This window comes from Melozone crissalis, unplaced genomic scaffold, assembly GCF_028551555.1.
Source record: "Melozone crissalis strain CALT ecotype California unplaced genomic scaffold, PUWL_Pcris_2 ptg000045l_1, whole genome shotgun sequence".
Classification (NCBI taxonomy): Eukaryota; Metazoa; Chordata; class Aves; order Passeriformes; family Passerellidae; genus Melozone; species Melozone crissalis.
Window position 1 is genome coordinate 21,302,116 of NW_026535823.1, and position 239,425 is coordinate 21,541,540.

Here is a 239,425-nt window from a genome sequence, read left to right on the forward strand (position 1 = left end):
CCACATTCCTATCAAACATTAGCAGGGCAGGAGAGCTCCTTGGCAAACATGCCAAGAACCACAGCAGCAGTTCTGCTGACCAGAACCACTGGGGCCATGTACCCAACCTCCACACTGATCCTGTCAGGGATTTACACTGAACTGCCTCTAGTCTGAGCTGCAGACTTCATTTCAAAGAAAAGCAGACATTTATTTCTCCCTGATTCTCGCTCTCCTTCAAATACTATAGTAAAATCAGCTTACCACAACTTGGAAACCTGCATTGGTTCTCAGGGGACTGGGAGAATCCCACAAAATAATGATTCAGGTACAAAACCAACAGCTACATCTCTCTGAAAGAGCTCAGACATCACATTAGAGATTTAGGTAAGGAGTGCCATTAAAGAAAAGTGAAAAAGCTGTTCCCAACCTCTCTGTTTACTAACAGCAGGAGAGATAAAGACAATATCAATATATCAGGAGATTGCTTCTAGTCAATCTACTGAAACTCTGTTGCTGCATTTAGACACTGTGTTCTATTTAATGACAATGCATGTTGCAATAGGTGAAAAAAAGATGTTTTCTGTACATTTATGCAGTCTCAATCTATTTTAGTTGTCAGTGCCTGAATCCCACACATTAAACATACCTTTTCTGAGGACAAAGTCTGTACTGCAGGCTGCATACTTTTCATTCAAAGTTGTTACTATGTACAAGTATCCTCATGAAACATTGAGGATTTTCTCTTTGACTTCCAAGTCTGTAAATTTGTTCACATTTTCGTAAACCAAATCAGAGATCTTTTAATGCATTACAACATCTAAATGCAAAATGCCTTACAAACATATTGAGTCAGAGCATTGGACAGGAAAACAATACTGAATATCAATTTCAGATGAAGCTCTTACTGCTAGAGTTGAGTTCTGAAATTCATGGCAAAGATGCCTTTCTTTCAAAGAGTCAAGGCTCTGATTTTTAATTGTTCTGAAATATCTCCCGGCCAAAAAAAAAACCCAGGAAAAATAAAAGCATAATATATCATCTTACTACAATACTCAGACTTTGGAAGAGACATTCTCAGAACTCTTTTCATCAAAAACAATATTTAATTTGAAAAGTAGGATAAGTTCTCATTAAAAAGCAGGAAGAAAAAAATCTAACAAAATATTACAAATTAGCCTAATTTTAACGTTAATATTGCACTTTCAAATTCACAAAAAGCAAGGTTTTCAAAGCTTTATATTACATTTATCTCAAAAAAAGAGAAATTAGACAAATTGTGATGAAAATTATATAAAGAAATAAGAGTATATGCATTATTCAAATCTGACTAGCAGACGTGATTTTCCTAAATAGACTTGATTATATTAATAGCTCTTTGAATAATAACTGAATGAATAGGGTTGCATAAAATCAGGTTTAACTGAAGCATAATTTGGCATATTAAAGGTGTCACAAAAGATGTACCTGTAATTTGCAAAATTTGTTCCTTTAAAAGTGTAAAATATTCATCGCTCATCATATTTTTTAAATGATGAGCTCAGAACTTTATGAACACCAGATTTCATTAAATCCCCTTGTTGCATCTAAAGACTACCTAACGACTCTGCAAAAATAGAAGAAAATAGAGCTGTGTTTTCCATTGTCTTGAACATAGCAGCAAGTCTGGAAGCAAAGGCACAAATTGCATCTGTCTGCCAGCTCTCTGCTGGCTCTGCACCAAATTATAAAAGTAAGGAATCAGTCACTTTTGGAACAGCTGAGTTTGGGCTGAGTTACTGTTCTGGGCCATTCCACCTCAGATTTTGAGCGGATTATTCACCAACATTCACCTCCATGTGCAGCAGACACTTACAAGATGTTTACAGTCCCTCTGACCAGCACTTAGATAGAGCTCATGTGTTACAATTAGTTTGCCTAACTAACCTGGGAGACATTTGTAGTGACATTTAATGACATTTTCACTGTACAAAGCATTAGTGTCATTATTGGTTAGGTTTTAAAGGCTGTATTTTATTAGTAAAACAACGTTAATTTGCTACACAAATCACTACAAAGAGAGAGAAGTATTTATCATGCTTTATAAGACAGTGTGATTCTCATGTGACAATTTATTCATTCATGGATGGAAAATGCAAATAATCTGCCAGATTAGGTAGTGGTACCTGTCTTATGTGCTGAAAATAGTGAGTGCTTTGAGAACACTGAAAAAGTAAGATATATTGACATGCTTTATTGCAGTAAATACTAGTAAAATTGCAATCACTATTTAAATCTTAGGCCTGAAATAAACTCTACAAAAATAGGCCACTGTGACAAGAGGCAGCTCTTTGCAGAATTAGAGCTTCAGAGATTAAATTTATCTTACTATTTTATCAGTGTAATGAGACAAATTATTCCCTGAGTATAAATTGATTGAACAACATTAATTTATCAAAATAAAATGAATGGCCAAAACACAAGGGGTTATCTACTACAGGCAACATTTTGTGCATTATCCATAGTACTTTTTCTCTTTTTTTAAAGGAATTCTTCATTTTAATACATTTTATAACCAGTGGCATGTTGGTAACTAACAGTAGTGTACATAAACACATAAACACATGCACAAAATTTGACATTTGAGTTTTATGTTTTGAAACCAACAAGGAATTCTTGGAATTTCCTTTTTGCTTTTCACCTAGAAGTTTAAAGAACAAATTATATGGCTCACAACACTTTAACCCCTCATTACCATGAGTAAATCAGCAAAAGTAGCCGTGCACAAGACAGAGAGTGTGCTCAACTGCAACACAACTCAGACTTGCAATTATTGAAAAAGAAGAAATGCTGAAACTCCTTTTACAAAGTAATACATCCTTGAGGGCCAAATGAGCAATGGGATGTACAAAATTTTACCATCTCCTTAGAGTTTCTTCAATTTTATTTTCAAGTTTTACAGAAATTTGCTGAAGTGGAGTTTAGAATCCTTCCTCAAGAACCTAGTAATGTGAACAAGAACCTGTTCGCTCAATGATAGTTCAAAGTGTCACAAATTCAGACAAAAAAAAAACAAGACTGACATAGAACATGTAAATTTATTGGCATAATCTTTATTATCTTTATTTTAAAGAGATCTCTGCAATTCAGTGAAAGACATTTTCTTCAGGTAGTGATTTAGAAAAAAACTTTGTAGTAATTATTACTTTATATTCTTATGCAAATATAAAAATACTAAAAAGATATGACACCTTCCCAGGCCAGAGCCCACATTCTCATTCAATTTCATTTGCAATAATCTCAGATTTATAAGTAAAAAATTAGTAGTCAAAATAAACATTTATGTACAATATAATTGGAAAACCTAACCTCTAAGATTAGTTTAACATATTTTTCAGGGTCTAGGCATGCACTGTCATCCAAACTACAATTCTTTGTGACTTTACAATAATATTTTTGGGTTTGAACACCTTCAATATCTCTCTTGTGTTGCCATGTTGAAAAAACACACAGACAAGAGAGGAACTCCATGGGATCTCAAGGAATCATTTAGCATTTGCAAAGATCAATTAAGCACTTAGTGATACACTGTAGTCTCCAGTGCAGTCTCCAGACATTATTCAAATGCATTAATATTAATCAAAATTAACATTTATTTCTTTCTGTGCAGTTCCTATTGCAATATTATGGCATCTGAATAAAGCAGCAGCTTCCTGGTTTAAGCATTTCTACTCATCTCAGTAATAACCCAGACAGAGCACATTATGACTCAAATGCAAGCAAACCTTTCTCATCCAAAGATCTTAGTTTTCATGTTTCAGAGGAAATTTTTTTTCCCTGAATACTGGTTCTAAAGAAACAGGGTAGCTTCTTCCCAGCTTTGCCTACAGTGAAAACACTGTCCAGGCCAAACTGTAAGAAAACATAAGGCTTTAGGTTAATACATAGAAACAGCAGAAAACCAGGGAACTGCAGCATGAAGCTAGGTACTTTCTCAACAGCTTTATAAACTTCTCTAAAGAGATAAAATAATCCAAACTCCTAGTTGCATATGTCTAACACTTTTCAGACTATTGGTATCAAAGTGTATGTACAATAAAAATTACCTCATTTTCATAAATTTCTGAATAAATATATCACCTTGACACTCTCCTCACAGTGACTTCTATACGTAAATTAAATGTTTTAAATTGCCAGATGAATTTGTCAGAAGTTCAGGTTTACCTTCATTTCTATTAGAAACCTTCCTTTGCAAAGGAAAATCTCAGGTCAGAATACTTGTGCAGAGCACTCTGAATTCACATCAATACAATTATTAACATTCTGATGTATTTGCAAATCATTTTGTATTTCCAAACAGGGGTTGATAAACTGCACAGTTCTCATTCCAGTCGTCCTTGCTTGGCATCACCTATTGCTCCCCACACATCAAATACAAACTCATCTGGAAATGCAAAGTCTCCAAGAGTTTCATCCAAGGCCACTGCAAACTCATCTGGGTTTTTCTTGTCTCTTCCAGCTTCCACAATTGTTGCAGCTAAAAAGCAACAAAACAAAAGAATGTAATTATCATGAAAGTGACAGCTAACACACAGAACCAAGATAGGGATGGATGGGATTTGAGATGTCTGTTTTCAACAGCTGGTGAGGTCAGCTTAGGGACATGCAAATTTTACCAGGTGAATTTAGGATTCAACGGGAAATTATGCACTTAATGTTTGTGCTTATGCCTCTAGAAAGTGCAAAAGTTATTTCTGAAAATCTCAGCCAGGTGGGTCAAATTATGCAGAAGGAAGAGAAAGGCTTTGCTGCTGTGCACAAGAAACTGGAGCCACCAAACATCAGGAACATCTTGGCATCCAGGAGAATGAAAGCAGAGGAGTGATACAATGGAGTTAAACTGTCATATCTTGTATACCAATATTGTCTAGAATTTTCTCTTATTTACCAGAGAAGTATCAGAATTTATCAAGTGCCAGAGCACACTTTAGAAATGGCTAAACTGGAGCTGCAGCTTAGGATTCACTCCTTCCTTAGTTGCTGTGCTCATCCCTTGCCTTTTGCCACTACAGTTTCTCAGACTCTAGGAGAACACAGAAATCTATCCTAAACACTGGATGCTGCCAACCCATGGATATTAGAGCAAATGCAAACCTCTCTTGATCATGACACCTGCACCTCCATGAAGGGTGAAAAGAGTCAGCACAGCAATTTCTCCTCTTTAAGCTGGGCCGAGAGAACCACTGGCAGCAAGCTACCATGGTTTGAGGGCAGAATGCTCTGTAAGACACTGAATGTGCCACACACATTCAAAAACAGCACTGCTGAATACAGTTTATTTTCTGAGCTGTATCCCTGCTGCACAGCCTCTCTTCACAGGAAAATGATGGTATAGTACTATAAATGAAACATCAAAGTCTGCTTCATTTTGTGATTACTTTATACCCTTGCCTTAAACTGCTAGATGTCCTCCATCTTTTGTTAAACATCAAGTACCTGCCACTTTCTTCACAAGCATATCAAAGTCAAGTGTCAAAGTGAAGGATTTGGTAGCTTCTAGCCTTTTCTTAGAGAAATGTCGAAATGTAAAATGCATAATATAGTGCCTGAGAAAGGGAAGGAAGTTCTGAAGCCACAGAAAACATCTTTACTGGGACAGTCTGCTATCTACCACATACACTGTATTGAATCAACATGGCAAAATCTCTCTGATAAAAATAAAAATAAACATTCCCTGCTCTGAAGTTTTACTGAATTTATTTTATTTTGTTGACCTAAAACTCAGCTCAACTTTATTGACAGTTATGAACTTCTGGCAAACAGCACTTGCTGTTGTACAAACATGCAACAAGCTGTAAGCAAGCATGAGCCATACTCCACATTGTAAATGTCAACAACAGTAACTCTGAGGAAACTTGATGGTTTGGTTTTAACTGTGTTCAGCTGTGAGGCTCCAATCCCAGTGTGTCAAACTACACAAAGCTGTGCAAGGAAAATTTATGTAAATCTAGACAAATAAATCGCTGTGATGGAGACAGTTCAAGTGTCCCCAGCTTCCCAGGCACCACTAGTGGTTCTCAAGGACCCTCAAGACCCAGAAGAAACCCTATCCCCATTGCATTGATTCCCTCTGTGTCCCCTATGAAGTTCCTCTGATTCTGATTCAGTCAAGTCTGGATGGGAAATGGGCATTAAAGAGGGGACTCTTGTTCCAGGTAAGTAGAACACAAGGATTTGCACTACAACACCACTCTCTATTTTCTGACAATGGGGCACAAGAAGGTACTTACAGGGAAGCAAGCCTGGAGATAATGAGGAGAAGGGTATAATTGAAACTTCACAGATTTCTGGATATGAAGCTGGATGTAAATTTACTTGTTATAGACACTGGGAGAAGGGTGGAGAGAAAAGAGCTGTGCGAGGTGGATTAAGAACAAACACATCAAGAGATTGTTACACCAGATATTTAGAAATCAAAAGAGTAAGGATCTAGACAAGTGTTCAAGCAGGGTGGGAGCAGGAATGTAGCCAGTTTTAAGATAAACTGGCCAAGAGATATGGAAGAACCCTATGACACAGGCAGCAGCAATAACATAAGACAACAAGGCATTATATCCTGCTCTGGCTGAAGCTTCAGAATTGCACATAACAAACTGTCATTAGCAAAGTGGAACTTCAAACACAACTTTCTTTAAAGATTGACCTTCCCAAATAACTCAATAGAATCTAAAAAACTGATTTATTGCAGATTTACAAAACTTGAAAACAAAATCCACTAAAAACTTAGCGGATCAACTTTCAACCCAATCAAGCAAGAATCAGAACATCACCATGCTAAAGCAACCTCAAAAAAACCCTGTTTGGATTCATAAAGTTAGAAGGTTTTGAGAAAATGGTTAAAAAGGATAGGCTCTTGAGAGAAGTTTTGTGAACATTGTTAATACAGCAAAAAGTTTTCTAAGCAGTAGAGCAGACGTGACAAATAGCACAACAGATTTTTGTAGAACTAGTATTATAGATTGCAACAAGGTTATTTAATGTATATCTTTAGAAGGTTAATATGAATAGATCTCTGTACTTTGTCTCTCATAAATGAGCTTTTGTTTTAGCTACTATTAGGTAGCTAAAACAAAAGAATGCCCCATCTCCATTCATTTGTAAATAGCAGCCAGCAGCAAACCCCATTTTCACCTCTACTGAGTAAGTGTGATCAGCACTGCAGGGCACATTTAATGCAGTGTATTTACTGATGCACAGCGGCATTCCCAGCCGCTCCTGCAGCCGGAGCCAGGCTCGGTGGCAGCACGGTGCTGACCTCCAGCGCCGCCCGCCCGCACTGCCGGAGCACCCCCGGGCACAGCGGCACCGCCGGGCTCTGCCATGCACCGAGCCCCTGCACTGCCTTCCCGAGGGCCAGCTGCTCTGCCAGCCCCAGAGCTCAGCCCCCATTCCCTGCCTGATTCCCCAGCAGCTGCCACAGTCACGGGACGGCGCTCCCAGGGTGGCAGAACGCTCCCAGTCGCACACTGATACTGGTGGAATTGATGGCAGAATGCGCCCGGTCACACGGTGACATTGGCGGAATTGATGGCAGAATGCACCCGGTCGCACAGTGACAGTGGCGCAATCGATGGCAGAACGCGCCTGGTCCCACAGTGACATTGGCAGAATCGATGGCAGAATGTGCCTGGTGGCACGGTGACATTGGCGGAATCGATGGCAGAATGTGTCTGGTGGCACGGTGACATTGGCAGAATCGATGGCAGAACGCGCCGGGTCACACACTGATACTGGTGGAATCGATGGCAGAACGCGCCCAGTACCACAGCGACGTTGGCGGAATCGATGGCAGAACGTGCCCGGTCACACGGTGACATCGGCGGAGTTGATGGCAGAACGCGCCCGGTCGCACGGTGACATTGGCGGAATCGATGCGCAATTCCCAGGGCAAATCAAAGCCCGCTGACTGCCAAGGCATGCAGCAGATACTTGCCAGCTTGAAGGAAACGTTGCTCGTTCTCAGAGGGTGACAGCTTCGTGCCAGATTGTCTCCACTCCCCTCCCTTTTCCCCACTGCTTCTTGTAATCACTTATTGTGCAGCTCTTACAGGAATTTTATTCCAATAGAATATTTTTCCACAGTCAAAAGAGCCTCAATTGTTTTCAGATTTTCCTTTTTTCAGTTCACTTCAGGCAATGTTAGCGTCTGATTGATTTTTACATAAAATGTGAAAAGTTCAGCAATCTTAAAAGTGGTGAAAGGAATTAGAAGTCTCATCAACTTTAACTAAGTTAATGTTAAGCTTCCCAGAACATGAACAAAGTAATATGCTGGCTTTTCAAATACAGTTCCTTTAAAATAATCTCAATGATCTTTCACAAAATCCTTATTTTCATTTTTAATGGACACATGGGGCACAAGCCATGGAATCTACCTTCTGCCTGCCATTCTTATTATCTGCCTTACATAGAGGTTTTGCTACCTATATCCTTACTGTAACTTCTGACAAAGCTTTTTTCAGAAGTCCTGAGAGGAGCCCCAATATTTATTTAGCTGTAATGCCATTAGAAGTTTTGTCTTCATCAAAAGGTAACAAATATTGTTCTGTCCTGTTACTCTAAATCAGAAAATGAAGCATGTTATTGCAGTTTGCAGTATTTAACATTACTTGGTTTAAGTTTCATGTTGAACATTGTCAGATCTGGTACACAATAACTATTAGAAATATTTCTACTTGTTCCTTTTTTTTAAGTACTAATTCTTCTTATTTTGTTTAACTGGACTTGCTGCCCTTCCTTTTATCAAAAAAACTCCCATTATTCTCTCAGAGTAAATGAACAGCTGTAAACAATATACCCCTGGATGCATGCAATAAAATCCTTTGGGAAAGGAAGTCTGGTGACAGAAGGAAAAGAAAACAACAGATTCAGGGAGAATATCACTTCAGTTAAAGCATTTAGAGATAAAAATATCTACTGAATATTGATGGGTTGGATTTGCGAGCCAAGAGAAAAAGCTTGGGTAACAGAAAAGGTTTAAACCTGTTAAGATATTTTGCCTAGGTGGTAAGTTTGAAAAATGAAGTCAAAAATGGAGAAGTTGAGTCCAATTTTTTTAAACAGAAAAGACAGAATATGCAAGGATATTTCAGCCTGGTCTCAGTGATGGAAGGTTATGAAATATACTATCTTGTGTGTGATCACATAGCATGGACCGGACAAACAGGGGGTCACGCCCAGCCAGCATGGGTTTAGGAAAGGCAGGTCCTGCCTGACCAACCTGATCTCCTTTTATGACCAGATGAGCCACCCACAGGATGAGGGGAAGGCTGTGGATGTGCCCACCTGGACTTCAGCAATGCCTTGGATATGGATACTGTTCCCCACACCTTTCTCCCAGAGGAGCTGGCAGCCCATGGCTGCACCAGGGGATGTCCAGGCTGGACATCAGGAAAAATTTCTTCACTGAAAGGGTGGTTAAGCATTGAATGGGCTGCACAGGGAAGTGGTGGAGTCACCACAGCTGGAAGTACCCAAGAAATGACTGGGTGTGACACTTAGTCTATGTTTAGTTGGCATCGTGGTGTTTGGTCAAAGCCTGGACTCGGTGATATCAGAGCTCTTCTCCAAACCTAATGATGCTGTGATACATCATGCCTGATAATATTATAGAGAGCAACAGAAAGGAAATAATCATCCAAAAGCAGAAAAACAGAACAAAGGGGAACAAAATACTGGTGGATGAAGCCAAAAGGTGCTAAAAAAACCCTGTGGACAGGAAGCCCTTTTGCCATCATTTACCATCAGTAGCATTCTGGGGTTAGATCCAGACTTCCTCCCACCCAGAATTTTTGGGATTAAATAGTCCATAAAAACTCAAGTCTTACTGATTTAAAAAAATAAATGGCAATATTTTTACTAGCACTGTTTCCTGAGAAGCTCCTATTAACCAACTGCTCAAACTCCTTTACCAGAAAGCACTCGTAGAATTTAAAATAACCTGAATTATCTCTCAGCTGTTTATATTTATGTTTTAAAGAATGCTGAAGTCAAACCTTGGCCCAATTTCTAGTATGCCCATAAAATGGCTGAAGAATATATTTCCAGAGCCAACTGCCCTTTCTCTGGATTACAGTTTTCAGTACAAAGGGGTAAAGAAATAAAAAAGTAAAAATACATCCAAAAGCAGGTATGTAAATCTCAATAGCATTTAGATCTCTGAAAATAAAAACTAAAAACTGTGCCAGAAAAAAAATGCATGCATTTTCTTTAACAATTTCCAAGTATTTTGGTCCAGCCTAGAGATTTGTGTGTAGATTTAGTCAGCCATTATTGAAAATGTCAAGATACTTAACAAAGCAAAAATTAAGGGCTTTATCTCAACTTTAATTCTGTCTGCAATTTAACATTAGTTTTTCCTTCCTTCCTTTCTTTCTAACTTATGTCTTAAAACTGGGGCACTGCTTCAGAATTCAATCACACCATGGAAGTGTCATTTTAATGGAGATGAAAGAGTAACATTAACTGACATCCAAAGATTCTGACAAACAGAAGTGCATGGAAGTGAGCAATGATTGAGATCTTAATCACTTGTCAGCTGCACTTTGTGATGACTTGCATTTTCAACTAATCTGGCTTGAGTAATGAGAGAAATTTCGAGCTAAGTGGTGATTGGCATCCTCTGAATGAATCTTTTCCTCATATTTCACTTTCATGGGTGACTGATCACATCCAGTATGTGAAAAACTGACATGTGTTAATTGAACAGATTTGTGACAGGTGATTAGCTCTCCTTTCCTAAAGAATCCTTGAGCTGTTTAATTGTTTTAAAATGGTAAAGTTGGGGGGTTTGAATCATCAACACCGGCTGTTGTCTCTTAGATTTGAACTTCAAGATATGGCTTCAAAGGTGCAAACTAAAGCTACATGAACCCTACAGTCTTTGATTTCTGACGGCTTCTCTTGGTTTCACTACCTTTTGGGGAGGAAAAGAAGAGGTGAGGGACAAAACAACCACCCAGCAGGGAAGAAAAGAGCCTCTCTATGAACAAAGACCTCTTCCTTCTTTGAGTATTAATCTAAGGCTTTTTTTTTTTAAGTTTCCAAACTACATACTGAAAGATGAAGGGCATTAGATCTTTTGAGGGGAAAAAAAATTCAAGGAATTCATGGGAAAACTCTACCAGGTGCTTGGCCATTAACTCAACTATATGTGTTGAAAGCTGAACTTCTCAGTCTACTGTGCAAGAGCCATCCTGTTTACAGTACTGAGAGCCAAAAATACAGGGAACACCAGCTCCCACAGGACTGTTCCCATGGACACCAGAAGCAGAGCACCCACAGCTGCTGATTCCTGTAGGGCAAGGAGCTTGGGGACCTTGGAAGTAACCTGCAAGGACAGGAGCTTCCAGAATCCAGGCTGAGCCAGGAATGCAACAGCTGCAGGACAAAAACAGCTCCCAGAGGGACAGCTGGCAGGGCACCCAGAGCTTTGAAGCCTGAGCCAGGCTGAGGCACAGAGGTTGCAGGAATGAGATGAGACATGGAATCCTCCCTAACCTAAACATGGCTCAGCAGCACACAGGCCTCCCAGGAGTGCACTGCATGGCAGCAGCATCACATATTGGAGTGGCTGGGAACAGAAATGTTGAGAACTTCCAGATTCCCGGAAATTAGAAAGTTTAGATAGAACCTACAAAACAGGACTCGAGTTTTGGGCAGTTCTGCCCTCTCTTCTATGCCAGGAAACTCACTTCTGCCTTAGACTGAAGCACAAATACTGTTTTACCTACATTTTTTCCTGTGAAAAAACTAGTGGTATCTGCCAAACAGATGCTTGCTGGTAGGAGCACCCAACAAAGGCCTTTTGGCTATTGAGATAACCACCTTTTGTTCTCATTCCATGTGCTAACTGCTGCTCCTCCAGCACTGGAGCTTCATGCCAGACCTATTTTCTCTTCTGCTTTGCCTTTTCCACTTCTCTCTCATGAAAGGGTTCTTTTCAAGATCTCTTTCTATTTAGCCAATTCCTTCCTTTTTCTTGGCTGGTTCTTTTAAGATATTACCATAAGAATAAATACCTTCCTCTTTGTCTCAGTACCAGCAGTTCCACAAGAGCCTAGGAGGATTACACCAGCCACAGCAGCCTACAACAGCCAGACTGCAGCTTCTTGCCACACAAATAGAAATTCCTATTTAGTTGTTGTCAGAATAACACAGAAAAGCAACAGCTGCAAGGACAAGTTTGGTGCATCTTCATGGAAATTATGACACTGGGGTTACATTGTTTCTTTCATTATAAATCAATGATGCTTATAACTAGTAAATATTCTATAAGTTTTCTCATGTTCATCAGAACACAGGTTTTAGAGATTTTGATAAATTTGTGTAATTATTCTGTCAGTTGCCTTGCTAAATAGTTGCTTGTTCACTGATGAAGATCTCCAGTTCAAACCTTAGCAATCAACTTTGATGAGTCTATGCCAAGGGGCAAAAAAGCAAATAAACATACTTATCCTGAAGAATTCTTAACCATGGCACACACAAGATCCACTAGAAAATATATGCCAGAAAGAATACAGTGGTGACAGTTATAGCAAGCAACTAAAAAATTCATGCAACAGTGTATAGCTAATGTGCAGAAAGAATAGAGGATTGAGTAATTACATAATAAGGCTTGAAGTGGAACGGTGATTCTTTTATCAGAAAAACACATTTGTAGAAATACAGGCAAGTTTTTGAGACTGCAGGCTGGACAAATTTTCCTTCACTTACATCCAGAGACTAAAGTACTCAGTAAACATCAGACTACAGAAAATGAGAAATTATTTACTCTTGCAGTAATGTATCTGCTAAAAACTCACCTAATTCAATATCTCTTATGCCCATGTATGTTTCAAGAAGCTCATCCACTTTTTTAATTGCTTTTTCTTCAACTTCAGTTGGCTTTGTTGGAATAAAGGGAAAAAAGAACAAAGGTATGATTATATCCATGCAGATTTCAAAATAACCAGCAATGTGCCAGTGATTATCCTTACTCCCACTTTGGCCTCCTAGACTTACAGAATCTACAGATAAAACACACTATTCCACTCTCTTTCCCTCTTCTCACAAACATGAGCTTTCCTCCTAATACCAAGCCACAGAGCTCATGCATTCAAACTGAACAGGGACCTTGTATCTCCTGACAATACAGATCTCCATCAAATCCTCATCAGCTTTAGAAGAGCCCAGAATAAATAATATTTATTCACCAAACCCTAATCCTGGTTTTGCACAAATTCATGTCAGTGTATCTAATCAGCCTCTCCTAACAACAACCCTTACACCAGCCCTGTACACTTCAGTGTCAGAAACAGAACAAATTCTTCACAACCATCCCATCTCTTTTTTCCCCCTTCCCTCTTTTCAGCACCCCTTGGTCTAATCTAAATTCATCCATGCAGTCCATGAACTCGAAATCTGGGTTTTGTGCTTCCAGGTTCTTCAGCCCCATCCTATCCCTGCTAGTCATCAACTTTAGTTGTTCTCTTCAGTCCCACAAGCTTTGTAACATCCCATTTTTCCCTCCTACTTATCACCCCCAGGGTAGAATAAATCAGAAGCTGGGTGATTAAACTGCTGAGGGGCATTCCCCACCATACCATCTCCTCCACAGTAGCAGGGCCTCTGGCTCTCAGGCGAAGTGTTTCTCTCCCTTTGGAGATTTTAGCCTCTGACAGAGTTCTGCCTTTGGACCTTGGTTCCAGCTTTTCTAAAGATAAAACAAATCCAACAAAAATAAAATATCAACCAAAACTACATATACAGCACAACAGAATATGAGGTATCTGTTTTGGTTATTACAGTATCTTCACATTTAGCCTGATCGAGATCTAGACTATGTAAAAATCTAATTATAAATTAACTATTCTAAGTATAGCTTTGCTGACAATTTCTTGTCTTCAAATTGTAATATCTGCTCAACTGCACTGAGGCTAGAACAATTGACCAATATGTCTAAGCAGGCCTATGGCATTCATTTCATATATGTACCTTGTGTAAGCTGATCTCCCTACTCTGCAGAGAAGCATTTATACCTTTAAATTAGATAGCAGCTGAAGTCACATGCCAACTGCTGATTTATTCGGGTCTTTACAGACAGAACACACAGCAGGTTCAGCAGGGCAACATTTCTATCTTTCACTGATGCCATGGTGCCAACACTGCTGCTAAGCAGGTGATGATGAGCCACACTGAGCTGAGTTACCAATCTGCTTATCAGCACTCACAGGGCTGCAGTGGCCATAAGCAGATCTGCAGGAGGTTTGCCACTGGTTTCACCAAAATTATTTCACAGCTGATGAATCTCTACAAAGAGGATCTGGTTTACACAAAGTTTCCTTTACCTGAATTCAGCCTTTCTTGTTTCATTCTGGGTAAGGGCACTCCAGTTAGTAGATGGAGCACGGAATCATTTAAGATTTGGGTTTCTTGTTTCAGGATGCAATTTTACATTCAAGAGTGGCAAGGCTTTAATTTACTTACTGACATGGGAATTCCAGTGAATCTGGAAAGTGCTAGAAGAGAGGAGACAATTCTGCAGAACTGCTTTTATTTGTCCTGTTTTCTCTAACAGATTATTCCTCCTCTTAATAGCAGGCCTTTCTAAAAAGCTCTTCTTTAACATGTCATATTAATTTTGCTCAGATAGACTTCAGCTCATCATTATGCATAAGTGGTCACAAATCTAGATTATTATGTTGAACAGTATGCTTGAAAAGTAAATTTTATTAGCTTTCATGATACAAATAGGTATGTCAAAGTCTCATATATATCCTTAGGATCAACACTTTTTCTCTATCCTTTTATTGCTTCAAGGACAGTTTAAAACATCCTTAAGATTGTCATCATTTCTACTAGACTTGTTTCAAAAAGTCATTTCTGATAAAAAACCCCCATATTTTTCAAATTCTGTCATCATTATCACCTTAGAACTCATGATTTGAGATAACCTTCATTTGCAGTACTTTAGACCAAAACACTCTGGCTATCACAGAAACTATTTTTCATGTTCACATAATTAAAATGCAGTTTGTGTTATGCTGACTTTACTTTGTTTCTATTCATTTTTCACAATTCACAGATGCTTGTGACTGGTACAAATCTTTTTTTCTGTGCTACAAGCCTTGCCTAGGGGAGCTGAGACAGCCTGTGTGCACATGGTAGAAGGATGTCCAACCAGTAAATTATGCTTATTTCACATTTCACTGAGAGGAAGAAAAACAAAAATAATTTCACACAGAGGTTTGTCTCTTTATTTCTGTACCCTCACCAAATTCTGTTAAAATTAACAGGAATTCAGCACCTATTTGTTGAGCAGGATCTGGACCTTGTCTGTCATCTCCTCTGGGGCTATTCTTAGTGCTTAAGCTGCAGCTTAAGCATTATCTTTGTGCCTGAAGCCTAACTGTACCTAAGGCTAAAGGCAGGACATTTTAACCTACTGAGCACTGCAACTTACAAGTGAATTTCTGTAGGGTAAAAAATAATGTGCATATTCCAAAAATCTCTCCACAAAGCTCTGGTTGCCTCTTAAATCGATGGCATAAGAAAGGTATTGCCATGAAATTAGTGCATTTGCTCCTCTACATCAACAGGCAGACTAAAAGGTATCTTAGTTACCTGACTAAAGTAAAAACTATTAAATTATGACTGAAGTCATCAATCAAATGCTGATTTACCCTGCTCTTTACAAACAGACCGTGTAACACTTCTAGCATTGAACACAAATTACAGGCCCATATTAAAAAGAGGTATTGCTGCATTACTAATTGTGATGGACAACACATGCAATTCTTTAGCATAATGTATAAGATACACATTTACTTAACAGCAGTACCAACTTACATGCAAACACATTAGGATCAACTCATAACTCCCTTTCTTCACAGAAGCACCAAAAGCAAAAAAAAAAAAAATCTTTGCATTTCTCTCATTTTCAATTTCTGCTACTATTCTGACACCAAGTGTCAAGACTGGTGTATGACAGTAGCTGTAAACTACTAACACATAAAAAAATTTTGAAAAACAAACATTAAAAATTTTTGCTGCTGTAGTGAAGACAGTGATATTGAATTGACTGTTACTACAGGTGTGCTGAAGGCCTCATACAGATTTGTGATTTATCATTATTTTGATGTTTTTATTACAGGAAAATGCTATATGGCTTGGGGAAAGGATCCAAACAATTGAGATAATAAAATTTGTAACTTGGTCTCTATTGTGACCACCTGAGCAAAACTTGCCTTTTTTGTTTGTTTGTTTTCTACATTGATAAGAGTTCACATATACAAGAATTAACAGTAGGTGTGCATTCCTCCTATTTAAGCAGCACTTCTCATTGCATGCAGGTGGCAAGCAAAGACAGAGCTTTGCAATTCTGCTTTCTTCCAATTCTGAGTTACCTGCTGCATGACTGGAGATCCACAAAAGGCTGGGGAGGGGGAGAGGGAGAACAGGCAGGCAGCAAAGGAGGTGCTCTGAGGAATCCCAGACAGTGCTTACTGCAGAATTCTTCTGCACCAGAGAGCACAGACCCCAGTAAAGGGTACAGAAATAGAAGTCTGACACACAGAACAACCAGGATTATGGACCAATAGAGGAAAAAAGGAGTTTTGAGGATCCAGACATTAAGGAAGTGATCCATGCTTTAAAACTGTACCTATGAAACAATTCCTGTTCTAATTTTGCAACATCATGTTGTGGCAGAAGAGACTGAGTAAGGCTCAGGTGAGGTAACCCACACCAGGATGACTGCTGGACAAAACAAGATGGAAGACAATCCATTCATAAATCTTCCACTTCAAAGAAAAAAACTAAATGTAGTTTCTTGTAGTAGTTATGCTACCACAGGTGGACACCTGGCTGCTCTCTGAAAACAAACCCTCAATGTAATGCAAGGATGGGATTTTACTATCAAAGTGTTTTACTGAACAAGGTGGACAGTCAGGGCACTCACCAAATGCTTTCAAAGGCTCTACCAACTCCAGCTTAAACTTCTGACCTTTCTCCAGATCTTTTAGCATTTTGGCAACTTCATAATGCCGACACTCTGACACATTTTTCCCATTTATGGTCTCTATGTGATCACCCACACAGACAGTTTTGGTTTGGTCCATAATGCTGCCTTCTTTGATTCGCTATTTTGAAAAAAAAAAAAAAAAAACCACCAGAATTAGAAACATTTTTTAGAAGATGACACCACCAAGTTTCAAGAATGTCAGTTAGCAATATCAGTATTACTGAGCTTATTAGTCCAGCAGTGTGTTTTGTCTATAAGATTATCATAAAAGCATTATTTTTCAAAGTGTTTTAATAAGCATTGAATATACAATCAGACAGAGAAAAAAAGAATGCAACCACACTTTAGAAGTAAGGAATTCTGAATAACCTAATATTTTTGTGCTTTAAAACTGTTTACAGACATCTCAGCAATGTGAATGGTTATTCAAGTTTTTGGGGGTTTTCTATTTAATATCTTGACAAGCATAGGAACCAAATTTTTCTCTTCTCAAGTTTAGTCCAGGGACTTAGTAAAAAATTACATATTGTAAAGGGCTGATCTTAATAAGACTCATCCCCAGTGCTGAAACTACTGTTCTCCTCATTAAGCTATACTGTAAGCTGTATATTAAAGGATATCTTCTGAAATAATAAAGAATAAGAAAATCTTTTAACTGCTATCTCATGGAAAACACAAATAGTCTAAAAGTCATAACAGAAGTTACAGCTTTAATGAAGTGTAGTTTAAAAAGTATGGGGAAAAACCTTTAAAATATCTCTATGATTTATGACAGTATAAATTTCAGTGATTCTGTTTATTGTTGTTACATACTGCCATATTGGTTCATCGTGTGCATACATCACTTAAGCCATTATTATATAGCTATGGGATAGACAAGCCAGGACATAGTAAAACACCTTTTATTTTGCAGGTACAAATTTCATTCTAAAGCGTTCCTGAAGAACAATCTTTCCAACCAAGACTGGCGTGGCTCAGCTAACTGTGTGAGGTAACAGTGAGACAAGGCAGATAAGCAGCTGCCACCTCCCACTGTAGCAGCCAGCCCGGCTGTGCAATGCTCAGGAGCTGCTCCTGTCCCGCACGGGGCTGAGCCCACACAGGAGCCTCCATCTGAGAGCCAGTGGGAGTGTGAGTGCTCACTGCCACACACTGCACTGCCAGCATTTGAAGCTTCAGGCTCAGTTTAACTCTTTCTAGCCCCAAACAGAAGCCTGGTGGTGACTGTGGATGTGGTACTGTACACACCAAAAACCAAATGTGCCAAATGCGGTCCTCTTACCAGGACTCAAAACCTGTCCCACACAGCCTCAATCAATGTTTAGTCTACATGTCAAATATTCATTTAGCTTCTCTTCTTAGCACTTGGATCCACACACTAAAACTGTTGAAATAATATTCACTGCCTGTTATTTGTGTCACTTTTTATCGTCACTCCAAGTTAACTGGCTGAGACAGTCGAGCTACAGTGTTACAGTAATTAAGATGCAATTGCCTGTATTTCAAGTGCTCTACAGTCCATTGAGAAGCTATGAGGATCTATATTTCCCATGCAATGCCTACTCCATTTGATAATGTCTCCTTGTACACCACTCAGTCATACTTCAAGTTCTACTGGTGTTCTTTGAATGCTAATTTGACTCCATAATACCTTTTCCCACCTGCCTGAGTACCCCAAAAACAAATTTGTGAAAGCAGAACAACACCAGGTTTTGTTCTCAGTAAGGCAAAACAAGATTAAATTTCATAGGAAAAAGCCCTGCAGTTCAGTGTCAGGTTTAAAATTGGTTGGGTTACCACATCAAACCTAGAAACTTCTGTGTTATTCAAAATGCAGTAAAATAACTACAACCCGTAGCAACCTTCAACAACCTGCCAACCAGTAAATTCGGTATTAATTTTTAATTAAGAACGGGACACAGCCACAATTTTTTAAGGAAAATATATGTACATAAGCAAAAAAAAAAAATCAATAACACTTTAGAGACAGTCTCTGCTTAGTCATTTACCTAGAAAATATAGTAATAAAAAAGATGCAGCCTTTACTTTTGCATATATGTGTATATATATAAATCAGCATTTTCTATGCTGATTTAGAAGATCCATTAGCTAAATCTGCAACAACAACAAACAAAGTATGCTCCTAGAAACTCCTTAAAACTTCACCTTCATTCCCATGAAGACCGCATCATTTTCATTACAATGCTTATTATTAGACCAGTACAAGGAAAAATAATATATATTTGCTCAGAGGACTTCTACACAATTTACTGGAAGTTACAGCTTGTCTGGCTAATGTTGTGAGGGTTTTCCAGTGTGCTCCAATTGTGCAGTAGCTATGTGAGGGCTGTTACCAAGCAAGCACAAAGGGAGTGTCACTGCACAGGGCTGCACTCGTGAACGCTGCTCACTGAAGCATTGCTTCAATGCCTTCTTTTAAAATGCCACATAAAGCAGCAGCATGGCTGAATGTTATGGGCTGTATAGATGCCACCACTAGAAATTCACAGTTGTTTATAAACCTAAAAGTTAGGCTATGGTTTCGCCAAAATGCTTAGTGAAACCTTTATTGCATCTTGACTTTCACAAACGTGACCTCAGTCGCATTTTTCCACAACAAAGACAAACTGATTTCTAAACCATGTCTTGTTTTATACCCATGGTAGCTAAGGAATGAACAGAAAATACAACCTCTCCATACAAAAGCTCTGTTTACAGTGAGAACAATGATTGGGGCAGCAGTAATCAAAGACAATTGCTAATGCCTCACTAATAATGGGTAACTGGAATATATAAGAGCAAAGAATCTCAAAAAGGCAGAAAATGTGATTAAGGTTCCTAATACCTAGTCTAGCAAGAAGGGTAGCATCATTTCATAAGCCTCTACTTGTCTCAAAACATACTGCCTCTAGGTCATACAGAAGAGGAGAAAGAAAGCAATTATGATTAATATACTTAGTATGTTACTGCCCATACTTGCTACTCAAGCTCATTGTGGTAAATTGTGGTAATCCACATCCTTGTAATTCATCCTATCTAAGGCAGCAACACAGGAAGGCTGAAAAACCACTGTACTTGCCCCTACTCTTGCACAGCACAAAGGCTTCTGCCCTAGGAACAGCCAAAGACTGAAAGAACATGATCTCATTATCACATGAGTGACAGAAGTTCTATAAGCATCTAATAAATGACATCAGAAAATCAGTTTATAACAGGAGGGGGCAGATGCAAGCAGTATCTAACACCTACCATCTCAGGGTAGCTCAGGAGATACAATGGTCTCATTGTAAAGCTGATGCACGTTACAGAAGCAATGAACAAATGAACTGATTTTGAATGACATGCAGTACAGATTAGCTGAACTAATTTTGAATTATGTACCTAAAGAAAAGCAACTTTATTCTTTACTTACCATATATATGATAATAAAAGATCTTATAGTTCTAAAGGATCATGAAACCAATAATTAACCAATTATAGTAACAGAAGCTTCTATAGAACAAAGTATTTCATTGGTAATTAAGTTTACCTTTATAAAGGCACAGCCAGTTCCATTGTCTGTAATGGTAAGTCCCAGCATATCATCAGTTTTAAGAACTTCCACTTCTTTTCGTTGTCCTTTCACATGGGCAAATATGAAATCTTCAAGGCCAATTTGTGCACCTAAGAGTTTGTCCATATCAACTTTATGAGTGTTCAAAGTGCAAAACATGATCTGTGCAGAGGGAAAGCAAACACATTAACAGTGCATTAGGCTTGGTGAGTTTGACAGGAAGCCAAAATGAGAGCACAGTTCAGGCCCTGTGACAGGTCCATAGCTTAAGTGATCCCCCTTCTTCTCCAGCTGTACCAGGAGAAGGAACAGTCTCCATCCACACAGAAAGCATCAGTAGCTCAAAGTGCAGGTGAGAGCTGGCAGAGAACATAGGAAAGAGACCTCCCTGAGCCTCTCAAGGCCTGTCTCAGCACACCAGCCCTGAGAGAGGCATCTTGAGCTGCTACAGCTTGCACCAGAGGTCAGAGTAAGCAGACTGAAAAGCCATCACCATCTTTTGCTTCATCATTCACCCACCTCAAATGCCACCTTATCCAAAGATCACTAGGGACTACTTTAAAACTTGATTAGTTGAAAGGAGTTTAATGGGAAGGAAAAAAAAGAGAGCTTATCAAAACAAAAGAGTCATAAGAGAGCATGAAATGGTTGGTATTGCCCCATGTGTTCCCTCATTAGCTCAGAGCTAATTGTCTCCCATGGGCTTGCTTAGCTCCTACTCTTCCCCAGCATGAGCTGGGGTCATCCCTGCTCCAGTAAAAGCAAGGCTTAATAAAATAGTCAAATTGCTTCCTTATAAACCAGCTTTTCTGAGGGATTTCCCTGCAGCACTAGATATCAGGCAGTCTTTTTTCTCCCTCCACTTATGCCAGCTCCTCAGCAGGGAGGTTTCCTGTCCTGGCCACAGGCAGGGTGAGAGCAATCCATCTGTGCTGCCTGGGACCAGAGATGCTCCTGCCCACCAGGAGCTGCATGAAGGAATGTGCCAAGCCCAGCACAGCCATCACAGCTGCAGTAATGACAGTGCCCAAGCCTTTCCAAGCTGCAGCAGGAGAGGAGTGAGGGCCAAGGGAAGTCCAGCTCCTCCTGGGCAGCACAGAGGGCACAGGGCAGCAGCCAGACCAGAGACTCCATGCTCCAAGAGAAACTTGGGGGATCCCTAAAATCTACTTCACTGAGGCAAAGTACATGGGGTTTCCACACCAGAACACTACACATGCCCTTTTCTTTCCTTCTGGCATCACTGGATGAAAGCAGAAAAACTGAAATGAAAGTAACCAACCTGTTTACATTGATTCCAGGTCAAAAGAAGAGTGGATACTTTTACTAATGCATTTCACAAAGAGCATTTAAGCTTCTGGAGCTTTCTAGGACTTAGATTCTGTAACTATGGGGATTTTAATCTTAAAAGACTGAAAGTTAGTAGAGAGATTGTGTTTCTTGATAGAGGTCTTGTTTAGTTGCTGTTTATGAAAACAAAACAAATAAAAACCCCCCAGCAAACAGCCTTACTTCAATGGCTACTTGCTTATCTCATCTAATCCATCAAACATCCACTGCAATCTAACACCTTATTTAACAATGAAAGTCGGAACAGTACACCCTTAGCAGACATTAGTTTTATTTGCTCGGGTAATGCAAAGATTTTTAGTTAAACAATACTCCAGATATAACAACACCTAGAAAAATTAATCTGGTTTTAAGTAGAAATTTGAATATAATAATAATGATAATAATAATCTGTAATTACAAGCCCTTTTTTAAAATAAAAAAATTAAAAACAGATTATATCAAGTTCACATACACATTTTCAGCTCTCTCAAGCTACATAACTTTGCAGTTTAAAATGGTAATTCAGTTCTCTGTTCATTGTTCCTGTGATGAATAACAAGCACTGTCTTTACATTTTAGACATTAGCATCCTTCATCTGACCTTGTCAAACAGACAATCTAGTAAATACTGTCACACCTTTGAATAGATAAAATTGGCAACAGAGCAGAAATGTGATATTTAGAAACTTGATCCAGAGTTTCTCTTTATAGATCTTCATCTGGATGGCATTCCTACTACAGCCTATAAGTCTGCAGAATTTTTTGTGAGTCAGTTCTGTGTTAGCCACAAGGCTGAGAGAGCATCAGCTAGTCAAAAATAAAACTTAAATCATTCTTCATCCTCTTTAGTGAACAACTGCTTTTTCTCAGAAGAGATACATGCAAAGAGTAATGTACTAAAGATGTATCTACCTAGAAAGATATACCAGTACACCATCAACCAGTTATAGCATAGCTTTATTTGTACACAACTGAGACCTATTGATTCAGAAATGGTATTTTTCATAGATTTTACATAGGTTAAATATTGGTACCTAATGCCAGATTATATACTTGAATACTTAAACAACAGGTTTCCACTCCCTCAAACTTTTGCATATTTTTAATAGTAATTTTCGTATTCAAAAATGAAACAAGAAAAAAATTCAATGTGCAATTCTCATGGTTAAGTCTTTTCTGTCCTTACCCTAAACCTTCATAGGCATTTGGTCTCTAACTCAGTATACCAATGCTGTGAATATTTCATGCCAACTTTAGCAAGATATTATAAATCAGAACTGTTACATCAGTCTCAAAGTATCTAGGATACCTCCTTCACCAAGAGTTATCATCTTCTGCAGCACTCAGAAGAAGGAAATTCCATGTTGCTGGACACTAGGGGCTTCTGCACAACTTTATAAAATAGATTTGTCCAATAAGATTACTAACAGATCATTCCCTGTACCCATATTTTCAATTGGAAGAGACCACATTAGCCAACAAAACCAGGGCTATATAAAGAAATATAAACATGTGTTATGTAAAGAAATGGTATTAGCTAAGAAAAAGAGGATTACAAGATGTGTTATATAAAGTATGTATGCAGTACCATATTGCATGTTCTATACATTAATTGTACTCTCATCTTCCATATTGAGCTGACACCTTGAGAAGAACTCAAAAATGAGTTGGTTGATAGATTATATACTCGGAAGCTATTGAAAATGTATTCAAAATCTCAGATAACTTTACAGAGATCATAATCACTTTCTGTTTAAGAGGTAGGGAACTGGGAATTTTAATTCTGAGCAAGATGTAACACCCACTGACATATTTCCCTATACATGTAGATGTCATCATATCAAGAAATCACCAACGCATTTTCTAGGTATTACTCACTTTATCTTCCCCAAGGAAAAAGTGAGAGCCTTGACCAGCTTCAGCAACAGGAAGAGAGTAACCAGCTCCTCCAGGTTCTAGTGAGCTTTTGGTACTGTCAGGTATTCAGCCTGGTCAATACATTCAAAGGCTTATAAAACAAGCATTCAATGTTTTGCTGTTTGTTTTGGGATTTGGTTGGGGTTTTTTTCCTTTCAGTTTTTGGTCTTTTTATACACAAGTATTACAGTGTAATACAGTGTACACAAGTAATTACAGTGTAAATTTTTCCATTCAATTATTTCCATACTAATATTTCAAATATTTTAAATGAAAGTGTTGGAAAAGACAAAGCAAGCATCACATGCAATATGGGTGTGACATTTAAGCATTGCTTAGGGAAACAGCAAGCAAACAATTCTTGCCATAGGGATGGGAGGAGGTGTTTTGTAGGGAGTGTTAAGTTTGCTCATTTAAAGTATTCCATCTGTAGGCGTGATTGTGAGCAATTTCTTTCAACAGATAAGCTTAACAATAAAACTTTCAACATTTTGGTGATGAGGATTTCACAAGCTAACCCTTTTCTCTAAAACACACTCAGATTTTTTATTATTAAAAGGGCAGTTTTGTTCAGAAAGACAAGTTTCAGCAGTGGCTTGTTTGTCAGCAGCCTTTCATAACACTTTAAACTGAACAGGTTTAAATCAAATACTTTTATGAAAGTTTAATGTGGCACAGCCTCACTGTATACTTGACTGTTTTAGCAGGAGGAGGCAAGCCTGTGCAACTACAGCCCACACAAAGCTCAGCAGCTGAACTCCTGCTACTGGAAGAGAAAGAGGGAGCTGCATTTCTGCCCTTACTGCTGCCAAAAAGGTCTGAATTACCCTTGTGATGCAAAATTCCTTCCACTGTGAAAGAAACCCCAACCTCCAAGGGCTCTGGACAGGCACAGCCATCAAGCATTAAGTTTAGTTCACCAGCCCCACCACATTTCAACTTTCAAAGCAAACAAAATAATCAAAAGGCAAATTGCAAGTAGGCAAACCAGAAGTCCTCACAGTTTCTATGGGTTACCATTCCCTTCTCGTCTGATCAAGAAATAGCCCAGCTACAGCTGGACTTTAATATCCACGTTCTCAGTGCCTGATTAGCTACTCTGAATACTTTAAAGCCCTACCATGTGCTCTCACAGGAGCACACCACCACCAAATGCCTTAACAGACCCACATTGTCCTTCAGTCAGTGCTCATTTATTTATCATACAGGCTGCACTCAGCACTTTCACCCTCATGGGGAACATTCCCTGCTACACTCCCAATAGCCAGAGTGGAGTAGTAATCCTAAAAGGCCAAAGCTACACGTAAATTATTTTTCCAACCATTTTTCCTACATCAACCTCCATATAAAAAATAAGGGAAGATATTTCTATTATTTATGCAAACAGAAACATACACGTAATGGTGTGTGGGTTGTGTTTTTAGTTAAGAGTTGCATCTATCTAACTTTTTTTTAGCTCTGTGCTTTCTTGTTGAAAGCTTGTTGAAGTAATCAAGTTAAATGTGATGCACCTCAAATAACACATAATAATGATGCTGGAAATTATAAAACTTACTTTTTTTAAATGTAACTTTAGTAAGGGGTTTGTTCTCCTTTGCCCAGGGAGAAGGGAATTGAAGTTTCTCTTTACAAGACTCTTCACCGGGGTTTAAAATTTTAAATTTTAACATTCACAGATTGGGAGTAACCAGAAGGTACACAGGAGATAAGAGAACATTATTGACCATTACTCCCCATCATTACCTCCTGGGGAGGCCTGAGACACCTGGTCTGGGAAAACTGATAAGAGAACTCAAGAATGAGGACCAACTTAGCAAAGGGATCAATCGAATCAATTGAAGGCAATAGGAGATCGAATACTAAGCATTGCCTAATTTAAGAACAGTGAACAATAATTTCTTTGGGGGTTTTTTTTCTGTGCCTTTTTTTCCTGCAGTTTTGGTGTCAATGACACAGGCAATGTATTGCCAGAAGCGATATTCACTCCTCCTCCCTGGGGAAAGAACAATCACCTTGGACAGAGAAAGTGCTGGATGTTGTAAAAGTCAGAGAGGTGGGCAGAAAGGGAGACCTCTGCCTACCCCTCAGCTCAAAAGGGGTAAGAGATATATAAAATACCTACAAGAAAGGATGAGTGCAGGAAAAGCCTCAGAAAGCAGCTGTTATGTCTCACTCCTTCATGGACACCCAGCAAACACACATCCCCTTTGAAGCTATACCCATCCTGTCCCCATCCTCCCCTACTCATGATCCAGGTCGGCACAGAAGTTTCTGGCAGTGTCTGTCCAACAAATACTGTGTTTTATATAAACTTCTGTCACTGTTGGCAGTCAATCCCAGAACCTGGAATGGATTCTCCAGCAGAAACTGAACTCAGCTGGTCCCGGGAGGTGTGATCCAAAGAGGAAAAGAAGCGCTGTAAGCATGTGGAGTCAAAAGGAGAAGTGACAGATTACAAGTACAGCTCATTCAGAATGGTATTAAAACACTTGGGCAGGAATTTATCCAAGAATCCATTCTGCTGCCTGCCCTGCGGTAACCTCACATGCCATATTAAATGTGTTCACTTCTGCAAAAGGCATCTGAATGCTGTCTGCACAGAGCTGAGCTCTTCCCCTCCACTCCCCCCCAGCATTTTCCAGCCCAGGCGCTGCACGGCGGAGATCCCTGCGATAGGAGCTGTTTCCAAAGGCTGTCACGTGTGGGTATCACACTGCCTGCAGCCTGCAGCAGAGCTGGGTCACTGAAACTTTCCTAGACAGGTAACACCTACAAATGGCATTTGAGTAGCTGAGCGCCCTGCAGTTCGCTGAGATGCAGCTCCTGGCATTATTCTTTACACCAGACTATCTGTCCAAAAGCAGTTTTAATGAATAGATAATATAATTTTAAATAAATTCTAATAAATTCACATTTCTTGGCTGTTCACTGATCTATCCCGTTTCTATGCATGACTCTCTGATCTGAATTCTTCACTCTGCCACCTTTACATCAGGAAATATTTTTGTTCACTATTTTCACATCATACAACTTTCTTAAAGCCAACTGAATTTCTGGAGTAGAAGATTTTATGTTCAGTGCCTCCAGCAATAATTCTCCATCCATTTTTAGCAATAAGCCACATTTTTAAAAAAATTAAAGAAATGGAGCACTAGGGAGAAAAAGGAAATAAGAAAATTCTGCAGTCTGGCACATGGCTGGCAATATATGCCATGATATGTGGTGCTTCCTATAAAACCTTTGAGAGTGTCAGATTATACATCTAGCAGGAGAAACAGGACCACACCATTCATACAAAATTAAATTTCTCTGTGAAAGCTGTTCTTTCTCAAGTCAGTGGAGCCAAAAGTTCAACAGTGAAAGGAAGAGAACTAAAATAGAAGACAATCTGGTGATTATGAGAACTTGAGAATACAATGTATAACTGAGATGGAACAGAACAAAAGGCAAACAGCAGCTCAGGATGAAAAGAAAACAAAGGAGCAGAAGGTCAGAAAGCAGCTGGGAAGGTCTGGGACACTGATGCATTGCCTCTTAATTACTTAATGCAACACTGACTGATTAAACTGTATTCACTGCTACCGCCACTTCCCCTTTACAATTCACCATTTGAAATGCTACGTCAGGCCACAGCAAACTCAGAACAAAGCCTGTAGTAGTAGTAGTCTTTACAACTTTTTCAAAAGTCATCCACAAAGAAGAAAACAAGTAAAGCTGTACAGCCACACGTAGGCATAATGAAATGTTAGCCCTCTGTTTCAACTTGCCACTCGGAGGTTAAGGTTCAAAGACCCACATAGGAAGAACTTGATATGGCCGCTACCTTTTAACTAAGAGAAAACAATGCATTTAAAAACACAAATGAATCATTATCCAAACAAATGTTTAGAACATGGCTCAGAAAAAAAAAGATCAAAAAGCCAGCAGAGCTTAAAAAGGAATCCTGTTACAGACTTAAATTTAACTCCATTGGAACAGTGAACACTTTAAAAATAATTACCTGATAAAGCAGAAAACTTTCCAAACATCACTTTCGGCCGAAATTTTAAAATGCAGTACGCTTCAGGGCATTATACCACATGCCTTACCCTTCCAATACCTTCATTCTGGGTATTTAGCCCCATAAATCCGTTGTCCCTTGTAAACTAGAATGAAGCAGTGCCTAAGAGCTGTCTCAAACAGCAGCTGCCAACAGGTTAACCAAGACACTGAAATTTTGGTCAAGAGGACCATTGTTTTCACCACGCAAGAGTTAAATGCAGCCACATTCATGCTTTTTCCCGCACGGTAACGCTCATTTGGAATAGCCAAGGGAGATTTTTCCTCCCAGGCAGTGTAAAGCAGTCCCGTCCCCACGGGCCCGTGCAGAGGCCGGGGCAGGGCGCCGGGGCAGGGCGCTGAACCGCCCCGGCGCCCGCTGGCGCCCCCGGAGGCCCGGCGGGTCCCGGCCGCGGCGGCGCCGGCCCTACCTGGGCGGGGTGGATGCCGAAGGCCGCCGCGATGCGGGCGTACAGCTCGCGGGCGCTGCCGAAGCCCTCCACGCGGCCCGTGGGGCTGCCGTGCGCCAGCTGCGTGTGGAACTGCAGCCGCGCCGCGCTGGCCGACGGCGCCGGGGCCGCCGCGGGGGCCGGCGCCGCCGCCTCGCTCTCCACCAGCTTGAAGGTCTCCTTGGACTTGTCCTTCTTCTTGTGCCTCAGCCCCAACGGCATCTTCCGCGCCGGCCCCGGGCTCCTGCGGCCGCCGCCGCCCGCGCTGGACTCTGCCCCCGGCGCGGCGCCGCCCCGGCCCCGCGGCCATCGCGGCCGCCAGGTGCGGCCCGGCCCCGCCCCGGCCCCGCCCCGCCCGGCCCGGCCCGGCCGCCCAGGGCACGGAGCGCTGCGGGCCGGGAGGGCCCGAACCGCCCCTGCCCCCTCCGGGGAGTTCGGGGCCAGCGGCGCTGCCTTCAGACCGCTCCTGCGCCGCCACACAGGGGTCCTGTACCCACCTTCCACTCGCTCGTTCAGCAATTTCTGCTAAGAGCAAACTATTGAGTACCGACCAGTATAGATTTATACCCAGCATACAAAACAAAACCAGAAGTACACAAGGACTTCAGGCTACTCTTTCTCATTTATCACAGACTATAAATCTCTAAGGGTTCATGAAGCAACAGTAACATAACTTAAGAGACTTCCTATTGTACCGGGCAACAGCTCTGAAATACTGAGATTTACCAGAGAAAATACACTTTTCAAGTATTTTACACGAATACAAAATATTTCCTCTACTGTGAAATAGAGCTCCATATAGTAGTCAGAAGTTCACATTAGAGGAGATATCTGTGCTCCAAAGTAACCACGCTCACCTCAGTGGAACTGCTCCATTTTCAGTAGTGCACTGAATTCACCCAAGATGTGATGAGTGCAAAATTCATGAGCAACACTCAGCACTTCTAAAGGAAACTGCTCGAAAGGCACAGGGAGAAGCAGCAGGGAGACGCCTTGCCACATCTTCTGATTTGCACAATAAAAAAGACTAACAGGATTCTGGCACATGGAGTCAGAGCAGGCAGGCAGAGACAATGAATTACTGTGAGGCAGCCCTGAGTCAAAAGTTCTTAGCAGATCTAATCAGAGCACCTCTGATTACATTAAATTATGTACAGATTTTAAACTGCTTATGCTGTGAGGTAAAAAACGTTTGAAGCCAATTTGACTTCAGCTTTTCCAAGATAGCATGTAGTAGATTTAAATGAATACTCAAAAATGGCTTTTATCCAGTTTTAGTTTAGACAATGGGATTCAATATTATTACTAATTTTGTAGGAATTTCCATCAATAAAAAATCTAACAAAACTGCACAATAAACTTGCCTCCACACTTTAACAGTTGATTGTCCAGTTCAGTTTGAAACCACAGAATTTAAATTGAAGGTTTCTCTGAAGTTGCAGAACTGTGTGTACTTTTTCCCCATTACTGGAATTAAATTCAGACAGCATGTTGGCATTCACTGGATCACATCGCAGTGAGATGAAATGAGATATTAACTAAGAGTACCAAACTATTCATGTTCATCTTGATATTAAGGGGGTTTTGCTGGTTTTCAATTTTAAAAAAGCAACTTCTTTTAAAAGAAGACTACTTTTGCCATTTACTAACATGTACTATAAAGGAATTGGTGACAAGTATTTATGTCTTGTCTTGACTCATTCCTTTTCTTGTGAAAAGGTAATTGACTCTTACAACCCAGTTAATACTGTTTATTAATAATTTTGTTAATGAGATTTACTAAATGAACACAGTCAAGTTTCCATATATACAGAGGTTGTGCAGATTTATTTAAAAATAATTCACAGACATTAACAGTCCTAATTTAGCTATCTGTTGTAAAACTTTCCTCAGTGGAAGTGCATTTCCGTGCTTCATATGGAGGTGGATGGAGAAAAACAGCTGAAGTTGGTACAAAAACTATGCTGATCCTACCTACAGCTTGGAGCCATGGCATCAGCTTTTAACTATGGAAAGAAAAAATGATGAGGGCAAGGGAGCTGATCAAATAAACTGAAGACACAAACAGCATGGAGCATGTATATGCCATCATTTGTTACATGATGTAACAGGTGAAATGAAACCTTTCTTGTGACATTTAAATCAGAGGAAGATGACACTGCACAATGCCTATTTTCAAAACCTAAACCTAGAAAAGCACATACATAAAATTGCCATAGCAGTCCCATGCTTTGGAAGGAAGGGTAAAGAAGTGTTGAACACTCAGTTGCATCTCTGTTACTGAAAAGGTTTATTACCACGGACTTCTTTTTCCTCATCTCCAAGTACTACTTATTAATATTGCTCAGATGATGGATTAGCAGTTTCAATGATTTACATTTGATCACCATAACACAATGCTGAGTGGATTGTAGATCTGTAAATTAGTCTGCTGAAGGAGAACCTCAACGAAAAGAAGGCTGTAATGGACAGAAGACACTTTCTCCAACTACAAGAAATCCTATTTTCAGACCCCCTCGAATGTGCACCTTCTAAGGAATCATCTGCCAACACTAATTAATGCACACTAGATCAACCAATCCAAATAAGCCTCCAGCAACTCAGGATACTAAGGACCCAAAAATTACTTCAAATTAACTTTTTGAAGAGAGTTAACAACTGAAATAAAATTGCTATTAGCCTTAGTTTTAGAAAGAAAAATAAACCGTGTACTTGAAAAAAAGACAAATTGATTTAATCCTTTCATCCCAAGTATATTGCACACTACAGGCTGCCCCATTCTTCAGTTTCTCACACATAATACTTGGGATGCAGAACTCGTGGCATGAAACAACCATAATTTGTGGAGAGTGTATGTGGAACAGTCACCTTGCTGGCTAGGAAATGCCACTATCAGTGAGTGTTTCACTACACATGGGGTACCTGCCCTTACTCAGGGAAATGCTATATGGTATTTCAGGTGCTGGTTGGGTGATGCTAAGGGTTTTTGAATGCAGGGCAGCAGGGTGTGAACGTGGCAGTTTGTCCTTGATAAAGCAATCAGGCATGACTAAACAAGATTGTTGTTTGTACAGCTCCTCCCTTGGGTAAGCCAGAATTTCCAGGGCAACAAGCACAAGGCATTTCCCCTTCCACACCCAAGGGGATCAACAAAAGATCTCTATTTTCACTGTTCAAATAATAGAGCAATTAACTGGAGAAGCCTGAAGGAAACAAATCATGCCATCCAAGAGTCAATTGCTGAGCAATCTGACAAATGAAGGGTTGAGATTCTGCATCTCATGAGGAGATTAGTGCTGCTATCTGCCCAGTTTGGGCGCTGAACAGTAAGTGGCTGTATGACAAACTCCCTGGTTCTGTAGGATGTGTTCAGTAAGCAATACAGTAAGAACTACTCATGGCAGCTGCCGAAGAGGACTAGCACTTACTGACTGGAAAAGTAGAACTGTCTCTTAATTATATTTACTGTACCATGTTCATGGCACATATTTTTTAGGTCTAGCACATGAATTCAAGTGTACAGAATTTCACCCTAAGTTATAGCAAATTTCACTGTTTAAGGAAAACCTATTTGATCCCAAAAAAGTCTGCTTCTGGTGAGTCAGACTAGCATATAAGATGCACATACTAGAAAAGAACAGAGTGCATTTCTTCAAATAGGCCTCAGGAAGCTTCCAGCACTACAAAATGGCTGAGTGAAAGAATGGAATGCTAACCCCCTCAGGACAGCAGAAAGCTGTGGAGCAAACAGAGCATCACTGCATGGCAGGAAGGAGAAAGGGTTGCAATGTAGCTTGACCTACTCTTCCAACAGCTTGAGGTTATCCTAAGGCTTCATGTTGGTGAGATTAAAAAAGGATCTTTAGAACCAGAGGTTTTCACACTTGCTGGATTAATTCCAAAGCAAGTAATGACTTCTACTTTCTATGGCACCTAAGCAAGCTTCAAGAGATCAAAAACCCATCCCAGTTTCATGAATGACCATTTTATTTTCATGTATTTCAGTAGTTACAAATATAGTAGTTGACTGAGTATTTGCTTCCTTCTCCCAAGTAGCTTTATTAAATAATCAAGTGGGTTTTAAAACATAGCTTTTAAGCACATTTTTGATTAGAAAAATATTTTTTGTGAATCCTGGATTAGACAGATATTAATGCTTCCTCTCATACTTTGAAGTAATTTTACATGCTGGTTTCTGAAACATATACTTTTTTATCTCTCCATAAGAAAAGAAATACAAGCATTTATTTCATACCAGTTCTATAAGTTTTGTATTTTGAGCTTGAAAACAGTTGGAAAAGTTTAGTTTGCTATACACATATATATATATATATATACACCTCTAAATACACAAGATACTGCAATTCCTCAATTTAACACTACTCCTCTTACCTGAAGATGGTTACAAAAAAAATAGTTTTAGTTGCTGTAACTTTTTTTTTTACAAGTTGGATATGGTTACAAGATCCTGGATTACAAAATGCTTGATTCCATTAGCTTTTAAACGGACAAATAGGTATTTTAGGTTGATATGCTTTAAAGTCGTGTAGCTTGTAGCATTTGCCATCATAACAAAATATAAGAGAAAGTTAAAAACCAACTTTGCACTTTTTACTTAAAAACCACATAAGAAATGCAATACGGAACATACTGAAATGGAAATTTTTCAACAAACAATATATAGTATTAACAATATGCAGAAGCACTAAGCAGCAATTTTTTTTCTTTGTAATACTGCTCCAGCAATTGTTTACTTCCTGTAGATTTAGGACTACAACTAACTGGTACTGCAAGAAGAGATCTGCAGTTGAAAAACTGACTTGAACAATAACCCACAGAAATTCTACTCCTTTAAAAAATGGGATTATTCTTACACTCATGTAAAAATTACTGTAAATTAAATCCCAACTTCCATATGATTTACTTTCTGCAGTCACATATACAACACTGCTGTTTCGTAGGCTACCTAACAGAGCAGGTAACCTCTAAATTTCCACAGGCAAAAGGCTGACAGCAAATCTTGAAATACTTTCTTATGAAAAACAACAACAAAAAAATCCCAAACCCTTTGGAAGTGTTGTTAAAGCACTGTATTATGGTTTTAAACTCAAGTAATAAAGCATGCCCACAAGGCATTTCTTCCACCAATCCATGCTGCAACCAAGGGAACCAGCCCTATTACTGTATTATAAAACTAGACTATTACAGAGGGCTCTCCATCTCTCTATGCACTTCTGAACTCTAAAGACAACAGACTCATATTTGAATTTTAAAACAGTAACTCAATTCAAGCATAGAAAGTTTCTGGGCAACCCCTATCCCACACTGACTCTCAAACAAACTTTGCTTTAGATACGACCTAGCTCTTTTTTTTTCTTCATGGGAGTAAAGTTTGGCCTTTGAAAATAAAGAATACTTGTGATCAGCATGATCCTTAAATATCTGCCCTAGCCAAATGCTTTTACAGGGTTTTTTGTGCATCTTTCCAATCTGGCACAGACCTGCTCCCTAGGGAATTGTCACATGAGCACCATCTTTAGGCTAAACCTCATTTATAGAACATGACCCATAGCAAAAAATGCCAAGTCCAAGTTCAAAGAATGATTTTGCTTACAAGAAATCTCCTGGAATAAATCACGCAGTCCAGCACCTCTGCTCACACATGGTCAGCTGGAGCAGGCTGCCCTGCACAATGTCCAGTCAGGCTATGAGTATCCAGGGATAGCAACTCAAACTCTTTAGGAAACCTGTTCCAGTGTTTGATCATCCTCTCAGTAAAAATCTGTTTCCTTGTGTTCAGATGGAACCCCTAACTGTGTCCATTTAGTCCAGTCACTGAAAGCTGCTGAGAAGAGCCAGACTCCTCCATCTTCATTCCTCCTGCCAGGAGCCAAGATCTCCCCCAACTCTTTTCTTCCCCACGCCTGCAAGTTCCAGCTCTCTCAGCTTCTCACACGTGGTTCTGCACTAGAGCTGCTCCACTAAGTTTATCCTTCAAGTACCAGGGAGCCTAGCACTCCAGATGGATGCTCATCAGTGCTGAGTAACGAGAAAGGACCATCTCCCCTCACCTGCTAGCAAAGCTTTGGCCGCTGCTGCCACAAGGCTGCACTGCCAGCTCAAAGTCAGTTTACTGACAGGCTGCTGGCCAGTTACTCCCCAGTGGAGGATTGCCCCTTACAGAACTTTGTGAGAATCCTGTGTCCAGTTCTTCAGCCTGTCAGGGCCGCTCAGAAAGGCAGTACCATCAGCTGGTGGTACTGCTACTCCTCCCAGTTGATATGGTTTGTAAACTCCATCCCATAATCCAGGTCATTAATGATGATGACTAGTGTTGGCCCCAGTACTCAGCCAGAGGGTACACCACCACTGAGTTGCCTCCAACTGGACTTTGTGCCACTGATTAAACCCCCTATGCCCCCTCATGCAGTCAGTTTTTAATCCATCTCACTTCCCACTTATCCAACCTGTACTTCACCAGTCTGCCTACTGATGTAAAAGGCAAACAACACAGACTGTTCTCCCAAATCCCCAAAGCTTATTGGAGATGGCAGTAAGACTGGCCCAGCAAGATTTCCCTGTTGTACAACTATGCTGACTACCCCGACCACCTTTTAGAAATGCTCTCCAGGAGGATTCTTTTCCATCATATTATCAAGGGCTTAGGTGAAGCTGATTAGCCTGTGGATTCCCAAACCTTCCTTCTTGGTTTTCTTGAAGAGTGGTATTTTCTCTTTTCTAGTCTACTGGAACATCTCTTAATCCCCCTGGCCATTCAAAGACAAACAAGAGTGGCCCTGCAATGGCATTAGCCAGCTCCCTAAACACTTTGGGTGCAATCTGTCAGGCTCACAGAATTCCAGGTAAAGTGCACCCTAACCCAATCCTCCACCACCAACCAAGGCTCCAGATTTCCCCACTAGTCTCAGGGGCCTGGAATTCCTGCATGGTTGTTTTACTGGTAGTGACTGATGCAAAGGCAGCACAGAGTACCTCAGCCATGTCATTGGTCACCATCTTCCCTGCCCCATTCTACAGCAGGCTCATCTTTGCTGTTCTTGTCCCTGAAGAACCCTTCTTGCTATTCTGCCTGAAGGCTGAGGAACTATCCCACAGCAAATGGCTACTCTGGCTCCTCAGGCCATGTGCCCTTTGCCACACCCACAATGCAGTCCTGACACTTCTGGAGGCAATAAAGAGAATGCTTTCATTGCACAGGGGAGCTGGTCAGGAGTCCAAGCTGATTTTTCTGGCCTATGCTTTGTGCAGTGGAAGGCAACATACTGAAATGATCTCTCTCATGTGCTCTTTAAAATATTTATACCTTTGTGTATCTCTACTATGATTTAAAATTTCTGTATAAATGTGTAATGTTATAGACATGGTGAGGATATAAGAAATAATGTACTTGGAGGCTCAAGTACTGTATCAGAAATATGCACTGACTTTGTAAAAAAATTACTGTAATTATATTAAGCAAAATAATGACTAAACATTGCTGATTAGGAAGATGTAAAATAAAATGAGTGGTTTTCCCTGTAATTTTTACTGCAGAATTCATCTGTAGGACTTCTACTTAAACCCTTTTCTTCTCATGCAGCATTACAGTATTTTCCCCCCACCCATCCCACAAAACAAAAAAAACCAAAGATTCCACTAGGTGTTACAGATTGCACTTTTAAAGCAGACTCGCCAGTCTTCTGCATTTCCAGTGTCCTATTTTAATCTGTTGACATACACAGTCTTCCATTTTATGAAACTGGAAGATTTCGCCTAAGTACTTCTTTTGATGCTGGAGAAATGTTATCTGGGAAAATTACTTCAAACTCTATAATTAAGTCTCCCCGTTGGTCAGGATTTTTGGGAAATGGCAAACCATATCCTATAATTCTTCTTCTCATCCCAGGCTTTACCACTTCATTGACTGTCATGGGTATGGTTCTTCCTTCTATCGTTGGCACGTTGAAAGAGCTGCCACACAAAGCCTAAAGAAAGATTGTAATATGAGAAAAAGAAATTGGTCAGAACTTTTTTGTACCGATAAATGAATTTAGATTATTTAAAAGTGACTAGCATTCTAAATACCATTTCTCCTATGCACTTCTCAGATTTCAAAATTTTAATACTGTGTTCCTCTCTCAAAAAGAGAAAACTTTAATTTGTCGTTGAATATCACTGAATTTATGAATGTTACACAATGGCTACTGGAGGGTAATTGAGCTTTTATGTCCTTCAAAGACTTTATCAAATAATAAAGAGAGCTAAGCAGAATGAACTCCTTACTCCTCTACAGATGTCAGTCTTCTAAATTTCCAGTGGAAATTTCCATTGGAAATTTAGAATCCCATTTCACTTTTTGTTTGTTTACATTGCACAGGACTTTTTTCCTAATACATTATCAACCTCTATTATATCAAATTTCAGAACATTTAAGTGTCTATAAGCAGAGGTATCTAGAATCACAGCTGTCTTATGTGAACATCTGTGCACCCTATCTGCGGTGCCTAAAGAAATTCAAACAATATTGTTGCACCAAAATTTGAACATTACAGACCTTCTGCTTTATCCAACAGTTTATTTTCATTACTAGGATCTCTGAGAGTAAGACTTTGATTCCTGCAAGCTCACTTGATTCAGCACACTTAGTATACACTGGTAATGTCCAATTTACATAACAATGCAATGAGTCTAAACAGGCTTTTATCTGTGAAGGAACTGTATTATCCACATTAACATTAAATATTGTCTTTTCTCCCTCCCTCACTACTTTAAGTGCTTTACCTCACTTCACACTTATTGTAGAATTCTTTAAGGTACCTTAATTTACACGAAGTTCATAATGAAATCAAGAGTTTATTTCTCTACCTGATACTAATTAAGAAGAAAAAAATACTTTACACACACAGCTACCATACAGCTTTAACCATTGTGTCATATTGTAATAATATCAAGAGAATTGTTCTACCACAAGAGAAACTTACCTCCCTTAAGCTGATCTTAACAGGATAGACAATATTTGATCCATCTCTCTTGAAATGAGAGTGAGGTTTATCTTTAATGATAAAAACAATATCAGCTGGAATCGTGTTAGGTGTTTCATCGCCTTCTTTTGGAAAAGTGATCTTGGTGCCTTCTTTCCATCCTCTTTTGATCTCAATAGTGAGGATTTTGTCCTCTGTTCGGACACTTCTGCCATCTGGGTTAAGCCTTTTGCGTGAAATCCTCATTCTTTTTGTGCAGCCATGATAGATCTCTTCCAGTGACACTTTCAGTTCATGGATTACAGGGGGATCTTGTTTACGACGTAACTGGCTGCCAACTGTATTCCTTTCCCTTGGAAAACCATTCATACTGAAACTAGTGAAGGATCCAAATGGGTCACCATCCACCTCCATGTCTTCAGTGTCTCTGCCACCAGGCATCCTCCTCCCAAAGAAGATCTCAAAAGGATTTGTGCCACCGAAGAAAGCTGCAAATGTAGCATGTGGGTCTCCATGGAAGGAGTACCGGAAGGTGCCACCCTGGCCATCAGATCCTCCAGCTCCTCCTTTAAGGCCTAAACAGGAAAAATAAGGCAAGTTAAAAACAAATTGGGACTTAGTATAAGCTTTCCTGCTGTACAGTGTAATGATATCAGGACTGATGAGTCAGAAAGATATTTGCAGTAGAGTGAAAGGTCTGCTTTTCAGGGAGGATTCACCATGAGAATGTGAGGTACTAACTAGCAATTCAATAGCTTGAACAGCAAGCTTTCTGAAGCTCTAGAATGACTTCAGAAGAACAGGTATTCTGACACTGGTAATTTCATTTCATGTGATTGAAAGCAGTTATTTTAATCAATTAGCATCTTAAGAGCAGAAGACAGGTTTGCTTGATTTGAACTCCTGCTCTGCAAAGTGTTTTGGGAATTGCATCCTTCTACAAGGTCACTGCTGGGGAAAATTACTCACTAACCCCAAAATTACCACAGCTTGTGTTCCTATGGTACAAAGCATAGGAAGTCTCTTCAATGCAGCCACAAATAAAAGCATCATGGAACTTACTAAGATCCATTTGATACAAAACCCCTTGTATACACTATTGCTGTGTCCATGCAAAAAATCAGAAGGTTCAACAGTTTTGTTCTGTCTTTCACATGGTGAGATCTAAATCTCATTTTTTCATGCCAAGAACTCTCTCACTGAAAATTCTCTTGTACTTCCTGTGCTCCCATTTCAAATCAAGCTAAAATCAATTTTTTCAATGCCTCTTTGCCAATAAGTGTTCAATTACTTCCTTGTAACAGTGCTCTTCTGCACTAACCATTTCAGGTGCTTTCTCAGACTATTAGAAGGCTGAAAGTTCTTCTTAAGGTACTTTTGTCTTAAAGTAAACAGTCAAAGTCTTAAACTTAAAATGCTTGTTTTTTAAACTTTTTTTTCAGTCTTAGACCAACTCAAAACTACAGCTGCTATCATACTTTTATAACCATAGAAAAACGAAGGCTTACATTATGAGGGAGGCATTCTATAAATTTGAAAGAGGGGTTTGTAGGGGTTTTTTTTAGCTCAGTGTTCTCATGCATAACCTTAATGCTGGGTACCAACACTAACCAGCTAAGACATTAGACATTTCAATACCAGAGCAAAAGTACTTAAACTGGAGTTTGTTGGATGTCAAACATCCTTCTGACACACTACTGTTAATGCCAAATATGCAGATCAGGGGATTCAATCTGTGATAGCAGAAGGACACCTCCTGGAATAGCTGGCCAGAAGTTACTGAAGGTACATGCAGTTCCTGGCTGCAAAAACACTGAGGATTCCTCCTTCTTACAAACCCCAACCCTTTGCATTTCCATTAAAACCCTCTTAGAAGACCCTAGAGAGTAACTGAGGCATCAGGAGATATTCCCACATTCAACATTTTAAAAGATTATACTTTATATCTTTGCCCAAAATACTAAATGGTGCTGTTTAATTGTAAAATAATTGTAAAAAACATGGCCCCAAGCAAATAGCAATGAGCAGGCCTACTTGTCACAACGGAAGTTGTTATTTTAAAAGGAATTCCTGATACCATACACATTTATGGAAAGGGATGTTAATGACTTCCTCTGTTGCTCAATCATAAGACTGAAAGTCATGTCGGTCAAAAATTTAAAAAAAATAAAAAAAATCATCCTCTCCAGATAACCATTTTAGGATAAATGTGACATTTCTGAGGCCTCATTCTCTTGGCATGTTATCACTGTTTACAATTAAAGCTAAAAAATTGTTCTGGTATTTCATGACATCAGCCAAATTCTTTCCTCTCTAGGCACAAAGCCAAGGACAACTACAGGCTGGACACCTGGGCTTTTGCTCAGAAAGACTGCTTTGCCTGGATCAAGCAGATTGGCCTTAAGCAAAATTTTTAAAAAAGAATTCATGCCTTTTGAACTGCATCTCAAAAACTGCTCTGGCAAAGGAAGGCAGCAGTAAGAGATCATAGAAAGCTATTCATGTGTGATAGAAACTTATTCTGTTCAGTAACTTTTTGCCTGTCATGTATTTGGGATTCGTACTAAGCCCCATTAAATTAGGAAATTAAAACTTTACCAGCATTAAAGCCCAGCAATGCATTTTATACTTAAAATCCCATGAGCAGAACAAATACATTGTAAATATGCTGTCTAAAGAGGAACACATACTATGTCTTCATTTGTTTACTTTGCTTCATTCAACATGATGAAAGTGACCAACCAAAGCATAACAAAGGCATACATACCTTCCTCCCCAAACTGATCATAAATATCTCTCTTTTTGGGATCACTCAGCACTTCGTAAGCTTCTGCAACCTCTTTGAACTTTTCTTCTGCATGGGGAGATTTGTTCTTATCTGGATGCCATTTCAGCGCTTGTTTTCTGTAAGCCTTTTTGATATCCTCGTCAGAAGCCCCTTTTTCAATTCCCAGGATAGAATAGTAATCTTTCCCCATCCTGAGTGTTGGAGGAATTCAGATTTTCTTTGCTGTAAAGGAAGCAGCGTCCAGTGTCTTAGCAAGGTGGAGATGCTAGAGAAGGAAAAATAAAAATCAAACTTTGAATCGAAACAAACAAGAGCTGCTACAAAACAACAAACTCTAGCCTACATGAAGAAAGCCCGGAGAGGCTGTCCTGTTTCATTCCGTGCCCCGTGGCTCATTTATAAAGCATTACGGAGCGGGCACGCAGCGCCCTCCCCCGCAGGCCGCTCTTTCTAGAACGCCCAGCCCCTCACGTCACTTCCCCGCCGCCGGCCTCGGCTCGCGCCGTCCCGCGCCTGCGCAGCAGCGCCAGCCCGGCCCCGGCCCCGGCGCGCCCGAGCGGAGCTGAGGGGGAACGCGGAGCGGGAGCGGCGCCTGCACCAGCCCGGCACACCCAGCCCGGCACAAACAGCCGCTCCCGGGGCTCCTCTGCCCCCGGCGACAGGCTGAAACCCACCCAGAGTAATTATAGCGTTTTACTTCACTGTTTCTATAGAGACAGCTGTACATAACTCTTTTCCAAATATATCAACATGGAGCTGTAGCCTTTCCAGCAAAGGCTATGAAGAATTTTACACCCGTATCAACGACAAAGCTTCTGAAAGCAAAATTTCCTTTCTTTAAAAATAAAATTAGGCCACCCTCAACCACAGCTGACCATAGTCATGTACTATTATGCAGTAAGAATTAATCTGAGAAAAAAAATACCACCTTGTTTAGCACAACTCAAGCCACTAAATTAAAGCAGATCAAAATGTAAATCCTGTCTCACCCTTCTTCTATGGAATAGGAAATACCAAGATTATTATACAAGTATGGCAATATACCAAACATCCAAATATACCAAATATACAAAATATCTTTCATCTGATGAGATGCTAATAACAGAAAAATACTTAGTTCTTGCACATTTGTTTTAAAATATATAAAACAAATTCTACTACTGAAGTATTTCTTATGCTCCACAGAGAAAATACTATGGAGCATGAGAAATAAAATGAAGTTTTAGCCTGCAGGATTTCTTCCATACCTCTGTTAAGAGCTATAGGTCAAAAAATCAGCTACGTTTGTCAGTAGGGCAATGAACCACATGACAGGTTAACACAACTGAAAAATTACTCCTCCCTGGAACAAAGTATTGGAATACAACACTTTGAGTCATATCCAGACGTCGTCTGTATGAAAACAACTCTAGGCTGAATTATGAAGGAGGCTGCCTTCCTTCTAACAATAAAACCCACTAATCCTCTGACTCAGGGAGCATTACATTTGAAGCCGTTTTCTAGAACCTGCTCATACTTGCAAGAGATTGGAAAGAAGGGACAGAAAATGCTTCCTTAACCAGAAAGTACTAGAAAAAGATTTGGGACTTTACTTTCACTTTCTTAGCTTGCGTCATCCTCCTAATCCTCACACCATTATCTTTTCTTTTCCAATGTCAGCAATAGAATTTACTAGATTCCTTCCAGTGTTTCCACCTTGATGTGTTCCATCAGTATGCCCATTTCCCAGAATCCTTGCATTTCAGAGCCTGCTGCTTTGAGTCCAAGTCCCACAGATCCGTTCAGTGTTTGTAACCGCGGCCCCTGGGCTGGGAGCTCAGGGCTTTGCCCCGACGGGCCCCGCACACGGAGGCCCGGCGGGCCCTCACAAACCAGCAGCAGTGAGTCCTGTAAATCACTCAAGCCTTCCAGAAGCACTAAACTACACAGCTAGAAAATTAGTAAGGCCATAACCCAAGCTTTGATTAAGCATGATTCCGTAAGAAAGCTAAGGAAATTCTCAGATGTACAAATCCAGTAACACACTTGGCCAGGAAGCCACCTCAAAAACATAACAGAAACCCCCCCCACCATCACTTAACTTTCTCCCTCATTCTATCAAACCCCCCCCCACCATCACTTAACTTTCTCCCTCACTCTATCACATCAATTCTCCAACTGATATATCACATTATGACTCAATTAACCTTTTACATAATCAGTTATTTGTTTATACAGTCTTCAAATACAACAGCTACATTCCATTTCAAGCATACACAGAAAAAAGTTATCATCCTTCCAGTATCAAGTGGGATCTCTGAAGCTCTTGGTTATAGTCAATTCTGTAAAACAATTTCCCACCAAAACAGGCAGTCTCAGATGTGACTTTGTGTTCATATTCTGCACTGAGAAAGCCAACAGCCTGTATTTGTCCAGTGCTTTTTTACATCACTGGTTTTTGTTACAGTATAAACTGGGGGGGAAAGGAATTTCAGTTCAAGCTTTTTAACGCTGACTGGGGGGGAAAAATGGTACATTTTCAAATGTAACAAACTACTAAAATGCCAAATAGACTATTACAAATGTTATTGTCAGGAAAACTGAATAAAATTTTGAAAACATGCAAAACTTGCCTAATATAAGCAAGCTCTTACCTAGAAGATTTGCTATGTTCTTTGATCAAAACCTATGACATTCACTTTCGATACTGGACTTCCTTTTTTTATCTAAAAATGCATATGAAATACATACTATGAAACTGAAAATTCTTTCTTCAACAGCTGCACTTCAGAGACAGAGCCTGACTAATGCATTCCACTTGAGAATTGTTGCTTTAAAATGTCTTTTCCATTATTCTCTCTGAACAACTATAGTTTAACTCATATACATATGCCAAGAGCTATATATCTTGTTTGGCAGAAAGTGGGGGCAGGGTCATAGGAACAGCAGTGCTGATATCAGCTTTGAATCAGCTGATTTCTTTAAAAAAGCCTTCACAACAAGTGAGAGAAATTATGGAAGCATTTGTAATAACATACTGAACTCAAATTATAGATGCACCAGCGCATTAGGGAAAAGCTTCTTGGCAGAACAGTGTCAATATTCCCTGAAGTTGAATAAAAATGCTCATTATTTGATTTAAATTAAACCATTTCTTCTGTACTGCTCACTTATTAAACCACAGAAACAGAACTGAGAAAGACAGGACTAGATCACAGAACAAATTAAAGAGCAAACAAAACCACAAAGGCAAATTCCAGACAGATCACAACTATAAATACACATGGTGCACATAAATGTCAAGGCACAGGAGCCAAATCCCTCCCCAGGAAAAGCTTTCACAATTAAGTTCACAATATTTGCAAACCCACATTAATGAATGGAATAAATTCATACTCATCTACAATGGTTTGAAGAAAGCACACCCATATACAACAAAATAATTTCCTGTAACATCATCCATTGTTTACCTGGAAAAAAAATCCTACAACTCTTCTCCCTACCATCTTGAACTGGATGTAGCTGCTGCCTGAGCTATGTTTGTCTTTATGTACAATTTATACTGTGAATAAGGCCTGGTACATGCAAGCCCCATTCATGAGCTCTATAATTAAATAGAGTTTCACCACAGAACTATTCAGTAGCTGGTATCATACACAGAAATAAGTTTTGGAGTTTACAACAGAAGCAACAATTAGTATAAAAAATAGATCTAACATAAAATGCAAAGTGGAACCTGCAGAGCACCACAGTTCTTTCTAATGGATGGCCCTAAAAGAAAAGCTTCATTTAGTAATGCCCCTCATACCACAGTAAGAACCAAATTTATCAAATTTTTACTTGAGTTCTCTGTGGATCTGCTACTGTGACAGAAGTAAAAAGTTAACTGTACATAAGGATTCTGGGGCTGACTTTACAGCTAAATGAATAATCATAAAAGCAAAGTGAAATGCCACATAACTTACAATAAATTCATTGTATTTAGGTTACACCAGTCCTAGCATCAACAAATATGTATTTTTCATTGGCAGTATGTCTTTTAAAACAGCGCCCATAATATTACTGGAACATACATTAAATTCTGCCAACAGGCCAAAGGATATATTTTTAAGGTCTTTTGTGGAAAAGCTAACTTAAAATATACATTCCAGAAATTACATGAATTATTGAGTGTAAAATCTCAAACCAGAGATACACTGTTACCACTTCTGAATCCCAAAAATGTAGCATGTGATTCACATAGTCTTCTATTTCATTTGGAAAAGACTACATGACAAGATGCTAGCAATTTTTTTTAAATTAGTTTTAGCTTTCTTATTGCTTTTTGTAACAATAGACCAGAAGTCAGAAATAAAATGTACAACTGAAAACATTCATCACACTTTAAAACTTACTATAGTTTATAATATGCTAAGTTATGGGTTGGGTTCCTCTCCTCAGGAAATGATTATTTCCATTACACACTGATCAGAACACAGCAAACTTACATCTCACACCTGATTCCTGCTGACTAAGTCACAATCTCTACTACGGCTGGAACACAAAAATACTCTTGGAATAAACATCCACATTTTAACTTTTCACTGCTAAGAGGGAATGAACAACTTTGTGAAGGCAAGCAGAGCTCTTGGGATTCAGCAGTGATGTACAGATTGATGAAAACACAGGACTGCACTTACAAACTCAAAAGGAACCATCCAAAGTATGGTCACACAAAGAATTTCCATCTACAAGTTAAGACTTCCCCCTTCTACAAGAATACACATTCCAAACAAGAATACACATTCCAAAGGTGCTTTTCAATTCCTTACTCAGATTCTGCCCCATTTCAATCCCTACCAACGCATTTCTGTGAAGGGATTCTTGCTCAGTTTGAGTGGTGATCAGCAAAAATGCCAATCATGCAAAACATTCACCAGGTTCTCTCCTGTAACTGACCGTGCCTGTTTAACACACTACCGGGAACTTCAAGTAGTTAAGAATGTTCTCACATTCTTCTGTAAATATCTGTATGGAAAAGTGCAGTGTTTCGGTACAGAGAAATGCCTCCTGTTATTAGCAAAAAAACTTCACATTCACAACAAAGCTGAAGTTCTCTTTCCTCCAAGAAAATGATTTTAACAAGTTCTGAACAATTCACTACTTAAGTTGTAAGTCTGGGGCAAAGAAAACAAAAATACCGTAGCCAAACTTCTTTCATTTAGTTTTACATGTAAAAAAACCGGATTTTTGTCCTAACTACCTGCTGCTCTGATGGATATCACTCAGGAATTTGCCCAAGCCTCAAGGAATTCTGTCCTGAAATAGCCATAAGCAAATGAAGAGTTAGACTTAATCACATATTTATCACACTGTACTAGTCAGGTTTCTGACTCACGTGTCACCAACCTTCTCATGTTGGTTATATAACAAGTAAAGATATTTAACATAACAAACAGCTCAATGCTTTGTGTGTGCTCTGTTTCCCTCCAAGACTAGCTGCTTTTAATTTGATTGTAAAAACTCTTACAGCCCTTCTGTTAACTGTTTTAAGCAAACATACTGCTGCAATCCAACTCTTTCGGATTCTCAAGTGCCAACACACTGAATGTTTTCAATACCACCACAAAGGACTGATTTACTGCACATATTGGATGTACATATACTTTATACATAGCCAGGGGCTTCCATGTCCCACACTTTTCTCAGCATGAAGACTACACCACTTAAAATATACGTTGTTTATAAAAGGTTTTAAAAGTACTGATTAATTCTGATCAGTGACAAAAAGACTTCAAGATTGCTTGGTAGCCAGAAAATAAAATCAAACAACAAGTATTAGATACTAGCACACAAAAATCCCAGAATACATTACTCGTGTAAACACTACAGTACCATGAGTCCATCTACACTGTTAACACTCAGCTATTCTGCCTGCTTCAGCTTTCCCTAACTATGTGTATTATTTAAAATAAAAAATGTTCAGAGAACCATAACAGATAATAAAAAAATGCAAGTATTCCCACATGAGAAACAACTGAGGAGGACTGAATTCTTCAGTCTCCAAAAAACACAGAAGTCACTAAGGTCTGCAAGGTCAACAAATGATGGAGGAAGGAGGAAATGAATCGCTTAAGGTCTATAACCATTGCCAGAGGCAAACTGTAATCAGAAGAAGCTAGTTTAAATAATAAAATGAAGAAATTCTGTAAGTGATAGAATTCCCTGCCAAAGGACACTGGAGACTCAATAATGATGTCAGTGGGACACTGAATAAATAAGAGACATGCACTATATGTTTCTTAACAAAGAAACCAGAGCAGGAATGTCAGAAGATTAAAAAGATACTGAAAAAATGTGTGGACCTCTACTTGTTTGTCCTGCAGATGTGTTTATTACACAAATATTGGAAAATAATGACTAAGTATACTATACTATAATAAGTATATCTGTAATGCTTTCCACCTAAATAGAGAGGTGGTGTTTACAACAAAAACACTTTTTAAAAACAGGCATTTAGTTGCACTTGTGAAGATGTTTTCAGTAAACTGAGGCTTAAATTGAGATACACAGTCAAGAGATTCAGCCCCCCTCCTGCAACACAAAAGGGGCAGAAATATCTAAAAATACAAGGACAGGATGGGCAGCTCATTCTGCAGCCCAGCATTCCCCAGGGCACAGCCCAGGGCCAGCTGGCACAGCCCAAAGCTCCATTTGCTCGGGGCTGGACACGAGGGCAGCAGCTCAGAGCTGAGAACTGGATTGGCTCCCGACCACATCTTCCACCAATGAATCCCGGGGCAGGAGAACTTCTGTGACCTCACACCAGTGCTATGCACTGATTAACAGCAAAAGGACAATGGAAAACCCAGCACAAGTTCCCACAATAAGCCCTGCTGACTTTCCTTGAAGAAACTCGAGTTGAAGGAAGTGTTTAGAAGGCATTTATTGCAACACCCTACATAAGGTCAGTTATTACAATTCTGACCCCCCAGGAAACATTAGGATGGGCAGTGTGTTTTATTTAATATCTACTTCGATGGCTGGAGTATAGCACATCATCTCTTTTGGCCTAGAAAAAGGAGGGTATCTAGCACCTGTAACTATTTACTGTTTACCTTAAGCACCGTAGCAATTCCTTCATGCATAACAAAGTAACCCAGTGGGGTTTTTCCACCAAACAATACAAGTAATAACCTGCTGTCTTAAAAAAGATACGGAAATAATGAATCAGGGCACCTGTAGAATAAAGATACTCCTCACTCATTAGCTCTTGCAAAAACGTCTGTGACTGGCACTGACACAACTCAGATGTGACCTGATCTGAACCTGAAGTCTGTCCTTCCAGTGGTTCTCAGCCTACCATTAGGTACTTGGATTTGTTCTATTAAAAAAAAAAAAAAAAAACAAAAACAACAAACCACTGCCCCACCACACTGCCGGTTTGGAACATTCATTAGTGGAACAAAACACATTATAGAAATATTTTCCTAACGATGAGTATACTCTGCAGGTTTACACAGAAAGCTGACAAACTCATGTAGAATTTTATCACTACTTCTGTCATGTTCCATAACTGAGGAACAGGCAGAAGTCATGTCTGCAAATTATTTTTTCTTCTTGCAAAAGCATTAGGGTTTTTTTGACATAATTAAAAAGCTATCAATAAGAAACAACTGATTGATACAGGCCACACACAAGATAGGGTGGGTGAAAGGTAGGTGGAAGATGCTTGCACAATCCCCATGCAAATTTTCTTTGTTTTCTTGAGGTTTCTTCCCCTTTAATAATGTGAGAAGTTATTAGTTTCCAGAAGAAAATGAACTATTTTTTCAGCCCTGATGGAGAGATGAACTGCAAACACAATAAATCTAGCTGAAAAGCGACTCAGCCACACTGTATTGTTTTAATTGCTGTTATACTCATGCAAGATCAAGGTTATTAATGCACTACCAAAAAAGGAACTGCCCACATTTTTGCTGTGGACATGTGATCCCACTGCTCTTACATAAGCAAAAGAAGGTGCTCACACGAGAAGCTTTTTCCAGAGTGTGCTCGTCAAAATCCCACCCAGCAGCTCTGATTCATGCAGGCAGTTTTACATGCAAGGCTGAAAACACACACACTGAACGGTGGTACAAAGACAGGAATTTAAAAAGGAGATGTCAGCACAATGCTGCTCAACGTGAAAGGAGAACAGATGTCAGTAAGAATGTATTTCACCTACAGGAGACAGAAAGACAAGCAGCCCTAGTTATATTTACTACAATCTGCTGCAAGAGAAGTCAAAATAGTTGCTCACTACTCTTTGCAATGTTTTAACCACATCCCAGAGCTAAGTTATGTTTCATAACTGGTTTTTCCCTTCCTCATCAGCCTAGGAAAGTTTCAAGATAAAAAGCAGCTACTTTGCAGTTAATATCTTAAATTACTTTATTCCTCTAGATTAAATAGTGCATAGCTAGCTAAGAGGTAAAGAAGGTACAACAAGAAAGGTACAACTCAGCAGGAAAATATCTAGGTGTTCTGAAGGGATACCAAATTTCAGTATCTATTCTACTAAGAAACTATCGGAATTCAGACTCAGAAAAGATTTACCTGTTTGGGTTTTTTTTAATGTATGCTATGATACACCAACAGTTTGTTTAAAAAGAAGATGCTCTGACTCACAAATTAAGAAGTACAATTGTTAGCTTAATTAAACAGTATCAGAAAGAATACTACCAGAGATCAGGCCCGGGTAATAAGGATGTATGCCAATCAAGCTTTCGAGTAATCAAGCTTTTCCCACTTCAAGAAGAGAATTCTGAATATTAATTATGCCTCAAATAAAGTACTTACTCACTAATTAACAGGTCTTAAATGCACTTTCTTCAGTGCATTGCTGACAGAGGGATATTTTAAGACACTTCCATCCTCTACAGACACTGCTGCATTAATCATTTGCTCTCCTTTCACAGTCTCTCAGTCCCCACCTCAGCCTTTCTTTATCCCTATTCATATGCAACTTCCAGGACAGCTCCACCGCCCAACTCTTCAAGCAAGGCCTTTCACTATTCTCCCCCATCAGGGAAGAATTTTTCAGATGCTTACAGCAAATTCTCTGTGCTCTCCAAGCTTTCTTTCCCATGACATCGCCACAAAAACACCCAATCCCCTGGAACAAGTCAGTGCTGAGCACTGCTGACTCGATCACGCTGACTAATATTATCCAGCTGCCTTTGGCACAGCATTCCCTCTACAGAACGATCCCGTCTCTTTGCACAGCAGCTGTATCGAAGGAAGGAGTGAGTGTTCTCTGACTTATCCTCCTACATCGGACATACCCAATGCAACGGGGGCTTGATGCCATTTGAGAGCCTCCTGGAAGGTAACCAAAGTTTTAAATCAAATACATATCAAACGAGATGCACAAGAGTAAAACCTGCAAGGGAAGAGCTCTAAAGAGTCTACATTTACTCAGCTTCTATATGAAGTTTTGATATACTAAAACCTTTTTCTAGGAAAGGCAGAATGACTAAATGTACACCAAAACCACCAGCTATGACATTTTTTTCCCCTCCCAAACTCGCTATGTAAAAGTTATCCAAATACTACCCAAATTGTGGATCTGAAAACTGTAATTACTACTTCAGTGCACATGTATTAAATAAAAAAACTCATGACAGATCAACAGTTGTTTCTCTCAGCAGTTATTTAAGGGAGTTTCCCACTGATAATGTTGCAGATCCTGGACACATTTTGCCCAGCGCAGGAGCAGCAGCTGACAGGATCTGAATCCATTGATCTACACCTCCCAAAGTGAGGAAATCATCAGATTTCAGCCGAGCAGCAATGCCTTGCAGAAAGCATGGCAAGCACAGGTACAGCTGTCACAGTGGTCATCCTTCTCTCAGAGAACATCAGCACTTCTACACAGGCGTTCAGGGTACTGAGGCAGAGCTAAACAAAACATGCGTCCCAGGGGGTTGCACAGGCAGCTTCATGAGAAATGTAATTCTTTACTTATTGACCTTGTGAGATGCCTCCTTACTTGTACCAGAGAATCACTTCTTTCAGAACAGCCTTACCTTTTGGTCTGGTCACCACAGAGCAAAGCTGAAGTGAATTGTAAAAGAGAAAAAAAAAACAATCAACCCAGCAAAACTCAATGCACTGAAGTGGCTTTGGTTATGCAGAAGATTTGTGTCAGTTCCACACTTTTACACTGATGCTTTTGCAATACCTGAACTAATATAGAAATACCCTGAAGATCTTTTGATAAAAGGATTCTTTCACACACAGCATAGGATTACTTCTTTCCTCAAAACCATCCATTACTTAAATCTGTGATAACCCACACAAATAAAAGGTTTTCTGACTTGTCAGGTATTTACACTCACTGTTTCTCAGTGAATACATCTAGTAGAATATTTTAGTCTGATGATTACTGCAAAAAACCATTATGGCCTGACAGCCATGGGGGATGTCATAATCTAGTAAATTCAGTTAAGGGAGACATCAGCCTCCAATCTCTAAAAGAAACAGTGAAGAGACTTTAAAAAAAATCCATATTCATCTGTTTCTTATACTGCCAGCTATCTATCTATCTATCTATCTAGATTCTGAAAGGTAAGATGTTCAATTCCCTACTATTCATCCTTCTTTAGTAAGAGTAGTTACTGCATGAAGTGAACCTTATTTTGCACAACAAATGCTCTCATGCTCTGGCAGCCCAAGCAAACAACTCCTTACATCAAGCACACTGAACTTCCTAGAAGGCATCGAGGAAAGAGGCAGTGCAGGCAACCCCTGCAAGAAGGCAGGACATCCTGCTGTATGCTGCTGTGATAACGTGCCAGCAACATCGAACAAATACTGCAGTGAGCACTGTTATGGGGTTGGATCCTCACCCAACTCCATTCACAGATTAAACAGAATGAATTAATCCCTTAGGGATAATTTTCTTAACAGAAATATCATCTAATAGAGGGAAATGAAGACGAGAGTGCTTAAGAGATGTGGTTTTCTAGCAGACAGGTTATAAGTGCCATCATGGGAAATACAGACACATGAAAGTGTTAATAAAGGTCATTAGATCAACTTAGGAACAGTGAAAGTAAAGGCAAAATATTTATATAGTGTACAATACTGTGAGATCGTTCTCCTCTTCAGTTTGCTAAATCTCATATTCTGACTGCAAAGCCTACAGTGACTTCAAGAACTGAGAAGACCGAGGAATAACAGACATACTAAATATCACTCTCAGCCTTCAAATAAAGCATCACCTCAAAGAGCAGCAAAAAGCTGATTAAAACCCCTGAAAATTAACATTCGCCTATCATCAGTTGTTTATGAAGTCAACTAGAACACTTACCATAGCAGACAAGAGTGTTTGTATTAGCCCAAGGTGTTATGACTGATTAAAAATTACCAGCATTGCATGGCTACTGGCTTGTCCCACAGAACTTAGCAAAGAAACAGCCGCACATTTTGTAACTGTAAAAGGCAGAGCACACCGATGCTGCCCTTCATCCAGTCAGGAGAGAGCCAGAAAACACATAGCCACTGGCCAGGAGTGGTTTCAATGTGTCACAGTCAACTACTATTGCTCAACTCCAATTATACAAGTAACTACTTGCTACACAGTCAAACTATTAGTAGCTAAAAGAATGAACAAAGAGTGTTTAGCAACAGCAGCAAAGAGCCAAGCATAAGTATTAGATTCCCACACTCCAAGAGTAATTTAACTTTTTCCCCAATCCCTCCAGCTAACACAGCTACATTAATGGAAAGTATAAGCTAATTCTTATGTACAGGCTTTTGCAGCAAAAGTCTCATGGCAGCAAGTTTCACCTGGCTGTAGCAATATACTGTCATCTGCCTAGAAACATATAGGAATTTTTAACTTCGTGGAATATATTACTCTTATAACCTTTCTTAACTGCACTACGTCGATAGTATTATGGGAGTTAAAAATCTAGCAAATTTTAGCTTCCTTTAGTGAAGTTACCTGCACTAGAGAAGGCAGGATAATCTGAGCTCAGCAACACTGTGACTTATAGTCTATTGAATTCATCCCAATTATAATCGCCTTAAGGCAGCAAGGAACTACAAGGCAGCACTGAAGGACAGGGGAGGGAAAACACTGAGAGCTATTTTCTTAAGCGAATCCAAGAGTCCCCGCACACAGCCCCAAACCAGACCAAGCCCAAAACAACAGTTTCCCAAGTAAAAGCAGTGACCACAAACAGACCACACTCACTTAAGGCTGGAAGAGATCTGCCACGCTTCACTTTCAAAGCAGGTATGCTTTAAAACAAGGCATGACATTTATGTCGTGATGAAAAAGGAACAGCTGAATGCACAGAAATATTCTTTAAAAATTGTAAGGCATCTCCTCAGAATGGTTCAGAACGCCGTCGTACAGCCGTTCCGCTCCGGTATTATGCAGTGTCTATTGCTAGGATTCCTAAGGAGATGTTCTACGACCTTATCCTGATGTGAAGCCTTTACAACACCATCATCCCTTTTCAGCACGACAGTTCATCCCCACCGGGTCACAGGACCTTAACAGGACCCAGATTAAAGCATTACACACTCCAGTTTTTCATTAAAGCTTGTGCTTGCGCAGCCAAGACCACAATCCCCCAGCTCTAAAGATCGTACATCAACAACGAACATTTTCGGCTATGAAATAACCATGGACAACCGCAGGACGAAGCAAGCGAAGCTCCGCTAGAGGAGAGAGCTGGTCCCGTTTCGCGGGGTGTGGAACGACCCAAAAATCCGTTCGAAACGAGCGGCCGCGCCCGCAGGATGGCAGCGGGCCGCGAGCAGCGGCGGGACGGGCCGGCTGCGGGCCCTGCCCCCAGCCCAACGGCTCGGCCGCTCCGCCGCCTCGGCACCGGCCGGCGAGCCGTCCCCCGCCCCTGCCGCCCGGGCTGCCCCACCAGGCGCCGAGGCGGCTCCCCCGGAAACGGCGCTCGCGTTATTGTCTGTGACAACGCCCGGCGGCCGCGCACCGCGGGAGCCTCTCCCCGGGGCACCGTCGCGCTCCAGCGGGAAGACAGCCCGGCGCCCCGGACCCCGCCTCAGCCCAGGGCAGCGCCGCCAGCTGCCACCGCCACAGCCCGGGCAGCAGCCGGGAAGGCAGAGCACCCCTAAAGCGCAGTACGGCGCGGGCAGGCCGCGCTGCCGCAGCCCCGGGCCGGTCCCGCGCGCCCCTCGCACTCACCGAGCGTCGCCGCCGCCTCAGCCCGGGCCCGACCGCGCTCCCGGCAGCCCCCGCAGCGCAGCCTCCGCTCCTCCGCGCGCACCCGCGGCTCCACAGCAAATGACGCGAGAACTGCGCGCTGCCTCCCCCCACCCCCCCACGCGCTGCCCTCACTTCGCCCCACGTGACTTTTCCGGCCCTATCAGCAGCGTCTGCAAGCTCTCGCGCCTCCCGTGGAAACATCGCGATCTCACCCCACCCCCTGCGAGGCGGCCCGGGAGGCCCCGCGGGGCCAGCTGGGCGGGGCCGGGAGAAACGCCGCGAGGCTTCTCCGCCGTTCTCCGGCGCCCACAATGAAATCCCGCCCGAGTTCTCGCGAGGTTTCGGCGCGCTCCCCCCGAGCACGATGCCGCGCAGGAATGTGAAAGGCGCGCGCCCGCCGCCATTTTCTCTCTTTCTTGGCAGACAGCGGCAGCGGCCGGAGCGGCGCCGGGGAGGCCATGGCGGACTATTCCACGGTGCCCCCTCCTGCCGCGGGCGCGCCCGGGGGAGGTGGCGGCGGGGCTGGAGGAGTGAACGATGCCTTTAAAGACGCGCTGCAGAGGGCTAGGCAGGTGTGTGTGGCTCCATCGAATCAATGGGGTCCCGGGGCCTGGGGGCCGCGGTCTCGGAGCCGCGGGAACAGTGAGGGCGCTGCGCACTGGGCTGCAGGGAGCGGGGCCCCTCCGCCAGTGTGTGTGAGTATGAGAGTGTGAGTGTGTGTGTGTGTGAGTGTGAATTGGGGGGAGCTTTGTCCCGTCCCCACGCCCCCTTTGCGCCACCCGCCCGCCCTGGGCCGCGAGGTATTTGTGGCCCCGCTCCGCCATTGCCCGCGAACGGCGCCGGGAGCGGCCCGAGGGGAATCGCGGTGAGCAGAGCGGCCCCGCGGGCTCCGTCCCCGGCGGCGGGGAGGGCAAATCTCGGCGGGCGAGTAGCGGCGCGTTATCGGGCCGGGCCCGGCGCGGCGAAGGGACGGACGGGCGGAGGGCGGCGGCTCCGCGGCGCGGGCCGGGCTGTGTTGCCCGCGGCGCCCGCAGCCTGCTCGGACCGGTTGGGCGGCCTGCGGGGCCAGGGCCGCCCTTGCGGAAGCTCTTTATCCCGCAGCTTTATTTGCGGCTTCTGCACCACGGGCCATGTTTTCGTCGCTTCTCGGGCGAAATGTTCGCCCTGCCTCTTAATAAGCGCTCGCGGTTTTGGCAGTATTAGAGGACGCGGTGTGGTCGGGTTTTGAAATTGTTTGGCCGGTGAGGCCTTGCCGTGAGATACCGCGGTGTTTGGCGAGGAAGGCGTAGAGAAAGAAAATTCCCGTGTAGGAAAAAGGTTTTGGTGTTTTAAGGCCAAGTTTTCGGTTGGGAATTTTTTTGTCGCTGAGGAAAATTGAGGCGGCTTTCCTGCTGAAGGATGAGCGCAAGTCTTTAAATCGCAAAAGAAAACCTCTATGAGCAAAACTGGTTTTGGCCTTTTGTTGAATGGTTTGGGGTCTTTTTATTGCGCGTTGTTTAAATCCCTGAAACCTTTTAGAAAACGTGGAATGAACATGGGCCGAATTAATTACTTTTTTTCCTTGGCTCACATCTGCCTTTTGTTTAGATTGCAGCGAAAATTGGAGGAGATGCTGGCACAGCAATGAATTCAAACGACTACGGTTATGGAGGGCAGAAAAGACCTCTCGAGGATGGAGGTACGCACTCATTCCTGCTGCATTTCTTTTCGTGGAGCGTGGCCACTGTGCTAGAAAGATTGTGGATTCGGGTTTTTTTTCCATAGCAGAGCATTCAAACATTTTGTTCCCTTCATAGATCGTGACATATTTTTTCATTTTCAGTTTAGTGGGGAAGTTTTAAATCGTTGTGCTCTAACCTGAAGTGAATGTAAGACTATTTTACAGTATTTTAAATGTGGTATAAGTGCTGCAAATAGAAAAATGCATGCTGGGGAAAGGGACAGAAATATTCAGGTTGCAGAATGCCTATGCAGGTGTCATTGAAGTCTTTTGTGGTTTTGTGGGATTGGTTACAACTCATAAATTGCAATTAGGGCAGGAAGTGCTGGATTGTTTCATTAACTGTATTGCTGCACTCTTTCAAATAAAAGTATTAATGCATTTCATTGTGAAAGCATAAGACTTTAAAAAAACACAGGAAAGTAAATTTTCTGCCTTGAAGACATTTTTGTATAGTGTAATAGTTCAGCCTACAGCACGTGTGAACCCTGATAAGATCATACTTAAATCCTCTGACTTGTTGCAGCTTTTTCGATTTGCCTTGCACTGCAGTAAAGTTTTCTCCTGAAATATGTGTGTGTCCTCTTCTGTCTCTTACAGAGCATCCACTTTGAACTTAGCAGGGTTTGATATGGTTAATATACACACCAAATCCTATCTAAATTACAGGAAGAAATCTTTGAACTCGCTGAAATGTTCTCATAGGTCTCACAAAAGAGAAATGCCTTTTTTTTTTCTTTTAAGAGGATTGAAACTCAGTCTACAGAATGTAACTAAGGCTTTATATCAGGATTTCTTGTGTCCTACAGTAAAGTTTTTTTTTCTATTAAAGGTGAGGTTTTTAATATACAAAAATGAGCTAATGATGCTTCAGATGATATATGTAATGTATTCTTTTTATTTTATGTGTAGATGGCTCTTGGACAAGTCCGAGCAGTACAACACACTGGGAGGGAATGCCCTCTCCTTTTAAAGGCAGGAATTTTTATTTATTACCTGTGTTTAGTATGTAAACATGACATAAACTAGTGGATCTTTCTGGATTGACACAAATATTTCTTGGAATATGTGGCTGAGTTTTTGCTGCACATAAATTATGGTGGTTCATGTAGCCTTTATTTTGGGGTGGGAAGGAAGCATCTGAAGTGTTATCTTTTCAGATACAGGTTCATGATGCCTTTTCTCTACTGTACAAAAAGGATTTGGACAATAGTGATGTAGTTACTGTGAATTTGCCTTTTTTTTTTTTGAAGTTTTATACTATGAAATGCTTGATATTTGGATAGGGATTTCATATCAACATTCAGATTGAGATTGCATTGCCGTGTGATACTGTTGTATTTTCAGATGTTTGGTCTAGATTTGTGGTCATTGTCTGAATTATTTTTTAAGTTATTGTTGATTTTTGTATGGATTTGATTTTTTTTTTCTTTTTTTACTATAGAAGCATCATTAGCTTGAGCAGCCAACAAAGCTGGACTTTGTTCCTTGTCTTAGTTGAGTTTCAGTGACTGGGTATCTGTGAGCTATCTACACACAGTGCGTTCTGAAAGCTGCCTTTTGTTAAACTGAGAGATACATGGAAAAACCTAACATCTTTTCAGCTATACTAACCAAGTGCTGAGTGCTGGTCAGATTCTTTCTTTTATTCAGATGATCAACTCCCTGAAATTGGAGGAGGAAAAAGAAAGAGAGGAAAAAAAAAAGGGGGGTTAAAATGCACTGGAAATTTACTATTCACACTAAAAGGCTTAAAGAGTTCCTGAATTTCTTGGCAAAAAAAATTTAAAAAATCTTAATTTTGCAGATCAACCAGATGCTAAGAAAGTTGCTCCCCAGAATGACTGTAAGTAATTTTTATTTTGTTGCCAAAAAAACCTAAACAAGTGTAACATTGTCAGAACAACAGTTTGAAAGTGTTCTGGTAGGTGACACTTGAAGAAGTGAGATCCAAAATGTGGCTGGGGGTTTGTCTTGCATCGTTGAAGCAGCATTGTTGAGTCTGCTTGGTAAAACTGACAGTGGGGACAGCAACAATAGAGTCTTTATAGCTTTTAAACCTTTTGATAGCACTTCCTAAAAGTAAACTTGGACAAAAGTTTGGTACAACTGAGTTTTGTTATCAAAGGAAAAGCTTAGTTGTAAGCTGTACCACTTGTTTGAATTTAATTTCAACAATGTTTGTTTCTAGCTTTTGGAAATCAGCTACCACCGATGCATCAGCAGCAAAGGTAAGGGTTTTACACTACATCTTAGAGAGGATTTTTATTGAAACAAAGCAGTTTCAAGCAATTTTTCTGAGAAAATTGTATCAACACAGGAAGCATTTATTCTGTCTTTGTGATCGGTTGAAGTTCAGCTTTAGCACATCCCACGTCAGACAGTTAAAGTGTACCTACATTGCTCTCCCTTTCTTTCTCCACGGCCTAGGCTGTGGATTTGGCTTAGTAATAGGAAAATATACTGGCTGCTTTTTCTACTTCAGCATAGGTAGCATAGCTAGAAGTTGGAAGCAGATCTGAAGAGAAAGGTGATGCCATCTTGTAAACAAAAAGCAAAGCTGAATGATCTAAAACCAAATAAAATAATTCAGACTACAACTTCATTGTTGTCTCCACTCATTTTTTACCTAAACAACTACATCCAGCTGTTATTCTTGTGCTTTGGACACTTCTGAGATACCAAAATTTGCAACATCCTTTGATGGTATACAGATGAAACTTAAAATGCTACAGAAAAGTAACCTTTTCTGTACTGCATGTTTGTTAATAGATAGTGAAGGAAACTTCTGACTGATTTGTTCCACACTTGAACTTTTTGTGTTGTTTCTGTGTGTTGCCAGCTTATGTAGAACTGTGCTTGCATAATGACTTTTAAAGTTACTGGGAGGCAAGTAAGCCAGGCTGATGGTGGGGCAGTAGCTTGCTTTAGTTTAATGGGAGGATAAATGTAAGTGTGATGCTGGTTTGTTCTCTGCATGGTCATGACTTTGTTTGCCATTGGCTGTAGGTCTGTGATGACAGAGGAGTACAAAGTTCCAGATGGGATGGTTGGATTCAGTAAGTAGCATGGCTGTGCTCTTGTGCCATGGTGGGGGATGTTGGCAGGTGCTCTTGGTACAAATCACCTTTCTGTGTTTTCTTTCCCCAAGTCATTGGCAGAGGTGGAGAGCAGATCTCACGCATACAGCAGGAGTCTGGCTGCAAAATACAGATTGCACCTGGTAACTCTTTGTTATGTGGGGGGTTTAATTGTCTGTCTGGGGGAATGGGGAGGTGCTTGGTAGGAGGTCATGAGAACATTGCTCATTGCTTCTCATTGCCTGAACCTTCATTTAAGATACAAGTGAATTTTTTTTGTGCTAATCATGACTATGAAGGGCTAAAGAAATGCAAAATGGGATACAATGATTATTCTACTTCATTGAGTATGAAAATCCAGTAGTTTATGTATTATGGTTAATTTCATAATCTCTTTCTGATTTAACACTGCTGATAAGTTGGCTTTATTTTATGTTTGCAGATAGTGGAGGCCTGCCTGAAAGATCATGTATGCTAACTGGGACACCAGAGTCTGTTCAGTAAGTGTTTTTAACTGATACCAGGACTGTAATCATGATTTTACTGTCATGGCAGCTGACCTGACACATGTGGTGAATATATACTTGCTTTTGTCCATTTTTGTAGTGGTTACAAGTACAAGTACAAATGACCTTACTTTGCATGCTGAATCAAGCAGCAGCTTTTGTTCTGAATTAAGCTTTGATGAGTGTAACTGTATTCAGAGACCTAGAGGAGGTAACTTCATTAAATACAATTGGTAAAGGACCATCTTTTAAATTCCAATATTGGGGTGGTTTTATTATTTTGCAGTTAGTTTAATTTACTTTTGCAGATTGATTGAGGTTGCTTCATATTTCTTAGTGGTAGTAACCATAATTCTTTTGCAGAAACTTCAGATTTTAAAAATTGCCAAGCAGAATAGATAGGGGCAAGAGATACTTGCAGGGATGCACATTTATAAATGTGTATTTTCTTTCACAGGTCAGCAAAAAGATTGCTTGATCAGATAGTTGAAAAGGGAAGACCTGCACCTGGATTTCATCATGGTGATGGACCTGGAAATGCAGTCCAAGAAATTATGATTCCAGCAAGTAAAGCAGGATTAGTTATTGGGAAAGGTGGAGAGACAATTAAACAATTACAGGTATATATGTATCATCTTTTAAATATGCTGGTTCTGAATGTGGGTTTGAGTGAGTATTGACCTCCGTTTTGTCAAATAGGAGCGGGCAGGTGTCAAAATGGTCATGATTCAGGATGGCCCACAGAACACTGGTGCAGACAAGCCCCTTAGGATAACTGGAGACCCTTATAAAGTTCAGGTAAGAGGTGCCTCACAATTAAATGCATTTTAAAATCTGTTTGGATGTTGCGGTACCTGAACAAACTTCTGTTCTTCTTTTAGCAAGCCAAGGAAATGGTGCTGGAGTTAATTCGCGACCAAGGTGGCTTTAGAGAGGTGCGCAACGAATATGGGTCAAGAATAGGAGGAAATGAAGGGATAGACGTAAGCATGGTTGAAAAACTTGTTCACTGTATTTTGAGATGTTCACTTTGAAATGTTAAATTGGGTAATACCACTGAAAGCTTTTAACCAGATTTCAAAAGTTGATTATGGCATGTAAGTATTACTTGATCATTGCTGGATTTACAACACTAAATTATGTGCAGCATTCACTTTACATTGCCAGCAGCTATGAATAATTTCAAGTAGCTGGAGTTTTTTATCAAATAAGCAAGTAAATTTTATGGTCAAGTATATCATGTTACAACATTATTAAAAATTGAGTTTGGCCTTTACAGATCTTATTTAAGGCCAGCTGTTAATGCAAGTCACAAGCTAGTAACTTCATCAGGGAGAGGCTTAAAGCTTCATCTGCTGGAATCTGCCTTTTAGATACTATATAAATTCTTTCTTTCTTTTTTATTCTGAGAGGCATAAAATCCTCTGCAATTGCCACCACTATGAGAACTTCTAAAGCATAGGATCACTTTCTTTTTAATGGTTTAGTCCAGTATGTGCTAGGCTTGTGACTTGATAATAAAAAATCCATCCTTAAAAAAGCCTGAAGTGGCATTGGTCTTGCCCTACTTAACAACTCTAACCCTTTCATTATGTGGATTTTTTTAGTAATATCTATGTCATCAACATCTTGTTTGGGTTTGGTTTTTTTTTTAGGTTCCAATACCACGATTTGCTGTAGGTATTGTAATTGGAAGAAATGGAGAGATGATTAAGAAGATCCAGAATGATGCTGGTGTTAGGATCCAGTTCAAGCCAGGTTTGTAACATGTTCATAAGTTTTTGTGACTTTACTGTGAATTTACTGAATTGCATATACTGGAATAGTTTGTTTTTATTCCAGATGATGGAACAACTCCAGATAGAATAGCCCAGATCACAGGGCCTCCCGACAGATGTCAGCATGCTGCAGAAATAATTACAGATCTCCTTCGCAGTGTTCAGGTTGGGTAACGTTGTTCAGTGTTTAAAATCTCCTGCCCACTTTTTGGAAAGACCCAAAGTTTTCAAAAAATTGTGTGTAACTAGAAAAAAATAATTTAGTTGTGCCATTTGAATCTACTTCAAAGTTTGGTCTGGAATATGAATGTTTACAGTTACAGTTCTGCAAGTGACCATACTGATTCAAAGTCCTGGCATTTCTTGATGTGTCTGGTTTTAGAGCTGGTCCTTGTTTTGTGTTAATAGCTAATATGCTCTTACTTTTGGTTGTAATCAGTGTTTAAAAGCTTGTTGTTAGATGAGCCCCCCTGCTGCATTTACAGAAGGCAGACAAAAATGACATCTTTGTATGTGTGAAATTTCTCCTTGCTTCTTTATCCTTTCCTCCTTCATCTTTCATATGCAGAATTGTACAGAATGTTATTTAGAATTTAATTTAGGCCTTCCATAAAGGTTCTGCTTCAACTACCAAAATTGTCTGAGTAGCGAATCAGTTCTTTCTTAACAGTGATGTAATATAACTTGTTTATATTATTTGTTTGCAGTAATTTTATAGAACATGCTCATTTGTTGCTGCTTCTCTTTAGGCTGGTAACCCTGGTGGGCCAGGACCTGGTGGTCGGGGAAGGGGTAGAGGCCAAGGCAACTGGAACATGGGGCCTCCTGGTGGATTACAGGAGTTCAATTTTATTGTCCCTACTGGCAAAACTGGATTAATCATTGGAAAAGGTAATATATCTTATACATGTACCTGGTATGTTACTTTAAAAACCACTCAGCTTCTGTGTTTGGACAAATGCCATGCTACAGAGATGTAAGATGAGTATGATGCTAATAATGCTGAGTTTATATGTTCAGTCCCCATATGGGCCTTTCCCTTAAAGAGTTGGACTCCATGTTTCTTGTGAGTCCCTTCCAACTCACAATATTTTGTGTTTCTATGATTTTGTAAAAATTTTTAATTGTCCAATTTCCCCTGTTTTGGAGACTTTGTATATATATTAATGGTACACATAACTTATCTGGATCCTGTAAGAGAAGGAGCCAGTTACCTTGTCAGCCTCTGTGGGGCTTTTTTGTCATTTAGGCTTCCTTGCCCTTTTTATAGGGAGGTTGGGTTATAAATTTATATTTACTGATAACCATGTGTGTCAGTTGATATTAATGTCCAAAATTAGATGTTTACATAAATTTAAAAATACATACAAGATTGTAGGAATTCTTTGCTGACATTTTTGAGTAACTTCTTTATAACCCTTTAAAAATTTATTTTACTTGTTTATTGCCATTAAAGCTCTGTGCAACTCTGAAGAGATTTTATTTGAATTTTTGGAATGTTCTTAAACAGCTCATAAGAATAGGTGCCTTTTCATGTCTTTTTGGCTTCCATGCAGTTGACTTTCTCTGATGTGAATCAGTATTTTTTGCTTTGATGCACATCATAAAAACTCTGTATTGCGTTGCAGGTGGTGAAACTATTAAAAGTATAAGCCAACAGTCTGGTGCTAGAATAGAACTTCAGAGAAATCCTCCACCTAATGCAGATCCAAACATGAAGATGTTTACTATCCGTGGGACACCCCAGCAAATAGATTATGCACGACAACTTATAGAGGAAAAGATTGGAGTGAGTGGATAACTGACTGCTTTTTTGTTTACTGTTAGAGCAGAAAGCAAGTCTCCTTTGTGGAGATTGCTCTTTCCTTTCACTTCCCAGATTAAATTAATCAGATAATAAATTGATAATAATGGTCATCTGGATTTAAAGGAATATAACAAAATATTGAAATGGAAGCCGTTTCTCTTCAGCATCTTACAGTGTGCTCTTGAAAATGCCAATTCTGTGTATATGAAAAAATTCTTAAGTTCAAAGATGTCAGTGATATGTTTTGTTTTTCAGTCCCAGTATGTTTGGGTAAAATTCCAACCAAAGTTACACTTTCAGTTTCACAGTGTTTTTGTTTGCCTGTGTGTGCATGTCATCAAATTTACTAGAAGCTTTTTGTGCCTGATCATATGAGCAGGTTTAGTTAGTCAGGTTTAGATGTATTGATTTATTTTAGAACTGATAGTCTTGTTAGAGTGTGGGGAGTTAAGTGCAACTTGTGGAAAAATCTGGGTTTTTTTGTAAAATCCTTTACTTCCTCAAGAAGGAGCTGAAATAAATGCAGGTTTTTAGTTGCTATTACTGCCACAGCTGCCTCTAACTACCTCTAAGCCTAATCAAACTTTAAATAGCCTGTTTTCTGCAGGAAAGTGTCTTTCAAACCTTTTAGATGTTCTTTGAGTGTTTAGACAAATGCTTTTAAAATGCTGGAAAATGGAGAATCTCAAGGTGTATTTTCATCTGTGTCCCACCCTTGTTACAGGGTCCAGTGAATCCATTGGGTCCCCCGGTTCCCCATGGTCCCCATGGTGTTGTTCCTGGCCCACATGGACCTCCTGGGCCCCCAGGTCCTGGTGCTCCCATGGGACCATACAACCCAGCTCCTTACAACCCAGGCCCTCCTGGTCCTGCCCCTCAGTGAGTATTGCCTCAGCTGACTTTGCTCTGTGTGGGGTGACCCTGGGGCTGCCTCTCACTCTGTGTGTGATCTTTTCCAGTGGTCCTCCAGCTCCATATGCTCCACAGGGATGGGGAAATGCTTATCCACACTGGCAGCCACCAAACCCACCGGACCCAGGTAAGAGATGCACAGCTGTACTGTAGTGTTGGAATATTTCAGGTACATCCATTCTGTCCTTACAAGTATATGCATTGTACAGTTACTTGTGTTACACTCCTAAAGCTGAAAAGCTCCTGTTTCTTCTGGCTTTTTTTCACTGATTGTCACTTTACTTATGTTTTGCACTTTCCATATGTGCCTTGTGAAATGTTGAAATTTAATTGTTACAGTTGGAGTATGTTTTTTTACAAATGTTACCGATACTGCATCACTATTTATGATACTTTCTGCGAGTCTTGGTTCACTGATTTTGTGCAATTCAGTTTTCTTAAAATCAATGCTTTTGCATAAAGTTCTGTAATAAGGCTGTCTTTAATAGTAAATGACTTTTGTATTTTATTTTAAACAGTCTTTACTGATTTGTCTTTTTGCAGTTAATGCCATGATATTTCTAGGTTTTGTTCTGTTGCAATTTTAGGAGTCTGATGCTCCAGTGTATTTTGTTTACTCCTTTTTGAGGGCTAAAACCTTGGTGAATTGCTGTTAATAGAGTAAAACTAGTTAGGGTTGTGTATTTTGAGCTTTTGCTTATCATAGTTTTGTATTTTCTTCTGAAACCTATCTTTGTAGAATTTGTTTCTTCTATTTCTGTTTATCTTTGTCGAGATTGGGAGTTCTTTCTTACTTAATTACAACTTCCAAAGTTGTAGCATCCTGCTTTTCTTAAAGTTTACATCCTTTGGTTGGACTAGAGGATATGGGGAAATGGAACATCAGCCACAGAAGGCATGGTAAGGCTAGATGCTTGAGTTTGTTGTACCTCATTGGTTTGAGGTGGAATTGTAATTCCTCACAATTTGTGCCAAAAGATCACAATTCTGTTTTTGTTGTCAATGACAGACATTTTATGGTAGCCACTGTTCCTGCCATGGATTCTGTTAGTGGAGAAGGGACTCCATGTCTGTATCACATTATCTTTGCCAAGAGCCCTTGCTGGTTTTAGTTCCCAAACTGGTGCACAAGGTAGCTCTGCATGTGCTCAGTTCAGTGTTTAAAATGCTGCTGATTTCATTTAGAAATAGAATGGCTCAAAGTGACTCAGTATCAGCATAGCAAAGTATTTCATGCAAAACCACTGCTAAAAGGTTACAGCCTGTTTCACACCACCTTTTTTACTCTTCACTTATCTACGTAAAGGCTGGGTAAGAAACAATGGCAAATACTCCCTTGATGTCATCTTGATGATTCTGTAACTGGTTTTTTTTATGAACACTTCTCTTAAAAATTGAATGAAGTTCTCATATGTGCAGTTGAAGTTGGTGTTTCTTTTGACTAGCATTTATTTGAATGATTTTTCTACAGTTTTCACTTAGTTACTCATTCCAGTGTAACAAATGGGTTATTTCAGTACTTTTTTCAGAGGTGCTTTCTCCAGAACTGTGCTTGCCCTTGTCATGTGAAAGTGGAGCTAGTTACTACAGTCAAATTTCTTTGGAAATTAAAGTAGCTAAGGAGGAGGGGGAGGAATTGAGCAATGGCTTATTTGATATTTGCAGGTAACCTTAGAATATAGGAAGTGTTAAGTTAAATCCACTATTGTTGATGGAAGTAGTGCAATTTAAACAGAAAGTAGTGTGTTAACATTTTTTTCTGTGTGCGTTTGAAGTGATTACATCTGACTTTTGTCACAGGATTTCGTTTAGCATAAATTTGTTGCTCTGGGTTCTTCTTGAATGCCTTTTTCAGGGGAATTCTTCATCTTCCATTACTCACTGCCTTACCTGTTTCACGTTTAGGGAGGATTGTATTTCCATTCCCATGTATAGTTACTCTAAAGTATCAGTTGTGTCCGTGTCCTTTTGTGAATTTTCTCCTCACTTGGATGAGTTTCTTTGCAGATACTTTTATTCTTTAAGACTGCAAATACTGTTTGCAATTATATGCTGGATGTGTAAAATGTATTATTTTCTCTAATAGTAGATTTTCAGGTATTGTCAATTGCCAGTCTTGTAATTAATCTGTGATCAGCAAGAACAAGCCATTCCTAAAGGCTAAATGTGAGAAACAGAGCAATAAAACCCTAGGAAGCAGCATCATTGGCCTACCTAGATGTAGATACAAATAATGAATCATGGAGATAGATGCAGAAGATGCAACTGTTTCTATTGTTTTTTATACTAAAAAGTTGTAAGTAAACAGTGATGTTTAATAGCCATGTATGTGGATTCAGGTTCTTAAAATGCTGTGTGTTTCTCTATTTTACTGTTACCTTAAAGTTTAAGTGACAAGCATTGCAAACACCTAGTAAGTCTTGTATTCTTCTGTTTCAGAAATATGTATTTGGCATGCCTCCTCCACCGGTGCCAGTGTCATTAGCGTGAGGTTCTAACAAAAGTAAAACCACTGAAATCCTTTGGTGCTAGAGTGATTCATTGCTGCCTCCATTTATTGACATGACTGTTTATTTAAACTTTAGAAATCTGTTTCTATTTACCACGTGTAAGATTAATAAGTGGCATTGTAGTAGTAAAGGTTCTAAAGTTATTTTATCTCTCCAGCTCTATGAAAGTACAGTTTGTATAGTGCATTGATCTTAAACCTGATCAAAAGTTTATGCTAGAAAGAAAAAATACTAGAAGGATGTACATGGATATTTTGTTTAGATGGATTTTTCCTTGGAGGATAATAAGAATGCCTAGGACAGGGTTAATTGAGGACAGCATTCTGTTCATAGTAGTGCTGTTATAAATGCTTGTGTTCTGTTTTCATAGGTAAGCCAGGAACAGATCCCAATTCAGCTGCGTGGGCAGCTTATTATGCTCACTATTACCAGCAGCAAGCACAGCCACCACCTGCAGCCCCTCCTGGTGGACCAGCTACAACTCAAACCAATGGACAAGGTAGATATTGAGTGAAAGGGACACATTTCTCATTGCTGGAGGTGTAAATACCACATTACTTTTTATTGTTGTCCTCCTGTGTCAGGTAAATTTATTTTAAGCAGCTGGTTTTCTTGAAAACTATTGCTTGTAGCCTTCAATATGGCTTTTCACAGTTTCAGCAGTAACAAGGGTAATGTATTTATGTTGGAATATACTCCAAAGAGAATTTTGCTGCAATGTGGGCTGACTTAATGACTACATAGAGCAGTCATAAGTAAAAATGTAATGAGCTAAGCTGTTGATTGTCATTTCCTTAAATGGTTGCATCACTTCCAGTGGGTTTAGGACAATTACAGTTGTGGTATGTAGTTGTATTATTTTAATTTTTGTGCCTGTCTGAGGCTTACCACTTGAATTTTGGTATTTTGAATTGACAGTGGTTTGCACTTCCTGAATCTTGAAAACATGTCTTTTTTTACTAGTAGTTTGTAATTGTAGTAGCTTGTATCACAAAGGTTTATAGCATCAGATTTGAGTCATGTCACGTATTTCAGTGGTTTATTATTTGGATTATGTATGAAACAAACCCCAGTAATTTTAGTTTAACATTTTTTAATGTAATTCAGGAGATCAGCCAAATCCAGCACCAGCAGGGCAGGTTGACTATACCAAGGCCTGGGAGGAGTACTACAAAAAAATGGGTAAGTGTGCTGGGGGTTTTCTGTTGTTTTTTCTGTTCCACATTCACAGTGGAGTGTTTTAGGAGACTTGTCTGTTTTGCTGGATGAGATGAGGGCTTCTACCCCAAAAAAAAAATTGAAATGCATAGTCATGTCTTCTGAACCAAATACTGCTGAGAAACAGACTTGAAATTTTGTGTTGTTTTTAGGCACTTCATGGTACTCAGACTAGTAATCAGCTTTACAAAAATGAGATGTCTCTGATCATTGGGAAACAGCAACTTTTAAATGTTTCATTCTGAATATTATCAAGTACATTTCCTCTGTTTTGAAGTTCACTTTTATCTACTTTATGAAGCTAATTTTTTTATGTTTGGTAATTGTTTTCCAATTCTCTTCAGATTACATATGATTTTTTTTCGTTGTGCTTTGCTTTCTGTGTTTCCAGTTACTATACTAAAGCATCATCATTAGCTATAATTTATCCTGTGCCTTTTTTAAAATAATATTTGCTTTGCAGCACTTTAGAGCTGTGTTTAAACTGCAGATTATATGTTGTTGGTAGCTTTTTTTATAAAAGTGAAATCAGTGTGCTGGTTAAGTTGATTATTTCATTGTTTTGTGTATAAGGAGAGAGATGTGGTTTTTATACACTGGCAGAAGGTGTCATTACCTTTTAAATCATGGTTGTGTTCTGTCTGTGGTGTCCTGCCCTGGATACTGCAGGACATGGAGGGCAGGACACACAGGAATGCCAGAGCTTCCCCAGTGTCTGACTACACATACAGCACATCTGGCTTGGGACGAATCTTTGTTTGCAGGGGAGAGTTTGGTGCCTGTTCTGCCATCTTCCAACTGCACTCAGTTTTCTCATGGAATATTAAAAGCATTCAGATTTAAGATCAATAACATGCATAATTCCTCTTACCAGCCTTCTGCTGTACTGATAAGACTTTGCCAAGACATAACTATCTTTATTTTTTATTTTGGCACAGTATAAATGATCAGTTCTACAGAAAATACATAATGAGTATTTAGTTCAACAACCGTGTATCAGACTAAGAAAATTACACCTCCCAATTTCTAAGATAATAGGCCTTCCCATTTTTCTTCTTTCTGGTTCATTCAGCTATTTCTTTTCAATTTATTGTCCCTCTTAGTTTGGCTCACATTCTGAAATGCAGACTTGTGGGTGGCTTTTCACTTTTTTGAATTTGTTGGTAGGCTCTCTGCTTCTTTCTAATTTGCTGTCTTGGAAAGCAGAGTCTGGATTGCACTGGTCTTGCACTTGCACAGATTAAAAAATACCAATAGAGTTAATGGGAGCAATTCCAAAGAGGAGTTGGAAAAAACACATTGGGAGATAAAAGATAGTTGGTCTTAAAATGTGAAAAATGCCAAGACAATCAAATAAGAGGAAAAACACAAGGGCAGTTCTCATCTTAATTCCTTTTTCCAGTTCTGATTGAGTTCTTTGCCTGAAGTAGAGCTCTTGATGGCTGGACCTACATAACTTACCTTAAAACCATGAGAACTTTTTGCTGCAGTCTTGTTGTGGTAGATACCATTTGTCTTCAAAGCCACTTAAAAAAGAGGAATTCAGCTGGAGTTGACATAATGCTAAATGGTGCAGTTTTCCCCACCTTGTGAACAGTAGAAGGTCAGTAGAAGACCTGAAGGACAGGAAGGCTGCCCACCAGCAAGTTCTGGTGGTCTCCAGGCTTTGCAGTACCATTTGTGCTTCCTGTAGTGCTGTTACCTTCTGTCCCCATGAACTTGTGCCAGAGGATGGCAATTACCAGTCACTTGCTCTTTGAAGACTCAGGTTTTTCACAACACATATGAATGATTTCACCAAACATTGTTAGGGAGAGCTGAACTGAAATTCAGACTTGCTGAGCCCTGTCAGTTCTGGTTTTGCTGCTGATAAAAACTGTTTTGATAATCCTTGTGGGAAGCTGAACAAGTTGCCAGTGATATTGCAGTTGGTGTTTTGGATTTTCTTGTACTTAGTTAAGTATGAGTGATCTGAAAATGCTGAAAAATGCCAGAATATGCCCATCCAAACAATAATAGGGTTTTCAAAGTGGCTTCCTACTGGTGTGATAGGACTTTGCTAGTCATGGGGAACACCTCACTGTATTTTTCACTGAACAGTGACTTGAATATTAACCTGAGTCAGAAATACAGTGGCAAAGCCCATCTCCCTTTTCAGACCCTTGTTTCAGGGGCTGCTGCTTGGAGTAGCAAATACTCCAAAAAGTCTCTCATGGGTAACAGTTCCCTTTAAACATGAAGTCATGACCATTAGTAAATGATCCATATACCACTATCAGAATTTTTAACTTTATCATTTAAAGTCATTTCCATATATTGTGGGCTTGACATACAGTTAAAGGATTCAATAATCAAATAGGAGTGTTTTTAAAAGATTCCTTAGCATTGTAGTGGAAAGAAGAAACAAAACAGTTTGCTTTTACTAGAATCACCCTTGATAATGTTGAACTATAAAATCTTCTATAGCTCTCCTTAAAGGGGTTGTGTTCTGTGTTTCTCATATTTCCTCTTGTGGTGACAGTAATTTATAAGTACAGATATTATCTCACAGTACTGGTGAAATTGGAAAGAGTGTACCCTATTAAAGGTAGTTTTTGTTAAAATAATTGATCAGAAGTGTAAATTGTAAGCTGTAGTACATTAAAAGTTGTAAAATTAAAACAGCTCTGAAGATTTTTAAGAAATGTAAGTTTTTTTGGAAATTCCATTACTGTATAAACCAAAATAAAAGATGGATAGACTTTCAGAGCTTACCTACAGTGTAAGTGGAAAAAACTGAGTTGTAAGGAGAGTTGGAAAATTAAAGGTTGTATTTTGATGGTTTTCAGGATCATGCTTTGCCAAATACTCACATTCTCTGCTCACACTTTGTTTTTGAGAGGATTAAAAGATTACACATGTGTAGGAGTAGTGTGAGTAGCTAGGATTCTTCATGTGAATTTTCTTTGTTTAAGTATTTAAAGAAAAACAACCAAACAAAGCCAACCTTCAGTCTGATACTCTAGAAAACACTTCATTAGAATTTCTGATACTCATGTTCCCTAGAAAGTTGCTCAGTGGACTTGTATTCAAATAAAAAGTCAGTTGGTTTCAGGTAGAACAGGAAACTTTAAGCCCTCATCATGTGGGAGCTTCCCCTTTCTGTTGATAACAGAATAGACAGTTTGGGTGCACGTGGAATTGTACAGGGTGCAGGCTTGCACTTTGCTTGGGTTTGTTTATTTCTTGTGGGGTAATGTGATGTGGTGATTTGTTTTTATTGGGTTTGGGGTTTTTTTTTTCCTAGTATCTTAGAAAAAACTTGCAGAGGTAGTGGTTTTTTGATAATATCTTAATTCTGACTCGAACTTTGATTTGAAAGAATCCATTAAGAATATAAATTAATGAGTTTCATAGGACAGTAATAAAAGTTCTGATTTGGAAGTTCAGGAAACTTGAAATAAAGCCCTACATATAAAACCCTTTTGTTTGGGTGCCTGCAAGTGTGTGTGGACAGATACTTAGAGTATAGAGAGTGTTGCTGTGCTTGGAGTCTTGCACATTTTGTAGTGGTAACTGCAAAAACACCTCTCAGAAATTGTAAAGATTAGTGGTACTGAGAGGGGTGTGTTTGGTGTTTCTGAAGTTGGAGGAAAAATGAAGTAAAGATGTCTGTGACAGATGTTCTGTGGAAGAACAGCACAACTGAAAGGTTGGCTGTAATTTTGTTTTTGTTTGGTTTTTTAGTATGCTGAAGAGTCCCTGTGTATCAGTCTGGCACTGGGATTTTAGTCTGTCAGTTGATTATATTGAAAGGAGAAGTAATTGTGAGCTCTCTTTGAGAGTGTATCTGTACATGCTCTTGTTTCTAGAGATTAGAACTTCCACAAAGTGTGGAAGCACATTTCAGGACTGTATTCTGTAGTGGAGTAAATGTTTACAAAAATTATTGCACTTTTTGAAAAATGTAACCTGCAATAACTTTGAAATGGAATGAAGTATGCCAGCATTGGGGAAGTAAATGAATTGGCATCTGCTGAGCTAATGAATGCAGTCTGTAATATAAGGTAAAATTAGTCTGGGTGGATTACAAAAAGTTTTGCCTTTTGGTATGTATTTAAATACTACTGTTGTTCAGGTCAGCAGGCTTTAAACATAATTCATGATTATGAATCAAGAGGCTGAAAAAACTGTCCTTATGGGTTCCTTAATTTTGATTTACATGGGAGTCATTACATTAAAGTAATAGAATGAGTGTTTAGGCTGAAAGAGGCAGCCACAAGTTTATTCAGAGCCTTGGAGGAATATTGCTGGGTGATGTTTGTTGAGATTCTCTCATTTGTGTTGCAACAACAAAGCTGTGCAATTGCAATTCTTGCAGGTCAAGCTGTGCCTGCCCCTGCTGGGGCTCCTCCGGGCGGGCAGCCAGATTACAGCGCGGCGTGGGCCGAGTACTACCGGCAGCAGGCAGCGTACTACGCTCAGACAAGTCCCCAGGGAATGCCACAGCATCCTCCAGCACCACAGGTACAGTCCTGAAGTGGTTTTTGGCTGGCTTCTGTCTCAGTGGTTGTAGATATTTTTTTGCATGTCTCCTGCTTTGTTCCTTTGGGGTATGCATCTTTTTTTCTAGCAAAGTAGCTATCAGAATAATGAGTAGATGACTTTGTTTACTTGATAACTTGAGTTCTGTATCTATCCATATGTTTGGTGATTGTTTTTTTTATTAAAAAAAAGAAGAAAAACTTTCTCCTCCCAGGGTTTTGAAAACCATGCAAGAAGCCACCACCATTTACATTAACCAATTTTTCTTTCTTAAAGGCTTCACTCCTGAGTTAGCTCGATTTAAAGGATTTTCTTTAACTTTTTGTATATCTCTTATGTATCTCTTCTGCACAGGGCCAATAATAAGAAGTGGACAATACAGTATTTGCTTCATTGTGTGGGGGAAAAAACCTTTGTTAAATGTATGGATGCAGACGCCTTGATGAAGATCTTAAATTTGGTTTAAAAAAATAGTGTTTTTGAAAATGTACAAAATATCTATCACTACTGATAGGAGGTAATATTTCTGTGTAGAAATGAAAAAATGGTTTGTTTTTAGTATTAGTGTAGATGTACACATTCCAGCAAATGTATTTGCAATTATGTGGTCAATGCTTTGTGATATAAATGTACTTTTTCAATGTATACTTTATCACTTTTAAAATGCCTGTTTTGTGCTTTACAATAAATAATATGAAACCTCCTGTGTCGGTAAGTTGGATATGTGGGTATATGCAGTATTGATTATAGGATTGATTTGCAACGCTGAATCAAGGTACAGCTACACAAATGAGTTGGGTTTTTTTCCCCCCCATAAGCCTTGCTGAGTTTAAAAACTTGTCATTAGCATGTTTTTCCCCTCTTGCAGAATAGCTGTAGATGGAGGATCTCTTTCATTCATTGTATTTTGCTGCCTAGCACCAGTAATCTCGATACCTTAATTTTTTTTCTACTTGATTAAAACTGCATGTGTTTAAGAAGATGATCTTTTGGCATACTTCCATTGCATTAACAGTGAAATTTCCTTTTATACATGACCACTGTTTCAGACCTGTGCAGCTGCTGTAACAGATAACTTTTGTTGTTAATTGAATACTTCAAAACTGTTCCTGCATAACTATTCTATGGATTTTTTCAGACTAGTTGTAAAATTTACTTCAAGTATAATATGCTTAAGCCTTCAGTTTAAAGTAGTCCACTTCAAAACTCAGTGTAGAAAAGTCAATGTGGTAATGCATAGTAGTTACAAAAATTGCGTCTGTCCTTAAAACGCTGTTTTGTTCGAGTGATGGGAGTGGTTGAGAACTTCCTGCAGAGCAGATAACTTCTCTTTTTGTAAATATTCAAGTATTTGAATCAACTGACTATTTTTTTATATATACTTGAAGCTTCTTATTGCTCTAATGCTCATACTAAAAAGCTGATTCTCTTGAAATCCTGTGTTTGCTCTTTGCATATTTATTGGCTCTTTGCATATATTAGACTACATGCACTACAGTCTGTCTTGCCATTGTCTGTTGAAGTGCAGGTTTGATCCAGCCAGTATAGAACTAGCTCTATAGGGGTGAGGAGGACTGTGCTGTGTATCATCCTTGATTGTTCCTTCAAGGAGCATTGCACTGTAAGTACATCAGAATGACAAATTGATGAACTGCAACAGTATCTTTTTGTCAATGTTCCACATAATGCAAATGCTGTGCTTGTGTGATATTATGTTGGAATACAGTGCTGGTATCTTAGGAAATCATAATTGCTTCTTAATTCAGAAACATAGGTTTGCTTATATATATACATACACATAATCTGAGTTTTGTGGGTAAGTATTTCTGAAACTTCTAGCAATAGCTAAAGAAAATCGTGTTTCTGTTTATCTAAGAGTTTCTTTCATTAGTACTCATGAGACAGCTGTCATTCAGTGTTTTAAAGTATGCATATCATAACATTGAAGTCTTTGAGAACCACTTGTTAGACAGAGTTGTCTTTGTCTTCAGATAGTTTGCGGATATGTAGTGATGTAGGTATGTTTTAAATAATTCTATAACTGTTAATTGCTTTAATTTTTGGAACACCATGTTGTTGCTTTGAGAATTAAATTTTTTTAGGGTGGCTGCACAGAGAAGTAAAAGTTAAGGCTTGAAAACTGAAGTAGTTTTTTCAGGTAATCAGCAATGTATGCATTGTGCTGTAGAAATAGAAGGAATTATTTTTATCCTTTTAAAGCTAGGAATTTGCTGGTAGCTTGAAGAAGGCTAGGACAGTATTTGCTATCTTTAGTGTAGGGTATTAAGTTTAATAGTTCAGGTATTTTGCATGGTATTTTGTAGATAACCTTACAGAATGGTGCATTTATTATGTACTAAAGTGAGCAAAATTAAATTCACTGGATTCTTTATCATTCGCAAAATGGAGGCTGTTGATTTTGATTCATTTAAGGTATAAAATCTTTATTAATTGCAAACAGTGCAATTATTTATACTTCACAGTGCCTTCCCAGACCTTCCACCTTAGGTTCTGCTGCAAAAAAGCAACAGGTAAGCACAACCTAAGGAAGTATATAAATTAATATATTTCAGTACATTAATGTTGTCCCTGTGAGATCTTTGTGGTTGTGTATTGAAAAGCAATCTGCTGCTTCCCCAAATGCATTGTTACTCACGGTTCCATTTGAGTGGAAAATCTTCAGTTTTTAAACAACTGTTTATATTTCTAGGTCAATATGTATTTTTTTCTTTTTTCTTTTTTTTTTTTTTTTTAGAAAAGAATGTTAGATTGCAGTAATTAAACTTGATCAGAATAAGTAATTTTTGTTATTTTACCCAAATAGATAATTGTTGCAATTCAAGAATCCAAACCTTTAAAATGTGCAGGAATTGCTTTGGTTAGAAATGTCAACAGCCTTCACAAATGTTTTTTTTATGATAGGGCACTATTCCCATTAATCCTTAAAACCTAAATGTGAAGAATGACTTCTTGTTGTTATCACTGAACTTGATAACTTGTCTTACAGTTCTAGTGTGTTAGTGGAGTTTGCTTATTAATACTTGACATGGTAGGAAAAGAGATTTTGCAGTTTGAGATGAAAATGTTTTAACTGAAAAAGCATGAGCACCAGTTAACAGTACAGCAAATAATATTTTATTGCTATAGCAGTCAGTGTATGCTGTTTCTTGATATTTTTAACTGAATTGCTGAATATTTTGATAGTATAAAATGTTAAATGTCTTACAGATGGTCTGGTACAGGTTTTTATTCTGAGCTTTTGTTGTTGGTTTTTTTTAGCTTAACATAAAGCAGCATCTGTTTGGTTTTTGTTCATTATTCTGCTTCTAAAATGTGCTGCTCCTCTTTCAAAAGTCCTGCTTATCTGTACATCAAAGAAAAATATTCAAAAATACTGCCTTCATTTTCACACACAGTGCTGAAGATGCTGCAAGCACCAAATCATAGCTCATAGAATCAGGTCCTGAGATAGTTACTACCAGTAAAGAGGAATCCTTTGAGTGTATGCCATTGGTGAGCCGATGAGCATGGACCGTAGAAGGGCTCCATGTAGAAGGTAAAATTGGCAAAAGCATAACAGATTTGAAATGTATCCCATACATAATGATATAGGGTATAATTTTTGTTTTGATCACTTTTCATTCTTTAAAGTATTCTTTGTTTGACCATTAATGTTCCATAATCTGTTAAAGTTTTTTAAACTGTGATTTAACAATATAAACCATCTATTTTACTTTATATCCTTCTAAACAGTCAAGCTAATTTTTGAACTGAATTAATAGTTGTGCTTCAGTTTCTCAAGCCACTTAGTATTTCATCTGTAGCTTAACATGTAACTTCATTTTTGATGTGAGAAGAGGGTAGGTGTGTACCATTTGGATTTTGATACTGTGGATTTAGTGTGGGGGTGAGTCATTTGTTCACTTCCTTTTTACATGGTACTTTTTCCTTCAACTGTTGCTCCTCAAATATCTTGAACAGTCTTTCAGTTGCTAATTTAGCCTGTGGGAGGAGATAGAGAAGAAAAAGCCAGTGTATTGGGATGTTGCTAGTGTGGAAGGTGAGATTTCTTCTGTGTAGCATTTGAGGTGTATTGGCTTCCAGCTTTCTCACTGCAGGGCTTACAGGCATGCTGGTCTGTGCAGAGCACCGTGTTCCTTTTCTGTTTCAACTCTGGTCTCCAAACTCAGAGTTCCTGGGACAGCAGTAGATTATTGGAGTTACCCCAGTAGCCAAAAAGATAACTGAACTTGCTTAGAAGTGCAGTGGACTTGTCCAAAAGGTGTCTTGAAATGTTTCCTGCTTACCCCACCCATCACCTCTTAGTGTCCCACAGTGAATGTGAAGAGTAAGAAAAGTTTTAAAAGCAAGCATTATGTTCCAAGTAGGAAAAGAATTTTCATATCACTTTCTGCAGCCTATACTTAATTAGGACATTGAATAAAATTTAAGGTGGATTCTCTTTAGGGTGGCTTAATTGTAAGTCATCTGTTTCACTTGTCAGGCAGACGGGATCACGATTCACTTGCACAGCCTATCTTGAATTATTTCATCTTTATACTAGTGATATTTTACTGGATGGTAGAAACTGTTTCTCCCCATTTCTTTCCAGAGTAATTCTTAAGTTTTCCATTGCATGCTAAAAGTTTTTCCATTTTGCTTTTTCTCCAGAAGTGGGGGGAGGAAGGGAGGACTGGGCTTTTCAGAAAGCAAACAGTTGACAGGATTCCCTCTTCCCTAGTACTAGCTTATGAAACTCTTGTGTATGCACAAATATTTCTCTTGCGTGCATGTGAAATGCCTTTTCGTCCTGAGAAAAGTGTTCTCTGCAGAAACTACCCGTGTGTAAACAGAAGATTGGCTTTAAAAGGCAACTGTGATGGGAACAGTGTCTTAGGGAGATGCAGCTTGGACTTGAGGTAAATTGAATGCTTTACAAAAATGTGGTTTTGAGCTTGCATTGACATTGTATGTAATATGGGTACACATTAACTGTATAATGGTTTTTGTATGGTTTTTCTCAATAAATGTAAACTGATGAATAATAATAGCAATGGTTTTGTCTTTTTTATGCTCCTATCCCTGCCTTTGTTATTTTGAACTTACAGCTTCAGAGCATAATTGTTGTATCAACCTGTATTTCTGTGAATGACTATCACCCACAAAAAATGAAGTTAAATGTTCGTGTAGTTATTAGAGTAAATACTAATTTAAAACACCATGCAGCTCGTTACCCTTTGTTAATGAGGCCAGAGAGTGACTTGCAGCAGGTAACTGTAGAAAGAAAGCAGATTCAGCCACAGTACTATATAAGAGTACTTGAAAGTGTGACCTTTTTGTGTAAAGTTACTCCTCCCAAAGCTTCATCTCTGTGGTTCAGATGGGTGTTAGCAGAGTGACATCAGTGTTGTTGTCAGGAGGTCTTAAAAAAAAGTATTACAGTAGGCTTCAGAAAATAGTGTTTATAGATGTGGCAATAAACTTACTGCATTAAGATTGAGAAAATAGGCACTTTGTGAAAATATTCTCATAGATGTCACCGCCTGTTTCGGTGTCATTCGATCAATGAAAAAAACTCCTGAGTCTTACAAGCAGGTGTTGGTACTTTGAAGACTACTATAAACCTAAAGGAGATGGTTTTTATTTGAGATTATCAGCTGCATAGGTTAATCAGAACAGAACATTTTCAATGTAAACCCATTTTAAAACAAAAGAAGTTATGCTGCTTCAAACAATGGTGAGCACTTACGTCATCTTTTATTCTTTAAAAATAATACACTTGGGTTTTTGAAAATCATCAGGAAGTATTTCCTTTGCCAGTTCAGTGCCTCTGGGATAAGGTAAAACAGCTTAAATATTCAGTGCTCATGCAGGATACACCAACAGATTTACACTACTACACAAGTTCCAGATGGTGTATTCAGCTTTATTCTCTTACACAAGAGTTGGTCTTCAAATGCTGGAGCACTGTGATAATTCATCTTTTTCCTTCAGTTGATCTTTCATACATTGATTCCTTTTAGTTTCAGCCTTTGATATAGTTTTTGCATTGAGTAGGGAATTCTCACAATTTGAAGGGTATATTCTTATCTGATGCAGGAATGACAAATTAATGCACATCCTTGCTTTCTTTAGTTGGCCCCATCAGAGAAAGAGATGATGCAGTAAGAAAGTTGAGGGGAAGAAAGATTCCAGCTAAAGTAGAGCATTAGTAGTCATCAGCTAGAAAACAGAAAGAGGGTTAAGAGAGAGAGGAAATTAGATTTTCATAACAGGAAAGATAATAAGACTGAGATACAAGCAAATTAAAATGCTAGCTCTTACTTTCAATGGTGAGAATACAGGTGCTAGCAGCTGAGCCTCTATTGTTGACTGCTTTACACATATATTCCCCTTCATCTTCTGGGAAGGTTTCTGGCAAGTAAAGGCAGTAGGTTTCTCCTCTTTCAATATATTGATAGTCCTCAGAGTCCTGCAACATTTCCCCTTCAAACCACCATGTAACTTCAGGTTTTGGTTCTCCAGTAATTTTAACTGTAAATCTCACTGGCTCGCCATCAACAACTGATGTGTTTTTCAGTGACTTCTTGAACCAGGGAGCTCCAGATCGAGCCTGATCCTCATCTTCACAAGTAGAACCATTAATAATGCTTCCCTCTTCTTCTTCTTCCTCTTCCCTTTTCTGTTTTAAAATAAGTTGAATTTAAAGTAGCAATAGCACTATGACTGATAGTGACACATGTTTCATTACAAGTTACTGTGTTTCTGAGAAGAGGAAATTCCACATCTGTCCTCAATACATTAGAATGCACCCAATCTGGGTATGCCACGGGCAGTAAAATGCATTTTAATGAGGCTGGAATGTTGGTGTAAAATACAGGCAGGAATGTCAATTCCATTTTCAGACTATTCACAGGATGTCACATACTCTGACACAGGATGTCAGCAGTGTCTCACGCTCTTCTGCAAGTGTTCAGGTTGGATGGAGCTTTGAGCAGCCTGATCTCATGGGAGGTGTCCCTGCCTACATCAGGGGAGTCAGAACTAGATGATTTTAAGGCCCCTTCAACCCAAACCATTCTTTGATTCCATGGAGAGTATGTGCAAACACCAAAAGCAATTTTATATTATTTCAGCAATTCCTAGCACCTGCTAAAAGAAGCAGAACTTTCCTTTTGTATCTGGTAGTGTTGCCTACAGTGGTAATTTAGAAGCTAAGTTAAATGACACAACTGGAGAAGATTATTTTGCAATTTATACCTTTTGTAATGCTGCATCGATTTCTTTTTGCTCAAACTGCATGCGTAGTAATTTCTGCTCCTCAATCCTCCTCTGCTCCTCTTCTTCTCTGGCTCTTGCCATTTGCTCAAAACGAGCTTTCATGTTCACTTTGTGAGTAAATGGAGCCTCGGATTTCATGGCTGGTGTCACATCTACATCATCATCCTTGGGAAATAATAATTAAAAACATGGCTTAACTATTATTTAATGCCTTAGACATATATATATGATAGCAAAACCAGTTTTGTGTTCCCAGAGTTTTTTTTTTTTAACTGAGCAGAGCCACACAGAGACCTGGTTTTTTCAGAAGTTTGTTTGAGTGTAGGGTGAGTTTTGTAATAGTTCATCCAAGGATAGGACAAGATTTTTGGAAAAGTAATTTCAAAAATTCTGTGTAAAAAAATATTGCTGAAGTTTTATTCATATAGAAGTTGAGCACTTCTTGGCAATTGTACATCCTCAGTGACTGGATTATTTTGCCATGATGTTGGATTGGGTTTAACACTGAAACAGTTGACCTTATGAAAACAATGAGTGTCAATCATTAAATTAAAAGCTCACAAATAGGACAGACTTTGAGCTGATGCTGAAGTGACTCCTGTGGAGAAGAGCCAGAATGAAGTTCAGATCAGGCTTAGTACTGTTAAGGTTTTACATTTCATCACAAAAGCTCACACTGAGCATATGGATTCCAGACCACTTTGTCACTGATAGCTCCATTTCTTGGGGTTTCCCCTCTGAAAAACTGAAGGTTCTGGTCTGAAATACAGATAAATAGGAACCCTCTTCTGCTCTACCCTGAGGAGTGAGTGTATATCACAGAGACTTGATCTTCAAATGGTATTGTCTGGATTGGGTAATTGAGTTTTTTATTCCATTCATGTAGTGGAGAATGAATTAAGAGTTCAGAAGGAGAAGCAGTTCAAGTGATGATTAATAGGTAATTCTCAGATATGGATGTTTAAGCCCTCAGACTGGCAGGTTTCAGGTTAAAATGCTGAGTTGTAGGGCTTTGAGCAGAAAAGCAGAACTCTGCTTGACTCAATCACTGATAATAAACTGCTGCTGTCTCTTTAAGGGGTGCTGAGGTGTGATGTCCTTAAGCATCCAAAGGAGGGAACAGGAAAGAAGGGAGAACATAATTTTGGAAGCAGCAAAATTTTATCAAAGCAGCAGCATTTTCCACTGCTGGATCATTAGTGTGCTGGTTAAGTAGATCATTAACATACATAGAATGCAACTTACCTCTTGAAATTTTTCAGCTTCCCTTTCTCTGATTTCTTTATCCATGGCTCTTCTCTTTGCTCGCTCTTCTTCAATCTTCTTCTGTATTTCTTCTTGAGACAGTTGTCCTATTTTTTCAAACTTGCTTTTTAAGTTCTTTGCCTGGATAGAACCGCTTCTTTTTAGCTTCATCAATTCTTCATATTCTTTGCTTAACTCAAAAGTTTCAGCCTCTTCTTCCAGCTGTTCCGAAATGACAGAATGTGTAAGATGGAAAATGCCCTCATTATTTTTACTACCTATTCTCCCTCCAGATGGTATAATTCAATACATTACAGCTCTGTTAGTTACTTGAAATTTCCCCTGTAATTTTTTTTTACTTTGCTATCTCATGATGAATGCATTTGTATCATATCTCAACTAGATACAGATTTTAAAATACCTTGCTTGAATATCCCATTTGTTCAAGGGTTGCTGTCAATAAACTGCCCTTCTTGGATTCAGAAAACCAGACACAGACCAATACAAAAAACTTAGCTGGAGTCCAAAATTCACCTCTATTTGCTTGTAATATGATATGAAGTAATCTTCTAAAATACAGCTATTTTGTTAAAAATAAAATACTGCCTTTTTAATCTTTTCCTAATTCAATGAAAAAGTAAATGACATTTCAAGATGTTGTGGCTGGAAAAGAAAGGGCAGTTGTGGATCCTGCAGTCAAACCACATGGGAAGCTGTAATTACTGATCTTTTTCTCCCTCCTTTTATGACCCTGATTGTAAAGATGTACATGCATTTTAGCTGGATGTCCCTGTCTCTCCCTGCTTCCCCCAGGATTAGTTGAGAACATCACAAGCTAGAGCCTTTACTATTTGCTCAAGCTTTGCAACAAAAATACAACAACAATGAATTAATGTTGTTCTCTAACATTCAAAAGGGAACAATAAAAGAATTGCCACCCACAGCCACACTGAAGTGTAAAGTTCATCAGTGTGATGTTTTAAACATTGGCATGTAAAGCAGATTTTGTGTGTGATTTTTAAAATCAACTGTGCCAGTCTTCAAACCCTTGAAACACCAATTAGAAAAAAATTGAGCCCACTGTATTTTTCTCATTAGGTAGCACAGTATCTCTCTAAGAAAAAGCAAGAATATTGCCCTTTCTCTTACTTCTGTTTTTGTATTGTCTTTTGGGAACTAGATATTTCTGTTCTCCCAAGATCCTACATATTATCTAATCATTTTAGTAATCGTCCAGAAATTCAGAAATTATTGCAAAACCAAACTACGAATTCATAACTGTACTTGCTTCTAAGGTGGGAGTGGATAAACACATTTTCCTGATAGATTAGTGACAAAAAAAGTTATAAAACATTAGATAAACATTATATAAAATGTTTTACAAATAAGATTTTCTATTTTTCTTTCCTTTCACATAATATTGAATGCATTAACTTAAAACTTCTTTCAAAGGAATTTTTCTTTCCAGTCTTAAACTTTTAGTAACAAAGTGATAAATTTTATTTTTGCTCAGAGCATACTTAACATATAGTTTGATGTACAAACCTGTCCCATTTCTTGTCTCAGCTGTTTAAATTCTTGCCTTTCCATTTCCAACTTTTGCCTACGCTCTTCTTCTGTGCGCCTCTTTTCCTCCTCCATTTTTTGTTTCAGCAACTCCTCAAAATTAATTTCCAGTTTACCAGGTAGGAGAGATTCTTGAGAAAAGGTTTTAAACATTTCTGGTGATTCATCATCCAGCACCTGCTGGAAATTCAGAGCATTAATTATATCTGTGATGAAATCACAGCATTGTTCAGACACTTGTGGTACATAAAGATAAGTGACTTTTTGTCACATCTGCCCCAGCACAGACAGGGGCACTGTGCCAGTGTGGCCATTCCTCTGATGCTGTGGGAGGGAGTGCTTTGGGGCTTGGTATTTCACTTTAGTTACAGCACTAAACTTTTATAATGAAGATTAGGTGGTTTTTTAAGTGCAGTATTTTCCCTCTGTAGGGGAGGATGTCCTCTAAATGCACCTTTAGAACCTAAAGCAATTCATTCTTGTTTACTTCAGACAAAGTTTTTGTGTTTAAATGTCATTGCTCTTAATACTGAAGTACATTTATCTGTAAGCTTTCTCTTAAGCAATCTGAATTACATTTGTGTTCTAAAGCAGTATTAGTATTCCCAGTAAGGATAAAGAACAGAACATTCAGAAGAAGCTCTTCTTTTTGCACAAATTGTTTATGTTAAGCTATGTGGCTAGTTTATTGATTTATACACCCACTAGCAGGGTTTCCTCCTTTCCCTGTCCCTGAATGGCTTCAGAGCAGGGTTACGCCTGGTTGGCATTGGGAGCAGCTGGCCTATCTTTTAGACTAATCTGTAGATAGTAGGGCCTAGGAAAGGCAGTTTTCATTATGTCCAAAGCAGCAAGTGCAAGAACTAATATTTTATCAGACTGAATTTGTTGAAGTACTAAAATACGAATCTGAACACTGCAAAAGCAGCCAGTAGTGACAGGGAGTTATACAAGAATTTTCATGTAAGTTTATGAATAAGAATATATGTATATGTAACTATATCAACTTACTAACAGATTGTCTCAACAGGAATGTAGGTAAAGGTGAGGTGAGGTCAGGCACTGATGTGGTTTTTGGCACTGTTTGATCAGCACAGGTTTGAAAAACCTTGTGGCAAACATGGGAGAGCTCAATGTGCCCTAAGTTGTAGGCATTTCCAGCAGCAGTAATCAGTCAAATGACAGCAATAATTAAAGGAGCAATATTTCCTTTTGAGCAAGTGCTCTGACTATAAAGGGACAGAGAAAAGGCATTTCTGTAAGAGCCTCTGGCACTACTTATATTTATTGCTGCTTACTGCCACTGTAACCCACACCTTTCTCTGCTCCTTGGTGTTATCTTGGTTCATACCACACTCTTGACCTACTTTGCCCATATCATCTCTTTATTTGCCACAGCTCTTTCAGTAGTTTTTTAGCCCAATCCCACTCAAATTCTGCTATTCACTACAGATTTTACTCACATTTTCCCTCTAAGCTTATAATTGCACTTCAGCACCACCCTTCCTTCCATTCGTTTGTTTTGTGTAGTATGAGCATAATTGTTGAAATTATGTTATAGAGAAGTGAAGTCAAAAACCAAAGCTGTGAACTCCTCCCTACAGTGACAATGATACCCCACAGTTTTTAGAGGCTGCCCATAACTAAATTAGCAAAGCAACATGAAATTCTTTTGTTGGTGGTGCATTAGTTCATAAATTCATGACTTCAAGAAGATACCAAATCTAAGTGACCATGAGAAGCATCAATTCAGAATTTGCCCTAAGGAATTCAAAATCTGTGCATGCACTAGCAGCTGTCTCTGTATTTCTAAGTTATGAAAACACAGCCACCTTCTCCCTGGTTAAAAACCACAAAGATTTAGTTGAGCTATGTCATGCACAAAACCTCTGTGGTTAGTTCAGTAAACATTTTAGCCATATTTTGTGAAATTAGGCCATACTTTTTTTTTCTGCAAAGTGGAAATGGTTGGTAGTGAGAAACTTTCCTGTAACAATCATGGTTTGTAGCATAGTCAACAGGAAAAGTTCTTTGTTTTGTTTTGGAGGTTTTGTGCTAAGACAGGGTTTTTTTGGCAGTCTCTACTAGAAAAAGATTGATGGGGGTGAAAGACTTCAGTGTAGAAGTGATCACACTGATGGTGGGGAGCATGGAAATAGCACAGGGAAATGTGAAAGAGGGAGATCCAAAAGGAGGTGGCATTTGTGTTTTCCAGCCACAATACTACCATTTCTACCACTTCCAAAACGAAATTAAAATGAATGAACATTAAAAAGTTCCTGGAATAACAATTTAATGTTCATTTTTACTGCCTTTGAAAGGGAGGACTATTATATTTTTAAACATTTTAGGACAATCTTCACTGCCGCTACATTTTGTAGCAGTGGGAAATAAGGAAAACAGAAGATTATATTCTGTTAATAGTAGAAAACATAGTATTCATATTCAGGATGCTACTTAACAGAGAACTTTCAAGTGCATAAATGCTAAAAATATATTTCAGGTTTTTTTTAGTTACAGACCACTTTGACTGTCTGCAAGTAGAGCAGTCACAGCCACTGTGCTGGTATGATGGATTACACCCTGTTTATCAGTGAGGTTTTTCTTGCCTGGACACTTGAGTTTAGGCTCTTGCTACACTGAGGGCAAAAAAAGAGTTTCTCAAGAAAGCAGGAAAAAACAGAAGCAGCACATACTTTCTGGGCTTCCTTTAGTTCTCTACTGCCTTTTCATAAAAAGTCTCCAGTAGCATTCTTTTGTTGGATTGAGGGTATTTTTAAGTGGCTTTAGGTTTTGTTTTCTGTCTTTGGAGATACAGACAGACACTATTTTTCAGTACAGCATCAAATATAAATTCACATTGTAGCTTCTCTAGGTAGTCTTTCAGCACAAGTCTTTGGCCCAGTTTCCAGGCAGAGGGAGTGCTGCTGGCTGTATCAGTACTCACACAAAGTTTTCAAAGTATTGCTTTGAGTGATCAAGAAAATGTTACTGGGCACACAGTTGGCCTTTCCCAATTCAGCCACAGAGGATGCAGGAAGGTGCTACCAGATGCCTGGGTTATTCCACAGTTCTAGACTGGCAGGTCCTGCCCTGCCCTCCCTTTTCAAACAAACACTACTTCATTCTAGTTTATACTTTTGTAATTTAATGCTGTATTTCCTGATATTCACCAATAAGTAACTGGCTTATACCCAAAAGCCTGCTGAATCTTGAAATGGTTGGACTAAGTATGAAGACCACAGTTAAAAGCTCTGTGGCCGCATTTTTTTTTTATTTTTTTAAATATAAATAGTAGTTGCCAACCTCTGAAATCAGGCATCTTTCTGTGCTTTCAGGTAGAGTATGTCAGTCCTAAGCCCCTGAAAATTTCTCTTCAGTTTAATCCTAACTCAAATTTTAGAAGTCCTTGCATATGACAGAAATCTGTGTTTGTCAAGGGAAGATAGTATTACAAAGTGTTCTAATGGTAAACACCACAAGTTATTTTTTGTTTTTCCCTGAGCAAGCATTAAAAACATCAAGTAGCAGAGCTCAACCTTTTAATTTTTTCTCCCTGAAGAACCACAGATGACTGGAAGATACATACTTGCAGTGAGCATTTTTCTACTATGTCATTAATTAGTAGTGCTTTTAGTAGTAAGAGTGGACACCCTGTAGAGGTAGGGGAATAAACTTGGAGCTGTAAAAGAAATTGCTCTTCCCAAAAAAACCCAAAACAATTAACCCTCCTTGTGGAAACATTTTTCTTCCCAAGTATGTTGCATCTAGTGTAATAATACCCACTGGATATGATACCTGCTTTGGACTGAATTATCTGAAATCCTGTCTAGGCTGGCTGTGAGGAGGGAATTGTTCTCTGATGACTTTTGGTAAATGAACCTGACTAGTTTACCCCATTACCTTATAATAAATAGTAAGGTGAACTAATTAATGAAGGAGTTGAAGCATGTATTCCTGACTTTATTTAAAAGTTTTTCCCAGAGTTTCTTTCCAGATTGGGATTTAGGTAAAAATTAAATTCTGTGCTAAACCAAAATACCATACCATGTTCTTCCTTGCTTCAGCAAATGCTCTTTTCTCCTCTTCTATGCGTCGTCGTGCATCTTCTTCTGCTTTCCTCTTTTCCTCTTCTCTCCTCTGCCTTTCTATCTCCTCAAAACTGAGTCTGAGTTTACCAGGGCGGAATTCTTTAACAGCATTTTCAGATTCTTCATCACCACCTTCATTTATCTTAAGAGAATAGGGAGAAGAAAACGTAGAAAGCACTTATCTAAACAAGAAAAAATATTCCTTATTGCAAATAAATACTCCATTCCTTTCTGATCTTTTATAAGTACTGTTTTCTCTTTGGGGGAAAAAAATGCATCAAGATTTAGGGTCCTGTGAGCATCATTTAAATCTTTGTTCTAGCCAGGGGAGCAAGAAAAGAAATTTTCAGTATCCTACACATAGCTTTTATAATTTTTAAAACTGTGTTGAGTGTGTAATTCAAAGAACAGTGTGTTACCAGGAAGAGGCTGAACAGTTAAGTACATACTTTATGGTCTCATTGTTGGATCCTTTACTGTAAATCACTCTCTATTCTCTTTATTTACATCATTTTCGTAGATGTTTATATCATCAAGTCTTTTTGTTTGTATAGAAATTGCTTTCATCAGTGCACCACTTACAGAAATGCTGTACAGTCTTATAGCAAATCTGAATCAGTTAGCATTTTACTGTTATTCCAGACTGAGATTTTTGTTTCTTTTCTTTTTAGACATTTAATCATCACTGAAGAAAAGGAATTGAGATACTCTGGTCTCCTCACTATAGCTTCTCTCCAGTGAACTCTTACGTGCTAAGAGAAGCCTGTGCTTTGCAAGCTGCAATCAAGAGCCCCTTTCAGAGGACATCCCAGAGTACTTTATCTGTTCATGGAGGGAGTGACTGGGAGCTGTCAGAGTACTGATAATCCAGATCTCTATACTCTGAGCAGCCCTGGGACTGGTATGTGGGATAACCCATTAAGGGAATTAGAGAAATCTTTATTTGAAATTTGTAAAGGAAAAAAAAAGAGAATTTAAAGAAATTAACTGCTGAATTTTGACAACCACTGGTCAGTAGGTTTAACAGCTTCATGTTAAAAAAATTCTTTTGATGTAGAGAATTTGTAAATTAATTCATATTACTTGATAAATAAATGCATAAGCATAAGGAAGGGAGATGTGAACTAATCTTCAGTTAGAACACCTAAGTGACTTCATGGAGTTTACTCTCCTTCAGTTTCTTCACTCTTCTCCTTCACTAGAATCCCTTGCCCCAAACAAAAACCAAAAATGTCCATTATTGACATAACAGCAAGGTTATTGGTGTGAAACAACAGCAGTTTATTGGAGGGGGACATGAAAAAGTAAACTACAGTTTGGGTATCTGCCTAAACCTAGAACTCTCTCAATATGGACCAGTTGGAAATTTGTGTGTTTCTGCTTTCTAGAAGTTCTGTGTTGTTGGTTTTGTTTAAGTTTGTTTCTGTAGAATATAAATGTCCTGAATGTTTTGGAAATATAATCGAAATAGCGATCTAGAGCTGTTTTCCAAAACTGTCCATGCATAATTATACTCTGTTAAAGCTAGCAAATTTCCTATAAACAATATTTTCCAAGTTTTTATGGAAGATTAAAATCTCATTTCTTGTTAATCTTGTTTGTATGTGAATTTTGTATGCGAATTAAGAAAGTCATAGTGATCATGACTATACAGGGGAAATGGAGTATGGAAAAATAAACTAAACTAAACTATTTGGTTAGCTTAGGTTAATACTAAGTGTATGATTCCTTCAGTATGATCCAAGAACAAACTGTAGTGAGCTCTGTTTATAGCTGATCTAGCTCTGACGTATGATAAAGAACACATATGGAGGCAGTTTTCCATGTAATACAAAACAGGATCTGTGGGCTGCATTTCTGACAATTTAGGGGACTCCCTCTAGTAATTTATAGTTTGTTGTTGTTTATGTTAGTATATAAAAAAGAGCTGATCTTTTTTTTTTTGCCTTTCTTCATAAGGGGAGAGTTGTAATTAATGTATATTTCTATCACATTTACAAATAAATATGGGGATAAGAAACAGCATTCTGTTACTAAGGAATGTTTACATCAAAAACCAATTACTGAACCATCTGCAGCACTACTTCAGAGAAAACAGACAGCCACTCATCTTCTTGAAGGCTTACAGCTTAAGATACTACAAAGTGTAGATAAAAAATCTACTGAGTTGCTGGCAAAATCAAAACACTGTTATTTTTTGGTTCACTAAAAGAATGTCTAAAGCATTATGCCAGTGTGGTTACTGAGTTAGAGCAAAGGTCAAAAATGTCTTTCAAAAACTCATTTCCAGACTCTTAACAGCTTGAAATAGAGATAAGGAAGAAGAAAAGAGAAGAATCACATACAGGAAAGAATGTGCAGATTGTGTACCAGCATGAACAAAATGTGTGCTTACCATTCTCTGCCTGGCTTCTTCAAAGGCACGTTTTTCCTCTTCCAAACGCTGCCTCGCTTCTTCCTCTGCTTGCCGCCTTTGGTTCTCCTGTCTTTGTCTTTCCAGTTCTTCAAATGTCACTTTCAGCTTACCAGGAGACAGAGCATCTTGAGTTTCACTGTTTTCATTTTCACCCTGGGTAAGAAAAATGAAACAGTTGTATCTTAAGCCAATAAATATCTATTATATAGGTATTTTTGGATGACTGCTTTACCTGGACTAATGAAAGGCACTTGGGGTCCTTAAGGAGTTGGTTTTGTTTCTCATCTTTTAGCGCCATTTCTTCATCCTGCGTCTTTCCTTGTTCTGCTCTCTCTTTTCCTGTGTTCTCAGAGTTTATTTTCATCTTCCCAGATGTCCTGGTGCTTTTTACAGGCACTACTGTAACTAGCAGTGATTCATCCCCTTCCTGTCCAAAAAGATATTTATTACATTTTCATGGCACTTGACTTGTAGGTAGCCTCAGTTCTTAATGAAGCTGCTGTTTAACGTGTGTGCACCAAAGCTTCCAAAAGATTTACTTGTGTTGAATATTACCCACAAGAATAAAGTCACTAGTTTTCTTCTAATATCTGACGAGTATCAAGAACTGAATTATATTTTAAACATAATGGCTGGCAAACTCCTTAATTCCTTTATGGATTTTCATTAACTGTTTGCCATAAAAACTCAAGGTTTGGGAAAGAACAGGTGTAATTTTGAATACACAACAATTGTAACCACACTCTACTTCCAGTTTTGTATTTATTATGTAAATGATAATAAACTGCAGCTGGAATAAGCCAATAGCTCAACACAGAAATATGTAATTTGTAATTTCTAATATGTAATTTGTCAGGTACAGTAATTGTTTCTTGAAGGATGTTGCTGCTTCAACTCTCTATTTACAACTTATTTGCCGAAATATAATTTACTTATATTTTTCCCTCCTGCCAAATAAGTTAAAACCGATGAATTTGTAAGTTTAGTTTTTTCTTTCCAAAACTGTAGTAGGAGTGTGATTTTCTTGTGTTAGTGAAAGACAATAGGACCTTTGGGCCCAGTTTTTGAAATGAAACATTTATTTGCAAGATAAATCAAAACCCATATGGTATATTAGTAAAAAAAATAACAAAGTTAACTGAGTGAGGTGTTCAAACATCTGTATATTGTCAGAATCCCCCTTTAATTTCAAGTTTAAGGCAAAGAGCTTTTAAGATAATTCTTTGCAAAGCCAGAGGACTTAAAAGAATCCCTAATATATATATCTATTAGGAAAAGAATTCCTAATATATATAAAATAATTCTGGTGGCTTTGAATATTTACATTTTAGATGTTCTTAATTAGCCACAAAATATTCATAGTGCAGGCTCTGTTTCAGACTTCATTATATTGACTTCAACTATAGAGATAGTTCCATATACATTAAAAATTTGTTGACTTCTTGGTGGACTTTAATTAGGTATTTCTGTGCTGTTTTCTAAGTTTTCCCAACCCAAATTACAATAATAAAACAAAGTGAATAAAAATGTAGGTGAACATTTCTTTAAAAAAATCTGATTACCTCAGCTGCTGATTCAGTTCCCGTATTGTTAAAGTCATCAATCTATTAAATGAGAATTTCATATGATTACATTAATTTGGCTCTTTGCCTTAGAGTTGCAAACATAGAACTGGAAATTCTTTTTGTATCAGTGATATGTATGTAGCACATAAATTCACAGAGGTGGTAAGGAGCGAGGCTCTGCTGGAAGACTTCAGATAGGTCAGCTTGTCAAGGAAGAGGCAACAAGACATAAAACATCCCACACAAAGTCTGCTAAAGCATTCTCAACACTGCTGAACCAAGAACAGTACTTGAGATGTCCATTCTTCACTTAAACATTCCAGAATTGTGTAAAAAAAAAAAATTTTAAAAAACCCTAAAGCTAAGTCATTGATTATTTCTGATTCAAGTGACATTGTCTTCCCCTCAGCTCCTGAAAAAAGCCTCATGCTGTGTTTGCTTCCTATGCTGTGCCTATGCTATGGCCTAAAACTGACACACTTTTTAAAATTCTACATGTAAGTACTTCTGCCTTGCAGGGTAGATTAAATGTATGCTAGGTACAATGCCAATTAAACGTACAATTTTAACCATGTTAGAAGTTCTAGTAGAAAAGATTGTCCAAAAACTGACTTCTCCTATAGCACTGCTTTTCATTTCTTACAACAAATTCAACCTAAATGAAGTACTACTATCATTTGGTTAAACAGAAATTTGCATATGTTTTTAGTCTATAATTTAAATGCTTACTCTCACTGCAGTATTTGCAGCACTGAAGAAAACTTGCAAAAGGAATTAAGTTTGATATCCTACAAAAGACAGAATTTTCTTTATTGGCATCAATCAAAGTTGGAGTCTGTTCATATTTTATATATATATATATGCAATGATGATTCACAAAATGGCAAAGGAATAAAACATGACCTGGATCTTCATGATTTATTATTTTTACTGCATTAGTGTTGTCTCATTTTTACCTGCCACTGGCGTTTTCTTACTACTTCTTGCTTGCCTTAGTTCATGTATCACTGAGCTCTATCCACTAACTTACAAGGAAAGGTTGTCTAAAGTAAGAGTTTATAAAATACAAAAACCACTTTCATATTAGTTTAGTAAACTTATATGCATATGACACCAAAATTTGTGCATGGTTTCTAACAGGTTTATGCCTGCCCAGTTTCATCTGCAACTCAACTTTGGAGCTTACAAGAAAATTGTTACTGTAAAGAAATGAAGACTGAACATAATATCTCACTTCCACCCCACTGAGCATCTCCCACGTAAATCTCTACTATGAGAAATCTTAAGATCAATCTTTCTGATCAATACAAAACATTTTTAGTGTTTGTTGTTTACAATTACATCCTGACTGTTGTGATCAGATAAACATACCTCCTGTGCCTTTTTTGCCAATTCTCTTTGAATTTTTCTTTTCTCAATCATATCTTGTTCAATTCTGCGCTTTCTTTCTTCTTCCGTTCTTTTTCTTTCTTCTTCTTGCCTTTGCTTCTCCATTTCTGCAAACTTTCCTTTAACAGTTCCTGTGGACATGAAATGCACAGCTCAGCAGATCCATCTAACACTCACCCAGGGAATTCTGTGGCCATTAAAGTCAGGCCTCTCTTACCTATGAGCTTTGGAACATAACCCTTTTCTGTTTTAGATAGTTTGGTGTCATCATCTTCATCAGATCCAAGCAGTTCTTTCATCTAGTTGATGAAACACAGAAAGCAAAATGTCTTTATAACTTAAATGAAATCCCACTAGTATTGTATTCAAATAATGTGAATAGATTTTCAGATATAATAATAAATATTATAACACAAAATATTAGCAAAGAAAATAACCTCCTGCTTTCTCCTGTTCCATTCTCTCTCTCTAACATATTGTTCTTTTCTTCTTTGCTTTTCATCTCTAGATCTCCTTTGATTTCTTTCTTCCCTTGCTTTCTGCATTGCTTCAAATTTATCCTTTACATCACCCTTGTGAAGCTTGGGCACATAGGACTTTTGGACGGGTTTAGATGAAGAAAGCAGAATCTTGGTGAAGATATAGAAGAAATGAAGATAAGAAAAAGAAAGGTGAAACAGATGGACAGAATATTTCTGATAGATTGGATTAGAAAGAATGTAAGAACATAAAACAGAAGTGCAATTGAGATTATGAACTTCGTGCTGTGAGCCATCATCAGTTAAGCATCATTATATTTGTTCATATATAGTCATAAATACTAAAATATCCAAAACAACATTCAGCATTATATTAAACTATTAATTTAGATACAGATTTTTATTGTTGCTTTCAATCTTAAACAGTCACCAAAGAGACTCTCTGCCCCTAACATTCAAAAGGGATAAAAAGACATAGATACATAATACAATACATATGAGACTTTTTCTGCAACACTTCAACAGCCATCTATAGTTTTGAAATAAACAGTAGTATTTCTGAATTTAAAACTTGCAATATGCTTACTTTTTCAATATCTAGAAAAAAACATAGATTTTATGTTACAAAGTGCAAAGATCACTGGACCACCAGGGCTCTGATGCTGATACAGCAAATGAAACTTCTTTGCCGATGGTTACTCTGTGGATGTCCAACCACCAAAGGCTCCCACTTTCAGAGCTACTGTGAAGTTTTGTCTTTTTACAGTGATGACAACGGGAATGTTCTCAATAAAATAATACTGAGAAAACTGGCTAAAAACATGCTTTGTTTCATATTTTCCCAGCTACACCAGAAGTTTTTGTTCCTGCTACTCAGTAAGTCTATGTAGAAGAGGAAATACTTGAAGTAGCCTAGTATATTTACATTTTAGCATCAGATGTAAATGTTGCCCAGAATTTCACCACCAACATTTAAACCTTTTCCATATTTCACGCTCCTCCTTCGTGTTTTTCTAACAAGAACATAATTCACAGATTCCATCAAATCTTAAGCTACTTAACAAAACCCCTTTCATTGTCTAAAAATACCAGCAGATTTCCAGTATAATTGTCTTTTACAATTATTTGTAATTATTACTTTTGCAAGCATCAGTTGTAAGTTATTACATTGCCTTGATTACTTTAAAATTGGTACATACCTCAGTTTTCTGTGCAATGTCATTCATGGTTACTGTACTGTGCTCTGCACCTGGTATGTTTAAGATGGCTTTCAGTTTCTACCTAAAAGAAACAGTTGTAGTTACATTCCTTTCTTTTCCTTTTAAATGATGCTTTAACCATCTTCCTGTAAATAAGTTTGCATAGGCTGAAATTGATGGATCACAATTTCACTTGGTCCGCTGGGGCTTTTGCAGACATGAATAGGTTCTAAGTATGCCACAGTAATTAAAAGAACAAGCTTATGATTCACTATTCATGCTCATAACTCCTCTATATAGTCCAAGATATTGGGTTCTAATTTCCATTTTAAAAACAACAAAACTCGGAGCCAAGCTCAGGCTGCCCGTGCTGCTCGCTGCCAAGCTGCGGCTCCCGGGGCTCGTCCCGCAGCTCCGGGTCCCGCCCGGCCCGAGCCGCGATGGGGCTGCGGGAGCGGAGAGGGGAGAGGGGAGAGGGGCTGGGGCAGCGCCCGCTGCCATCCCGGCCTTCACCCGGCACACGGTACCGAGTCACGCTGTCCTTCTCCAGGGAAAAGGAGCGGCAAAAACCATGAAATGGGATAGGTAAGCCACGTACAGATAAAGCATTTCTATAATTTAGCTGTGTTCCGGAAATTACATAGCATTTTTCAGAAGAAAATTGTTCAAAATTTTAAAGTACACTGTATACTAGGAAGCTAACAGAAAGGCACTTTCTCTTCTTTTTCTCTTCTTTTCAGCTTCAGGTCTATCAGAGCTCATGGGAGGAAGGAAATCATGATGTGACTCCAGTGCTACTGCTGTTGTATTGTATTGATACTCTGAGTTGCAGGAAAGCCTAAACTCAGTGTGCCAAATATGGTGCAAATAAGGGGCTCAAAGATTTTAAGCAACAAAATTCTGGAAAAGCAGCTTAGCACTGGAAGGGACTTCTCACTTGTGCTTTAGGGGAGCTGAAGTCAGGGATTTTCATGATATAGAAAGTTAAGCTCTTATTTTTCAAATTCTCTAAGTGTTAATTGCAAACAGATTATAAACATAGAAATATTTATGCACTTTTAAAAATAATTAATAGTAAGAGTTTTTTTCATGTAAACTCCTCAAAAATACACCAACATCACCAGTGCTCGCTGGCAGTGCTGTAGCTACACAAAAGGAATGGGATTCTTAGAGATCTTGGGATGTTTTTCCCAATGAAAGCAGTCACAACATGAAACGAGAGCATTTAGCTACCAACACCTGCCCTGATTTACAAGTTCTAAACTCTTCAAATTTGGCTTCAATAGGGATGTTCTGGAGAGCACTTTGCTGTTCCCTTTCAACCAGTTAGCAGGGAAAGTCACACCACCCCCAGCCCACTCCTTCATTTGTAGACTGATAGGAGTCCAAGGCATTTCAGTTTCTCACTCATGAACATATCATCACCAAGTAGCAGTTCCTATTGAGATTTCAGGTCAGCAGTAGCATGTTAGAGTGTATGGAGTCTAGAAAGGCAGATTACTGCATCAGCATTCTGCAGCCTCAGGGTCTCCATAGGCTTTGCCATCCATTTGTACACTGTGCAGGATTTTCCCAGCTCTGTAAGCTTTAGCTGACTTCTATCCATGTAAGTAAAATCCCCACTGTGATCAGTGTAACCTTAAAACAACTGCAAATCTTTTAACTCCCTTATTTCTCAAAGCAGGTCTTAGAGAAAGTTCTCTGTTCTCTTCTTTTGCTGCTCTGCTCATTTAAAGGCTCCTTCCCCACTTGGGGCTGTCAACCTTTAGCCTTGTACTAAACATCCAGCAGCTGACTCAAAGCTTTACTGCAGGAACCCATCAGAAAACAAAGGAATGTCATGAATTGGTGCAATCCTGCACTGAAGTGACCTGGGACACAGACACATTTTACCCTTGACATGGGGCTGGAGCAGAGAACACTCAAAGATAATCTGTCACAAGGAATTCCACCTCACATCAACACCTCAAGGTAAGGTTATCACAAATTGTGACCACAGCAATGTACCCCATGGATAGGGCTTCATCTTAAAGTCATCTGAAAAACGACTATTCCAAAGTCTGGTTTATTAGTGCAATTAATTGTAAGAAGATGTTCCTGAGTCAAGACTTTGTCTTGAACCTTTCTGATAGTTCCAATTACCTGAACCTCAACAGTGGGGTAACAAATCTGAAATTTTCCTTGGGAGTGCAAATGTTGGAAGAAACCTTCTTTGCAAATTCCTGCTGTCTGAACTTCCAAAATAGTGCCAGTCCAACAGGTTGTGGGCCTCCAAGATGGCAGATATGTTTCTGCCATTTGGAATACTGCCATATCTGCTATTACTTTAGGCTACTTTCCAGTTCATTGGCATCACTAACTCTAATATGTTTGAAGGTTAGCCAGCTGGCTCTAAGGCATTTTGCCTCTGCAAGTCATCCTACCTCCACCTCTGATGCTAAAAGATATTGATATAAAGCACCAGCACACTGCTGAACATGATAGCACCCATGTGTGCACTTCCAGCCCTCTGCATGGCCAATAAACCTTGAGCAGGATGAGCAGCTGGACCCTGCCTCGGGCACCCCTCAGGCCAGATGGGTCATTTCCAATAAAGACAATCAAAATATTGAAGAAAAAAAGAAGCACTCTTGAGTTTTGGGTTGGGTCTGTGAGGCAGTGACCACAGCTTCAGGAACAACCACTGCAGAGAGAAGCTCCTCTGTATCTGCCTCAGCATCAGGAGAGGCTCACAGTCCATGAAGTGGTGCTGAGGAAACCCAAGTGGCTGCATCAGGAAGTCCTGATACCTACAAATCATCTGCCAATAGCTCTGCAGAAGAATGCAGTAATAGATTTTCCAACCCAAGAAACCTTGACCTACTAATTTCCTTTTGAGATGAACTAGTTATATTAAATCACCCATTTATATGTATGTATTCTTGTTTTGTATTTTCATCTAATAAAGGCAATTCTTATTTTTTGAGGCAGCACGAGCCTGACTGTTTAGCTCCTTACTTCAGAAACTGTTTATCCTATTACAAAGCTGTCCAACCTTAATATTCAGTCTCACCTTTTCTTTTCTTTCCCAAAATCAACATACCCCAGCAGAAGCTGTAAGAGCTCCTCATTGAAGCTTCCCACTCAAAAAGAATCCCAGATGATAATTTTGAACATAACCATGATCAAAAAACAAATTCAGCTTGTTACCCTTTGCTGTCCCAGTCTCATCACTCCAGCATTCACCTGAAAATAGTGTAATTTTTTCTTCTCTCCACATTTGATCTTTCCTACAATTAAATGACATATCTTTGATAAAGTTAGTCTGGTGTTAGGAGGTTTATACTGAAAGTTCCAGACTGCAGGGTCCCTTTGAAGGGTCCTCTCCTCAAGAAAAATTTAACCTGCACCCAGTGGTCAATGGTCCTAACTCTGGAACTGGAAAAAAGAGAAAATGCCACTTAATTTGACTGGCTGTTATGCAGAGAGGGTTCTCTAAGTTCAAGTGAAAATTTAACACAAAAGCAATAATACATAGGAAATCAGGAACAGATCAGAAATGTTCTGTAAAATATAAATTACTGCTCTCAAACACCTTACTCATTTACTGTAAATGGATAAGCAATCAGCTCAGATATGCCTTGACCTGTTATGATCACAGCACTTTTCCAACTTTTCATGCAGCCTCCCTAAAATCTTACTTTGGGCAAAAAAAGAAAACCATTTAGGGGACGCAGAAAGTTTGATGGCTCACAAGTCCTGAAATCTATCTCCTTAAATTTAATTAATTTCCATTTCTGAAAGCAGGTCATAGTCCTCAATTGATAAAAAAAAAAAACTTGTGCGGCTTTAGCCAGACTAAAAAATAAAAAAAATTTCCCATAAATAATAAAATTTGCTTTCTTTTTAAAAAAATCTTGTTTTTCAAGGGCTTGATAAACATCTTCACATGAGACACAAAAAATGCCATCATTTCCCTGAACGAAACAGCACTCTTTACAATAGGAGTATGAAGTCAGGACTTGAAAAAGAGGTCCAGTTCCTCTGTGATTTCTCCTTTCAAAGGGCCCCCCGCTCCCCTCCTGGGTACTGTGGGTTATAAATAAGCCCTTCATGGCACGGTCTCAGCTACGTTTACCATCTGTCCCCTCTTTGTGATCCACTTGCAGGGAAGTCTCCATTATATAAGAAAACCAAACTGTGAGAGTTGGAAACTCACTGCTTGCAGCCAAAGCACCAAGCAGAGGCAAACACAGTCCACAGCACTGGAATATTTAATAAAATATTAAACAGAACTGGACAGAGGAGGGGAAATGGCCATCATTTATGTCCTGCCTGTAAATGCTCTAGAATGACACTGCCAGTTGTTGTACCAAATTACAGATACTGAAGTAGATACTATAATTATCATGCACAGAGGAACATCCTGAGCTGGCATCAACCATCAGCTCCACTGCAGCCAATGAGTTATGACAATTAATACCAGCTGTCTAAACTTCTCATTTTGTATAAATACAAAATGCAAGACTACTTCCACTTACTTGTATTTCCTTCATTAAGCCTTCATAATTAAAGACCAGAATGCTTACCAACAAGTGACCCAGATAATTTTACAATCTTTTCCTCAACCTTTGAATTTATCACACTTTGACATTTATTGAGAGTCTTATTTTGTTGTAGAATACTCCTTGCAGATAGGGTGTTATTTATAAAAACATGCATATTATAAAGGATGCCTATGTTTTATACAGCTGTAAACACTCCTAAAGCAGCAGTGCCATTCAGCCCAACTGTTAAAAAATGTGATCACCCTTCTCTGCACAAAAGGTCTGCTGATCCCTTGCTCTATTCTGCTGTTAAGGGGTACACAGGCTGCAGAGCAAACATAGTGAGGGTTCAGAGACTGCTCTGGTAGTGGGGAAGCCCTGCTGGCATCTTCTGGCCCATGATTTCATGTTCCATGGTATCTGCTGATCTGAATGGAAGTGGCAGTAAATTGTGAACTGAGGTCTCCACCAGATAAACCAGGATACTTTGCCCCACACCAGAGTTCCTCCATTCCCCGCTGTGTCCAGCAGCTGAAGATGAACCAAGTGCTCTGTTGACTTCACTGACAGGACTCCAGAGATCAAGGAAACACAAATGCTGGCCACGAGGTGCTACTGCAATCTGTATCTTCCCTGCTGACAGGACACAGCCTTTCTGCCTCTTGTCAGAAATGCTCTTGGCCAGCTCAGACTGAAGCAGGGCTGGTCACCCACAGTGAGCATGGCCTGAGCTCTGCCTCTGCCCAAAGGAGAGGTCTCCAGGGCTTCCTAGAGACACACTGCTGCTTCCCCTGGAGCAGCCCTACCCCACTGCTGGTGCTGATGCCTGTAAAAAAGCTGCATCGTGTGTACCACCCTCACCTGAGCAGGCACAGCTGCCCTCAGTGCACAGCAAGGGCTGCTTCCATTGCCTCCTGCACCGCCCTCCCAGTGCCATGAGCTTTCCCACTGCCTCCCCTCAGCCAGCTTGACCACGGCACTGGTTCTCCTTAAAGGAGTTTCAAAGCTTGATAACCACACCAATGCTTGCCTGGCTTCTTTCACTGAGAAAACTACTCATCTAATACATTCCAAATGCAGTCAAAGTATTCCTTACTAATGTCTTGCCATCTACCCAGCTCTTGTATTTCACCAGACTGTGCTTTCTGCATTGACCAGTCATGTTGTCATACTTCTGCATGCTCCTTAGATGATACAGTTGGCCCTCCTACAGGACTAATTATAATTCATAATTTGGTTTACTTGGACAATTTTCTAGGAGAGCTAATGTCTCTTAAGACCTGAGATCTAAGGTTAAGAGTACAGTGTTTTCTACCATGCAACTATTTGCTGATTAACTCTTGAAACTCTAACATGCTTCATTAAACATGCTTTTTTCAATACTTGTCAGCTTAAAAGAAACCCTTATTTACCTAAAACAATCGTGATAATAACTAAATTGCAACCTGTCACAGAAGCCAAATATTTCTTCCAAGCCCCTCTGTTTTACAGCCATCACTCCATAGTGAAGCAGAACCAATGGACGCATCCAGTACGCCCTCGCTGCTGATACCACACCAACAAAACTGAACTCCGCGCCTAGAGACACACGGCTTCCGAAAATCGGGGATTTCGGGGATTTTCAGCTAACTTTAATGACCCGCACATCACTCACCGCGGGTCCCTCACGGCAGGGCGGGACGGCCCTCCCGGGCTCCGCGTCCCCCGGGCCGCCTCACGGGGCCGGGCGGGCAGAGCCCCGCGCACGGCGGCGCCTTCGGTTAAACCGCTGCGGCCGCGCCCGCCCGGCCCGCGCCCTCAGGGCCCCGCTCCCTCACGGCTGCGGCCGCACCGCCCCCGGCGCTGCCCGGCCCGGGCCCTCCCGCCGCGGCCGCGGTGCGAACGGGCGGCTGCCCCGCAGCCCTGCGGGCAGTGCTCGGACCGGCGGCCGGCGGAGCGGAGCGGTCTCGGCAGCGAGAGGAGACGGCGCTCCCGCCGCGGCTCCGGCCGAGGGGCGCCGCGGGCAGCCCCATCTCCAGCCCCAGCCCCGCCGCACGCCGGGGCAGCGGGGCCGGCTGAGGGGCGGCGGGGAAGGGAGCGGGGCGGGGGGGGCCGGGCCGCGCTGTGCCCCGCGGCGGCGGAGCCGTTCTTACCTGTGCGCTGCCCGCGCTGCGGCTCGGGGCGCTCCGGCGGCGGGCGGGCTGCGCTGCCGAGCGCCCCTTGGCTGCGGCCGCCGCTCCGCCGCTGCAACTTTCCATAAAAGTCGCGACGCGCGCCCGGCGCCCGCATTCCAGGCGAGCCCCGCGCCGCGGCAGCTGGCCCGGCCCGGCCCGGCTCGTCCCCGGCCCTGCGGCTCGGCGCGCCGTGCCCGGCCCCTCGCAGGCAGCGCGGGGGGCGCAGCCAGCCAGCCAGCCCCCCTCCCGCAGGCAGCAGCCCGGCCAACAGGCTAATTTTGGGCTGGAAGCGGCACCGAGCTATAAATAACCGGGGCGGCGAGGCTCAGCTGCGCGTCCCTGGCCGTGCCGGCCCTGCCGCAGGGCAGCGGGCGAGCGGCGGCGGGGGCTCCGCGGGTGCACCGGGACCCACGGCGACCCACCGCCCCCACCAGGACCCGCCGCCCGCTTTCGCCCTGCCCGCGCTGGTCCCAAGCACCGCGGCTTCCCCCGGCGGGGCTGCGCCGGCTCGGCAGCCCCGGGTCAGCCCCACTCACCGCAGCCCCGGCCCCGCACGCAGGGAGCGCTCCGCTGCCCCGGCTCTGCCGGCCCGCGGGGTTTTATACCTACGGCGGTCCGGAGCCGGGTCGGTTAATGGCACATGGAGAGCGATCAACTAATAATAGTAATGTGACAGTCCGCTGATGGAGCGGGGAGGAATCTCCCTAGTGCCAGACTGCGAGAGGCAGAGCGCGGTGGCTCAAAGCAGCGCCTGTCGCTGGGAACTTTACAAAGCAGCGGCAGAAACGTGATTTTATTACATCTGAACGCATTCCTTTTCCTGCTTGAAGATGACTTTTTTCCTACGTGTTCAGCTGCAAGGTTTCCAGTGCAGAACTTTGCTCTTCCTATCTCCCTTGTATTGTGTCTGCCGGACCGGAGCCCAACTTTCAGCTGGGTTATCAGCATTAGGAAAATGAGCACAGGACCTTAGGCTGTGCACATCTGAAGCACGGCCGTCACAGCTCAGACACGAAAGGCGTTTGCCTGTTGAAGGACAGAGCAGGCACTTTGCCCCAGTGCCACCCCCGTTCCGAAGCACAGAGTGGCGAGGGGGCTCCTGACTGCCAGGGACCCACCCGCTGTCAGCAGATGAACACATAAACATGCAACACACAAAACAAATCTGGGCAGACCAAAGCACGGGCACATGGCCCTTCCACAGCAATAGGGGTTAGACTCTTTATGTCCTCTATTTCATTATTTACATTACTCCATACAGGAGGTCTTAATCCGCAACTGGAACTCAGTACAGCAGTTTGGCTTGGAAATAAGCCTGAAAAAACTGATCTCCTAAAAACAAGTGGAGAGACAACAGCTTGGCTGTTGCAACACAACAGCTGTACACAATGAAACTGGACAGCCCAAAAGCCAAAAAAAAAATTTTTTTAAATTTATATAGTACATTTTGTAATAGTTGTTCTTGGTTGATTGCAGGCAGAAAACTCCAATTTCAGGATGACTAACTGGTATCAAAATTCCTCCCATATTAAATGATTTTGCATTAGATTTCAAGAACTGTTCAGATTTAAGTTTCAGATACAGTTATATGAGCAACAGTTGTTTCACTGAAATATTTTATTTTATATACACAGCTGCAGTTCATTTAGGCAATAGAAAGGTCACGAATACTCTTACTGACACTTGATTTGACACATTTACTTTGACAGAAACCAAACTACAAAAAGGAAGAATAATAATCATTAAGAACACATTTAAAGTAAAATTATTATTACAACTAAATTACAAATTATATAAATATTTGATTCTTCATAATCCCTATGCATTCAACATTTCTAATCTTAGGAGTACCGTTATGGAAGAAGACGATGGCTTTTAAATTTAGTTTGTTCTTATTAGGATGGAAAGTATCATTCAAAACTACCTAAATTTAGACACTATAAAGTAAATTCTGAGTCTGATCATGAATTAACTAGAGTAGAACTGCATCATGCTATCACTGCTGTGGTGCAGCTCTGGCACTTGTGTTTGCAGAGATGGTGCACTTCTGAATTCTTTAGCCACAGGGCTGGTTATCAACAAATGCTGTGTCCAGCTCAAGGGGCAGGCTGTGAGAGCTGACTGCAGTTCTGTGCTGCAAGGACAGAGCCTTCCCCCACTGAAACTGGCATCTCTCTGGAGCTAGCTACACACTCAGAATAGATTTTTTAGAAATAGATTGAAAAAGACTCAGAGGAGATCAAAAGCCTTCCCACCTGTACCCTGACATTTCCCTGTTTCTCTATCCCCTTCTTTTTTTGGTTTCTTTACCGTTTCTCAATCAAATGTTTGTTGGTGGCATCTTACAACAACCAAATCCTGTATTTCTTATTTTGTATGGGAAATACATTGGTTCAATTTCCAGTCCAACTCTGTGGACTTTTGAGCTCTGAGTGTACAGAAGTGCTCCTGTTTGAAAGGGACACAAATGCTGAAGTCAGATATTATAAAATTCTCCCCATTTTCAAAATAGTTTGGTGTTTGATTAGACTTTTCTGTTTAAAACAATCCTTTTGTTTTTGACAGAAGACCAAGTTTCCAGGTTTAATTCTTTTCCAAGTGTCTGGAAACATTTATAATCTCATCTGCAACTCCATTTCCTCAAGAGCTTTTTGTAAATAATATTAAAGTCTCAATATACCTCTAATTCTGTGAAGAAGTGCATTTCTGTTTCCTTATGATATATGTTAAGGTATAATTTTCTTCATACAATTTTATTAGACCAGACAAATCACATCAGACACTTTGCTCTGTTACCTACAGGTCATACATTTGCTGTAGAATATGCAGAACACTTACTCTGTTCCTTCTATTTCCAGCTATTCCTATCAATTTTGAATCCAACAAGACACCCTTATTGTTAAATATAATTTCTTTCATAACTTGCAAAAAGCTGCCAAAATGCACATAGCTTAAACATATTTATCTTCTCAAAACTTAAGTGAGGTGGGTGAAAAAAACTCCACATGCCTGTACTGAAGACACATTGCAGAGAAAAAAAAATACAGCAAGGAGGATGGTGCCAAGCTCAGCAAGTTAAACAGTGGAAATAGGCCAAGAATAGCATTTGGAATTTCTGGTTTATTACATATAGAGTATACTCTTTTCTGTTAAATAAACTATAATCAGTTGGCATTTCACACAAGTAATATGACACATTTTCATCACTTTTTGTATTTATCAAGTGAGTACAACAAAGGAGCAAAATGCTGGCTCCAGTGAAATCTGTGAATTACACAGGCCCTCATTTTGAATAGCATCCTTTTGGGTTGTGTTTGACATGAAATTTGAAATGTTGCTAGTCAAAGTTTGTTTTGATATCCCAGATTTTAACAACATGCTTCTCAAGTATCTGAGTATTTGGAATTACTCTGTATTTCTTGACATGGGATGGATTCTTGTGGGCTGGCTTTGTGTAGCAAAGGCATGGAAGAGCTGTTTTAGAGCCTAAACTAACTGTGAAGCATTGCTTCAGTTGACAGAAATTCAAGGATAACAGCTCATCATAATTTATCACCTCTGGAACAGGAAAAGCCATTGCTGCAAGGTGCCTCATACCTTCTGAAGGTGCTGTGCTCCTGTCTGAAGTTCAGGGTTCCATGGCCTGAGCCACAGTTTTACACTGCACAGAGATGGCCACAATTGCACAAATCTCCTCTTAAACAGACACCTGACTTCCCACAAAGAAGGGAGGAAGACACAAATTATTAAATTATAAAACACTGCCTTCAATTCTGTTTCATTATTAATAAATCTTATAATACATACTTATTAAAAATATATTTTGAAATGCTACATATGAACTGAGATTAACATTGGTTCATTTACCACCATATTGAGTAGTAATGGTTTTAGAACAAGAAAGTTTTAAATTAATTGGTGAAGCTAGCTTTTCAAATATAAAGAAGTATTTTAAAACACCTTAGTGATGTTTAGACATTTTAAATAAAAATAAAGTAAAAATTGCATACTGGCAGTCATTCCTGCCCAAATGGTGCTTGCATTTCCTGCACTGCTCCATCACACTGTAGTACAAAATGGCTGCTGACACCCACACAAATGGAATTCTGGGGCAGGGGCAACATGTTCAGTTCTGTGTGTGTGATTACTTTATTGCACGTGTCACATGAATCAGAGACTGCAGACACCCCAGTCAAAACACCTTCTAGATCTAGACACCTAATGCTTTGGAGACTCTGCAATGAACATTTTGTACTATAAGCTTTTAAAGGAAACAACTCCATCAGCTTCACTTACGAATTATTTGTGCAAAAGTACAGTATTTCATAAATAAACTTTACCCGAATATTACAGAAAAAAGCTTTGGGATACATGAAATATAAATACAGCGACAGCTGAGCTGCAAAATTAATTTAGGTATATACAGTAATACACTCCCCAGTTCCTTTCACAGATGTACATTTAACCTCCCTGAGTCCTTTTCCATACTTAGCAACACGATGCATTCCCAGATGCTCGCTCAGTAACAGCCACAGTAGAAAAGGGTGGAAAAGAGCACATCTGTGTGCACTCCCTGCCACGTGCCAGGGGTTGAAGCTTACTGTACTTTTGCTTCCAGGAGCCCCGTGGTCAGGACAGGCCTGTGGCCACTGACACAGGCCCCAACGTGCCTCAGGGAGTCTGCCCCCAGGTAGGCCAGCAGCAGCTCCGTGTGCCGCATCAGCAGCTGCGTCAGGTCCTCGGCCAGGCTCTCCATGGTTGAGTACCTCACCTTCTCAAAATCAAAAATGTCTTTGAGGAAGAAAAGCACTTGATCCTAGTGGGGGGAAAAAAAAAAAGGAAAAACTTGTTTTCAGTTACAAAAAGGAAAAAAAAAGTATGCAATGCTAACAGCTCTTTCTTTAACATGTTCCCAAAAAGCATCCAATTACGTATTATTTTGGTGCTGAGACAGAAGTGTGCTAAAACAGCCTTTGCAAAACAGTTCCAGGCTTAAAACATTCATATGAAAGTACTTACTTCTTATGGTTTCTTACTGTTAGCCTTAATCTTAGGAAAATGCAAATGTATACTAATAAATAAAATCTTAAGTAATTTTAATCCAAAATATTTTAAAAAATTATAAAAGTGGTAATTAAAAAGAAGTTTCAAACCTTGAAGAAGCAGCATAGATCATACAGCGAATTTCTAGGGCCCAAAAAGCCCCAAGCCAAAACAGGGCTGATATGTTCACATATAGCATAGAAATGTGCAAAAAATCCATCAGGCACCTTGGATGTAAAAATTGTAGACAAAAGTTACACAGTAAATTTAGTATACAGCTTTATTATTCAGCATTAAGTCTTCATAAAAGTCTAACACTTCCCTCCTTGGTGTAATAAAATCTCACAAAGGTAGGGAGCTGTGGCACTGGGTTCTTCTGAGTCCCTGCACAGAGAGGTCAGGATGCAAAAGGGGCTGAGGGGAGGCTGCAGCAGAATTCCTGGTGCTGGTGAGGAATCTGGTGCTTCAGGCAGGGAACAGGGCAGGACTGGATGGGATTTGGCTGTGGGGTCATGCACATGTGGGAGTTGGGGCTGACAATCCCAGCACAAGCAGGTGAGATACAAGAATCATGACCCTGGTGTGCAGAACTCTGATATCTGCATGAGGGGCAGGAAGTCAGAGAAGTGACTGACACCACCACCACCAGAAATTAAACTAGGTTTGGGAAAACCTTTCAGTTAAGGCTTTTTGCTAAAAATAGGTATTAGGGCCCCAGGAGCTAAACTTCTGCAACAGGCAAACTTCTTGTCTGAATTAACAAGTCTACAGGACTAAAGGTTGATCACTCATTTATTTTGCCAAAGCTACAAAAAGAACTTCAAATTTTTAGGAGATGATCAATACCTTTGTTCCATATAATTTGAGAGGCAGCTTACCTTCATTTGCTGTCTTTTTTGCTTCAGTACTGACCAACAACTTGAAGCCACAGCCTAATTGTAAAAATAAAAAAAATAAAGCAAGCCTCAAATAATTTTCCATCTCAAAAGAACTCATCTGCAGAATACTGTATTTCTATATTCTACATTTCAGGGACATGTATTTTCTTCAGTTTCAATCTTGTGACAACACAAAGTTTCAAACCATAAAACAGCAGCTGACATAAATAACAAGTTTATATGTACTTCATACTTGCTATTCCAGATCCATCTTTGCAACATTTTTGTTAGTTCAATTCAAATGCAATTTGGCATCCTTGACTGATTTTACAGCTACCCCAGTTAGCAACACTCACTGGGTTTAAGTGAGGACCAGTCTTGTATATTAAAGTGTGTGCTCAGACATGAGTAACTATTTTAGATATTAAGTGGCATGTGAACACATTGAAATGTACTTTTTCACTTTAGCAAAAGCATTCTTGCAATAGCTTCAGATTCAGCTATGGAGCTTTGTCCAAATATGGACTGTGAAATACAATATACCAACATCAGTACTGGGCTTTTCCCCCTCCCAGCCTCTGACTATCCTCATCTGACTCCCCTCAGTACTGCAAAGAGAGTTTAAAACACACAAAGCACACTGTATCCATGAAACTACAAAAATATATACATGTTATCTTTATTCTTTTCCTCTAGAGGGAATATTTCAATTGTAAAACAAAACTAAAAGGAAAACTTGAAGTGTACAGATGAAAATGGATGAAATGACAGTAGTCTCTGTACCAGCTGACCATGGCACTAGCCTGTGTCTCTAACAGAGGGATGACATCTATCTGGCAAATTAACAGCCACACATGAAAAATCATTAATTGTAATCAACAGCTGAATACCTGTACTGTATTAATTTACTTTTGTTTACTTGTACCTTTGTCCCTTATTGCTAAATCTCTGTCTATGAACCAAAACCTGGACCTGATGTCTAAGATGTGGCTAACAGAAACTTCCCTTCTAAAACTGTACTCCCTCAGAGAAAGGAAGGACAAGGTTAAGTACTTTCTCCAACACATTCAATCATTCTCTGTTTTGGGACAACTTGTAACTTTCAAATCCCTATTATGAAAAACCTGATAATACAATCTTTTAAATTCTTTTGAGGAAGATCTCATGTACATACATGTAGTACATTGCAATGTACTACAGATCAATTAAAATAATTACACATGAATACTTACAGTTTCTTTAAAAGAGGAATTTAACCAGCGGTTATTTACTACATTCTGTATAGATATTGGTGGATTTTCTAAATCTTCAAATGAATCCATTAATATGAAGTCCAGGACAACATCATAAAAATTCAGATTTTTCACCTATATTAAATGAGAACATGATCTAAGTAACCTAGTTTCTCTTTCAGCAGGGGAATTCAGCATGCACCATATTGTAATTTACAGATTTGCAATTGTTTTTAAGGAATATTAAAAATACTTTGTCAGTAAAGGAGAAGTTTAAAAAAGTGTAGTTTCTGGTACTAAACTGGTGAATACCATTTGTCTAAATCAGCAATATAAACAATAAAGAGTTGCCTTTCCCACAATTCTGAACTGTAAAAAATTATTTTTAGGTCCTATGGCATTAGTAAGGGTAAAAACACTTTTCAGAAATGCAACTCACTCCTCTAGCAGCAAGTTCCATTTCGGTATTATCCCAGTGATCTGTTTGCTCCAAAAAATATATCATTTCATCAAAGACATCTTCAAATTTCTTTGGATTCTGTAAAGCAAAAGCAATGAGTATCAAGCAAATGTAAAAAGAGATATGGTTGATTTCCCCTGGACAGTGAATTCAGGTAGAAGTTACATAAACAACAAATCATTGGTAAAAAAAGGATTTTACCTTTCGTGCTTTCACAATTAAAGCAGACAAAATTTTTCTTCCACTTTCAGCAAGAAATATTCTGTTTGATGTTTCTGAAAGAATTATCTAGAAAAAGGTTCAGAAAATATAGACAGGTTCATTCACAGGTTACACCAAATGACCTTGAACATTTCAATCAATTTTAATTATCACCTTTAGTATAGTTAACAAGTTCCTAATAAGCCTTGGTGCAAAGGTTACAAAGCTAATCATAAAATCTGGACTCCTCTGCAAATACATCTCATTTTAGAATGATAAAAACGTAAAAGCAACAAGAAAATATTTAAATACAGATTACATTATAAAACTGCTTGCACAAATAGTAACAGTCAGTTTCAGTGCTATAGGTTAGGCTTAACAGGACAGACAAATCACTTCTTCCAGTTTACCTGAAAAGCTTGTCGAATACAATGAAGCTTAGCAAGGAAGTCACTGTCTCCTAGACATTCAAACATTTCAGTCCTGTGCAAAGAGAAAAGTTTTCAGAGACCATTAAAAAAAAGCAGCACAAGAATATCTATCTAAATCTAATTGCTAGAAAAAATACCTAGTACAGATAATTTCTAAAAAGTGATTTCTAGATAGAATATTGAACTTTAATTTTTGATTTTCCTGGAAGTATTTAAATAGACATAAATCAATACCTTAACACCCGTGAATAAATTTTGCCCTCTTCTGCTAAGTGCATGGCTTCTTCATACAGGGGGCAGTGGCAAAGGGAATCCAGACCATACGTGCTACGAATCTCTCTGTGCTCTGAAAGCTGAAACAACATGTTTGGAAGTTCACTAAAGAGCTTGCTGATATAATTTTTGAGAAGATAAAACAAATGAAAGAAGTTTTCCTAATGTTCTAATGAAAGATGCATCCTTTACTGCATCTGCTTTAAACAAAGGAGTTACACAAGTGAACAGAACAGATACACCAGGTCATAAGACTTAACTTTGCGACTCCTAAAATCTGAAAGCTACAGTTTCAAGTTTCAAAACCTTTAAATTAATAAAATAAAGGCAGCTTACTTCTGTATTTCATTTGCATAGTTAAGTTTTTGAATTGTCTAGTTAAAATAAATGATACCATAATGGGTCTCAAAGCTGTTAAAAGAAAATAATTGCCAGGACACAAAGTACAGAATGATTGCACCATACAATTCCTTAGGAAGCTGGAAATAGTAACATCCTTCCACTCTGTTTTAGTCTCATTGGTAAATAAGTCTCCCAGTTACCAAACATACTGTATAAAACATGAATATTCAATGTTTTATACTACAGGCTCCCTAAATGGTTTTCATTATTGTCAGTGTTAATTCTATGGCTAACATAGAAATAAACATGAACTTGTAGATATTTTTAAAGAAAGAAAACAAACAGATCCATAAATCAAAGCACAAAAATAATACAGAGAACTCCTGTTTACAGGGTATCATGTTCAATCCACAAAACAATGTCTAGCTACAATTTCACTATAAAGATTACATTATATTATTAATAATAATAAAAAAATCTGATGTTTACACATCATTCAGTTTAGTCAATGACCAGAAAATTAATTCTAGCTTTTTTTTTTTTCAATATCCTGCATGGATATTGAAAAAAACAATGTTCCTAGGTTTCTGTGTTTCTGGCCTTTGAGGTCACAGATTAGCACAGGAACTGATACATGGGAATTGGGTGAGGCCCTTGATTATATTTAGCTTTTTTTTTTAAAGAAAACAACAATTCCTCTCAGGCTAACAGATGAAATAAAATATCAGGAGAGAAAGGTCTAACTGTTCCTCCCCAGAGAAGATGATTTTAATTACAGATTAATTCCAACAAATAATATTTTGAAAGGGGGAGCAAATTCCTCTACCACTGACTTCTCTTGGCATACAAAAAGTGAAGGGGAGAAAAAACAAACAAACTGTAAACCAGAAACTAAATGTTTAACTAGAAAAGGTGATCCAGACTCTGAAGTTGCACCATTAATGCTCATGGAGACATTATAAATTTTCTTTTGATGCTTTCTAGTATTTAGAAATATATTGCTATATCACTATTTTATATGTAAACATATAAAGTATATAGATGTAACAATATAGAGATGTAACACAGATTATTATGCTTAAAATGATCTTGCAACCAGTAGGGGCCATTCTTTGAGATTAAATAAGGTGAATGCTTGCCTATATAAACATCCTGCTTAAAGTAAAACTCATTAGAGATGATTTGTAAAGATACATCCACAATTCTAATGTAGAAGACTTCAGCTACTAGGAAAATTCACAAATTATATTCAATATTTAACAGGATTCAGAGCACACAACATTTTCTAGACAAGAACCTCCCAAGATGGCATCAAAAGGAAAATGAACTCTTCATTGCAGAAGTCTCTAGTGACTTGCTGCCTTTGAGGATAAGGTGGGCAGAAGGTTTGGTTTTCAGTTAGATGGCTCACTGTAAGTACCTTATATCAATTGCCATGTGCTCATGATATTTATTGAGGTACCTGATTTTAACTCACTGTGTACCCCTAAGCACCACATAACTCTCCTCACCAGGGCTTTGGTACTAACCACAAGTTCCCAGAAAGCTCCAGCATCCAACATCTTGGCATCACAGGCAAGCTGGACACTTCAAAGCCCCCAGAGTCCCTTCCTGCCATTCTGTAGTGGCCACCTCTGTGCACACACAGCCACTGCCACTTTGAGGCTCCTCACACCCCTCCAGGGATGACAAGGAGCTGTGTCACAGCTACCCCCAGTGCTGGCAGCAGCCAGGAACACAGAGGCTGGTGATGGTGCACTGGATGTGCCAGCCCCAAGTGTCTGCTACTTCCTCAGTGTCAGGGAGAAGAAAATGAAAATGCAGACATAGAAGAGATAGAAGATGATTGACACTAGAGCAGCAATCTCATCCTATAAGGCTTTGCTTGTATCCATTCAAGGCTTTAGAAAGAGAGACCTGTTGGTGACCACCAAAAGGACATTTATGATGGCCTGCCCTAAGATCATTACATTGAATTAACACATTCTTCAAAACTCCAAAGCTTGTAGTTCTAACTTGTGTCTAATCAGGCCTGCTGTGCTGCAGAGCAGCCTCTGAGGACTCCAACATGGACATTGTTCAGATGCCAATCAGATTTCTCTGGACAGTTCAGCTTTAGGGCTGTATCTGCAGTAAGGAGATGCTGAAATCATTGCTCTAAAGCATCCAGCCTTTGCCACTTGCAATCATTTTTAGGTCTGGGATGCTCTGACTGCTTTGGTTTAAGGAACAGGCTCAGTACTCTCATTTGCCCCTCACAAGTTGTTTCTTAATAAACAGAAAAAATTCTCAGCTGTGCATCAAGACCTTGTTGACTACCAAAATAACCACCTACATGAATGTAACAAAAATAAACAATGCTAGACCTTTCAGGAATTCTTGCTTGCTTCCCCCAATAGAGAGGTCACTTTACTGGCACATTCAGCATTCCTTACATTCTGAGAAATTAAGTTTATGCTATATTAAAAAGTTTGATGATGATCTCTTTAAAATATAAATATTCAGAGAAAAGATTTCCTTAAAAATGTAAGTAGCTGCAGGATGAAAGTGAAACATGTTTGGGGAGTTGGAAGATGTGATGGCGATTAGTAACTAAAACCTTTGAGATGGCACTTTAATAAATTGAAATGATGAAGTGGTGTGTTCCACCTAACGTCTGGAAGAAAACAGGAAGGCTGTTACTGATAAAAAGCAGCAAAGCTTTTATTCACAAGTCTAAAAAAATCTCCCAAGCTTTGGACTAAGGAAAGCAAAGTTTATTTGATAATACACCTACAGATTCAGTACTAGTCAAAACACAAAAATGAGACATGATAAATGCATGTGCACTGACAATGCAGAAGCAGCAACAAAGCTCACTGACAGGGAGAGCAGGAAAGAGGTGCTGTTAGGAAGATGGAAAAGAAGCCAGGAAAGAGAGGGCAGAGGCCTTTATCTGGCACACTCACTGCTGCATTGTTGCCAAAGGTGGCAGCTATTTTGGTCACAGTAGATGGGAAAGCAAGACTATGAAAAGCATGCTAACCCTCATCAACACAAGCTGAAGGCAGCCAGGCTCAAATGGGGAAGAAAATACCAGTATTTATCACAGCAGGAGTATTAATAACTTAATTAGGGCAATAGTTGTGCTTACCACCCATTCTGCAATGCTTCCAGAGCCTAAGTGTGTTTAAGAAAAGAAGCCTGTCTGGTCATGGGGATGGCAACTGTGTCTAAATTGTCTTTAAAAAAGATTCAGGCACCTGTGTATATTGTAGCTGCCAGACAGGCACAACTGTGTATGAGAAATCACCAAATGAGTGATCCTCAGCACCCTCTTGATCACCAGCCACAGCCAGATGAAGTTTTGGCTCACCCTCCTGCTATCCTGTAGAGCTCATCAAAAGGGCACGTGGTGCAAGCCCTGCCAAACTGTCCCAGTTTTGTACAGCTCTTTCCTATATTTTGTTCTAATATAACAGCACGACATTCCTGTTGCCTCCTGAGCAGTATCCCTATCAATTTCCATTCAAGCAACTATCTGTGTCTTGTTCTATGAATGTTCTCTCTCCTGTGGCCAGGGAGCTAAATTTGACCTGACTGTGTCAGCACTGAAACATGAACACAGTTTCCAGTCTCCAAAATCAGAGTCACACAAAATACTTAGTCCTGCTCCTTGGGACAGGATACAGTGTAGAAGGAAGCCAAGGAACTGTCAACACAGAGCTTGCAGCATGATGAGGCCACAAAAAATGGCGCCACGTTCTAATTTCCTGGAAGGTGAAATTATTAATTCCAGTAGGGCATAATCACACATATGAATTTCAGATTTAAAAATGTTGCTAAACATTTCAATCAAGACATGGAGTTTAGGACAGTTACTGCTATTGTAACTGCAATCAGGGAGCTTATGATGAAAGAACTGCCTTATTTGGCCCTTAGGTGAGACAAATCCGAAGCTGGAAAAGCCTCAGACCACTTAGCCTAAATTAAAACATTCCACTGTTTCCCTAGTGCGAGAAAAAAAAATTAAGAAGTAGATAAGCAAGAGGAAGCTACTTGTCATCATGTCTAGAATAAAAGAATCTGGTATGTCAATTGTAATCCTGTTAAATCAAAGCAATTACTGTTCTCTGCTAACAGCTGAATACACTGGGAAGTTGTTACTGCTCCTTCTCATTGCTGTAAGGTGAAGCATTTCCCCACCACACACCCTCCTGAGGATGGACAAAATATTAAATCAAGGTAGCAGAGGTTTTGTACCAGAACACCAATTCACAGCTTTATTCTCCGTGCACCACACAATGATGCCCTGTAGCCACAACTCCCTGTAGTTTAGGCCTAGTGGCTCCCACTTAACCCAGAACATTGATGGCGCTCTGGCTCAAACACCAAAGTGGAAGTTGTTCATGTTCTATTAATCTTCAGGACTTCTGTCACCTAAGAGTTTCACTAGATTCTTCAATAAAATCTGAGAAAAGAGAATTTGTTCTATTGGCAAAGGCTAGAACAACTGGAAAGGATGAGAGAATCTTAATAACTTTATCCTGGAAGAACAAGTTGACAGAAGTGGCTTTGATGTATCAAAATGTGGAGAATATTTTCAGGATACTTAAAGACAATTACATGTCCAATTTTGATTCCAATGGTTTTTTTCAGACACTGGGACAATATAGCTTCAGCAGAGGATGATGATTCCACTGATACATCCTGGGGTTTCTGTTTGCTTGGTTGATTGGTTGGTTTTGCCTTTCCTTAAAGCCAAGCAGCTCAAATGAGCATAAGGGGTTGTTCCCATCCTCACATACTCACAAAAGCATTATGAAAGTTCAGGTGAAAAAATCCCCCAAAACCAAACCAGATACAAAATGTACAAACTATAATGGTTTACAGCTCCTCTCATGAGCTGGTAGATCTGAAGCAAGCTTGAATTGTGGTGGTGTCCAAATTACAGCAAAGAGAAACCAGTCTCTATGGATACAGTTCTTGTTAGGAATGCTGGGCACCACAACTTAATGTGAGTTACTAAATCAAGGAAATCACTATTTAATGTGAATTACTAAATCAAGGTAACTGTGTTATGGAAAAACAAGCCCCATAAGAGACAGTCAAAACAACTGCAAAGAATGTGTGTGCAATTCTTTCTTTTTGCAACTGACTTCAGCAGCTTAGTTGTGGTGTGTACATGAGAGCAATATCTATCACAAAATGGACCTTTTGAGGCCAGCTGCCTCTCCTGCTTTTTGGAGAACAGTGCTATTCAAGATCACTTCAGCTCCTCAGATACTACAGAAGGAGACATTCCTCATTCAACTAAGTGTGTCACTGCTCATGAGTCTCTTTCAAACACCTCAAGGGAGCTGTAGCAGACTCCAGCTAACAGGCTGTTACCCAGAGATTACCACGTGTCCTTTGTGCTCTTATCCCACAGGATTACAGCGAGTTAGATCAGGCACTTTACGTTGCCAAGGAAGCCTCCCAGTATGGCCAGCCAGGAGGGTCCCTGCAGCCCCAGGGCACCTCCAGGGACTGTCACTGCCAGCCCAAGGTCCCTTCCCGTGGTGGCTGCAGGCAGCTGGGGGGTCCCTGCACACCCACACGGCCACACAAGCTCCCCCAGCTCGGCCCAGGGCCCCAGAGCAGCCTCAGACCTCTGGTTCCTGCTAAGTCATTTCATCCCAGTGCAACAACAGAGCAACATCTCAGCCTGCTGCCTTCATATTGTGCATGGAACGTGCTAAAACAGGTAGCTGTCAACTTCTTATAATTTCCTCCCCAGAAAACCCCCTCTAAGTCTATACTACACAAAGCCTTCTTCATACATCTTTATAGTATGGTAAAGCAATAGGAAAAAAGAACAGAAAAATATAAATCATGGTGAAAGGAACTACTATAGCCTCAACTGACTGCTTCTTCACTCATGAAAATGTGATCTATTTTTCAAAAGCAACTTCTGTTTAGGAGGAGTTGGGGATGCATTATGCCAGTACACAAAAATAAACCCAAAACAACTGGGTCCAATGAAGCCTGGAAAAGCTCTATTTTCTCCCACAAGAGAAATATATTTTTGCTTACAATGATTAGCAAAAAATAAGGATTCTTCTGTTCACTGTTGAAATAGATCAATAAATCTTTAAAAAAGCAATCTTTAAGAGTCTTACCTCAGCTGTGGAAACAAAGGAATCCGTGGATGCAATGCTTAATGTATCTCGAAGGCAGAAATCATCCCCATTATCCTTTACAGTAATGTCTGTATTTTTATCTTTAAAATTAAAAAAAAAAAGTTTATTAGACAATCAGAAAACTCCATTTACATCTTGAAAACATGTTTCATGTGTACTTTAACACAGTATTTCATTTGGAAGGCACAACATTATACTACTGTAAGAGTAAATTCTTTTATGACCCACTAACATATATAAATGTGACTCTCTCTTTTCTGCCTTTAAAGTGGATTTTCAAATATCATCCACAATGAACTGGAAGAAGACAAAAAGACTTGGCCAAGGTTTTGGCCTTTCTTTTATAGACTACTGATGATCTCTTTATCTTATGATATTACTTTGCTACATTGAGCTAGATCCTCAGTCAAGTTTTTGACTTGGCTGTGTTATGTAACAAACTGCTCCATGTCCCAGACACCACTTTTACTTTTCTAAATAAAAGTTTATTAATAAAAAAAACACCACCACATTTTAGTTTTACTTGAATTTGCTTCACTTTCTACTTTTCATGCCTTTTTTCACTTGCTGGTTCTCCTAGAGAGCAAGTGAAGCTTTAAATCTTCACTGCATCCTCTTTCCTCAAAAAGCTTTATCACTGAAATAACACATCCAGAAGTATTTCCTACAGTACAAGAATTCTTAAAGCCTTTAAAATAACTGTTATTTTTTCTTAAAATCTTCTGCAATGCAGTTTCTCTCAGTTCTGCTTCACTTTATTCTCAGATTTCAACTTTTGCACTTCTGGGATTGTTTCATTTTCACCATACAGAAACACTTTCACAGAAGGATTAAATTCGTAAGTCGGTAAGTCAGACTTTGGCTTGATGTGACCCATCCTACATTCCCAGTAGAGCAGATACATTTATTTTGGGTTACTTTACCTTCAGACATTACACATGTGTTCCTAAAAGCCTGTTTTATCTCCAAGAGTCAGCAGCAACCAGCTACCCAATGTCATCCAGGCTTGTTGCTACAGCAATACTTCACTAAAAACTCCATTACACAGCGGAGCAGCCAAATGCCAATTTACTGGGATGGTTTACTCATCACTTGAAATGCTACAAAGCCACATTACTTAACTATTACTTTGGTGGTTGTTATGGTTTTATTAGTTATGGACTTGGAATGACAGCTCAAAAACGGCACAGAACAAATATCTGTCTTTGGGAATATTCACTGAGGGAAAAAATGATTCAGAGTTTGGAGAAAGATTTTACTAGAGTGAGTTAGGCAAATTGCAAACACGACTTCACCACTATTCATAAGCAGTCTGATTTTTTTCAGCTCATTCTTACTATTTCTTTCTTCTGACCTCTTAAAACCAAGAGGAAAAGTACTGGAGCTTAAAAGCTGGTCAAGAAACAATCACATACTGAAATCTGAAGTGCTGGAACAGAAAAGCAAACTGTGGTTTGTAAAGCACTACCTTGAGGTCTGCTTAGAATAGATGCGTAACATGATGTTTCTTTCCTATTTCTAACTCGCTATTTGCATTAATTCTCTTCTAATATTACATTAGATGATTTTCTAATATCACTTTTTCACAAAAGTGAAAGTTCAGAGTTTGCAGAACTTGCAATAATACTGTTAAACCCAGGATAGTACAAGCATTATAGACTGGCTGCAGATTTTTTGGCTCTCCTTTTTTCAACCTCTTCTTTTGCCTAAGCCGCTTTTACTGTTATATGTGAGTTTATAGCTCAATAACAGGAACATATCCGCAGACTGATTTTAAATAGTTTAACTCTGGGTTATGTGGTTGATTACATATAAATGGGAATAATGCTGCTAAACTAAAATGTATTCCACATATGTTAAAAAAAATAATTGGTGTAAATGAAGGAATCACAGCCCAGAACAACACAGAATCAGGGGTTCTTCCATAGATCTTGCATTCAGCCTGTTATAGACTATATGAAGCTTTAGAGTTAATAAAATTTTTACTTAACCTATCTTTGCTGAAAAAGTCATACTTCCAAGTTTTCTAATATGGCCTAAAACTATCATCAAGCCAGTATGCTTTTAACATGTTAATTAGTTGAATATGGAGTATCTGTGTTTTCACTCAAAAAAAAAAATCTTACTGCTACAGAAAAAGACACAAAATTCGCATTTTATGAGGAAGAAAAAGATTAAAAATAAGGTTGGAAATGCTGAGTAAAATAATACCTTTGGCAAGTGATATGTGCACACAAAGCACAGCCTCCTTAAAGAAAACTAAAGAGCCTTGTCAGCTATTTCTGACTTTCAGGCCAGCACCACCCTAATACCCCGAAACATCCTTAGCCAAGCAGGTGCTTATCAATACCCAGGCTGTGAAGGGAGCATGCTCTTATGAAAATTCACCATGGAATTTCATTGGGGTGAAAATTAACTTACAGCTGGAGTACATACCAAGCAACTACCAGCAGAACATTCTTAGACACAAGAACATGAAAAAAAAGAGACAGTGGCACAAAGAGACTCCTGGAATGAACAGCTGCAAGAGGAACCCACCCACCAGCGCCTGCAACTGCTCACACACTCATCCCTGCTTCTTATGGACTCTAATAACTTCAGGAGGGGAGTACCAGCAAGTATGTGAGCTTCAAATATACTTCACCTATTTGAGGAGCCAAGGAGTTATTTTGGGTTCACTTCTATTTGGAAAGAGGATGAAGTAGAGTGTCAGATGTTACAATCGTGGTCTTGACTGTAGTGCCTTAAAATGTGTCTATGGTCCCTAAATTATATTACAGTGTTAAAAACATGGAAAAGTATGGAGGACTGCTAAAGCTTGTGAAATTACTCCTAGCTTTATAAGGTTTTGCAAACAACTATCTATTTAAAACTAAACAAGATTTAAAAAAGAGACCAGAACCAAGCTATTTTCACATCTATTTACAAATACTAATCCAGAATAATTATTTGTCTTTGTTCTGGTACATTTTCACGGTAATACAGAGCACAGAGTTAACTCCCTAAACTCTCAGAGCAAAATCTGACCTTCATAACTGCACAGAAATCAGCTTTTTAGTATTCAACTGGGAAGCATTCACCTTCCCATAACATTTTAAAACTCTGAAAACCGTTTCCATGTTATCTTCCTGCCAACCCTGAATGAAACATGGCAGGAGTTCACAAGTGAGTTTGGCACTTAGCTGACACATTTAAAAAAGGAAAGCACTTACCCACTAGTAAAGAACTCACTGGGAGTTACAGATTTTAGTTCCAAGTACCACCATTAAAGTTACGGTTCCCTATTCTGCCCAGCCCTCCCACTTCAGTGGAAAATCAATGCAGTTAAAACATCACAAGCAGAAAAGCAGGATGAGAAAGTAGAAACTTATGAAGTCTGAAGAGGAAAAAACCTTGCAAAGGAATCCACTTATGAAAAGTCATGGCACCCTCAGAGCAGCAGGGGCCCAGTGTTCTGCCAGCCCACGTTGTGTGCTCAGAGCCCTTCTATTTGTGGCTTCCCATCCAGTGAAAGGAATTACAACAATCCAGCTCAGACAGCAGCATGAATCAGTTCAGTTCCATGAGAGTGTGCCACAGTCTTCTAGCTAGTCACAAGTGGCACAGTGGTTTGTCACCCCTTGCTGAAACATCCAAAAGCAGCTTTATTTACCTTTATAAATAGTTCATAACTCTGAGAGTGCTGATCATCACTTCTACCAAGTAGCTGCTAAAACATTACATGAAGTCTTAGAGGATGCACCCCGAAAACAGCGAATTTTACATCATGTCATACTTATAAAAAGAAAACAATCCCAGCCTTCAGGTGCCCCCTTTTGATGACTGGGTCCTACAGCCACAAGTTAAAAAAGCAAGCCAATACTGGAGCAGGGTACCCACACTGTGGATCTGCTGTTGCAGTATGTGTTTACATTCTCCAGTAACACAAGTATCTGGGGGAGCTGGAGGCACCTCATCTAACCACATGAAACCAAAGCTGTTACTGACTTCAGCATGAAAATGTATTTCAGGTCAGGGCATTTTAAAAATATCTCCCTAAATCTTGTATTCTACCAGTACATCAGCATGTATCAAAGTTCAACATGTCTCATGGCTCTTTGTTGTGACTGCTCTGATGCAAACTGAAGTGCCAGATCCCTTTAGGAAACAAAGCCACACTCCTTCCATGCCCACCAAGCCACAGAAGACACTCCAGCCTGGCTCTCAGGGGGTGCTCACACCTCCAGCAGGGCCCTCTTCTAACTCTGAGCTTCTGCTCACCAGGGTGAGGCCAGGAACTCAGCAGCCAAAGCTGCCTAGTGGGCAAGAGCACAGGAGAGCATCAGACACTCAGTGTTTGCAATTTCACCCTCCTCCTAGCACTCACAGACCTTTGTCAAGGTAAGCTGTGGCTGAGCCTTCAAATGACATCCTTAACAGAAACCTCAGTGGTTTCCATGCAGGGACTTATCTTCTGCTTATGTGTGAATAGAGAGCCAAATCCTTACTTCCTTGGAAAAAGTCGACTTAACAGAACTTTCATAATTATTTCCAAGCACAACTATAATATTCAGGGTTCACATAAAAGCCTTCTACTTAAAACACACTCACACAGGTATGAAAAGGTCCATTTTCCAAGACACTGGGTTCTCACCTAATTATCATTATGCAAAACCCAAGATATTGCTCAGTCACTGTGTTCTGCATCACTTGGATGTTATTAAGACAAAAGTATGACACAGCTGACAAAAAGATGAATTAAAAGCACATGTATAGATGACAGTAATATATTCTTCATAAGTAGAGAATGCTTATAAAAATTTAATAGTACAATCCATTCAGTTTAAACACACATAAGCAATAAAATCCACCTGAAAATTGTGATGTACTGATTTGCAATATTTGTCATGTGGAAAAATATGCAATTTGCCTAAAATAATCTCATAATCTTCAAGAGATTTTCCAAATACTTTGGAAAGAAATAATAACAATTTCTGCGATGTTGATAATAGTTTGACTATTTTCAAACATTCAAGATGCTAACTTTGTCCATAAAGTTATATTATCTGCAGAATACCACATTTAATGGTGTATAAAACAACATGGCTACTGCTCTTATATCCTATTGCTCTCATTCTGCAAAGGTAAATAAACAGCACAAAATTACATGTGTAATCATTTTAGTCTCTTCATGTAAAAATCAAGTGTATCTGAGAAAGGAATGTAAGTTCAATTTATTTCCCATAATCTATGCACAGGTACATCAAATTACAGAAAAAGTATTAGGAAATACTATATAAATTTGATATTCTGGAATGGTGATAAATAAAGTGATTCTTTCAAGATTTAAATCTGCTAAAGCATTCTTCCATAAATTTGATAACAGAGTTGGAATATTTTCTGATAGTTATTTTTTTAAGCAAAGAAAATACCAAAGGCTAAAAATATAGTTTTATTATAGAGAATATGGCTTGTGAAAGCTGTGTCTGAATCATCATAGCAGATTTATTGTAAAACCAACATTTCAAAATGGAAAGACCTCATCATGAGAAACTCTATGATCTCAAGGAAGAGGCACGTGGTGCTATGTTGCTAAAATCTGAATTTTAAGAAAACAAAGCAGCATCTGATATGTATTTTATACCCTGAATTAACACATCATGTGTGCTGACAGCTGAGAAATCAGCTTAGTAAACACAAAATAGATGTATGCATGCATTTTTCTCTCTGATTTACCTCTCTGACTCTCTACTTTCCAGACATATGATCCTGAAGCAGATTTGAGACACGTATCTTGTGTAAACTACATGTCACTAAGAGGTCTTTCCCTATCACACAGCCTTTCATTTCACTGAAAATGGAAACACTGCACATTATATGGTTCTACACTTACAAAGGGTTATAGTTTTTCACAACTTCTTAACCCTGAACCTAAATATCTTCCCTGAATCTAAGGTTTCAATCCCTATTCTTTATAGAAAAGTTTTGCTTCTGAGCACTCTACTGTTTTCAAGTCCAATAGTTTACAATAGTTTAGGTAACAGCTTCTGTACTTTGATTTGATTTGAGAGAAAAGATCTGGCAACCAAGTGAATTTGCTCAGTTGTCTAATCCAGACAGAGTCTGCTTGGGTGGATGTGCAGCACAAAGCTGTCACTGCTCTTCACAGGGGTACTCCATTCTCCTGCAGCTCAGAAAGAACCACATCTCTGCTGTCCACAGCAAAGACCAGTTTCAATTCCAGCACTGCTTATTTCAAAGCTGAGACACTGAGGCCCCAGGCTTTACAGCACAGCCCTGTGGAGCCTGCCAGACACCTCAGTCATCAGATTTAAACGTCACTGTCTTTTCTCAGCTCTTCACTTCTCCAAGTGCAACCTACTGCTATTTTTGTACAGCCACCTTCTAGTGACAATGGAATGGTCTGTTCAACCCCATTCAGTGTGACAGTACATTAACTCATGGGGATGCAGAGCAGATTCAAGATGCAATGTCATATTTAGAGAAAAAGGAAGTACAAAGTTAATTTTCAGGCTTCTACACCTGGAAATCAGTACCTTCAGTACCTTTCCTATGCCAGAGGCCTCCATAAGCAGGTTAGGTAGAAAGATCTTCTCACCAGACTGACAGAGGAGTCTCAAAAGTGAATTTCTCCCTATGGTCTCAGTTCTTCCACACCTGTCAGTCAGTGGGTACTTAACAGCAGGATGTTTATACCAGTGCTTTATCAAGAGAATCCCTTCCCTTTTTCCAAGACAATTCTCATTGCCCCCTTTTTGCCTTTCCCACCACACATTTCTTCAAAGAAAGATATTACCACACATAGTGATGAAAAGGGACAATAATAACCAGCAACTGTTGCTCAGCTCCTGAAACTTGTGTTTCTAATTATTTCTTCAATTTACTTTTTTCCAAATCAGTTTCTTAACATGTCATATGAAACCCAAAAGAGCAAACATTGCAGTATTCTGGCACATAAACTACTTTGCTGGACACAGCATAAGAGTATGGGACCATCCAAGATGATCTTGTCAAACTAAGATTTCTGGGAAGGTTTTTCTTTAGCCAGTACATCATGCCATAGGGGTGCTGACATTTCAAAGCAAGAAAGACAGCCTGACAAAAGGAATCCACACATTCATTTGTTCTTCCATTAAAATAAACATATGCTGCCCAGCAGTTGATAATTCCACTTACATGTATAAAGACAGTATCAGAAAAATCTGATTCCTTCTCATCCCTGAATTATCAGACAAAGACAGAACCAGCTATACAGGTGGTGATCCTCAGTGAAATAAACATCAAAAGATGCAGGCATACATGTGTGTTTTGGGCTCATACTTAGATTCTGTATTCAGAATGTTTGACACAGAAAAACTCTGCAAGAACAGCCTAATAACCTCAGTGTTCCCTTCAATTTCAGGGCAGAACTATTTAACAGAACACTGCAGACTCCAGTGACACTGCTCAGGAATGTGACTGGCTTCTGCAAACCCAGCTGCACACAGACATGGTTTAACAACCTAAATTTCTGAGACATATGTTTAACTTTGGGCTATAAGACTTAAAGAATATCTGGAGTGCCCCACTGACTGGGACTTACTTGCATTCTACTTGTCCCCAACAATGGGAAAGAATGAGATAAGAATCCTTATAAGGTTGTACTCTATGTAGAGTTCTGAATCTTTAGTTTACTAAATAAGACAAATTATTAAACTTAAACTAAAAAACCAATAACACTATAAGGTTGCCAAATGCATTAGTAACAACATATTAATGCTTGAATCATAATGCAACTTGACCATTGCCAATCACCTAAGCAATGTACATTCTCTATTATTCAAGCCTCGCTTTATTTCCCCTTACTCTGGTTTACCACAGATAACTAATACATTGACTAGACAGCAACTTTAACTGCATCTGTTTGAGCAGCTGCTAATCAGAGCCAAGCCATGTGGAAATATGCATACATTTACCTTTAAATACTCACAGCCTTTCTCCATGTAGAACAAGGGCAGCTTTAAATAGCAGGAGAGAGAATAAAGCTTGGTGTGATCGACATGTGCTCTTGAATCAGTTACACCACAGCTCTTTGCTACAAAACTGGATTATTAGGTAAGGTGGGACATGTGCACAGTCCAGAGAGCTCACAGAGAATTAGAGACAGTAATTTATTTTAAAAACACCCTGTAGTTTGAACTATCAAAAGGGAAATCAGACACATCTCAAACCCAGTTACTTTTGTCTAAGTTTTAGCAATTAACTGCACAAATAGATGCATGAGAGAAAAATGACACATAAGTAATAAATTTTACTACCTCCATTGTTATTGTTCACTTTTGCTATAACTTTCCACAAAAATAAATTTACTCCCACACACTTTCAACTTCAAAGCATTTCAAGCTGAAACAGAAGTTTAAGAAAATTGTAAGATATTAAAAGGCCATTAGGAATGAAATGCTTACACAAGCTACTTGAGCCTTCCAGTTATAGGGTAAACAATTAAAAAAATCCCACACTCCAAAGTAAATGCTTGGCAAATAAATGTGCAGAGCTGTAGTGATGGGGCATGTCTAGTGATAGATAATAATTTAACAGCAATTCTTGAAGACTGTGCTGTGTGGATATACCACAATCTTTTATGCCACCTTGATGGGTCAGAGTCTTCCACTTAAAAGAGCAGCAAGATTTAAACATAGTAGACACATCCATTAAGAAAAGTTCTTAGATTTTGGGTATGTGCACATGCTCACAATATTTTAATTTCATTTTAAGTCCTTGAAAATATATTGCAGACAGAAGTGTACCTATTTGAGTTCTAACTACTGAATTAATAAAGCTATAGTGCAGAGATCTGTATTTGCTGATTTTATGATTCTGTCAATATTCCATTTTGATATTGCTCTCCAAAGCAATTGGAAAGCTCAAAGTGTTTTTTCTGCACTTCCAAGACTAAGCCAGCAAGCCAAGAGAGTTGATTTCCTTGGAAGTCTCTTCAAATTCTGAACTATCACTGCCGTTCTCTCCCTGAGCCTGTTCTGGCTCCCCTTTCTTCATTTTGCCCAAAAATGTTTCAGACAAGCCTCTCTTAAAAGCATACTGCAATGCAAAAAAGAGATTGTTCAGAGAAGATCTAAAGGGGAATTGGCCCTATGGACCAAAACATGTTCCTGATCATCAGTTTCTATAACCTCACACTGCCAGTACTCCAGCCAAAAAAATAAACACTTATCCCACCCTCACTCATTGCCATCTATCCGATTTTCCCTACCTCTAGACAATATATACAAACTAATAGAAGCGCATGTACACCTTCTAGTAAGAAAAATAATCTGCAAACTATAACTTGTTAAGAATGTATCATAAAAACATGAGAGAGGAGAAATAAAAAAAAACCCAACCTCCTGCATTTGCAGGCCTTTTACCACTTTTATGTAACTTTTCAAAATGCAGGCAAGCAGTTATTAATTCAAGCTCTGACACGTGGGGAAAATGATTACATTTCTTTTCTCAAATAGAAAGTAAATATGTACTTTTAAAATAATTTTTTCGAAATTGAGAAAGAGACAATTGCAGCTGCCCACATATTGTAAAGAACAAGCAGAATTAGTTGAGATGCATTTTGTGTTAGGAGGCCTGAGCAGGGATGCACAGGAACAGCTAACTGAACAAAGTCTGGGAAATAAAATCATGTTGGGGGATTGTGGCTCCATTATAAGCAGCTTTTAGAGTTAAAAGGAGGACCAGTATTTCATTTGAAGAGAAGTTCCCAAGGGAGAGAGACCTCTTAAGAGAGGAATAATCAGGTCAGAAAAACCAGCAAAGGTGATTTTTATAAACAACAGTTAAGTCCATGTCAGACAAGCAAGTTTTAAATGGACAAGGCAAGACAAAACATGGCAGGAGTCAAGAAGTGAGAGAGACAAGGGCTTAGACAGGAGTTTTGGTGTGGACAGAAAGAAGACAGGGCTCAGGGATGCCATTTAAGGGAAAGCAGCGGGGTGTATAAATAGCCTGCACTGCTGGATCTAATGGCAAAGCTGTTGGGCAAACAGTAAGGAGAGTCCTCAAAAACCAGAAACATTCTTTCTCATCGTATTGGAAGTGCTTTTGGAAAAACCTCCAAGCTAATTGACCATAGTAAGTGACCTTGACACTTCTCCATTGCTGGGTCAGTGAGGAGTAAAATAGAAATTCTTGAGCCACTGTTGAAAAGACTTCAGTTTTTATGATTAACATAAAAATACACTCCATGTTAGCAAATAGCTACAAAAAGATACATATTATGAATATCAATATTTTCCAGCAGCAGTAACTTCACTTGTGTGTCTATGCAAAGCCAGTTTGCATTTTTAGTAGAGTACTGCCAAAACTAAGAGTATCACAGAGAAAGCCAAGCATTCTAATACTTTTATAGACAAAACGTTTGCAAAAGTATTTTTGCTTCAGTATTAGACTGAACTTCTAACAACCAATCTTACTCTGTTCAAGCATTGTACCTCAGTGCTTTGTGATGAGGAATTTTATGGACAGCCATTTAGAAAGGAAGTGCTATTAATATTGGACAAAATGCCTTTAAAGGGAAGATTTAAATATTACTGATTAGGGGACAAATGCAATCCAATTCAAACATCTGCACTTTGAGTATCTCTTGGGTGTCAGAATAAGTTGTAATATAAGAGACCTCATGTTTTAGTAGTTACTGAACTTCAACAAATTGCAATAGGTAAAAATTATGTTCAAAATATGCATTATTTTTTAAAAAATAGGATTGGAATAACTTCTCTGGGCATTTCCTCAGACTTAGAAATATTGTTTTCTTTCCTTTTCCCTCATTTGGGATGAATACATTTTCACACTTAGAGGAAAAGCTGTTTTCTTTTGTTTCGATTTCAATCCTGTTTGAGCCACTAGAAAAATGTTTAGGCCTTCTACAAGAAATTGAGAAATTATTTAATGGAAATTTATCTTGAAGGAACAAAGCAAGCAAAAGTTTCCAAGCTAATGTAAAAAGTTACACAACTCTAAGTTATTTCATAGTATGTAATACTAGAGCTCACCTAAGTGAAGTATTACAAACTGCTCCTCACTGGAGATTAGGAATTATAACTAGAAACATTTATTGTATATAGGCAAATAAAATACACTCCAAATAATTTTTTTCCAATAACATTTAGAGGAAGGAAGAAAATACAGCCTGTAGATATTAATCCATGGATAGGAAGACATTAGAGAAGTCTGTGTTAATAAATTATATAAAAATGAGTTTTCAACAGCTTCAGTGATTATGCAAAGATTTTGTTGGTTTTAAGAGCTGCTGAAGAAAAGGTTCCTAATATGTAAATCAGTTCTCCAAACAGTTTTGAGACTAGGTTAAAGGCTGTGCTTATTCTCTCCAAAATGCCAGGCATATCTTTGAGTGTGAGACAAAAATTAAAAAAAGAAACAGACAAACCTTTCAACAAAATCATCCAACAGCACAGACCTTCGTGACAGATTTTACTGTGGTAGCTCAAACACTTAATTTGTTTTAAGCTGTGTAACTGATACACAATAAAAAGTAAGTATTATAAGAATTAAAATGTAATAACACTAAAATATTTTAATATTGGCAAAAAGTTTAAGGGCCAGTGTACACAAGTCCCCATCAGTTTGAATGCCTGCATTCCATTTTACAGTAGAAATTAAAATAATAATATGAAGTATTAGGAATTTAGCACTGACAAGGAACAATTTGAGAATTTTCCCCTCTGACCTGAAATTCTGCTTGTAAGTAAAGCTTTTGTTTCTCTCCCAACTCTTTGCATTCCTCCCAAGTTAACTCGACTAACATTTCAGTCTGCTAGAAAAGATCTAAATAGGAAAAAAAAATTGGAGAGAGCTTTCTTCAAGGGCAGACTACTCAAAGTCCTGGAAGCTTTTAACCCTCTACACACCTTTACATTCATCACTCAGAAACAACAGGATGAATATTTTGTTTCACAGTTTTGTGCCAGCTGCCTCCTTTCTGGGAGTGCAGCCTCATGGCTGCCTCACGACAGCCTGTCTTTGACTTTCCATGCTGGTTCACAGCACTAAAAGAGGCACAGCATAGAAACAACCACAGTTCAGCCCTACATACCTATTTATTTTCATGTCCAGAAGTACTTTTTCCACAGAAATCCTATTATAGCTCACTGATTTATATGATAATACTGAAAGTCCAGTGGAGAATGCAACAACAGTGAACACAATGGCATTCCATTATTTAATCTATTTAAAATGCAAGTCTTTTCCAGGGTGGTATTAATAATTTATAACTCAACAACAGCTTACCAAGTTGAAAATTATTATTTGCAATTATTTTTATTATTATTACTCTTAATACTATTCTACTCACAGGGAGAAAACATATTTATGTATAACTCTGTCTTCTGCACTGCTGAAAGCTGAATATTTAGAAATATCAGAAGTAGCTGTCCTAGCAGGCAGAAGAGAGGCACTTCAGGCACAGCACATGAAGACAGACAGTGGCTGCAGTGATTTGGATCTTGTATCCCAACAGCCCCCAGGTAACTCATTCCTGACTCTCCCTTGGGACACATCACCACAGCCTCCTCCAGAAGCCTCCTGCTTGGCAAATTGTTTATCATGCACAACCAACTTAAAATAGTAAGTGGGATCACAAAGTGAAAAGCAAGTCTGTGGTATGATTTATCAATGGCAGCACTAAGATCTACATTTGATTTGGTAGAGGGAAATGTTGGGAAGAGTAACATTTAAAGGTTTTGGGAAGGAGCAGCATCTCTGAACAGTAGATAAATAGCAGGAGAGAGGTTTCAGGAGCTCCAAAAGTTTGATAGAAAAATTTACAGAGAAAGCCAAAATTGAGAAATTGCTAAAAATTTTTACCTCTCTAAGTTTCCTTCTGAACAAATTTGGAGTTCCTTATAAATAAAATTATAAACATCTCCCATTCTTATAAGGAAGAACAAGAAGTGCCTGTCAGGCATTTCTGTAGCACTTGATAGCATCTGTCCAGCTGTCAGAGCCTCAACTCCAGCTGTGGCTGATCACAAGCACTTCAGGTAGAGAAAACAGAAGAAAAATCCACAAACCATATCTATCTTTCCTATGTATAAGAGAAAAAAAAGAGCTAAACATTCTCTGATTATTGTAGCTGGTGAACAGTTGAAACCCTGAAGCACATGAGCTGGTTATAAATGTTTTTAATGAGCTGTAAGTGTCATCACAGAATGGTTTGGGTTGGAAGGGACATTAAAAACTATCCAGTTCCAACCCCTGCCAACACTAGATCAAGTGGCTCAAAGCCCTTTCCAGCCTGACCTTCAGCACTTCCATGGATGGGGCAATTATGAATTAATATATTAAGGACAAAGGCTTTATCTTATTCACTCCAAGGCTCAGAGAAGAAGGAAAAATAGTAGCAAGGGGAAATGCTGAAATTCTGTGGTCAGAAAGACCACACTGACCATTTAACCCCAGGTTTGTATCTTCCCCAAAGAAGGAAACATCCCTCAAAACAGCACTAAAAACAAATCTTGCCTCTCAAGTGTGTTGAGGGTAGCTTGCTTCAGAACTTCACTTGTTTCACTTGAACAACAAGAAATTTGATCTAGTTCTGACTCTGACAACAAGGTCTACAAGTCCCTCAGCACCACATACCTTTTCCATGTGTAAGCAGCTATTCAGAACAAGTCAGTCACCTCTCAGTGTTTTCTTCAATAAGGAGCTGACATGCTCAACATGAACCACAGATTACCTTGGTTTTCCAAAACATGGGAAATTTTTATGGCTTGTTTTGAGCTGTCTACAATCTCCAATCTTCTGAAATATGACCAAGAGAACTGGACACAGTATTCTAAAACCACACCAACCCAAGACAGCATCTCTGCCTCTATGCTGCTGCTGTCCTTTGCACACAGCCAAAGGTTAGAAAAGTTTTTTTCTGCAGCAATGTGCCAAGAGCTTACACTGATTATGATGTGTAACTTTACTTAAGTGTTTCTTCATGATTTTTCATTTAAAATCTCTCACTTATATGTACAGTTCATATCTGAAGGATTGGTAGTACAAATGTAGTTAGTTACTATTTAAAGAGATTATTCAGATCCTTATTACTAATCTTTGCTTTTTGTTCATTCAATATTTTAAATGCCCTAAATTATAAATTTTATCAACTTCCAGCTCTACAATGATTTCATAATCAATTATATAGTTGATAAAATTACAGCATTTAACTAGTTATCTTCCCTAAAAGGTAAATCTTTCTCTTAACAGTAGGCAGAAATATAAATAAATGTTCACATCAGTGAGCTAAATATTATCACCTAATTTATGCTATACCAACTCACCAAACTGCAGATCTCTCAAAAACCTACAGTCCAAGAAAACTTACCTGCTTTGAAATTGTATCAACTGGCACTAATTAAATACTGTATTATTTTGGCTGTGGTAACAGAACTGCAAATTAGCAACTCTTGTTTCACAGGTATGACATGCTGGAGATTGTTCCAAATGATTGGGAAATGCCCATTTATCTCAAAATCTTAACAAACAAACAACCAACTCCCATTCTCTTTTTCCAAGATAATGAATAGTAAATGGTAGGTAAGGATGCTTTCTTTATCTAATTTCTTTAAGAAGTTTTAGGTATTAATCATCCAGGAAAACATCTCAGCTACCTCTTTTGCCACAAATTATAGTCATTCCTACATAGCATAGGACCCTCCATTTCTGTTTCTGTTCAGAACCATAGTTTGTATTTTGCAGTAGAGTATTATTCTTATTCTTAGCAGTGCAAAGAAGGCTGTACTATCTTTATTTCTTTTGATCACTGGGATTTCATAATTTTCTTGGACTTGCTTATTCTTGTGACTCTTGAACCCTTCCATGCATCACAAGAGCTTTACAGGAGATTGTCCTTCTGATTTTATATTAAAACATTCTGAAAAAGTGAAGCATCCTTTAATATACCTGCTATTCAAGTCAAAAATTCAAGAAAGATAATGATGAAAAGCTCCAAATCCTGAACACAGAAAACAGTACCCACTAAACCAGTTCATTACTTTTTTCCTCTCTCATCTGGGCCAGCACAAATAAAATTTAAACAATAAAGTAACTCAACAGATCACACATTATTTCTATAAAGAACGTTTGAAAGGAATCAAATTCTCATTCTTGGTAAACAAGAATTTAGTTATCACATCTGAAAATGAGATATTAATTGTAAATACTCCCAGGGTAATCAACAAAACACATTGGTAATAACTAAACACATTGAGCAATCACATGAAGTCCTTTGAGTACCATTTTATTAATTTGGCCTGAAGACAGAAATCACAAATGAAATTCTAATTATAATGGATATACAATGCAACTTGACTGGAGGTTTCAGATGAAACCAAACTGAAATGTTCAAATGCTTATTAGCTTTAAGGGTTACATTTCCAGGTACATGCAGATGAGTCAGAGAGCCAGCTCTGACCCAAATGTAACTCCCCCCTTGTCAAGGCTGTGTTTGGTCGATGCAGGAGAGGAGGGCCAGGAGAGGACAGCACAGCACTGCCACCTCGTGCCAGGCACCACGGCTCCTGCCACACTGAGCCACAACGTGCTCTGCCTTTCAACCCTACACTCGTTTGAGAACAGATGCTTCATCTTGATTTATGAAAGGGTACAACAGCATCCATCTTTAATATGCAATTCTTTCAATAAAAATAATCAAACTATCTGTAGTTAATCAGCATGTCAGGCAGCAACTACTCATTATATTCATTGTTGTAACAGCTTAGGCACTCAGAACTGATACATTTCACTCACCAGAGATAAGACCTTTGCTAATGGACATCTGCTTCAGATTAAGTCTTTCTAGTTTAATTTTCCATTTTGATAAAAAAATTATGACAAAAGCATATCAAATTTCATAGTTCAGAGGATGCATAGGACCTCTGAACACCCATGCTATAAAAAGGGTCATATATTCTTGCTGTATAAATGTTTAAATACTGATAAGTTACAAAGAAAACATTTCCTTTCAGTCCATTGTTATCTAAAATAGAACCACTTCATCAAACACAACATAATGACATAAAGAATGTGATTTTTTGTTGTTGTTGATTTACTGATAAATATAATTTTGCTCAGTGGATATCTCACTCCTCCCCTCAAGAGCCATAATTACAAGCAAAAGGGATGTAAAGTAGCAGTACTCACCAATATCATTAGCTAGAGCAGCAGGATCAGAGACCCCAAGGGTGGCTTCAAACTCCTCCTGAAGACGATAAGCTCTTTGAAGAAGGGATTCAAGCTTATGAATGAATTCAGCACTAATGATATCCTGCAAGAAGACAGACATTAGCAGCTTTTCTATTTGCTTTTAGCCTGTAAGATTCCTTTGTAAAATCCAAGGATATTAAGCCTTCACAGAACAAAGCGTGACACATTAATTTCCTACAAACCACACAGGGACACTGTCAGATGAAAACTTCAACATCCACAATAGATACACTTTTCACAACACACACATACTTTATTTAGGGTAATAAAAAAAATTTCTAAATTTAAAAATAATTTAAAATTATCTGTGATATTTGCTGCACTAGAAATAATGAAAGTAGCACATACCTGTTTATTTCAAAATATTTTTTAGCATTTCGTTTATAAGAAAGGAGGAAAACAAATAAAGTTTAAACACATTGTTTGTGAATATGCACAAATTGATTATTTTTCCCTGAGACATTTATCTTTGGCAAGCAGATACCCTCTCACATAATCATAAAAGAAAGAGAGGACCCAAGGGATTACGGGCAGGGAAGTTGTCTGCTTGATAGCTCAATAATACTGTCCAGAAGCAAACACTGATGCATCAGCAGTTGCCAAAAGATAAATAATGTTGGCTCCCTTCCCATGCCCTCCTTCAAATAACCAACCAAAAAAGTCAGAAGAAATGAACTCAGATCTCCTTTAAATACAATACCATTAAACTGGAAATTGAATCAATTGTCGAGTTTGGTAATTGAATTTGCAACGATTCAGGCAATAACACAGAACAAATTGTCAGGGCAGCACCAGCAGATTACAGATGGGATGTACTCACTTCTACACTTTCTTCTGCAATTGCATCTCCTGCTCCCAGCTTAATGGAACCACAGATTGCTTCATCCTCAACTTGCCTGTTACGGAAAGTCAGGGCCTGCTCCCAGCGCCTCAGGGCCTCCTCAAACAGCTCCATACCTAGGGCAGAGCAGCAACAGCTCCAGCTGCACTCACGTGTTACAGACACAGGAAAATACATAGCTAAAATAAACATCATTATCACAGAGACGTAAGCTGAAACAACATCACTTCTCAGGCTGTATCAGTATATAGCCAGTACATATTTACCTTCTTTTGGTGTAAAGAAATGTGATCATTTTCCCCACGTGTCAGGGCTTGATTTTAAGGATTACAACTGCAAATAGTGGAGGGAAAAGTGTTCTAGAAAACTAACTTTAGATCAAGTATGATTTCATTATTTTATGGAAATGTTCTCAGACACTTGCCAACAGGACACTGAGAAAGAACACAGTAATATTTTGTGTCACTTTACCATAAAGCCAAGAAATAATTTACATTCATTGTAAGCAGATGCTGAATGTTCTTATTACAACTTACCCATCAAATACAAATTTTCAGGTGTAGTCACTGGAATATTGACAAGCTTAAGGTCATCTTCATCTGCTTTATCCCAGGAATTAGAATTGGCACAAGCACAACTGTGACAAGAGGTGGCACTCTGAACCTTGAAAAATAAAAGAGAGTATCCTTAAAAGCACGTTCCTGCCTGAGCACACTACATCCAAGCCATGTGCCTAGAAACTGCTTTTACTCTGTGCTAAGGACAGTGGATTCTCAGCATCTCTGGCTGCCTGTGCAGTTCCTTCAGGAAGCTTCCTTCAGCTCAGTGAAGCCTTTAGATGCATATCCAGTACAAGTTAACAGACATTCAAGAGCCTTAAAACACTTTTACTTACCGAGGCCAGGCTCTGAACTGAACCAGAGTATTTACTGAAAAGTCCTCCATTTGCATAGATACAGGACTGAGATCCTTTTTCCTTGGCAGAGCTCAGAGAAAGAGTCAAGTTTTGTCGACTACTGGAACAACTAGAACCTAGGAGACACATTTGTTTTAAAGCTCTTGCAAACTCAAAATATTACTTCTTGTGCAAATCTATCAAGAATTGCATTTACTCTTTTCAATAAAATCCAGTTTAGAAGCAAACAACAATTATTCTTATATTTACAGTTCTACTTGAGAAACTTCACATTAGAATTCATTGTCTGTAACAATAACTATGCATTTTACCTTAATAATTCACCTATTCTATAAAAAATCAGATGTGAATTTCTCCATATTGAGATACACATGTAAGAATGGCAAAACCCATTGTTAACATACTATTGATAAAAAGAGTCTTAATCCTGGTTCATGATTAAAACTTCACCTTTGACAAGAAGCCCAGCTCCTTTAAAAGAAAGATACTGTAATTTTGTTTCTAATTTGACAAATTCAAAATTCAAAGCCTAAAAATTTGAACCATCTCAGGTGTTCCATCCTATGGAGATGATTAGAGGGATGGAGCACCTCCCTTCTGAGCAAATGCTAGAAGTTGGGGCTATTCAGCCTGGAGAAGGTTCCAGGGAGACCTTACTGCAGCCTCTCAGTACTTGAAGGGGCCTATAAGAAAGATGGAAACAGACTTTTCAGCAGGGTCTGCTGCAATAGGATCAGGGGTTATGGTTTTAAAACTAAAAGAGGGCTGATTTACATTGGATAAGAAGGAAGAAAGGTTTTACAATGACAGTGCTGAAACACTGGAATGGATAGCCCAGAGAAGTCATGGATGCTCCATCCCTGGAAACACTCAAGGCCAGGTTGGATGGGCCTATGATCAACCTGGTCTAACTGAAGATATCCCTGCTCAGTGCAGGGGTTGGACTGGATGAACTTTAAAGGTCCCTTCCAACCCAAACTATCCCATGGTCAAAGGAAAATAGTTTGGTTTACTACTACAGTTATGCATACCCATCCCCTCACACAACTTTCTTTCCTCCCCAAGAAAAGAACAAAAAAACCCCAGCTTGGGGGTTCCATGCCTTACCTTTTTCTGAAGCAGCTGCTTTGGTACACTCTAATACGAGATGAGCTGGCTCCCATGGTGGCACTTTCTTGTTTTTCTTTCCACGTCTTCTTTTAAAGTGATGGGCCAGAAAAATCACAGATATTGCACTCACTGCTGTTACTGTGAAAAGTTTCTTTAAGCCTGGGGAAAGCTTTATCTGAAAATAAAAATGTGATTTAATTGCAAATATACATACTGAGAGACAGACTGCAGCACAAAGAACTATAAGGTATACTGTAAATCTGTAGACTACGGGAATCTAAGCAAATGAACTTCAAACAAAGATTTGGGTTTTTTTAATTTCTTCTTAATGCCAGGACAATGCAGGACTTCAAGTAAATCCCTAACAGCAAAAAAATACTGAGAAAGGAACTCACTTTTCCCAACTACACTACTTGCTCTGTGAAAGAGTGGAAGATCCTATTGCCAACATTAGTGTGCTGTTTCAATTTGAGTAGAACATGTCTTTAAACACATTTCTCTAAATTAGGTTTTGAAAAAAAAAATTCGCATTTTATTTTAGATCTCTTTCAGTCATAGGTGTATAGGTGTTTAAATTAGTAAATAAGAGCCACAAACACAAACAACTTGTATCAAAAGCTATTAACAAAATTTGTAACATGCAAAATAACAAGGAAAGTGCCATTTAACTGGAAACCACAGTTCACATTCATAAAATCTTCTGGAAAGTTATGCTGCTTGAGGAACAGAATGCTGGGAGAAAAACAGATCCATAGTCCTTGGGCCTCATATGGTGTTTGTGTAACATGATTCCTCATACCAGAGAGAGCACACAGAGCACTCTGCCTGTTGTGCACTTGCTAAAGACTATCACCACTGTGCAATGTGAAGAAACACTGAAAGCTTCTCTCTGCACTGAGTTTACAGTCAACAAGTCAAGCACCTTTGGTTTGTTGAGAGCCCTGCCCTTCCTGGTACCATGCCTTGACTGAGGTCAACAACTACCACTGTACTCCATGGGGAAAAGGAAATGCCTGGAACACAGCACCAACACAGAGCTTACAAAATTTACAAAAGACTACTGCATTTCACAGAAGAGAGTTAGCAACCAAACACCTGAGATTAAAATGTCCAAGATCACAAAATTAAATGTTAACACATTGCAGTTTCAAAGAACTGCAAAAGGATTTTTCTAAATTTGTGTGTGCCTACAAACATGATCATAAATTGATTAACAGTGAAATGAAAACCTCTAAAAAGAAGAATGTTAATAGCTGCACATAAGGGAGTTGCATGTGGTATTTAAAAAGGACATGAAAAGGAAAAGAGTGATCTTGCAGCGAGAGTTTTGAAGTACTTAATATATAGAAAAAAAGTGGAAATGAACATATGCAGCTAAGACTGAGAATATCTTACCCTGGTTTTATATGCAGTAAAGTACTTACAGGGAACTGTGAAATATGACATAGCTTTTGCTTATAAGTGTGTGATTCAATACAGTAATATTAAAGACCTAGTTTTAAAAGCAGAACTCAGTACTCTTATTCAAAATTCAATGACAGTTATGTTTAGCTTGTAAATACAAAAAAATCTACAAGGAAAAAAAGACAATTTGAGAATTTTGATATCTTGAGAATCACTGCACAGTTACAAAATGCAGATGTATGATGATGTGCTAAGCATTTATTAGCAGAAAAAGACAAAAAGACACACTTATTTTAGTGCAGTGTTATAAACCAACTAAACCCCAATGTATTCTGTACAAATTTAATTCAGTCACAAGAGCACATACAACACTGCAATAAACTTCTAAACATATGACAAAAGTTAACAAAATTTAGATGCATTTATTACCTGGTTAAGAGAATAATACCAGGAAAGGGGAAGATGAAACACCCGTAGAGCTACTGTCTTCAGAGAAAATCGTGTCTCAGTAACTGCCTCTTCTGACATGGCTCCTTCTCTCCCATACCTCATTAAGCGAAACTATCTTGAAAACAATCACAGATGGTCTCTGGAATATTCTGGCAAAAGAAGGATACATACTATGAAGATGTAAAGGATGCATAACTATGGAAGGATGCATCCTTCCTAAAAGAAGGATGCATAACTATAGAAGCCCAGGACATTTTTCTTATACAAGCTTTAATCTCTTCTATCACAGGACATGACTTGTTTGATTGATGTTTTTGACTAGAGGCAAGACTTGATGTGGTGATAGCAGATTTGCTGGTTCAGCTCAGGCCCCGTGTGTCCAGCTGCTGTGTGCAGATGTGCAGCTGCACAACGCCCAGCACTAAGGAGGACTCGCTCTGCTTTCATTAGCGGCCGCTCCCGTACTACAGCCTCTAAACCACGCACGGCAACAACCCTGCCTCTGAAACCGCGACTGCTGGAAGAACATATCTGTCGCTTGAAAGAATTAAAAGATTTGTGAGCAGCTAGAAAAAGTTTATCTCATTCAGCGCCTCGTTTATTTGCAGACACACCACGAGACACAACCACTACAGCCTGACGTAATCTCCCCGCCGCAGGCACACCTCTCTCGCTCCCTGATGCTCAACACAAGGCGAAGCCTCCGAACCGCGACCCCGGCACCGCAACCGCGGCACGGCGGGAGGCTGCGGGGCAGAAGCCGCCTCCGCCCAGCCTGGCCGAGCCCTCTCCAGCCCGGGCAGCCCCGGCATCACGGGCGGGCAGCGGGCAGAACCGGGCGGGCAGAGCCGGGCGCCCTGCGCGCTCCTCAGCCCCCTCCCCGCACCCGCCCGGATCAAAGCGGGCGCGCGTCTCCCCGTGCCCGGGCCGGGTCGCTACAGCTGCCACACGCAGTTGTCACCTACCTGCCCGCCGAGCACCGGGGCACGGGCAGCTCCCTCCGCTCCGGCCCCGGCGCTGCCCGGAGACCGGCGGGATCCGCTTCCGGCAGAGGGAGAAGCGGCCGCTGTCGGCCGGGAGGAGCGGCTACCACGTGAGGGAAACCTGAGGCGTCAGGACCCCGCGCCCGCCATCTTTGCTGCGGGCAGCTCCCGCTGCGGGCAGCTCCCGCTGAGGGCAGCCGGGCGGGGGCGGGGTGCGCGCCTGGCGCCGCCATCTTTGTGCGGGGCAGCGCTCACATGAGCGGCTGAGGCTCTCGGCGCCGCCATCTTTGTGCGGGGCAGCGCTCACATGAGCGGCTGAGGCTCTCGGCGCCGCCATCTTTGTGCGGGGCGCGTCCGCGGCGGCGTCGCGGCAGCCGCGCCCGCCCGGCCGCGCGTGTGCGGGGCGGCACCGGCGGAGCCGCGGCCCGGGCGCGCCCAGCTCCGCCACGGCAGCCCCGCTGCAGCGCCGCTGTCCCCGCAGGCAAGGGCGAGACGCGGGGCTGGTCGCGGCCCGGCTGAGCTCCGGGATCCGTGCGCGGCGCATCCTCCCGGCTGCTCCGGTAAGAGAGGAAGGGCCCGCTGGGGCAGCGGTGAAGGGTTCGGTCTGGCGGGGGCTGGCAGCGCGGCGGGCCGTGTGCCTGGCCGGTCCCACAGCCCGAGGCGCGTTGGGGCGGCGATGGCGGCCGCCCGGGAGCCGTCCCGGCGGTCCCGCAGGGCTGGGCGGGGGCCGGAGGTTGGCGGCGCCCGGCCCGGGGCAGCGGGGCCGTGCTGGGCGGGACCGGCCTCCCCCCGGCTGGAAGCGGCCCCAGAGCTCCGCAGGTCCCCGCTGAAGGTGCGGCTGTGCGGCAGCGGTACCGTGGGCACCGCGCAGTCCCTAAAGCCGGGAATTGACTGAGAAATGGCCCCGTTCGCTCCCCGAGTCACCCGTGCGGATGGATCGTCGGTATGAGGGCTGGAACAGCCTGCGGGAGGAGTCCCGGGTATCACCTAGTGGAAAATCACTGTAGGCTTCTCCTGAGCTTAGGCAAAGCTCGAGTAGGAAAATCCTCTTAGAAATATAGAGGTTAGCTAATGGGTTTCATAGTTAGGATTTAGCATGGTGGAAGGAAGAAAGGAAAGAGTGGCCTGTATGCCCTGAAAGCCAGTATAAAATGAAAATTGTCTAACCTTGTAAGAGGATATACCTTCAACTCCAGATTATTTTTAAATGTTTTTTCTCTGTGGGAACAGTTCTTAAGGGCAGAAAAGGAATGCAATGGAAGTGACTTATCAATTTGTGTCTTGCTTGAGTGGGTAGCTCTTGGTGCCTGAGGAGAAAGAGCAGGTACCTTTGACCAGGTTACTGTGCACACTATTGTCATCTAGTGGAAAATACCAAGTTTTATGCTAAATATATATAAAGTAAGTTCTCTACCAGAGCTGGAATATCTGGTGTCATTTTTTCAAGAAATGGGCTGCACTTGTTTATTGTTGATAGGTTAAAAAAATATAAAAATACAAAGGGATGGGAGATAAATTTCAAAACTGCCTATTGATTGATGGAATATAAAGGAACTTAGGTTAAGAAATAGGAAAGATGAACCTTAATTTGACACACTAAAAAGACTCATTTAAGTTTGGTAAAAATGTCATTCATGTACAAAAGCAATTGAAGGAATTTCCGTAAAGTTTAATTAAAACAATGCAAATTTTTAGAGAAGTGATAAAAAACATGTATCTTAACAATTGGTATATTCCTAAGGCTATCACTTCAGTGGGCTTTTATAGCTCTGAGTGAATGCTGGTGGGTTTTTTGTGAATGTGAAGAATATTAATAGGATAAGTAATTACTGAACTTCCAGTCCTCCTTAGTATTCTGAGTAATTAAGTGTTCAGGTACAAAGTTGCACTCTGTGTCACTCTTGCTTTGTTGCTATAAAATATAAATAAATGTTAAATGAAATTGTTCCAGTGCATCACTGGTAAAATAACCATGAGTGCAATGAAAGAGCCTGAGCTTACAGATTGCTGGTTTGAGATGCTGTTATTCAGAGCTGTACTGACACAATAATAAAAGCCTGTAATGAAGACACAATTGCTGCTTCATATAATTGATGTCTTCAGAATAATCCTTTTATTCTTAAAATCTTCCATCAGCATTCCCTTACTGAACTCTGTAAAATGATCTCTTAAAACAGCTCCATATTTAGAATATCAGTGGAATACATAAAACATACAATTGTTTTTTTCAGTATCTGTTGAAGTGTTAACTACTGTAACTAGGCAGATGAAATCATTAATCCAAAACTTTTTGAAATAATTTAAATTTTGTTTTGTTTCTTTAGGAGATATTGGGTTCCTTCCATGACCCAAAGATAATTTTGGAGATCAGGTGAATTCCATAGTGTTTGATGGGAGTTTTCTGTGGGTGTGATAGGCTTTCCATGGTAGGCACCACACAAGTCTGATGCTGTGGGATTCTGCTGAGGAATAAGCAGGTTGCTGGTCATGATGCTTTGAATTGTAGTCCACATTTCTCTGATGGCTCAATTTTGTTTTACTTGGGGAATGAAAAGACTTGTCAAGAACACAAAAAACCCTCCAAGACTGGACTTGAAGAGAATTTTTTCTTTGAAGTGTGAGTCTGTGCATGCTCAAAGCAAAATTCATTGATGAGTCCTGCTTTGGAGCATGAATTGGTTCACTTCATGGGATGGGGTAGTGTGAAGCATTGAGATAGGTGAGCTGCAACCTCTGAGGGAAGCAATGGGTAGAGCTGGCAATAGACTGGGAGAGAAATCCTCTCCCAGACCTGTGGGAAGCATTTGATGAAAACCTTATTGTATGAGCGTGATCACGAGCAGTTGGTGTGGAAACAGGCTGAGAGAGTGGGGCTGATCAGCCAGGGGAGAGAGGGAGACCTTGCACAAGAGACTTGGAGCAGGACTTCAACAAGGGCAGGGATAGGACAAGGGGAATGGCTTTGAACTCAGAGGGCAGGTTTAGGTAGATATTAGGAAGAAATTCTCTGTTGTGAGGGTGGTGAGACCCTGGAACAGGCTGTTCAGAGGAGCTGTGGATGCCCCATCCCTGGAAGTGTCTGAGGCCAGCCTGGGTGGGGCCCTGGGCACCCTGACCTGGTGAGTGGCCCCCCTGCCCATGGTGGGGCTTTGGAACCAGATGATCTCCAAGGTTCCTTCCACCCAAACCATGCTATGATTGTGTGATCTCATGGGATCATGAAATGGAGATGTGTTCCAGCTTCAGAACAGGAGTAGAACATGGAATGCAAGGGAAACTACAAATCCTATTGGATTATTTTGGGTTTTTTTTTCCAGTACTGAAAATGCAGAAAAACAATTTTTGGATGACGCCAACGCAATGCAGAAGCTGGTGTAAAAGCAGATGTGCTAATGAGCTGCAGGGGAAGAAAAGCAATCTCTTCACATGGAGTAGGAAGTGGTGAAATGGAGGAAGGTCCCTGAGCAAGGGAGGGGCTACCCTGGGCTGGCTAGGACTTAGGTGAAGGATGAGTCATGGCTTTTGAATTAATTTTACAGTTTTAGACTTTAACATAAAATTCTACAAAATGTGTTTCTGCAGCTATGTGTATTAAGCTACCAAGGTTATGGCAGAGTTGTCAAAGTGTTACAAGATGGAAGGAGGTGTGTAAAGAAATTGTTAACAAAAGGTGAAAGAATGGCCACTCAGCTTTGTTCATATAATAACATGTGAAGAATGACATGAACTACACTTCCACAAGGGATGCTCTCCATAAGGACAGGAATAGGGAGCACATCCACAGGGACATGAGTCAGAACAGCTTTGTCTTTCTGATCATTGTTAGAAGAGAGATGCACATTGCACCAAGAAACAAACTGGCATGAGTAGAACTCCTGGGTCTGGGTTTGTTCAGGACTGCAGGTTTGGATTTGTGGAGTTTTGTGTATGAAAAGTTAAATACAAGTTAAATACAAATCTGGCAGCATGAGATGAAGTCTCCATTCATTGCTTGTATTACTTGTAATAATGTATTCAGAAAGCTTCTGCCATTAAAAAAAGCTTAAAGCTTTACTAATCCATTATATCAATCTTTTTAAAGCATTTATATTAAATCATCTTACTGCATTTAACGTGCTCAGGGCTTTATTTGAAACTCACTTTTCCTTTTTAAACATTTTAACAGACCTTGCAAACTGTGGGAGATGTAACATGCATTCATGTTGCCATTTCTGTTCTGGAAAGGAACCTTGCAGTTCAAAGAGGAATTGCTAATATGATGGAAGTTGAGGAGGTTTGGCTTGAAAAAATGTTGCCTTATTTGAAGTGTCTTTCAGTAACAGTGCATATAGATTATAGTCAGTCACTGAACTGAGGAAATGCTTCTCCAGCTGGAGCTTGTGTTTTAGAATAATGCATTTTAAATGTCATGCCACTGGTCCTGGGAGAGAATTCAGATCTCATTTAGAAAAAAAATCCTAAATGTAGTATTTTCAGTCTTGTGAGATAAGTTCTGAAATACCTTATTGAACAACTGTTAACATGATATTCAAAAGACTGAAGCATATATACTCATACTTATGAGTCCATATATACAATTATGTATCTAATAATTATATTATTATATAGGTGATTATTTTTATATAAAATGTATTTGTGTATATATATGTGTGTGTGTGTACATATATGGATGTAATAGGACATCAAGACATTTTCCATAACAAATAAGATGTAATACTTCAATAATATTACCTGTGTAACAATGTTTATAGCAATAAAACAGACTGTTTGCACACATATATAGAAAAATCACCAAAGGGTGCTGAAATGGCTCTTGATTCAAAGGGATTTACTGCAAGGCAAGAGAAGGAAAAAGTCAGAGATGAGAAGCTGAGAGTTTACCTAGGAGTGTGTCTGAGATGCCCATTAGGCAAGGTTTGATTTCCCCACTCTGTCAGAGCTGTGGGGTGCTTGATGTTGAAATGAGTGATTGGTCCTTTGAGTGGAAGGAGCAAACCCAAAGCTGCCAAAGCACACAGGCAAAGTGGAAAGAGGTGTTGATAGCAGTGCCAAAGGCTGCAGACAGAACAAGGAGAGTACATCACTGAGTTGAAGTTTAGTTGCAAGTCTTGATAAAGGAGTGCTACATTGGACAGATATTGGGCAGAATAATTGAGCAGAACAAGTTAATTTTTTTTTGGCCTTTAGAGAGATTGAGTCATCTATAGTAATTGCTTGAGTGACAAAACTGAAACAAAGTTATTGGATAGTCCCTGTCTGAATGAGTCCGTTGGAGTGTTTATATAAAAAGAACATTACAGAGTTAGTATTTTTATTTTCCTTCTGTTGTTTTCTGTGCAACTATTGAAATAATAATAACAAAGTGATTGTATGTAGCATTCTTTATTTCTGATAAGTTTCTATGTCTACACCAGAGACCTTGGATGGGCAAAGAGAACAAGATAAAAGTGTTGCTGAGTGTTTAGTGCTACATGTGAGTCACAAGTTTGTCTCCTTTTGATATATAATATGTCTGAATCTAGAATGTGTCTTTGTAAATAAATAAAACCAAGATAAAGTTTCTGTATCCTGTGATAAACGAGTCTTGTGTTTCTGCAGTTCAGCCTTCACAGCTTCAGCAGTGTTGCAAAGATCCTTTTCCAGAACATACAGGCAAAGCCACTGTCAGTTCTAGGCTGGCTTGAAAACCAATGTTTATAGCATTTGGGTGCCATGGCAGAGTCCACAAAGTTAAATAATTGACCCAAATCACCTCTGCTCCATTCAGAATTATTTTTGTTTGACTTAGAAGTCATAGGATTTCATTTTCGAAGTCAGCAATAGTTTTGGGCTATTGGAGTCTCTTTATAAAGTTGTTTATACTAACTTAGTCTAAAGAGGCACATTGTTTTAAAAGTTATGTATATGTTGCATATTAGATATCTAGTATTGCTGTCTAGTCTAAGGAATTGGGTTTTACTCATTCTTACTTCTCTTGACAGGTGATTCTCTGGTGTTGAAAATTACAGCTACAGCATCTCAGAAAATACAGCTTCAGCCATGTCATCACCCAGCAGCAATTGCCCACACCTGGAATCAGTTGGTGAGATAACAAAGGAGGAATTGATACAGAAATCTCATGTGAGTTGTAGCAATTCATTTTCTTCCTATCACTGTTAACTGATCAGGTATTTTAGGTCCACATGTTAGTGTATTATTAGTTATAAGGTTCATTTAAGTGTCAAGCATGGGTAAAAGCTCCTCTGCTGGAATAGCAGGGTTTAAATAAAGTATGAGAAGAATTGTGGGATTGATGAAGCTGCAAATCTATTTTTCAGCACTTAAAGAGCACCTTTGCCACAATTGATGTTTTATTGGAATCATTAGTTAGAGTCGGCAGAGCACCAAGTTGAACTTCATTTTCATTGCCATTGCAGCATTTGGTTATTCAGACTGTCCATGTAAGATAGCACAACTGACTTCAAGTAGAAACTGTAACAAAGAAATTTATGCTTGAATTTACTTGGGTCACAGTTCTCTTTTTGATGGAGAAGCCACAGTATGAGAAGCCTCCCCTCCCTGAAATCTTTGTTTCAAGCTAGTATTAATAAATGGAACAAGGAAGGATCTTGTAGCTTATTTAAGTAGCTGGGAGGTGATGAAAAGTGAGAACTTCTTCTGTCCATGGTGCTTAATTTCTGCAACAGTTCATTTGCTGCTGAGGAGCACAGCATTTCCCTCCTGTTACATCTTATTTCTCTAAACCTTTGCAGGTGGTGTCTGCAAGAAGCAATATGAATTTACTAAAAGTTCTATCACTATAATTTCTTTTTATGTTATATTTATAGCAAAGACCAATTATGAGGATTATTATAATTATGTGATAGGGTGATATTTATGCCTTACTTAGAAAAGCAATTTTTGGTTTAAGATGAAAACTCAGAGATAAATCTGAGATTTTAGTCAAAAAATATGCTGATCTCGAGATTATGGGAAGCAAAAATTAGATTGGTTGTCAGCATATCCCTTTTTAAAAGCCAACTTTAAAGTCTTAAAGGTATTAATCTGATACTAAGCTTTACAGTATTTTTTCTCATTTTGTCTTGAAGTTGTGGTTTACTGGTGAAAGTAAGTGAAATAAAACTTGCTTTTGTGTTGAACTTTAACAGGGCACTTGTCAGGACTGTAAAGTCAGAGGACCCAACCTTTGGGCATGCTTAGAGGTAAGTTGTGCTGTTGTTCTGCAGCAGAGTCATTTTCTAGTAAAGATAAAGTTGGTAGAATTTTTTTAAAGAGACATCTGTCATGAAGTTCTTGAAGTTAGTTTGTTTAACTTATCATTTAAAAGCAAAATTTCTTCTGTAGTTCTTTATACTTACCTTCTATTGGGTGCATACTTCTTGTAATTTAAGAATAATATGCTTAAAATGAGGGTTTCTTATAAGAAGGAAGATAGCATATTAGTGTTCTTACTTGAGTTATGATACTTTTTAGCTCTTAAGTTTTGAAGGTTTTTTCAATCTTTTCCCCGGGTTGGTAGATCTAAAAAATAATATATTATCCCTGAGTTAACTTAATTACTTTTTATAAGCCTTTCTTAGCAGTTGTAGTCATAACATCTAGTAGTAAATGCAGACATTTTACAGAATAATGCATACTCTGACTTTTATTCTTAAGGAAAACAAATAAAAATTCCTTTTTTTGAAACTTGCAGAATCTTGTATGAGCATTCTCTTTACTTTGTACAAATTTCATACAGTCTTTACCCTGGGTATAGCTCTGCCATAAATATGCTTTTGCCTGACTCTCCTTGCTGTCTACAAAAAACTGTAATTTTCACTGTGTTTAAAGAAAATACAAATATGTTGCATGAGTGATCTATGATCCCAACTGGAAAGCATATAGTTAACTTAGTTTTTAAAATGTCTTGTGAGTTCTTTGGACTTTTTGCAGAGGTTTACAGAGATTGAAATTTTGCCCTGTAGGCTTGACTTCATTTAATGGCAGTTTTTCTTTAAGTACTGTCAGAAGGATCTCTGGGCTAATGCCCCCTGTAAGTGTATGTGTGAGCATCTTAAAATGCCCTTCATTTGTGTCCTTTGAGGTGGACAGTGGTAACAATTAAGAGATCAGATTATTTTGCTCCTTCTTTCAATAAGAGATCAGATTAGTTTGCTCCTTCAGTGATGAAGGGGGAAAGAAGCAGTATTTAATATCTTTTGTTAGATGGCCTGAATTTTTAATTCTGTATAAACAAACCTCTTGGGAGTGGGGAAGAGGTTTTCAGGGATGCATCTACCTGGCAGGTAGGAAAATGCTGTGAAACTTAAACCAATGTTTTTTATTTTTCACATAGAGCTCTTAGACTTATTACTGAAAAACTAAATTTTATACTCACATTTCCATAGGAGAGTCTTGTAGTTGCAGTAGGACACTTAATGTCATGCTGTGATGTTTCTCCTCTTGGATGAATTGGCATCTTGTCTTCACCTTTTTCAGTAGACAAATCTGGTGAGATCCCAGCATGTAAACAATCTGTAACTTATCAAATAGCTGAGATCATTTAACAGAGAAATTGGCCTTGTTCAGTGACTATTTGATTGTATAAATTAACATGCTTAGAGTTACACAGATAACCTGCTGTACCCTCCTGTGTGATTGGCCTGACTCATGCAAATGAGGAATTAGCAAAAATTGCTTGAAGATAGCAGCTGCAAGATTCCACACTCAACTCAGTCAAATATGTTTTGTAATGAGCATTGCAAAATGATTAAAATAGGCAATTATTTTGCATGTTATAACTAGAACATGGCAAGTTCTTAGCCATACAGTGCTGGAAACTTATGTAAAGGTGAAGAGGCTAATTAGTTGTGAAGTAATGCTCTGATGAGTAGGCACTGCAGATAGGGGCATGCAGGGATTTTTGTACAAATGTGTCTGAGGCTGTTGCCATTCAGTATTTCACCACTCAGACTGGATTAACTTTGTGTTTTCTGTAACAATATTTACCAAATAAGGAATTGTAAAAATAGATGTTGTCAGTAATATGAATAAATATATAGGAATTGCCAAAAAAATTATATTCTACACATTGCCCATCAGTAGGAGAAGTTGAGTTAAATCTTGCAGCATTCTTTTTTGCTTTAAGTGATATTTATTCCACTGTTTTCTGTGCATGTCTCTTGGTTTGTGTAGGACTCAAGTCCTACAAGCTTGAAATTTGAGTGGATTTAAAGGGACTGGCAGTATGTTCCTATTCTGTAAACCTATTTGAGACCACTTTTTAATTCTCTATATTCTGTGTATCTTGCTCAACAGAAGAGGTGCACATATGTTGGCTGTGGTGAATCCCATGATGATCACAGTACCACCCATTCCCAGGTATGTGTTTGCTGGTAACACAGTTCCTTGAAGCAATGGAGTTAAAGAACTTTTATTTCAATGAAGTCAATAATCTATGTTAGCTAGCTGTGTGGAGGTTTGATTAGCTATAATTGTTTTTCATGTTATAGAAGCAAATCTTGCTAATTTAGGAGTATGTGAGTTTGCAGGTTTTGTGCATCTGCATAATTATGCAGTTCTTCTAAAGAAGATGGTACAAATTAAAATAAAAAAGGACAATTAATACTGATGATTTTCAAGATGCACAGATGAAAGATTTGCTGAGTATCTCATCTTATGTCTAGTACTTCACTACTTCAGTCTAAATTTCTGGGACTGTGGCTGCCTGATGGGTAGGAGGAGGAAAGTTGCATTAATGGGCAGCTGAAGAGGTGCAAGACAGGGAGTATAAATTACCAGAGAGAGTTGCTTTGTTTCTGCAATATGCTCCTTGTTTCAGATGAAGAAACTATAGGCTAAGCTGAGCATTTGCTTTCCTGCTCTGTCCTGATCTTGGATCCAGCTTGGTGGGAGCAGTGGAGTGTGTGCACTCTGTCCCCAGCATGCCAAGTTCTGCCAGGGCTGGGCATTCTCTGCATAGGTTTGGGTCTAAACTCACTGTGTGTTCTGGGCACACACGTGTGCAAGGGCAGCACTTGCCAAAACAAGGTATTCTGGGCACAGAGAGGTGGCAGTGTTATAAACATGTCATTTCTGAGTTGCTGCTTTTGAGACTAATGAAAGTCTTGCCATCAGTTTACAGTTGGTCAGTAAATGCATCTAAAGTTCCACACAGAACAATTTTTGATCCCTACAATTACTGATAAACCTTGGTGAATATTAAAATGAAAGAATAGTTTATACAGGGGTTTTACAAGAAGTATGTGGTGTTATGACTGGGTTTTACCACCACTCCTGATTTTATTTTGTTTTGTTTTGTTTTGAAGCAGAAACTTGAGAAGAAAGAGTATTTATACAAATAGATAGTGCATTAATGTAAATCTATATAAATACCTTCACAGGTTCTTTATCAGCTGTTAAAGCTGAATCACAGTTTTAAAGGCTTTACAACAGACTGAGAAATGAGGTGTTTCTAGAGTAGTTGGAGACCAGATGGTCCCTGAATTTTTGCAGCAAGTCAGTAGAAATAAACATTGTAGAGATGGTAGCTCCCATTGTGGCCAGTTACAGATATTCCTTGAAAACTGGTTCATTGTGAATTGTAGCACTTCTAACAAGAATAAGGAGGCTTTCTTCTTATTTTTTTAATTACAGAGAGGCATGTTAAATACTGCAGTGTCTTGATTCTGATTGCATCTTATTGCTAGTTTGAGTGATTTGTACTAAAAATGAATGTTTGTGTTAGAATTTAGCAACTGAATTGCTCTTTCTCAGTATTCTAATGTGCATACTTGTTTCATTGTTGAAAAACCTAGAATTTTGAAATATCTATTCTAGCTTGCATGTAGCAGTGTTTAGTTTTTCCCAGTTTCTGAATCCCAGTTGTGGTTTTTGTTCTGTTTCAGGAGACAAAGCACTGTCTGACTGTCAACCTTACCACTCTCCGTGTTTGGTGTTACGCCTGTAGTAAGGAAGTATTCCTGGAGAGAAAATTGGGATCTCATTCTCCACTACCAAGTACAAGACTGTCTCACCAAGCACAAGAAAACAGTGTGCAGGTATTTTTTAACCCAAGGGAGCAAAGGCAGCTGTAGTTTTGCAGTAAAAATTATGTTTTCTCTTAAGTGAAAGACTAACTTTTCCTCCATTCTTGTGGCTGAACTTTCTGTTAATTCCTCTATATTTTCATAAAACTTTTTTGGCTTTACTGGCATCAGTAGTGTTCACTCTGATCTTTGTTTTTCTTAGATAAGTGTTGTCTTGGGAAAAGTTACACTGCAATTGTTTGGAATAATGCTTGTAGCTGAAAAAAGAAGAGCTATTTCTTTATTGTGTGTGTAATGTAGTTACATAACCTGACAGGTAACTAGGTTAAAAGTCACAGGCAGAAGCACAGGATTTCTAAATGTGTTCTGCTTGAGACAGAGCAGTAGAAGAGAGATCATCATGCACAAGTTGAACAGAAAGATGGGCAGTTTTTCAATCTGTATAATAAATATATTTACTTCAAACTTTAGTATTTAGTATTAATGTAATCTGATCATTTTCTCAAACTGCCAGCAGCTCAACTGGAATGTCATGACTGGAATTTAAAAAATTCTGTTGTCTTAAAATTCTTGTCACTTGATATAAAGTTGAGTTTGGACTTCCGAATTTCTGTTCTATTATATTTAACCTTCTTTAGTTTTCCGAGGAAACAGGCATAATATGCAGAAAAATCAGTGGAACTTGCAAAGTTTATGAAGCATTTTGTTCAGGGTTTTTATTTATATGCTCACAAAAAGAGCCTGTAATTCAATAAATGGCTGCCTGTCTACTAGTTTGTTTCTCTATTTGTACATTTTTCTTTCAGGAGTTTATTTTATCTTTATTAACTGTAGTGAGCCATCTGGTGGCACATCAAAGACATCTACATGAGCTTAGGTGATAACTGCTGCCTTAGCTCTTCCATGCTGGCTGCTTTGTTATCCAGGGGGAAGAAATGCCATCCCTGGCTTTGTTTTGGTTCTTCAGCTGTTGTTCTAAAAATCACTCAGGGATCTGATAACAAAAACAGGAGGGAGTTCTTAGTAAACCTTCTGAGGGTACCTGTGAATTCCTGGTGTTCTCACTTCCTGTGCAGTGAGATTTCAAAATACATTCACATAATTTTCCAGTTCTTGATTTATTGGTAAAATTACACATAAGCTTAATTAAGTGGAAAAGTGATTAATTAAAGTAAATATTCTTTTCCTCCTTTTAAGGATTTTAAAATACCCAGTAATCCCACACTGAAGATTCCATTGGCAGCTGTATTTGATGACTTGGATATAGAAGTGGAAGAAGATGAATTGAAGACCAGAGGTAATAAAAGCAAAACCCCATGCATTATTTTTCTGCTCCAGCTCAGGTGTTTATTTGTAGTTTTGCCCTTCTTGCAGCAATCTTTCTTACCTTCAGAGCAGAGGCTGTTGCCTGAGTTTGGCTATTGCCAAAGCATGTTGGAGTAATGTTCAGTGCAGTTGGTACTGTAGCCACTCTGGTTCAAGTAGGCTTTTTAAAAATCTGTTCTACTGGTTTTGCCTCTTTGCCCTAAAAGATTCCTGATTTAAATACTTTCCTGCATTTTGAGTAAACTTTTTGTGAGCCTGTAGTATCCTATTGTGGGGTTTTGGTTATTTGTTTTCTCCTTGACGTAATTGATTTCATGCACTGCCAAACTTTCTCATATCAAAGATTACCCCACCCAAATACTAAATTTAGTGTAAAGATGAAAATTAGAGTGATGAAATCCTAAGCAGCAAAGCTAATCCCACGCAGTGAAGCTTTAATCTTTCATTTCATAAGAGAACATAATAATTACTATGTCTTTAAAGCTTCTAATTATTATTGATCATTCTAAGAACTGTCTGTGTATTTGATGGTAAAGAAAATATTGCTAAGTACCATTTTTCAGAAAAATATGACTAGCAGATTGTTGAGCTGTTATTTTTGAGATACCATTGCATATGTCAAGGCAGTTTGTTTTCCATCAGTGAGGAGAGAAAAGTTAGTTATTAGTTATTCTAATTTATGCATATGCCACTTTTGGCTGGGCAAGAGTTAGTTATATTCAGAGTAGCTGCTATGGGGTTGTGTTTTTGGATTTGTGCTGCAAACAGGTTGATAATGTAGAGATGTTTCAGTTATTGCTTAGCAGGGCTTACACACAGTGAACCTTTTCTCTTTCCCACACCACCCACCAGGGAGTGGGTTGGGGGTGCACAGGAAGTTGGGAGGGGACACAACTGGGACAGCTGACCCAAGTGATCAGGGGGATAGTCCATAGCATGTGGCATCCTGGGAGAGGAAGAAGGAAGATTAGGACTTTCAGAGTTAGGGTGTTTGTCTTGACAATTATTCATGATGGAGCCCTGCTTTCCTGGAGATGGCAGAACGGCTCCCTGTCTGGGGGCAGTGGTGGATGAATGCCTTGCTTTGCTTTGCTTGTGCAAACAGCTTTTGCTTCACCTGTTAAACTGTCTTTCAACCCATGAGTTTTCTCCCTTTTACAACTCCCTGCCCATCCCAGCATTAGGGAGTGAGTGAGTGGGTGAGCTCTGGGGTGTTGAGTTGCTGATTGGAGTTAAACCACAGCAATGGCTCTCATTTCTCCTTCACTCAGCTACTGCCAGCTTTCCCTCTCCTGAGTCTGCTGGCATTGGTCAGAAAACCTGCCTTGTCCCTTCTGTTGTCTGGCACAGCCTTACAGGATGTGACACCACCCCACTAATTTGCCATCTGCCCTTACATCATTACCGTGTGTTCTATTCCTAGTTAGTTTCTCCAACCAATGTGTCTTTTGTATATTTTTATCTCTTCTTATATTATTAATATTTTGGGGAATGTAGCTTACCTTGCAATAATATGCAATTAGAATTGCAATAAAGTTCCCAGTAATGATGATGGGACAGTTAAGAACCTTATTCAAACTGGAAGGAAGAATCTTCTTTAGCTTTGTTTTAACTTTACTCCTAAAATTTCTTTTGAAATGCTTTTGATGAAGCAAACATTAGGATATATCTTCACAAGAAGTCTGTTTGAAAACTTTCCTTTTATTACTACAGGCTTGAAAAATGCAGCGAGAGTATCTTCCTGTAGCATGTGCTGCTTCTAAAAAAACTGAAAGAAAATCAAAATCTTCAAACTGTTCTTGCTTTCCAATTTCATTATAAGAATAATTGTTCTCTTTGTAGCAGAGTTTGGAATGCATGTTCTGATACAGGAAGCAGGACTGTATTTTCATTCAGACCAAAGGACATTGTAAAACTTAATTTTGAAGTCCTGTCTATTAGAAATTGTAACTGAAGTAACCCAAGTGGTTTTCAGATGTAGAAAGATTTTATTAGTAACTTTTCTTTTTCTGCCATAGACCAAAATTACCAGGAGAGTTCCTAGACTTCAGGAATTGCATAGTCATGAGTGCTGATTGCTGTGTTTGTCATGATTTTTAATTTTTGGGTCTTACTGATTCTTTGCTTAGAAATGTTTCTGCTCCCTCACACAAAACCAATTTTATTTTGATATATTACTTAATTAATGTAATGCTTTAGTAGCCATGAATAACATCATTCATAATTATGGAACGAATATATGTCAGTTATAACTTTCATGTGTGTGGAAAAGGTATATGTGACTATCTGTAAAGAATGTAAATAGTGTGACTTAGAAAGTAAACAATGCAGGAAAGTCTGAATTGAGCAATCTGTTAATAAAAATAAAGGTATATCATTGGAATAGAAAAGGACTAATTGCAGGACTAGCCTGGGATAATCACATGTTGAGTAGGTTTTGAATATTGAATGTAATCTGATTTAGTGTGAATTTGGAACAGAAGAGTGAAATCTTAGAGCAGCTTTTGGTGATGCGATTAGTTACAAATGCAGCACAGCAACAGTTTGACTGAACAGATAAGTCATTAGGCTGAAGTAAAACTTTGGTGTTGAGAAACATATTTTAAATTAAAATCTGCAGATGTCATAAACCATGGAAAGTGAGTAAGATGAAATACAATCCACTTTTCTGAAGTGTTCTTTAGTTCAGTTGAGATCAGAACACTTCATTACTACTTCTAGTTAGATTGGTATTTGTTTAGGAGTCCTGTGTTTCTTTTAGTTGCAATTCTGCACTATAATTGGCATCCCAAGTGTTCCATGAGCATTTTGATAAGTATAATTTTTTAGGAATTATTGGGTTAACAGATTTGTATTTATTCTGTTTTCCAGGTCTAACAGGATTAAAAAATATTGGAAACACTTGTTACATGAATGCAGCTTTACAAGCTCTTTCTAACTGGTAAGGAAAATGATAGTTAATGCAATTTTATATTTGCTTATGCGTGCTTTTTTTCCAGATGGACTTAAGAAGTGCAGTACCATGGAGGAAGACATATATTTGTTGAATCTGTCTTGTATACTGGAAACAATTTATTATGGTATATGGGCCACTCAGCTTTTTCTCTGTTTCATTCTAATGCCTCCTAAGTAAGAATATATGCAGTTTTAGAGATTAGAAGAAAATCTGAAAAAATCTACAGAAAAATCAGAGGAAATGCATAAGAATAAACTCTTAATTCAAGAAAAGAAATATTAGGATCAGAGTGTGGCTGTACTGCTGAAGTTGTCCTACCAGGAAATGTTTGGTTGCAGCATTTATGAACGTAGGAAGTGGAACTGTTCAGTCATAGAATAGCATTACTCTTATGATATAATCCTGTATGAAATGCAGATTTCCTCCTATATTTTAACAACCTGAAAAAATTGCTGTTTTCTTCTTTTCATCCAGCCCACCTTTGACACACTTTTTTCTTGACTGCGGGGGCTTAGCCCGAACAGATAAGAAACCTGCAATTTGTAAAAGTTACCTCAAGCTGATGACAGAGCTCTGGCACAAAAGCAGGTATTAAATCATTTTGGTGATGAAATGATAATAAATAAATTCCAGAGTCATGAAGGATGCATTAATCTGTCCTAGGTTTCTAATTTTATTTTATGTGTTCACAGAATTCCTCTTAAAAAAAATTAGAAAGGAAAGACTGACTTTCAGGGCTGAAGCACTCTTTATAACCTGTTATTTTTCATACATACCAAAGATAGGACAAGAAATAGATTGCTTTGCAAGCATTTAGCTCTTAAAAATACTTATATTTGCCAGAAATGCATCTAAAATATTTAGCTATTTTATCCTCTCTGTATCCTTTGTTCCATATCAATATGTTATCAGTTTCTCTTATTTCCTTATATGGAATTTGTGCAATATCTAGCTAAGAAAATACTTCAAAATATAAAAACAAAGGTAAAGCAGTAATTATGCACAGAGGCAAGAGTATGTCTGATTTGTTGTCTGATTGTCTGACAAGAAATGTGCCATAAAAGGCCTGATACAGTCACTGTTTCAGTTGGGTGACTGGTGTTTGAAAATCATGTAGTTAATAATTCAATGCCAATATTATGTTTTGTGAAGATTAATTTATTGGTGTTCAGTTGCAGGTAACGGTATGATCCCAGTAAAGATAAAAAAATCCATTTAAGTTCTTTATTTTTCAGTGTTTATATATTTAAAACTTTTTTTGTAGGCCTGGATCTGTTGTCCCTACTGGTTTATTTCAAGGAATTAAAACTGTTAATCCAATGTTTCGAGGCTACTCTCAACAGGTAAAACTTTCTGATGCCTTTTAAATCTGCCTAAGCCATAAAATTATCTCTTAATCAGAAATCTAATGCTTAAGATACCTTACATCCTGTATTTGTTTAAAGTAAATGCAACATAAACTTTAGTTAATATAACTTGAATGTAGATCACTTGAAATGGAATAATCAGTAGTTAGGTCATGTTTTATATTTACATTTACTTATATCAAATTCTCAAAAGGCCTTCAGTGTAGAATAACTCCTTTTCTTTCAGGAAAATTCAAGTAATAATATCTGAGCTTCTCCTTTGTGGGAAATAATACTGCTAATATTTGAGCAGTCTCAGAAAATAAAGATGCTAAAAAAAAGTTAATATAATAGATTTTTAATATATGTCTGTTAATGATGTTTAAAAAAAAATACACAGTATGCAGTTTCCATTTAGTGTCTTGGAAAAAAGCCCCACCATTTGTGTGTTATGGGAACCTCAGGTTGGTAGCTTGTTAAATGGGCAGGGTTCATTTTATAGGAAAGGCATTCTTCAGTTTCTGCTTCATACAATATCTTGGTGCATTCATACAGTGTGGAGCACTATCATTAAAAGCTTTAGGACTAGGTGAAAAATTTAAACCTTGTAATTAGAAGAGCTTACTAGTGTCTTCTGGGAATCTGCATTTATTAATAGGAACTTTGCTGGTTCCATTATGTTTCATATTTGTGGAGTGAAGGATTAGGACATGTTTTAATGTTCAATTGCTGCATGAAGCTGTAAAGTCAATGTTTAAATACTAAGCTTAAAGTTCTGTAATCTGCTCATGAATTTCTGAAGTGCCACCTAGCTTTCTGAAAAAGCAGAAATTCAGCCTTGGAAACCAAAAAGAAACTGTATGGAAACTTAATTCTTGCAGTTTTGAATGCTGATGAAAACATCTTTTTCCGTGCAGAGCAACACTTAATGAGAACCTTTTTCAGTTAGGCCTGGATCATAGCTCAGTTGTGTGTTCAGCAGGTGTCATGGCAACAATTAAAACACAGCAGGGCTTTCATAGCCAGCACTCTCCTAGGGCAAGCTGGGCAGCCATGTCCAATCTTCAGGGAGAAGATTACATTGATCAATGAAGAATGTTTATCTCTTAATTGGTGTCTAGATGGTTTTGTTAATTTTGGTTTTTTGTCTAGATATTTTTGTTAATTTTGGTTTTTTGTGAAAGGATTGCCAGCAAGTAGGCATACTGGGGTTTTTTTTCATTACTCAAATCCAAACTCAGTTCTGTAATTTGCAGTTTTTAAGAAAAGAAATGTTTTGTACTCAGCAGTTTTGAGCTTAGTAAGTAATTGTTATGATAGATGGGAACGTTGAGCAGCAAAAATTACTATTATGAACAACCAGAATACAAAAAGGAGAACAGAAGAAAATAAAAGCAGTAGTAGTTGCCAATAAGAGGCTTTTGTTTTCTCACATACCTGCTTTATTGAATACTTTCTATGGCCAGATAGAAATAGATACTGCACCGATTGATGAAATTTGGTGGCTTTTAGCATGTTTTCAAACACAAATTAGACTTGTAGTATTACAGCTCTTTGTGGGAACACATTTGGGAAATCTTGTTGAGGCTTTAGAAGAAGAGCTGTAGTATTGTTGGCAATGTCATGCATTGGAAAGCCAGGCTAAGTCACATCATAGTAATTTCACTTCATACACAGTGAAAGCAAGGCTCTGGTTGATTTTAATGGAGCATTTTATCTCTAAAATGCTCCAGTACAAGCAGAGCTGGGGTCTGACCACGCTGCTGGTACTTGTTTGAGTTATGTTTATCATTTCAGTAAGCTATGGCAGCATTTTTGCTGGTGGTGTTAAAGTAATTTATTTTGGGAATGGAGTGTTTTGGAGGAAACTTGTATGATAAGATTATTTGTGACATGCAAGAAATGTATGCAGGAAACAGACATGGTCTGGAAATGAAAGTGGTTTTGAACATTAGACCTGGGGCAGAGGAACTTTCTTCATTCTTCATTAACAGCCAGCTTTCATTTTAGTTATCTGTATCTTTTCTGATGTGAATATCTTCCAGATAAAATAGAGTAATATGGTCAAACTTGTTTAAAATTCTAGGATGCACAAGAATTTTTGCGTTGTCTCATGGATTTGCTGCATGAGGAACTTAAAGAGCCAGTTGTAGAACTGGAAGATGCCCAGCCTATGAGTGTTGAAGAGAGTATGGAAGAAGATAAGAGCCAGTCAGACTTAAGCTTTCAGCCCTGTGAATCCTGTGGAAACTGTGATAAAACAGAAAATGACACAATTTTCAAACCTGTCTTAGAGGATCCTGCAGAAACAACCATGTTAATTCAGGATGATGATAATAGTTCAGTCACTTCCAAAGACTGGCAGAAAGAAAAAAGCAACAAACTTAAACGAGCAAATTCTATGGAAGACTTGGAAAAAGACACAAACACTGCTTCAGAGACCACTGAATTTTTAAATAACCAAGGAACTGTCAAAGTACAAATACACAGCAGATTCTCAGGTAATGCATTGCTAAAGTGCAGTTGAAAGAGTCAAAATCTTAGCCAGAATATCTGTGGGAGTAGAAGTGAGTTATAGAATGTAGTAGAGGTATAGGCCAAATCAGGTAGGTGGTTTTACTTGTAAACTGTGTCCCTACTTAGTTAATTTTTTCAGTTTAGATCTTCTGAATTTGATTTTAATTCCCTTGGTGAGCTAACTGTTTGTACTGGGTAATATTTCAGATAGAGTGGGTTTTTTGTTTTGTTCTTAACTTCAAAGGAACTGAAGTGGTGCTACATGCCTGAATGTCCAATGGCCTGACAGTGGGGTTAAATAAGTTACACGACCACTGTGTCTGTTCATTCTGCAGTAATTTTTTTCGCAGAATTTGTGCAATTCTGAATTGCAGATTACATCAATGATGTTCACATGAATGATGTATCTGCTGCCCAAACACCATCCTCAGTTGAAGGGATGAACACACGCTTATCAAACAGCCCTCCAAAGTCATTCCCATCGTGCTCTTCACTGGCACAAGTCCACAAAAAAGGTAGAGGCTCTTTATTTTCTCCTTCCTGGTACTGAATTATTCCACATTATAGTTCTCATTGTGTTTAAGTCTTGTGTAACAATGCAGGGTTGTTCCTAAGGGGCTTTTAGCTGGTGGGGAAAAGGGAGTGTTATGTAAGCTGGACATGCAAGATTATTCCCTGTATTTCTATAATCTTCTGATTCTTTTGAAGCATGAATAGTATTTGCCTATATTTTAGGAAGGCAGAATATTATTTTTAGACAATTTTCTCAGTTGTACCAGTTTGGAGAGAAGAGAAAGGTATGAGAAGTTAGTACCCCCAAAGGTAATGCTCTCCAGAGGATAAGCTCATTGGTTCTTCAGCAGAAGTTCAGTAAATCACCATTTTAGTCAATTAAGGTTTAAGGAGCAAAGTGTAATTGTGCTGTAGATAAACCTGTAAATGCTGGCTGCTTCATGGTAGTTAATGTCCCTGCAGTGCTGAGTATTTCTCTTGGCACTGCAGCAGGATGCCTTTATGAGCATCTGGAATATTTAGACTTTTACTGCCTTTACATATAAGACAGTAATGCTTTAGAGCATGAGGAACAATATATAATTTTATTTTCCATGATTTGTCTAACAGTAGATTACTTTAAGCAAAGCTTGTCTTTCAGAGCTTGCTTTTAAGGCATTGCACCAAACCAAATCAAAAAAACAAATACAACTTTAATATTATGATTCTGCTTCATTTGATAGCCTTTGCAGATAAGTTCTGAACATTTTATTATCTTTTTAATGTTTTAGCATTGGTTTTGCATGACAGTGATTTAATGGACTTGAATCATTGACCTCCTTGGCTGGTTTGTTCAGCAGCTTTGACGCTGCATTTGTGCTACTGTCTCCAGTTTTGGCTTCACCATTACAGGAGGGTTTTAGACAACCTGAAGTGAGTCTGTCAGAAAAGGTGCTCGGTCACTGGTGCTTGCCCAGGAGAGATTGAGAGACCTGGGTTTTTTTAATAAGCAGCTATTAGGCTGGACTCCAGTTGTACCTTTAGTCTGCTTCAATCCTCTGTCATCAGTGTTGTGATACAGTAATATTGTGATGCTGCCTTTCAACCCAGCATGGTTGAAACTTCCCAAGAAGATTCGATCAAATTAAGTGTCAAATAAAATGTTCCTTTTTATACCTTGAGGGATTCCTGCCAAGATAAATCCATCATGTAGCAATAGGCTGTAGACTTCAAGACTGGCAGTTTGAGTTTTACTTACAGAGGCAAGTGTTTCTGGTGATTGTCCCCAATGGCTTGAGGAACCCACATTAATTGCCTGTAATGGCAGTAATGTGATCTCATAATTCCTAAGAAATATTTAGTAAATAGAAAAAAGAGCTTGGCTCATAATTTAACTCTGAACATGAGACTTCTAATTATATTACACAAAGCTGAAATGTAATCAGAATCCACTGTACTTTGCCTTACTGCAGCATTTTACTTTTGTCATTTTATAGTTTCAACGGTATCGTCACCAAAAAGGAAGAAGCGCAAGAAGTACAGGAGTGTTATCTCTGATATATTTGATGGCACTATAATAAGTTCAGTCCAGTGCTTGACCTGTGATCGGGTAAGAAGAGAAAGTTCTGGCTTTTATTATGTTCTTTTCTTACTGCTTTATGAATACAGTCATTCTCTGGTAACTTTATATTCTTTTGTGGCAGATTTCCTCAGAAGGTTGGGGTGTTTCATACTCATTCTCTCAAATTGTAATAGTAGCTTCTACCAGCACTTTGTGTTTAGAATAGCTTGTATTCATTGAGCTGAATATTTACTCATAGCTAAAAAAAACATTCTGAGAATTGGTTTACAGCAAGGATGAAGAGAGAAGCTTGCTCTTCAACTTCATTTAGGTCTCATTAGTTTTTAATAATGCTCTGAATATCCTTCTGTATACATGCTACTGTCTTAAGTTCTCTGATGTTTCAAAGAAAAGATGAGGCAGTGATCTAATATAGTGCTGTAACTGTCCTATCAGATAGATTGAGACTTACAAAATAAGGTCTTTCAAAAAATCCAAGTAAAGACACTAACTTTTGCATTTATATGAATCATTGACTGCTTTGTGAAGTTGTCTTAGGGTAATCTGGTGAAGAAATTCAAAAAACAAACAAAAATTTCTAGAATGTGTTTGATGTTGACTCTGTGGCTATGTGATCACTAAATGAAGCACAGGAGCAAGAAAATGCACAGATGGGTCTCCCTTGCAGCAAGTCCAGTTGCATCAGGTCAATATAATGTCAAAGTAAAATACTGTGGAAACAATGGACTGAAGCTTTCTGAAACTATTATGTGTAACATGGCCTGAAGCAAAAATCATAGTGCTTTGTATGACTGATATGAAGAAAAATAATAGTGACCTAAAAAAATGTTTCCATGATAACAATGCGCAAGTTAATTTTAAAATGCTATTTTTTGGTTCCTCTTTTTAAAAAATGAATTCTTGTTAATGTGCTTTTTTATAATAATTTCCTACCTAGTGGAATTTTCAGTGATGCAGTGAAAATTCCACTAGATAGGAAATTATTGGTAGTTACTAGTGAATTGTACAGAATTCAGTTTAATTAACCATTTCTCTTCAAGCTTAACTCCACTGTGTTTCGTTTATTTTCTTCCTTAGCTGTCTGTAACCCTGGAGACCTTTCAGGACCTGTCCTTGCCTATTCCAGGTAAGGAAGATCTTGCTAAACTCCATTCTGCAAGTCATCAGACATCTCTGGTCAAGGCAGGGTCTTGTGGAGAAGCATATGCCCCCCAGGGATGGATAGCCTTTTTTATGGAGTACTTCAAAAGGTAAATAATATTTACCTCGTTTGATTCAATTGTCTATTTTGAACTTCTAGTTTCTGCTCTTCTGGCAGAACATTTGTTGGTTTTCTTTCTTTTCTGTCAATGATGTTTCAGGTTTGTTGTCTCATGTGTTCCTAGCTGGTTTTGGGGTCCAGTTGTAACCTTACAAGATTGTCTTGCTGCCTTTTTCGCCAGAGATGAGCTCAAGGGTAAGAGGTTAATTACCTGAACATGTTTCTTCTTTGTTTTTTTTCCTCCTGTCACAATGAGATGATTAATATCTCCTTAGCTTAATGCAGTTAAGCAGAGGCCACCTGTTAAGGTGTAATACAGTCAGTCCTTGTTCATTTGGGATCATTCATTTCAGAAAGGTAAGCTTCTCATTCAACTGAGTATTTGAGAGAAATGCCTATGAAAGCTGCTTTAGAAATGTCAAGTCAGTCTGAATTTGGTTTAGTGGAATTGTATCAACTGAAGGCTCATAAAAATTTCAAACCCACCATATTAATATTCATTCTTATAACCTCAATTTGGACATAGTAAATTATTTCCCTTTTGAATTATATAGCATCATCTCTTCAGATTATACTGTGCTGCTTCATAGTTGAAGACATGAAACCTAAGAACCTCTCCTGTAGTTGCTATGTCAACACTATTATGACTATTAAATACTGAATGCAGCTTAAATTCCCTTGACACTTTTTTCTATCAAATGTACACACTTAAAGGATAACTGTTTGGATTTAGAGAGTGATGGCTGGTTTTCTTCTCCCTGATGTTTGCAGGTGATAACATGTACAGCTGTGGAAGGTGTAAAAAGTAAGCTGGCTTTTACCTTTGTTTTACTTTGTCCTAATTTGAGGTTTTACTGTTTCTGTTAGTCAAGAGACATTTATTTCTGTTGGGTATGTCTCAAGACTGTTCATCTTTTGATATGATCCTGTGTTCTGACTGTCAGAAATTCAGTATTCCCAAGGAATACTTCCCAAGGAAGCAGTGACTTACCCTACCACATGTGCTTAATTCTTTCTCATGCCATTCCAGTTTAGATGTAAATTGGTTTTGTTAATAAATAAATAAATAAAAGTCTTTAGCCCTTTCTAGTACTAGCAACTTTCCCCTAATATGCAGTAGGTCACTAAGGTGTGTTAAATAAATAATATATGGCTTTAAATACTAAAAGAACCAAGAAACAGAAGTGGTGTGAAGGCTGCTTGAAGCCCTTTATGGTACAGGAATGTTATTCCTTCTTGTATGTGCTGTAGATAATTTCCTAGAAGTAAACTTAATTCATTTTTTTTTTTCCTGTTCCTGGATAATCAGCTTTCATGAAGCCTCAAGTTTTTTCCTCTATGTTAATAGAAACTGTTAACTAGTTGGGACTCGATTGTTCTGGCTGTTTTGAAATTTTCAGCAGTACAGATTGACTTGTCTTATGAACCATCATTGTTTGTATCATTTTGGCTACTCCATGTCTAGTCTACATTCCAGAAATATTTTGGGTTTACTAATGCAATGTTCAGCTTAGGCTTTTGCTGATCTAGTGCAATAAAGTAAAACCTTTTCAGAATTAATCATTGGTTGTTTTGGTTTGGTTTATCCTTTGCTTAGGTTAAGAAATGGAGTGAAATTCTGCAAAGTACAAAAATTTCCTGAGGTACTGTTACAATATGCACTTTAAAGCATTTCTTCTGCATGATTATGAATGTGGTAAGAGTAAATGAGTTGCACAGAGTAAATTGTGTTTATAATGCTGTGTGATGGAAGTCTACCTTTGTATTGGCATTTGTTAAGAATGTGAGCAATGTGGTTGTTCACCCTGTAAGAAAATGAATCTTGTACATGACAAGTGCAGGAATGGGATTTCCCTGTGTTAACTGCTGTTGGTCTGCAGGCAGTAACAGCATTTCTGTTCTGTGTTAGTATATATTCTACTGTTTATACTGTGTTCACAGAATTAAGCACCACAGCCAGACTGAAAAGCTTTTCTATAGTAACATTTGTAACTTTGCATTTAGAAAGTAATCCAGTCTTACACTTCAAAGCATGAGTTGAAATCTGCAATAATCAGGAGGAATTAGTGTCCCTCATTACAAGATTGTGCAATGTGTGCATTGAGAAAAGGTACATTTTTCAGTGCTGCATCAATGTTAGTAGCCACAGCTGATTAAAACACAGAGTTTATTAATATGCTTGAAGTCAAAGGGAAAGGTATTCTTTTTGGGATTATAAAAGGAAAAGATGATGCACACAGTTTTTAGGTATTTAATATCAAATAGCATGTATAGTTCTTGACTGAATCTGTCAATCCTTACAGATTCTGTGCATTCATCTCAAAAGATTCAGACATGAACTCATGTTTTCCACAAAAATTGGGACCCATGTGTCCTTTCCCTTGGAAGGCCTTGACCTTCAGCCTTTCCTTGCAAAGGACAGTCCTGCTCAAATCGTGACTTACGATCTCCTGTCTGTCATCTGCCACCATGGGACTGCCAGCAGTGAGTATGGGCTGATTGTTTTATCTTTGCAGCTGCTATATCAGCACTCTTCTTCAAGGGTGATAACTGTATACTGACGGGTAAATAGATAAACAGAGGTAATTAGAAAGTGGAAGATGAATGCTGTGATTTTTACCTTGATCTGGAAGATTTAAGGCTTGCTCTGAAAGTGTTGGCACATCTTTGAAATTACGTGGTACACCTGAATAAAATTGAAGGTGGAAAAAATTTAACAGGTCCAGGAACATTAAGAAAGAAAACTATTGAACAACATAAATGTACAAATAAAGTTGCCAGCAGATGACCAGTTGATCACCTGCTGTACATAGCTGCTGTTTGTGTCAATGCTTTAATATTTGGAAATTGTTTACAAAGAACTATAAAGATACCAGTCATTTTCTAAAAATGTGTTCTTTTGGATGATCACTGCCATTTAACCCCAAAACAGGTGGTAACTGCTATTTGTGGGTAATGAAGAGTAGCTGAATAAACATCTTATTGCTGTATGTCAAGGTAATTTCTGCCTAGGTGATTTCAGTATTTATAAGATTTGGAAAATAGGAGAAAGAAAACATTTAAGCCAGAATTTATATAGGTTTTTATGGAAGTTACTTCCTCATACTTCTCAGACTTGAAGTATCCATTGTTTGAGGTTTTTTCCCTTTATTTTTGTTTTATTGGATAGTTTTTCAACTCCCATTTAGTCCTTGCTAAGTCATGCTTCACCCAGTCAGTTTAGCAGATATTTGATTATTTATTTATTAGCAGTTAAATATTAATTCAAAAATAGCAATAATTTAAAATATATTAAGAGTCTTTGAAACACAGTTAGTTATGATCATGGTATCATGTAGCTGTTCCATATCTGTGCTATTTTCTATTCTAAAGCATACAAAGATTTGAAAAGAGTTTGTTGTGGAAACTGATGAGGGTAAATTGTTGAGACAATTTTTCTCTGAATGTCATGGTTCAGGACTGTTTTAAACAGCATGCTGCTTGAAAAGTGCAGGAATGTGCTGAAAGTAGTTCAATTCACCACTAGCTAATAGAAATGTAGAAAAAAACTGATGTTGAGTTTGACAGGAGTTAATTTCAAAGTCGTATCTGCTAACGATTCTGTTTCTCCTATTTAATATTGGGGATTTTATTATGACTTAGTTCCTTTTCATGTGTTACAGAGTAAAATGGCAGCTCTAGACCCTCTTTGATAACTCTTCTTCCTGCACCCTAGGTGGACATTACATAGCTTATTGTCGCAACAATTTAAATAACTTGTGGTATGAATTTGATGACCAGAGTGTCACAGAAGTATCAGAATCCACAGTGCAAAATGCAGAAGCTTATGTTCTCTTCTACAGGTAAGAAAGACATCAAAAGTACAATCATACCCCTGTGAGTCATGTATGTAAATACCTTTTAAGCCATTGGGCAGCTTTCAGATTTAGCTGCCCTGTGAGAATTATAATGGAAGAATTTGACCAATGGGAAAAGCCTATGCTGGAGAAAAACTTAATCCTTCAGTTATGTCCTTAATGCTTGCTCTGTAAGGGCTAAAGTGTTTATGTTAAAATGAAATCTGCATAGTAAGAGAACTTTAAGCATCAATTAAGAACTAGCCACCTTATTTCCAGTTAGAGGAAGGGAATTCTGCACACAGGGAGGTTTTGCACACAGAAAGTTTTTAACTGTTAGAGCTCTAACCGGAATTGTCCAAAGTATTTATGAGATGGATGGGATGTAGGAAAAGAGAGGTTTTAATTTGTATTGTAATTGAATCCATTTTATTATGCATTTAATTTAATGCTATATATAGGCTATTCTGTTCCTGAGAATTTAAATGAAAGGTGAGAAGTCATGTTATTACCATCTTCAGTCTAGGGAACTTTTGTGCTAGAGATAATAAAAGCAACTCAGTGTTCAGATTTTAAATTTCTGGTACTAAGATCAAATTTCCACTGAAAGTTGGCTGCAAAATACATTGTGTTAGAGTTGCATAAAAGTTATCTGCACTGTACACAGGATCTGTATTTGTTTAATGATTTCTGTTTCTGTAATAGAAAGAGCAGTGAAGAAGCCCAGAGAGAGAGACGGAGGATATCAGGGCTGCTGAATATGATGGAACCAAGTCTTCTACAGTTCTATGTTTCCAGGCAGTGGTTAAATAAATTCAAGACTTTTGCAGAGCCAGGACCAATTTCAAATAATGACTTTCTCTGTATTCATGGAGGTGAGACTGTAACTGTGAATCATTTAAGAATAATTTGTCAACTTCTAGCTGTAACAGTGGTGTATACTTGTTTTAATAAAAGGAATACAACTATGCTAAGTTCATACTATAATTTCTTTGGTAAATTATAACTTCTAAGTAAATTCTTTCTTATTTTAGTAGCTGACTAAGTAGAAATTATACTGTGTGAAGTTGTTCTACTTTTTTTTTCTTTTCTCTGCACATTTGATTTTGTTTATTAACTTTCTTGGTTCTTAAAGAGGAACAATTCCTCTTGTCTGCTTGCTTCTTAAACATATATATTCACATTTTAAAACACCCTGTCACTATATCATCATCCTTAATATTTTCATCTGCAAATTGAAATTATTTTCTCAGCTTGGGGCTATAAGCAGTGAGAAGGTTTGAAAGCTGTGTTGGAAGAAATTGAGCTGATGCAGCATATCCAGTACATAGCAGTGTGACAATCAAGTAGTAATTCTGTGTATTTTATATAGGAGCATAAAAATTTTACCTTGTGCTACATGTAAAAAAAAAAAACAAAAAAACCAAAAAAAAACCAACAAAAAAAAATAAAATAAGAGCATTGCACTAAGCAAAATACATTTGGGGAAATAGCCATATTTGGGTGCTAACAATCCAAGAAATCATTACTGTGTAGTACCTATTTTCTAATAAAAGTACAATTGCAATGGATTGGAAGATGGAAGTGCTGCCCCTGTTGCTGAACCAAAATTTTAACACAGGATGATTGTGTCCCTGTAGCCATCTGCAGGGTACCTGTGAGTCCTTTGGCTTTCCCTCTGCAGGGCTGCAGCAGATGGCTCTTGATGTACAAGTGCCCAAGTACTTGATTTTCTCTGTTCCCAAGAATTCCTGCATAGTCCACTGTTGTTTACCATGTGCTTCAACTCAACACTGCTAATTCTGCAAGCCCCTCCCTTTCTGCCTTCCTCAAAATTTCTCTCCTCTCAAGTATTCATGCTGTTTGAAGTAATTCCAAAAGGTCTGCAGCAAATAAGTGAATTTTGAGAGTTTGTTAGTGTTTACATGCATAATCAAGATATTTAATCATCCTGACACTTTAACTGTATACCTGAAGAAGCTTTTTGAACTCATGTAAAATGGATTCTAGCCCTTTAACTTTAGCCATTCATATAGTTTGCTTCTGCTTTTTATAAGCTTTTCAGCCTCATAAAAGACTAAAATCAGTGGTGTCTCTAAATAGAAGGATAGATTATGCCTAGGTAAAACTTATTTAATGTAATTTCTCTGAATTCATCAAAAGGTTCTGTGTTTTTTTTTTTTTTATTTACGGACTTGTAACATAGTCTCCTCCCCTTACTAAAACCCACGAGTGTTTTTTCATTGTTTGGGGGGGTTTGTTTTTTTTGTTCCTTTTGCAGGTGTTCCTCCACACAAAGCTAACTTCATAGAGGACCTCGTTGTAATGCTACCTCAGAATATATGGGACAATCTGTATAGCAGGTAAGTTTGGAGCTGTAATTGGGAAAAATCCAGTGATAGTTTGAGAGCCAAGCAGCAGCATCAGACTTTAGAATTAGTGGCTCAGGAAAAGACAGCCCTCTGGGCACCCAGCTGAGTGAAGGGGCTGCAAACAGCCAATTTATATCATTTCCTTGTGCAAAGTAAAAGACTGCATAAAGTAGTGTGTTATTGGGTTAGTGCTTCAATATTAAAGCAATAAACATGTATGGTATGTATGAAATAACACAAAGTAGGTCAGCAAAAGTACACTTTGCAGAGGTTTTTTGAAAGAGCTCTCTGTATCAGCTTCCTGTTCTCTTGTTGGCTGCAGACAGCTTTTCTTTTATGTTGGCTTTGAATCCATAGCCTCAGCTGCCAGTACTGCTTCAAAATAACTTATATCTGAGTGTTCTGTGTTACTGCCCCACACTTTAATGTCGGTCAGGTTTGAGTGCTTGCTTACAAAGCAGAAATTCTTACAAGCTATGCCTTATTCCAAAGTAACAAAAAGCTGCAGAAGAGCTTTGCTGATGGCTTTCAACACTCTGTATTCCCCTTGCATGTAATATTTTTAGCTGTTAATTTCCTGCCACCTGAATGATACATCTAAAGGTTTGGGGAGTTTTTTATTGATGTTTTAAAGTTTTGGTGCACACAAGTAAAAAATAAAAACAATGGTATTTGCAGTTTATTTCCCTTTTTCTAGATGTACTGGATTTTTCTTCCATTATCCATTTTGTGTATGTAAAAATAGCCTTCTCAGGAGCAGTGCCCCTGCAGACTTCCATGGATATAATTTCACACAAGAAAAACCTGAGGGAAGGGTCAAGAATAACCTATTAAGAACAAGACTATAAATAAGTTTAGAGGCTGGGGTCAGGGAGGTAGCAAAGCTAATGAGGAGTCTGCAGTGGGATGGAGGAACATGTTTAAGACAGAACTGGCTGGAATTTCCATAGGTTGTTTCTTAGAATAGAATTAGAATCTTCTTTGGTAAAATCACACCTGGTGTATATTGAACAATACTTGCTCACTGACATGTTTAACCATAGCAGCTCCTTCTGAAGTCTGTGATGCAGCTGAGTTTGAGATGGTTTGTACTGGCATGAGGCAGTCAGAACTTGCAAGATGGTCTTAGGATGGAGAACAGAATATTACTAAGAAAATAAACTATGGCTTTTTGGCATCACTGTGACTGGCATGTGTCAGCCTTCTGTTCATACTGACATTTGCCACGTCTGCAGGTGCATGGTCTTTTTACATGATGTTTTCCACAAGGCTGATTGTTTGTACTTTTTCTGCAGATATGGAGGAGGACCAGCTGTTAACCATCTGTATGTTTGTCACACCTGCCAAATAGAGTCTGAAAGAATTGAAAAAAGAAGGAAAAATGAATTGGAAATGTTTATACGGGTAAAACAGTACACATTTATCCATTCTGCTACTGGCCAGCACCTGACATTCATGACTAGACCCAAGGGATTACTAGAATTGCACAAGGGATTCCTGTAACAAATGGACTTCATTAAATGTCTCTATACCTATATACCACCCCACCTCTCTTAATGGCAGCAGTAGTGTTCTTGTGAAATCCCAGATAACTCTTAGGTGAAAATGTACTTAGAGAAAATTTTTCATGTATTTCTTAAATTGCTTTTTTATAGTATGGAAACAGCCATGTGAGCAGTTACACTGCCAGTGCTCTGTTCTGTGCAGCCTGATATGGTTCAAGTGTAATAATACTGTGCCAAGAAAAATGTAATGGAAATCATTAGTTCTAATTTTAAAGAAAAGGCATTAGAAATATAAACAAACATAAGTGATTCAGTGTGAAGTAAATATGTTGGTATTGTCCTGGATCTGTAAAATTAATATCAAGGAGCTGCTATATTTTCCCTGGTTAGAGGATTATGTGCTTGAGTCTGAACAGTAAAATAACTAGAGGTAATGATTTTGATGTTCTTAAACCAAAATGTGTTTTGAAGTTTTCAGTGAAAATAAGTGCAGAGATACTGGAGTTCCATTTCTGCTATCTCAACTCATGAAAGGAAGAAAAATAGAACTGACTCTGTTTTTTCAGTTCTGTTTGTCCTTTAATCACGCTTCAGAGATTCTCATATTTTCCATGTTTTTCTAAAATTTTTAGAAATTTTCATTACTCTGGATTATCATGGGATAGAAATTATTATTCATGACATTGAGTCAACCCCATTTGCTTTAGCAGTCAGTGTCTTCCCAGTAAAAGCAGTAATTATATGTGCACTGTTGTGCAAGTATTGTTACTGGTTAGTACACAGAAAATTCTATTGTTCTCTGTAAAGATGGCTTTAGGGAATGATTGCAACACTTACTCTATATGAAACCTCAAGAAGTTGTGTTGATGCTTTGGGTTTATGACTTCAAAGGGGAAGTGTAGCTGTGTTATTACAGAGCTAAAAAGATAATGGTTTGAAGGTTTAAGTGACTTTTTGCTTGTTTCTTCATAATGTTGTAAAAAGATCTGTAAGTCATGAAAAGTCCCAGTGTGTTAGTTCACTGTGCCTTGCTTGGAATTGCACTGCCATCTGCTCGGAATACTTGAGGAAAAAGAAACACAGATGAATATACAGTTCATCACACAAAGAACTTTTCATAAAATTATGGAAGAAATTTTTCAGAGCACTTTCATTTTACAAAAATAAGATCTCTACCTTTTTTGCTACTTGAAAGTTCAGCCTTCACCGTAATTATCTATTAGTGTTTGATGAGTAAGCACTTGTGCTTAAGAAGAACTTGCTGCTGTTTTTAGGAAATAAAAGTAATCTGTCAACAAAACAGTAAATCGGCTTTTAATATGAAGGCTACCACTGCTTCAGAATCTAATCTCACCTGTTCATTAGGTGTTTACTTTTTTTTATGGTCAGTGATTCTTTAAAATGTTGTTACAGTGTAATGGTATGGTGTTAGCACAGTTCAAAGAATTCAGTAGTTTAAAGAAATGAAAGGGCAGAAAACCAGAGGTTTTTTTTCTCCCTGTAGCTTAATAGAGCATTCCAAGAAGAAGAAGCTCCATCAACGTTTTACTGCATCAGCATGCACTGGTTCAGAGAATGGGAGGGCTTTGTAAAGGGTAAAGATAGTGGTAAGTTGTGCTCCATTTCAAAATCTAGGTAATCTTCTGTTGTATTGTTGTTTGTCCCTGCTTTGGTAGAACACTGTAGGAAGGACAGATAGCAAAGGCAAAGAAAGCTCCTAAACATCTAAGACACAGGTGTTATAGGTTACAATACATCCAGGTTACAGAACATAGTAAAATAATTTACAGCAATGGGACAATGGGATGGTATTGGGAGGAATGTTGCTTGTTTGCAGGATGTTTGCTGTTAGTGACAGCAGGAAAATTGGCTCTAAGTACAGGAGGGAATGGATTTTGTTGTGCAAACTGATGGATGATGCTTTAGCTTCTGGAGGAAAGGTGACCTTGTCAAATGTGAACTCAGATAGCTCAGTAACAACTGTACTGATGTCAGTTTAGCTGACTTCAGATGCCTCTAAAGTTTTAAAATGAAGACTGATAAACTGTTCTACAATCTTATCAGTCTGCTCTGGGACAGCTTTGGTAAGGGTAAGAATTAGGATTAATTTGTGTTTTATGTTGCTTGAAGACTTAACTGTAATCAGGAATGCTTTGGAAAACTTGCACTTAATTAAAATGTGATTAGCTTTTAACAACGTAGAGTGTACTGTTAAACTGTAGAAGAATAAGGAGTAAATAAATGATCTGTTTTTCCTTTCCTTTGCAAATAGAACCTCCAACCTGCTGTTTGTTTTCAGCTCTCCCAATTTTAATAATTTTTCTATTGCACTAGATCCTCCTGGCCCCATTGATAATGCTAAGATTGCAGTGACAAAATGTGGCAATGCTGTGTTAAAACAAGGTAGGTGTCCAATATTGCTGCAGCCTTATGCATTTGCTGGAAGTTTGGGAAATTTATGACTTTTAAAAATTTATTTATTGTTACAATAAAATGAATGGCAATTTCTAATTAATCTGTGTTGTGCCCATTTTTGGGTAACCATTTTATTCTTAAAATGAAGAATTACTATATGCAATAGACTAATCCAAGTGCTGTTGAGAGTGTAGGAGGTGTTTCAAGAGTAACTTGAAAATGGAGAAAGTGTGCTTTGGCTTTGTATCACTTGGTTTGATGGGGGTTTTCTTAACAAAATTGGGAGACTGTTCTATATCTGTATGTAGTTATTTGAATCTTGAAACCTAATTTGAATAGAAAAACATCTCAGAGAGAGAGAAAACCACTCTACATAAAGTCTGTTGCTCATTTTTCTGCAAGTCATTTGATACTGTACATTGCATGTTAGTGAAGTTTTTGCAGATATAGAGATTTCTTCATTAATCTTCACATTTAAGTTCTCAATGTCATTTATTTGGAATTCATAGCTACAGAGGAAAACATTCTTATATGACCTGCTTTAGGAAGTCTTTAGACTTTCTAGGAAGCTTTAAATTCATTGCAGCTCAGCCTAAAAGAAGAATCTGCATCAATAAGATTAACATTTATTTAACTGGATTTTTTCCCAATTTTGCTTAATGCCTCAGCATACACTAGATATACCAATAAACCTACCATAAACCTCACCAACTAAAAACAATGAGTTTTGGGACTCATGAGTTTTTTAGTGCATTTTAATGATTTAATTAATTGAATCAATTTGAAATGTAATTAAATTTGAAGCAAATTGGCCAGTTGTTGGTTTACTTTCAGCTACATTGGTACAAATTAGAGCTTGCGTAGAAATAAAGATGAATAGGATGTAGAAAATCTTTATGATAACTTGTAAGAGGTGGGAATGCCCCTAAATAGGGTCCAGTACTACACATTTCTGTGATCCAGTGCCTGACTGTGCCTGTTCAGTTCAACCTGACTGGCTGCAGTCTGGATGAGTGAGTGAAGATCTACTCCTGTGTCTGCAGAGGTGGAGTTGTTTCTTGAGAGCCTGAATGTAAAAGAGTAGAAGTGAGGCATAACATCATCAGTACTGGCATGGGATCTGCATGGTGACTTCCAGAGGAAGCTTTGCACAGCTGAGTTTGTAGCTAAACAAACATGCAGCTCTTTGTACCCTTCCCCTTTAGAAACTCTAAACATACAAAGCACCACTGCAGCTGGTGATGAGGACAGAGAAGTACAGGAGGTAGGAGGAGAAGTTTGTAGGGCTGACTTCCTTTTTTTAAAGTATGAGGGTGCTGAAACAAGGCTTAACAAGACAAATTAATAATGTCTAATAAGGCTGTCAGGGGAAACTTGCTGTCAAGTAGGGTTTTGATTTGCTAAAAGAAGAGAAGGCGTATTCTGGTAGAGCAGAAATGTGATCTCTCTGTGGGTTAATGTGAGGAAATCATTCAGTATCAGACAGATCCTTGTATTGAAACCTAGAGGGGAGATGTGTTGATGCATCTTGTCTTTGCCACTGGAAAAAGTTGTGGACAGTCAGAAATGCTTGTTGGATGCTGGCTTGAGACAGGAGACAGACCTCTAGCCAGAGCATGGAATCATAAGCAAAGACTTTAATCAGTGAATGAAATCAGGCTGACCCATCAGTGCTACAGGAGCATTGCTGGAGCTCTTATTGTCCTAATAATAGTCCTTTGTCTCTGGGAATTTCACTGTGCTCCTCATACTTTTATTCTTTACTGTCAATATTAATTTCTGTGATGAAGCAAGAATCGAGTCCTTGAACTTTACTGTGTAATTGATGTGATTGATGTCATTATAACAATAAGAGTCATTGTTTCCTGAGTCCCAAGATTTACTACCTGTGAGCTTGATTGGTAGATATTAGATAAGATATTTATAATAGAATTTTCGTATGTTTTCTGCAATTACTGCATAATTTAGAGCAGATAGTTGTAAGAATCAAGAAGTATGAAACTAACACAAAATAGGTAATTTGGTTTGGCAGCTGGTGCAAGATAAAGCAAAACTAAATGTTGTAGTGTTAAATTTGGATCTGAATGCTTACAGTTTAAAATTTAATCTGGATTTTTTTCCTTTTTTTGTCTGTTCTGGACTTAAATCATTAAAGATTTAAATAGTAATTAAGTTTTAAAAATTTTTCAGGTGCAGATTCTGGACAAATATCAGAAGAAACTTGGAATTTTCTTCAGTCAATATATGGTGGAGGTCCAGAGATTATACTCAGACCACCTGTTCCTCCGGTAGAACCTGATATATTGCAAACAGAAGAGAAGATTGAATTAGAAACTCATGGTCTGTAGCTATTGAGGAAAAGATGAACTTGTAAGGAATCCAGCTTCCTTACAAAATGCCCAAAACACATTCCTAAAAGTTTTATTCTCTTATGTCTGTTGGAGGCACAGCTCACTGGGCATTACATTAACTACAGAATAGTAAGTTGAAATATGTATTGCAATTTGTTTAAATAGCGACTGTTTCTCTGTTTTGGAAGGCATGTGGTTTGTACATTTTGGAATGTTTGGTCCATGGGAAAAATGTAATTTCTGAATTTTTTGCTAAGACTCAAAATCCTACTATATCCTTAGACTTGAAAAACAGGGACAAATTTTAGAGATGTTCAGTAACCCTTCTGATTCCTGATTGGGCTTCTGATATCTACAAACTTTTGCCTGTCTTAATTGTACAGTCTTGACAAGCCTAGGTATGTGAGGAGTATATTTTAAATGGACTGAAATCAAACATAAAGAAAAAGGATTTTCATTTCCTAAATGCTCAGGAAAAAATTGTCTTTTACTTTGCACTGTAAGTATATGAAATGGATAGTATATAACATCCAAATACTTATTGTATTTGAGTGGCTCAAACATTAGGGTAGACTGAATAATGGTTTAGTCAGCAAATGTCATAACTTATTACTACTAAATTTTACATCTTCTTATAGTCTTCTGTAACTCTATAAACCTGGCTAGTGTCTTTAATAGTATATGTGGCAAAAAGATTTAGTCTTCTCTAGGGTAACATTTGAGAGCATGAAGTGTGAAATGTAAAATTATTATGGATATGAGTGATATAAATTTCAAAAAATTAAATTGTCTGGTCTCTTGAATTACATTCGTAAGCATTTATATTTGAAGGACTTTATTGTATTGTTAAGAATTTTCATTGGCATGATGACCTTTAATGTCAGAAGCTGGATAAAATGTATATATTGCAAAACTTTATTGAATGATTCATATTGGAATGCAGAATGACACTTGCTCATGTTTTTGCCTGATATTGTTACCAAATAAGCAGCATTATTCAAGACTGGATCAATAAAAAAACCAAAATTAACTGTGGAATAGGTGGGGGGAGCTTTTCTAGATGTTTTTCATTTATTATATAAATACAAAATCCTTTGAAGTAATGCTGTGGTACTGCTCTCACACCCATACAATTATTTTTTGACCATTTTAAGTTTAGACAATGATGTTGACAGTTCTAGTTCCAAAGCAAGAAAATGCTGACATAACCTTGCTCTGAATAATTTTATATGTAGTTTAAAAACATACTGGTTTGTAGGACTTCATGCTATTCTAGTTCAAAAGCCATCTATAACAGCCCTAGAGAGAATATCCTCTAACAGTAAGTATTTGTAAATGTGATTTGATGTTAGTAGATAAAGCAACTTGAAGCTAATATCACATTAGCCCTGTAAAGCATCAAGTACTTACTGCTGACTTGTGTTACTGATTAAGGTAAAGTTAACTTGCTTATGGACAGACATTAATAACTTGCTGATGTTGGCCTGTGAGCTACTGTCTGACTGTCTGATTTCAAGTCTTTTTTTTCCTTTTTTTTTTTTTTTTTGCTAAATTCTTTGATTTAAGGTTCTTTAACATACTAAAGATAAAGACCAATGAATAGAAGAATTTTACCTACACAACGTTCTAAATTGCAAACTCGGGAACTATTTCTCTGGTTAAAGCACAGTAGAGTGATCAAGTTTACAAATTTATTCAGTGTTTTCATTAATAGTGGATGGTAGAACAGACTGGCCTTGTAAAATTTGTAAGGGAAAAATGGATTGAGTGTTAGGGGCATCAGCTTGTCAGGGAATGAAGCAGTTCTGTGCTGAGTGTTCTGAACATTACAGCAGATCAGACTAAGACTTAAGACCCAGTGATACCAAAACAAAACCTGTTCTGGGTAATAGTAACAAAAGCATCAGATGTGAGGCACAGGAGGTAATTATTCTGCTCTACTTGGTGCTGTGCTTGGTTTGAGATCTCATCTGTACTGTTCCCAGTTTTGAATGTTACATGATGATAAATACAAGTTGAGATTATTTAAGGGAAAAGCAACAAGACTCAGTGTTGAAAAAGTCGTTTTCTCCCTTAAAAGAATGCTGAAAATGCAAAACTTCCAATGTGTAAATAATTGCTGGTTAATACTGAACAGTTTTTTTCTGAGATAAGCAAAGATATTTGCCTTGACTTGAGCAGTGGGGACGTGTGCTGGGTTTAGGAAGCTGATTTCAGGAATCTGGGAGTCTTCTAGTTGGTCTTTGCTTCTGGGTGTCTGACCATAGTCAAACATAATCTCTTGATTAGTAAGGAGACTCTTTACAGCAGCAAGTTTGTGAAATGCCTTTACAATGGAAGAAGGCATCTCCCCACTGGAACTCTGTCATACTTAAAAAAAACCCAAACCCCTCTGTTTGCAGAGATAAATAGATGTGTTTTAAGACTGTTCCAAAGGGATGACTGTCTTGCTTTCAGCCCTTTGAGAGCTCTACAAGGGGTATTATGTAACAGAAATGGAAGTAGTCTTTTCAAGGAAGGCAGTGTGGGAGAACTCCAGATGGATGGTCTGTGTATGCTGCACGGAAGGCAATAATTCAGAGTAGGTAAAGGAGAGGCCTTTCCTGGGAAAAGCTGTCATGATTCGTAGCAAAGAAAGAATGCATCTCAGGAAGGGCCTGTGGAAATTATTTTTTTTTCCATAAGCCTTTCACCAGACTATTTGGATTCTTTGTTCATTTGTTTCAAGTTGAGGAAACACAGCAATGTGTTTGTGTGCCAGAGAAACTGTCACTTCAAGAAGGGAAAAATCCAGTGGACTCCTTGTTGTAGGCCTGGAAATCTAGATATGAGCTGTTAGAAGCCTGCAGTTCAGACTGGTAACTTGAATCCTCTCTTCTGGGGAAAACTGTGGTGGCTGTCAGGGACTTAGCAGCTCAAAGCTTGATTTCTCTAAATTTCTGAAGGTTTTTTGCAATCAATATAACTAATTGTTCATCTGAAAACCTAACATTGAGGAGACTGCCTCAGATACTGTGTAATGTAGCTGAACAGTGTAATTGGAGGGAAAAAGAATAGCAGAAGAGCTGAATTACTCAGTAGTAAAGTAAGGCAGTTTTGTAATGTGTTTCAAAGGTGAGAGCTAAGTAGTCTGGCTGCTGAATGATTAAACTGAGGAGTCCAGAAAGGTGTTTCTGCAGGGATCATCCAGGTTGGTCCTGTGTATAGGGATACACATATATTTAGGTCTGTTAATATAATTATATTTTACATACATATATAAAAGTTAGGTGTATGTATGTGTATATAAATATGTATATAAAAATGCACAACATCTACTTCTCCAGTATCTTAATTGAACTAGAGTCACTACAATCATTCTTTTGGGGTTTATGCTGGAATAGTGACCTCGAGTAGCTACATTTGATAAAGGTTGTTTGGTTTACACTCAGTTCACTGCTGTAGTGGATGTCAGCCCTCCCATCAGTAATGGCTTGTTTCAAGAGAAGATAAAAAAGCATAAAGTGTTGGAAAAAGTGTTTGGCTGTATTATAATGTGGTTGAAGAGGTTTTCATTTGTGAAGCAAAAGTTCAATATGCCCACAGTTTAATAGTCCTGAATTTTTCTTATGAAATCTAATGTAATTTGATATGCTATGCTAATGCATTATTTAAGAATTCTTCTCAGATTCAGAACTTACATAGTGACTGGGTTTTTCCAGCACTATACATCCTACTTTTCCTAAAGCAGAAGGCATTTATTTTTGATGATACTGCTAACATTTGACTTTTTTTTTTCTTTTAGTACCCCATTACTCATAATATAAGTTCATTTGGAAAAGCAAGCCTGGGATTTGTAAATTTTATTGAAAAACTTAGATGTTATGTGCTTAAAAGGGACCAAGTGCTTTCTTCATATTTGCCATACAACTGTTTTATACTGAACTAAGAAAATTCTATGTAGTTTATTCCTTTTGAATTCCCTATATACATCTGGCTTAGTGCAGTCTAAGCAGTTTTCTCACTGAAAACCTTTCAGTCTTCATTTTGCCCAGGAAATGAGTAAAACAACTAGGCTTTCTCATTCTTCCTAACAGATGGCTTTTCTGGCTTCCCTCTATACTTAAGCCATCCAGAGCTGACAGTTAATAGCAGGAAGCAAAATGAGACTTCTGGGTTTCTGAAGTGTCACAGAGAAAGCCAAACCACTTTTAGTGTTAATTCACAGAAATTAATCCAGTTACAAACAAACTTGGTTTATATTAGCCTTCAGAATCTTAGGAGATTAGAAAATAGCCTTGTTCAGTAAAATTTTAGAAGTGCTATTCTCACTAACAATGAAAGCTGTAACTTGTTTTCTTGAATATGTTCTAGTATATAAATATTACATATATATCTCTGTTTAAAGCATATGTCTTGTCTTAGGGTAAGCTTCAGGCTAGCTTTAAGCCATTCAACAAGGTGACAAGTCTGCTTCTCCATAGAAACCAGTGAACACTGCCACAGCAAGATAAAATGTGCTTATACATCTCATGGTACACATTTGCTTACAATGGCAGAGTCATGGTTTTTGCAGAAAGTTGGAATTATTTATTCTATCTCAGAACTTTTCTCTTTTCTGTGTGTCAGCTCAGACATGCAGCTAGAAAAAGAAAGTCCATTTGAGAGAAACACATCACTGAAGTGTCCAGTAGGTTTTCTGCACCTGGACTGATAGAGGTACAACATGCAAAGTCACTCGATGGCAAGTTTCCCACATAGGTTGCACATGGGTGTATGTGTGGGCTTTAAAAAATGCAGTAAGAACTTGATCTCTGAAATAGGATGTTGATCAGATGAATAAGCAAGTAAATTCATTCTCTGTTCTGACTTGTTCAAGATTGAGTTGATTAGCTAAAACTTCAAGTTCTGATTGTTGAATGGACATGTAAAAATACAGCTGGCACTTGACTGGCTGATTTATATACAAGTATAAAATGAACCATCAGTAAAGGTAAAGCTGGCATACTAGGAATACACTGGTTTGTTATGCAGTTTTGAGATGCGTTTATGCAATGGTAGTGAATCTTAGAGCACATTTCTTCCTAGTCATTGGGAGCATGGGAGGTACAAAAGTAAAGGAGTCATCATCCACAAAATATTTTCATAACACAAATCAAGTTGAGAAGATTTCATTTCCAGATATGTTCCTCCTTCCTCAGTTGGAGATCACAAACAATTTATTATACATAAAAAAATTTCGTAAGATCTGGTTTTGGAATAACTTAGCACATGAGAAAGTAAATCTAAAAGTACTTTTTTGAGAAGAACAAAGAGGGCAGAAGAGAGGAGGCATTTGATTCATAGGTGTAGGAAAAAAGCTTAGGATAAATTGTCAGCTGCCAGAAATGAAAAATAACAATTTTTGTTTCATATCTCACAGGATACAGCCAAGAGCTTTTCATGTTTATTGTTCATGAATAGTTTTGCTCAGAAATTAGTATTTTTCTAGGTGACTAATTTTTTTCTGTCTGGTGTGTTTAACATTAAACATGCTAAACATTATAAAAAAAGATGTCCTGGTTACCATGGGGATACACTGGGGTTTTTTTTCCCCACCTCCCCTGGGTGTCTGTTAAAATGCCAAACCCAAATGAACATTGCAGCACTTGCTCACACTGTGAATTCATGTTTGTTTCCACCACTGCACACTGTGTCTCTTTAGCACCAGAAGTAAGGTTTCTCTGAGATTTTCATTTATAACAAAAGAAATGCACTCATGCATGCCAAAGTGCTAATGAACTGGCAGCTACTAATTCACTTAGTATTTTCAATTTAGTGTTTCATGTACTACCAAGGTTTACAATTTAACTGTAGAGGCAAGAAATAAAACATGTATTAGCTATGAACTCTGAGTGCCCTGTCTTCTGAATGAATTTTTAGTAAGGGAAATATGCTCTCTTTTACCTCATTTCCTTGTAGTATAATTAATTTGCTGTCCAACCAAGCAGGGTAGTGGAGATAATCTGTCTTTTGAACTTATCAGTAGCAATCTGAGCTTCATCTGTGACCTTACCTTGGCAGAGACTGGTCTTCCTAAGCTCTTTCTGTAGGTGTTGGAAAAGGCTCAGGTGATAGAGGCAGTCTCTGTGCTTCTGCTCTGCTTTTAAGTTAAATCTGAAAAGGGTCTGCTGTCATTCTGGATTTGAGCCCTGAACAGGAATCTCTTAAACTGTCAGTGGTGCTGGTGTTCACTCCTATGTGATGGCAATTTGTTTGAAATATTATTTAAATCTTTCACATGCTGTATGAGAGGGCCCAATTCACAAGCTTGTCACTGAAAAGCTTTTCTGTTTGGAGGAAATGGGCCTAAAGGCTAGGCAGAAGTGTGCCAGGTTTATTTATTTATTTTTTTATTTTATTTAGACACCTCTATCTTACTTGAAAACTGCTAATTTGTTTTTCTGACATTGAACACTCTACATACTGTTTAGACTAACAACAGAGCACTTTATTGTGTTGTAAGACCTGAAGGAATATTAAGGTAGTGAAAATAGTAACAGGCATCTTCTGTGACCTGATGCACCTTCATGTAGGTTATGCATAATTCAAAACATTAATGCAGAGCCACTATTACCTGAGAGTGCTCCCAAACATGTAACAAAGGGATGTTTCTGAAGGAGACAGGAAAGATAAAAGGGATTGTTTGGACAGGAGTTGATAACATCTGTAAGGACTAAAACTCCCTGACAAAACTCACTCCGAGTCTGTGTTGATGGGGATGCTCCAGGGAGGTAAATGGAGGTGATGTGGGCTTCAGGCAAAACCACTGTGCCTGTGCAGGTCCAGCTCACCCTCTCATCCTGTTTAGTCAAAACTTCCCTGATTCACACAGGTAAAATGTCCCAGAACACGGAACTCTCTGGATTGTTGTTTTCTTGAAGCCCAAGTCACATTTCAGACACTACAATAATAACATGCTCGAAGAAACTGCAGTGAAGCAAATTAGAAAAGATACAGTTGGTTGAAAAAGGTAGCAATATTTCTGTTTTGAAATACAAAAACCCACTCTTGAGTAGTAAAAACTAAGAAGAATAATACATTCTGAAAAACAAAGATCTTCCTTTTGGTGTGCAGCTTTTATGTTTATTGGGTTGCAATCTAGAATGTTTTTTTAATAATGCACTACAATCTTGCTGTCATTTCATATCAACCTGACATTTCTACTGAAATTAGAAAAAGCCATTTAAATGGGAATACCTCATATGTGAGGGGTATTTATGCATAGTACTCAATATAGTCTAATGAATTCAATTATTAAAAACAAGTATCAGATTACTTCACTGCAGCTTCTTAGACCAATTTGAATTAGATTGGCTCTACTTTAAATATACAGACAGAAAATGTGAATAATAACTTCCAAAATTCAATTAACTTCTGTGATTGGTAACTTCCTTTTTCAACATGGAATATGACTAATTTCAGTAACTAAAGTAAAATCTGCAATAATCTGTGTGGGTTGCAAGACTCGTGAATTGTCTAATGTACTTACCCTTTATCAGTGACTGGAGATACTTCTCTTTAATGAAGGGCTGAAATTTTATTTCCCCCTACCTTGTTCCTACCCCCCCCCCCCCCAAAAAAGGCATAAAACCCAGGCATTCCACACTTCAATGCATCAGTAGAGTATGTCTTCAGGCAGAATAGTTCTTAAAGGTTAGACACAAACCAGAATTGTTTCTCTAAAGGATTTTGCTTCGTGTAAAACCAGTGGGAACATTTCACTGAGGGCAATCTAGCCTTTCTCATATTTATTCTTTATATATGGCAGCTTTAACGGGGAAAAAAAAATCAGAATGTGGAGGTCTCCAGGGAATAGAGCAGGCAGAACTGAGCAAAACAGAGGACCTATAACAATATTACATGATTGTGTAAGGATGTCATGTATTCAAGCAGAAAATTGTTTAAACTCTGTTAATTTTTTTTGTTTCCTTTTGTCTCAACAAAAACTATCCTTCAATAACTTTATCTTCTGTAACTATCTACAAGAATGCAAGTACTTTTTCTTCTCTTTCTCCAAAGTGCCACCCCTAAAGTACCTACAGACAAAATTATTGAGGTGATGAAGTAATTAATGCAGAGGTATCCAAGTGTTGTGCTGAGCCAGCTCTCATCCAGTCCAGGATGCTTTATTAGGTTTGGGCCATGGAAGCTGACCCAACAGAACCTAATCTGGTTTTAGGAAAATTCTCACTGTCCAAGTGAGATGAAATAAGCCTCTGGAGCTGAATTGAGCCATAATCTCCCTTGTCCTGTGTGCCCTCTTGAAGAGCCAGCGTAGAGGCAGAGCTGTAGCCAAGGACATAAACCCCGATGAAGCAGAGCTGGGGCAGGAACCAGTAATAGCTTGTTAATGCTCTTTGGAGGGCACGGGGGAAAGAGCAGAGCAGCTGTCAGAACTAACCTAGATGTCCTTAGGCTCAGCTTCTCCATTGTACTGAGTTCCAACGAGTGGGTTTCATTAATCTTGTCAGGAAAAAAAAAATCACATATTATTTGCTCTAATAATAGGAGAAGCAATTAAGCAATTTCAGGGATTGAGATGGGTGGGAACAGTGATGTTGCTGCTGAAAGCAGGAGCTGTGTCACAGCTTCAACAAAGCTGGAACTTGTAATGTTGGCAACTCTCCATGCACAAACGTGAGCTGAGGCATCCCACAAACACGGAGGGATATAAAGCTTCTGCTCTTGTAGAAAATGCTTCTTTGGGAGGGGTCTGATCTACTAATTTATAGCTTGTCCCATTGTAACTTGATGAAAAGTTGTCATTAACACCATTATCCCCTGATCAGAATAGGGGGTGGTTTTGTTCTGGTTTGGGTTTTGTGGTTTGGGGTTTTTTTTTCCCACTACCAACATCGATGAAGCCTGAGAATTTGTTATTGCCTTATAAATGAGTAATATGTAAGGCTGTCCATAATAAATGCAGTACCAGTTACTGGTACAAGATAGATGCTGTAGCACAGAGGAAGCTGCAGCCACAAGAACTGGAGAGGTGACATAGTTTGGGTAGAGTATATGAGGAACAAGGGACACCAACTGGGAGTGAAAATGTGTTGGAGAAAGCCGTGTGGTGCTGCTAGGCAGGAGTATGTTCCTTTACACTTAGGAATTATTTCAGAGCTGCTATAGGATACTGAAGGGAAGGGGCTGCAGGGTAGCACGAGTGGGTGAAAAAGATTTTGAACTGTGAGGACATCCCAGAAGATGTAGAGCCTCAGGCAGCTTCAAACAAAGCAGGTTTCTCCAGGTTTTAATGTAAATTCTTTTGGGTGGAGGTGTTAGTGAACCAGATCTCAGGCATTTCTACACATGGGCTGCTTTCTCTTCTTTGCATATTGTTAATTTTCCTCTGGAAGGTTAACAGAGCCAAACTACACAGTAGGTACACAATGGCTGGATTAAATCCAGGGAAAAGCAGGGAGGGTGCAGAGGTGGGGCAAGAGCCTGAGGAGTATCCCTTTCATTAGCAGGAGCCATGACCTCAAACATCCACCATTAGCAGGTTAGCAGGTCTTTGTTAACCTTCCATCCCTAGGCATCCCTGTTTCTTAGGCAAGATGGCAGAACCCAATATTTAAGTGTGAATTGAAGGCAAATCCTGGTGTAGTTTGTAGAAGGCAAAACCGGGTGTGGTTATAGTCGGACTGGTTTAATCCTATTGCCAGAAAGCTACTGGTGCCAAAGGAGGATTGCCTGGTTCCTTGCCTTTACTGGCAGCATTCCCTCCCCCGTCTCTCATGCTGGCTCTTGTCACCCCTGTGGTGTGCAGTTTAATTTCTAGATGAAAACGAACACACCAGAAACAGGAACAGATTCTTGGTGGTCTAGGAATTCCAGCTGGTTTAGCGTGTGTGTAGGTGAGCAGCAGGGTGGGCAGTAGGAAAGACTGTGGGGCAGGGATGGGGAAGTGCTGCCTCGCGTGTCAGCAGCCCCTGGAGTCCGTCAGGTCTGCTGCTCAACTGCGTCTTTGCAGGGCCACGGGAATCTGAAAAAAACCCCACCATCAAAACACCCCATCGATTTTGCTGAGAAGCAGCTGAGCAGAAGCCTCAGTGCTCCTGTGGAAGCACTAAGGCTTGTCTGCAATGCAATAATATCCTCAGCCATTGCAGCTGTTCAGCTAAGTGAGCATATTTCTAAATGGATTGCGAGGCAGAGCGCTTTAGTGCACACAGGTGCTCCTGCAGTAATGAGAGCACCGCTCCTGTCGGGCACACGCACAGCAGGGCTGCGAGAGAGCAGCACAGAATCGAGGGAAAATTCCCTCTCTCTCTCTCTCTCTCTCTCGTGGGATTTCTGTTGGTTTGAATTTGATCACAGAAGACTTCCAAGTCAGCAAGATGTAGGGAAAAGTGAGAACTGCTTGGGAGGGTGGAAAAAGCTGCTGAGGTTTTTCTGCAGACTTTGCAGAAGGAATGTCTGTATGACTAGACTTGCAATTTGGATAATTGGGATTTTATTAAATGTGCTTTTTTTACAAAAGTATCTATCACTTGAATACAGTCACTAGCTACCTTTAAAAGCAATTGAAAATATTCCTCAATACTTAACTCTGTTACAGACAACTCTTTTACCTAAGGATTTTCCAATAATCTAGAAATGTTATTATTAAGAGAAAAGTTTTTGAATTTCATTAGCATTTAACAGAAAACGTGAGTATCTGTGTTTCTTGTCTACACAAAACTCTTCCAAATGCATTTTAACTGTGGTGTTTCAGGAAAAAAGCAATGAGAAGTTCAAGAATAGTCAGAGACAGACAGTAGTTTTGTTGTCTCTGTAGGAGTACAGGTAAATGATGTATTAGAGCAGGCTGTGGGCGGTAGGCAGTAGTAACTCTTGGTGATCGCACACCGGTGGGCTGAGAACCAAGCAGCACTCGATTAATATTTAGTCATAATCCAGAGGGCTGGAGTACCCCACGGAGCCTGTTCTTGCGGCACAGCTTGAGCTCAGTCGGGACACCGTGGTGGAAATTATTCCGGAGCTGCGAACCGAGCAGCCCCGCTTTGGGGGCACGAAGCTGGCACTGGGAGAAGGATCACCTCCAGCGAGCCAGAGCTGCCCCCGAGCCGCGCTCCGCGTCCCGGCAGCCCTGGAGCGTTCCCGCGCTGCCGGCGGCAGTGCCGGGGCGCCCGGAGCCGCCCGCCGTCCCGCTGCCGCCGCCCGCGCGGGCGGAGCTGTCCCCGTCCCTCGAGGCGCCCCGGCACACAGACAGACAGACAGACAGACAGACAGACAGACAGACTGACACCTGCCCGGCCGCGCCGCGCTCCCGGCCCGCGCCGCCGCCGCGCTCCGCCGGCAGGGGGAGCTGCAGGGAGCGGGTCCCGCCGCAGCGCGGGGGGGAGGGGAAGGAAGCGGAAGGAGCCGCCGCCGCGCTGAGGGGAGCAGGCGCTGTGCGGAGCCGCCGCCTGGTGCGGGCGGCACGGAGGGAGCGAGCGGGGCTGCGCGGCCCGGCCGCGCCGAGGAGCGGGCGCCAGGTGAGGGCCCGGTCCGGCCCCGGGGGAAGGGGCGGGGGGGGGCCCGGGCGGCGGCGAGTTCGGAACCCGCGCGGGGAGGGGGAAGGAGGAGGAGGGAGCGAGCGGGGGAAGTCCCCACGTGACCAGCGCGTGCGGGGAGGAGGTGGCGGCTCGCGCGCCCCGTTCGAATCAGCTGGCCCGCGGTGGCGCCTCCTGCGCGTGCGCGGTGGCCCCGCCTCCCCCTCGGCTTTACGTGTGCGCGCGCCCGGCGCGGCGGCCCCGGGGCACGTGCGCGGCGGCGCGGCCGCCATGTTGTGTCTGAGCCGCGCGCGGGCACGGTGCGCGCGGGGCGGGAGGCGGAGGCGGGGGCAGGGGCGGGCGGGGAAGGAAGGCAGGCGGGAAGTCTCGCGAGGTCGCGCGGCTCCCGCGGGAGCGGGCCGGGTGCGGGATGGCGGCGGCGCTGGGCGCGCTGGGTAATGGTACCGGGCCGGGGGCGGGACCGGGACCCGCCGCCCCTCCCGCCGCGGAACGGGCGCTCGGGAGCGGGCGGGGCGCGCGCCCCGGGGAGCCCCACTGGCTCCGCGCCGCCGCCTCCTCCCCCCGCCCCGGCCCTGCCCCGCCTCACCTCACATCACCCCGTGCCTGCTCCGCGGCCGCCCCCCTTCCCTCCCCCGCCTCGGGCTCTCTCCCGTCCCGCCGCTTCCCCCGCGCTGCTCCGTCCCCGAGGTCCGCCAGCCGCGGGTCCCACAGAGCCCCTCGGGTCTCCCCCGCCGTGCCACCCCCGCAGGGGCTGTCCCCGAGCTCCCCGCGCTGCCCCGGCCGTGCCCGATCCTGACTGCCGGGGCTGTGCCCCCGCAGCCCCTGTTCACAGCCGGGGCTCCCGGGCCCTTCCTCGGCCACCCCGCGGCCCCGGGCCCCCGGCGGTGTCCCGCCGGCTCGGCCTGCCCTGCGCCCCTGCCCCGCAGCCGTGCCCTGCAGCCCCTGCCCCGGCTGCGCCCCCCAGCCCCTGCTCTGCGTCCCTGCCCCGCGTCCCTGCCCCGGCTGTGCCCTCGCTCCCGGCCGGGTTCTCCCGGGCAGCCCAAGCGGTTCCTGCCCCGCAGGGACACGGGCGCTCATGGTTGAGGACGCAGAGCTCTGAAAGAGAGCTCTTGAACATCCCGAGTCTGCTCTAGATGGAGGCTTTGATTTATGTCCCGTTACAGCACAAACTTGTAACATGCAGTTCTGTTTTCCTTGTGTTTAGAAAAATTATTCCAGTCGTATCCAAGTGTCCCAGCTCAGCATTATTCCCTTTGTCTCCTAATCCTGATCTCTTTTAAGGGAGAACATATGGTTCTTCTTCTTCCTTATGGTGTTTTGTATTCTATCCTTGTTTTTATCCAATAACGTTGGCAGGTTTTGTAGTCTTGGAGTATTTTGCTAATCTGGTTCTAGGCTAACACATAACGCAGGCTAAATTTTTTTAAAGGATATGTTTTTGAGGCTTTGATGCTTCAAATTTTATTTTGTGAATTTGTTTCCAGTTATTAAAAAAACTAGTAGTTCTTCCATGGTTGTACATATATTTGCATGTTTCCATTGATATTGTCATTATACTGTACTAATCACTACATAGTGATTGTTTACTGAGGCTTTTAAGTGAAGCTCTACGTGTACCCTGTATTTACATTAAATACTGACTTGTGCAACCTCTTAAGAACATGCTTTTTGGGTGTATTTCTAACTTGTGGTTGGATACTAGCTTCCCGTGCTAGCTGCTCCAAGGATTGATCATTACCAGGCACTGGTAGGTTTGGGCTTAGGAAAATTTGATTCTTTACATAAGCAAGTGTAACTTCTGAGAAAAGAAGTTGACAAGGTGCTGTTGTAGTTTGTTTTCAAGCATCTTTTAATCTTACTGTACTGTCTTTTGCATTAATAGTAGTAATACTTGCTTAATCAGAAGTGGAAAAATCATGGTATGTGTTAAACAGCAGCAGAGAAAAATGCATCTCTCTAAAGAGTATGTGGGAAAAATGTTCAAAAAAAGCCCTGTCATCTGAAAATTGTCACTCAAGTGAGGAAACTTCCCATTACCTTAGAAGGGCTTAGCAGTTAAGTCAGCTTGACATGTGACTTCTATCAAGTCATTAAGAACCTAAGCAACTTTGGTTTCAGGCTTTTTCCAGCACTGTCAGGTTTATTCCACAGAAAAATTCTATGCTTTGAATGTACAGGCTCGAATTTAAAGGCTTTTTGTGAGGAGTGTTATGCAGTGCAGCCGTGTGTGTCAGTAAGGAGCAGCAGTGAATGACCTTACATTGAAATACTGCTGATCATTTCTGTTTCTGGTGTTTAGTCTGTCATAGGTAGTTGTTGCAATTCTCAGTTGTACCACTGCTAAGTGAAATGATTGTTCCTTTGCCTTGCATACTCCAAGTGTATCATTGCTAAGTGAGAGGCTGTATTAAATAGCTTCATTATTGAGGTATTTAGTGATGGAGCTCAATCATGTGTCTTGTCTCATCACTTTTAACATTTCTGGAAAAAGAGAAATAGCAAATGGGATTCTTTGCCTTGATGTTATTATGGATTTAATGTGCAAAAATAATGAGATCTTTATTTCACAGAATTTGGGAATGTGTCCTAATAAGGGCTTTTGTTCTACAGCTGAGCAGCATGTGACTGCTCTGATGTTTATCAGTGTTTCTAACATACTTGTGTGGTGAGATTACATAGTGAGATATGCTGTCCTTAGTCTCCTACAGAATGAAGGCTTTATACTCCCAGCATTTCCAGGAGATTAAAGTTATTGTGGGGTTTTTTTGGTTGGTTGTTTGGGTTTTTTGGTCCATTTTTCTGTGACTGGTTCTTCCAGATCATTTTAGGTACTTAGGTTGACTTCTGATCAATAATAGTTGTGTGGTCGATACAAAGTGGAAAGACTTATACTCTGCACTTTTACCATAAGGGAGATAAGAAATGTGTTTCTTAACATTTCTAAAAGTACTGGGGAAGCTGGAACAGAAGTCTTTGCAGTCTGCCCTGCTTCCAGTTGTGCTTTTTTTCTTGTTTTGTTTTGGTTTTTTTTTCTTCTTTTAAATTATCTTTCACGTTTCCCAACCCCTCTTTAAGATGTCTAGGACTAATCTATTGAGGTTTGCTTTGTTTTGGTTTTCCCAAAGTCTTTGCATTGTGTGGGAACTGATGATTTAGGTCTCTCTGGTCATAAGGAACCAAATTTGCAAGAGAGAATTTATTCATCAAGTATTTGGCACTTGCATCCATATATAGAGATTGCACTCACAGTTCTAGAAATGCAGTACTGTAGGACCTATTGTTCCCTTTCTCTCAGGTTGGATTAAAACAAATTTTATTATTCCAGACAGATATTTGTAGACCTTGTCCTTAAAAACCTTGAAGAAGAAAAATTCTGTCGATTCTGTAGGCGTGAGTGAAGTTGCAGAAACTGAGAAACTTTCTCACATGTAGTAAGGCTTTTTTTTTTAAGTTTCCAAATTAAGTGTTCTTTGCTGTAAGTCATGCTGCTGCTGATAAGAATTTGCTCCTGGTAAGTTTTACTCTAACACTTAAGGGTATATTGTTCCAGTTTTAAGAACACTGTAAACATGGGTTGTGGTTGAAAAACTGCTGTGGTTGTAAAAGAACCATGGTAGTTGCAGTTTTCTGAAAACCTTCCTTCTGTTTGAGTAGCTCTAAAAGAGACTTCAGAAGTGCAGAGCTGAACATTGAATGGTGTGTTCTTATTGGACACTTGTGTTCCAAACAAAAAGACTTTTAAAAATATCCCCTTATGGAGTGCAGCTTTGTAATCAAAATACTTAGGGTTTGTAGGTTGATTTATATGGCTTGTGTTCAAAATTTGAGTATTAGTTAACAGTTTGCATTTAATTGCTTTCCCTTATGCAGGCAATTGATTGTATCTTCTGTCCAAAAGCTTAGTAGCTTAACTTACAATAACTGTTCTTTAGAGTTACCTCAGTGTTTTGATGCTTATAATGAATTCAGTGAAACACAGACACACATAAAGCTCAGTGAGTCCAATCCCTGCCCTTGGAAGCACCCTGGGATCCTTCCCTCTGATGGCAGAGCTCCTCCTTGTGTTGCTTGTTTCAGCAGCTCCATCCCTCACCCCATGGTAAAGTTTTACCTGATGCTGAATTTCAGTATTTTTGCTTTGCATACAGCTCACTGCTTTGTCTCTTGTTGCTTCAGAAAAGAGTTGATTCTCCTTGTAGCAGTGGTTTGGATTGCTGTTTACTGCTCTCCAGTTTTTCTGGTCTTTTGAACCTCATCACAGGACAAAGGAATGTGAATGTGGGCAAGATAGACAATTTGATTGTCCAAGATTTTAAAGATGTTGCTAGTAGTTCAGGTTTAAATACAGTATTTAAACACAAATATTAGGTTTTTTGGGGGGTGTATATGTCCTGGCAAAGTATCAGTAAGAAGTGTAAAAGCTCATCTTTGTATGTTAGGAGCAGAGAAGTGGGAATATTCTCTTGTCATGAGAAGTAGCTGATTTTTTTTGCCTAAGAAGGATGATTCTGATTTTGTTTAAAACACTTCAGTTAGAAAATTTGAAAGTCAGAGAGGAAGGGAGTGTTCCTGAGAGTCTACCTCTTGGTACAAAAATGGTAACATCCTGCTTTTTGTTGATATTTTAGTTTTATTAGCATATATATATGTCCATGAGAGCTGAATTTTTCAGAGCTAGTAGTGCAGGGGTTTTTTGTGTGAACTGAAGAATCTCTAGCTTAGGCAGGAAAAACAGGGAGCCCAAATTGCAGATTGGAGAAGCTATGCAACTGGGTTACTGTGCCACACAGAAGTGAATTAAAGAGGGAGGAGAGTGACAGAGCCTCCTGTGTATGTTTGTGTTTGAAACATGCTCTGCCTGTGCAGTGGTGTTGAAGTTAGGAATGTTATCTCCACAGCCAAGGAATCTGAAACACCAAAGATAGATACTGTCAGAGGAGTTCTGCCATGCTGCTTAATTGCTTATTAAATAAATGTTTTAAGAACATTGCAGATTGAAGGCATGGGTGTGTCTTTTGCAGTTGTATTTTGTGAATTTACTCCTGGTTATTTTTTTGTTTTGTGGCCTGGGTGATAGAACAAAGCAGATTTACTAATTGCCTGGGGAGGACAAATCTGGGAGTGAATGTAAGCATTGGTGTGAAATAGTCTTGGAAAACTGGATCAATGACCTGAACTGTATGGGATGCAGTTCAGTAAAGAGAAACACAAACCAGTACCTTTGGCTAGAAATAGTAAATTTAAGAAACACTTGGCTGGGCAACAGTTCTGTAAATAAGCAGCTGTATCACAAAATGAACACAGTGGAGTTGTGACAATTCTGTGAAAACCAGGATCCCAGTGGGATTTATGAACCAGGATCCCAGTGGGATTTATAACAGGATTGTTGCATGTGAGAGGGAAGTTGCTCTGCAGCCTCAGTGTAAGGCCTCAGATAATGCAGTGTCTCTGCTCTTGGTGCTCTGCTTCCAACAGATTTGGACCAGCTGAGAGTATTTATAGAAGAGTTGCAATAATGACCTTTGAGAAAGGACTGAAAGAATTGGACTTGTTTAGTCTTTAGCAGAGATGGAGAGACATAATAATAGGCTTCAAATGTGGTAACAAAGTTTGCAGCACAGAATAATGTAATAAACTGTTCTCTCTAGGTGGGAGAAGAAATAATAGTCCTGAGGAGCATTAAAAGAGATTTTGATGTCAGGGAAAACTTTCCAGCTTCAGGAAAGATTATCTATCCAGGACAGATAATCACAGGGTTATATATCTGAGGGAAGTAATGGGATACCTATTGCTGAAAGTGCTCTAGAAAAGGTTAAATAACCTCCTTTTAGAGGTAATTGAAGTGTAGTTTTCTGTCCTTGGCATAGGAGATGACTTTTTAGCATGAGATCTCTATTCATTTTTAGATTTTTGTAATATTGTTGGCCATGATTTAAAAGAATAAAATAACAAAACAACATGGTGGAGAAAAAAATTAGTGATGTAACAGGTGCAAGATTTAATAAAAAACCCTCTATCAAATATATTCATTAAAGAGTTTTTATAAAATATTTATTAAAGCTGTCTGTAATGTAATATTGAAGGTAACTTTAATAGAGCTTTCATTGTAGATTTAATATCTTTGGCTTGCCTTTAGGTGGTTTTAGTGATCCAAAAGAAAGAAACTGAGCTAGAGTCAAAGTCTTTCAGAAGACTTCATTGAGGAGAAGCAAAGCTCAGAAGGTAAATTCTAATGAGCCAGGGAGTCAGGTGCATTCCAGGCTCTGAAATAGAGCCCACCATGCAGCTTCACCTCTCTGTAAAATCGAGATTACAGTGAATATCTGAGACGTGGATGTTGGGGGTTCATCACCACTGATCAAGTCTTGAGGTTCCTGAAGGGTTTGTTATATAAATATATTGTTATTTAAAATCAGTTTGTGTTCCATGTATTAGGAATAGATTTCAGTCTTTTATGCACATTGCTGTGTAATAGCAGTATAAATAAACTTGAACAGAAATGTGCCTTGTCTACTATATATCCTAGTTTTAGACAAAATTTCTTCTTTGGGACTCTTTTGGGTGATTTTAAAATATTTGATTAAACTGGAAGAGATAACCTTGTTACCAATGAGTTAAAGCTTTTTAAAGTACTGAACAATTTGATAGAACTTTTTGAACTAAATTCAGTTTAATGCCTTATTTTCCATTTTTTCTGTTCAAAATCAACTGTCTGCATCCCATGTAACCTTGTTCAAGCATTTCTGATTTTTGAAATTTGACAAAGCTGCCTCAGGGTTAAGGGCAAGTGAAGGATAGTCTTTGTGTCACATATGTCTGAGCTCTGGAATTAGGGAAAGGGTTGAAGGGAAACAAATGTCACATTCTCAGCCATTTCAAAAGAGTGTAGAAGGTTTAGATAAAATTATGCTTTCAATCTATTATAGCCTAATTGTAATTAGACTTTTAGTACATTTTCCCATCTCACCATTTATACAGATTAAAGTTTATGTGTACTTTCACTGCACAGGCTGTCAGCATTGTCTTTGTTATACTTGATGGCAAATTGTGACTAAACCATCAAGAAACAAAGTGTTGCTGGCAGGGCACTGGGTTTAGATCCTGCTGGAGTATTTGCTTATATGAACCTGGAAATCAATAAGGGAAGAATGCAAACACTGTTCAGCACATTAAGACTGATGTCAGAAAAGGAATTTGTTCCCTTTCTCAAGTATTTTATGTCTTCCAGGGATTTTTCCTTCTATGTATCACTGCAGTACAGAGGCTTTTTTGTAGCCTATTATAAAGGGATCATGGTGTCTCATGTAGTAAGGGCACAAAGGCTTAAGTCTTAGGCAGATGCACCTGAGGAGCTGGAACTGAGGTGCAATTGTCAGACAGAACAGCTGGAAAAGGCTGCTTTAACCTGGAGTTGGGAGCAGCAGTTCCTGCAGACTTGACTGCAGTGGTGTATGGGTGGTGACTGACTAAAGATTTGGAGTAGAAAGCTGTTAACATTTCAGCAGATGCCACGGTTTCTTTGCTTCGGGTTATTTTCCTATTTCTAATGTAAAAAAAAAAAAATTGGCAACTTCAAAAATTCTATCTTATTAGTAATTTTGAAATTAGACTGTATTAGTGCATGTTTTCCAGCCATTACCTTATTTTCATTAACTTGTGCTTTCTGTGTACATGTCTCTGAAAGTCAGAGTACAACTAGCAGCAAGTTGTACTGGTTAGGGATACATGATTGTATTGGTTTTGTTAGTAGCTAATCTAATTGTCACTTGAAAAGATTTGACAATATTTCTGTGCCTTGCTGTTCTGCCAGCACTGTTCTTTGGGGGTTTCCTTAAAAGCTAGACTTCAGGAAAAAGAAAGCAAACTAGATGTTCTCAGGTCTTCTCAATCCTCACTTGTCAACATTTCTGGTTTTGTTTATTTATTTATTAAATTTTGGGAAAAGAGGCAAAATGAGAAGCCACTATAGCTTATGGGGTTTTTTATTTTTAACTAGTGTTTTATTTTCAGTGGAATTGTGATGTTTATTGCATCAGTTTTCTGGAAATTCTGCTATATTCAGTGCCTTCTAAAAAAAGCAGACTGAAAAAAAATCTTTATTCACAGTATTATTGTAGAGGCTGCTACAGTGCAATTACTTTTTATGTGTGTGGATAGTTTTAAATTGCACCTGTGAGGAAGTGGTTTCTAACAGAATAAAGTGTAGTTACATAATTTCTCCTAAGTGAGGTCAGGTGAGAGTTTTTCTGGATCATGGGAATTCAGTGATCCTTTGTTAAGAGGATTCCTAAAATACTTCAGATGAAAAAGGTTCTTCATATATCTGCTGTCTGACAGCCAGTGCTGAAAAGGACAATGAGAAACACTCACTCCTTGTATGATGTCGTAGTGCAAATAAAGCTGCCCACACCTCCCCCATCTCAAAGTGAAGTCTGTCTTTTTCAGATTTCTTGACTGTATTTTGGATGTATTTTGGAGATCTGAATTGTTGAACCAAAGTGAATGTTGCAAATCCTTGAGAATCCTCTATTCTCATAAATGGGTTGCTTTTTGGAGTACAGTTTGCTGTCAGGACCATTCAGGTTATGCAAGTGTACAGGAACAGATTTGCTGCTGTTAAGATCTTGATAGGAAGTCTTCTGTTGTTGTTCTAACTGCAACTCAAAAAAACCAACCAGAAACCTTCACCAACAATACAGGTAACAAATTTCTTCTTAATATTGATGAATTTCAGTTACATCTCTCATGATCTGAAAACATCTCTGGTTGATTCCATCCCAGAAGCAGTTTAATTGGAAATTCACCTTTTACTTGAAAGGTTATTTTTTTCTTTCATCAGTATTCTGAATATATAGAGAGAATTTTTTGCCTCTCTTGGGTTCTGGAGGTAAAAGCAGGCCAGTTACTGTCATTTTATCCAGTGTGACTCATGTCTCATTGATTTTCCACTTGAGAGGTAACTCTGGTGATCAGACCTTGTGTTCTGCTTTTAGGGTGTATTTCATAATTGAATTAGTTGCAGTTAATCAGCTACCCTTTTAAAAAACTTCTTAGATTGTTGTATGTCTGTATTTACCTGGGCAAAGAAATTCCTTTGAAGAAACCATCCCAAAAAGTCAGGAGATTGTGAGAAACGGGAGACCTCTGGAGAAGCTCTGTGTGATATTCTTGGTACCATTTTCAGTTTGGATTCATGTGTCACTGCAGCTTTGTTACATGACTTGTACCAAATAATCATGTGGACATTTCTTCTCATCCTGTCTGTTCTGTCAGCAGGCCTGATTTGCAGACGTGGCATGAGCTCCAGTTTAAGTTGTGTTTGCTTCTCTTCCTTTAAATGTGCCCTTCCTTTGTGTGGGTTGTAGCATGGCTTCCCTGCTTGGTTCACTCCTGCAACTGCCTTGAAAGGAAAGTTTGCTTTTCTAATACTTAGAAATTAGCTTCTGTTGAAGTGTGGACAACTATTGCTTTTTTGACCTTCACTGACCATACTTTTCATGATGAAATGTTAAAAAGAGTCCAGTGGTTTGAATCAGTAACAAATAAGAATACAGAAAGTTTGCAGGGTTTTTTTTCCCTGCAGATGCCTCTCTTTTGTGCCTGAGATTCTGTTAGTGAAGACTTGCATCAGCTGGATTTCAGTTAAGTTTTCAATAGAGTTTTAACAGATTTGTATTAAAGTGAACAGTTAACAGAATGAAAATAGAGTAAAACACGATGCTGTGACCTCTGCTGTGTGGAAACAGACATGAAGAATGTTTCCCCAGCATTCACAATTCCAGAATAATACAGGTTATAGCTGGATATATAACTATATATAGATGGAAACAATAACCTGCTGGAATTAGTCCTGTGCATCATTTAGAAAACACTTCTATCCTCAGCATGGAAGTTTAGAATTCCAAGATAAGACGAGCACCCGTGCTGCTTAGGCTTACAAAGCATAAGGGAGAGCCTGAGAGAAGGGCTTCACATTACAGCAAACCTGATCCAAGGACTGTCTGTCACCAAATGCAAAGCCCTGTTTTCCACTGGCACCTGTGCTTATTTCACCATTACAGGGAGCCTGTCTAGGAAGCTAAACTAGAACAAAAATGGCTCTTTTGTAGGGACTTGTGGTTTCCAAATCAACTCACTGTGAGATTGGATTGAACACAAAAGCAAATGCATGGGAAAAATAGGAATTATGTGCCTGAGTTACAGGGGAGTGGGATTGCTTCTTTTTGTAGATTAAATCACTTAATGGTAAATGAAACCTCACTGGGAAGTCTTGTTACAAAATTAAAGAGAGAATGATTGAAGTCTTGCCACCAGCCTGTGAATCTACCCTGGTGGTAAAGGAGTGGGAATGTTGATGGGTGTGGTTTTGATTGCTGTGATAGGAAGGTGGAGGGAAAGTGGTGTCTTGGACAAAAAAAATATATAAGAAGGAAATGCTCTTTTGGGAAGTATCTCGATAGATGTGATCGAGCAGGGCCAGAGAAATGACCATTGCAGTAGTTCAGCTGCAAAATGACAAGATCCTTAGGAGTTACCCTCTTGGAGTGACAGTGAAAGGCTTTGGAAGTCAGACCAGCTGCTGAAAGAGGGTTCAGTCTGTAGAAAAGCTGTTTGCTGTCTTTGTGACCTTCATTGTTGATGGATGGGTAACCTTTGACATAGGCCCCTGGACTCACCAACGTATTTTTAATTATGATTCTGGTGTCTCACACATGGATTTGCATTTTTATTTCCATAGTGGCTTTTTAAATACACATACATTGCAGAGTTGCTCCTTTCTTATCACTTAAAGCAATTAAAAAAAAGTTTTAATACTTTCCTCAATTGAGCAAGGGTAATCCACACTATGCATGCAGAACTCAGAAAGGAAGCAGTGCCCACCTTAGCTGGCATGTAATTTAAGAGTGGCATTTTAAGTCAAAATAGGCAGATGTTTAGAAGATGGTAATTTCAATTTTTATAAATACTGATAGTGATATTTCAATAATATTATTGCAGTGATTGCAGAAGAAAACCCTTTCTCTAGTCTTGTGGTGATACGAATCTGATGACTCTTTATTTCACCACTGTCTTGAGTCAGAAGAATCTGAAAAAAACTGAGCAAATGGGTATTAAAATAGAAATTCATTGTTAGGAATGTGAAGTAATGCATAACAATAAAAGAACTTTATGCAAAAAGCCCAACTCTGACTTGAAATCAGCTATTAGTTCTCAGGAAAGTCTTCTGATAGACATTTCTGTAAAGACATCAATTCAGTTTTCACTGTCAAATAAAGTAAATAGAGTTGAGTATTAATAGAAGGGGGTCATGACATAAAATATTAACTATTCTGTGGTAAAAATCTATGACATACATAGGCCATGCTTTGAATATGATTATCCCACACTGATCTGTCTGCTAGACTTAATACAGAAAAGGGCAATAAGAATAATCAAAATTTGGGATAGCTTCTTTATGCAGAACACCAAGGAGATAAACCAGATAAAGTAACCATTAATTCTGGGATCTTACAGCAAAGGTATGTCCTCAGATACTGTGAAACTTAATTGCTAAAGGCATGAGAGTTTTATGTAGGGTTTTTTCCCTACTGTTATCAAGGAAGGAATGTGTTTAATTGCTTATTGACCTAGGAGAGATAATATATCACTGAGTTATGAGGGCTTTGTGTGTTCAAGATACAGCAAAGGCTGCCTAGGAGATATATTCTTACTGTATTTATTTTTCTTCTTTTATGGCTACAGCATTGTGCTCTGAGTAATACAGTTGTTCACAGCTGAATAATTTTGTATTTTTTACAGAAATTTTAGATGTTCTCGAAGATAACTGGCAATTGGGGTTGGGGTTTTTTTTCTATTCTATTTTTTAAAAGGTTAAGCAGTTTTATGGATGGTATATAAACTACATTTGTCAAACTCATCCTTACTTAATATTTCATGTCAGCTCTTCAGAGGTACTAAGTAAGGAGTAAGCACAGTGCTTGTTTTGCTATAATGCTGTTAATTTCCTTAGACTGCTTTGTAAAAACTGTGCCTTAGAAAGAGCCAGTTAGGCTTTTTTAGGACATCACTGGCAAACTCTAAGTTATGTATTATTAAAAAGAACCATCTATAAAACCTTCTGTCTGATATCTTTACTCTAAAAATGTAAATGTGCAAAAGCAAACCATTATGATTTCTAACTTTGTAACTACTTTTATTGATTAATTTCAAACTCGTACCTTAAAGATTCCAAAGTGTATCTATGGCATATTCAGAAAGCTGCTGATCATACTGGTTTTGGTCTTGTAAGACATAAACATTTGGAGTAATCCTGTCTCTGTAGCTGAATGTTTTGGAGGGATCAAGTAGGACAGAAGTCAGTTTTATATTGTATTTGTGTAAGTGAGTATCTAAGCCATAGTAAATAATGTAACCGTTTAGTCTAAGCTTTATCTAATTCCTGCAAATGAGAACTTTCTAAATGTGTTGTCATTTGATACAGTGTGTGAGCAATCCTGGTGTGCAGCTCAGAGACAAAGCCATAAAGAAGAATTTAACTGCAAGTGCAGGTTTTTTACTGCAGTGATGGGTTGGCCATTTAGGGAAGTGTCTGAACTCTGGCAGTCTGCTCGTGTTTGCTCAGGATAGGTATGGAAACTGCATAATTCACACTCTCTGACCCACCTTCTGGCAGCTTCTTCCTGCTTCCTGAATCTGTGATAAAATGTGCTGAAGGTATCTCTTTTTTTTTTTCCTTTTTTCTTGTGCTTCAAGAAATTCTCTAGTGGCTGAACCTGGAACTTGAATAGCCTTTTAATGTTTCTTCAGTCCTTTCACCTGATGTTACAGGATAATTGCAAGGAATGGTAAAATGAGTGTCTCTCTTTTATTTATGGAAATAGATACTATCAGGAATTTTAGATACCATAACCAGACATGTATTTTTATATAAAAGGTTAAATGTTCTAATTGCTATTCTACTAAAATGTAGTCAGAGTTTGCCCTGAATTATTGAATTAATAAGTGATGAAGTATAAAGTCCATTAAATACTACCATAGTCATGAATCCTATTGTCTTGAGACAAAACAGGAAAGTCAAATCTGTGAAAAATTGCTTCAGTTTCAGAAAACTAAAATGAGAAAAGGCAAGATGCTATTTAAAGCCTTGAAGTTTTGTGTGTTTTATTAGGGTAGATAAAACTGCAAACATGCACCTTTGTTGCTAGAGCTGAGTGTATGTATTTGCAGCAGCTATGACATTACAGTTGCAATGGCATGCTTTATGCATGTAGTAGCTTTCCATCATTAATAATACCATGAGGCTTTTTGTTTTCATCCCTGAGAAAGTGTTTCCTAGACAAAGTCAGAAAAACTGAAGTAGAAGGGGAAGCTCTAAATAAAACACAAAAAATTTATTCTGCCAATAAAAAAAGACAAAGCAAAACAGGAAAAAGCCTATTGAAGGCAGAATGGACAAAGAGTTAAAATGAAGTTGCTGTGAGAGTTGCATTGGGTATCTTTATCTAATCTTGCCTTTTCTTTTTTGCCAGGTCTTTATTCCCATTTGTAAAAATGAAAATACAGAATTCTCTTTTTATAAAAACATCAGTGATAGCCTGAATGCTAAAAACTTTCGGGAGCTCAAGGGAAGACAAGGAAAATTCATGGAAGAGAAATTCAGTGAAGTTTAGAAAATAGATAGATATGACATATGACTTAGGAGGACTCTGAGCTAAAAATATTTGGAAGCTATAATGGTATTATACACAGCAGCTCTTGCCTAACCATCTGCTTATCACGGCTGTTGGAGACAAAGTACTGACTGCAGAGACGTGTGGCTCTGCTCTGTGTGAGAAAAGAGGCTTGAAGTTTAATAATGTTGAGCATAATTGATTTGCATTTAAATTTAATGAGGGAGAAGTTTTGAAAGTGAATAGTCAATTAACATGCAAGGGGAATCAAGTGTCTCTGCATAGGTGACAGATATGCTCATGTGCCTAGGCAGGAATAAGTACGTCCCTTTTGCTCTGTAAATGCAGTGCAACATCTCAATATCAAGAAAGATCTTTACAAAGTCCTTGATAAAGCATTCAGCTGCTGGGACAGGGTAACAGAATCAGAATAAATTTTTTGCTTCATAGGCAATCTTTCATTTTATACTTGAACAGTGAGCATAGTTTTGAAAGTAAATTGTCTCGTGTAGTTGCAAGAAATCATAAACTGAGTGTTGCAAAACAAAACCCTGAAGAACAATAAATTGAAAGCAGAATATCTAGGTATTCTTTGTATCACAAAGTTGAATAAAGGAAGCCAAAAGAAAAGCATGTGTAGGGTAAACTGTAGTTGTATTTCAGCAGTGTGTTGACAGGTTAATTGTGGGTTTAGAGTAACAGTGCAAAGTCTTAGAAATGCTTTGAAATGTATTTTAAATCTATCAAATATGTATATTTAGCACATTAATAAGATACCTGGAGAAGAAACAGCTGATGAGTAGTGGTGCTGTATGAAAAGTTGTACTCTCCCAGCTTAGTCTTTCAAGGGAATAAATTTGTGAGTTTGAAAGATCAAGAAAGTGTGAATCAGACTATTCTGAATTTTTGCTGTGCAAGGGCTGTAGGAGCTGCAAAACCTATGAGTAAGCCTGCATCTAGGTGAAAAATGAAAGTGGAGCAAGCCAAAGGTTCTTTGTCAGTGGTCACAGGAAAAGCAAAAACGTGTAGGAAAAGAACTAGCAACTCCCTGCATTCTTACAGGGCAATTATGTTAGCAATTAATAAAATTTAATACCAAAGTATTCAAATGAAAAAATACTCATACTGAGAAAATAAGAGTAACTAAAAGGCTATTATTTTAAATGTAAATGTAGGCTAGACAGAACTTCCTTTGTATTTCCAGTTGGTACTGTAAGCACAGGCCAGACAGAACACAGAAAGTGTGGGAAATAAAAAGCAGCATATTGTTTATCAGTGAATGTGCTGGCCTATGAAGACCTTCTGAGCACAGCAAGAGAGGAAAGCAGAGTGGCAATCAAGTAAAACAAAATGACATGTGATGTGGTCATAGTTCTATTTGAATTATATTTATTAGACTAGAAAAGTAAATTGGGCTACCAAGGTACTGTTAAATCAAGGAAATTGTGCTAACTGTCCTATCTGGAAGTAGTTGGATATGAACAGTAGCAGCTAGAAAAAGGTAGTGTACTAGTTGAACTGGGAGCAGTCTTACAATAAAGTCAGTACTTTTTTAAATAAAGGCCTCTCTTAGCAGTAGATGTGCTGTGATTAAAAGGATGGGTATGTAATATTGTTCATATTGCATCTTGGTTTGTTTCCTGTGCCTGAAGACAGGACAGCAACAAAACAGAAAGCAGCTGCTCCCTGCCCCTTTAAGAGCTTTTAAAAACCTCAGTTCCTAATGCACTTAAAACACCTTCAGTACTTGCCAGTGGAAACTCCCAAGCCAAGCAGACTGAAATATGCATAACACTCTTCTTACTCAGAAAACACAAATACAGCCTGAGCATACAGTGAGAACATCAGGCTACAGAGTGTATTGAAACCTCTCTGCTTAACAAGCTCAGTGTCAGTCACAAAGCAGAATTTAGACAGCATCTAAGAAAAAACATTTTCAGGTGCTGATATCTGCAGTTTTGTCAGGATACCCAAGCATTGGGAGAAAATTTCTGTCTGCCTTCAAGTACTTGATGGGAGGAAGGCACATTCTTGGTGTAGATGATGCTGACATGCAGCTCACAGAGCAGGAGCCTGCTCAGAGTTGCTTTGAAAGGCTGCAATGCAAAGCTGTCACGGATGGCTAAATATGGCTGTAGCAGTTGTGCTGTGTATTAGACCAAACTGCAGCATGAGGCAATGAAAATAAACAACATCCTCTGTGGAAGGCAGGAGGAGGGATGGGTCTTTTTACTGCAGATCACTGTTTTGAGAACTGCCACAATATTGAGGTTCTAGCATAGAGTGCAGTGCTGAAACATGTCAACAGCTGTAGCACCTCAGACAATTTCTTTGGAAAACATGTTTCTCTGGCTGTTCACCAGAGAAATGAATTGGTGTAATACAGTATTATTAATATGTCACAGTCAGTTGTAATAGAGCCACATGAGCACTTAAAAGAGCTGGGGCACTTAAAAATAGCTGCCAATCAAAAAGTGACATAAGGCAAGTCATTTACAATTGGACACAATGATCTTAAGGGTCTTTTTCAGCCTAAATTATTCTGTGATTGTATGGTAGCAGGCTACTACTGTGTTTAAATTCAAGTTTAAAGCATATTTGGCTTCTAAGCCTGTCCATTACTTTGCCTGGCCCCTTGCATGTGAGAACTCATCTGTGTGCTGGTGGTGACTGGTGCTTGGTGCTATGATTGTACACACAGGATCAGCTGGTGTGCCAAGGGATGCCTGTAATTCTGGAAGCATGAAAATGCACTGGGTGAGAAGACACAGCATGGCCACAGCACAGCTGTGACAAGCTGCAATTTTTTTTGCTTAATTGTTTTGGGGATAGTTCTGCATGCCCTCACTGTCCCCAGTCTGTCCAGAATATATTTTCAGCATTTGGAGTGTGATTTAGATCAACTGTTTAGGTGTCCCTCTGTTTGTTTACTGTTGTCACTTAGTAATATTTGAATCCTTAGGCCAGCTTAGCAACTCCTCTAAATTTAGGTGAGAGTAAACATCTCAGAGCTGTGGAGAGCTTGCAGCTTTCACAAAAATTGTAGCCCCCTTTTTAAGGGGGATTTGAGCCCAATAGCCACCTGCTATACATGGTTTGCAAGCAGTCTAGTCAGTGCATATATGGGTTGGAATTTGTCTCACCATCCTTAAGGTTTGGAGATGGCCAGAGGGAGGAACATGACATTTTTCAGAACACTGGAGATGTGGTGTGGGCTATGTGGCAGAATGGTGCCACGTTTAGGACTCCAAAGCCAGCCCATTGCTGATCTGCTTCTAGAATAGTGTGTATTCCCCTAGATAGGGGAAAAAGCCTAGACTGAGGTGAAAGCATTATCAGATGGAAAATAAGTGGTTAAAACAGTTTTCATAAAGGTAGACAGCTGGAAAAACAGCCTTCTCACATTTTGCTTCTCTGGGAAGTGAGGGCATATTTTAAATTTTGAAGAAAAAATTAGAACAAAAACATTTTAATTCTAAAACAACATTGAAAATGCTTTACAGGAACTGTTGCCTCACGTGTCCCTTTTCCAAACTCTGGGTTTATGTTTGCCTTAGTGTAATGCAGGAGCACTTCAGAGCACAGCCCACACAGGGCACCTGGTTGTGTGTGATGCTGCTCTGAGTTGGGCATCAGCCTTGTGAGGTCATGGAGCTGATGCTGTGATTTTGCAGATAAAAAGCTGTATTCATTGTTGCATTTCAAATGCATGCCCTTGACTGAAAATCATCTGGGATAAAAATATGTTCTAGACAGTGTTTCATACAATATGCACTTTACAGTTTACTTCATTAGGTAGCATGTTCATAGTCACTGCTCCAAAAGTAAATCAGACAGAATAATAATTTCCAGTGTAATATTGTACAAAAATGAGCAAATGGTTTATCCTGGCTTTTAAGAAAAAGTGTGGGAGCATTGATTTTCTCCCATCAGGTTGCTTTTCATCTGTAAACTGCTAGCAGGGTTATTAAGTACTCGATGAACTCCTAAAATTGCAGCCTACCTAAGCAATGTCTTTTTATGCTAGATATTTTCTGTATATTGTAATAATAACTTCTCCAGGGAATAAATAATAGTTTTCCTATTTATCTAAAACTGTGTTCTTTGCTTAAAAGATTAAATCTTATTGGAGTTTTCTCCTAGAGTAACAGTTTGATAAATGGTTACTGTAATTAAGTTAGTGTAATTAATTTTATAATGAGCTTTTCAAGAAGCTGTGTGATTTAATGTATCTCAAAGATGTAAGTCACGTGTTTTGGTAATCCTGCACAGGAGATACTCTTTGGATAACAGGACAGCTAATTAGCAATTGAATGGTTCCACATGAAAAAGCCATATTATAATTTAGAGTGGGACTTTCACCTAGGTTGATAAAGTGAATTGGGTGGGTGTGGTGATAAGGATATAGATAATAATTGAGGCTAAGCATATTTTTTTTTAAACTGGGACATGGAAGTTATTATAACTTAAATAATATAGCATAAATAGCTGCTGCTTCAGTTTTTACATAGTCTGATTTCAGTTTTCTTCATAAGTTAATTTTATCAGACATAGTGACTTTATAGTTGTGTTCTTTCTGTCTTCTAGCAGTTCCTCAGGATTTCCTGTGTGTCTCTTTCTTCAGCCAGCATCCACTCCTTTTGCCAGTGTAGCTCCTCTCCTTACCTGTGCATTCACATTTAGCATTGCCCTCAGCCTGCCTTCGTCACAGCCCTGCCAGGATTTCTGTTCTCAGGCAAACTTCTCTATGCCAAATCCCAATTTCTTACTCCTAAATATGGAGGAAGAAAATCTTCTTGAGGAAACAGTCAGATGTGTCTTAAGCAGCAAGAAGGGTTTAAAATAATTTCCATATTTGTTCACAGAAATGAGTAATTATTTTGACTGAAAATTCAGGAGAGAGACAGCAGGGTGGGAATATCAGTCTGAGACAGATGCTTCAATGTATAATTTCAGCACAAACTCTAATTTGGCCAGGATACAAGAAACTGAAAGCAGTTAAAGTGTTTCAGGCTTTAAAGAGAAGAAATTTGAAAAGCAACCACTGTTGCTTTTCTAGAGTTCTGCTGTGAAGTCACACTTGTATAATTCATATTTAGTTTTACGTGAAGTAATTTTTGCAATCTTATCCTGTAATGTCTGGCTGGAAGAGGGGTGATGCCTGTATGACACCCACCCTCCCAGTAAGTTTCCTCACACAGGTAGCCCAGAAGAGTGAGGAATAGCAGAGCTGTCAGCAGTTGTGCTGGCACTGCTGAGTGGAAGTGTGCAGAGGAGCAGATGTGCATTGCTGGTCAGTGCCATGCAGCTTTCTGGTTCAGCCTTTTTTGTGGTTTTAGGGAAAAGAGTAAGACTGTGTTAGGAGGAGGCTGAGCTTTTGTTTGATTTCATACATCCCATTATTTAACTACCAATTCATTTTCACTGCCCATTATGGGTTTTTTTCTTCCAGAAAGAAGTAGAAATAGATTTCTACAAGAAGATTCTTTCTAAAGAGTTTTTTTCCTCTTATGTAAGAATAGGTTTGTCTAGCCTAGTGAACCCATCTCTTTTAAGGAAGAAAAATAGCATATTGAATTATCCATTCTGGTTCTTTGCAGTTTCAGTTCTGAGTAAAACTTTTCCCTTGCTAGTTTGCTAGCTTTTAAAACCTGTTGACTTATTTTTCCATATGATTCTTTTTTTTTTCCTTTTACTTTCTTTATTTTATCTTACTAGCCTTTTATATATAAGATTAATAGAAGTAGTCCCATTCTGACAGACTATATTTTGACCATATGCAATATAATCCTACTGTGTCAGAGACAACTGAAATATCAGAATAACTCTAGTAACATTTATTAATTTTTATTGCTTTTAAGCTTTTGTTACAGCTTTAAGCTGCTTATTGTTACATATTATTTCAAGTAAGATCTTCATAATGTCTTTTGGTGGAGGTTATTTCTGTCATTTGAAAGTACTGCTTGTTTTGATTCATGTAGAATCAGAAGAATAAAATGCCGTTTCCAGAAAACTGATTTCTTGCTAATGTAGTTCTGTGAAACTTGGTGTGTGTGGGAAGAGATGCTGGCATACTCTAGATGTGATAGACTGCTGAATATGATTTGTTAAATGTAATTCATCCCTAATTTAGTAATACTACTTTGTTAGGAAGTAATGTATTTTTTATGTGGAGATAATCCAAAATCTTGATAATCTGGTGTCTGTGCAGATTCTCATCTTTTCAGAGGTGCTAATTTTTTTGTCTTGGGCAAATACTTCTGTAAGAGATTAGATTCTGTTTGCATAAATAGCTGCTGCTTTCAGTTTTTAAAGATGTACTGTTGTAAGTAACATTCCATTGCTCTGCAGAGAATTTAAGAACTGCTATTTCATACCACAGAGAACCAGTTTATTACTTTGGGTAATTCTGTATGTGTGTCACATTTGCTCTTGTAAATGGTGACTTTGCCAATAGCAGATACTGTCTCTGAAGTAATTTGGGGTTTACTGAAGTATGGTACTAGAGAGTGCTCCTGCTATCAGATACCCACAAATGCCATATCTGACCACTAGGAAAAATTTGAATTTCTATCACTGCAGTATTATCACTGAGCATATTGGTTGTTAGATGAGACTCAGAAGAAAGATAACAGATTATTTCTCTTCAGTATGAAAAGGATTCATTATACTCTAGATCAGATGAACACACTATTCTGTTTCCTAGGGTTGAATTGTTGTGGAAGACTTTAGATATTGCCCATTTTCATCAAATAGTGACATCAAACAACTATTGGAGACTTCTCTTGGAAGTCTGTTCTTCCTCACCTCCAGTACACAATTGAAAAAATTTTTTTAATGTTGTATGTAATATTAATTTTTCCATCCTAAGTTCCATATATGTAATTCCACTACAGTTACAGTAGAGAGCAAATCTCTTGGTTTGCTGGTTTCAGGTCTGGTGTACACCCAGTATGTTCAGGTATTGACTGCTTCTTTTCACTGCCTCTTTTCTGGCTTAGGGCCACGTGGAACATACTTGTAACTGCATCCCTGTTTCTGAATTCCTTTAAACAGTTTGGCTTGTACTTGACTCTCAGATAGACAGTACTGGCATAATCCAGAAAAAAACTTGGTTATTCTGCCTGTTTAGGAAGGGTTTTCCTTATTTTGCTGTCTTTAACTGTTGTTTTTCATCTCCATATAAATTTGTTTCTTTGTTGCTAGAAGTTTTCATGCATACAGTTCAGCATTCAGTAGCTTTACTAAATAGGCTTGTGGCTAAGTAAAATAAAAATTATAGCGTAATGTGAATATGATTATATGTACTGTTAGAGTCTGCCTAAAGCTGAGTAAGTTTAAGGGTTCTTAAGTGCAAAAAATGCATACCCAGGTATGCATCCTGTATTGTCATCAAATGCTTGATTGTATGCAAGATGTACAGACAATTTTTGCAAGCAGTTGAGCTTCAGTCTCACTCTGAAGATTGTCCATACTGATTAATGTGTGACCATTTCCTGGATGGTTTCAGCAGCAACATTTGCTCATTGGTTCTTACACAGGTCCTTCCCCACAAGAGACAAATTCAGGGTCCCTTGCTTATTTCAAGAGCTCTGTCTGCATTACACTCTATTTAACCTGTAACTTCTTAATTTTTAGTGGGCTCTGCAGACCAGAGTGTGTTGTTTCTTAGCTGATTATCCTTCAAATTTCTAGTCTTTATTGCAGTATTTCAGTGTTCTTTCTTAAATGTTGATGTGGTTCCCTGCAGAAAGGCTTTTATTTAGTTTCCCTTGCACTCTTTATTCCAACTTGTAAATAGCTGCTAAAATGAGTGGTGTCCAAAATATTAAATTACTCTTCCATTGAATTTCTCTGCCACAGAAGATGTGGTTGTTCTTAGTGAAAAATGTCATTGTAATTGGTTATGCAATGTAAAGGAATAATAGTTAATTTTCAAGACAGTTTTTCCAAGAAAGCTTCAGTGAAAAATTATATAATTGTTCACTTGTTAGGCCCTTATGAATGTTGTTTTCTAGGTTTTAAGCATAATTAAGGTGCTATCATTTCACTGTATCCTGATTTAAGTTTCCTGGTTTTGTAAATTGTTATTCCCTCCTTCATCCCTGCAAACTTCATCCCAGACAAAAAATTCTGACTAAGTAAAACTTTTTTTACCCACCTTGGTTTCTTCTCTGAAGATATTTATGCAGTCTTTTTGCTGTGTCTAAAATGCTTCAGCTGTCCCCCAAAGGCAAATGGACACAGCAGGGGTTGTGTCTTTCCTGCTGTGAGTAAAATAGGCTTGTTTTGGGCAAAGGAAAATCAGGAGAGATGAGGTGTACAAATCTGACAAAATACTGACATTACTATTCCAGCCATTCCTGAAACAACTTATTCATATGTTCTTTACTTAGGACTGGTAAAGTAATTAAAAATGATGAGATTTGGCCACCTTCTGATTAGCTCCCTGTTAATATTTTGTTTAAATGTTTTCTTTGAATGTTTTTTGTTTAAATATATTTTGTATTTTTACCAAAGTTACTGAGCTAGTATTTTTATTGGGTATGCTGTTCTTTTGCAAAAATTGGTCAAACTTTGTCGTACTTTTAGTGTTTCCAGATGCATCACTTTAAGATATCTTTAGGAAAGGCAATAGTATGGATTAAGAGTACCATGCATTTTCAAGTGATTGTCTTTGCCTTTTCAAGTGATTGTCTTTGCCTTCTTCTTCCATTCTTTGTCTTATTATAATGATAGTTCTCTGCTGTTTGCTAAATTGAGAAATCCCACTGAATAAATGAAACCTGATTTGATTTAGTAATCTACATAATAGAATTTTTGGCACTTCATGTAGCATCACTGAAGAAACATCTTCTGTTACTGAACTTCACTGCAATTAGACATAATTAATCTCTTCTCCTCTTATGCAGCTCAGTTTGTATTTTGAATTGCAACTTAATGGTGAATTAATTTTCTGTTCTTACCAGTATGAAATCCTAACTAGGTTGAAAGTAAAGACAATTTTCAGTAATCTAAATATAAAAACTGTGTAGAATGAAGAATATGGAGGAATATCTGTCAGCTTGTGGTTTAGATCATGAAGATATGAATTGTCAAGATGAAGAAAAGGTCACTTGTATGAAGTCAATAGAATATGAAGAAAGCTTCAATAACCACTATTCTGTAGTGAATTATGGTGCCTTCACAGTACTAGATGTTCTTAAATTAAATGTGATTGCTGGTGTATTTTTTCAAGTAGTAACTTGGTCTTTGGCACAGATGCCCAGATTGGAGACGATTGAAAGCATTGTGTAACATTTGGATCTGTAGAAGTATTTTGTCTTTCAATATCCAAAATATTTCACTTCCACTACAAACGAGGTGCTACACATTGTTTTCCTTGGATGAAGAACAGGTTTAATGTGAACTCTAGAAAGCATTTTAGTCCCATTGGTCAATGAAAGTTATTCAGGGATTTGGAGCCAATATAAGTTTAGAGGTCTGCTCAGTTAATTAAAATTAAACAGCAGAGTTTTTCACTGTGTATCTAATTATAAAATACAGTGCACTTCATAATTCATTAGTTGTAGTAATACCTGTCAGAACTTGTTTTCTTATGTGTCTCTTCAAATACCTTCTGAAATTTGAACACTCTAACACGACTCCTGTGAATTCATTTGCTTGCACATTTAGTGTGATACAGGGAATCACTAAGAAACTACTAAGGAAAGCATTTTACATTTGAAACCTAAATTAACATTTCACATACTTAAATACTTCATAGTATATGAATCTTTCTTTCAGTAGGACCCTTTTAAAATTGATACTTTCTTCTTTAAAAAGCTGTTACTCTTTATATGTCCTGTTGCATTCTTCTTCTTTTCCAGTGTGGTAATTTAAATGTTTTATTGGTATCTTTGTCTTTTTCTCAACAGTTTTCAAAATCTGGTTAATGTGATGGCATAAACTAGTAAAGCATTTGGATTACATGATGGATATCAGCAGTGGTGATTGATATTATTTGAGTGGTACAGTAAGAGTCTGCTGTATGAAATGCCAGAAGTTTACATTTCTTCTAGTTTTGCAATGGTAAGTTTTTTTATATTTTTACTAAGGAAACAATAACTTTCTTTCTTGTCACGTAAAAGGTGTATTTCTTGAGAAAGTATCATATCAGCAAATCAGTAAAGATTTCTTTCTTTCATATGATTTCTAAAGTCTCTTGTGTTCAGAAGTAATTACTAACCAAAATATACATTTGAATTTGGTCAAAGTTATTTTATTGGTACTAATTTGAAATGTCAGTTACTCACCCCTAATGTGTGCTAGCTTTAATTAGAACAACCTAGGGGAAATGGAATCTGTAAATAATGTTTGGGTTCAACCCCAAATGGGATCACTCTCCAGATGGTATTGAGCCTGCATGCAAAGAGGGAGAATATGCAGGCAGGTCTACTCATGTGGAAAATAGGTGTAAAAACCATGATGGAAAACACATAGTGTTTTGCTCTCTTCAGTCAGCTGCTGATGTTTGACCATTTGCTGCTTGACATATTATTTGTATTTTCTCTTAAGGCAGAGTGTATTGGAGGGCTCACCCTTATTTACTTTTAAGTGGACAGAATGAAAGTTAGTGCTGCAGCATCTCCTTAGATATATTTTCCGGAATACAAACAGTGCACCTTTCCAGGCATTCATCTGAGGCTGCAGGAGTAGCTAATAAGCAGGAGGGTTGTAGCAGCACAAATAAATCACAGTTTCGAGAACATTTGAAATTTTCACTTTATAATTGTCTTTTTCTTTGTTGCACAAAATGATGTGCTGTCATACCAATTGTTTATGAGCTATACCATATGTACACAAAATTAATGTGCTTTCCTCTACAGTTTTGTCCAAAACTACACCAAGCAATGCTGTTAGGATACATTGCTTTCCTTAAGAAATACTGCTTGCATTGTGAATTTCTAAACACACAATACAGTAAATACTGGTAATTGTTAAACAGAATTTTATTGGATGAGAGTGTACTTGTCTTGTCCCATTCCCTTTTCTGTTCTAGGACCATCTGACACTTAAATACTAGATTTGGGAGAATTTATGAATATATGTTCTTGTTTTCCCCTTCTTCACTGAAAATGAAAAATGCCTCTTGAAACAATTTTCTCCATTTGTTATTTTCAGCATTTCTAAGTAATGTGTAAAAGGTTTGATTCCATATTTAAAATTTGTAGTCTTCACATCATATGACAGTTGAAAGGATTTGTATAATCTGGAATTTGGGTCAATGAAAAAGGGAAGATGTACCATTATGCACAAACGTGAAATGAATCTATTCATTAGCAAGGCTATTATGACAGGTCTGTGGTGATATGGAGTTTGACATATTGAACTTATAAAGATTAAATTAATAGAAGGGTAAGACTGAACAGAGTTCTCCTAAAAATTATTTTGAGATGCTGGGCAGGTCAAGTACTCCTACATTTCACCCTGAAATGTGAAATACAGCCACTCTTAAATGGGATGTTTTAAACTTACCTTTAAGTCTGATTTTACTTAAATCTGATCTGACTGGTGATCCATCTCACCAGCTGAAACAGCCTTCCAGTACCTCAGATGAGATTCCTGATAGAGTTAGGCTTTTGTTGTCAGAAGTGGTGCAGAAGTAGGAGAGATCCCACCTGAAATAAGGAAAATAAGAAAAAATATTTTTGCTTTAAGGACTGGAACAGGTTGCCCAGAGAAGTTGTGGAATATCTGTAGTGTTTTGCAAGACTCAGCTGGATAATGTTCCATGAAACAAAATCTCAATTTACGCCTCATGTTCATTTGAATGGAGGTTGGATAGAATTGCCTCCCAAAGGCTTTTCCAGCTGGAATGATTTTATGATTCTGATTCAGAAATTTTGTTTTATTTCATTTTTACTAATAACTGTAAGTATTTTTTAGTGGTGTGCTTTATTTTTTTAATTCCTTGCTAAATTAGAATTGCAGTTCTGTTTTGTCATATATGAGAGATTTGTTTTTTCTTTAAGCAACAACTGAGTAAGCAAATGCAATTTTAATAATTTACTTCTTAGTCTGTGAAACCATGTAATTGGAAACTGTGGGATATTAAAAATGCAGTCTCGTACCTTTAACTTAAACAGAAAAATGTAAATAATAATATCAATACGTTATAATATATGTACAATACATAAAAATAGTGTATTTTAGTAACTAGTGCCTAACTGGGACATTCCAGCCTTACATAAGGCATAAATATGAGCAATACTCACACAAGTACTAAAGCCAGAACAACCACAAATACCAAGTCAGCTACTTTGTAGCTGAGATGGAAAAATTTAGTGCACTAAAGAAATGCCACGGAAAGAAGCAGTATGAATACATTGAATGGGCTTATTCAATTTTACATTGGTACATTTGTGGCAATACATTCTTCACATTTGCTCTGTCTCCAGGTGTTTTTGAATATTTTTTCTGACTGTTTTGTTTACATTTTTTTCAAAGGTTTCCCAGTGAGTGGATCACAATGAACATACTTTAGGGACTTGCCATAGTATGGCTGCTTCTCGATCTACTCGTGTTACAAGATCTACAGTGGGTTTAAATGGTTTGGATGAAAATTTTTGTGGTAGAACATTAAGGAACCGCAGTATTGCTCATCCGGAGGAGGTCTCAGCCCATCCTCAGATCCGATCCAGGTCACCAAAGAAGAGGCCAGAGTCTGTGCAAACTCAGAAGGGCAGCAACGGTGGCAGAACTACTGATTTGAAACAGCAGAGCGCTCGGGAGTCGTGGGTGAGCCCTAGAAAGAGAGGGCTGTCCACTTCGGAGAAAGATAATGGTGATAAACAAACTGTGGAAAATAGTGAAAAAAAGCAAGCAGAACCTGTTTCACCGGTTTTGAAAAGAATTAAACGCTGCCTACGTTCTGAGGCACCCAACAGTTCTGAGGAAGACTTGCCCACTAAGGCAGAGAAGGAGCCATTGGAGCATAAAAGCTTGGTGTCGGACAATGATGCAGCCTCCACGGGGACTAAGCGAGCTTGTCGATGTCTTATATTGGATGATTGTGAGAAAAGGGAAGTTAAAAAGGTGAATGTCTGTGCAGAAGGGTTTAATAATTCTGCAGTAGTTGAGGAGGTTGCAGGTTATCAGACTGTCAATGGAGTTGGTGAGAGAGACTCAAATTCTCTTAACTGTGATGACTGTCAGGTTGATGGGAGCGCTAAGCAGAACAGTGCTGGTTCCCATACGCCCAAGGACAAAACAGTAGCAGAAAATGGAAACTCATTTGCCCATTCTTCGTTGCTGCTTAATAGCAGCAAAGAGGACAGTGTTGTAGACCATTATGTGCCTTGCACAAACTCTCAAGAACAGGTAAAGTTAGAGGACCACAAACCAATAAATGACTGCTTGCCTGAGGAGCATGCTAATCAGGCATTTGAGCCAGCTACAGGGTCCTTTTCTGAAATCCAGTCATCTTTGTTAAGGGATTCGGAGGAGGAGGTGGATGTTGTAGGAGATAGCAGTGCCTCTAAGGAACAGTGTGCTGAAAACACCAATAGCAACCTGAACACTCACCAAGACAGTGCATCAATCTCAGGTGAACCTGAACCACATTCTTCAGTGCTGAACTGTGTTTCGGCTCAGATGACAAATATGTTGGAACTCCAAGAACACAGATACACGTTGAGAACTTCACCACGAAGGGCTGCCCCTGCCAGAAGTAGCCCTCCTAAAAATAACTCTCCTTGCAGAGAAAATGGACAGGTTGAGGAAAATAATCTTAGTCCTACTGAAAAGAATGTACCTGTAGGTATTAATAATATCAATGGATCTCCCAAAAAGTCTGAAGAAATCAAACAGAATGAAAAAGAGAGAAATAGTAATACAGGGGATCATGGGAGTGATGGACTAAGAAAGCCACTTTCTGAGTCTAGGCTTGTTGCTGGATTTGTACCATCTGCCAAAGAGAGTGCCAACATCCACACTGCAGAGGAGGATGAGGAAGAGCCTGATGTGTATTACTTTGAATCAGATCATGTGGCATTGAAACACAACAAAGAGTATGTGTAACTATGGTAACCATGAATTCTGCTTTTGTTTCTTACCAAAAATTTAATATTATTACCAAAATTATTAAGTATTTAACATAGTTCCACAAAAATTTAAGTGCTTTATAATTTTCATACTCTTCAGTCTTCATTTTTCTTGTTTCTACCTCAAACGAAATTAAACTCTAATATGCAGTATGGTACAGCAATGTGGTTTATACATTTTTAGCAATCAGGATTCTTGAGCCAGAACTTGGGTTTTTTTGGGTTTCTTTGGGTGTTTGTTTCTTTAAAAATGCATCTGCTATTTATTTTCTCTTAAAAACTAGCTAGAAGGAAAAACAAAGGAATTACAACCTTTAATTAGATGTCAGTAATTTATCATCATATCCAATGGACACTGCAGATAAAGCTTATACAATTATCATTCTGCTGTACATAAAAAAGTTAGATACTTTTTTCATGTCATGGGAAACAGCTCAGCATTATTGTGTTCAGGAAGATGAATTTAACAAATGCAGCAACTTTCTCCAAAGTAAATTGTGTCTACATTGCTATTTATATTAATTACATGTAAATATAGGAATATAATTATTGTTATTATTGTTATTATTATGCTCTGAGTCATTTTAATGTTTATCATCTGAATGTCTGTGAGTGGAACTGTGGTAACTATGCCCTGTGGTAAATGTGCAAGAGCTTTTGAAACAAAGGGGAGATTCACTGAAGAAAGTTTCTATGGAGAAAATTTGTCTTCCGGTAGTAGATCAGGACACAGTTTTTTATTTCAGTCTTTGTAATGCTGCTTTGACTCCTGTGTTTTGTTCTTTAGTAGGTGTTCTGTATTTTGTTGTGAGTTCTGAAAGGCCAAGTGCAGATGAGCTTCAGTTTGCTTCGTGTGAAGGGTTGAAGCACTGGTAGTAGTTCAGTGTAAATGTTCACAGCACAGTTAATGTGACTATGGGGCACAAATCACAGATGAATGTTTAATCCAGTATAACTGGGTTTTTGATATTAAGAGTTGCATTGTTTATATAGTAAAATTTTATTTGGTGTTGGATATGGATAAATAATTTTAATCAGAAAATTTTGAATTCAAGCATGGGTTAGACAAACTATGATTTCAAAATAATGATCAAATATTTGCAGCTTCAGCCATCAGTCCAAAGTGGACACTTTCCCAGTAGATGGAAAGAAAATTACAAATGGGGAAAATGGACTGTTGTCTTTTGACTCTCTTAGGATGATTTTGGATCTGTATGAAATATTCATCAGAGATGTTCGTACACAGATTCATTAGTAATGTGGTTTGGTGTAGGGAGTCATATTTATTATAAATACTATAAAAATAACAGTAGTTTTTTCTATTCTTAAACACAGATCTGAATTGTCCTGGGAAATTCCAGGTGTGTGCCCCAGTGTTAGCTTTTGAACATACCCAGTTATGAACAAATGGTTAGTTGTTGTTCAGATTGGCAGCCTGTCTGTGAGACCTTGTTGGGGAGCTTTTGAAATTGCAAGTAGGCCTTGGTAGCTTGCAACTAACTTGCTGCCTGAATGCAAAATTCCAAAAGTGGTTATTGTTTTCATTCTGTATTGTATTTCTACTTTCCCAAAGGGGAGCATGCTACTGGGGGGGGGGGGGGTGGGGAGTGTTAGCCTTTATGTTTTCTCCCTTTAAGAAGTTTTTGATAGAACTGGTAAACTACAGCCATCCTTTTTTGTTGTTTACATTTATAAGAAAATAGGCCTGGTATGTTGATGGTTCTGCATGGTAATAGGATCCTTCTAAAGAACTGAAGTCAATATTTTGACATATGAGTGCAGTTGTCATTTATCCAGAATTTCATGCTTCAAGAGTAAATCAAGTGCACTGCACTATGTCCTCTATCCAGTTTTAAAAATAGCAAAGTTCCTTAGAGGATGCTCTTAATTCATATGTAACAGTTTTTGAATAGTGTCTTAATTATACCCTTGTTTAATCATTTGGTACTTATTTTGAAAAGTATTAAAGTAAAAAACTAAAAAAGAAAACCCAAACTCTGCCAGTTTACCTGAAATGTATTCCCTGATGGGTCAGATGCAAAAAATTCCAGGGTTCCTATTACTGCAGGTTCAGCTGGAGGTAAAGGATATTCACTTTGCTTGTGGTAGTTCTGGCTAAGCCAAATGTTCTGGTGTTCTGCATGTCACATCTTCAGATGGTACAGTTTTGGTTTTCTGCCCTTCATCAGTTTGGGATTATTATGGGTAATTATTTCTCTGGTTTATGTTTCTGTTCTCTTTGAAAAGCCAGTTCAGACATGAGCATCTTGGCTAGGTTAAGGAGGCAGATTTCTCCAGGATGGCATTAGTATAACTATTCAGTTGTTCCATGTCAGAAAAAAATACATTCCTCTGTGTCATAGATGCTATTTTATATGGCTGTAAATTTATATTATTTCTTGTCACATTACATAGCTTGGTGACATATGTATTCATACAGTTGGTTTTCACTCTGCAAGAAATTATTGTGACATTGAGAAAATATGAATATACTGATACATTTAAGAGCCATTGATAAGAGTTACTATAAGAAAAAAACCCTATATGTAAACTGTTGTATTTCTGTATGTATTTTGATTCTTTTTGAATATTAACATGTTTAAGCAATATTCATATATTAATATTTCTGGGAAAACTGGATGATATAGTAGGAAAAATAACTATCACATATTATGGAATACTATTACTCAGAGAGAAGGCTGAAATGATGGATGTTCCCACAACTTCTTTATTAAAATAGATCTGTCCTACAAAGACAGAGATGAGATCTCTAAGCAGAAATTTTATCACAGCATAGACATTTTTGTAGATAATAACAGACTGATCTGGGGGTTGTATAGTTGTAAAGTGTTGTTAATGTTGTCTGTTGCTACACACATAATTGGAATTTTTGTGTATTGTAACTGCTCTCAGAAAAGTATGGTTTAGTGTATATTTGAGATTTTTGCTTCTGTGTTCTAGCTGAGAAATGTTTGCGTTTTCTCCTGAGATACTTTCATCAAGACTGAACTTCCTGATGTAAAACTTTCTACACTGCTGAATTTTATAAGCTGTGCTTAGTATTTTGCATATGTCTTTCCTCAGGCATTTCTCATATCTCTTTGCTGTATCTTTTCATGCTGTAATTCTATCTCACACTGCAGCAGCTTACTTTAATTTTCTGTCTGGTGCAGCATTTTATTCTCAGAACTTTCTGCCTTTGCCCAGTGTTTCATTTAACGCCCTTTTTTGGTTTTGTTTTTTTTTTTTCTTCTTCTTCTTCTTCCTCTCTATTTCCTTTGAAGATTTGTAATGTTTGGCAGGTATTAGCTTGCACAAAGGCACAATCTGTGTTTGACTCTTAGTCCTGGGTTCTAGATGAAATTGTGATTGAGGAATTGAGGTGTCTCAAGCATATAATGTGATACAGATTGCATTTCTAGGACTCTATAAACTACAGTTGGCCTTACAGAATCCACTTAGACCTGGAGCAAGATCACTGAAAAAGAAGCCTTAGGCATGAGCAGTTCCCTGCAGACATTTAATTCTAAGAGTTAGGATCTTGTTCAGTAGATAGGTATTTTAATGTATCTTTATTACTTGATAATATTTAAAATTACAACAGCTGCATTGACATTTGAAGTGAAGACAGATCAAATGAGGATTTTAATACATCTCTTAAAACCCAGTCTTGTAGATTCTTACCTACAATGGGTTGTACTGTTGCAGAGATCTTGGAAATACAGGCAACTGTGCAGGATCATGCAATAATCAGATTTACATATACTTAACAATTGATGGTAATACTGGTTATGTCTTTGGATCCACCTTAAATATTATATGAATGTGCGAAAGAAAAACCTTTTTAGCATTTCCTGTGGCATAGGTTCTATATTTTACTCAGTCACAAACTTTCTGCCTACAGAATCAAATTAAAGCAGTTGTTTAGAAAAGTTCATCTGACTGCACTTGAATTGGTAGAATAGGACTTGGTGCACCTTGCCATGCCAGTATATAGTAATCATAGAATCATACTTTTTAAATACATAAGCTATTCAGTAAAAGCTAGAGCTCTTACTTTGCAAGAGGTGATGCCTTGGGCATGTGCTGCATCAGCTTTTTGCTCCCTAGGAATGGGCCCACTCTGGGAGCCATTAAATGTCAGGTACATTTGTCACATTCATTTTTCTGTCTGAACAGAGGCATCTTGCTGGCAGCCACAGCATCATCCCAGTGAACAGCCCTGGCAAGCACAGTGCAGTCCTCACTTAAATAGTGCATCCTGTGGAAAGTAAAGCTTGATTTCTTTTGGATTTGTGTCCTTTACCCCTTGAACTCCTTCCTTATTTGCCTCCTTTTTCTGCCTGCATCTGTGTAGGCACACCAAGAGTCCTCTGTTGCAGCAGCCCACTCCTGGAAGAGAGTGTGAACTTTCCTGTGCAGAGATGGTTCCTTTTTGGCTGCCTTGGTGTGGTACCTCTGGATCTGTGGGGTGATGGATTGATGGAGGAATGTGACAAGTAACAGCTGAATTATGCTTGCCTGTCTCTCTTAGTGACAGTAGTTATGGTCTCACCTCCTTTCCAAGCTGCCAGTTTTTGGAGAATGCACAGGAATTGAGTTTGTCTTTCCCATTTCTTTGGTCAACATGGACCAAAAATCTTGGAGGGGGAAAATGCATAAATATAAAGAAATTCTAACCACAAGCAAAAAGTATTATTCCAATACAAGAAAAGGTAAAAAAATTCTTTTTCTACTTGTTCATTTGGAAAGGCTTTTTCTAAGGATGCTCATTAGTAAATTCATCTGAACTGGAAAATTAAGGATCAATAAATAATAAGACTGGTTTTGAGGTGTAGGAATTACCACTTGGAAACAAATAACAAATGCCATAGGAATCACAGTCCTGATTTTTAAAAAAAGAGCAAGAAAGCCAAGGAAAGATGGGGCAGTAATGTATTGACCCAGGACAGCTCTGTGGAGAGTGAGGCTCTGCTTGTGGTTTTGGCTGCTCACACAAGCACACTTAGAAGGAGAAGCAGTAAATTGTGGTTATGCCAGTTATGTCAGTGTAAAGTTGTGTGGTGGAACAGGGAATAAATTAATGTTACCATAATTGCCTACTTGGTAGGGATCACTAAAATATTAGTAGGCATAATGATGCCACCAAGAAGATAAGAACAAAGTGACTGCCTTTTGCTTTGAGAATGGATTGTCTTTATTTGTCAGTTTTAACTAACCCAGCCTGGAATTGCTTCATGACTAATTTTAAGTTTTTGTTCTGGTCTTTCGTGGAGTTTTAACAGCATCTCCAGCATAAACTGCAAAACTGACCAGCAGTATCTTTTAAAAAGAAATTGCACAAGTACTGCATATTGTACTAGCTGCTTTCAGTTAGCAGGGAGTCCTGATCAATCCAGTTGTTCCTTTGGTACAACAATTCATGCATTTGAGACTTAAAAAGCTCCTTCTTTTTGATTTCCTTAAAACTTTGCTCTTGGTAGGAATGGCCAGCTGATTTTTCATTTTTTGTTGTTGCACATCTTTATTTTGCTTTGGATAGCTCAAAGTAAAAATATTGCTGCTGTTTTGTATAGCAATCTTTGAAAGTTTTGTGCTTCCTAAGCCAAGGACCAGCTGTGTTAATCCATGGTTTATTACAGTGAGTACTAATAGCACTACATATTTTACTAATTTTCTTCCTTATTTCTAACTTTTTTTTCCACTTGTTTAGCCAAAAAATATTGATGAATAATGCTTTGTATTGCTGTTAGAAATTCAGCCACTCATGATTGTAGATCATATTCTTGTAATTTGTTTCTAATATTCAGATATCACTGTAACAGATACTTGAGGGGAATTTGCTAATTTGTTCCTATAGCAAGAACATACACCTGAATAATTGAGTGTATGTGTGTGTCTTGTTTGGGTGAAAATCTGCAGAAACTAATTTAGAGTGAGTTGAAGGAGTTCAATAATCAGTGTTTTCAGCTTTCTCTGCTTGTTTTACCTGAGGATTTCTGTGCAGTTGGTTCAGTTTCAAGGAAACATGGATCACTCTTACTTTGTCTCTGGAAAAAGCTGCTTCTGATTGTTTGCTTTCCCCAGCATCTTTCTAGAGAGGAATATCCGAGTGGGCATGCTAGAGGAATCTGATATTTTCCCTCAGTAAAGGAACTGAGACCATTCTGATTAATGATGAGAAGGAAGGAGAAAAAGTTTGGAGTGGGCTGTCAGTCTGTCTTTGTGCCATTTGGGAAGAAAACAATTTCTGTCATTATCTCATGTCAGTTCAAGCCTGGAAAATAGAGGAATGACAGGGACCTGTATCTTCTTTCCTACTGAATGTCACTGTCCTGCAGGCAGATGTTTTAGAGTGCTGTCAATATTAAAAAGCTGTATTAAACTGTGTTAACTGGGAGAGAACTGATGGGTGCTGTTTTGTTGACAAGACTAAAACAAGTTCTGTGTTTTTTTAGAGGCACAGAGACCTAAATTGCTACTAAAATTTTTGAAAGTTGCTGGAAATGTGGGTATTTGATAAGGGTGCTTTTGTGCAGCTAATATTAAATCCTGCTGAGTGTGTTGGACAGCTCTTGATGAGAATGAGGCCTCTAGAAATATAGAAGTGTGTGTTCTGTTTCTGGGGAAGAGTTAAAAATTTAACAAAGAGGGGGACATCACAAGCTGATAACCAATAAAATACTTTTCAGGCAGTTGAAACACAAAATCTGAAGCTGCTGAAAGAAAGGTAAAATTTGAGTGGAAAATGGGGTTTTTTTGCATCCAGGTAAATTACTGCAGTACAATTTAATTTTTTGCCTTGGGATTTGTTGGGTTTTAACAAATATTCTTTAAAATGTGCTTTTTGGGTTAATTCTGTTTTGTTTTAAATGGGTGTGAGGCTGACATTCAGAAATAGTGCTTTGTGTTCTGTTCTTGGCTCAGTAGACTTGAAGAAGCCATATAATATGTATTTCAGTTGTTTAATGTATAACATAGAGATGCAGTTTAATTATTTACTTACCTTTGAACTACTTCAAGATGTCTGAAGTGTGAATATTAAATATGTATAGTGAAAGTGCAGTAAATGACAGTATGTGTAAAGAAGTTAAGCCAGAATAGAAAGCAGTTTAATAAGGAGTTGCAGAAAAGCCTGTAAGTAGATTACCTTGGCCATAGTGTCTAAGTATTAGGTAGGTAAAAATCCACCATGTGCTGCTTCCTCCAGGCATGGGTGCTTTTACAAGCCCTGACAGGGGTTGATATATGTATGCTCTTATTGATTATGCCCTTTAACTCTTTTCTGTGTTTGAAGGGAGATCAAAGAAGGGCCATTCTGCATCAGTCTCTTGTGCTTTCTAATTGCTGTTGTGCTCTACATGTCCAGCATTGAATCCCAGACTCTTCCAGAGTGCAGTTAGAGATTTTTTAAAATCTTAGTTACGCGTCAGAATAATTTGCAAGAAACCCTGCAGTGTCAAAATTACTGAATTGTAATTACTGTGTTGTGACACTGGCAAAGATTTCAGGGCAAGCTTAGGAGCTGGGAGCATTTTCTGTTATTTCTGAGCTCAAACAAAATAAGCCCAAATGAAAAACCATACTTCTTTGAAATGACAGGGTTGTGTTTGATCTGATTCACAGGTTTCTCCAGGGAGCCAGTTTCTTTAACTACAGCTCCTTGGGTGACTTGGAAATTCTAAGTGCAATAATGTTTCCTTTTTCCTACATAATTTACAGTCTTTACATTTTTAATATGCAATACTTTCTCTTGGTATCTAATGAAGGATGCCAAAATTTTTTTAAACTTGCTGTTAGTAGACCAGAGTAATAAATGACCTGGGTTGAGCAGGTTGTAATCTGTACTTTGCTGCAGTGCCAGCAGATGGCAATGAAACAAAGACTTGCTCAAATCCTCCTGGTGACTAACAACCAGTTTTGTGTCAGAGCTCTTGGAAACACAAAATAACAAGGATTTTATGTATATATTTTGGCTGTGTTTTATTATGAGACATGTACACCCTCATGTAAAACAGTTCCTACCTGCACAGGAACTAATGAGTACTTCTAAATTACAGTACTCATTTTTAGTGTCAGAGCCCCCCAGAATTGATGGTACTGTACATTTTAACATACTGTGAACTATATAACTGGAGAAGTGCAGTTACTTTTGGGAGGGGAAATTGATGACCACCAGCTACACAGCATTTTAGAAGTCAAGAGGATAAATAACTTCTTTTTAATTAGGCATCAAAGTACATGTCTTTGCAAGGTACTGAGTGATGTAAGGCGAGTGCAGCTGCCAAAGTACTTTCAGCTGACTTTGGATATTGATTTAGAGTTGTTGTTTTTTTTTATTGGTGTGAATGTTATCAACAGCCACTTTATTTTCCCCACTAATTTGATTTAGCTACCTGAAGGATAAAATCTTTGTTTTGTACTATCAGTTGCTCACATCACTCATTCAACTAAGGATATTCTCTTCAAGGGAGCTGAAACCTGCAGAAACTATGGAGAGACTGTGACTGGCAGACTCTTACTGTAAAAATGAAATTATTTCTTTAAAAATTCTGAATGATGTGGCCCCTTTTATAGGTCAGTGCCAAGTTGTTTAGTATAGAAAAAAAGAGTTAGCTTAAGAAACATGCAATTGTTAAGGCAGATTGATTCCATATTCATATAGTGTTTTCTAAAGGTTGCTGTTAGGTCCTGACACAGAGAAACTAAAATCTGTGACTCTGATGGGAAATGTAAATGCTATTAGAAGGGAAAGAATGGAGGGGAGAGGCATTTTGAAAGTAGATCTCAGCAAACTGGATCAGAATGGATGTAGGTCTCACTAAGGCTGTTCTCAAGTTCTGTCACAAGCAAGAGAGGAGGCTGCTGTGTCCCTAATCACTGTTAGAACAAGATTCATGGAAATTAATTGTGTAAGAGCTAATTGTTTATGGCATGACTTCCAGAAATCTGGCTCTGCTCTGTGATAATGACTTCATGGAGCAGTCCAAAAGAGTGGAACACTTGTCACTGCAAAAGAAAAACTGAATCAGCAGGAATTTCTGCTGATCACTGTCAATCTGTAAGAAGCAGCTTTCCTTTTTGAAATATCAGTCCCTCAAACCGTATGTTAATCAAGGTTTTTCAGCAGAGATTCTGAAGCTGTTTTGTGCTGTGGGGAATGATTCAAGTGTTCATCCAGAAGCTTCCTGGCAATTAACATGATGTAAGAATTTGCGAGTGTTTCCATAGTGGGATTGTGGAAACAGAATCACATTCTCTGGAGTCAAAGTTTTCCTGCAAACAAAACTGCTTTGGGTTCTGTATGTGCTAACAAGTTAGTATTTAGCACTGAGGAAAGTGTACCTTCAGTCAGAGGAAGGGACCTGTCTGTGAGTTTACTCAAGAGTGTTTGGTTTTGGCAAAGGATGTGGGATAATTTTCCTTGGTAATTCCTGACAGATCTTTCAGAGAAAATGGCGGAACTGTAGCTGAATGATGTAGAGCTGGTTGCTCTTTGAGTGCCTCATCAAGGGTGGAGCTGGTTTTGCAGAAGATTAATAGCTACTTTTTGTTTTAGGAAAGACTTTTTCAGTTTTGGAGATTTTTAACACAACTGCAGGAGGTAGTTTGGATCAGAATTGTGCTTGCTTACAAAGACTCTGGAAAGATAGAGAGTAGTATTGTTAGCCACTTTTCAAAATACTCCTGGAAATTATCAACTCACATGATCTCTTGCATAATGCAGCAGGAGCATTCTGGTAGCATTTGAGGCTAAGAAGCCAGAATTGACAGAGGCTTCAAGAAAGGGCTCAGGGTGTTTGTGTTTTTATGCAGCTTACTGCTTTTTCAGAGAAATACTTGGCTTTGATACAGTCATACAGGGTGAGAGAGCCTGTACAAACCTGTGGGAATAGCAGTTGTTCAAAACTTGAAAGAACATTTGCAGGCATACAGCTCACTAAAAGGTCCCGTGGAAGTTGAAAGGGATGTGCAGTGGTTTGGGGAGAATGCAGTTCTGCAGCAAGTACCAGAACATGGAATGTGCAGATTTGTGTATTTCAGGACTAGTGTTTTCAGGTTTTTTTCCCAGGCAATGAAATATCCCAAAATCCCTATTTTTGTGTATTTCAGTACTTCTGATACTCACTTGATAAAACTGCAGTCTTATTCTTGGGCTTACAGAATATATTAATGCATAAAAACTGAATGTGAAAGTTAGAGTAAATAGCTCCAAGTTAATCCATATCTTAGTACAAAAAAATGCTGGGAAGCCTTTTATTCTGAACAATTAGTTCAAAAACCCCTTTTCTCAAATTTTAGTGCTACTCTGTAGCCACAGATCCGTATCGTGTGATGTGTTTTTTGAATGATCCTGACATTCTTGTATTTTTTCTTAATTCCACAAAGACCTCTTCAGTGAGGTCATGTGAATGTTTTAATGAGGGAAGTAACTGAAGTTGAATATTGTTGGATTTGTGTTATTTTTCCCCAAATGTAAATTCATCTCTTTCCATTCTGACTAAATTATTTAAGGCTACCTCATTAAGATGATTTTTCTTCCCTTTACACATGTGAATCATTATTAAATTATCACTTCATTTAAATCTCCAACATTTAGTTACATTTACTTCTATGTATTTACATGTTTTAAATGAAATTATTACTTTTTTCAATTTCATTTAGAAAATCAATTGCTTAATACAATTTGAAGAAATGAAGTAAAATGGCTCAAGAAAGAGAAGTTAAATACCTGCCTTTTTTTAGATGCAAATTTGTGCAGCTGCTGAGCCTCTGTTACTGCAGCTCTGTTAGCACAAGTTTGGGCACCTGCTGATGGAAACAGGCTTTTTGTTGTCCAGGGTAAATCCTCTCCCCGGGTATCCTTAAGCTGTTCTGTGTTGTTACAGCTGCATCTGCTGGCATCCTGCCTGTGTGATTGCCCTGGAGCCTGCAGGGCTCACACGTGCTGTGGGCAGGGTCTGGGTACAAACCTTCCTCCACAGCCCCTGAACAGCCTGAGCCCTGCTGCTGTCCCAGGCAGTTCTCATCTGTGTCACCATTTTTGTAAGTTGCTGCTGCTGCTGCTGCTGGAGTTAGTTTTTCACCTGCTGAGAAATAGCCACATCAATTATCTTGCTTTATGCAGAGTTATTTTGATTAGAAGAAACTGGAGTACTTTCCCAGTAGTGAAAATATTCAATACTGTTCAATATTAATGGCCTAATAAACAAGCATTTTAGATCTTGGTTCCATGCAAACCTGAATATATGCAGACAAATGTGCATAGTAATAAATTCATAACAGAATGATGTCCTATTGTTTTTAACCAAGCTCAGTATTTTAGTTTCAAACTTCAAAAAGTATAGTAATGTTTCATAAATTTTTGTAAATGCTACATTTGAGTGGAAAGAAGATTACTTTCTCTCATGGAGAGGCAGCAGTTTAATGTCCAGGTAGAAACTTTAATATTTGAAGATACAAAGCCTGTCTTTTACCTTAAGACTGTTTGCTTCTATCTACTTCAAGCCTTACCCAATTATTAGTGCAGTTAGTTGAAAAACTTGAATTACCTCAGTCAACTCTGGATCTTTTCTGTAGTACACATGGAATTTATTGTGCCAGGCTTGTCTTTGTTTTAGCAATAAGGAACAGAAAGAAAAGATACTGAAACACTGTACTAGTGAGCTGCTCTTACCTGATATTAGTATGTGTATTTTGTGCTGAACTAAATTACAGTTGTAATATGAAATGGCAGAAAATACTGGCATGAAAAAAGTTAAGACATAATAATTTGCAACAACAGGGGCCATGGGTAGCTATGGGATTTCAGAAACTGAAGTGGGCAACTGTTACTTTAAAGCTAATAAAAGGTATTAAATGTAGTTTACTTTTTTAAAGGCTGTGTTAAAATGTCCTATGGTTTCCAGAGTCTGAGTTAGCTTTCTGAAAACCAGTTTGGAATGCACTCATTACTGGGTACAGGCACGTCAGTCCCACCAGTGATGCTTGAACGTGTCTGAAATAGACACTCCAAATTGTCTGTGACTCTGGGGGGACACGTTTGAGGGAACTCTGACATTTTCACTCAGCTTCTGTATTCTTAGGGGAATCTGGTTTGAATTTATTTTGCAGATTATGTTTTCATTGATTTGTTGTTACATTTCAAAAATTATTCTCATACTCTGCTCTGAGATGGGGCTTCTATAAAATGCTGTGTTTATAAACCATTCCTGTCCAGTGTTTGGATGGTTGAGGGAGATGTTAAAATTCTGTGGTAGCCACTTGTATTGGGGTAGAAGGAAGCTGATGTTGAAGAGAAATTAGCTCATTTTGTTTGTGGTATTTTAACTTTGTAAGCAAAGTCTGTTGGTTGCAGCTATTGAGAATATGAATATAGTATACCATATTGTTTCAGCTGCTGTAGAATTTGCAGGTTTCAAGGAAGCCACTGGAGAGTTAAACATATTTTCCCTTATGGGTTTATATAAATTCAGGTAGTCTTAAAATTAATTAATTTTTACTTTAATTCAGTAAAAATGTTATGAAATGGTTCAGATAAGCTATGAAATCTGGTAGGTTCTGGCAGATAACCATGGCTAGGTGGGGGCTGTCACTTTTAAAGGCAATTGCAGTGAGATGTTTTCCTTTGTCTCTGTAGTTATCAGAGACTGTTACAGACGATTGCTGTACTCGAGGCTCAACGTACTCAAGCAGTTCAAGACCTTGAAAGTTTAGGCAGACACCAGAGAGAAGCACTGAAAGATCCTATTGGATTTGTGGAAAGACTCCAGAAGAAGGTATTTCTATGGACTTTTCCTAAGTCTTCCTTGGATTTTTTTTAATAACTAGTAATTCAGGCTCTGTAGAAATTGAAGAACATATATATATACTTGCATAAAAATTATGAGCTTAGAATCTTTTAACTGCTGAGCAAAAATAGCTCTTTACTTTCTTGCTAGATCTGTAAGACATAGGTCTTCAATGATTTTATCAGATATGCTTCCTTGCCTTTTTTTTGGTATGTAGAAATGAAATTGTTAAATTTTGAATTATAGTGTAGCTATTTTAAAACAACTTGAAGTCTACACGTGACTGGGAGTATCAGATCAAAAAATTCTCATCTTTCTCATTTGAGAAATGAAATGTTGTGCTTGGAATGAATTTGGTAGGGCATGTTTAAAGAGCAGGAGATGTAGCCTTTATTCCAAACCCAAAGTGAACACTAGAAAACATACCTGAGTTACAGATAACAGAATTGAATATTGTCTGACAGGGGAGAATCCATTCCTGTGAGGAAACATTTTGTTTTCAAGCTTTAAAACCCCTGTAGTAACAGGAGTACTGAAGAAAAGTTTTCAGCTTGAATCCTGTATCATTGCAGCATGTACCACTGGCAAACACATGACCTTCTAGTGTGATAGCAACATATATTTCAGTGAAGAATGAAGTTATGGTTCTATTTTCCTGGGTCTGTAGATACCTAGGGTATAAGTAAGCCCCTTGGTTTCAGTCGTTGTCTTTCTTTTAAGTTTTGATAGCATAAATGAGGTAAGAGTGTTGCATTTGCTAGTCTTTTATGGGGAAATACTAAGGACAGTTTCAAGCACTCTAGTGTACTTCTGTCCAAAAAGGACCAAAGGAATGATAGTCTTGCAGTTGACCTTTAAATCAAGAGGTGAGCTTGGCAGAAGTTTTGTTCTAGGCAGAAGACAGGAAAATCAGTGCAAAATAGGCATAGATTTCTCTGATGGGAGGAGTTGAGGTATCAGGTGATAAAACTCTGAATCTTTTGGGTTCTTAGGTTAAGAAAGGTGCACATTCTCAACTAATGGTATGTTTAATAAAGGACAGTCAGAAACAGGTTATTGAAGTGTGAAACACCTGATTTCAGCTGTGAAATGCACTCTTTAAAGTTTTATGCTCAATAAGCCATCATTGACCGTGCCGCTGCATATTTTATATGCACTGTTGTGTATAATTCTTGAAAGATCTTATCTTCTCTATTAAAAAAACCTGTGCTGCATGGCACCACAGAAATTCTGGTTTTCCATTCTTCTGTCAAATAAAAAGCAGCATTGGGTTTTGGAGCATTTCAGTATTTGTAGGTTTTAGTTTGGATATAAAGTGATTGTATTAAATATTGCTTTTTACTTTTCATTCTTATTTTTTCAGGTTGATATGGGTCTTCCATTTCCTCAGAGAGTTGTTCAGCTCCCTGAGATTGCCTGGGACCAATACACCACTAGCCTTGGAAACTTCGAGAGAGAGTTCAAAAACCGAAAACGTAACAGTAGGAGAGTGAAGCTGATTTTTGACAAAGGTAAAAGGAAGTGAGCTTCTGTTACAAGAAAGAAATGACCAGTGTGGGAGTTCAGTAATTCTCCCTTTGTGTTGCTTACAGTAGGTATCCCTGCAAGACCAAAAAGTCCTTTGGATCCCAAGAAGGATGGAGAGTCTGTTTCGTACTCTGTCTTGCCTTTAAGTGATGGTCCAGAAGGTTCCACAAACAGTCGCCCACAGGTAGTTGTGCAAAAGGAAAGGAAAAAAGTTGCAAAATAGTAAATTTAATTTGTTTTTTCTCTTTTGAGTATGGAGTGTGAGTGTCTTAACGGTTACTTCAAATGTTCATGTTGGTGATGTATGTCATTCCTGTACTCAGATCTTGGAACTGAGCTTTGATTTCGACTAATTTTATTTTGAAGTCTCATGCTTTGGTTTGGTTTTGGTTTAAGTTAAGTAGAAAGAGGGTTCAAATCAATTATCCCAGCTATAACTTTTCTAAACAGATATTCCATTTTATGTCCTGTGTTTGAGCAGATGATAAGAGGGCGACTTTGTGATGAGACCAAACCTGAAACTTTTAACCAGCTGTGGACTGTAGAGGAACAGGTAACAGGAAACTTTAATTTTGTAGCTCTGGCAGCATACATGAGCATAAAAGAAAATTGTGGGATAATGTTTATAGCACTTGGGAAATCAGAAACATGTATTTAGATATTTGACAGCTCATAACTGTACTTGGAAAAATGTATTTATTCCTTTTTGCTGTTGATTTAGAAAAAGCTGGAGCAATTGCTTTTGAAGTATCCACCAGAGGAGGTGGAGTCCCGACGGTGGCAGAAGATAGCAGATGAGCTGGGAAATAGAACAGCAAAGCAGGTAACATGTGAAACACTTCCAGAAGTAATCCCTTATCTTCACTTTTTTTTTTAATATCAGTAAAGAAAATTCAGTGTATTTTCAGTAATCATTTTAAGAATGTAGCGGCAGGGCCTGCATTTCACCAATAACAATGGATCTCAAATACAGAATGTTAAATGTGCCCCAGAGCCAAACCTAATTGTTCATTAGATCTTGACAGCATGAATTTAATTCTGTACAGCAAGTGCAGTGACACCAGCTGTGCTCAGACTGAGTTACACTGTAGTGCCTGAATTCCTGCACCTCAGTACTCTAGAATGGGCAGACATGTAAATATCACAGGCAGAAGAAGGACACAGATGAGGAGACACGAAGTATTTCTCCATCTGACTTGTTGGAATTTTTCCCCTAAGATTTCTCCATTTTGACCAGAAGTAAAAAATGCTGATGTTCTGTGTTTGCAGTATTTTAATTTCATTTATATCATTTGTATATTTCAGATAAAAATATAATTCAGTACTTCAGTATACTGGATTTCCTAATTTCTGATCATATCTATATTTCTCCACATTTGAAAAAATAGACATGCTGATTTCATAATGGAAACCTACTTCCTGTGTGCTAACCATGGATAATGTATTTGGCATTGCTAAGAAGTTTAGCTGCAGCTGGAAGTAAACTAGTACTAAAGTTCTTTCTATCACAGTTTTTTCAAGATCTTCTTTGTATTTTTAAAGAAGGGTAATTTTTTCTCTGAAAGCTGTCAAAGTGTCTGGAAATAGCACAAATGCAGCACTGCAAGATAGGTACCAGTTAGAGTAGTTGTTGCAAAGTAGAATCCAGAGGATTTCTTTTCCTGTTATTCTGAATCAATGTAGCAACCCTGGTAAAACTTTGAAGATCAGTTACATTTCATTTGACACTGAGTTGTTGCATGTTTTTTCTAGGTTGCCAGTAGAGTGCAGAAATATTTTATTAAACTGACTAAAGCTGGTATTCCAGTTCCAGGAAGAACACCAAACTTATATTTATATTCCAAAAAGGTGAGACAATATTACAGAATCCTGTGTTTCTGTTTGCATTTATGTGGAAGTTGAGTTGGAATCAGTAATACTTTAAATCAGTAATACTTTAAAACCTTTTCTTTTGCCAGTAGCACTGTGGAGTGAATTGGATGTTAATTCTGGTTTCACAATGGCAGCTCTTGGGAAGATGAAGTGTTCAGGTTGCAGCTGAACAGGCAGGGTAGAATGATGGTCTTGGGGTACTTCTTCCTCATTTGTAAGTTTACCATAACTGGTCAGGAAGTGATAATGAAAACCCTGTTGGAAGAAGATAACGAGCCCTATAATTCATATTGTACAGTAATCTCCTAATTAGTAAATCCATAGAAAATTGTGTATAACTGAGCATGCTGAATTAGCTTAGGCATAGGCTTAAAGCCAAAATGTCTATTAAAATACAGTGCTTTTCTGACCTTGGAATGGATGAGAAAAAATATGGTCCCAAAAAATCTTAATTTACAGAAGCAAAGACTAAATTTCTGTGCAAATCAGTCACATTTTTTTATTTAAATAATCTTTAAGGTGCTCTTGGGTACTAATAAGGTCCATAGACAGTAAAAGAGGACAGTCTCAAGTTTCATGAGTGTTCTATTTATTGGATTTAGGGGTGGTTTTTTTTGTTACCTGGATATTTACAAAACTTCTTCAAAACTCCTTACAGTGGCATTTTGTGGAGTAACATACTGGTTTGCATCCAGGTATCCATGATGTTTTCTGATAAATCATAAACTTTCCATTGATTCTACAGAAAGGCAAATTTGCAGATTTAGTTCTTTGCAAGGTTAGAAACACAAGTTGCTGTCCATGGGTTGATACAAAGATTACCGCAGCTGGTGTGTAGTGATTAAAGTGTTACACACCCTTAGCTGTCTCCAGGTAATCTCTGAAGTTACTGCAAGCAGTGAGTGCTTGTATTGGAGCCTTTCCAGTTTGCCATCCATCATGGTAATACCATTTTACTTTCACCAGGGTTTAATCTACTATTGTGCTCTGTAAACAGAGGCAGGGAAGGTGCAGACATGACTGTCTGCCACCTTGTCTACTGGAAAAGTGCTTTCTAGCAGAAGAACCAAAACACCAGCTGGAAACAGTGATACCTTAAATACTGTGGAGATTCATCTGTCAGAAATCCAAATTACATCAATGGTTGGGGTTAATTTCTGTAGTGTAGTAATACTGTGGGGCTGATTTCAACAGGCATTGAAAATTTAGTTCTGGAAATTATAATTGTTTGAGTTCTTTATGTCACTCTACCACTTACTATTACCTTGGTCAAACCTTTTGTTCTTTCCTGTTAATTTTGTTTGGAAAGACCATCATTACAGAATGTGTGTAATGTTGTCAGGCAGCAGATCACTGTATTTCATAAACATTTGGAGTACTTAATCAGTTGATGTGGGACATTTTTACTGTATTTTTCACTAATTTGAACAGTAATTGCACTGTGGGCAAACCCAGTATAATCAAGAGCAAAACATATTTTGTGTAAAATTCTTAACAATCTCATGTTGTAAGAGTAATAGTCCCATCACACAGATTTTTCTTAGGCTTCTATCTAGAAGATATCCAATACTTAGGTCAGTTTTTGCAGTGTAATTCACATCCTCATTGCCAGGTCATAAGAGTAAGGTCGTTCTGCCCTGGTTTCTACTAAGCAGCTGTGCTGTATTTGTATCCTGTGTAAGAAATAAAGCAGATGAAAAAGTGAAACCAACAGTGTATGTGGAGAAACTGAGCTCTCAGCCTGCTGATAGAGCTGTCTGCTTAGAGCACAGATTTACAGCACCATACCAGCTTAGTTACTCCCAGCTCTCCAGTGGGGAAATAGTGTGGCAGAAAGGAAATGCAAGGGCTGTTGGAAGCCTGGGTCATGCCTGTCCTAATTTTGATATTGAGTAACTGTAACTGCAGTGGATCTGTTTTACTGCCAGTAATGGGAGTTTGAAACTGGATGCTAATACTTAAAGCACATACCTATGGGAAAATAAGAAACATAGATATCTTTAAGGTAAAGATTTGTGTCAAAAGGGGTGCTTCACAAGAAAATACTTGCATTTCTCCATGGGGATTGTTCAGGATGCTTATTTAAAATGGTTACTGGAGAGGTTAGGAACCTGTTCACTTTTTGAACATCTTGTTGAAGTTAACTTTGTATACCTACTCATATGACATATGTCTCTTCTAACTAATGATACTGGAAATTAAGCAGGATGCATCAGTTTATTTTCCTGTATAACCATTACCTACTGCTGGTGAAAATAAAACTGGATCAGAGACTTAGGTCTCTAGTATTCAGTTCTTCAATTATAGCTTATCATTTTCAATTTAATCCTTATATAATATCATTAGTGCACCTGCTTTTAAGCCTAATCTAGAGATATATTTCCCACAGGGAAAATGATCTCTAACTGTCTACTTTTAAGTAATATTTTAGTTCATTCTTCACCGAAGGAAGATAATTCAAATCCTGATTTCAATTTGTAGGTCACAGCACTGTCATGCTGGCAGTGCTGCTGTATAAGCATAGTCACACTTTTCCTTTCCTGACTCCAGATCTAGTATTGAATGCAGATCTGTTTTCTGTTAACAAAAAATGTAAATAACTGTGTCAGCTCAGGCTGAAATGCCATCTATACATGGATGTGTTTTAGAAAGGTTTGAAATCTTAATGGAAATCATAAAAACACCAAAACTCAGGTAGTTGGTGATCATAAGGCAGAAAGTGCAAAAATCCAACACAATAGATCTAGTACAGTAGTCTTAGAAGAAATTCTTGTTGTTTTTGCACTGTAGTAGCTCTGCAGATCAGAGGTACCACCTTCCAGTTGTTTCTACAGACTTCATCTCTTCCATTAAGACCAAACAGAGCTAATCTCAAACAGAGCTCTCCTCCTGGTACTTCTGTCTGCATAGATACATTCCATCTAAATCATTGGCGTCTTCTGTGCCTTTAGTTTTTAACTGTGCAAACTGTAAAATAAGGCTACATCCCTCTTTAGAGAGAAAGGCTTGTACTGTAATATTACAGGTTTGTAACTGATACAGGAACCTTTTGGGATAAAAGCTCTTGCTTAAAAAGGAGAAAGTACTAACTATTGCAAGTATTTCTCTTTTTTTTAGCTGTATGAGCAGCTAGGCACTGTGTAAAACAATCCTCATTTTTATGATTGTTAGGAAAAACACTTTTCATGTTTACGTTTTTGATTCACACTGCAGGGTTTTTTTAAGTCGAGGAATGTAAGTTTTGATGTTAAATGTCAAACTACTAGTCTGGAAAGCAGCTAAGTAAGAGGTTGAGTCAGTTTCATTCACCCCAAATTCTTCTTTTTGATATTTAATATTCTTCCACTGGGGAATAAGTAATAGGGGCTGAGTGCCTTTAAGTAACTTCTTTTAAAACTGGCATCATTCTACACCTTCAGACAGCATTAAAGTTGAAAGTTTCTAGATGTGCACTAATGGAGTAATTTATTTCATCTAATGTTTTTACTGTTCCTTTTTCTTGCAGTGGAAATGAAAACCTTTAGGGAGCAGTTCTTTCTAACTCTTAGAATCCTCTTTTTGTTGCAATGAATTGCTTTATCTTTTGTGCACCAGGACAATAGGTCTAGACTTGGGTTTTTTTCTAAGGCACAAGTACAAGAAGTTGATAAGTGTCAAGCATGGACCTTTTGTCTCTTGGGCCTGTGCAAAATTACTTCCTTGCTTAGTCTCACACACTGTTGGAAGTTTCTGAATATTTTTGCTCTCTGGTCCTCAGTCTTCAAAACTATAACAGCCTTACTTTGTGTTTTACTCTTGCTGTCAGTCTCACCTGTTTAGGTGGTTGGGGTTTTATGGTAAGGGCTCTTTCTTTGCTGCATTTTTACCAAAGTATTGCACTGTTCATTGGATTCCACTTGTTATTGGGGAGAAGAACTGCAGCTGTGATACAGAGATATAAATATAAGTAATTGGAAACGTTATAGAATATTTAATGTGAAAGAATAAATTCCAGGCAGTTTTATCAATGAGGATTATTTAAATAATAGCCAAGGAATGTTTTTAAAAATATACCATTTTTTCACTGTAGTCATCAAGTAGACGGCAGCATCCTTTAAATAAACATCTTTTCAAACCTTCAACTTTCATGACATCTCATGAACCTCCAGTTTATATGGATGAAGATGATGACAGATGCAGTTTTCACAGCCATATGGACACTGCAGCAGAAGAGGAAGTATCGGTATGTCATTTAATCAGTCAGAGAATGTCTTGCTTGCTGTCACTTTGACCTTGCGTAGTGTTTAATAGATAAGGCGTCTTCACCATAAAATATCATCAAGGAAGTATTAAATTGTAATAAGATTCGTGAGCCATTTTGAATTATAAATACATTATTACTATAACAGCTTCTGACAGCAAAGAATTCAGACCAAATCAGGAAGGAAGTCTTTAAGTCATAAACACTTTTGTCCTGAAATATCTCAAAGAAGTTGTAGTTGCATATTTTTAGTAAGGGATCTGGTACAAGAGATGTTTGAAAATCTTGTAGATGATATGGTTGGGATTCTGGTTAAAGATGTGTTTTAGAAAGGTTACATAGAGCCCTGGTAAAATTCAAACGCTATTGGCGTCACTTTTTTTTTTAATCTTCTGCTGGCTGAATTAATTATGAATTTTGTAAAATCCACTTCAAAGTGTGAACTAACAGAGTGAATTGGCAATCAGCAAGCATATTTATGTATTCTTAGAGGCACATTCTAGTAGACATCCTAACCCAGTGAATTGCTGCATCATGGAGTGTACTACTTTCCTAATTTATCCCATGCAATAATACAACAGGAATTTAGACATATGTTGTTCCCATTTCCTCACAGAATCGTAGAAGGACTATATCCTACTGCTTGGGAGCTGGGCAAGTTTCACAGCTGGTGTGAATCACTGTGGTTTTCCTGTTTTCCTTAGACTGAAGAACCTGACCAGTTAATTCTATTTTTTTTTTGTGAGCCTACTGACATCTTGTGTGTGAAAACCTTGTTGCATAACACAAGTATTGAGGCCACCCACTATCAGTCCATTCATTTTTTTACTGACTTTTTTACCTGCACTGCATAGTCTTCCTTAAGTATTACATTTACTTATTTATTTCCTAGTCTTAAATCCCATCTGTGCTCATTTTCTGTGTTCTCTCTGTGGTCTTCCAGCTCATCCACAGCCATTCCTGATAACTTTGCATAATCCAATAAGAATCTTAAAAGGCCTGGAAAGCAAAATGCATGTTAGAAGAGAGGCAATGCAACCTCTTTTTGAGCTAACATGCTTTTATTCTGTATTGGCATTAAATACATATTTTCTAATTGTTTTGAACAGTTTCCTGAAACATTTTGGTTTTGCCATGGTGCCCTAACTCATAATTAATGTGGGCCCCATAGCAGTCATAATAGTGGTCATGTCCCACACAGTGACATGTTTTTAATTTGGCATAATCTTTTCTTCCTTCACTAGAGTAACATTTCCAGATAGATCCAGTTCTGGCTTTCAGTAAGGTTGAAAGACACAGGGGAGCTCAGTTACCAAAAAGGTCCCCACAATCAGTGCAAAATAATAGCAATTTGGAAGCAAAAAGGGGTTGTAAACTATATTCAAAATGAAGGCTTCTATTCCAGTGTTACAAGTTAGATCTCTTAGTGACAGTCGTTGTCTTGGAGAAAAATACTTTGTGTCATTTAGCAGAAGAAAAGCAGGGTAGCAGGAAAAAAAGGTTTTCTTTGATTTCACAGTGGAATTACCACATGCTTTTCCTGTGTAAAGACAAAAAGATTTGCCTGATTATTACCAGTCATAACTATTCCTGAAAAATTATGTTTTGGTATAAACGAGTTATTTTCAAGTGAAGACCCACTGTTGCTAACAGAGTTCATTTACCTTTCAATTATGATTTCTTAATTTTGTGAGTAATCTATAATTATTCTAGAACACAGCTGTTTACTATTCCAGAATGAATTGTCCACACAGGGAGCTATTAAAGGATACTTTATTCAGTAATCAGTTATTTTGTGACAGGCATTTTTTCTCAGAAAAGCTTTTGAGATTTGTGTGGAAGGTGAATCTCTGTTTTATATTAAAGAAAATGTAGCTTATCACTACACAACTGAATTGTGTCATTTGACCATAACTTTTTCTGATAGTTTGCAGCCTAGTCCTTTATATAGGCTCATAATTGCAATTAAATAATTGATAAAGCCATTCAGAAATGTAGTAAAGCTTCTTTCCTTCACTTCCTTTAATAAACTTACTAAATAATACAGAATCTTCAATCTTCACAGATTCATAAAAAGAGATGGAAATTACACATTCAGGCTACATTAGAAGAATTTTAATCACTATTCTGTAGTTGTAGTTGTTTTCCCTACCTGAAGGTTTCTGTCAGTGTAGGATGTGAAAACTGCTCTACATCAGTAACGACTTGTCATCTTTGAAAACAGGTGACATCTACCAACTACAGCTGCTACAATAAAAGCATTGCCTTGAAATGAGCATCTGAACTAGAATTAGAGCTTCTGTCCTTTCTTAGCAGATCATCAATCTTTGTTGCGGGAAACTGTGTGAGAAAAAACAGAATTTGCATGTCTTTGAAAAAGAGAGGAGCATTTGTTGTAACTCTCTGGCAAAGATGTCTGCACTGGCCTGCAGGGAGACAAACTGCTTCATAATTTATGAAAAAATAGCAGTTGTTTTTATAAGCTCTTAAGAGACAGTAAAGAGGGATAAAGGGAGTTGGATAACTGTGAGTTCTACTCTTTCAGTCATGGCGTGGTGCTTCTCATTGCACTTTACTCTTACCAGTAAAGGTGAGAAGTTAATACTGGATATGGGTGTTATGGTTTTTAGAATATGTTTCCAGTATGTTAGAATAATGCCATCATTTTCTTGAATACTATTAATCATACATAATGATTTATGGAACAAATTAATGTCTTACTAGTTACTGTATTCCTAAGTAAGAATATTTTTCTGGCTTTTTTTTACCCTGAACAGGATGAAGAGAGTATTCCAGTAACATACCGAGAGTTACCTGAATACAAAGAACTGTTAGAGTTTAAAAAATTGAAGAAGCAGAAACTCCAGCAGATGCATGCAGAAAGTGGGTTTGTGCAGCACGTGGGATTTAAGGTGAGTGCAAGAGATGTTCCTCTGTTGCTCAGTGGAATGTAGGAGTTTTCCAAGAGAATGTGGTTTGAATTTCCTGAAAAGATTTCATGGAATACAGCAAGTTTTGTTCCTTAGTTTTTGTTCACTGAATCTGTTTTCCCTCATTTTGTTTAAGAAAAATAGCCCACATAATTCAGTCTTTCTGGTAGCTCAGCTTTCACTGAATGCTGATGTTATATGGAAATTAATAAACATGCTGTCTTTTTCTCACAACATTATGAAAATACAGCTTGTATTAGAGCCTTGTTAAATCATAATAGAATTCCATTTGACACTACATTCTGTTTTGACAGCGATTATTAATGATAATTTTCTGATTATGAGTTTGGAGCAATTTTGCCTCCCCCCGAGGCCAAAGAAGGGACAGAGATTTTGGGTGAGAGTAATAGATTAAAAATTTTTTTTGTTTTGTAGCAACTTCACAATCTAATCAAGTGATAAATGACAGAAGTTGAAGCAAGGACATAAAACAATGTTCATGTAAAATTAAGAAAAAAAACATTAAGTTAAACTGATGTGTTTTCTGAGCAACAGCCATTAATAGGCAACATGAAAGAAAGGGCACTCTGGAAATCTTATTTTCTGGTTTGCAAGGGATTTTGTGTCTAACTGGTTACTGTAACTGTTAGAATAGGGGTTTTTTTCTTTAGTGTTATGGAGATGGATTTATTGTCTAATACCCATTTACATAAGAATGCAAGGACAGTTCAAGGTTCAGTTCAAATTAACTGTAAAATTAAGACAGCCTCATCAGTTGATACTGACAGATTAAAGTTATTAGACCACCAAGGTGCTTCTTCTTTTTTTTGTTGGTTTTAGTTGGCATGGTATGTTTGGTGTTTCATTTTGTGGGGATTTTTTAAATAAGCATTTTCTTCCTCCCAAAATTTAAGCTTTAATCAGTCAGACCAGACTTCAACAAACTTCTTTTTCTACATAAAATTATCCTGAGAAGTAAATTGACATTACACAGTGTCAAGCATTTAAAGTTTGAAAGTTTCTTTGCATTTGACTTTGATTGTATTATGCATTACAGTAAGCTGAGAAATCAGGTGATTATGGGCTGTTTTCCCTCAGGAAATTCAGTCTGTGGGCTGGCCAGACCTCACCTAATAAGCAGCCATTGAGAGCAGATTTGGTTCTGCAGAGCCTTTGGCCTCATTTACTACACATTATTCAACCTGTGCTTTGAATATTGAATTATTGAATCCCTTGTGGGCTTTTTATGGCTTTCACTGCTATAATATCCAAGCGATTTGCAAATACTTCTTTACTTCATTAAAAAATGAAAGGCATAGTATTATTTCTGTTTCAGAGGGCAGAGGGGAGCTGGAGCATAAAAACTGAGGTCAAGGCTTTCCACTGTCTTGGTCCTCAACTTCAGATAACTGGAGCCAATTTTTCAGTTCTAGCATTATTCTGAAGTTGGTATTTTCAAAGAGCAGCTCTTGGTGTGCTCAGTCCCTGCTCACTCCCAGCCTGACCCTGGAAGAGCATCTGTGCCCAGAGGGGTGCAGCTGTGCCAGGGCTTGTGTGAGGTGTTGGTGACCCTGAGTGCCTCGGTGGTGGCAGCAGCAGCTGCTGTGCCCCACTGGGTTTCACAGATGCTGAGACAGCAGTTCAGGTTCTGATGGGTGGATAGAGGATGAGCTATGGGAGCACAGGTTTGTTTCCCATATCGGTTTTCCTTTTCAGTCCTGTCTCTGCAGCACTCTTCATAGTTCAGGATTTTTAAAAGCTCTCCTTGCCTGCAAGTCCCATTTTCCTGGTTTCTTTCTTTTGATCAAATACTTTTGCCCCTTTTCTGTACCACTGTGAATTTTTCATCTAGTCTTTCATGTTTTGTTTTATCTTTGATTTTTTTCTCTTCATGCCACACTCTTGCATTTGGGATTAGTTCTTGTCTCCTTGCTCAGTTTTAGTTCCAGACCTCTGTTTCCTTCTCTGAACATGTTATTCCCCTTCCTTCCTGGCCATCTGGCTTTAGCTCCAGCCCACCCATGATGTGTTACTGCATTTCCTGAGTTGGAAAGGGCATCAGTGTGCCCTGATCCACAGCCCCAGCAGCCCAACAAGCTCTGCTGGTCTGGTCTTACTGCTTCCCTCTGCCATGGAAGGGCTGACATTGCATGTGGCTGGGCTTGTGTGAAGCATCCCATCCTTGTGCTGTGTCACAGCAGTTTGGAGCCACCTGAGGATGAGAGAGTCTGCAGGCAGGGCTGGGCTGCTTTGCTCGAGCAGGGTGGTGCCAAGGTGGGGCATTTGGGGAGTGGGAAGCAAGGCAAAAACTTGGTGGATCCTCATGGCTCTGGAGGGCCTCTCCTAGAGAATGAGGACTTCTTTACCCACATGGTGAGGAGAATTCAGCTGTGGGGGCTGGCAGTGGCACAGGGACACACAGAGATTCCCGTGGGTGAGTTGGTGTGCACCGTAGGCATGGGAGTGCCTCCCTCAGCTGCTGCTTTCTCAGTGCTGTTCCCTCTGCTCCACAGTGCGATAACTGCGGGATTGAACCCATCCAGGGCGTTCGGTGGCACTGCCAAGACTGCCCTCAAGAAATGTCCTTGGATTTCTGTGATTCCTGTTCTGACTGGTGAGCAGCCTGTGCTTCTACTTGCTATTTGTCATTAGCTTGAATCTCTCTGCTGCAGAATTGCTATGTAGGGTGGAAATCTTTGCTCCAGCACAAGACACATAGCCTGTGTTGAATAAAGTGGAAGATAAAAAATAGCATCTCTCTTTGTGGGAGATAAATTTTGTAAGCAAATTCTGGATGTATCATTTAATTTTCTTTAATACAGTGGACAAATAGGTTTGGTGCAGTTAAATAAGGGGGGGGAATTAGACTTTATGAATGAACTGCTATCCAGTTTGGTTTGAATCTGTTCATATGATCACTGTTTATGAAAGTTAAATATAAGGAAAGTATTTGACTTTTAAACTGTTATCTTTTTCTTTCCCTTGCAGTCTGCATGAAACAGAGATTCATAAGGAAGATCACCAGTTAGAACCTATTTACAGAGCAGAGACATTTTTAGACAGAGACTACTGCATGTCCCAGGGCACCAGTTACAATTATCTTGACCCAAACTACTTTCCAGCAAATAGATGACATGGGAAGCAGATCTACCAACTTGGGTTTACTATCCTCTTTGAAAAATAACAATGGCACCATTGTTAATTCTGTGCACATTTTGGAAAGACTCTGCTTTCCCTGAAATGTCACTCACAGCATGACAGCTTCCTGGGTGTACTTGTCAAACTACAGCTTTGAGCTGTCATGGTTCTAGATCACTGAACAGCAGCTGAACATTCCTAGTGTGCAGAAGGTTTCACTGGGAGACTTTTCTTTCACCACATTAGTCACTTTTAGGTGGTGAATCTAAACAAAAGAAACACATACAAAAGGGTGAGCCAGAAATGAGAGCACACATTAAAGATAGAGTAAATTCCAAAGGCTTTGAAGAACTTGGTTATAATGAGATCCAGAGGAGATGAAGTATTTATATAAAAACAGTTTAGTAGCTTGCAGTTTTGTTGTGAAATAGTTTTCAGCACAGTAACTGACTTCTTTAGGCAAGGTTTTAACCAATGACAGTGTTTGCTTCTAGGCTGTACTCTAAAAATACTCACTGTCTCAGCAATGGTTGGCTACGGGCCTTTATTAAATCGGAGCTGCTTAATCATGTTGACCTTCAATTTTTAAAATTTTTTTTTAAAACCACAACGAACTCTATTTACCAACAGTGAAGCACTACAGGGGGCAACTGTGGCATTGCTTCCTTAACCAGCTCATGGTGTGTGAATGTTATAAAATTGTCACTCAGATATATTTTTTAAATGTAATGTTATATAAGATGATCATGTGATGTGTACAAAATATGGTGAAAAGTGCCAGTGCTAGTAACTGTGTAAAGTCTCTAATACTCAACATTTACTCCTTTAAAATAAAATACACAGCCTTCTGCCTCTGTATTTGGAGTTGTTAGTGCAACTCATCAAAGAAAACTGCCTAATATAAATCATATATATGGTAATAATTTTTCCTCTTTTGTAGTCTGCACAAGATCCATGAAAGATTGTATTTTTATTACTATTTAAACAGTGATTAAATTTAGCCTGAGCAGTGAGCAAGGGTTCACATGCATTCTTTTATACTGCTGGATTTTGTTGTGCATCATTTAAAACATTTTGTATGTTTCTTCTTATCTGTGTATACAGTATGTTCTTAAATAATGTTCAATTGTCAGGAGAACTGTGAGAAATAAACTATGTGGATACAGTCTGTTTATATATAGAATGCTTGCTGTGACTTCCTTTCTGTGTAGTTCTGACTCTTTAATCAGGATGGAAAGTTTGGACAGGACCTGTGGATCGGTCTCCCAGCGCCGCCCGTGCCGCTCCGGCCGGCAGGATTAGCATTCCAGTTCTCTCCTCCTCACTCACAGACTTCTTTGTCAGACCACAGAAAATCCAGATTTTAGTAGCCTTGGTACAGTGTATACCATTGTCTGAGAAGCTTTGTAATTATTGTGACATATTTTACTTAATATATTTTTTATTGAAATGTATAGCTTGTGATTCAGAAACACTTGATTATTTTATAACTGTAATAGACTTCCAGTTGCTTTGAAGCTAGAATACTCAGAGCAATTAGCTAGAAAACAAACTAATTTGACTTCAAAAGATGGCAATAGGAAGGATAATTGGCTGGCTGCACCTAGTAACTTTAATTATAAATTGATCAGTATTTTTGCAGTAACTTTAGGTGTAGCTATTTTTTGCGTCAGAAGAAAGAATGTAGGCATTTAATCTATTTAGAAAGTAATACAGTACAGTTACTAAAACACTGAGCAAGTATCATATGTAAGAGTATCTCACATATCTCGTATACTTAGATAAATTTAATATACCTTAAAAAACACAACACAAAACTCCCGTGATGTATTTTAGTTTTAATTGGAAAAGATACTGCTCTGAGAGGCTTTCTATGACCATGAAAATATGCTTTCCACATCATTCATGGTCTTTATAGGAAACTAGAGTTGGTGAAGGTATATTATCAGGAAGAGGATCTGTGGTAACATTAATTTTCTGTTTGTATCCTGAAAATTTTATGGGAATAAAATAAGAAAAGTAAATTAGCGAAAATACTCAGTCATCAGTTTAGGATAGCTTGGAAAGAACAAAAGATCTTGGTATCCTTGGAACAAGGTTGGAAGCCAAAGGATAATTTCAAGTCTGAATCACTCAAGAGTGTCTTGGATAAGTCCTGTTTTATTGAATATGTATAAATATTAATGTTTCCCTATGCATGCATATGCAGCTATTGTTCCTGCATACATTATGAACGTATGCAAATAGGTATCTAATGCACATAACACCAAATCAAGCATGGGATTTTTTTGGTTTTTTACACAGAAAAGACAGAAGAAGCAGAAAGAAAAATTAAACTGAAAGTGTATGGATAATAATTTTTGTAATTCGATTTAAAAACACCCCAACAAAATAGCAGCTGATTGTTGTCTTTGTTCCCATCCTGCACAAGTGTGAGACTTCACACTT

General features: G+C 38.6%; 7 protein-coding genes across 23 annotated transcripts; 3 read left to right on the forward strand and 4 right to left on the reverse strand.

The window, feature by feature from the left end:
* Positions 1 to 3,079: 3,079 nt before the first annotated feature.
* On the reverse strand, positions 3,080 to 28,531 carry GIPC2 (GIPC PDZ domain containing family member 2). The gene is made up of 6 exons (XM_054285909.1): positions 28,292 to 28,531; positions 20,550 to 20,735; positions 16,958 to 17,138; positions 13,602 to 13,711; positions 12,822 to 12,903; positions 3,080 to 4,495 (listed from the first exon to the last, which is right to left on the reverse strand). Exons 1-6 carry the CDS (start codon positions 28,529 to 28,531, stop codon positions 4,341 to 4,343), a joined length of 954 nt encoding a protein of 317 aa, XP_054141884.1. The 3' UTR covers positions 3,080 to 4,340.
* Positions 28,532 to 33,955: 5,424 nt separating this feature from the next.
* DNAJB4 (DnaJ heat shock protein family (Hsp40) member B4) lies at positions 33,956 to 53,359 on the reverse strand. The gene is made up of 4 exons (XM_054286018.1): positions 53,253 to 53,359; positions 40,058 to 40,343; positions 37,291 to 37,865; positions 33,956 to 36,294 (listed from the first exon to the last, which is right to left on the reverse strand). Exons 2-4 carry the CDS (start codon positions 40,266 to 40,268, stop codon positions 36,061 to 36,063), a joined length of 1,020 nt encoding a protein of 339 aa, XP_054141993.1. The 5' UTR covers positions 40,269 to 40,343; positions 53,253 to 53,359; the 3' UTR covers positions 33,956 to 36,060.
* A 280-nt stretch (positions 53,360 to 53,639) lies between these two features.
* FUBP1 (far upstream element binding protein 1) lies at positions 53,640 to 91,965 on the forward strand. Of its 8 annotated transcripts, none has more exons than XM_054286057.1 (22): positions 53,640 to 53,845; positions 54,861 to 54,951; positions 55,906 to 55,968; positions 56,801 to 56,839; positions 57,185 to 57,224; positions 58,003 to 58,052; positions 58,145 to 58,216; positions 58,516 to 58,573; positions 59,037 to 59,199; positions 59,279 to 59,377; positions 59,461 to 59,562; positions 60,235 to 60,337; positions 60,422 to 60,522; positions 61,107 to 61,248; positions 61,986 to 62,146; positions 62,889 to 63,043; positions 63,124 to 63,203; positions 65,957 to 66,085; positions 66,694 to 66,768; positions 71,165 to 71,310; positions 86,183 to 86,412; positions 91,390 to 91,965. In XM_054286057.1, exons 1-21 carry the CDS (start codon positions 53,732 to 53,734, stop codon positions 86,198 to 86,200), a joined length of 2,001 nt encoding a protein of 666 aa, XP_054142032.1. In that variant the 5' UTR covers positions 53,640 to 53,731; the 3' UTR covers positions 86,201 to 86,412; positions 91,390 to 91,965. The 8 variants fall into 8 exon arrangements, with proteins under 8 accessions (XP_054142032.1, XP_054142031.1, XP_054142030.1 ...); XM_054286055.1 differs by lacking the exons at positions 55,906 to 55,968; positions 86,183 to 86,412; positions 91,390 to 91,965 and adding exons at positions 72,857 to 72,949; positions 73,812 to 73,859; positions 74,745 to 76,376 and having other exon boundaries at positions 53,642 to 53,845; XM_054286056.1 differs by lacking the exon at positions 55,906 to 55,968 and having other exon boundaries at positions 53,641 to 53,845; positions 59,461 to 59,514.
* On the reverse strand, positions 76,477 to 99,294 carry NEXN (nexilin F-actin binding protein). Of its 6 annotated transcripts, none has more exons than XM_054286045.1 (13): positions 99,218 to 99,294; positions 92,560 to 92,641; positions 91,319 to 91,510; positions 91,099 to 91,180; positions 90,864 to 91,012; positions 88,160 to 88,354; positions 87,907 to 88,080; positions 85,468 to 85,653; positions 81,400 to 81,597; positions 79,855 to 80,076; positions 78,589 to 78,774; positions 77,653 to 78,010; positions 76,477 to 77,550 (listed from the first exon to the last, which is right to left on the reverse strand). In XM_054286045.1, exons 2-13 carry the CDS (start codon positions 92,584 to 92,586, stop codon positions 77,537 to 77,539), a joined length of 1,983 nt encoding a protein of 660 aa, XP_054142020.1. In that variant the 5' UTR covers positions 92,587 to 92,641; positions 99,218 to 99,294; the 3' UTR covers positions 76,477 to 77,536. The 6 variants fall into 6 exon arrangements, with proteins under 6 accessions (XP_054142020.1, XP_054142018.1, XP_054142021.1 ...); XM_054286043.1 differs by having other exon boundaries at positions 81,400 to 81,600; XM_054286046.1 differs by lacking the exon at positions 91,319 to 91,510 and having other exon boundaries at positions 81,400 to 81,600.
* A 3,046-nt stretch (positions 99,295 to 102,340) lies between these two features.
* MIGA1 (mitoguardin 1) lies at positions 102,341 to 136,298 on the reverse strand. Its single transcript, XM_054286174.1, has 16 exons — positions 136,203 to 136,298; positions 135,217 to 135,386; positions 133,381 to 133,558; positions 132,253 to 132,389; positions 131,894 to 132,020; positions 131,337 to 131,473; positions 130,454 to 130,577; positions 114,239 to 114,339; positions 107,718 to 107,836; positions 107,463 to 107,535; positions 107,053 to 107,139; positions 106,831 to 106,929; positions 106,392 to 106,526; positions 105,160 to 105,213; positions 104,392 to 104,508; positions 102,341 to 104,054 (listed from the first exon to the last, which is right to left on the reverse strand). Exons 2-16 carry the CDS (start codon positions 135,337 to 135,339, stop codon positions 103,836 to 103,838), a joined length of 1,830 nt encoding a protein of 609 aa, XP_054142149.1. The 5' UTR covers positions 135,340 to 135,386; positions 136,203 to 136,298; the 3' UTR covers positions 102,341 to 103,835.
* A 338-nt stretch (positions 136,299 to 136,636) lies between these two features.
* USP33 (ubiquitin specific peptidase 33) lies at positions 136,637 to 172,244 on the forward strand. 2 transcript variants are annotated; one of them, XM_054285750.1, is made up of 24 exons: positions 136,637 to 136,780; positions 142,202 to 142,340; positions 143,369 to 143,422; positions 145,518 to 145,580; positions 147,107 to 147,259; positions 148,445 to 148,544; positions 151,445 to 151,514; positions 152,004 to 152,117; positions 152,794 to 152,872; positions 154,962 to 155,376; positions 155,767 to 155,907; positions 157,381 to 157,493; positions 158,544 to 158,716; positions 158,828 to 158,922; positions 159,499 to 159,532; positions 160,325 to 160,370; positions 161,031 to 161,211; positions 162,443 to 162,569; positions 163,269 to 163,438; positions 164,845 to 164,926; positions 166,231 to 166,339; positions 167,945 to 168,047; positions 168,775 to 168,843; positions 171,046 to 172,244. In XM_054285750.1, the coding sequence occupies exons 2-24, from the start codon at positions 142,260 to 142,262 to the stop codon at positions 171,201 to 171,203; spliced, it is 2,730 nt and encodes a 909-aa protein (XP_054141725.1). In that variant the 5' UTR covers positions 136,637 to 136,780; positions 142,202 to 142,259; the 3' UTR covers positions 171,204 to 172,244. The 2 variants fall into 2 exon arrangements, with proteins under 2 accessions (XP_054141725.1, XP_054141726.1); XM_054285751.1 differs by having other exon boundaries at positions 158,852 to 158,922.
* Positions 172,245 to 182,616: 10,372 nt separating this feature from the next.
* ZZZ3 (zinc finger ZZ-type containing 3) lies at positions 182,617 to 238,151 on the forward strand. Of its 4 annotated transcripts, none has more exons than XM_054286248.1 (13): positions 182,617 to 182,707; positions 206,313 to 206,466; positions 208,885 to 210,446; positions 223,120 to 223,258; positions 224,634 to 224,781; positions 224,863 to 224,981; positions 225,279 to 225,350; positions 225,519 to 225,620; positions 226,550 to 226,645; positions 230,739 to 230,891; positions 233,687 to 233,821; positions 236,353 to 236,453; positions 236,828 to 238,151. In XM_054286248.1, the coding sequence occupies exons 3-13, from the start codon at positions 208,936 to 208,938 to the stop codon at positions 236,970 to 236,972; spliced, it is 2,721 nt and encodes a 906-aa protein (XP_054142223.1). In that variant the 5' UTR covers positions 182,617 to 182,707; positions 206,313 to 206,466; positions 208,885 to 208,935; the 3' UTR covers positions 236,973 to 238,151. The 4 variants fall into 4 exon arrangements, with proteins under 4 accessions (XP_054142223.1, XP_054142222.1, XP_054142225.1 ...); XM_054286247.1 differs by lacking the exon at positions 182,617 to 182,707 and adding an exon at positions 183,078 to 183,159; XM_054286250.1 differs by lacking the exon at positions 182,617 to 182,707 and adding an exon at positions 183,078 to 183,159 and having other exon boundaries at positions 224,866 to 224,981.
* Positions 238,152 to 239,425: the final 1,274 nt, after the last annotated feature.

Bases quoted from the DNA above. Each gene is read 5' to 3' on its own strand.
- GIPC2 (XM_054285909.1), bottom strand. From the start codon at position 28,531: ATGCCGTTGGGGCTGAGGCACAAGAAGAAGGACAAGTCCAAGGAGACC. The intron at 20,736-28,291 runs GTAGGGCCGGCG...CCCTCTGCACAG, and splicing joins TCGGCATCCACCCCGCCCAG to ATCATGTTTTGCACTTTGAA. The intron at 12,904-13,601 runs GTATGGTGGGGA...ATTCCAACAAAG, and splicing joins CTGCTACTGTGGAGGAGATG to CCAACTGAAGTTGAAGAAAA.
- DNAJB4 (XM_054286018.1), bottom strand. From the start codon at position 40,268: ATGGGGAAAGATTACTATTCTATCCTGGGAATTGAAAAAGGGGCTTCT. The intron at 37,866-40,057 runs GTATGTATGCCT...TTTCCTGTTTAG, and splicing joins TGATCAGTTTGGGGAGGAAG to GCCTTAAAGGAGGAGCTGGA. The intron at 36,295-37,290 runs GTAAGTTTCTCT...ATCTTTCTTTAG, and splicing joins TTAAGATCAGCTTAAGGGAG to GCTTTGTGTGGCAGCTCTTT.
- FUBP1 (XM_054286057.1), top strand. From the start codon at position 53,732: ATGGCGGACTATTCCACGGTGCCCCCTCCTGCCGCGGGCGCGCCCGGG. The intron at 56,840-57,184 runs GTAAGTAATTTT...GTTTGTTTCTAG, and splicing joins AGTTGCTCCCCAGAATGACT to CTTTTGGAAATCAGCTACCA. The intron at 60,338-60,421 runs GTTTGTAACATG...TTTTTATTCCAG, and splicing joins TAGGATCCAGTTCAAGCCAG to ATGATGGAACAACTCCAGAT.
- NEXN (XM_054286047.1), bottom strand. From the start codon at position 92,586: ATGAATGACATTGCACAGAAAACTGAG. The intron at 88,355-89,489 runs GTAATCAGATTT...CTTTTTGGACAG, and splicing joins GAACTGAATCAGCAGCTGAG to GAAGGGGATGAATCACTGCT. The intron at 78,775-79,854 runs GTAAGTTGCATT...TTATTTCCCAAG, and splicing joins AAGCTGAAAAATTTCAAGAG to GATGATGATGTAGATGTGAC.
- MIGA1 (XM_054286174.1), bottom strand. From the start codon at position 135,339: ATGAGGTATGGGAGAGAAGGAGCCATGTCAGAAGAGGCAGTTACTGAG. The intron at 132,021-132,252 runs GTAAGTAAAAGT...TTATTTTTCAAG, and splicing joins CAGTTCAGAGCCTGGCCTCG to GTTCAGAGTGCCACCTCTTG. The intron at 130,578-131,336 runs GTGAGTACATCC...GTCTTCTTGCAG, and splicing joins TTGCAGAAGAAAGTGTAGAA to GATATCATTAGTGCTGAATT.
- USP33 (XM_054285750.1), top strand. From the start codon at position 142,260: ATGTCATCACCCAGCAGCAATTGCCCACACCTGGAATCAGTTGGTGAG. The intron at 155,377-155,766 runs GTAATGCATTGC...TCTGAATTGCAG, and splicing joins AATACACAGCAGATTCTCAG to ATTACATCAATGATGTTCAC. The intron at 168,844-171,045 runs GTAGGTGTCCAA...AAAATTTTTCAG, and splicing joins CAATGCTGTGTTAAAACAAG to GTGCAGATTCTGGACAAATA.
- ZZZ3 (XM_054286248.1), top strand. From the start codon at position 208,936: ATGGCTGCTTCTCGATCTACTCGTGTTACAAGATCTACAGTGGGTTTA. The intron at 210,447-223,119 runs GTATGTGTAACT...TTGTCTCTGTAG, and splicing joins GCATTGAAACACAACAAAGA to TTATCAGAGACTGTTACAGA. The intron at 223,259-224,633 runs GTATTTCTATGG...TTATTTTTTCAG, and splicing joins TGGAAAGACTCCAGAAGAAG to GTTGATATGGGTCTTCCATT.